A 288,358-nucleotide genomic window follows, 5' to 3' on the forward strand; every position below is an offset into this window, starting at 1 on the left:
AAGCACTCAAGTCCTGTCCATAATCCCCACCCTCGGCCAATTCCATTGGCTTCTTTATATCCCAGTCAAATCAATTTCCAAGATCTTTGTCCTCATTTTTGAATACCTCCATGGTCTCTCCCCAGGTTACTTGGGAATTATGTCCCAAACCATACCCTCCATTCCCCTGGCTTGGACTAATGCTTGTTCCTCAACTTCTCCACTCCAGAGGCTGGACTTTCAGCTATGCTGTGGAAAGAAAGAAGAACAAATCACTATTTATATAGCATCTTTCATGTCCTTAGGACATCTCAAAGCACTTCACAGCCAATTAATTACTCTTAAAATGTAGTCACTGCTGCTTTGAGGGAAAAAGAGCCAATTTGCATACAAGGTCCCACAAACCGCAATGAGATGATGATGAATAATCAATTAATCTGTTTTGGTGGTGTTGGTTGATGGATGAATGTTGACCAGGATATTGGGAGAAGTTCCTGCTCTTCTTTGAAAAGAGGCATGAAATCTTTTATGCTAATGTGAGCTATCAGACTGGGCCTTGTTTAATGTCTCATCCAAAAAATGGCAACTCCATCAATACAGCTTTACCTCAGTACTGCACTGATCTGTCAACCGAGATTATTTACTCAAGTAGGGCTAGGTGAACACTTAATACTGTTCCAAAACCATTGCATTTTTCTACCCCTCAGTCTTCAAACATCTCCTGAAAACCTTATCTTCAACCATGTCTTGGTCTCTTCTATCTCCCGCCCACCCCCCATGAGGACATAACGTACAGGGTGGATAAAGGGGAACCAGTGGACGTAGTGTATTTAGACTTCCAGAAGGCATTCGACAAGGTGCCACATAAAAGATTATTGCTCAAGATAAAGAATCACTGGATTGGGGGTAATATTCTGGCATGGGTGGAGGATTGGTTATCTAACAGGAAGCAGAGAGTTGGGATAAATGGTTCATTCTCGGACTGGCAACCAGTGGCCAGTGGTGTTCCGCAGGGGTCGGTGCTGGGTCCCCAACTCTTTACGATCTATATTAACGATTTGGAGGAGGGGACCGAGTGCAACATATCGAAGTTTTCAGATGATACAAAGATGGGAGGGAAAGTAGAGAGTGAGGAGGACATAAAAAACCTGCAGGGGGATATAGACAGGCTGGGTGAGTGGGCGGAGATTTGGCAAATGCAATACAATATTGGAAAATGTGAGGTTATGCACTTTGGCAGGAAAAACCAGAGAGCAAGTTATTTTCTTGATGGCAAGAGACTGGAAAGTACTGCAGTACAAAGGGATCTGGGGGTCCTAGTGCAAGAAAATCAAAAAGTTAGTATGCAGGTGCAGCAGGTGATCAAGAAGGCCAACGGAATGTTGGCATTTATCGCTAGGAGGATAGAATATAAAAACAGGGAGGTATTGCTGCAGTTATATAAGGTATTGGTGAGACCGCACCTGGAATACTGCATACAGTTTTGGACTCCATACTTAAGAAAAGACATACTTGCTCTCGAGGCAGTACAAAGAAGGTTCACTCGGTTAATCCTGGGGATGAGGGGGCGGACATATGAGGAGAGGTTGAGTAGATTGGGACTCTACTCATTGGAGTTCAGAAGAATGAGAGGCGATCTTATTGAAACATATAAGATTGTGAAGGGGCTTGATCGGGTGGATGCGGTAAGGATGTTCCCAAGGATGGGTGAAACTAGAACTAGGGGGCATAATCTTAGAATAAGGGGCTGCTCCTTCAAAACTGAGATGAGGGGAAACTTCTTCACTCAGAGGGTAGTAGGTAGTAGGTCTGTGGAATTTGCTGCCCCAGGAAGCTGTGGAAGCTACATCATTAAATAAATTTAAAAAAGAAATAGACAGTTTCCTAGAAGTAAAGGGAATTAGGGGTTACGGGGAGCGGGCAGGAAATTGGACATGAATTTAGATTTGAGGTTAGGATCAGATCAGCCATGATCTTATTGAATGGCGGAGCAGGCTCGAGGGGCCGATTGGCCTACTCCTGCTCCTATTTCTTATGTTCCTCACTTACTGGTCCACCTCTGGTTAAAAAAAAAATTCTAAGGCTATGGAGTCAATTTTAAAATTAAATTACGGGTGCTTTGGGGGCTCCGAAAATCCCAGAAATCCAGAGTGCGTTCAGAACGCAGCTCCAACCTGCAGAATTCCGGGTTCCCCATTGACGCGTCCAGGTGCTCGCACACTTCCTGAATGCGGAAGTCCCACCTGCAATTGAAGCCGGAGGGACGATAGTTAAGACACTTATTTAGATACTTAAAGTACTTAATTTTGTCCACATTAAGGCAGGGGTCCGATTTTGAAACAACCCCAGCGTGTTTCCCGTGCTGTGGCAAACACTCCATGTTCTGCCAGACACGTTTCAGCCAGCAGCCAGTAGGACATTCAAATGCTTGTTTGACAGATGGGGAGAAAAAGTGAGTTCTTACTGCAGGGCACTCTGTTCTTTCACACAAACTTTTGGCTGCAAGATCTTTGTGTTTTCACTGAAACTTCTTACTTTCCACTCACAATTCTTCTGTTCACACATATTTAACAACTTTTCGGACCCCCTCAAACTCACACCATCAGGATGGAAGGCTGCATTCACCACTACATCTCAGGACGAGCAACATCAGCAGGCACTTCTGCCACTTGCAGGTCCACAACACAGTGCTGCGCCACAGGCATCTGCACAAGAGCACAGAGAGCAACAACAGACAGGGGTGCCGCTTGAGGAGGCCCCATCCACATCTGCCACCCACATGGGCAAAGCAGCGGCTCACCTGACTGCTCATGAGGCCAGGGAGTCACTGATATGTGAACGGTTCTCCTAACATCAGAAAGTGTGAAGCGTCCAGTCGTCTCACCACCTGGAAAGAGCAGCGCCCACACCAGGCCGCCCACCCCTCCCTGCACAAAACAGTCCTGCAACCACACATACACCCAATGTAAAGTGACCCAATGCACGGCATCAAGTGTCGCCGTTCATGATGAACCTCATGGAAGGGCCCTATTACAAAAGCCAGTCAAGAATGGGCAAGACATGGCAGCAGTGGTGATAATCATAATATTTAATGTCACTTTAACAAAAATTAAATAAAAATGAAAAATGTGACAGTCTGTCAGACACCCTTGTGCATACCCTTCGTGCTCACAAAACCTTCGCCTTTCTCTTCCGACTATTTCTACGTGGTGCATCCCCTGTGGCTGCAGCAGAGGTAGTGGCAGGTTGCTCTTGTTCATGCCCTGACTGCTTAGATGCTTTGGGCCTACGCCCTCTGGGTTTCGGAGCCCGTGATGGCCCCTCCAAAGTCTGCTCCACCTACACCTGTGCAGGAGCAGACTCGGCCACCTGAAGAGGAGGCAGCATTGCAGGTACTGGTTGAGAGGGGGGCAATGGGTGAGACGTGGGAGTGCTTTGAGTGGCGTCCCCACTTTCATGTCCCCTTTCGCCATCATCCCTCTCCTGGACCAGGCCCACATCACTCCTACTACCCTGCTGGAGAACAGTTTGGAGGACATGTATGATGTCTTGGAAGTCCAGTTGTAAAGTTTCTGTCTGCCTGTTTAAGGCAGCAGACTGTTGCTCACCGAGTCCGAGCGGCCATCGTTAGGACCTGAATGAACTCATTTGTGAACCATACTTAAAGCTCAATGGAGGCTAGCCTTCTCTGCATTGCAGACATTCCTGCACTTACCTGTGACACTAACTCAGAGTTCTCACGTCCCTGCGACAGTATCTCAGCGATTCCCTCCTGCACCTGTGCCACCATTCCACTCATGCAGGAGTTGGACTCCTCCATCCTCTGCGCTATTGTGGAGAGTGCATGTGGCACCTGTTCCAGTACCTCGCAAATGTGCTGCTATCCCTCGATCATTATCCTTCTACAGGATGGCCCCTGGGATTCGGCATCCGCGTCCAGCTGAGCAGATCTTGGAGAGGAGTGCTCCCACCGACGTGGACTCTCCACACCTGCCCCTGCCACCACTGTCTGCTCGAGCTAACTTGTGTGTGCTGACTCACCAGGTGCCAACCCAACTAACTGAGGACGAGGATCCACTGAGGTGTGAGTATCTCTGCTGGTGGATGGCTTACTAAGATGTGACGGTGCACACTCAGAGGCCGGCAGGTCCACTGAGGAATTGCCCTCTGCCGTCACTGCGGTCGCTAAAGGCCTTGTATGAGAACAGAAGGCAATATTAAGCATCATCACAGATGTGTCATGTTGCGATGAGCATACTGAGGCGTTGAAGATGGCAAGGCATGGTAACATCAATTCATACTATGTGTGATGAATGTTAAAGTTGTGTCACCAGACATTTGTGGGGTGCCAGTCTCGCCGTCCCCCATAGACAGGCGCTCGAGGGTGCGGCTCATCTCCAGTGCCTCCTGCTCTGCGTCTGTGAGGACCAGTGATTGTGGAGGCCCCCCTCCAGTCCTCACCCTCTCGTGTGCATTTTGCGCTCTCTTCTCTTAGAAGGGGAGAAAGAACAGATGTGTGAGTGAGTGATGGTAAAGTGGCCAACCGATGAATGCATTGGTTTGGGTGAGGCTGACTGTGAAAGAGATGCATCAGAGGGTGAGTATGAGACAGAGACATAATTGAGGATTGGGGTGAGTGGTAGTGGTGGGGTGACTAATGGGGAGGTGAGGAAGTGCAGGTAAGTTGAGGATGAGCCTTAAGTGGGTGTGAGGAGTGATGTGATAGAATAGTCTTGGCAGTGCAGAATGAATTGGGGTGGGGCCGGTGATGTGCAACACAGAATGTATGAGAATCAGTAAGTGTATTCACTTTGGCTGACCTAGTTAGGTCACTGAAGCGCTTCCTGCACTGGATCCAGGTGCAAGATATGTTGCTGTTGCTGGTGGCAGAGGAGGTCACCTCGAGCCAGGCCTTCTTGGTGGCAGAGCCAGGCCACTTCCTCCCGTCCGCCAGGTAAAACACATCCCTCCTCCTCCTCCTCACCCCATCCAGTAGCACCTGGAATGAGGCATCATTAAACCTTGGAGCAGCCTTGCCCCGTGTGCTGCTCCATTGTGGGTCTTTGCTCCAGCAAAAGCCTTTGGAGCAATGGCCCTTTAAACAGAGCTCCTCCAGCTGACAGGCTGTGATGCGGATGCGCAGTTCGCCCGCTGCACAGCTTTCGGACGGCAAACCTGGAAGCCACGTTAAGGGGCACCAATTGAATCACGATCGTGTGCCAAATGGACATTTTTTATTGGGCGGGTTACCCACGCGCCCAATCACACCCCCCGCTGCCATCCCACCTCCATTTTAATATCGGGACATGTTTTATATCAGCAAGTTATCAAATATACGAAGGATATTTGAGGAGAATGAGTACAAAGAGTACTTATTACAAGACTGAGAATGACATAACAATAATCTGCAACTATATAGCACTTTTAACAAAGAATACATGAATGAAGAAATTATAAGTGAGTTATGCAAGTTGTATAAATGTACAAGATACCATATAACCCCATTCCCATCATTCTATCAAACAATTTTATATTCAGAGTTTTAAAAAAAACACATTTAATTATTTAACATTTTTTGTGTTCAAGGTGAGGAATCCCATTGCTGGAGAATGGAATAGTTTTCCACTTTTGACACCCTGCTAGATGAGCTATAGAACATCCCAATTTACTTTGTTTCAACATTGTGCTTTAGCCTCAGCTCAGAGCGGTACCCCTCCTGCATCAGTGAGTTATTTCCATCTCCCACAGCAGTTACCCTTGTAGCCTCATTAAGAGCATCGAATAGTGCTGAACCTTGAATTACTAATAAAAGGTACATTTATGAATTTTGAAAGGAATGTTTCAGCAGCAGTGTTCTGGTAGTTAAGGAGACGAGTTCCGGAACCATCACCAATGGAATAATCTTGATCATTTCCCATCATAACCACTGGGTTGGGGGATTGACACTGCATAGTCCATCTTGACCAGCTGTCATCATACCTATCATTGAGCTCAATTTGGGAAAGTCTTGGAGAAGCCTTGTGCTCGCACAGTCCTTGCCTCTCTGCTGAAGGTTGGAGGCGGGGGGATAGAGGAACAAATTATGTTAAAAAAAGCAAGGTTTTTATGGTCTGCATATCACATTTGTACCACTTTCAGATTTGTAGCGATTGACTTTTATACATTTCATCCACTAGTCCAGGTCTATAGTGTTTACAACAGGCCTCTGACCAAATGACCCTACACTTATCTCCTTTGTTATCTGGAGCCCTGTTTAGAAGATCAAAAGGATCCTTCCAGTGTCCCATGCTTTATGATAGTGCATGCCTCAATAGAAAGTAACAAGAAGATTCTAATGTGCTTTTGATTCTTAGAAAATAAAGATTTCAGTTTTCAAAGGGCTAACTACAAATGTTTTGTACTGATGCAGAAACTGACTTCCTGTCTTAAATGAACTCAGTTATTCAAAGAGACTTTGATAAATGTGGTCCAATTACCAATGCATCACTTTGGAAAATATTAAAATAATGAACCTGTCACTCAATTCACATTCTGCAGTGTTGTTGATCTTGCTTCATACAGGTGTTTGGGACATTTATCTTAAAAGGATATTATTATTCAGGACACAGTACCGGCATAAAATGAGCCAGAGGTAAAATCCTGTGCATTTTGGCAGATTTATAGATACAATTTCAGTGTTTCTGGAATAATCATTTACTCAAGAAATGACACCTCCAAATGTACTATTCGTCCTTATTGATTTTCTTAATAAAAACCTAAATTTGATGCAATTCTTCACTTGTCTGAATGTTGCTTCTTCAGTAGTCTGTCAAGATTCTATCTCCCCTCTATTGCTTAGAGTGTGTGCTTGACCACAGTGTAATTGTTGTGGTTTCTATCTGAGTAATTGTGCAGTTAAACATGAGCATTTGCAGGGTTGAGGTTTAGTCTGTACAGGATGTAAATAGGAGGGGTAACTACTAACTCCTTAAAGGGTGCTTTTGCTGCAGTTCTGAAACCTGGGGAAAAATAGCCAGACAAAGTGGCATAAAAGACTGTGTCATGTTACTGGTACTGTTAGAACTGACATGCCAACTCTACCAATGTTGCTGAGCAGAAAAGTCAAGCAATATGGCATATTGCAGAGATCAACAGATATCTTACTCCCATTCTAACTTGTCATCATTCTTTTCAACGTCTTCCATCACCCTTATCTTTTATAACTTATTGCAGCTCATACCTCCCACTACCTTGCTTTCAGTCAGAACCGAAACCAAGCTTTCAATAGTCAAGTAACAGGGATCAGGTTTTTAGACTAAAAAATTAAATAATGAATATTTTCCACCGCTGGTAACTCAGAATGTTAGTCTGTACATTTGGCACATGGCTTCACACATCACTTGTTTCAATCTCAACCATTAATCTTAATGGAGAACATTACCATAACGAGGGTTATTTTCAGTGCTAAGTACACTTCCTTTAAGTTTCTCACAAAAACATTTTTTAACCTGATAGGAGGGGGCCTCTTTTTAATACATAACTGTACCCCATGTTTAACAATCATACTTGCCAACCTACAAAATGAACAAAGGCTGATAAACAGCTTCAAAAAAGTTGACACAGCCCCCAGTAATTGGGGACATGAGCTTAGAAATTGGGCCGCGTAGCATCAATTTTTCAGGCGCTATGCGGCCTATCAAGGTCCTAAAATGGCAGACAGGAAGCATGCACACATTTCAAGCTGGAAGTCCACCACCCGTCATATTGGGCAAGGACAAACAAGAGGCATCCTTTACCCATGCCCGAAGCAGGTGTTGGGCACTTTGCGTAGCAGCTGGGAAACTCGGAAATGCATATAAGCCGAAGATCCTGATAAATTTAACGGCAGGACCACATTTAAATTTTTTGCCTTGGTTTCCCAGCCAGCAGCCAACCAGATTGAGGGGCTGCGGGAAGGCCTGCGCTGGTAGGCGGTAGGCGGGGAGCAGAGAAGAGGGAGGATCGGAAAGGCCAGGGGGAGAGGGGCACATCGGAAATCAGAGGGGGGGAAAATCGGAGGCCAGAAACCAGGGTGGGGGGGAAAAGGGGAAGAATAGGAGGCTGGTGGGGTGGGGTGGAGAAAGAATAGGAGGCTGGGGGGGGGGGGGGGGGGCAGGAGAAATAATAGGAGGCCAGAGTGGGGGAAGGAAAAGGGAAGATTAGGAGGCCAGAGGGGGGTGAGGGGAAGATAGGAGGCCACAGGGGGGAAAATAGACCAGAGTTGGGGGGAGGGGGGGGCAGTAGCAGCAGTGAAATAGGAGGCCGAGGGACAGGGGAAAAAAGAGAGAAATAGGAGGCCAGAAATTGGGGGGGGGGGGGGGGGTGGAGAAAGAAAGAGGGAAATAGGGGGCAGGGTGGGCTCAAGGATCAGGGGGCCAGGGCTTGGGAAATCCAGCCCATAGGCATTAAATCTAAAACTCTGCTAAAAATTTGAGGTATGCACCCTTATTAAAATATTTAAATTACAGACCAGTCTCTGGAGAGCAGGTTAGTCACCCATTTCCAATTAAACCAGAAGTGCGTGTATTGGAAGCTGGCTGGGATCAGGTTTCCGATTTTTGAAATTTTTAAATCCGCCCACTCTCCTGCCCATCGTGGGGGTGTTAACAACCTCCCCCCCCCATAAATTGTTAACAGTCTCAACACAAGTCGATAACAACCACAACTTGCATTGAGGCCATTAAGAGAGCAAACAAAGTTCCTCTTTATTGAAATGGAATACAAATGCAGGGAGGTTATGCTAAATTTATGTAGTTCTTTGGTTAGGCCACACTTGGAGGACTGTGCTCAGTTTCCGTTGTTATGTGAAGAGCTGAACTGGGATTAAATAGCTAAGAACACTTTAGTAAATGTCCATGAAGACCTTTTCATTCCTTCCCTCACCCCCACCTCAACAAACCAGACAGTCACTTCAGCAACATTCTTACCCTAGGTATAGAATTTCCAATATAGCTGTTGAAAATAGCAGATGCAAATTATCTAGCAGATAATAAAATGGTATAGTTCCAATTTGAACATCACTATTTTGCATATATGGTAACTTTACAGACTCTTTTGGTATAATCAACACACTGAAGCTATTAACATGAGTGGAGAAGGCCCTTATATACTGGCTTAATTGCCACTAAATTAGTTAATCAGGTGTCCTGGTTGCATGCTGCAGCAGAAACCTGCATTTAACCCTTTGTTTACACTAAACTTATCCAAAAGGAACTTCAAATAAGTTAGGGCACATCGTTGAAGTGTCTGATGAAAAAGAATGCAGTGGGTATCTCTGAGATATAAATAATCAACTATTACTTGATCTTGCATGGTGTTCCACAGGGGGAGTCAAACAAAATTGATTAGAGGGTGGCGGACAATTGGACCAGGATGTGTAGACATAATTCAGTTCCCATATTAAGGTCATACATTCTATCCTTACTTTTATATCTTTTGACTGAAGATTAGAAAGGAAGAATATCACAGCCCAACTTAATCCTTTTCTCACATTATGCCTTGAGCATTCACTTTCCAACTAAATAGCAAGCAGAAACCTTTAGTTTTGAACTTTTTTTTAACTCTCCTAAGTTATGATTTGGAATGCACTACCTGAAAGGGTGCTGGCAGTAGATTCAATAATAACTTTCAAAAGGGAATTGGATAAATACTTAAAGGGAAAATTTGTAGGGCTATGGGGAAAGAGCAGAGGAGTGGGACTAATTGGATAGCTCTTTCTAAGAGCCAGCACAGGCACGATGGTCTGAATGGCCTCCTTCTGTGCTGTACGATTCTATATCTCCATTCTAAGTTTTTATGTCCATACTTATAATAGAAATTGTCTATGTCTATTGGCACCCCATCCAGCACCCTAAACATTCACTCCCTTCACCACCGGCGCACTGTGGTTGCAGTGTGTACCATCCACAGGATGCATTGCAGCAACTCGCCAAGGCTTCTTCGACAGCATCTCCCAAACCCACGACCTCTACCACCTAGAAGGACAAGGGCAGCAGGCATATGGGAACAACACCACCTGCACATTCCCCTCCAAGTCACATGCCATCCCAACGTTCCTTCATCGTCGCTGGGTCAAAATCCTGGAACTCCCTACCTAACAGCACTGTAGGAGAACCTTCACCACACGGACTGCAGCGGTTCAAGAAGGCGGCTCACCACCACCTTCTCAAGGGCAATTAGGGATGGGCAATAAATGCTGGCCTCGTCTGCGACACCCACATCCCATGAGCGAATAAAAAAGAAACTGTTTATGTGAATTTGCCAGTTGTGGTGATGTAGCGCCTCCATTAAAGAGAGAGTATAATTACAGCATGACAAGTTTACATAAGCAATTTCTATTATAAATGTGAACATAGGAAATTAGAATGGAAAAAGTTGACAAAATATGTGCAAACGTAAGATTTTTAATGCATTATATATAGACAGGACTAGGAGGAGGTATTGCCAGATGGAGTGGAGCAGAGCTAACATCAGCAATTCTCATAAGCTCTGAGATCCTTGGAACCCAAGGCAACACAACCAGTGAGAGAAGGCAAACTAGGTAGCTACCTCTTGTTCTAGATGGTGCTACTTTTCTTTTTATCATGATATACATTATTTGATGAGGAAAGAATCAGAGCCAAGGTTCAGAAACTGAATAGTAAAGTAAAACTTATCTTTCAATTTCCCACATTTCCAATACATGTATGCAGATACTGGCCTCTTATAATTAATTTGTAAGAGTGCATTCCTGGGAAGAGGTGAAAGAAAGAAGAAGTATACTGAAAACGGCTACACAAAGTCTTTCTTCAGAAGGCTCTTAGATGATTATCTCACAAAGTTGCAGATGAGGTAGAAGTAAAAAAAGACTGAGGAGGAAAATTAACTAATTATACACCCATAAATATAAGTTAAGTTTTGCTTCTACGATGAATGGTCATCAGATAAAGGTGAGTAAAAACCTATCTTTCCAACAATACCTTTCTATATATAAATGTCTATAATAATAGTCTGAGTGAAAATCAAAATCAGATCACCAAAAGAAACTAGTCTAGCTGGGAAAGAAAAAGCTGAGAATACAAAACTAGTTGTCCTGAGTACAAATACCAGGTAAGAAAAGTTAATGGTCAAATACAGAAGGTCCACTGAGAAAAAGTCTCTGGGAAAATTCTTTTCCATCTTAGATTTGTAGCTGTATTTGTTTGGCTGAGGTGTTTCTGAACAACAGTTGGCCTTCGGCTTAAAAGTGAAACTGCGACCTTGGCAGGGTATGCTACTAATGTTTTGTCAGATGTTTAGCAATTTTCAGAGAAAACATGAGGTAAAGTTTTACATGCAGGTAAAATAGAATGTAGCTAACTGTAGGTTGTCTTGATGTCACCATAAAAAAAGGTAAAAGAATGGCTTCATCTGCTACAAGTCCAGATATGCTACTTTGATTAGTAGGTGTCTCTTTTCTTTGGCTCAGACATGTGCAGGTTAGTACATGAATTTAATAATGGTCATAGCAACATTGCATCTTAATGGGGGATTAGCTTCATGTAAAAGTGCTTGGCTAGAATCATAGAGTCTTACAGGACATAAGGAGGCCATTCAGTCCATCATGCCTGTGTCGGCTTTTTGAAAGAAGTATCCAATTAGCCCCACTCCTGCGCTTTTTCCCCGTAGCCCTGCAAATTTTTCCTTTTCAAGTATATATCCAATTCACTTTTGAAAGTTACTATTGAATCTGCTTGCGAAACCCTTTCAGGCACTGCACTCCAAATTATAACTCGCTACAAAAAAAATCTTCCTAATTTCTCCTCTGGATCTTTTGTCAATTTTTTTATATCTGTGTCTTCTGGTTACCGACCCTCCAGCCAGTGGAAACAGTTTCTCCTTATTTATTAAAATCCCATCTAATTTTGTATACCTCTATTAAATCTCCCCTTAACCTCCTTTGCTCTAAGGAGAGCAATCGCAGCTTTTCCAGTCTCTCCACATAACTGAAATCCCTCATCCCCGGTATAATTCTGGTAAATCTCCTCTGATGTATTTTGTTTTTATTTCAAAGATTTGACTCTACAAAACTAAAGCCTGGACCTTATGTATACCCAAGATGTTTGACTTTGATTGTCAAAAGTAGAAAATCAGACTCTTTATCCCTGTAAGAAATGTAAGATATATAAATGGGAGGGAGGGAGAGAGAAGGAGGGAAAGAGCCAATGCTGCTCACATCGTATTTGGCGTGGATAAAGACTGACTCAGAAGTGTTATTTGAACTAAAGCTGCGTCCTATGGGTTTTCCTTTTGAGAAGGAAATATGTTTGATTAGAAGAGACAAGGTTATGTGGCCCACCCTCTCAGGTTGTTTTCAGTCTAAAAGTTGAATTATATTTTTCTGTAACACATAATAAAGCCAATATATACAGCAGAAATATAGGTACTGTTACAAGTGCTGGACTAGTAGTATCCTTGGCAAGGTTAATGAAACCATATCTGTACTGGTATGTCCAATTCCTCTGGTTCAAAATGTTAAACAGAGGGGATGCAGCCCTATGGAGCATTAAAAGTACAAGCAAGCGAATCCCATGGGCTGAAGGAGAAACAGTGCAATGAAGCATTGATGACCCTCTTCAGTGAGCACCAATGAAGCATTTTTCCGATCTTATGTTATTTTCAGGAAGCTTCTGTTCGTGCAAGTGCCCAAAATATTAATGTAATGCTCATAGCAAACTACAACCATCAGATCTGGCATTTTCATCACATTAATGTATATTTTTTCCAAAAAGAAGTTTCTGGCTTGCAAATCAGGAGTTCTTGACAGCACAATTTTAATAGTTAAAAGTATTGGGTTCCGACCTTAACCAGCCGCCCTACCCCTATGGTTACTCTGCACAAAATACCATGATTCTGAAGTAACAATATATATAATTATGCTGATGGACTTTTGTATTAATGCATGTTCCTGCAAATGTAATGTAATCAAAACTGTACAACAACCATAATGTAAAACAGTGTCAAAATCAGAAAATATAACATCAAATTAAGCGCAGAGGAGAATTTTTAAGCTGTTGGTAAGATCTCAACGCAGCACTAGAATTGGTTTAGGAACAGCACAGAGAAGCGCTTGAGATAGATGGGCAGTTTTCAGAATCCTTTCTTACCAGCATTGCTGAGAAAAGATATTTCTAGTCACTTCAGTATTCCGTCATTTCCAGACTTCCACCAGTTTGGGAGCAGATGCACCTTGTGCCATCAGCCAATTGTACCAGAGTGTAGTGTGTATTTTAAAATGGGTGGAACTATGGCATGTCTGACACACTCCACAAATTTCAGCCCCCTACATTAGAACTACATCACTTCTGCCCCTCCAAAAATTTCAGCATTTTGGGTGTCAGGGATTTTCTGCCAGAAATGAAATGGGAATTTGAGCAGAAATCTGGTTTTGCCAATTTTCTGTCAGTTGCCCCCCACTCCCCCACTATTTGGGCAGAAATTTGTTGTTGCAGAGTTCTGAAATTACCCAATTTAACCAATTACTGAGAGTCAGAGCCTGTTGGAGGAGGATTCTGCTGTTAATTCACCTTGAGCAAAGCCTTCCACACATGAGAATACCAACATATTACCATTAATTCATTAAAATGGGTATAGCGATAAGCAATTTAGAGAGATCCCTTTAATGATTATGCATTGTTGGCAGTTTTTTTTATTACTCCCTAAGGGGAACGCTATTTTATGTTATTTTGATAAGGTTTTTCTTCGAGGTCAAATTATCTTCATGTGTAGACTTAAAAAAATGAAACTACTGTCAAAATGCTGTCAATGTAGAAGCTGATAGGGCACAAGAATTGTCAACAAGAAATATTTTAAATGAAAGTGATAGTCTAAATCTTTTCTATATTTAATCCAGCTGTTAGAGGCAATTCATTTTTAAAACAAACCTATAAAGTGAGACAGAGACCCTTGCTAAGGTTGCTAAATTATTGCTGAATTCTGAACTGAGTTCCATTAGTAAACTGCAGATAACAGTAGAGTGTTACATTCTTCACCTTCTCTATGAAATGGAGGTGTCATTGGCTGCGGCATAATTGTTCCCACTCTGTACCTAACTAGTACAGAACGTGTCACATACTAGGCCGCTGCCAATTAGACTTAACATTGTTGAGATGTGTTAGTTCACATAACGCAGTATAGATACTAGAACCACTTCAATTTGATGTTGACAACACAATGATGGATTGCTCATTTTGACCTCTAAACTCCCATATCTTTGAGAGTGTGACATAAAGTAGGTTAGGATTATTACCATAAAAGTGCCAGTGTCTTCTGGAGCAATGTGTGACACTGATGTGCTCGCGAGTCTAGAAGGTTCAGCTTGTTCTTTGGAGAGAACAGATGGTTAGATTATATTCAGTTACTGTATAGGTAGAGTCCAAAGTATTGTTTGTGTGCACCTACTACACACTGGGTTGCCAACTCTGGCCGGATGAATTCCTGGAGGTTTCATCACATGACCTCCAGCCTCCAACCGCCCCACATTGTCAAACCACCTCCAATATTTTTATAACTAATAAATGAAAGTGTTCAAAGAAAATTAATAAAGCACACAATTTTTTTTAATGACCCTATGATTTTTCTCCTGGGTTGCTCACAGCAGTGTCCAGGAGACTAATCTTCAATTCCTGGAGACTCCAGTTCAATCCTGGATGGTTGGCAACCCTAACTGCACAACACCTAATATTACCCATAAAGAAGACCCACTCTTATTGGAGACGACACTTGGAAAGCTTAAGATAGGCCCCAATTGTCATCAGCAAATATTCCCAATTTGGCTTTTGTCACAACCCCCGACTTTACGGGGCTAACGATTTCAAAATGGTCTTTTCAGGTACTGTCAACGCATTGATCTCCTCTGGCCCACCATCCGTAGTGTTGTATGGCTGTCAATTGAAAGTTGGATATATCATAGTTTTCTCCTTGTCACTGACCTGGCTAACGAACTTGTCCCAACCTCCTCAAGTTTCATTCCTTATCTTTTAGCTTTGATCAACAAAATTATACCATGAGTTTGGTCTTGATGTGCCAACTTGGGTCAGTTGAGTCGAAAGCTTGTGGGCTCAAGGCCTAAGCCAGGACTTGAGCACATAACTAGGCTGTCACTTCAATGCAGAACTGAAGGAGTGCCGCATTGTTGGACGTGCTATCTTTCGGATGAAATGTTAACTGAGTCCCCACCCACCTATTCTGCTGCCACTATTTGAAGAAGAGCAGGGGAGTTCTCCTAATCTCATTGCCAACAGTTATCCCTCAAACAATTCCACTAAAAATGGATTAATCGGTCATTAATCTTATTGCTGTTTGTGGGAACTTGCTGTACGCAAATTGGCTGCCAAATTTGCCTGCAACAGTCACCACAGTTCAAAGGTAATTCATTGGCTGGACAAAGCTTTGGAATGTCCTGAGTGAAATACACAATATAAATGTAAGTTTGCTCGTTCTTAAAGATATTATGACAAGCTGTGAAGAGTCAGTTTCATAGAATCATGGAGCACAGAAGGAGGTCATTCAGCCCATCCTGCCTGTGCCAGATCTTTGAAAGAGCTATCCAATTAATCCCATTCCCCAGCCCTTTCCCCATAGCTCTGCAAATGTTTCCTTTTCAGGTATTTATCCAATTTCCTTTTGAAAGTTACTATTAAATCTGCTTCCATCAGCCTTTTAGGCAGTGCATTCCAGATCATAACAACTTGCGTAAAAAATATTGTCCTCATCTCGCCTCTGCCTCTTTTGCCAATTATCTTAAATCTGTGTCCTCTGGTTACTGACCCACCTGCCAGTGGAAACAGTTTATCCTTATTTACTCTATCAAAGCTCCTCATAAGTTTGAACACCTTCATTAAATCTCCCCTTAACCTTCTCTGTTCTAAGGAGAACAATCCCAGCTTCTCCAGTCTCTCCACATAACTGAAGTCCCTTATCCCTGGTATCATTCTGGTAAATCTCCTCTGCACCCTCTCCTTCCTAAAGTATGATGCCCAGAATTGGACACAATAGTCCAGCTGAGGCCTAACCAATGATTTATAAAGGTTTATAATTTATAATTTATAATTTCATTACTTTTGTACTCTATGCCTCTATTTATAAAGCCAAGGATCCCGTGTATTTTTTTAACAGCTTTATCAACTTGTACTGTCACATTGAAGTATTTCTGTAAAAATACTTTGAAACCTGTTACTGCGTCGTCATGTCGACAAAGTTTGAACTGTAACAGATACCACATCTGCTGCATTGTTACTTTTTTCATTGTGTTCTTAATTTTTCTTATTGCAATTAGGATTAAAATGTAAAAATTCAGTAGTTAAAGGCATGATCAATGCTGAGATAACCTCAGTGTGAGTATATTATCTTGTACCCCTCTGTGCAGAAATAAGGTGGCTGTCTTGTAGGAGACTTTATCTTCACAACCCTACCCTTTCAAAAAATAAAACTTCCCATTCAGTAATACGCCTCCTCTACCTTCGTCACAGACTGAGATATAGCTCAATAACTTGTTTGGAATGGATATTCTTTGTGCATTGTGTAAGATTTTATTTAATCAAAGAATGTTTATTGGGAACACACCCAGTCCATGTTCTCATACTAACCCTTTAAGGTCTGCAGTGACTTGTTTGCACCAGAAACATTCAAAGTTATGAAGAGACTTGCAAAGAACTGATGGTGGTTTCATTAGCGAAGAAAAAAACTGAGAAAGGCCCAGATCCAGGCCTTGGCTAACATAAATATAAGCAGGCTATTTAATTTAGATTGTGATTTTAAAGTTAAAGGATGAAAATACAAAATCTAACATGTCGCAGTGAGACAAGAGATGAGAAGCCCACTCCCTGCCCCACACACACACACTCACACTCACATCGAGTTTGTATTGTGGATTGTATTCCCAGCAAAAGCAGCAAATCATGAAATCCTTGAAAGAAAAGAATTGGAATAAAAGTCCGGTTGGGGAAAGGATTGCAGGTAATAAAGTTAAACATAATGGTAGATATAGATGATTATATAGTCTGTGGAATATGATTATTCCTAAGCTGTTGGGCAATGGAAATATCAAGCTGTGGAAAGCAAAGTTAAAAAAACATGTTGTAAGTCTAGATATATATTCTGGAGATTTTCTTGATTGCCTTTGGAGGGTAGAGACGAACTTTGTATACCTTTTCCTTAGGTAAAATAGGTTGAGTAGAGCCCGTGATACAACAACCTGGACGTGGTATGTAGTATTAAGTTTTATGAGTCAAATGGTGTCTTCTCATGTTTCTTATGTTCTTAGATTGAGGTGTCAATGGTTTAATTCATTCAAATAACTCTGCAAATGTAGAAATGTTCTCTAGCTCAGCACATTTAATTTTAGAAACTGAAAAAAAACAGATGGGTGTCCCAGTGGTGCCACACATTAATACACTTCTTTGATGTCATTTAGTTTGTTTTATGCAATGCCTTATCATGGCGGACTGATGGTTGACAGCATGCACACAGTTTGGCAAAACAGTTCTAGCAGTCGAATGAAAGCCCCATAAACTACCATACTGGCAATGATTGACATACATTCAAACTGCTGACTTTAAATATTGCACAGTTTTGTTTGTTTTTACACAGAAACATCTTTCTTATTGGCCATTAAATGATGATTTATTGAACTTTTATTTTAAGATTCAGTTATAACACTGCTTTTCTTGTAAGCTAACTGGAGTTTCCAGCTTTTTAAAGTCATAATCTATGGAACATTGTGGATCCTGAGTTGCTACACCTATGTAAATATCATGTTGTAGAAAACAACTGGTCAAAGTTGAAAACCAAAGTTGACTGCCCGTTACACACAAAATCAAGGGACGGTGATCTGCTACCACTTGTTTTGCACCCCTACCTAAGTTGAATTTTACCCTCACAGAATTTTAAGGTGTCGCTGCAGATATTTAAAGCACAATTTTCTATACATTTTCCAACCAACACGCCTGAGTTAAACTAAGTTATGGGACATTCACTATCGCAAATGAAACACTTAAATCTCAACAACCTTGTGGCAATGGTGGGAAGGTAGATTTTGTTGCCGTATCATATAAGAACATTAGATAAGAACATAAGAAATAGGAGCAGGAGTAGGCCACATGGCCCCTCAAGCCTGCTCCACCATTCAATCAGATCATGGCTGATCTTCGACCTCAACTCCACTTTCCTGCCGATCCCCATACCCCTTGATTCCCCTAGAGTCCAGAAATCTGTCTATCTCAGCCTTGAATATATTCAATGACTCAGCATCCACAGCCCTCTGGGGTAGAGAATTCCAAAGATTCACAACCCTCTGAGTGAAGAAATTCCTCCTCATCTCAGTCTTAAATGGCCGACCCCTTATCCTGCAACTATGCCCCCTAATTCTAGATCGTATAAAAAAATTAATTTTCAGTGGACGTATTGTGCTGTACAATGGGGTGGAAACTATTTACATATAAACCTAAGGCAAAGAATGTGAGCTATTTTCTCCTTCATGCCCAATAAGACAGGTGTATTGAAGTACTTAATAATATTTTCTGAATATTATCTATGCAATGTAACACCTGTGACAGCCAGATGTGTTAACAATGGTTTATTGTCTAGATATGTAATAAAAAATAAGCTTTGCAGAAAGTAAAACCCAGACCTGTCAAGAGTCTGTGTCCTTTCTTTTTTCCATAATTTGGTTACCAAATCAAAGAAGGAAAGCTCTTTTTAAAGTCTTTTCTAAAATCTAATCACAGCAGTAATATGTTAAAACAAGCCTTTTACCTTAGGAACTTGAATTTCAACCCTGAATAAATGCACAGTACAAAATTGGCCTTAAATTTAACAATCAATAGTATTCTCAATTTATTTTAGATAAACTACAGGAATAGAAGGGAATTGCTTCTCTAAGATCTGAAGTCACTATGGATCATGCTAATGTAGCTGTCAATCAAAATCCCAATCTTTATTCTAGTTCCAAACACTAAATCTTTTAGTGACACCCGGAAGATATCCCTGATTACAGGAAGCACTGGCTCATATCCTGATGCAATGAAAGTAGTAATACTTTGATAACAGGGGAAGGTCAGGTAATGCAGCCAAGGGGAAGGTGAGTCTCCACGTTGTCCCAGGGAAAAAACATTGTGTGATCAACTTACATGAGGTACAGGTTCCAGATTATCAGCACTGAGATAAAGAGAAAAATAGTGAATGCTGGAAATCCAAAATAAAATAGAAAATGCCAGAAATCTACAGCAGGTCAGTCAGCATTTGAAAAAGAAAGATAGGTCAGTGTTTGTTATGGGAGACATAATCATGTTTCAAAATAAACAGAATCAGCTTTGAGTTTCACTTCCCACCTAGATCTGCTCATAACATGATAGTGATATGATAGTGCCTCCATCCCCACCCCAGTGTGCGATTGTTGTTTTGCACGGCACATTACAAGAACTCAAAGATACTGATGACAGGAACAATGTCAATGTGTTCCAACTGTTTATCTATAGCAGTAGGTGGGGATTTTGGTAGCTGCCGACATTAGCTTGGACATAATTCTTAGGGGCTGTGCTGAAAAGGGACAAAGGGTACTTTGGTCTTTTTTCAATCACAGCAAAGTTCCAATGTAGATATGGCTTGTGGCATAAGACAAGAATCCAAAGAATCTAAAATGGCTGTGCTGTCAGTGGAAACAATGTGCAATGGAACTTCTGCCTGATTTCAGACTTCAACTTTGGACTGTCATACTGTCTCCTCCCTAAACTCTCCTCACAAACAAGACATGTCTCTCCTAATCTTTGCCATGCCTATGTAACTTGAATTGCCTCCGTTTCCATTCATGTGCATATTTTGGCTGTTGCTCCATACCCATTATTTCTATCTCTCTTTTTTTCTTTTCTCTTTACCCCTCTTGGGCTCTGCTCTTCTCCCCTTCCTGTCAACAAGTCATGCCACCTTTCATTTCTCCCCTCTCGGGCACTTTGCCCTCCCAATCCCTACCCTCAACCCATCAATACTCCTCTGTCTTCCTACTCTCCTGCTGCTGTCCCAATCCTCCTCGGATAAGCCCATAACAACCCTCTGTACCTCTCTCGGCATTCTCCAAAGGACCCAGCGAAGCACTCATCACTGCCTCTTTACGAGCAACCCCAAATGTCTTGTCCTCCTTGCTGACTTTCCCGCTGGGGGATAATCTCGCCAACCTCCTTCCTGACCCATTCACCCTGCCACCTCCTCCCTTCTCAACAGGTAAAAAACTTTCTAGCCTTTAACGCCCACATTAAATGGACAGACTTAGTGCTGGGCAGGGACTCCAAAGGAATCCAGGGAAATTGTGGGCTGCTATTACCTTAAATTGCATTGATTTTCAATATCTATAAAAGGTCTTGCACATTCTGTCTAAAAGTAAACAAGATTTGCAACAAACCAGCTTTTGGATTATGTAAGGGATGCATCACAAGCTAGAAGCCAGCAAATTCAGCAACTGGATTTTGTGATCCCTGTGCACCCAGTATTTGTCGGTGGAAATGTTTACACAGACTGGAGTTTTTATGCTATGGTTCGCAACTCCTAATGACTCAATGGAATGATTTCCATCAGTCCAAGTGCAAGATCTAAGACCAAACTGAGAGGATGATTTGTGGCATGAAGAAGAACTGAAGGAGAGCTCTGGCTTTCATACCAGTTGGAGGGGCAGTCAGCTTCATGGCAGCTTTGTCTCTTTCCCAAACCCTCTTACATGACTTCATAGATTGAACAGTTCCTTGATGAATAAATCTGATATGCAACACTGGACTTGGGCATCTAGAACATTAAGATGGCTGACATATTGCAAACTGTCCTGTGTAATACTTTTCACCACTGAAGGCAGATCACCTTTATATAGGTGAGGAAACTCGGAGGCTTGGGACCACAGCTGTTGGAAGTCTTTCCCTGGAGAGTGGGTAAAAGAGTAAGTGCTCATATATCTATGTTAGATAACTGGGTATGTCTCCACTGGAGAAGAGTATGCATTCCGTATCAGGTAAACTCTACCTGTGGGGATTTCTCAACAGCTTGGTTTGGCCACTCTTAAACATGGTGATGGGTTTCTCCGGGTGTCAGACATGTGGCTGACATAAACAAAAGCAAATGATTTTGCCCCTCCAGTGTCTATGTCCTTATGTTCTGAATGAAAATGGAGTCAGATTTGCATTATGATGCACATATATGTCATGTTGTAAATGACGCATTCTCAAACCCAACACTCTCCCCACTCACATTTTGTCCCCACACTTACACTTCACTCCCACACATTTTCTCTTATTTTCAAAGAAATAGGTTGCATGAGTCAATCTGTACAAATATCGTACAGTATGAATGGGGAAATACTGCAGAGTGTGAATGGGGAAACCAACTCATATATCCCTGAATCATGATGTAGTGAGCAGGGTTAGAAAAGTACAAGAGTAACTAATTTAATTAAGTATATATCTCAAATTGCCACATTGAATGTTTTATTGACTATCATAAACCATGGCACATTCTATTATTTCTAGTCATGAGTTATCATTATTTGAGTTATCATTATGGATGAATCCACATTTACGCATAGCATCTTACACACTTCCAAGTTAGTAGTTTAATATTGTGGGTGTGATGATGCCTGCAATCTGGGGTTTCCAAACATTTCTGCACATTCATATCTTGTGAAGAGGTTTCACAGCTCAGATTTTCCTGCCTATAAATTGAAAACAAAAATCTTGTACTAATTTGTCATTATAAGAACCAGTGACAGTTCAGAAGGATTTATACGCAGGGGAAAATATATCTCACAGTGGGTATGATGTACAGATTTGTTTTTCTTTTGTAAAATTCTGAAGTTGAATTAAGAAATGTACAGAACAAATTATTCTGAATTCATAGCGTTCCTGGATTAACGCAGAGAAATGTATTCGGTTTTGATCTTTTTTCTAGAAATGCTACTCCAGATCTTGGTTCCTTCTCATCAATATACGAACATACGAAAAATGGAAACAAGTATTGGGTGGAGTGTAAAACGGGCTGTCGATTCGCTATTGCTCATTTTGCACTAACCGCTCAACAGAAATTTCACCCAAAGACTTTGCAGAGCTAAAATATAGAAATTAACTTAGTTGCACTCAGCGTGTGCTCACTAATTTTCACAATTAAAACATTTATGAACAGTTTCAAAGACATGATCTTACTTTTGATGAGCATTTGAGAAATGATAGACCTCTTTAATTCCCCTAAAACAGTAGATCGAATAACATAATGACCTTGCCACGGAGCATAGGCATTCACATTGTCTGGTGTAGATCCACACTTGCTTTGAAGTGTTGCACTTCAAGTGAAATGGCTATGTTTCTGTTAGAATCATCCAGAGGTACTGTGGCCAAAGACATCAGTAACAAGTTCCTAAAGCAGCCCAAATTTGGATTGGTACATAGCTTTTAAACAGCAATATCAGATCTGAACCTTTTACAAACCCTGGGGTAGATTTTGACTTTGTGCGATAGCGTAAAACGGGTGATAGAGAGTCGGCAGCCCGTTTTACATCTCTCTCGATTTTTATTTCCATTGACTTCCATTGCTAACTCGCTATCACCCAATTTACACTATTGCACAAAGTCAAGATCTACCCCCTTTACTTTAAGAAAGTCTGGAGAATCAGGATTTGCTGGATCTCAGATCTGCAGCTGTATATTGAATGGAGCAATCCAATGTAATTTTGCTATTTTTAGTAAAGGTAAACTTTGATATTATCCAGAAAACATAAATTACAAAAAGTGAAGGATTAGCAGAGCAAGTGTCAGGCCTGGCCCTGCTCAGATTTCTTCATTGGCCCCTGCGACCACCAACAAAAGATACTTTTAAAAAAAATTTAATTTAAAAATAGCCTTCCTATGGAGCAAGGAGGACCAGGAGTGCTCTCCTCCCCATCCCTGACTCCACAGTCATCACAATCACCCCCGTCCCCACCCCACCCACCCCCATTGCCCATTCCAATTCCCCTCCCGGGACCTACAATCGGGCCACTGCCAACTAGGCAAGCAGCCCGACATTCAGTATCTGCAATGTACGAGCTGCCTGCAAAGGCGTGAGAGGCGCCGGCAGCTCATGCATAATACGTTAATGAAGCACAAGGTCCAATTTCAGGCTATCCTTGGGCCGCTTGGTGTGTGTGCTGCCTGCACAGCACTGCTCTGGCCTTAATTTGCTTCCCATGTTCACAACGCCGAGCCCAGGCCTGAAAACGGGCCCAGATGAATTTCTACCTCATATTATCAATGAAAACTCTTATCTGGGAGATACGTTGTCCTTGGTTCCAGAAGTTTACAGTGAAGTCCCACTGTCACCTGTGCCACCTCTATATGAAGCTATAATGAAATTCCAGCTTTTACATGTCTACAATCCAGTGCTAGAGATCGTACAGGCAATGATGCTTTTGTGATTACATTGTTTGTTTTGGAGTTTATTGCAATTAGTTTGGTTAGAACTTGGAATGAACTGTGTGAATAACATTTCATTGTATTTAAAATGAAGGAATTACAACAAATAAAAACATTACAAGGCTTTATGAAGACAATCTAGGAGAATACATGAGATATTGACATCAGGGGGGTGAATTTCCATTGGGGTTTTACCACTCATCTGCCGTAACTTTGGCGGAAGTGTCGTGGAAACCCTGGAAAAATGGTGGATGAGTGGGAGAACCCTTACAGAAATTTAGCCCCATAGAATAAATGGTTGGTTCAGTGGGTGAACAGATTGCCCCATGCCTTGTGTATAATGGAATCTATTAATAGCCAAAGCATAACAAAGGTATTAGGCATACAGTCAAGGAAACTGCTGGTAATACAACAAGCAGCATCAATGTGGAACTCTTCATACCTTTTTATAATGTCCAGAATATCTTTTACTTGGAAAATGTTATGCCAATTGATGAAACCCCAAAGTAATTTTTAATATTAACTTGATCTTTCTATATTTCTCCATTTCGTGTGCTCTTGTTATCATGTAGAACTTTGACTGGGATACAACCTCTCCACACCTTCCATTCAAATGCAGCAATTGGTTTAGAACCGAACAATAAACTTCTCTTTTCATGAAAAGATGCTCCACCAAAAACACAATCTGTTTCACAGGAACATAGTCAGACAAAAATTGACATCAAGCCAAAGAAGGAGATATTAGGAGGGGTGACCAAAAGCTTGGTCAAAGAGGTAAGTTTTAAGGAGGGTCTTAAAGAAGGAGAGAGAAGTGGAGAGGCAGAGAGGTTTAGGGAAGGAAAAGTTTTAAGAGATGCAAATTAAGGAAACAGAACAGGTTTAAGTTTGTACTTTCTTTGCGGTAGGAGAATGATTCCTTAAACTTACAATTGCTATTGAATAAAAATGGCATCCAAAGGGAAAGCAATAGGAGTGGATCCTGCTCAAGAACAAGGGAAGCAATTTAGGCCAGAGCAGCGATGTGTTAAGTGCAAGTACACTGGAATGGGATCTGAAGCTAAATTTTCAGCTATGAAGTAGTATTAGCATTATACATAGTGAAATCTGCAATTCAGGGCATCCTGCCCTGAAAATTGGAGGAGAACAAAAAAATGGCCGCAAAAGGAAATATGATCAAATAAAGTGGAGAGATTTTTTTTTAAATGATTGCAACAAAATTGTAGAATTATAGGATGGGACTTTTATTGTTAGAGACAAGATCCCAAAATTCCTCCATTCTGTGGGTGTAATGTCATCATTATATGGAAGGGTGGGAATGGAAATGGATTTTGGGCCAGACCCAGTTATGCCCCTTGTTGCCCCTATCAGAAGTTCTGCAGGTTTTCGGGACAGGTTCATAACAAGCCCACCTATTTGTAATGAGTGTAACCCATGACCCCATGCAAATGAGGAAATAGATCATACCATGTAGTTTCCTCATTTACATCCTTAGCAACGCTAGGCACTAGAGATGCTCATGCATCCTTGCACCCAGTGTTGCTCGGGCAGCAGAGGCATTTGAATTTTAAAAAGCCTGGGGTTTCCCCACTGCAATCAGTTGGAGAGCAATTGATTCCATAGAGAAACGGAGCCTCTCAAAAAAAACGGTCAATTTTTTACTTTCAATCTCTTCATGCCAGCATCTTTATGTTGTGACTGAGCTCTGACAGCAACTTTCCTGAGGTGGGCACCTCAGTTGTGCTGTTAATGGTTCAGCTCACACTGTATCTGGGACTCTATCTGATGCAGAATGAAAATTTGCAAAGCGTTTTTCGACATCATCTTATTAGGTTTGATACATTTAAGGTTAGTAAGCTCGCTATAATCAGCGCTCCAAGTGTCCAAGTTGGTTTATTAGCTCCACCTCACATAACCTTATTTCTATTTTAAAGGAGAGTAACAATGCAGATATTTTAATTATCTCAGCTAATGACAGTGGGTGGTTTAGGATCAATGTACATGTATAGAATATTCTGTCAGATTTAAGTGGGTTTTTTTTGTATGTGAGAGATGATGGCACTGGAGAATGGAATTCCTCTCCCCATCAACATCTTTCTACTCACTATCAACATCAAACACTCCTAGGTGAGGTATAGCACAAAATAGATACAATGCAAAACTCCATCAACATTACCCTGATAACATACCTTATCTGCAGCTTTACCAAACAGTACACCCACCAGTTCCACACTGCCTGTGACCCATGAGGCTGTCCAAACTCATGTAACATCCAAGAAAATACTTTTTAATCTGGGCTGGGTTAAAACCTGACACCAGGAATGATAAAAGGGAAATGTTGTAACACACACACCCCTCACAGTAAAACATTTAGCATAAGTCTACTGATCAATTTTTTTTTTGTTAGCAGTCTGTCTGATTAGTTGGTTCAACATTAGATCAGGAGAGAGAGAACCTTCTGGAATTAATGTTCATTTTAGTCACCCCGATGTGTTTGAGCGGTGTGGAAAGACTGAATGCAGCTTTCAGGGGAATATCACAGAGTAGGTCTGACTCCTCTTCGCATTCCTCCAGCCCATATGTCACATCATCCAACATCTCCTTGTGCTGATGGCAGATCTGCTCCACCTTCAGTCTGTGAATCTCTCTCCTCAGGCATATGAGCCTTCGGGCTAGCTGGTGATCTAAGGATTGCATCTCTCTCTGAAAGAATAAAGCAAATCAATCAATAATTATCAATAAAAAAATGTATTTACCTTCAAGAAATAAAGTCTAACTGAATGAATAAAATTTTAAAATTATTTAATTTGTCAGATGGTTCCATGAACTGTTTAATTTGTCATATCATAACTTTAGTCAAAGCCAGGATAATATTTAATATAATCTTATGGCAATCATACACATAATCGTAAAGGTCAAATTATACATAATGAAAGTATATATATATATATATATATAAAAATCACAAAATGTAGGGGGTAGATTTTTCCAGTCCACCCACCATGAGTGTGGATCAGTAAAACGCAGGCATGCTGCCTGTGATCTTCCAATCTGCGCTCACAGTGGGCCAAGTAGCTCACCACAAGCGAGGACTTGGAATATCTACCCTATAGTCTACTCATACTCCATAGGGAGTACAGTGCAAATGCAGAACACATTCAGCTGACCCAAATAAACCACTTTACAAGTCTTTGGACTTCAGGACAAAGGTAAACATAGTCACAGATTGTCACATTAAACGGCAATCTTATTAAAAGCATGACAAGACAGGCATCATTGGATGTGGACACAATTAACATTGACAGTCTCACTGGGATTGACATAGGACTTTTGAATAGAAAGAGCTGGGGAGTTCTCCCTGGTGTCCTGGCCAATATTTATCCCTCAACCAACATCGCTAAAACAGATGTCATTATTACATTGCGGTTTGTGGGACTTTGCTGTGCGCAAATTGGCTGCCATGTTTCCTACATTACAACAGTGACTACACTTCAAAAATACTTCACTGGCTGTAAAGTCCTGAGGCTGTGAAAGGCACTATATAAGTGCAAGTCTTTCTTTTTCATTTGCTTTCTTTTATTTAGCCAACTTCCTGTTCATGCTGTCACATTCCCTTTAAATGATTTATTTTACTGAGAACACTGTGGGATAATCTAACAAATATCAGCAACTTTTAATTAGTAACATGATTTCTTATTGTGCAGCAATGGAACAGAGGGAGGGAGAGAGAAATTGAATTTTAGGAAAAGAGCTCTACAATAACCATCCCACCCCCCCAGAGTGTGATCACTCTATTTCTCCATTTCATATTTACTCTGATCTTAACTTTATTTGCATTCAGGTTGTTAAATTAGAATAAATATTAGCAGCCAATGCAACAAAAAGCTGAACTCCAGACAGTTTATATAGATGGAACATCTCACCTTCTGCTTACCTGTACCTACTCAATGTATGCTCAAATCTCTATTCAATGTTACAACCTATTTAATATAAATCTACTCTTAAGTGAATAACGACCTCCTAAAATATATGTACGAATGTGCAAACATTAAGAATAAAAAAACCTAAAAAATATAGTTTGTTTTGGAAACATCACATAAAACGTCAAGTGACTCGAGATGCTACCTGACCTGCTGACCTCCAGCATGTTCTTGGAGAGATCATGTTCTTTTTAGGTCAGGATGGGATGGGTTCTGGGATGCCTGTCCTAGTCCAATTCATGCACCAGCATACATGCTATCCTTGAGCATTTCGCACTGACAATCGGTGTTTTTGGGGCCTGGTCCAGCATAATCCAGGCCCCTCTCCTCTCATTGCCACTTCAACCATTAATTGAAGTAGTTCCAGCCTCTGCATATTGTAGGTAAGAATTCTTGTGAGGGTATGAGTTCCTGCTTACATTATGTCGCAGCTGTAATCACTTTGAGCAGGCATTGATGAGGAGCAACACTGAGGGGAGTGGGATGGAGAAGGGATGAATGGATAGCAAAGAAGGGGAGTGGGAAGGGGGCAGAAACTGGGAATTGTGCTTTGGGCTGGGGGAGGAAGGAGAGTGCAAGTAGGGTGAAGGTAAGTGTCAACACTAAGTGAAGGAGGATGAACAGTGCCGGCATGAACTGATGGGGCTGGGAAAAGATTGCCAGCTTGAACTGAGGGTATTGGAGAGGGAAAGGAGTGCGGACTTGAACTGGGCAGGGATGGAGAAGAGTGCCAACTTCAATGTGAGGGGAGGAATAAGACAGCTAGTTTGAACTGTGCTCAAAATTTCCCCTCCATCATGAATTTAAACCAGTTTCAAATCATGGATTCAGATCAAATTATCTGAAGGCTCGACTATCAGGTGCCCTGAATAAATGAGGGCATGCAACAAATGTGCAAGATCTTATGCTGCACCCATTCTAAATACATCATCTGAATTATTAATAAGGGAGTTGGCACTCTACAATACAACAACAACAATAATGATTTAAAGGTACAGACCAGAACTTTTAAGAATCAAGGGGTAAAATTCAACCTCAGCAGGAGTGCAAAACACCTGTTTTGCCTCACCTGATTTTCCTTTCTGTTGAAGTCATTGGAATGGAAAATCTGGCGAGTGTATAATGGGGCCCCGATCCGCTATTACCTGTTTGCACCCCTACTGAAGTTGAATTTTACCCCGATGCTCTCTTTTGTATTGGAAAAGGAGATGGGATTCAATGGTAATCAGTCTTTCACCCTTTGAAATGTTAAATTGATTAAATGCAACTAGTCTCTGAGCTGGAAAAGATGTATCTCTGCCCTTAGTCTGAGGTCAAAAACAACAGAGTTTGGAAACTTGGCGGCCATTCAATGCACACTCAAGCTTCACTTCCAACTCCTAGGCATCTAGAGAAACACATCACTTCTTCCCTTCCTCATATCCCTCCAAAAGTTTGTTTTTCTTGTTAAGTGGGCTGCTGTACTGGGACTGGCTAACGTTTGGGACCAGCAGTTAAACAGTCCTTGCCAGCAACTGAAAGGAGACAGGAGGCACAAAATATAAAAAATAATGCTCAGGTGCAAGTGTCCAGAAGTACACACAGCCCTTCCACATGCAGTTTTTTAAAAATAGAAACTGCCAAGTGACAGTATAACTCGGGGCTCAAACCCTGATCAGACTCAGGAACTTCCTTTATAAAACTTAAGCAAGGTTTTTTCCTTTAGAGTGTTGAGAATTCTAAAAAACTTTCAAAATCCAGCAGCTGGGAGCAGAGTTTCGAGGAATTGTGTGTGAGAGGAACTTTCTCCTGACCGGTACAGTACAAGTTGCAGCCTGCAAATCACACTGTACTGCCACCAATCTCAGACTAGTAATGCATAGTGTAACGGCAGCTTCTGAATCAGTGTACAACAGAGATGGACTTGCAAATCACAAGGATTTGTCTGGGCGGGCAACAACAATTAGGTTTATTCATTTCCTACTGATGTTACAACAGGCAAGGCATGTAAATGTGCATGCGTGTTGTGTCTGTGTAGGAGGGGAGGGGATTATAATCACAAAAGATTTAGTTCCTAATATTTAAAAAAAATCAAATGCCTTCAGAAAGGTTATTAGAATCTAAGTAATAAATCAGGTGGAAGCAGATTTAATAATAACTTTTAACAGGGGATTGGATAAATATTTGAATGGTAAAAATTTGCAGGAAAGAGCAGGAGAGTTGGCCTAATTGTATAGCTCTTTCAAAGAGCCGGCACAGGCATGATGGGCCGAATGGCCTCTTTCTGTGCTGTATCATTTTATGATTCTATGATCATATTACCACTTTTACAAAAAAAGAAATCTGTGCATACATTTCCCAAAGGCAGAATCAGTAAGGTATTTAGAAATTATTCCATTACTTACAAGTTCTTTTCTGACCCAGTCCAAAGCTTCACCAATATTTGCAAAGCCACAGATATTGGTGAGAGAGATGTCGCTCTTGCTGCTGACACTCTGCCCCAGTGACAGGTTAATACTGTTGTCACTTTTTGTTCCGGACTGAGGATCGAACCCGTCGCTTTCTTTCCCTACTTTCCAGGGCTGGCTCTCAAGCTTTTCTTTCCATTCCGCGAACGACGGTCTCCTGGTCTGCAGTTTTAATTTTTCTGTTAGTGTTTTCACTTTGCTGAGATCATCGGCCGACTCCGAATCAGCATCGTCCCTTCTCGCACCTTGGGGTTCAGGATTCAGTGAGAGAGACATCACATCCCTCTAGAAACTGGCTGCCGGCTTGTGTTGGTTTTGTAGATTGGCCGAGTGATGATAAAGCTGAGAACGGGCTACATTTTATAGCTGTCTGTTATTATTTAACAGAGCCGCCCATCGATCTTAAAGGGACCACGCAGAGCTACTGTGGAATGTAATTAGCACCAAATAAAGATTCACAAAGAAATCGTATCATTTACCTTTGATTTTCTATATTAAACACGTTGCTTTTCCGGCGTTTATTTATAAACCTGATCTTTACTTTCCCTCCTTTCTATCTTAATTTTTCTATTTGTATTTCACTAATATTTGACACCATTTGCACTTCACACGCAAGTCATTTACCCACGACTTACCTCTTATTTATTTTCCTCTTTAGTTTAAAAATGTTACTGTGTTTTTAACTAAATATTGAATATTTTAGTCTAATTTTGTCATTTCCTTTAACAATGAGCTATAACCAAATTATTTAGGGAACTTTCAGTGACGATTTCAAATATTTTGTTTCACCAATTATCCAGTTGATTCTTTGTCCTTCATTTGATTTCAGGAGTTGGCAGGTGAGGGAAACTCTCCATTGAGGCTCAGCCTTAGCAGTTCTCTTCGAAAGCTGTCACACCCTCCCTCACAGTTTACACCCTGCCTACCCTGGTCACTACTTGGACATCATCTGAAGAAATATCAAAAATGTTAAGAGAAAACAAAGGAGAAATTACCGCATGTCAGGGACAAGCCCTGAAACCAATCAAGATCTGGGAATCAAACTGGGCCATTTTGGGGTTATTGGTGAATAATAGAATCCAGCCCAATACCTTTTTACAAGATGGTGTTTGATGCACCTGGTACAACAAGCACACACCAGGCAGTGGATTTACTCAGCGAGCCATTAGAGGAACAGACAAATTTATTTCCATATAAACTAACTTTAGCTTTTCTGAACCCCTTGGCAAACTGTCAGTCTTGTACAATTCTGAACAATGGGTTTGGATGCATATTCTGCACATTGCTAAAGTTTACCCTGTCTCCTATTGATACGCCTTCACTCACTGCCAGCTTTGCAGCTATTTCTGTAGAGGAGCAGGTAGAGAAATTAATTAAAATGAGTCACAGTGCTCCTAACCGATCTCAGCCAGGGCGATTATGAGGACATTATAATTGGACTCAGTGCTCCAGGACCAGCGAGGAGAAAAATGATCCCGGGTTCCTGCTCCTGATAGCCAGCTAGAACAACATTTCCCGACTTCACACGACAATCTCAATGAGCAGAGAGTTCCCTGGAATGTACGCTTCTGACCAGAGAACATTCTGTTTCTATGACAATTCTCTTTTGATCCTAGGAGTATAAAAATGTTACTATGGTTGTCTAAAGCATTCATATCTACGTTGACAGTCCTTAAAATGATAACAGAATAAGGAAATAACTGAGTAATGCATTGCATTTGAGAGACAAAAGACTGCTAACAATGACACAATGATCCTTTTAATCTGAAATCATATACAAACAGCTGTCATCAGCTTAAGGAGCACTATGTACAATGGCAAGCAGTTAATATCAGTTATCATATACTTATTGCAAACCTCTTGTTACAAAAGTTTTTAGCAAAAAGTCATTTAGCAAAGGAGCTTAAATCTTAACAAGATGGATGTCTGACTAGAAGAAATATTCTGTCAGGGGCCATTATCATCTGGTGATGGCACTTGACTTTACAAGATTATTTACTGTATACAGAAGATACTTAACAGTAACATTCCAATATGGTGTTAAATGCTCCATTTAATCAATTAAACAAAAACTATATGATGTATGGAAGATGAATCAGTTCATTCAGAAAGTCCCTTTTTAAATCAGTGCTCCCATCAGTAAGGTGTCCATTAACTTACTACATACTAAGCAGGTTCAGATTTTGTGGAGTTGAAAGAATTCTGACAGTTTGTAAACTTAAATGAAATACAGTACTGCATGTACCCATAGGATATGGAGCATACTTTCCCTTACTCACACAGCACGCACATGTGCACACAGGATTGGAATGGGGAGAGGCATGTGCAACACATCACTGTTTTTTTTTAAACACATCAAAACCATATTGTGACTTCCAAAAGGAAGAGAGGTGACCACACACCCATTGACCACAGATACTGACTGTGGACACTGACCACAGACATTGACCACGGACACTGACCACAAACATTGACTACGAACATTGACCATGGACAGTGACCACAGACATTGACCACGGACACTGACCACAGACATTGACCACGGACACTGACCACAGACATTGACCACGGACACTGACCACAGACATTGCACGGACACTGACCACAGACATTGACCATGGACACTGACCACAGACATTGACCACGGACACTGACCACAGACATTGACCACGGACACTGACCACAGACATTGACCACGGACACTGACCACAGACATTGACCACGGACACTGACCACAGACATTGACCACGGACACTGACCACAGACATTGACCACGGACACTGACCACAGACATTGACCACGGACACTGACCACAGACAATGACCATGGACACTGACCACAGACATTGACCACGGACAGTGACCACAGACATTGACCATTGTCACTGACCACAGACATTGACCACGGACACTGACCACAGACATTGACCACGGACACTGACCACAGACATTGACCACAGACACTGACCACAGACATTGACCACGGACACTGACCACAAACATTGACCATGGACAGTGACCACAGACATTGACCATGGACATTGACCACAGACATTGTCTATGGGCATTGACCATGGATATCAACCACAGACACTGACCATGGACACTGCAACCGCATCTTTTTCCACCACTGTCACTGACCAGGTCAGAGCGCCATCTTGAAACCTGCAAAATTGCAATAACATACACAGACACTCAGAGACAGCAAAGTACTATAAAGGATCTAATGGAAACAACATCAACATCACAAGACCCAGCTGTCACCCAGCCAGAGTTAAATAATAAATGATGTTTGACCTACAGAGAGGCTTTACACTATAAATTAATCAAATTTAGGGGAAGTGTTGCTGCTGGTAATGTTTTCCGATATCTGTAAATAATGGAAGCAGGATGTGCTTGTTCACTGTAATATACAATAAAATAAACCAAACACTACTTCTGTTTAGATTGCATGGTCCGGTTAGTGGAGTATGCAGCCCGTCGTTATCTGAGAGGATGCCCACCACTGCAAAAAACAAAAATCTTGCCAAAACAGAACAAAACCAACCCTGTGAATTGTGCCTGTTCATATTATAAAGCACTTAAATGTATTTATATTTAAGTTTTATTGTTACACTAGTTGTGGTATGTATAGTATTGTGCTTTATCACAAAATGCAGAATATAAATCTATCTTGCCTCCTTTACGGGTCTCCAGGGTGCCATAAATCATTCCTTGGTTGAGAAGCTGGGTAGCACCCAGAACCTCACCCCCAGCCTACCCATGCTTCTGACAATGTGATGTCTGAATTGGTACGCTAGCTTAGGCCGATTCACTTTTTTTTACAATTTGCCTGTGGCCAGTGCCTCCCATTGCTGCGCACCCCCATCTGGTGGCACAGCCTATATTGGGTACTCATTGTTTTGGGAACCATAGGCATCAATCTGGCCATAATACATTATTTCACCAATACATCATGCCACCCTCAAATTCTAATGTTTAAATTCTTCTATGGGACTGTTACAGAAATACACCATAGATCATTTCTTATTTCAAAATACTGAGCTTCAAAACTGTAATCTTGTTATATTTTCATTCTGATGCAGAAATGTTACTGGAGTCTTTAAAGTGTTCCATCACATGCTGAATAAACTGGAACATCTTCAATCTTGCTATTTAAAAGAAATTGATAAAAATTATCAATGGCCACCTTGAAAAGTTAATATTTAAATACATTACTCAGAGACTAATGTGCTTGTTTCAACACAGCTCAAGAAAACTAATGAAGTATAACATTTTTAAAAACTTGTAAAGTACTGCTTTAAGAAAAATATAAGATTGTGGGGCTGATTTAAAGGGACAGATGCGATTTTGGAATTGCACACACCAGCCAATGCACTGCCTTAACCTCACACAGCTGAACAGGACTTAAAGGGCACAGCGAACCCCCCACCAGTGTTATTTAAAGGGATCATGCAGGATTTACAGATTCGGCGCCGGATTGTTGCTTTTTGGTCTGCTGATGCATTTCTACCTGTTTTTGGAGGTCTCCTATACTTGAATACTAAGACGAGGGGACATAGCCTAAAAATTAGAGCCAGGACTTTCAGGAGTGAAGTTAGGAAACACTTCTACACGCAAAGGGTGGTAGAAGTTTGGAACTCTTTTCCACCAACGGCAGTTGATGTGAGGTCAATTGTTAATTTTAGATATGAGATTGATAGTTTTTTGTTAACCAAAAATATTAAGGGATAGAAACAGAAAATGCTGGAAAAGCTCAGCAAGTGAGGCAGCATCTGTGGAGAAAGAAACAGAGTTAATGTTTCAGGTCAAAGACCTTTCATCAGAATTAAGGTATATGGAGTTAGGTCACAGATCAGCTATGACCTCCTTGAATGGTGGAACAGGCTCGAGGGGCTAAATGGCCTACTCTTGTTCCTATCTTTCTATGTTCCTATAATAAAGCTTCAATGCTCTACAGGAGTGGGCTGGCTAGCTGACAGGCAACAGCAAGGGAACTAGCGGAGTGGCAGGGATGGGACAGGAACGCTGTCATCCTGAGAGGGGACAGCAGGTTCATGTTCCATGGAGCCACTGCCACTTGCTGCCTTCTTTTATGCGCCACCTTCTCCTGCAAGAAAGCAGGATATGTGTCGGTGAGTGTCTTGCAAGATGTTTGGGTTATGTGACTGTCATGGTAGAATAGCTGCCAGTGTGTGTGACCTGTGAGTCGCAGGTGTGCGGCTTGCAACAGTGGTAATGTATGAGGGTGAGATGAAGCATCTGATTGGAAGAGTTGAGTACTGATTGAAAGAGTTTGTTGGTAGTTGGGTGATGGGGGGTGTAGTGCGTGCAGTAGTGGATGAGGTTAGTGGTGCAGTTGGTAGGAGATGCCACTTAACAGTTGAACACGCGCACCTTGACCACTCGTGTTAAATCATTGAACAACTTCTTGCACTGCATCCACGTCCGTGTGCTATGCTCCTGGCATTGACCTCGTCCCCTACTGCCTCCCACTGCCTTGGGACCATGGGCCCGATTTTAGCACCCGCTACCGGGTGCGTTCTCGGCGGGGGGGCCCCGAAAATCCCGAAATCCAGGTGCGGGACCGGATCGCGCCTCGATCCCGCCCACTTCCGGGTTCCGCGCTGACGTGCGGGGGTGCGTGCGCAGCCCCCGCTGGTGGGAATCCCGCTGGCAATTAAAGCCAGCGGGATGCCACTTGAGTGTATTTACTTTGCTTGTTCAGGTCATTAACTGACCTGATTAAGGGACTGTGTGTGATTTTGGATAAACATGGGACTGTTTCACACACTGGGGGAAACACTCCCAGTTGAAATGGACGTGTTGCAGCCATCAGCCTGTGGCAGCTGCAAAGGTCCATTTGACAGGTTGGGGGGGGGAGACCCTCAGCCATTGCAGGAGGCCGCTCTGTCACTTGGGAGAAAGTTTGGCCTCCACCACCCTCCTCCTGATGGTCGAAGTCACCAACCTGCACACTTACCCCGGGGTCCGGAGACATGTACCTACCTTGCGGACCCCCTCAGATGTACATCTTGCAGATGGGGGCCGCCGTAGCTGCAGTCATGACCTCCTCGGAGGGCGAACAGCATCACCAGCCTCACCAGCCTCGCCATCCACACCGTCCACCTCTGACACGTGGAGCTCCACAACAGAGTGCTGTGACACATCCACCTGTACAGCAGGAGGGAGGGCAACCGCAGAGGGCACTACCCTCGCCACACGTTCCACAGACTGAGGCTCAGCCTCCTGGACCTCTCTGAGCAGCAGTGCACACGGAGGCTCAGAGTCAGTCGACATGTAGCCGTGGACATCTGCAGCCTCTTTCATGCTGAGCTGCTCCTGGCTGGCCCGTGCACCATTTTCCTACCTGTCACTGTCAAAGTCACCACTGCCCTCCCGAACTTCTGCTCCACAGCCTTCCAGGCTGCAACCGGGGACATCCCCGATGTCTCTCAGTCGTCTGCGCAGAAGAGCCCTGCAAATACACCTGCACCCACTCTGCAGTGACACACTGGGTGGCATCAGTGGTGGGTCCTCATAGTGATACCCAGGAGCGGGCATTATTGCACAAACCGGACAGGATTCGCGAAGACATGGCAGTAGTGGAGCCAATAGAATGTGTGATGTGAGTTGTTCTTTAATTCAATAGAAGTAAGAACCATGACAAACCCTCAAACACCCTTGTGCATCCCCTTCATGCTCACGACACATTTGCCTTACGCTGCCTACCGCACATATGTGATGCATGCCCTGTGGCTGCAGCACAGGTGGTGGCAGGTTGAGTGAGGCTGGCCATGAGAGAGATGCACGAGAGGGTGAGTATGGGATAGAGCCATGAGATTGAATGAGGATTGGGTTGCGTGTTAGTGGCGGGGTGAGTACTCGCGAGGTGAGTAGGTGCAGGTAAGATGAGGATGAGGTTTGAGTGGGTATGAGGGGTCATGTGACAGAGTAGTGTTGGCAGTGCCGAAGGAGATGTGGGGTGGGGGCAGTGTTGTGGCAGACGGAGTGTAGGGGAAAGACTACGTGTTCTCACTGTGGCTGACCTACTGAGGTCATTGGAGCGCCTCCTGCACTGTATGCAGGTGGGCGATATGTTGGTGGCGCAGGTGACCCCTTCTGCCACCTCGAGCCAGGCCTTCTTGGTGGCAGAGGCAGGCCACTTCCTCCCGGCCGCCGGGGGGAAGATCTCTGTCCTCCCCCTCCTCCTCACCCCATCTAATGATACCTGGGGTGAGGCATCATTAAACTGGGAGCAGCCTTCCCCCTGGGCTGCTCCATGCTGTAATTTTTGCTGTTTGTCGCAGCATCTGTCAGTGGAGGACTGCCCCTTTAAATAGACCGCCTCCAGCTGACACATCTTACTGCGCATGCGCAGCCCGCCCGACGCGCAGATCAGCATCGGGGAACCCGGAGGAGCAGGTAAGTGGATCCAATTAGTGTGTTGCCTGCTACGATCGCGCGGGCAACCCACTAATTTCACCGGGCGCGGCTGGCCTACCTGCCGAGAACCCGCACCCCTGGTAAAATCGGGCCCCATATGTCTGGAGGATGTCTTGCCCCCCTACAGATATAGGATGCCCCTTCTTCTGTCCATCTCTTGCACCAAGGCCTCTAGTGCATCATCAGAGAACTTTGATGCATGCACTCTCGCAGGCCCGGTACAAACTCAGATCGGCAGATTGGCCGGGTCTGGCGTACAGATTGGAGGATGTGGGATATAGTTGTGAACAATCTTTATTCAATGTTTTGAAAGAACTCAACAGTTTGTAAACATAAGGACGGGACCTGCAACTGTGTTTTCTGTGTGCGATTTCTGATCTCCGTTCAGACTCTGTTCAAACCCATATCTTATATTTTGAAATATAAGAGTCCTGCAAACTTTGAACAGCCAAGTTGTTTCTCATTAAAAATTCCAGAGTTCCCATCATCACCATGATTCACTATATTGCAGCACAGATTCACTTCACCATTAACTCCAACCACTTCCTGCAGCCATGCTGCACCTCCCCTTTAAGAGGTGCAGGCTGCCTTTAAGTGGTGCTAACCACTCGTGATATCTGGGCCCCCTGCTGGTGAGCAGCCACTCAACAGCACAGGGAGCACTGGCTGCACGCAGCAATAATGTAAAACAGCAGGCAGCACCAATGTTACGTGCTGCCTACATCTCAATGAGGGGGTGCGGGTTAATTGCATACTGTGATCCCAGTGCCCGTTTTTGGGGGTTAACCAATTTAACACCCTGTATCTCACATACGTTCTATGCCATAAGTGAAATTCCCATCAGGCTGATTGTTTCACTCATACGTAACACCGCAGTGTGTTCGAAGCAAATATAGAGGACACTACTCAGATCCCTATGTGATACCACTTTTAAACAAGCTGCATAGCACGACTGATGAAATCACAAGTGAGTTATCTGCCATTCAGTCCAATAAGCTGTCATATCACAGCAAGATCATGGTGTACTCCATTTGTACCATCACACCAAGATCATTGTGTACTCCATTTGTACCATCACACCAAGATCATGGTGTACTCCATTTGTACCATCACACCAAGATCATGGTGTACTCCATTTGTACCATCACACCAAGATCATGGTGTACTCCATTTATACAATGGCGAATTAGATGTTAAAAATTAAGATTCACTGTTACACCACAGCACCATAACTACACAGTGATTCAGTTGGTGTATCATCAGTGAGGATCAGGACCTCATTGTGTGTGGATGTATCATTCGCTGCAGTATTTGATGTTCCTGAGGGATCTTTGAATTGCATTTTCACAAGTTTAAAAGGGCATTGTCTTCATGAAAGTGTATTTGGGAATGATTTTTTCATTAGGGTGGGTACAGAGTCAGAAGAGCTGTGGGCCGTCTTTGTCACAACATCAGATGCAAGTGACAAAATGGTGCATTTGGATGGAATTTATGTCTTCTTATTACGTGTCTGTGAACAAATATTTTGTCAAACATTTTTAATATAGATAGTGCTTTTAATGGTGTCAGCCTTCGCTCTGAGTTGGTATCCTTAACTTTGAGTCAGAAGGTTGTGGGTTCAAACCCCACTCCAGAGCCTTGAGCACATAATCTAGGGTGACACTTCAGTGCAGTACTGGGAATGCTGCACTGTCGGAGAAGCTGTCATTTGGATGAAACATTACACTGAGGTCCTGACAAAAAGTGGTTGTGTGAAGTGTTATATAATTGTAAACTCATTCTTTGTTTCTTAAACATTTCTGCATTGGATTGATTGTGTTTTGTATATGTATTAATATCTTTCTCCCTTTTTAAAGTACAGTGTTATTCTAGAGGAGAGTGATAGTAGCTGTGTGAAACTTAGTTGCGGTGCTATTATTGAAAGTAGTCTAGTGAGAAAATGGTCTCACACAGCGCTAGATATAACACATCTATTGTGCTAAATGGATGACAAAATATTTTCCATAGACTATTAGCTGTGTGATATCTTGTATATATTTCTGAATAAAATAATAGAGCAAATTTGCTAACTATTGGTGCAGAATTATTGCTGTAGCAGTCAGCCTGTTAATGCACCAACACTTGTTGATGCATTTAAAGGGAAGCTGGATAAACACATGAGGGACAAAGGAATAGAAGGATTTGTTGATAGGGTTCGATGAAGTAGGTTGGGAGGAGGCTCATGTGGAGCATAAACACCAGCATGGACCAATTGGGCCGAATGGCCTGTTCCTGTGCTGTACGTTCTATATAATCTATGTAATTCTATGTACCTGAAATGGTGTAACATGTGATAATGGTTTTAACTCCACTGTACAAAAACATTTTGCATCTCCACGATGTATGATGATAGCTTATGATTACCATAAGTAATTCATAGATAGCACTACAGAATGTATAAAGTGTAACAGAAATTAATATCCAGCTACATACAATTTCAAAATACCCCCACTTTACTGGTGTTGCATACGGTGAAGCTATTTCTGCTCAACTCGCTTTGCTTGGCTGGCTGTTCTCGGTGAACCGGAAGAGAGTTTGCCCAGTGCTACTTATTCTGTCTGGTTTGACCAGAAGCGGCTACTGCATTCTTTCCAGCTTCTATATTCTCTGAAACCAAGGGTTAGGGAAAGCGTAATGATTTTTGTAAACTGTGTGAAATTGTAATGCAACAGTTTGCAGTGCCAATAATTTCTGCTGAGTGAAGTGTCAAAGCAGGCCAGCTTTCAAATGAGCAAAACTAGAACTTGTGAATTTGTAAAGGAGAGGGATGGGAGAGGGCAAGGAGAATTTGTAGTTTCTGCAAAATTGGTTGGAATACTTTTACCCATTACCACTGGAACTCTCACCACCCCCCGCCCCCGTCCTGCCACCCACTTCTCTGCAAATCATCCCCTTACACAGCTTCCCCCTGCTCCCTCCACCCTCACCTCCAAGTGCGAGGAGCTCATAGACTTCTTTCTCATGAAGACTGAGACCATCCGTTCAGCTGCCTCTGCCACATCCCCCCCTTCCCCTTGCCCACCAATTAACCTTTCCCCAAGGTTTTCTCCTGCCCTACCCCTGAATCTGCATCTTTCTTTAGCTTCTTTCCTGTCTCCCCTTATACCCTTCCGAGCTCATCTTATCCATGAGACCCATCTCCTGTTCTCTTGACCCCATTCCCACTAAACGGCTGACCACCCAACTTCTCTTACTGGTCCCCATTCTAGCTGACACTGTAAGTGATTCCCTCTCCTCAGGTATTGTCCCCTTCCCTTTCAAAACTACTGTCATCACTCCCCCTCCTCAAACCCCAACCCCTTGATCCCTCTGACCTTGCAAACTACCATGTTGCAAGGAAAAGAAAATGTGAGGTGAGGAAAAGAGGCTTACTACATTTTGATGTAGAACACAATCTGTACAATTAAAGCAAGTTATGTTAAATAATTGTTATCAACTAGGAATTTTTTTTGCAAACAGATATGCGACTAATTGAAATGGGTTGTCCCCTTTGAAATCAGATCTGCTAGTGATTCAGTTCGTGTCAATACAACATCCCGCTGACAGGCAAATCCCGGTAAAATGGTTCAGATTTTAATCAGGTGATATATGATAATCTGTCGGTCTAGTCATCTATAGTTTAGTTGTAAGTGAACACATTCTATGGATTTGTCACATAAGGAGACTCTTATAGGAACCCAGCGCTTCCTACTGGTCAACTATGAGTACTGCTACATTTAGCTAAAGGTAGCAGCCTTTTCCGTTGCACCCACGCTGAGGTAGTGTCAAAACCAGGAACATTGAAAAACAAAGCAATCATTGTAAATGCCAGCAGCAAACGACACTTGTTTTGCACTTGAATACTCTCATATTACGAAATCTGCTAAGCCCGATAATGTTTCATGAACGTTGTCCGTGACAGAGAACTGAGAGGCAGAGGATTTCAAACAAAAGAACAGATTGAAAGCTGCATCCCTCTTTCAGTACAGGACAAATGCTACTCTTTCATGTTCTTAAACTGAACAAGGCTAATGTTGGCCTGACTTGACCTAACTAGCAATGTTCAGATTGACTCTACTTTGGGCACTGATTTATACTTATGCTAATTGGTGCTGCTATCCCTGGGTGGTTTAATGTATCAATTTAAAGGTGGTGTGCTATCGTGCACAAAAATACAGCAAGGCAACTACCTTAATTTAGAAATTTGTAAACAATTTTACAACACCAAGTTATAGTCCAGCAATTTTATTTTAAATTCACAAGCTTTCGGAGATTTTCTCCTTCCTCAGGCAAATGTTTCAAGAGCTCCTTGAAGCCTACGCATTTATACATATTGAACAATACATGGTGTTTACAGACTGCCCCTGCAACTGCCCGTTGCCAAGGCAATCACCGTGTTCAGACAGAGAGGTGTCACCTGCAGAACCCCCGAATACACATTCAACAAAAAAACAAACAGGGAAAAAAAACAGAGAAAAAAAAACACAGAGAGAGGCAGAAACATCCGGAAGGCAGAGAGAGCCAGCAAATGACCCATTATATTAAAAACAGATAACATTTGTTCGCTGGTGGGGTAACGTGTAGCGTGACATGAACCCAAGATCCCGGTTGAGGCCGTCCTCATGGGTGCGGAACTTGGCTATCAATTTCTGCTCGACGATTTTGCGTTGTCGTGTGTCTCGAAGGCCGCCTTGGAGTACGCTTACCCGAAGGTCGGTGGATGAATGTCCATGACTGCTGAAGTGTTCCCCGACTGGGAGGGAACCCTCCTGTTTGGCGATTGTTGCGCGGTGTCCGTTCATCCGTTGTCGCAGCGTCTGCATGGTCTCGCCAATGTACCATGCTCTGGAAAGGATGCCCCAGAGCATGGTACATTGGCGAGACCATGCAGACGCTGCGACAACGGATGAACGGACACCGCGCAACAATCGCCAAACAGGAGGGTTCCCTCCCAGTCGGGGAACACTTCAGCAGTCATGGACATTCATCCACCGACCTTCGGGTAAGCGTACTCCAAGGCGGCCTTCGAGACACACGACAACGCAAAATCGTCGAGCAGAAATTGATAGCCAAGTTCCGCACCCATGAGGACGGCCTCAACCGGGATCTTGGGTTCATGTCACGCTACACGTTACCCCACCAGCGAACAAATGTTATCTGTTTTTAATATAATGGGTCATTTGCTGGCTCTCTCTGCCTTCCGGATGTTTCTGCCTCTCTCTGTGTTTTTTTTTCTCTGTTTTTTTTCCCTGTTTGTTTTTTTGTTGAATGTGTATTCGGGGGTTCTGCAGGTGACACCTCTCTGTCTGAACACGGTGATTGCCTTGGCAACGGGCAGTTGCAGGGGCAGTCTGTAAACACCATGTATTGTTCAATATGTATAAATGCGTAGGCTTCAAGGAGCTCTTGAAACATTTGCCTGAGGAAGGAGAAAATCTCCGAAAGCTTGTGAATTTAAAATAAAATTGCTGGACTATAACTTGGTGTTGTAAAATTGTTTACAATTGTCAACCCCAGTCCATCACCGGCATCTCCACATCATTAATTTAGAAAGGTAGGTGCACACGATGACATGTGGGATTCTAAAATTATATCACTTCAAGCATGTGCTGGAATAACTTTTTAAAAGTCCAATGGAATAAAGTTATAAAGTTTGAACTCTGTTAGGTTGTACATGCTCTTCAAGCAGCACACGATGGATTCGGCCTCCTCTGAAACAACACTCGTGTTGAAACGTCCTTCTTAAATAATATTTTTTTAAACTGCAAACTTCAGCAGTGAAAATACCGCTTTTGTTACACTCCACCAGGAGAGAGGCAACATAACATTTTTGATAAACCAATAATAAATTGATCTGTTTGCTCTTTGGGGCTTGTTACATTTACTGTCTAAATATTGGCTGCACAAGCCCCTCCTCTATAAAGTGTCCATTGGTTACCGGTCTTCGTAAACTTATCTATGGCCAGAGGAGCTGTCGATCATGGGTTCTAAACTAAACCGATTTCTCATTTCCTTGTTTCTGTTGCAGATAAAAGGTCATCCAACACTTTTGGGGAAAATATTATGTATGAATGCTCTTAAAACGTTTGATTTTACAGCTTCAAATTAATGAGACAAGAAAAAAGAGAAGTAAAAGATTTGGGTTTATAAATCTTCAAAAATTGCACCTTTCTTTCTCAATCTCCTGCAGTACCTGAGCAGTTAATGGAACAAAACATTTGGATGTATTTCGGAAATCGACACTTTGATGTACCCAGGGATTTATAGAACACGATTGTTGAATGCGCAATTGATTAATTCGGGTGAATGCTATTTCACAATAAACCACCTTAAATATCACATCCTCTTTGACTCCCACCCATTCTTTAAGTGAGTGAAAAAAATAGTTCCTCTACCGTTAATTCTAACTATCAGTTAAAGGCAGCAAAGCTAAAAAAAAAAGCAGCCATGCCACTTCAGTAAAATTAATATTTAAAAAAAATTCTGGATAGATCACAACAAATCTAAGATGCCAAATTAGGTCATTTTCAATAGCTCTTTGTTACGTTGTATTCAAATGAGCTGTACTGTACAGTACATTCCTTTTCCGACCCCTGCACTGAATGGTCTGAGAAGCTGCTGTTTTTAGTTAAGATGGGGTCTCCTCGGTAGTTCTCGATCTGCATGGTTCTTGCGGAATGGAGTTCGCGGAGCTGATCAAGACCTCTAAAGTTGATCATGTTGTTCTTTCTCGCCCATTCCTGCAGCCTGTTAAAGGGACCCTGTGCATTACTAGCCACCATCTGCTGCTCTCCTCTAGAGCTGGAGAGAAAGAGGAGCTTTGGCTGTTAATCAGGAATATAGATGCCATAGAAAAGAGGTTAGTTTATTAGAAGTACTGTCTATGTACAAATGTTTATATAATCACTCAAATGCTACAATGCTAAATTATTCTAAGATCTTTTATTTTTTAAAAATCCTACCATGGCTCATCTAATTTCTAAAATGTAAATGGGAGGAAAGCCAACGATAAGAGGTGAGTTAAACTGTCCACGAATATTCAGAACGAACCGGTCAGAAAACATGCCTCGTATTATCTAACAAATTTATTTTAACTGAAAAGGAAATGCATCATTCTGGCTTCCTGGAGAGCACAGTGCGTTATTTTGAACATAATTCTGTTGCTTGTTTTGATAGGATTCGCAGATACCTCAAGGGATTTTTGTATTTTAGAAATACTACATCTAAAGAATAACAGAGCTGGAGCATAGTGCAAACCTGTAAACTCTCTTCAAAGGTCCAGATGTTGACATAAACCACTGGGACAGTCTATAAATGTGATCTGAACCATAACAGTGATATAACCTCGATCATGCTCTCAGACCTTTTTATTAAATTGTGTACAGTCTATTTCTTCCCATGGGCTAGTCTAATCCAGTCTTAGACTTTTCCCATTAGAATTCCTCATTTTTAGCTGTTTCCCAGTTTTGCTTTGGTTTTCATCTAGCTGCATCACCATGCAGTTAGGTACTACAGGCAATTTAAATTTGGCTGCTGAGCTTTGCTGTACAATTTCATGTAATGTAATACATAGGGGTGGTTTACAAAGACTAAGCCTAAACCAAAGGATTTTTACCAACAAAAGAAACCCAAATGCATCTTCTCACATGAGGGAAGAGTGTTCTACAGAAAAAATAATGCACTTTATTTTACTGGTTTATTTGCACATATATGAGGGAAATATATAACATTTTGAAAAAAATATATATATAAAGTAAAAATGAAGGAATCTGCTGAAAACATACAGATCCTAACATCAGTAAACATTGTTTGGATATTTAATGTGTGCGAAGATATAACTTTAAAAACTTGCTTGATTCATAGAAACCACAATGTGAGTTTCTAATCAACATATAATGCTTGAGATGCCCTGGTAGGTAATGTACAATCTGGTGTTACCCTTGGCATTGTGATACAAATGCTGTTTGTGCTGCTGTGCAATAGCTGGTTTTGTACCTTCCTGTTCAGAAGGTGGTGTGCAGCCTTGGCACTGTGGTGTACCATCTTCATCACTAAAGTTATGGGCAGATAAGTCCAGACAAGATTACATTTCATGTTTAAAATCAAGCCTGCTTGGGAGGAATGGCCACCTCTGATTCATGCACTCCTTTGACAAGCATAATTTTCAAAGGATGCCAATCAGTAAATTGGTGCTTTGTAACTTACACGTCATTTAAATGTGGTCTAATTGTTTGGACAAGGGAAAGAGTGTCAGAGCATGGTTTGCATGGGTTAGTTGTTGTACGTCTGCCAGAAGTGTTACCAACATTAGAAAGGAAAATATCAAGGCCAAACTATATAGATTCTCTATTTTCTTTTAACTGCTTTAATGCTCTCCAGGTACCTGTATAGTATTTTACAATAATTTAGATGCCAGTTTTAGGAATTTTTGGAATTGGATGTTTATCATCTATATAATCCACCCCCACCCCCTTTCCTTCACTGCACTTTATTACAATCCAATTCAGATGCTGTTCACTCAAATCGAATTGATTTAATCCCCCATGCTTTTTACTTCCATGCTTAATCTGTGTAGTGATCAATTGGGAATTGTCTTTTTGTCATGAATACATTTCTACTGTGTTGGGTTTGTTAACTAACAGCACTTCAAATCTTGGGAGGACATATTTAGCAGCTCATTTACACAAACATCGCCTGTATTTAGTTACTCAGTGAGATCAGTGTGATAAGGAATTTTGCTATCCTAATTGAAACAAGTACATAACTCAAACAACAGAATCACAAGTAAGTTAGGGTCAACCTCTTCTAGTGGAAATTAAAAAATCATATCAAATAGACTGATGTGAAATGTTCTGTTTGTAATAATTCTGTTATCACACTTTAAAAAAAAACTCTTTTCTAATGGTTTTATTTAGTGTGAGCTGTGTAAACAATGCACTAATGTTACTGCTTTGTTGTGACAGTATAGGTGTAGAAATGTGATTTTAATTTCCGTTGTTATGGGATCAGCCCATTGTTCTAACAGTGGATAGCCTCCCAGTGGGACTTGGCAAACTTTGCAATGCGTGTGTTCTTTATTCATTGTTTCATCTGTACTTTGCTCAGCTGTGCCTTTCCCAGGGAACGTGTTGCAGGCACAAACACAATCAGCCACATGCAACCTAACTGATGTCTATAACATCTGATGTTGGAAGAATAAATGATTCTTCTTTACTCTAAATGGCATTTAAAGATGCTGGATTTTCTGTTTTAAAATATTTAATATAGTTTAAATATCAAGGCAATTAAAAATCAAGCTGTAGAGAAAAACAGATTGAAACAGAAATGATTCATCAGTTTGTGGCTCCTGTCTCAGCTCAGCTGCTGCTGAAATCCTTATACATGCCTTTGTCAGCTCCAGACTATTCCAGTGCTGTCCTGACCGTCCTCCCATCCTCCACCCTCCATAAACTTCAGCTCATCCAAAACTCTGCTTTCTATTTCCTAACCTGCATGAGGTCCCGCTCACCCATCACCCCTGACCTTGCTGATCAAGTTGACTCCCGGTCCATCAATGCCACCAAATTAAAATTTTCATCCTCGAGTTTAAATCCCTTCTTGGCCTCACCACTGTCTATCTTTGTAATCTCCTCCAGCTCTACAACTCCCCCAGAACTCTGCATTCCTCCAACTTTGGCTTCTGAGGCATCTCCTCCTTTCTTCATCTCACCATTGGTCATGTCTTTGGACGTCTAGGCCCTAAGCTCTGGAATTCCTTCCCTAAACCCCTTTGCTTCTTCATCGCTCTCTCTTCCTTTGAGATCCTCCTTAAAACCCATCTCTTTGACTCACCCCTCCTAATATCTCCTTCTTTGGCTCGGCGTCCATTTTTGTCTTATTACGCTACTGTGGGTTTCCATGCGACCTTTATATTAAAGATGCTATATAAATGCAAATTGAACCAAATTCCTCAGTTTGTGGCAAGAGTGGTCTCAGGTCAGCTCATACACTGGAAAGTATTCAGCTACCTGCACTGGATCTTACGTTTCATTTCCAGTTTAAAAAGGAAAGACTTGCATTTATATAGCGTCTTGCATAACCTCAGGACGTTGCTAAATGCTTTACAGCCAATGAAGTACTTTTGAAGTGTAGTCACTGTAGTAATGTAGAAAACGTGACATCCAATATGTGCACAGCAAGGCCCCATTAACAGCAATATGATCAGCACCAGATAATCTGTTTTAGTGATGTTGATTGATAAATATTGGCCAGGACACCAGGGAGAACTCCCCTGCTCTTCCTTGAAATAGTGCCATGGGATTTTTTACATCCACCTGAGAGAGAAGACGGGTCTCGGTTTGTCATGGCAAGAAATTTTAAAGTACTCTTAGCTTGGATATTATAAAACAAATACTTTGACTTTGATTTTTAGGCTATAATAGTTTATTGATTTAGTGATTAAGAAACTGAAGAAGAATGGTGGCTATAAGGACCATTAATATTTATATAAAATATTTTTCAGGAGAGTGTCGAACTAGGGGTCACAGTCTCAAGATAAGAGGTCAGCCATTTAGGACTGAGATGAGGAAAAATTTCTTCTCTCAGAGGGTTGTGTATCTTTTGAATTCTCTACCCCAGAGGGCTGTGGATGCTGAGTCATTGAGTATATACAAGACTGAGATCAATGGATATTTGGACACTAAGGGAATCAAGGGATATAGGGATAGGACGGGAAAGAGGAGTTGAGGTAGAAGATCAGCCATGATCTTATTGAATGGCGGAGCAGGCTTGAGGGACCGTATGGCCTACTCCTGCTCCTATTGCTTATGTTCTTATGTTCCATCCAGTTTTATGACCGAGGTCCTTTTGCAGGCTGCTAGTGGAAGAAATGCCTCATTATTATATTGAGGAGCGAGTAACTTCCCACTTATTGGTTGTCAATAGCAGGTATGCTAAGATGTATTACAAAGTAAATTGCCTTTCAGAAGTGACCTTGAATATATAATAATGTCCAAAGCTGAAAATTTGCTCTGTGTCAATTTTGTAACTTGAGTGTAATTTATTATTCCAGTTACAGCCTTTAACTGCAGTCAATGTTTATATAATATGCACCTCAATAATAGTTACATACAGTTTTGTGATTCACAACAGATGTTAACATTTAACACTTGCCCTTGGCGATACCATTATGTTTTCAGGCGAGCCAAGTACTAGAGTATTTGACCAACCAGGTACTTGCAGCAAACTAAGGACAGTTCTGGGGAGAGAAAGTAATAAAAAAAAAGAGAAAAAAAAACATTTTTCCATAGTCATTTAAATACATTGACAATAGAAAGCTAGGAAATTTTACAGTGATAAAGGTGTACAGTATTTAAAAATATATTTTAAGTTCTATTTTTATGCAGCCATTTAGTTTCCATTTTATGTTTCACATACTGCTTATAGCAGCTGCTTTAATAACAATCAATCAACTCCATTCCCAAGGCCTGTAAAATCTGAGGTAAAAATTAAGATTAAATTCCTGCTCAGTTTCCAGTCAAAGTGTATGTCTTTGGGCAGGAAATGCTTTTATAAGAACATAAGAACATCAGCAATAGGAGCAGGAGTAGGCTATACAGCCCCTCAAGCCTTCGATAAGATATTGTGTCCAAGATGGATTTACTGCTCACCATCTAGAAAAAACTGCTGGTACCATGACATTGAACAGGAAGGAGATAAGAGAAAGTGACAGTTATCTTCAAATGCAGTTAGTAAATTTACTGTGAGAAGCTCAGGGCCTGGAAATAAGGGACAGTCATAAAACAAAAGGTCATTTTAAAACAGTCCTGCCCTTCCATGGTCTTGCAAGGTTGGAAAGCCACATAGCATCTGTGTGGGTTGCAGCTAGTATGGTGTCTATTGTATTGAAATAGTTTCACAATTTGGTGAATTGTTGTCCTGTCAAAGTATAGCACCCTTGATGACTGCACTCAGGGTGCAGCACCAGCAACAAATAATAATAATAATAATAATAATATATAATAATAGCTAAAAGCATAGTGGAGAAGAGTGCTGAACTGGGCCAAAATTCAGGTACATGTATTTGAAAAAAGATCAGAATTATATCCAGTGCATTCATTCAGATTTTAATGTGCCTGATCCTTTAATGAAATAGTGCCACAAGCCAGTTTGTGTCTCTGTCCTGAACATTTAGTGGGCTGAATTTAGCAGCTGAACTGGGCTGTAAGTGTGTGACTGACAAAACTATCCATATATTTGTAATTTATTCATTTCTTTTCTCTCAATGGCTGTGTAACTATCCATTCAATTTCTTGGCAGTCAAGTTGGAGGGGAGTGAAATCAATCCAATAGTCCTGAGGGGAGGCTGCTGAGTTCCTTGATGGTAGGAGATACATCTGCCAGTGTAATGGGGGATGAGAGAAAGTACTTGAATTCCTACAGAGCAGATTTGAGGAGATGTGCCAGAGTCCTCTAGGCTTTTCCTCCCTGATTACATAACCAGCCTGTTGTTTTCAGATTTTGGACCATTTAAATGTCAAGCAACTTTTGAATTCATTCTGATGGCATAACTATCACCAAGTTATGAAAAGAGGCAAACCTAAAATTTTATATATATCCTTATCTGATTAACATTATTTTTAGCAGGGATAGCCAAGTGAAATCAAGCCAAAGTAAAATATGACATGGGTTGGTATAGGGGACATATACAGTACAATTCACTTATTAATGCTACCATTATTACTGGTTCTCCAAATAGATTTATTTTATTTAGTACAATAGTAGAAACACAGGAAGATACAGGATCAGAAAAGATTCTGCAGTCCATCTAATCTGTCCCAAAAATTAATATTGCTCCATCACCTACTCCCTTAAGTATCTATCCAGATCTCCCTTAAATTTTTCCATACTATCTGCCTCCAGTGTTTCCCTAGGCAGTCTGTTCCACACGTTCACCACACTCTGCATATAGTTAAATCTAACGTGGCTGTGCATCTTCCCTCTTCTAAGTCTGAGCACAGGGACATATGCGCCAATGTGCTGCCTTTGTTGTTTGGTCCCAAGAAGCAATGGCTGCATACATCGCTGGTAAGACTGGCAGAATTCCCTCCTCCTCCAAATATTGGCTGAATTTTGATAAAATCATTAATAAGCTGCAAATAGTGTTCCTAAAACCCCTTTCATGGTCTTCTACCAGCTGCATGAGTTCCTGAGTAGTGTCTTCACTTAGCTTTGTGGCTTAGTGATCTTCTCAGTGCTACTGAAGTGAAACCCTTATGCTACACGCTATTCCACAAAGCTTCGTGTTGCTATTGTGAATTTGGTGGATTTCTGCCCATAATTTTATCCAGTTTCTAACGAATGCCTGACCTTTACAAAGGACTCACTGTACATTTTCTATAGGGCACACCATAATTCAATAAATTCAGATTGACTCAGTGTTTCTAGATCACAGGGTTAATGATACATTTAAAATACCATACTTTAAAAAAATTAAACTAATTTATTTTCTCTCAAATTAATTTTAAACATAAATTTTAACAGGAACTATTATGAGCAGAGTGTGCTTTATTTGTGAGAGTGAAATTTTTCTGTTAATGGAAAACAGAGAACGTTTTCTTCGTTAAATTAAATTGGATGTTTCAAATTTGTGTGTTCCATTGATTTTGTTAGTGGCTCTTTAACTATGTAGAAAAACAAGTGTTCTCTTGTTTTTCACAGAAAGAAGAATTTTGGGTTCCTTGTGTAATGGCAAAGTACATTGGTTCTAAGCAGTAGCAGGATGTTGTCCCATTTGGTAACTTACTGATCTTAGGCACATTCCCATCAGCTGGGGTTGAACATCCTGTTTCTCATTTCACACCAGATGACTGGTTGCCAACTTACTAACCTGTGAAACAGCCGTCTCAGTCTCAGATACAGCTTGGTTCAGCAATAACGTAGGGAGCTGACATGTGACTCAGCATCAGTACACAGGGACTCATATCTTTAACAAGAAAGCCCCTTTGTATTGTAGAGAGAGAAGAAATAGTAAAAATCTGCTAAAAGTACAGAAATGTAATTATTGTTATCTTAGTGCTGTTTTTCTGTCTGTTTGTGCAAAGAGGTGGCTATAAATATATGCAAGATGGTCACTGTGTATTGTAGGCAGAACATGGCTGAGACATTTATTATATTTTTCAAAAGTATTTTATTTGTTTATTCTTCATCTTTTTGGCTTCTTTTTGTCACACACTATCCACAGAAGCTAACATTTTTCCAGATCTTTTATCAATGCCACTTTGTACCCAACTGCTAGGAGGTGTGCAAGAGTAAGGCCAGGGTGAATCTTCCCTTCAGTGATTAACCCAACGCATGGGAATATGGCTAAGGCTACAAATGACCAAATAGAGAAATGTAAATGCAAACCCACATCCTGCCACTGCTTAGCACGAATGCACTTTGCCATCATGGCATCCTTAACTGAGAAATCGATTAAAATGATCATAATGTGTTCATATGATGTTTTGGATATTCACATATCCAAGCACATTTGCCATATGAAAGAGTGAGAAAGTCACTTATAAAGCTATGTTTCTGTATTTTCATAGATGATACCTAGTGGCCATGTTGTTTTTTTATTGGGTTTTAAAAACCTATAGATTGTAGAAGGATGGGAAGATCAAGGGAGTAAAGAGTTTCAGTTTTGAGTTCTGAGAAAAAAATGAGTAAAAGAATAAGATGGTGTGATAAGCCTTAATTTCAACACAGGGAGGGAGGCTGCAGGGAGGAAGAAGGTTGTGCAGGATGGCGAAGTTGGAGCTTAAGAGGAAAATTCAGATCTGCAATATTTAATTTATTGCACAAATGAGTTTTACAGAAGCCTGTATAGATTGAACTCAGGAACCCACTGTGCTTCATTATGGATTCCCAAACAAAATGGCAATGCTGCAGTAATATGTTTTAATGTGTATTAATTCATGATACAAAAAATAACTTGCATCTTAACTTGCAAAAATATAGCATCTTCTCATGACCCAAAGTTCTTTAAAACCAATGAATTACTTTTGAAGTACAGACATGTAGGCAAACACAGCAGCCAATTTGCACACTGCAAGGTCCCACAAACAGTAAAACAGTCCCACAAACACAATACCAGATAATCTGTTTCTTGTTCTATTGGCTGAGGGAGAAATGTTGTCCAAGATATTGGGAAAACTCCCTGCTCTGCTTCCAATAATGCCATGGTATCTTTTACGTCCAAAGCAGACATACTGGGCCGGACCTTGTTTAAGGTCTTACCCAAAAAATGGCAACTCTGACAGTGCAGCACTCTCTAAAGTTATGACGGTTATGAAGTGTCAACTACACAGGAAATCAAACAGGAAAATGGTCAAAGCTACACGGGACTTTTCTCTCTCTCTCTGGTAAAACCCCGATCACGACCTGGGAGTCCTACAAAATAAATTTTAAAAACACAAAATCAACATTCATACGAAGCATGTGGCTGTGTATGGAAGTGAATCTACCTTTACCATTTCAGTTCTGCACAACAGATCATGCGGTACAGCGACAAAATAACTGAGAGCTCACAAATATGTTCACACTTCCCAGATCACACGTATTACGTAAAGAGAGAAATGAGTGCAGCCTTCTTCACTATCAATATTCTTCACTATCAGTATTCTTCACTATCAATATTCTTCACTATCAGTATTCTTCACTATCAATATTCTTCACTATCAGTATTCTTCACTATCAATATTCTTCACTATCAGTATTCTTCACTATCAATATTCTTCACTACCAATATGCTTCACTATCAGTATTCTTCACTATTAGTATTCTTCACTACCAATATTCTTCACTATCAATATTCTTCACTATCAGTATTCTTCACTATTAGTATTCTTCACTATCAATATTCTTCACTATCAATATTCTTCACTATCAGTATTCTTCATTTTCAATATTCTTCACTATCAATATTCTTCACTATTAGAATTCTTCACTATCAATATTCTTCACTATCAATATTCTTCACTATCAGTATTCTTCACTACCAATATGCTTCACTATCAGTATTCTTCACTATCAGTATTCTTCACTATTAGTATTCTTCACTACCAATATTCTTCACTATTAGTATTCTTCACTATTAGTATTCTTCACTATCAATATTCTTCACTATCAGTATTCTTCACTACCAATATCAAGCAAATTCTCCCAATATATCCAATGAGCAATGTCAGAGCTACACTTTACAATAATGTGGGTGAAACTGACATGTAATTGATTATAAAAATATGAAACTAACATCCATAACCCTTCTGTGGAGCAAATGGCTGAAGGGAATCTCCTAGACCCACATCACTGCAGTATCTGGTCCATGCAGATCCCCTTAAATGGATGTTTTTGGGGTTCTATAGAAGCCCCTATAAATGAAAAGAAACAGAAAACTAAAACATACAGGCCTGGATATATCACATATTTTACCAGAGTCACCTTCTCTATTAAGTGATAGTACACCATGAGGGATGATAACTAGAAAGTGTTGCTCAGCCCGATGGTTTGAGGGTACCTTCATAACCCAGGATACCTCATTGACTTATCACTTCAACTGCACCTGTTAATTCAGCCAATGGACAATTGGTATCTCCACAAAGCCAGTTCCTATATGATGTCAACAGCACTCCTAATTTAAGCCAAAAATCAGCAGTCACATACAGAAAGGGTGTTAAAAGTGGACCAAGATTCTTTGTAACTATTTGATTTAAAAGTAGAGTTGCTTGTTAATACTTTTATTTTCTATTCAGCTTCATCTACACTGCTCCTCCGTGTAGATGAATGTAAATAGAATGCAGAAGTATCCAAGGAGACAGGGAAACATCCATTTCGAGGAAGTCTGTTTGGAGCAGATTCTGTGGGGTGATGTCAGCCAACATTCCCTGATAGTGAGACTCCCTCGTTAAAGGTCATAAGTGATTATCTTTTTCATTTTATTGCCTTTCCAGGGGACCAGGGTCTACAGCACAAAACTGTGCACAAATTAAGCATAAATCGGAACTGATAATGGAAAGAAAACAGTGTAAGAAATAGAAATACAGTTGAAATGGTCTTCTAGGATTTATGATTGATATATATTTTCAGAATGTGGAGGATTTCCTTGCGCCATACCAGCCTTCCACACCTGTAGGGGGAGCTCCCTGTCCCATACTCAACCTTTGCATGTGTAGCAGAGTTGCCAAACCAAACTGTGGGCACACTGATCTCTGAAGTTAAAAATCACATATGCATTCATATAAACACATAATTATTATATTGACACTGAGATGTTTGGTTACATAGAATGGTACAAGGTACAACATTGCTCAAATAAAGATTCAGTCCTTTCAATAATTAACTAATGACTAAACGTTGTGAAAAATTAAGACAGGATTGCGTGCTTTTTTAAGTTTATTTTAAATGAATGCATACTGTCTGTACAGTATTAATATAATGAAGGTGAGTCATTTTATTTCTTAATTCCCAGTATATCACCAATCAAAAATACATAGTAACAAAGATGAGCACTGGATGGTCAATGGGCTATATGTTTCTGATACTTTTTGGAATTTGGAAATATTTGCTGTTAGCCAGGAATCATTTTCAGGCTACCACTAGCTATGTAAGGATTTAATTTCTTTCATTATTAAGGTCCTGCACAGGAAAATCATCGTGAACACAATATTGTAACAGGAAGTTAGAATGCCCTCTGGAGACTAAGGTTAAGGGGCCGACAATCTGCTGCCCTTTCAACGCACTTCTGCTGTAACTTCAGCAGGGCTGCGGTGGTAGGATCGCAAATTAAGCCTGGACCGAGATACACTGGGTCCCAGCCTTCACTCAGAATTTCCTCATGGCCTTGTAAGGGGCAAAGCCTCCGCACACCTCAAACAAGGCCAGTGGCTTAGGAGGGGGTCCGGGACTCCCAGCCCGGGAGTTTCTACAGCCATGGCCTACAAAATGCCTGGTGCATAATTGGCACTGAGTGGAACAAGGCATACCGGCCCACTGCATATCAGAAGTGGGGCCGATCTGGGGGTGCAGGCCTAGGTTATGGCCTAGGCCTCCAAAGAGGAGGCAGTTTTAAAAACAAGTTTTGTAGCCCCCTTTAGGGAAGTTTTTCCAGGGGGGCACAAACTCTCCCTCCTCTATGCAACCCGCACATTACCCCATGGCCATGCAGTAGGCAGGGGCCCAAGATAAGCCCCTAGTGCTGCAGATGTCTACCAATCATGTTTGTATCAAGGGACCACCCTCTAACCCTACAACCTGACACTTACACCAAGGCACTGAACACACAAATCTTTGGCTCCAGGGGTATTTTAAGTTACCATTAATAGTGTCAGGACAACATTAACAATTACCTGATTCCAGTTCTGATGAATGATTCCATCGAAACGTTATCCTGTCTTTCTCATTCAAATGCTTACTTATCTGCTGTGCATTTCCAGTATTTTTGATTTAAATTCCAATTTTCTGGCATTCTTTCATTTTAACAATGATTTATATTTAACCGACAGGAGTTATTCTGACTTTCTGTTGTAACGTGATTAGAGAAAGCAGGATTTGTTAAATGTAGAACTCAATGTTTAACAAATACTTCTTTCTTTCTGATACTAATATCGCCTGTGTTTGCCTTTTTTCTTTTTCTTTGTTTTTTTATCCAGTGTTCAGAACCTAGGTGGATACCACAGCATCAAGTTTGTAAATCAGCAGAACGGGGACAGGTCTGGTATTTAATTGCTGTCAGCCTGCTTCTTTCATGTCAGACATAAAAGCATCGCGCTTTGCAGATTATATTGGACAACTAAAGGTTTTTCACCAGTGACTGTAAAAGAGCTTTTTTATTTTTATCCCTCAATTTAACAGAAACTTTAGTGATCCAACTGGTCTTGTTTTCTGTAAGGATTTTTTAAAGAAGTGCCTCAGTTATTGCTAATGTTATGTTGCAAAGCTATTGTTTGTGCATTTTCTGCTTCTGTTATATTGAATGTAACTGTAACATAGGAACAGGAGGAGGCCATTCAGCCCCTCGAACCATTCAGTTAGATCATGGCTGATATGTATCCTAACTCCATCCACCTGCCTTGGTTCCGTAACCCTTAATACCCTTGCCTAACAAAAATCTACAATCTCAGTTTTGAAATGTTCAATTGACCTAGCCTCATCAGCTTTTTGGGGGAGACAGTTCCAGATTTCCACTACCCTTTGTGTGAAGAACTGCTTCCTGACATCAGCCCTGCGCGGCCTTGCTCTAATTTTAAGCTTATGCCCCTATGTTCTGAACTCCCCCACCAGAGGAAATAGTTTCTCTCTATCTACCCTATCAAAGCATCACTATCATGTGGTTTTGTTTGCAGTTTCTTGAGCTAACAAATAAGGAAATATTTTTTCCATTACTGGACCACAAAAAGAAAGAAAATCTAGACGTGAATGTAATGATATCCGTTGGATAAAAAGAGTATGATTTTTCTCTGAACTCAGGAAGTCAGGCACTGCACCACATGTACCATTGGAGTTTTCAATACACCCGTTTAACTGAAGTAATGAGAGTCTGACCATGTCTTTGTACACGGTGACAGCCATTGGATGAACTCATGCTGCTGAAAGAACGGAAACTGACAAAAATCTTTTGACAGTGCAGTATGTGTACAACCATTCTGACCCATCCCTTCCAAACAAGCACTTCTATTTTCTGACTTCAGATAGAAATCATATTTGTTCTCTTTATCTACCAGTTAATATCACAGTGAGCTGGATTTTGACACAGGTCCTAATGCACTTCTTTGCTACTTGTTGCTCTTGAAGCAGTAGATACTCTATATTAGTTGCATTAATACTGTACTGAATGGACAACAGCCTACAATACATGCTAACTTACATCTCCAGATGCTGGAATCTCTGATTCATGTGAACTCAAAGTCACATCTTCATGTGCACATGACACGCAGAACTTGTGAGCTGAGAAAACCTGGTCACTTGGACTGGGGAAGGGAGTTGTGTACATGTGTGTGCAGCAGACGCCACGCATTCTGTGCTTTGTGGAAGAAGGTGTTCAGTTGATTCTACCATGCACTGAAAGGGTGTCCTAGAAGAAGATCAGCAAGCACCAAACAGACTTTCTTTATTCATTCTCATGCAAGTAGAAAATCCTGGAATTGGTTGGTACAGGACCAAGCTGCCACCTAGATCAGTGCACGTCATTTTTAACTTTTTGTTGTGAATTTGTGATCATCAAAGTTAGTGCTGAGGCATAGAACATTATTGTGTCAGGTATAGCATGATTAGGTGCACAGTAAACTCCCTCCACCACGCCTCAACAATGCCTAATGTGTCATTTTAATGTCACATTTGCATCTCAGCCTTGTCATTAAGTAATGCCACCCATATGTACAGAACCTCAACTGAGTCATTTGCAAGCACAAAATAATCACAGCATGTATTCTGTGTTATACTATGACCAAGAAAGTGTATACATTTCGTACAATTCAATAAAATATATTTTTCTCAAGTCAAATGGCAGTAACTGGAGTCAGTCACAATCATCTTCTTCTACCACTAGACATCACTAGTAAATCCTGCAACTACTAGTGAGGTGTCAAAGGTTCTACTCTTACACTTCCTTTGGAGGAGTAGTGTAGCTTCATATCCTTATAGGCTCAGGCTACTTCCTCAAAAATACCTGTGTCCCTGCTATTTTTCTGTTTAATTCAATAGGATGTGAAGGAGGATCAACCCAGAATGAGTTTTGCAATATATTGATAACACTGTAAGAAATAGACAGGTTTATTCATGACAATTAAAAAAGTCTACAAGAAGCCTAGCACTGTATGTTACAAAACACAAGGTTAAAGCATAGAAAAAGAAAGACTTGCATTTATATAGCGCCTTTCACAATCTCAGGATGTCCCAAAGTGCTTTACAACCAATGAAGAACTTTTGAAATGTAGTCACTGTTGTAATGTAGAAACAGGAAACTCAAATATGACGATCGTAATTCCGAAAATCGGTAAAAATACCTTAATGTGTTTCTGCTGAATCGGATACAGAGGTTACCTCTGCATTCCTGAAAGCATTTAAACAATGCTAAACATTTTCTTTCTTTTCCAGATTTGCAGGGTCTTCAGGGATAATAACTGTTAAATGTAAAGACCTGTGTGTCATGTATCTGGAGATACCAGGAATGGAAGAATGCTTGAACATTGCAAGGTCCATTGAGGTAATAAATAATGAGTGGATGCTAAAGTGTCTGTGGAAATCTCTATTCCACTTGTCAAAGGAATTAAGAAAAAAACATTAGGATAGAAATTCCGCTGCTGCATTCGCTAGCTCACGATTTTCTCTCTATTAACATGACGGATCAGAAACTTGTGGGCTGGCGACAGCAGAAGCAGAATTTCTACCCCATTAGATTTAAGAAAGGAACTGTTCTCTTCATATGGAAAGAAAGGTAGAATAGGTTGGAATAATAGGGATGATTTCTCAATGTTGCTCTTCTAGCAGGGAGCAATACTCACAGGGAGGGTATCACAAGAAATCGTGGACACACAGGCCATGATTTTCCATCTATTAATTTTGGTTCCTGAGAAACACTCCCTTCAAGTGCCCCTTTTGATGGAAGCCCCGGATTGTGAAACTATCCCTATTATTTTTTCACCTCTGGGATCTGGATGTGAATCCAGTCTAACCTGAAGGGATGAAAGTACCCTTTTGCTGATGGTTAAGTACAATAAGTTTGAGGAAGAACAAGTCCCAGTTTATATCACAAAACCGCCAACTAATTCTGGAATCAGTAGGACACTTGGATTTATATAGTGCCTTATCACATTGAAATAACTGAAAGTGCTTCACAGAATGAATTACCTTTTTGAAACAGTGAATACTGTTATGTATTCAGGCACAGAAATGGGGGAAGGCTAGCTTAATTTGTTTTTGATTCTACTTCAAAAGAGTTACAAATTGTAACACAAATCTAATTGTGCTTTGACACAAATGCAACACTGTATTTGCATTACAAATCATTTTATATCACAATTTTAGAGGCCCGTTTTATTCCTACCCTCTAAGGGCAGAAATGTTGCATCATTCTGGTCCAACAGTGTAACCTCATCATGTTTTCACTAGTGTTTCTGGTACATTTCTCTGACACAATTTCCGTTCATTCTGATTTTGTTCTTTAGGCTTTGTCATCTTTGGAGTCTACCAGTCACATGTACCCCTTCTTCTATCGACCAAAGAAACTGAACCTTCAGGAAGGCTGGGACTTATTCACTCCTGAACAGCAGTTTACTAAGCTGTCTATACATGTTAGTTTATTACTGTACTTTCAACATATAAAAAATTATAAGAAAAAAATTAAAGAGTATTTTATTTTAAAATATATTTATTTGATGTTTTCCCATTTTTAATCTTCATGAGCTCCCCTCCCCGTATCTTCTTTTGATATGGGAATGGAGGGGAGAGATGAACAAGCCACAGCTTCAGTGATGCATGGCAAGAATTGGTATGTCTCTGTCTTGCACAGCCAAGAAGTCTCGTGTGGCCAGCTCATTAAAATGACAAGCACTACTGGGTGATCAAACCTGCAACCAATGAATTATGAAAGGAACAGTTTAAATGCTGAAGATAAACCTTTCAAATCTAGTTGTTGCTAGGCAGCCAGGACTAAATGTTTTTGTTGTCCACCCAATCATTTTGTTTGTCTTTTAAAAAAATTCTGATTGCAAAGCCACAAGAGCAAATGACCAAATCCAGATGGCTTTTCTTCCAGGCTCCATTGGCAGAGTTTAGCAATCCATTGTCTTTTGCACACACCTGCCATTGATGGTGAATTAATGAATTAGAACATTAATGTCCATACCAACCTGGCATCCAGGAAAGGAAAAGGTGCCATTTCCCATTTCACAGACCAGCCATTTATTGACTCAGCTGTATTTGTACCTGCCTTAAAATCTCACTCTCATGTTGGTTGCTAGGAGGTGCACGAAAGCTCATTTTACAATTGTTCATTACTGCACTGGGGAAGCCTCTCCCAAGATATCCTGCCTAAGATGGGGATCTCTCCAGTAGGAACTTGCAACCTATCACTTCATCTAACAGCATGCTAGTACTTCATTGTGTTCTACCAGCAGGATATCCATTCATTTTCTAAGAAACAAATTCCCTCTCTGTTCAATAATAATTATTTTTAAAAAGTTGTCTGTTAACAGTGTTTTTCTCATATAGACCGATAACTGGAGGCTTAGTTATGTGAACAAAGACTTCACTGTGTGCACAACCTATCCCGATGCCGTGATTGTTCACAAGTCTATTGATGATACAGCACTAACGACCGTGGCCAGGTTCCGCCAAGGTGGTCGCTTTCCAGTGTTCAGTTACTATCACAAAAAGAATGGAATGGTAAGAATCCTTATTCTGTTGTCATTTATATTGGAGCAGTACAAGACCTGTCACATTGTAATTGGTACAGTTGGGCTGCACTTCAGTCAGTTTTAGTATCCTTTAAATTGCATCACCTGTGCTCTGCTTTAACATCACTGCTGCACTCAGCATGTCCACCCATATAGTGGAGGGAAACTAATCTTTTAAAAAATCCTTAATGGTGTACGTCATACAAACAACAAATAAGGAGAAGGAGTTAATATTGTAATTAAGCCTCAGATTCAAATGATATTCACAAACCACTCACGCTCCGCTCTCACTGTTGATGTATTCTTTCAAACCCTTTGGCTGTACAAAATTGCACTCCTGTACACCAAGCCTCACCCACTGAGAGTGCATATCAAGAACTTCGACATGCACTCCCCGTGATTTTTCCAGCCATTAAAATAAATGGATGGAGTATTGTGGTGGGTGTGAGGTTGAGTTCCTGATATCTGCTGCTGGTGGACGAGGCACTCCACCTGGGATAACGATTTGGTAAAATTACCCTGATGGTCCAGAAAAGTCAAACGGACAACTGACAAAGAAATATTTAAAAAATACGTTCGTGCTGCTGGTTGAATCTCTAACTCGAAGCATTGTGGATTGGTACAATATGGGCTCTGCTGGCAATCCGCCAAAAGCACAAGTACCTGCCGTTGGCTCAGCCGTCAGGAGCTGCTACCAGACAGAGGAAAAATTGGAGACAACAACAGTCAACCAGAATTCTCCAACACACCTCGTAGTAGCTGGATCTGAACCAACTTTGGTACAGAACTGTGAACAGTTCATTGGTCAGCCCATCTATATTGGGAAACAAAAGATTTGAAATGTGTAAACCCAGCAAAACCCTATGGACCTGTGCAATAGTGAATGAACACATAATAACGTTAAGTAAAGGATTGGATACTTAGTTGATGCCATGAGTAAAGAAGACCTTCTAATAGATCACTAAAACAAAAGCAAAATACTGCAGTTGCTGGAAACCTGAAATAAAAAGAAAAAGTGCTGGAAACACTCAGCGGGTCAGGCAGCATCTGTGGAGAGAGAAACAGAGTTAACGTTTCAGGTCGACCTGAAACATTAACTCTGTTTCTCTGATAATTGAATGATTTGTATCAATTGGTGTTGATTGTGTTCAGGTAGTGGGTGCCAATTCGGGACTCTCTCGTATCCTTTTTATAGGAGAGCTTAGCTAGGACGTGGTGTGTAAGTAAATAAAGGCTTGGAAGTAACTGAAGACCAGGCTCTAGTATTCGATCCTTCACCACATGGCTTTCCAGTTTTAACATTCTCTCTTCACCGATGCTGCCTTACCTGCTGAGTGTTTTCAGCAGTTTCTGTTTTTACCTCTAATATACTTCTAATATGTGTAGTTGTGTGGGGGAGAGGCAATATGCGTTTCATTTTTCAGTACAGTTAATGTCTTCTGAATTGGACTCAGATTTGGATGATACTGTTTTTACATCTATAGATTGATCTGAAGATATTGTCACCTGTAGGTAATAATGCGGAGCAGCCAGCCGCTGACTGGGGCCAATGGAAAGAGATGTAAAGAAGATGAATGTTTCTTGGCTGCTGTTCTTCAGGCTGATAAGAAGGGTTATATCATTGATACAAGGTCAATACAAGCTGCACATCAGGCTAAGGTGAAGGGTGGGGGCTTTGAATCTAAAGCTAACTACCAAAACTGGAAAAGACTACACAGACCCATAGACAGGTAAGGAAGTTAACAGGCTGACAAAACAGTCACTCCTTGATGGTAAGAGGACATTTTTGCTGGGGAGAGTGGGAGGGGACGACAATTCTGAATTGTAATGGCATTTTTGTGTGAACTCATGTCCATTAGGAGCATTAACAATGATAAGAGAATAGATACCTTCTGCCCTGGTTACCGATCCATGGTCCCCGTCCTCTTCTTCAGCTACATGCTGCTTTTTTGTGACATCATTCGGAGGTGACATCATCAGCTTTTGTATGTAGGCTCTGTCTCTCCACATGTTCTCTTGACCCCATAACCACATCCGTACTACAGTATCAGATTGCCTGCCTAACAATAGATGCGTCAAAACTTCCTTCAGCTGAACATCGGAAAGGCCGAAGCCATAGATTTCGGCCTTTGCTATATCACCCCAACCTCCTCCCCAACCACTCACTCAGGTTGAACCAGACTGTTCAAGACTTTGGCATCCTGGTTGACCCAGAATTGAGCTTCACACACCACATCTTTTCCATCAGCAAACCTGTTTACATCCACCTCTGCGATATTGCCTGCCTCCACTTCTACCTCATCCCCCACCGCTGAAACCCTTATCCAATCTTTACGCTCACTTTCTCTAATATTCTCCTTGCTGGCCTTACATCCTCCACCCTCCATGAAACTTCTCCAAAACTTGAAGAGAAATCAGACAGGCTCCCATATACATGTGCGCTTCCCCCTGCCTGATTTTCCTCTATGAGCTGTGCCCAGGTGATACAATACTCCCAGACACTGCAACAGGAAAATCTGCCTCATTCCTTTACTAAACTGTCATTCTAAACTAATGAGGGTTTAGTAAAATTATTTTTGTTTAACTTTACGCACCAAAGAATATATTCCCTTAGCTTTCTAATACAATCTATCATTCAGTCCTTGGGAACCAAAATCCAGTAAGATTGTTCTGAAAGTTCTGTTAGTGAATAGTTCTGGATTGCCTCGTATGAGGCCGTAACATGCCAGGACTTGAGTTTATCCTGCCATCAGCATATATGAATTAAACAGTTCATTTCTCACTGACAGCAAGAGCAAACATGTTCTAGGTAATAAATATGAGTGCCTCCAGCATCTAGTGATTTAATCACAGTGTATCGAATGCTCAGAGTATATGCAGGTACAAGTGGGGGAAACTTTTTGGAAAGAGAGTATGCAAGAAAATCATATACAAGAAAATAATCTCCTGTTCTACTTATGTTTTACCAATTCCAAATGAGTGGAGAAACACAGCTGTTCTTAATGAACCACAAATTGCCATTGATGCTACTGCCTAATTAAACAACAGGAGCTGAGCTTCTGGAGAGCAGGATATCTATTCCATGGACCTCTGCACAGATACTGTCAATGTCATTCACCTGACAACCCACCAGGACAAGCACTCATGCAGCAGGTTACTTAAGGAGATTAAATAGTCCGAGCCTTGGAGAATATTCCCAACTGTAATTTTTATAAAGAAGACAAACAAAATAAAACACTTTAGTGCTGAATACTGCTGGATTGTATATGGCATGCAGCCACCTCAATACAAATATTAGATCTGCATTGACATATTCAACTTAAAACAATGGAAGTTTTACTAGTTAGCTTTATCATATAACTTCTAAAAGTGGTTTTTATTTTATAGTTGTATCCCAATAAGCTCACATCTAAATTTTTCAAGTCATGATCTTTAGTTCTTTGGGGTTTTAGGGTTACTTTAGTAATTTTAGGGTTTGACTTGGATTAGGACATATCTGAGAGGAAGAGGAACAGTGCACTAGGATTTTATGTTTGCAGATGTTTAGCTGGAGATGAGTATAAAAGTTAGACTTTCCTAAATTGTTAGTATGCTCATTCTTCTCATATTGTATCTGACTTTCTGTGGCATCAGACCCCTATGTGATGGGAGAGTGTAGCCCTCCAGTTAGAAGCACAGGCCTAGAAATTGGTTTGAGCTGGCAGGCCATCTTGTACAAGGCACTGGAAGCAATCCAACGCTGGAATGGATAGACCAAAGGCACACCCGATATTGGGTCTCAGACGTCATTTATATCAGATTCTGGATACCTCTTTTGATGCCTATATCAATATGGTGGACGGCGCACTGCTGGCACAGAATGTGCGCACGGCGCCCGCCGTTTTGGATGCTTTGGCGCCCATTTTATGCCTAGCAGTATCAGAGAATTTGCAAGCCACAATCTCTGCCATCTACTCTGTAGAGCTGTAGAGATAAGAAAACGGAACTGCACAGCACTCGTGGCCCCATTCGTTTACATGGATTATTGTCAGCAAAACTAAGAGAACTCAAAAAGCTTTTTCTAAGCTGTTTCAATGTATTTTTTTATTGCAGGGGCAGAGTCCTTCAGGAAAGCCTGAGTAAGTTGGTTGATGCTTGTAATGACCAATCCAATAGCATTGACAGATGGCTCAGTAAACTGGAGGCTTCAAAATGGCTGTCTCATGTTAAAACCATACTGACAACTGCTTGTCTAGCCGCTCAATGTGTGGACAGGTAATGTACCCTAACTTTAGGGTTGTTTTTGAATAGCAGGAACTCCATATAGTTAGGACAAACATTTATTTTCCCCAACTTTTTCTCCTTGGAGCGAACTCTTGCTGGAGCACAGTTCCATGGGCACCACCAGCCCTCCATAGCGCACCCAAGTGGCCATTTTTCATGTGTAAGCTTACAGTATCAGCAGGCTATTCAACTGTTGGATCATTACAGCCAAGCCCAATCCTGCCCTTGCCTGTTGTTCACATAAGCACACTTTCCAGCAGGGGTCACCCCATAGAAATCAGGAAACAGAATCTGGCTAAATATTCCCTTCCCTAGCTCGGGAGCACCAAGACCTGTTTTAGTGACCTAACTGGTACTGCAGCTGAGACCAGCTAACTCAGAACAGACCAGGAACCTCTTATGATAACTTTATAGATGAATGTTTACAATATTCAGCCATCATAATTTTGCTTGTTTTGATTAAACATCTGACTATATTCCTGCAGCAGTGAAGCTTAACTGCACAGTTCCTGTTTCTTGCTCATACTGTTCATTGGGACTTTGAAATAATTTTCTAAATAAAGGTCCTCTACAAGGCTAGCATATCACCTCTTGAGCGCTCAGAATTTTAGCCTGATAATCTTAATACTTCATGATTGCCTGCTACACAACAGTGACGACACTTCAAAATATCATTCATTGGCTCTGAAGTGCCTTAGGACATTTTTTGTTTCTTCAATATTGTCTGTTTTCTTGATTGGAGAAAGAAAATTGACTTTAGCAAAGAATTTTATTACATCATCACTAAGCATCAAGTTAGCTTAAGATTCAACATAAATAACTACAATTAAACCTGAAAAAAATCATAGCTAAATATTTGAATGCATGAGAGAGTTACGGTGTCATTCTGTACAGGGAAGGAGCAGCTGTCCTGATCCATGGCTCTGAGGGGAGAGACTCCACTCTACAACTCACATCTCTGGCACAAATCATTCTGGATCCAGACTGCAGGAGCATCAGTGGTTTTCAAGCACTTATCGAACGGGAATGGTTACAGGTACGGAAATTCAGAAGAAAGCATGAATGAGAAAAGACCATTCGGTCCATCAAATCCACTCTGCACAGACCATGTACAATCCATTCTGTCAGGGACTCCACTCCACCCATTTGATCTCCTGATGATAAATTCTGCATAATTACCTTCCAATCCTCAAAGGTTATAAAACAACACTCCAGAATATTCATCCTCACATCTCAGATATTCACCCTAACTTGCTGCTGTCTACAGACAATGCTGCCTCGCCATCTAGTTCAGCAGCAGAGGACTGTTGCATAGTCCCATAACTATTTGATCATTTAATCTGTAACCATCCCTAGAATCTCGAAAGGCTGAAGGAATTCATTTTTAACTTTTATCTTCTAGAGTAAAAACAGGTTTAGTTGTAAGGGCATTGGCTAGTGTGGAACTGGGCCATACTTGCCAGGAAGGTCCAAGCTGTTCTCAGCCAGCACAGTGACATGGGTTTTACAACTGGCAAGGCATCCCTGGACCACAAGGGGAGAAAGTTCACTAGGGTCCCGACTTCTGATTGCTATCTGGTGATTCCTGCTGGAAATTGTGTTTGTGTGTATATTGGATGGGGACAGGCTCACGCTCAGGTGTGATGCCTCTCGGCTTGAAAGGCCTGCCAGCACATACTGTGTAGGCTCGCAGAATGAAGAAAATACCCCCAAGAAACAATATTAATGCTAATTTGTTTTTTTTTAAAAAAGATGGTCCTGATGGTGGCTTTCACTCTGAAATATATTTCTGATATCTTTGCAGAGGTGAATGGGCAGCGTTGTCTATATTGGAGTGCACAGTCTCCAATTAACAACATTTTGATTTTCCTTTCCTTCAGGCAGGTCATCCTATCCAACTTCGCTGTGCGAGCTCTGCCTACTCTCATGCCAAGCTGAAGCAGGAGGCTCCAGTCTTCCTCATCTTCCTTGATTGCTGTTGGCAGATGAGCTGCCAATTCCCCTGCTCATTCGAGTTCAATGAGTACTTCCTCATCACGCTATTTGAACATGCATATGCCTCCTGCTTTGGGACTTTCCTGTGTAACACTGAGAAGGAACGGTAATGTACCATAGAATCATTTTACCAAAATACACTTAATGCTAAGGCCCTTGTCAGTGAACCACTGTTACAGTTTTCTATATCACAATAGCAGTCTGAGTAACTGTAATGTATTACCTGGACTTGGTTTTTGCAGGTCAAATGTTTCATGTTTGTTTCAAAATAATTTCTAAACTGTTAAATGTTTTGAAAATGAAACTGTAAAAAGTGTGTGACATGAATAAAATAAACCTTAACTAGCAGTGGGATGACCAAATATACCCATGTACATCCCTGAGGTTGTTCAGCATAACCCATGAACCTACCCCATGCTTCCTAATGGTGATAGTTACCCATTTTTCTCTGCATATATGACCTCTCTGTATGTGCCTTATACAGCCTATGCAGCATGTAAAGTAGAATGTTACCTGTACAGAACTTAGTTAAGAAAGTTCACATTGCAGACTCCAGCTCAAGTGAAACTGCTCTGTAAGATTTAAAGATTGGCTTAAAGCATGCCAGGAAGCAACTGTCAAAAATACCACTGTTTTGACTCAGGCAAAGGAAGTTCATTGGTCAGTTTACAGCGCTGTTGTTAATATCACCCTTTGCTGCTTGAGGCCATTGTTAGAATTTTTATGTAGTTCTCTAACAGCTGATCTATATCATCACTGATGTGAGTGTGCTGACATTGAGTGGTGTCCATCAGAAGAGACTGTAAAAGGACTGTAAAGGTGAATCAGTGGACGATACTAGAGTCGATTTTAGCCCTGCCCTCCCAACGGGAACGTGCAGGGGGGTCTTAAGATGGTGGGGGGCGTCGTGCCAGGCAGGCAGGGGCCTAATCTACATGGAAAAGTCATGGCCCGATGATGTCATTGGCGCAGCGGTTCCATTTTAATTGAAAATCCATGAAGGCCTACATGAGGCCAAACCCAACAGCACGATCTGGCAGGAGACAGCAGTGGCCAGAAGATGTCAAGGTGAGTATCAAAATTTTACTTTTATGTGGAACCTTTGTGGACTAGGAAGTACAGGAGTGCTCACCTGAGCCTCGCAAGGAGTCCTTGGGCTCCCCATCTACAGTCTTGCCTTTCCCTCCCAGTGGCAGCATCTTCATTCAAACCCCCTCCCCAGCACTGACCATGATGGGGACCATTTCCTTGTGACCCCAGCATCCTCAGGCTCCTGACCACTGGCCCTGATATCACTCCCATTGGTTTTGAGAGGGAGACAGTGCTGCTTTATTGAAATCAGGACAGGGAGTTAAAATGGCGGGAGTTCAGCCCTGAACGTGCCCCGAGTTAAAATCAACCCTACTCTGTGAGGACTTCACCCCTGAAATACCATGTGATGTGGAGTTCAAACGTTCAGATAACCTTTTTGTTGTCTATCTCATTTTCACTTCCTCGTTAGATTCCAGACAAAGGCCATAAGTTCAGTCAAGCCCCACTTATATGCAACTCGGATGTGTGCAATTCTAGCTATGTGCAACAAATTCCTTCCTCAGCTTTAATATAAATTGGCCAACCATTAAAAAGAATCAATTTCAACAAAAGTTGAATTGCCTGTTTGAATAACAACGACACCTTTTGATTGGTGTGATGCTGTCCCAACATAGTATAAGATATGCGATTTGAGAACCTTTTCATTCATTCATCTGACGAAGGAGATAATCTCCGAAAGCTTGTGATTTTAAAATAAATTTGTTGGACTATAACCTGGTGTTGTAAGATTCCTTACAACAAAAGTTAAGACATAGCCACCAGTATTCTTGCAAAATTCAGTGAGTGAGGGGAGTTAATAAAATCTTCAGAATTTGCAAGAGGCTTTTCCCTTTACTTCTCTTGATGCAATGTAAAAGCTCTGTATAACACAACCTCAGCTTCAATTTTCCACTCAGTGCAGGCTAAGTAACCTCTTTATACAGTGGAACATCGATTATCCAAGATTATATCATTTGCACTCTTGATTATCCAACAATATTTTTGCGGGAGTTTTAAGTTAGGAGGTCAACGGGACTCGGGCTGCCAGAAAAAAAAACTTTAAGTTCAAAATGAAATAAGATTCATGAGGTCTATTTAAAACACCCGTTGAAAGGAGATTTGGGGAGACCCAATTAACTGCTAATTTCCATTATCCACATTGACCTCCATTATGGTGGATAATTGAATTCCACTATAATGAAAGTTTTTTTCCTCTGAGATGAGCTGGTTCTCTGGTGAGGGAATTCATCATTAACCACTTCTTGCTATAAGCTATTGGTGAAGGAAGACTCCTCCTCCTTCCTCATGTCACTCGAAGATACACCACAGGAAGTTGTCTCCCACAGTGTAATTCAAATTGATTCTTTCTTCACAGATTGACTGAGAGTGCAGATTCAAACTTCACCATTTTAAGAATGAAAGAGGAAATGGTCACATTTTCAAAATATGTGGTTATCTCTTACTGGAGATCCAGCACATTTCAGACAGCCAAAATTTGTTCAAAAAAGTTTGCTGGCTGTGGAAAATTGTAACTGCGACTATATCATAGACAAAGGAGATGACCATTATTTTCATTGCAGCTTGGATCAGGCCATATTAATGTAACTCTGCTTGTATGCAGACTATGTTCTGGTAATGATGTTACACAGACGAGGCTTGGCTGTGTCTCTTCCACAGGTCTTAAGACACTTTTTTATTGATAGCATGCCGCTGACAGCAAGCATGTGGTATTCTTGCCACTGACAACATCGATCTATATAAATGAGGTGAATTCTCTATCTCCAGTGACCTTCTAAAGGTGGCTTTTCCTAAGTCCCAAGTTTAGTAAATAAAGGCATAGAAGACATATGGCTTCCTATTGGCCATCCACTATGTCCATGTAAAAAAGAGAGAAGGACACTCAAAGGTCCCAGGCCCCCTCTCCTGGAGCCCCACCATCAATATAAAAGTGTCTTTACTCCTATGGTCTCTTCCTGGCTTTTAAAAATATCAATGTGTGTAACACATAACAGAGTTCTTATTTGGAATGGAATTTGATTCTATTCAGATGAACGTGTGTAAATAGGAACATTTACTTAGTGGCGATTAATGCCATCTGCTTGTATGAAACCTAATGTGGCATCACTTACTGTTCAGAGATAAATTAGCACATAATCTCGTACATGAATCATAAATTGCCATTTTATTTTAAGTCCCAGAAAATTAGGATTCAGACTAATCATTAGCAGATTAGTCACTGGCTAGGACTTTCCAGTAAATCGGGTGAGTGGAATTAATCAGCCCCATTATTATTGTGTCCTGCTTCTTGTCACTTGTTTCATCTGCAAATTGGAAGAAAATAAAAGAGCTCTGTTGTATCAGATTGCCCCAAGTTTGCAAGAATTGGCAGGAAATATTAAAAAGTGGCAACAGAGACACTCTTTAAAGTACATTTAATTTCTGAATATTTTCCTTATTGTTATGCATTATTTGTAGGTTTATTCTAAATGTGAAGGAAAAGACCATATCCATTTGGGCCTGGATGAACAGTCCTTGTGAGCGAAAACAATACCTAAATCCTCTGTATGAAAATAACAGCCTCACCATATGGCCATCAGTAGCTCCACAGAGCTTGCAACTTTGGCAAGGTATGTATGACTAAAATATTCACCGACGAGTACAAACCAGGCTACTTTCTCCACTTTCTTTCTGGTCTCCTTGGCTCACCTATCAACAGGAGCCAATAGAACAGGCAGGTAACATGTTCTCCTCTACCAATGCCACTGTAGCTCAGATCGTGAGAAATCTATAAGAGGAGCCTGGTGATGACAGCCCCTTTGATTTTTCAATCCCTATGAGGGAACATGCATGGCCCATGCCTCCCCACACCAATGATAGTTGAAATTTGGTGGTCTTGGATCACACATTCACTGAGTTTTACTTAGAGGGGTTGCTGATCTGGGAGAATCAAGTAGAATAGTATTACTGTAACATGCATGGAAACATCAGCAATGGCCCCTGACAGTTGAGTGCAGCAGCTACCCCCCAACCCCAGAAGAAAAGGGAAGGGCACTGTTTACAAATACAATCCACATAAGAATGTGTGAATAATGACTGTACATGAGGATGTCAGCATTGCATTGACAATTACAGAAATAATCAAGGAAGGAGATTGTTCTATCACATGTCTGTTTTATCACAATAGTATCATTCACAAAATCGCCCATTATTAAATTCACTCCTATCATCAGGTTTTTTTTTACAGCTGCAATCTTTATGCTAATTTTATTCCATTTGCGAATCCGTTTGTATCGTCCAAATCCATTGTGTTCTGACTTTGTTTTGCTGACGTCTAATTCTATGGTAGCCCAGATAGGTGTACGTCATTTGCTTTATTTTTTGTGAATTTCCTACTCTTCAAGATGATGGATGTTAGTACTGGGGAATGGAACATTTTGCAGTTCTGGACACCCAGTGTTAGCATGAAGTACTCCTAAGTCAGGCATAGCATGATTTGATGCAGAATAAAACTCCCACTGCTCTGCCTCAACCTGAAAAGACCATCCCTTCTGCACGAGCATAATATTTATCCATTTCCTACACCAACCATCCCGTGGGCTTGCTGAGTGAGATTGACAATTTAGTGTCATTCGATATTGAATTGAGGTAGTGTTGTGCTTTGGGCCCCTGTCTGTTTGAATTGGATTGATATTGCCCAAACTTATTTTAGTTTGGACCATACAGCTGGCAGACAGAGGAAATTATTATCTCATGCATGACATCTAATTCCACATTTTTGTTGCTGTCCGATTTTAGTGGATGGAATGCCTAATGCCTGTTTTAGGTTACTTCACAGAAAGCCCCACTCAGGTTTCCTGAGCAGCCGCCACGGCCTAATCAGGGCCGCCAACTAAAGGTACGTTAATCCTTCCAGGAGGAGCAGGTATGGTCCCCCTAATCCATAGTCATCAAGATGGCCCCCCACCATCGCCCATTCCAACTCCCCCCCCGCCCCAGGATTTACTTTGGGCCTCTTCTAGCAAGGCAAATGGCCTAACATTTGTCTAAGTAAATGTGCGAGCTGCCTGCGGAGGCACAACAGGTTTTGGGCCAGCCTCGGTCCTTACACTGTCTGCGCAGCGCCAATTCTTAGCCTAGAAACAGGCCCAGACAAATTTCCACCCCAAAATCTAGCATTATTGATATGGTAGCTTCCAGTGAGGTTTGGTTTGATGACCAGTGCTGGGAAAAAAGTTCAAGCTTACTCATCCATTGTAAGGCAGGATTTCTTCAAATTTGTTTAAATTAACTTTTTAACTTACCAAATCCTGTTATTTGAAGTATAAAAATAAGAAATAAATCCTAAAGGAATAAAAAGAGATCTCTAGAAAGAATCTAGTCAGGTCGGTATAGAAGTCCTGCAGCCATTCAGAAAAGGTTTGGTACAAGGAAGTAGAGAAAGAAAAAATATAAGTTTTGAGATAAACAGATAAACATATTTGCAAGTCATCTACTTGCTATGTTTCTTAATGAGCCACAAACTCACCATGAGCCAGCTGGTGAGAATCTCGGTGATGGAAATGGCCAAAGACCCCTTCAAAGTCAAACTCACTGCCAAATCCATTCTGAAAACTGATGGAGGGCATCTCAATGAGGTTAAAGGTACATCCGAAATATCACTTGGAATTAATTTAATGATGGGTAGGATTGATTCAGTACTTGATCGCTGGAGCCTCTCTAACAAGCTATTATTGCAGCCATGTGCACATACTTCTTAAATTGGCTCGCTTAATAGAAACAACTGGGCAGAACTCCATGTTTTCCACAGTGGCATCCCATTATGAGGCTCCCTCCAACTGCACTATCCACTGAAACGGAGGACTATAAGACAGAAGCTACTACACAAAATTGAATAGAATTTTTAAATTTAAAAATAAAACAAGCCAAAATAGGGATATGAAATGATGATAGCACAAAATATAGAACATGAAGTGAGAATAATTGAAATGACTGAAAGCTACCAGCAAATAAGAATACTGAGGGAAAAAAGATACAATGCAACTGAAGCTACATAATAAGACATGAAGGAATGATCTCTGCAGTAATGCAGAGAGATGCCATAGACTCAGAAACATGATGAATTAAGAGAGAGATTGGGGGGAAAATAGTTGATTTCAAAGGACAGTATACGTACGTCTCATTATTTTTTGAATGCTTTCCCTGTAGATATTAGCCAGACATCTTTGGATGAAGAGTGTTTAAATAATTATTGAAGCGAGTAAGAAAAGCTGATTCAAAAAGGAAAAAAATCCTTTTTTGTGTTAGATAAGGCTAACAATTGGTTCAGGGCAGCAATTGAAGATTGATATGTGTGAACGTAGAAATATCTCTCCTCGAAGAACACCGAAAGGAATGCATTTTCATGAATGAGTACAGGCAAATTACCTGTAATGCTTAAAGAATTAGACTCAAATGAGATTTTTCACATAAGCTGCATGGGAGCTTTACAAAATGTGTGCAGTGCTGTTGAAAGTACTAAGTTTTAGAAACTACCCAAAACTGATGAGAAGGGAAGGAATTGGAGCTGAATCAACAGCAGCAAAATCACAGATGACTATTAACATGCCTGAAAAGCAGAAGTTAACTAGCTGATAATATGTTTTAAAATTGTAGATAGACTTTCTTTAGTAGCTCAAAAGTTTTGTAATTTTATTAGTTTGAAATCTGGAGACCGAGTTATAAAAATAGACCATTTCAATACAACTTATGTTGAAGAAGAATCAGAGGGAGAAAGGATGGAATAGGCCCATCCATCTGCAGCTGTTCTAAAGAAGAAAATGAGTTTAGGAAGAGTGCTTTCAATTTAAACTGTTGACTCTTCATCAATGCAATGGTAAAGATAGCGGGGGGGAAATCTCGTTGCTGGTGAAAGATAGTCTTATTTAGCCTGTAGATTTTCAGCTTTGTTATCACCTAACATTTGGGTTCCTCTCAACAATGAAGTTGCTTTGTTTGTGATGGTAATCCAGGCTGGCACTCATGCTGCTAAAATTAAATGAAGAATTCAAAATAAAGCATTATCATGTACACGGTGAAATAGATATCCCAAAGTCTAAAGGAAGAAGCCCCATAGAAGCAACACTAGCACATTGGAAAGAGGAGCAGAAGAAAGGAAGATGAAGAGAAAGAAGACTAGGGAAAGAAAAGGATTAATGAGGAGATGGAGGGATAATGATAATGAAGTAAGAGGAAGAGTGTAGAAGATAAAATGGAGAAAAAAGGGTTACAAAAGAAGAGAAGATGGGTGGGAGGAACACGAGGAAGAAGGAAGTCAATGGAAGAGAGAATAGGTGGAAAGGGAATGAGGAGGATGTGAGAAAAGGAGAAAGCAATAAAGAGAAAGGGTGGGACAGGGAAACAGAGATGAGAGTAAAAGGACAGAAAGTGAGATAAAGAAAAGAGGGAAAAAGTGGAAAATTCACCTTTGTCAAAATGTGAATACTGAGTTGGTCTAGTTATCTGTTATGTCTGCCACATCAGTGATATTTTGTTGTTTTTGTTTCAGGCTTGTTCCTAAGATGGAATCGATCAACAGAACATCTGAATGAGGCTTGGGAGCAGATTAATCAAATCATGGAACACAGCAAGACAAAATCAAGTCCAACAAATACAGAACTGCCAGTGCCAGAGGAAGACTATGCTAGAGACTAGAAACTTTCAGCATTTGGCACTCAGACCATACTCAGATGTCAGTATAACTCTGAATGATTTTCAGAACTCTCAGCCTTTAAGGACAGGTTTGTTCCTTTCGAGGTCACCACTAGCTGTATGACGGTAGAAAGGACAAAGTTAAAACTGGCACCTTGTACCCACAGAAGTGGAAGTAGGAAACCATTGATTAACTGAGTTGAAAGGAGAGTTGAAGGAAAGCAGTTGCCATTCCAATAATCACAACTATTTTTGAATAAAAGTTTTTTTAAAAACATTTTAAAAACTTTATTATTTTCTCTTTTGGTGAGAAAACTATGATAAATTAGCTGTGAACATGTCATGAGTAGTAAGATATTTTTGGTATTATTAAATCCTGTAGCTACTGATTATTTAGCTAGCTTATATTAGCTTGTACATGTACGTGTTTCCAATCTGAAGAAACAGAAGTAGGTACATGGTTAGCGCCAACGATTCAAGTAATTTGGTCCACATTGGGGCAGCCAAGTTCTCTGTGGAATCTCTCCAGAACTTGAACTGGGTCAGCCCACATCATCCTCCTGGATGCTATTTAAAAAAAAATAGAAATAGCATTGTTTTCAATATAATTGGACAGCTTTGTCATATTTTTGAAAGACTTTCTCTTCTGAAGATATTCCAGTGTAGAGTTTTTTTGTCTTGACAATATCATTTGCATTTACACAATTATCGGCAAAAATAAAATGAAGCCATAGGTCCATTAAATGACTGGGAGGTGATTGAGCCGTCTTTGTGCCCACTGCGAAAGCACAGCTCTTGGCATCCTATTGCTTTGATTTATGCAGAGAAGTTCAATAAGTGGCCTGCAATAGGATTGAAAGATAAGATTTCAGTGTACTGCTGTATAAAAGATTTGGGCATCTACTTTCCTCCACAGGAAGGACAAGGGTTCAGTTAAAAAAGATATTACTATAGGAGACGTTAGAGTTATGACCCACGCATAACTATGGGTTTATTTTTTTAAGCAACAGAACAGATAAAAGTCTTATTCCAGGTTTACTGTTTCAGTAAGTCACAAATTCATTGAGTTTAAATAAATATTGCATTTTAATAGTTTTATTGTTTAATTTAGATTGAAAGGGTGACAGCTATAAAAGCAATGCAATGCCATCCAGTGGTGGAAATGAAGTACTGCAATAATATATTGGTGTGACTGGTTCAGCAGACGTCCTCCCAACCCTCCTCCACCTAATTCATATTAAAACTGTACAAAAGTGAGGAGATACTGAATCATGAATGTTAACAGTTTGCCATATATCCTATTAATATATTTCAGGGCATTTTAGAGTTTGAATGTCTCTTCTACAATTTTAAATCGCAGTCCAATCACTGGTTGTTTTACAGAACACTTAGTTTGATGGTATCAATCAAATGTAATTGGTTTAACAGAATAATTAATAACATTGCACTGAAACATTCTTCCTTTTCCTCTCCTTTATAGTTAAAATTCTAATTATTATTGAATATCAGTTACATAGGAACATAGGAACAGGAGTAGGCCATTCGGCCGCCCATGCCTGCTCCGCCATTTGATAAGATCATGGCTGATCTGTGATCTAGCTCTATATACCTGCCTTTGGCCCATATCCCTTAATACCTTTGGTTGCCAAAAAGCTATCCATCTCATATTTAGATTTAGCAATTGAACTAGTATCAATTGCCGTTTGCGGAAGAGAGTTCTAAACTTCTCCAAAAGCTCTATCTTTTTTTCAAAGTGACTAGGAAATTTTGTGTTCATGGGATTAAGGCAGGTTTTATTTAACCTATCAGATAGACATGGGTTTGTTACTTCTGCGCACTAATAAAGTTTCAAAACATTTATATTTGTATAAAATCAAAATTTAAATAAAATTTATTAGCACAATGCCCATTTGTAAAATTGTATTGTATTTTTCAATGTGCTGAACCTTTGCAATGTCAAACATTTAAACATGAAGTTGCAGTGGCCCCTTTTCAACATAATTTCTATCAATTTACCATATTCAGATGTGATCACCTATGTGCAACTGAACTGATATGAAACACAGTCATCAATGAATATGACTGCAGTAAGAGTTACATTATTGTGTGAGTACATGCACCTATGTGTGTTGGGAGAGACTTGAAGGGTTTGGGGGGGTGGGGTTCTATGGGTGGATCTTCCCCTGTCTCTCCCCCCCCCCCCCCCCCCACCATAGTATTAGGGTGTGACTAGGAGAGTTCCTAGGCTTCCTTGGGAAATTACACCCAGTACACTTTCTAATAGGCCCCAAACCTTTACTAGCCTGAGATAATTGACCTCAGAGGGGATCAATTACTTACTCTGCGGGACAAAGGCCCGGCTCGGAGCATAGACTTTATTTCTTCAGGCCAGTAGTCTAGATTGAAGATTGGCTATAATTATTTATACATACAGTCAACAAGTACAGTGCACTCAAGCAGCTCATAATCACTCTCAAACATTCTGTAGGCCAGGTACTTTATATCACCTTTTGGAGATGGGGCTGGGTACAAATGTCAAAACCAATGAATGAGTTATAAATAATAACATAATAATACAAGCCCCACATACAAAAAAGTGAGACACACTATATACAATAGAGCAACACTGCGTGAGGCCCCTCATTCTCTTTCCCCCTTATCTTGTCCCCTCCTTCCTCCTACTCTTCCTCACCCTCTCCTGAAGCCTGGTGCTTTTGTTCTTCTTTCTTCATTCTCTACCTTCCTACTCCTACCCTTTTTCTAGACCTCTCACTCGTTCTCATTTGTCCTCTCTCTCAGATTCCACTAAATTCAAGAATATAATGTCCACTTCAAGAGACGTTTCTCTGTGAACAGGGGCAGCACGCAAGATCTAGCTGAGACCAGTAAAACAGCATGGGGAATGGGAGACAAGCTGATATTCTAAACTAGACAGAAATTTAGCCTATTATCAAAAGCCTCTTGTAAACAAGCTTTTGAATTTAACTGAGATACTCTATAAATAATTATAGCCAATCTTCAATCTAGGCTACTAGCCTACTATTAAAATTCTTGTGTCTGCATGCACTTCCTGTCCACCAAACCTTACTTTCTGGTGTCACATTCTTGTCATACTTTTGTCAATTTTTTCCTATTATAAATTCCTATGTCCAAATTTATAATGGAAACTCTATATGACCTTGTTACACTGTAATTATACCCTCCTGCCAGTGATGGTGCCTCAGTTTTTAGTCTCCCAGCTCCTTAGCATGCAGAGAAACTACTTCTCTGCTTCTCAAACTGCAGTCAGCTTTTGCAATTTAATGATAAATAATATCAAATAAAAGTATTATATATAAGTAAGGACAGAATTGATGATGTTAAAATGGAGACTGAATGTATATATACTTTATGTTCTATATCTATCCATGTGGCCTCTCTCAGTTCACTGCTCTCCTATCCTCCCTTAATCTCTCCCTCAATATAAACCTCATGGCCCGGCATATCCCTCACTGTACCATTACCAACAAGCCAGGGATCAACCCTGGTTCAGTGAGAAGTGTAGAAGAGCATGCCAGGAGCGGCATCAGGCGTACCTAAAAATGAGGTGCCAACCTGGTGAAGCTACAACACAGGACTACATGCATGCTAAACAGTGGAAGCAATATGCTATAGACAGAGCTAAGCGATCCCACAAACAACGGATCAGATCAAAGCTCTGCAGCCCTGCCACATCCAGTCATGAATGGTGGTGAACAATTAAACAACTAATGGGAGGAGGAGGCTCCGTAATCATCCCCATCCTTAATGATGGCAGAGCCCAGTAAGTGAATGCAAAAGACAAGGCTGAATCGCTTGCAACCATCTTCAGCCAGAAGTGCCGAGTGGATGATCCATCTCAGCCTCCTCCTGATATCCCCACCATCACAGAAGCCAGTCTTCAGCCAGTTCGATTCACTCCAGGTGATATCAAGAAATGGCTGAGTACACTGGATACAGCATAGTCTATGTGCTCAGACAATATCCTGGTTTAGTGCTGAAGACTTGTGCTCCAGAACTAGCCGCGCCTCTAGCCAAGCTGTTCCATTACAACTGCAACACTGGCATCTACCTGACAAAGTGGAAAATTGCCCAGGTATGTCCTGTCCACAAAAAGCAAGACAAATCCAATCCAGCCAATTACCGCCCCATCAGTCAACCCTTTATCATCAGCAAATGATGGAAGGTGTCGTTGACAGTGCTATCAAGTGGCAGTTACTCACCAATAACCTGCTCACCGATGCTCAGTTTGGGTTCCACGAGGACCACTCGGCCCCAGACCTCATTACAGACTTGGTCCAAACTGGACAAAAGAGCTGAATTCCAGAGGTGAGGTGAGAGTGACTGCCCTTGACATCAAGGGCTGATAAGTGGCAAGTAACATTCGCGCCAGACAAGTGCCAGGCAAGGACCATCTCCAACAAGAGAGAGTCTAACCTCCTCCCCTTGACAAACAATGGCATTACCATCGCCGAATCCCCCACCATAAACATCCTGGAGGACACCATTTACCAGAAACTAAACTGGACCAGCCACATAAATTCTGTGGCTACAAGAGCAGGTCAGAGGCTGGGTATTCTGCGGCGAGTGACTCACCTCCTGACTCCCCAAAGACTTTCCACCATCTACAAGGCACAAGTCAGGAGTGTGAAAGAATACTCTCCTCTTGCCTGGTTGAGTGCCGCTCCAATAACACTCAAGAAGCTTGACACCATCCAGGACAAAGCAGCCCACTTGATTGGCACCCCATCCACCACTTTAAACATTCACTCCCTCCACCACTGATGCACCGTGGCTGCAGTGTGTACCATCTACAAGATACACTGCAGCAACTCACCAAGGCTTCTTCGATAGCACCTCCCAAACCCGTGACCTTTACCACCTAGAAGGATAAGGGCAGCAGGCGCATGGGTACAACACAACCTGCAAGTTCCCCTCCAAGTCACACACCATCCTGACTTGGAAATATATTGTCGTTCCTTCATCGTCACTAGGTCAAAATCCTGCAATTCCCTACCTAACAGCACTGCGAGAGAACCTTCACCACATGGACTGCGGTGGTTCAAGAAGGCGGCTCACCACCACCTTCTCAAGGGCAATTAGGGATGGGCAATAAATGCTGGCCTCGCCAGCAATGCCCACATCCCATGAATGAATAAAAAAAAACTCCCCTACCCATATTCACAGCCATCCTCTCGACCTTGCCATTTCACGTGGCCTCTCTACTCCCATCGTGTCAATCGCAGATAAGGCCATCTCTGATTACTTCCTTGTATCCCTCTCCACTCACATCTCCCTTCCCTCTCTCAACCCCACTCCACGTCCGCTCCTGGAAAAAACTCTCCACCAAGTCACTTACAATGGCACTTTCAATTTCCCAATTGTATAGCCTTTGACCCTCCATTCACCATGACATTTCCGCAGCTATCGATCTGCTCAATCACACACTCACCTCCACCTTTGATGCCCTTTTCCTCATTAAAATCATTATTCTCTCTCACTCTGGTCATGTCCCCTGGTATGGCCCTCATCTCTACTCCCTTAAGTCCAAGGGATGCGGACTTGAACGTTTATGGTGGACAACTGGTTTAGCCAGTCATTGCCAGATCTGGCTGGATCACGTAAAGCACTATCGGGTCCTGCTCTCCTCTGCCAAAACTGTTCGCTATTTCAGGATCATCCTGGAATGGAAAGATAACCTCTGGCTTCTCTTCACTACAATCCTTCTTAAGCCCCTCTCCCCTGCCTCCTCCACCCTCACCTCCAACAACAAGTGTGAGGAGCTCATGGACTATTTTGTCACTAAGATTGAGAACACCCGTTCAGCTGCCTCTATTGCTTCCTTCCCTTCCCCAGCCAGCAAGCTAAACTTTCGCTAATGTTCCCCCCTGCCCTAGCCCTGAACTTGCATCTTTCTCTAGTTTCTCTCCTATCTCCCCTTATGCCCTCTCCGAGCTCATCTTGTCCATGAGACCTACCTCCTTCTCCCTCAACCCTATTCCCACCAAACTGCTGACCACCCAACTTCCTTTCCTGGCCCCCATGTTAGCTGATATTGTTAACGTTTGTCTCTCCTCAGGTTCTGTCCCCCTCCCCTTCAAATCTGCCATCATCGACCCCCCCCCTCAAAAAAACCACACCCCTCTGTCCTTGCAAACAACCACCCCATCTCCAACCTCCATTTCCTCTCCAAAGTCCATGAACCTGTAGTTGCATCCCAAATCCGTGCCCATCTTTCCTGCAATATGTTTGAATCCCTCCAATCAGGTTTCCACCCCTGCACAGCACTGAAACGGCCCTTATCAAAATCACAATTTTCATCCTGTGTGAGTGTGACGATGGTAAACTATCCCTCCTCATCCTTCTCGACCTGTCTGCAGCCTTTGACATGGTTGACCATACCATCCTCCTCCAACGCCTCTCCTCCATCATCCAGCTGGGCGGGACTGCCCTCGCTTGGTTCCATTCTTATCTATCCAGTCATAGCCAGAGAAACAGCTGCAGTGGGCTTCTCTTGCCACTAATGCACCATTACCTCTGGAGTCACCCAAAGATCTATGCTTGGCCCCCTTCTATTTCTCATCTACACGCTGCCCCTTGCGACATTATCTGAAAACATAACGCCAGTTCTACATGTACGCTGATGACACCCAGGTCTATCTCACCACCACCTCTCTCGACCCCTCCACTGCCTTTTGATTTGTCACGCTGCTTATCTGACATCCAGTATCGTTTGCGCAGACATTTCCTCCAACCCAATATTGGGAAGACTGAAGCCATTGTTTTCAGTCCCGGCCACAAACTCCGTTCTCACCCACCAACTCCATCCATCTCCCTGGCTACTGTCTGAGGTTGAACCAGACCGTTCACAACCTTGGCATCCTATTTGAACCTGAGATGAGCTTCCGACCGGATAACCACTTCATCACCAAGACTGCCTACTTCCACCTCCGTAACGTTGCCTATCTCCTGCCCTGCCTCAGCTCTCCTGCTGCTGAAACCCTCATCTGTGCCTTTGTTACCTCAAGACTGGACTATTTCAATGCTCTCCTGGCCGGCCTCCCATCTTCCACCTCCATACACTTGAGCTTATCCAAAACTCTGCTGTCCAGATCCTAACTCGCACCAAGTCCCATTCACCCATTACCCCTGTGCTCGCTGACCTACATTGGCCCCCAGTCCGGCATCGCCTCGATTTTAAAATTCTCATTCTTGTTTTCAAATCTCTCCATGGCCTCACCCCTCCCTATCTCTGTAAACTCCTCCAGCCCTACAACCCTCTGAGACCTCTGAGCGCCTCCGATTCTGGCCTCTTGCGCATCCCCGATTTTAATCGCTCCACCACTGGCGGCCGTGCCTTCAGATCCAGGCCCTAAGCTCTGGAATTCCCTCCCTAAACCTCTCTACCTCTCTACCCCCCTTCAAGACGCTCCTTAAAACCTACCTGTTTGACCGAGCTTTTGGTCACCTGTCCTAATATCTCCTTAGGTGGCTCGGTGTCAATTTTTGTTTGATAATCGCTCCTGTGAAGCGCGGTGGGACGTTAAAGGCATTACATGAATACAAGTTGTTGTTGTATCTTATTAAAAATATGACGTCTGAGCACCACGGTCCAATTTTCATCCCCTTTCTAACCCTAGTTCACTCCCCACGTATAACTCCAGGGAAGGTGAACTTGTATCTTTAGAAAAGAAATGAGGCGAAGAATGGATATTTTTAAGAGTCTTGTAAGATGCATTTAGGTGTAGTTTTTAAAATATTTTCCTTGGAAATGTTGAAGTTAGTGCTATCAATATAGTGCTAGTGGTATTTTCAAAGCCCAATTCTTTACTTAAATCGCACTTCTGAATAAATTAAATCCGTAGTAAACAAGATGGACAAGTTATTACAGTGATGATGTTGAACACAGAATAATAGAAAGCCGAACATGTGAAAGAACTCAATCAGGCTGACGGATGGCCCTTCAATGATAGAGTACACTGCAGTGGGAATCTCCTCGCTTTGTCTTTTTAAAGGGTATTTATTTATTCTTTTCTTCTCACCCCTTTCTGCCATCTCTCTGTACCAGGCGTGAGAGAGAAGAGTGACTGTCTCCTGGACCTTTGTCTCACACGGAATGTGTGAGGAGAGTTCGACATGACCACTGATTGTCCCCTTTCTCCCAGAGAGGAACCGTCTGCTCCGAGCACAGCGTCTACCCGCGGGTCTGGCCGAAATCCTTAACCCACTCACCGCATAGGGAATCACAGAAAGCAAAGTCATGTTCTATCGCCCCGTGACGAGCCGAAGTTACAGTGCTGCTTGCTGCTCCAAATGCGTCACCCTACTACTTTTGCTTCACCTACTGCATAGATGCACGAATTTCGTATTTAACCTAGAATGTATGCACGTGGACTACACTCCTGCAAAAATAGGTAAAAACACACGTTTTCTAGAATGTAAAATTTGCATTTTCAGTAAATAAGTAATGTTAATAAATAAGCTTGACCTGGTCGCCGGGTGTATTTAATGTTGGTATTGGTGACTTGAACAAAGTGCTGCTGCAAAACATAGTCAGGAACAACAGTCAGTTTAAAATTCGCACATTTAATTTCAGGGAAAGCTCTATCTGAGATAGGTATAACTGTTGTTTTTGATTTGTGTCCATCCCCGAGTTGGTCTTTTCACTGTGTGCACGAGTGAAATATTAAATCTGTTTGACAAGAGTCATTAATTCTGATGCTGTATCCCCCCCAAACGAGTATAGATCTGAGATTGTGCAGTGGGACTTTGGTTAGTACGCTTTGAAATACCGGTAATAAAATATCCGGACAGGGTGGTGTGCTCTGCATTTAGAAATGAACGCTGTCACTCCTTGAGAAATGCAACTCCTCGTTGATTGTGCCTTATTTCCCGTGTAACTGTACACAACTAATCCAATCTTCCTGGGAAACAGAACAGATTTTAATCCCGCGTTTATTTGGCATTAATGAAAGGGGCTGTTTAAGGTTGATCGAGTGGCCTGTTTCTACTTAGTCCCTTCCATCAGTTAGTAAGTGTTTTGGACCCTCCCAACGGTGGAGTTTGTTAATAAACTGTGTCATGTCATCTCGGCCTGTATGTATAAGAAATGCTAATATTTAGCTATTGCAGGCGTGTGTATGGGAGGGGGAATGCGATGCTTGCTGTATCCTCCATTATCACACCACCCACACCCAGAATTCTAGATATCAGATATATGAAATTATTGTATAGAAAGTAATGGATAACTTGGAGTGATTATGAAACACTAATTTAATTAAATGGTTCAAATGAGCCATAAGCCACAAGCACCGCTCAATTTATAACTATTTCAACCTTGGGAGTATATTTCAGCCTTGAAATCAATCTTTGATAGCTGTAGCTATTTTTCTAATATATTCGTGTTTCAATTTCATACAGGGCTTTTAATTCTGTTTCTGGGTGATTTTCTGTGCCAGCAGCGACCCTCAGTGTGCTCAGTGTCATTAATATCAGTACAGCAACTTAAGGAAATAACCAAATCATTTCTAAGAAATGTCACATTCAGCACATTAGATTGGATTACTAGCCCGTGTGAAGTGAGCATGTGTGGCCCAATCAGAAATCCTGTCACAGATCGTAGTTATTCCACGGAGCAGTTTTAGTGCAATTCAATTAAATCTATTTTAAAAGCTCAAATCCCAATGAATTTCTGGTGAAGCTTATTCTAAGGACGGTTAGGCATAGATGTGTAACATTTCTCCTGCAGGGTGCTGTTTTTTTAAAATCAATTGTAAACAATTTTACAACACCAAGTTATAGTCCAGCAATTTTATTTTAAATTCACAAGCTTTCGGAGGCTTCCCCCTTCGTCAGGTGAACGATGTGAAATGAAATCCTCGAAATTAAATCAAGGTAAAGATATTGGAGTACTATTAATTTTTTTAAAAATCAATTAAAATGGCCTTTTCACCTCTATTCGCTGATTCAAAGCGTCAGAGGGGAAAACAATCATCCGGTGTCGTGCAATGCAGTCCTCTTGATGAATGCACAATTGAGGAGATTAACGTTTATGGAATCAAGAAGTTAATTTTCTGTGACTTTTTTATTTGACGAAAGTAGATCATTAAGCAGGGGGAATTTCCACTAACAACGTTTTCCAGTCTGAATGCGTTATGTGAATATTACTCCATGAAATTATTTTATCCGAATTGCCATCTTGTGGGGAATGCAGTGGGGCGTACTCGGTGCTTTGAAATATGAAGGCTCTTCCTCTGATTCGATAGTGCTAAAACTGCCGGAATGTACTCACTCTTTAGATTGTATCGGAAGGGCGGGTCACTGATTAAAGAAAACCCGCGAATCCTTGAAATAGGAAAATAAACAGAAAATGCAGGAATTACACCAGAGATCAGCCACTATCTGAAAAAAAAGATACATTAACGTTAAAATGTCTACCTAGTCCCGATACTGTACTGACTGAACTGTATATTTCCAATATTTCTGTTTTATGTCACTCGTGTTTTTATCTAATCGCAAGATTTCTATTGTTCATAGTAGATACAGCGCAGGAGGCCATTCGGCCCATCGTGCCTGTGCCGGCCCTTTGAAAGAGCTATCCAATTAGTCCCATTCCTCTGCTCTTCCCCACAGCCCTGTAATTTTTTTCCCTTCAAGTATTTATCCAATTCCCTTTTGAAAGTTACTATTGAATCTGCTTCCACCGCCTTTTCAGGCAGCGCATTTCAGATCATTACAACTCGCTGCATAAAAAAATAGTTTCCTCATGTCGTCTCTGGCTCTTTTGCCAATCACCTTAAATCTGTGTCCTCTAGTTACCGACCAGCAACAGAAGTTGCTGCACTGCAGGATTTGGATCTCTGCTGATGTGTGCGCTCTGTTTTAAAATACAGAAATAAGATACATAGAAATGCTTAGGAGTCACAACATAGAAATAGGCTAATGGGCCCAATCATTCCCTGTGGGTGTTTATCCTCTAGGCCAGCTAATAGTGCTTATAGCATTTACCAAGCCTGTTTCCCTATCCTTTCAATCCCTTTTCCTTCATCCACCTGTCCAATCTAATCTTAAACGTTGACATAGTTTTTGTTTCAACCAGTGGCATGGGGGGTTGTTCAGGGTGTTCAAACAACCCCCCAAAATCTCTATGATATTTTTTATTGGACCACTCCTTCCTTCTGTTGACCAGAGGTCACCGGTTACGGTTATTGGCTTAGTACAAAGAGGAGAAGAGTCAATTCTCTCTTAACTCTCAATTCGCTTTATTCACGTCGTTAGATCATATACATATAGCTTATACGTCTGGTTAGATATGGACATGCAGTTTGCACCAGGTTATACAGTTTTATACCCAAACTAGGATCTAAACGCACACCCACTAGGTTTCTCTGACACTCCCTGAGTGGTCACAGAATATAAAGGATAATACCCGAAAAGGAGAGCTGACGCTGGCCAGGCGTTCCATTCTCTCTCTCTCTTGACGTTGTCTCTACGTCCCTGACGTAGGTTCTTCCACTTCCGCAATGGTTGGTCTCTGGAGTCTTCGCTCTGGCTCCACGCCCCAGATTCTTCATTCTTATTCCGAATCTTATCTCTTCAAGCTGTGCTGTCTCTCTCCCTTTGGTTTAGGGTTGCTCGCCTAGTCCGTGTCTTCTCCTCATTGGCTCTGTCCCAAAGACTTAGGTAGCATTACCTCATTACTCCTTTTTTAAATAAGGACTTGTGTCTTATCACATCTCCTTTGTCTTTCACAAAACTTAGCTAATTCAAACCAGTTCCAGCCAGCTCGGGCCAGCGACTGAACTCAGGTTACTTCAGTTCAAAAGTTGCTTTTGCCTGTGTGTCAGCAGTTCGGAATAAACTCAGTAGTTTCTGCAGCCCCTGGCCAACACTTCGAAAGAACTTGCTTTAGATCACTTGATAGAACACAGAGACAAATGGTGCACTTCCAGAGCTACTCAGTTCCGCAATTCAACCAGTGAAAACTGATTAGTTGGGCTTGCCCTTATAAATGTTTATTGAGATATTACCCTGTCATATCCTTTCATAATTTTAAACACTTCTGTCATACCACCCATAATCTGTGTTATTTGAATAGAAAAGATCCATTTTTTTAAGTCTTCATATTTGTATTTCCTCAAACCAGGCAGCATTCTAGTGAATCTATGTTGTACCCTCTCTAAAGACTTACTATTCTTCCTCTAGTGTGCAGTCCAATTCTGCACACAGTTTTCTAACCAACCTTTTATTGAGGTTTTATATAGACTCATCATTATCTCTTGGCTTTTATATTCTATACCACTTGATAAAACTAAGAATTCCATTAGCTTTTTTACAGCCTTATCAGCCTGAGGTGCTATGTTAATGTTCTGTGAACTTGTATCACCAAACCCCTCTGCTCTTCCACAGCACTAACAAAGCCTACTTCTATTCAAAGTATAATTACTGCTGTAATTTTGTTTGTCAAAATATATCACTTCACACTTATTGACATTGAATTCTATCTGCCACCTTTTAACCCATTCCCCCCATCTTATCAATATCTTATGAATAGCTCTTTGCAGCTCCCTTTGGTCTTCTAAAGAATTAGATATACCTCCTATTTTGGTATCATCTGCAAATTTTGACATCACTCCCTCTAGACCTAGATCCAAATCATGAATATACACAGTGAATCCAGAACGGAATCCTGAGGGACCCACTACCCACTTCCAACGACTCTCAAAAACTGCCCTTACCTCCTACTCTGTGTTCTCCTTTCTAACCAATTTTTAATCTAGTTTGCTATCCTTCCCTTCATATCATACCCCTTAATCTTCTCTAGTAATCTCCCATGTGGTACCTTGTCAAAATCTTTCCTAAAATCCATTGCATTTTCCCATCTACTATGTTACTTCCTCAAAAAAATCTATGAGGTTTGTCAAGCACAATTGTCCCTATTTAAATCTATTTTCTCTTTATAAGTGGTAATTTCATCCTTTATTCAAGAGTCTAAGATTTTCCCTATCACAGATGTTAAGATAACTGGCCTGTATTATCCAGATTAGCTCTGACTCCCCTTTTAAAAATGGGTATTACATTGGACACTCTCTAGTCCTGGGGCACACATCCACACGATAGAACCCTGAAATTTGGGGGTAGAGTTTCCACTAGGATGCACTGGTTATCAGCACAACCCGCTCAAACCAGCGCAAAAGATCGAGGAAAATCGCGGAAAATCAAGCGTAAGTTACGTCAAGCGTAAATCGAGTTTCCGCAATCTTTAACATTGGTTCAAAAATCAAGGTGCTTGAAGTCGGTCCCGCCCATAAAACTGGCCACACCCCTAGATTGAAATAACAAGGATGGTGAGTTTCCATTGATTGCGCCCATTTGTGGCCATTCAGGGAGGGTCTTCAAAATATGTTCATTTTCTTAGGCACACAGGCACTAGTAGGCACGTTTTAAACATTTTACATATTAAAATTTTTAATTTACTAAGAAACTGACTAGTGTACACCAATGAAACTAGTAAATGTTTCAGTATAATTTTTTTAAAAGTCATTTTCCATGATTTAAAATCAGGTTACTCACAGGTGGAGGATCAGACACTCTTATTAAAAATGCTTAATTTTTGTGATAAACCCATTTTCAGCTGTATTAATAAAACTGCACCAGGTTATCACTCTTAAATACATCAATGATTTTTTTTAATGCAAAGAAAAAAATATGATTATATTCTATTACGCTGTCCGATTGCGATGGTTCGTGGAAGATTTTACGTTTGTGATTATTCAAATATATTTGTGATTATGCAAATGCATCTTAGCGGAAACTTGAACTGTAACCTAACCAGTACAATTTCAAGTGCAATTTGCGTCCAATTTGCTGATTGCACCCAAAGCGGAAACTCTATCCCATAATTTCTAGGTCCTTGGCAATTTCCTCCTTGATCTTCCTCGGAATCCTAGGATGCATCCCATCAGGCTCTGGTATCGTATCTTCTTTAGCCTAACGTCTCAAATTTTCCTCTTATCTATCATAATATTGCTCATTCAATTCTTACTGTCCTGAAATAATTAGAGTTTGTTGATGTACCAGTTGCACTACATGGATGCTTCCATCGCCAAACGAAAAGTGAAATTAGCTGCTGCAAACTTGTCCATGGGAGCTGGTCTGGTAACATATCTATGTATAGTTTTGTACAAGAATATTCGTGGGGCCCTAGATATAATTACAGGCAAATATCGAACTTCATTTTCTACCAATTAATATTTATCATGAATGTGCAGAGTAAAGGTTGGGTGATACATCGGCCTATGAAACTCTTGTTTCTCTTTCCCTTCCAAGGCTGGTATTAAGTGCTCTGTGACATTTCCTTAGACTCACGATAGTTGCATCTTAGTACTGGCCTCTTTCACTTCTGGGTTAACAACTTTAAATTCAATCAATTCTACCGACTGTGTGTACACACAAAACAAATTCCGAGCGTTAGTTACAGAAGTTTTATTTTTTTTTACATTGGTGTTAAAAACATGTAACCCATTTATGGTTATGCTGAGTTCTGTAAAAAAACCTTTAAATTGTTAGTAATATTTCCCTGATGCCTGTTCTTCTTGTAAAGAAAGTTGCAAGCAACAGTAAGGCGAGTTTTTAGATGCCGGTAGCATTCATATTTAGTTAATGACTTTGGACGGAGCTGGAATAAACGGATTATATCACAACATACATCTAATACGTTCAATAGTTGTACTGACAATTCCACGCACGTTTCTAACGACCGCAGTTCACTCTGGGGGTTGTAGTCTTTTTGATGTGAAATGTACAAGAAACGCCATGAAGCGGACTACAACCCCCAGAGTGACAGGCACCCAGTTACGATCGCCCAATCAATAGCAGAGTCATCGGGGACAACCTATCCCAGTGAGCTCGATCATCCTCCCTGCTATTACTCCTTTAAACTACTTATTTGATCAGCCAGTGGTGAAAGGTAATCAGGATGAACCTTTAAAGGGAATCTACTCATCGTTTACCCCAGATGTTGCAGAACAGGACATTGTAGGGTAAGATGAAATAAATAACTCTTAAAATTTCTATGTTACAGTATTTAAAACAATAACACTTGAAGATTTGGGAATAGCTAAAAAGAGAACCATCTGATTTAATTATTCATGCATATCGCTTTTCGTTCTGAATTTCTTTATTTAGTGGTTGATTTTTCTTTTTTTCTGAATTGCTTTTCGTTCTCCGGAGTTCAGTTTTGCTTCGCTTTTATAATTGTAATAGCATTTCATGCTTCAAATCACTATAATACAGGTTGTTGCGCTTGACACACTGTTATTGCTGGTTAGAGCCTACCAGTTCCAGTGTATAAACATTTGCAATAGTTTATATATATATATTTCAAACAATTTTCCATGTGTATATTTTCAATGAATTTAATTTTAGACTTCCACTGGTCTATGAGGATAATACACTGTAACTTTTATCGCTTGTGGTTTTTACCTGATGGATAGTGGAATTTAAATAGTGTGATGCAAAAATGAGAAATATAAGATTACTTTAACGATGATGTTCGTAATAAACTGTTCAAAGGCACCGACAGTCTTTCTGAATGAAGGCCAGATGTGGTGAAATGCAACAATCCTGCCAAAGATATGGCAAAATAAAACCTGCTGAACTTTCATTAATCAAAGAAACATATTACAACCAAATGTCAAATGCAAATCAAATTTATGAAAATCAAATTTAAAATTAAATAACTTCAGTTTGGTGTTTCAGTGGATTTAGTGGTGATGTTTTGTGACGCTACAATCTTTGCAGATTTACTTCTTTAGATATACTTTCATTCCTCTTAAGAACAAATATCAGCTTTGGTAATCATGATGTGGAGATGCCGGTGATGGACTGGGGTTGACAATTGTAAACAATTTTACAACACCAAGTTATAGTCCAGCAATTTTATTTTAAATTCACAAGCTTTCGGAGGCTTCCTCCTTCCTCAGGTACCTGAGGAAGGAGGAAGTCTCCGAAAGCTTGTGAATTTAAAATAAAATTGCTGGACTATAACTTAGCTTTGGTAATGTTTAACTGATCATATCCGAGCTTGATTGCAGATCATGTTCATCATAGCAAACATCTTTTTGACCTATGTTTTGATTAAAGCAATATAGAAACTGATTTTAATTATAATCGATAGAGGAACACCTACTGTCAGATGTTCTTTTCAGTCATAAAAAAACCCAGAGTAAATATTATGCAATAAATAATTTCCAGAATAAAATGTGTATAAGTCAGAACGTCTCTGTGCTGAGATCATTAGAAAGGTGATAATTTACACCTGGAAGATTTTCTGTATGCAATCTCAGAATCACATTTATTTTAAGGTACATTAGCGAAAATTGTAGTCCTTTCAATTTGAAAATTGGAAAAGGTCAAATCAAAGTAACCACATCCAGGTCTCTTGGTTTCTTCTTCCATGGCCAAATTAACCATTACTCAGCTGAATATAAATATCAAGGGATTTATTCCACAAATAACTAAAGATCCTTTGAGTGAAACATTCAGTAAAGAGTATATTTTAAAAGAAAACTGGCAAAGTGCTTTTCTAATAGATTCAAACGTCCTTTAATCTCAAATCATGTGTTTTTATGTGGATAAATATCTCAAATCCTCAGTGGGTTCTACCCCTGAATAATTACTGAAGATGCAGTAATCACTGTGATACAGTAACACGTCACTACCATGGCCAGAATCTTTAAAAACCTGGTTGAGCAATCTTAATAGGGCAACCTCCCTAAAAGAAATAATAGACCATAGTGCAAAACAAAAATATTTATTCAGAGCCTGAAGTAAGGCAGTTAGCTTCGTTCATATTATTTTTGTCATTCCAAGATAGTCTGTGCATGTACCAGCACATATTCCACCATTCTGAGATCTCTTTTTTCCCATTTCAAACCCTAACCGTGTTCAGGTGTATTATTGATTTATTTTAACTTACATGTATGACATCTCTAAGTAACTTGTTCATGTGGTTATGAATTCGAAAGAATATCAGTAGCTTAATGTCACTAGGATGAGACTGTATATTTAATTAATGTGGATTTAGGTGGTCTCAAGAAATAAAAGCTTTTTTTAACATCTTATGTTAGTGCATATGGGAGTCTTCAATTAATGCTGCCTTGATACTGGATAAGGCAGAGTACTAATGTTTATTCTGTTGCTACTTTGGGTGCAACCGCAAAATTTTTGGACTTTGCATTCCCAGTGGGAAGCCTGTAATTTTACGCGCCAACATTAAACCTGGAAATAAAGCCAGGTTGTGGTCGCGACCCAAAAAACAACTATTTACAACTCCCACCCGCCCCCAACCCACCCGTTCCTGGGGGTTTAAAATCACCCCCATTGTGTGAAGGTCAATTGGAGATTGGGTTTCTAGCATGAGTTTCCAGTTGGAGTCCAACACTTCTGCAATGTACCCATCAGATTATCTCTATGCCAACATGTTTAATGTCTCATGTTCTATTCTATCCAATCCCTAGATTTCAGTACTCTGGTTTATATTGCAGTAAATACATATACATACACCTATAGCTAAAAGTACATGCTTTTTAGTAAATACGCCTTAGTCATAATGGTTAGGATATTTCACAAACACTTACAAACATTTCTGTAAATTTCTTAATTGGATGAAACTTTTGCTGCATATCTATTTCCTTGTGCTGAATTCACCAAATGTCCACAGTGCATTTGCGTTGTTTGTGATATCATTTGAATAGCATGCCTACTGAGTGCGATCTTGGGTTTTTCAAGACAAAGGCCTAGAAATTCCTTTAGGTTATTTTTGAAGCACCAAACGGAGGCCTGATCGCAAAAAAATTGTTTCTCGGACCTCATATTTGGGCTGAGCTGCTGACACTTGTTGTGCCTCCACAGGCAGCTTATCCCGTCAAGGGGTGGGGGGGAGGTTAGTGGGAAAGTTGATGATTGTGACTGGTTTCTGCTTCTCCCGGCTCCACATTAAGAGATGACAGCCGCTGGTTAGGCCAAATCTGTGTGCTGAAAACCCAAGCAGAGCAGACCCGATGCCTGCAAAATAGCCTGACCCAATTTCAGGTTGAACATTTCTCAGGCGTCCTTGGGGGCGCAGGATGTTGCATCCCGAAATTGTTCCTTTTTGCACCCATTGTAAAATGGATGCAATGAGGACCAATTTCTACCTTAAAATGCCTGTACTTAAAGCAGCTGTCTAGCTATGCAGATATTTATTCAACAAAAACAGAGAGATATTGGTTTGGAACTGAGGCAGGAGAGAGATAAAACAGTCTTTGTGTGTTCTAAACAAAGAGCTCAAAGTCGTTTTATTTGTGTTAATGTAAACCATTAATGTAGAAAAATTAGCTTATTTTGCAAAATGAAAACCATAAGAATTTATGAAAAACTAAGTATATTAATTTAAAATGCAGTAGGCTACAGTTGAGACCTAGTTTGTTTGAACAGAGGAATTTAGTGTTGTTATCTATGTCAGGTCCAAGCTGACCACAATGCTATTCCATAGGCTACCTCTTAATGTCTTTTCCTTTTTATTTAGGATTTGTGGTACAAATTTGATTTAACAATGTGCGTGCACTTCTATTGTAACTCCATTGAAATAAATAAAAATTCAGTTACAAATGGTTTGCAAGTAGTTTTTGTTTGTCTTTGTCTAGGCAAAAAATGTTAGCAGGCCTGCAACGATTTGTGTTGGAAGGATCAAGAAAGGCTGCTAGCCAGAGCAGCCATTGCAAGTTTCAGATGCTATCTCGAGGATTCATTAGGACTCTGAGCTGGTCACCTCGGCAGTTCACCAGAGAAGATGACAGCAGGCACACAGAGGCGGCTAAAGCCCATCATCCCAGGATCTTGATCACAGGTCTTGAAAATGATGAAAGATTTCAGTGCTGTCTTCTTGTTTCTTTATAATTGTGTACAGATGGTGCTAATGCCCTTGGATTTACCCTACCCTAATCTAGTTCTTTTTGACATTCCTTCTTCCTTTCCCCATTATTTCCCTGTGAAGCTATTGCACTTTGTGTGACCCCAAGAGACTGGAACATACTTCATCATTCTTTAATTCATGTTGCGTCAACTAATTTGGAACAAAGGATAATGACCACCTATCATGTGAATTGGTGCGTGTCGGTTATAAAAAAGGATATAAGAATCTAAGTAAGCATGCAACAAGAAGGGAAATTGGTCCTCATAAATCCTGCTAATTCCAATGTACTGTATTCTATTCAGGATTTTACCTCATTTACTGAATTTCTTGAGAGAAAGTTCAGAATAAATGCTCCCTAATCTCAAAAGATAATCAAATAAACTCTAGAATACCTATTTTTTCCTGTCCTCAAATCCGATCCTATACTTCTTCTAGTCCTCTCATCTCCCAGCCCGACACTGAGCTGATAAAACTCCTATAATGTCGGCCCTGAAATTCCTGATGAAAGAAAGGGTGAAAAGCCTAATTTCCTACCAAGAGGGGAGGAATTTGGGGCAGAACCCAGTTCCACTGGGATTCCGTCCCATTTGCTGTGGCTCTTTAAATTCTGGTGGGGGTGGGGGCAGGAACAGCTCACAAATTGGCTGGACGTCTGATTTTAGAATTAAATTCGATCAAACTTAACAATTACTCCCTGAAGGATCAATTCCAAATTTAGGGTTAAATTAAATAAATCCCAGAAATGTCACTGTTGGCATGATATAGTTCTGGCAGGGAGCATTTCATTTTCTCTGCACACTGTTAGGCATCATCAGCTTTGAGTACATTTTCAGGCACCTACATCATGTAAGGTCAGCCAAACAAAGTTCCATGTGTGGAGAGGGGGAGGAAGCACTGTGGATGCAGCTAATGATGTACATCAACTCCTTGAGTCAATGGAAAGTAAAATCAAGTGGGGTGTATCGCGGCTAGCTGATTTTAATGGTGTTGGTTGAAAGACAAATGCTGCCGAGCACACTAGAAAAACTCCTTCAAATTGTGCCATGGGATCTTCTGTATCCACCTGAACAGACAGGCAGAGCCTCAGTTCAACATCTCACCCGAAAGACGGCACCTCCAACATTGCAGCACTTCCTCAGCACTGCATTGAGATGTCAGCCTATATTATGTGCTCAGGTATCTGGAGTGTGGCCTGAATTCGTGACCTTCTGACTCAGAGGCGAAAGTGCTAGAACTGAGCCATGGTCAACTTATTTTTAATGCAGTCCAATCAAATTCTTTAAGGAATTTCTTGTTTAAAGTCCTCTGTTTGATGGTTTGCATTTCTTGTTTAGGTGGATTGGGTCAGCTCGGTTTTGGACTTGCAAAGTTTCTTAGGTGAGTATTAGTATTCTTGAAACAGTCATGGAAGGTAATAGATTTATACTGAACATACCAATTTCAGAGCAGTTTGTCTTGGAGTATGCAGTGGCTTTCTAGACCAGAGTTATAATGCCACTCAGATTGTTTGTTTTAGCACTTCCAAAACTAGTTCTAGGCCCCAGGATGTGTGTATACTATGAATGTTGATGTGATGATGCCTGTTTGTTCATGTACACTGTGACAGATAGGGTTCTGTCACATTTTAAATTATAAATAATTCCATATATTTTTAACATCTATTAATGAGATGTGGCTATTCACTTTAAATGTGATTACTGCATGCTGAAAGAGAATCTCCCAACTGTTCTGTCTCTCTGCCGGCCTGCTAGAGAGGATGCACATCAGTGTATGCACATGATCACTGTTGTCTAGATAGATAACTCAATGAGGGTTATTTGTCATAATTTACATAGGTGACAGAATTACTTAATATTGTTTTTCCGAGTGCAGGGGACAGAGCAGTTGTGATTATTTGCCCCAGTGGGGGACTTGGTACCAAGGCTTTGGTACCAGGCTTTGTGTAGGAGTAGATGAAAGACTTGAGACAGATTTCTGAGGAGAGAGTCCTGTTCCTTTGAAGTCTGCCTGATGGACAGATCTGTAGCCTGGAGCAGCTGACTGTGAATAAATGCGAAAGCCTTCACCCAGAATTACAATTCTTCTGAACCCATCAAGATAGAGGTTAAAGGCAGTGGTTAGGCAAAACCACATGCATAAGTTTTATGTCTTGGACATTGGTGCAGCTTTAGTATTACTAAGAGAATTAGCAAAGTGTCACATCTTTTACATTTTTGTAGATCCAAAGAGGTGTAAGTTAAATGTGAGTGAAATCTGCTGTATTGATTTTTAGCTACTGACTACTTTTTGTTGTAATAAATCTGATTTGTAGTTTATAGTGTAAGTCGCACAGTCTGATTTATTCTTCCACTATTTGAAGACTAGGAGAACATTAAAGGGCTTAAGTCAATTAAATGAGTTAATTACAGCAACAAGGTTTTCTATTCAACCCCTGGGCAACATTACATCACCAGATATTGTGAGTACAAAGTCGCACCCTGGTTCATAGAGAACAAAGGCTCGTTTCTGAGAGTGATTTTTGATGCTGGGCACAAGAGAAATATCTGGTGAAGCCCTAAAAACATTCCTGGAGAGGCCTTAGGGGGAAGGGGCAATCTGGGATAGAATGTAACTTCCACCCACCCACTGCTGGACTCACTAACATTGTCCAAAATTCCAGGGTCAGGGTCATTTGAGCATTTGGACGGGCACCCGCACTGTTTCTGGTACATCCGACTGCCAGCCAAGGGGGGAGGGGGAGGGAGATGGCGGTGGGTTGGAGGATGCAGTGTTACTAGGCTGATGGGGCTCTGGAAGGTACAATAAAACAAAATCAAAATCTTTACTTTAGCTTCTTTTGATGGTTTCTGCAATTGATTGTGTAACCAAATTTTTAAATTCCGCCACGGCCTACTCCCCAGTGGCCGTAGCAGTGCTGGATACCTGGGCCTCAGTATTGCTAAGGGTGTAAGAAACGAATATACATCATACGTGCCCACCCTTGAAAGTACCAGGAATTCTGATAAGGACGAAAAAGGGCGGAACCCTGGCAGGTCCAGAGTCTGTCCCAAATTGGCCGGCCCCTACCCCCATGATGCCTGTGTGCTGGTTCCAAGAACTTTGAGGCCTGTGTTTTAAAAAATATTTTATTGCTGAGCTGACTCTGACTTTGGAATGATACCATCATTTTTGGAATGCTGCAAATTGGAAACTGTTTTACAGCAGTACCGAATTGACAGCATAACTGCAGCCAGAATCATCTGGAATCTAATAAATATTACTATGTGGAAATAAAATTCTCATTTAACAAATGCAAGGGTCAACAATGTTCCAAGCTCTCACAGTCAATCTGTAAAATATTTCCTTTTGTTCTTTTCTTCCTAGAATGTACCTGTTGCTGGATTTGACCCCATCTATAAAACTATACACATTTGTTGCAGATTTAAATTTACAGCTGCTTTGCAGTAATAGTGATGCAATGAAATATAATAGATTATGGGGAGTTCCATATCTACATGGTCTGGTTTGTTTGTTCCGATTGCCACTTTGATTAGATCACGTTTTTTTCTCACCGACTTTCTCCTCTCCTCCTGTAGGCATTGACTCCTTGCCGACGTAGTAGGCATCCATCACCCTCTGGTACCTTGTACAAGTGGCCGTTAGTCATGTGTGAGTTCTGGCAGGCTGCCATGTATGTCAAGGCTCATACATGAATAATGGTGAATTGTGCAAGGTGGCTGGGGGCAAATGGATCTGTGGAACCGTACTCCAGCAAGGAGAGAAGAAGAACTTAAAAGAGAAATACTTATTTGTTGCTTTTTCCATCCTATAGGAAGTCTTTTGGAAAGAACAATGTTATTCTTTCTGATATCCGCAAGCCATCAGCAGACGTTTTTGAAAGTGGTGAGTGTGGACAGAATCTTACAGTTGTAACGACTAACTCTTGGCAGAAAAACAATGTATGGAACCCTGTATGTCTAATCAGTAGAGTTGTCTAGTGAACACAGAGAACCTCAAACTACAAGATCAGAAAGGCTTTAAAAGATAAATGTATCATCCTGATATCTATATTGGAATCTTTCCTTTTATCTTAATCTAGTCTTTGTGGAAGAGAAGAGGCCTCTATTGCCAACTTCATGACAATGGAAAAATTACCATCATTTTTACATATTGTAAACCATCAGTTTTATTCTGTTTTGACTAGTTATAATTCCACAGGCCAAGAGAGTGATTTTAACTGTAGTGAAAATTAAAGCTTAAAGAACTCTAGTTTGTTATCACTCACTGACCTGCACCATGGGGCATCTTGCAATATGGGGGAAAAATTCGATAGGGCCCCATTTTCGGGTGCGGATAGCTTGATCTGTTATTACTCCACGCCCGATGGCCCCTACGCAGGCAGCATATGAATTTTGAGCTGCCTGCTACGTACCATGATATCTCCGTGCAGTCAGCGCTACCCGCGCTGCTGAGAGGCTGCATGGAGAATGAGGAAGCCGGAAATGGGACGTGCTCAGCGCACGTCATTGGCAGCCTGCACCTCTTAAAGGTGCAGGTGCACATTTTAAATGGGACATGCACAGTCCACTGGAAGGAGGGAGAGATGGCCGGAAGGATGGCAGGACTGGCGCAAGATAGGGCCCCATGCTTCTCGAACGATGCACTGGAGGCCCTGGTGGAAGGGGTGGATGAAAGGAGGGCCAACATGTACCCGCAGGGTGGCAGGAGATCCTTCAGACTGCAGCTCTGCAGGCATTGGCAGGCAGTGACGCAGAAAGTGAACGCCAGAAGCATGGCACCATGCACGTGGGTGCAGTGTCGAAAGAAGTTCAATGATTTGACATGAGTTGTCAAGGTGAGTGAATGCAAGTGTCAAGTGGCACATCTTACCAACTGCTCCACACATCACCGCCCCCCTCATCACCCACCCAACAACACAAACCCCCCATCCGTACACAATGCTGCACTTGGCATGCTGCATCTCACCTGCAATTAGTACCACACTTGCAGGCCACATAACCATCACTTACAGGTCACACACACTGGCAGCTATTCGACCACGACAGGCACATCACCCACACACTTTGCAGGTTACCCACTGACACACTGTCCTCTGTCTTGCAGGAGAAGGTGGCGCATAACAGCTGGCAGCAGGAGAGAGCTGAGGGTGGACGGGGACACTTACACGTCCTCACCCCCCCAGAGGAGACAGTGACTCAGATCATTGGGCGCGCCATCGCTGCAGCCATGACAACATGCCGCGCTGGAGGTCCCGATGAATGGGGTCTCTGCATATCTAAAGCTCCTTCTCGTTTCCCACATCTCCCTCCTCCCATAATCTTTTCTGACTCACGTGCTGCAGATGCTGTCGGCACGCACGTCTTACTTGCTCCTCTCCCCGCTCCACAACTCAACCTGTTTCCCTTTGCCATTGCAAATAACCAACAACACTTGGCAGAACCATCCGAGAAGGAGGAGGACACTGAAGCCACATTGTCACTTGATCTGACACTTGCTTCCACCAGCTCTGAGACTGAAACTGCGCGTCCTTTAGAGGCTAATTTGGAGGAGGGATCTGTGCGTGGTGAGACACCGGGCACAAGTACGCAGGAGCCAGGGCGGGGAACGGATACCGCAGGTGCCAGCTCGTCAGAGAGCGAGGCCGTCCACTAGTTCTGCTGCAGAGAAGTCAGATGAGGGCTTCCATGGGGCAGGCTACAGAAGACGGCTGATGGGCATACACCACCAAATGCTTGGGGCACTGGAAAGCCTGCCAGAAAGCCTGCGCACAATGAGAAGGGGCATGGAGGAATCCAGCTCCATCTCGGCACAGGGCTTTGCGCAGAGCTTGGAGCCCATCCTTTCCAACATGGAACTGGTGGTCACCCCCATCAGCGCACCTGTGGAACCCACCATGATGCAGCGCCTGATGGCCGATGTTGCGGCTTCCATTGCAACACAAACCGGTGTCATCAAAGATCTGCAAGCTACAGTTGCAGCTCAGACTGCTGCAATGGAAGCTCAGACTGCTGCATATAAAGCTCATACTGTTGCTATCGTGGATCTGGGGACCACTGTGGAATGGGACTTCCGGGGCGTCACAGCATTCCAGCAATTTGTTCTCCAGCTGATCACCAGGATTGCTGAGGTGCGGCCCAGGGAGAATGGCAGTGGCACCATGGCAGTCGGACCTGCTGTCCTCTCTCAGGATGACAGCATTCCTGCTCCCACACCTGCCACAATGCCAGTGCCCTTGTTGTTGCCTATTAGCCAGCCAGGCCAGACTGCAGCCGGGCCCTCCCGGCCCAGAGCTGCTTGAGGTCATCCTCCAAGGCCATCTGCACGCTCCTCCATTGAAGGCCAACAGCTTCCCACCATCCATGCTCCAGCCACCGGGGAAGCACCTCGTAGGAACACTAGGATAGGTAAAGGCACACGAACAATAGGCACTAAGGCAATGCACAAGGGTGAATAGTTCTGTTTCCATAATGTCATTTATTCATTGATAAATGTGACTTTGAATTTGCATTTGGTGGTGGCTTTTATTTGTGCGATGAGCTGAGGGGGAAACCCAGGTGCAGTCAGATGGAGGACGATTTGATTGTCTTGTGGGAGCAGAAACTGGGGAATGTAGGACTGTTGGTGAGTTGGGGGATGCAGTTTACATTATTGATAGCGGGCATGAATCAGGCGAGCATGCAGAGCCCTTGCAGACAAGGCGTGTAGTCCCTGTTGCACCTTTGCGTCTTCCTCCACTTCCTATTCTGGCTCCTCCCCTCCTCCACCTCCTCAGCCTCTTCCTCCTCCTCCTCCTCCTCAGACTCCTCCTCCACCTCTGGCTCAGGGTCTTCTCCGATCATTATTGGCAAAGGCTGGTCCCTCATGATGGCGAGATTGTGCAGCATGCAGCATACCACCATGAATCGGCCCACCCGCTCAGTGGAGTACTGCAGGGCTCTTCCAGACCAGTCCAGGCAGCGGAAGCAATGTTTGAGGTGGCCTATTGTGTGCCTCATGATGTTGCGTGTGGCAGCATGGCTCTCATTATAGGCCTGCTGTGCACGTGAGCGTGGGTTCCTGACCGGAGTCTTGAGCTATGGCATGAGGGGATAGACCTTGTCGCCCAGTAGCCAGCCTTTGACTTGCCGAGGCGGGTGAAAGAATGCACGTTGGACTACCGCTTGACGAAGGCATCATGACTGCTTCCAGCTCAGCGGGCATCGACCTCCATGATTCGATGCATGTGGTCGCACACCAGCTGCAAGATTAGGGAGTGGACGCCCTTTTGGTTGACAAAGACGGCCGAATTGATACGCGGGGCATGCAGGGCAGTGTGCATGCAGTCAATGGCACCCTGTACCATGGGGAAGCCAGTAATGCGAGCGAACCCCCATGCTCGCTTGTTCTGCTTGTCTGTGTCGAGGGAACCTGTTCCTCATCTGGTACAGTGCTTCTGTGACCTCCCTTATGCAGCAGTGCACTGCACACTGCGAGATGTTGCACACATCGCCAGCAGAAGCCTGAAATAATCCTGAGCTGTAGAAATTCAGGACCACGGTGACTTTCACAGTCACAGGCAATGCTGTCCTTGCCCTGCTCTGAGGCTGCAGTTGTGGCCGCACCAGTTGACAGATATCGGTCATAGCTTCCTTGGTGAACCTCAGCCATCGGATGTAATCCTCATCGGTCATCTTGAGGTAAAAGAATTGGTCCCGGAAGGCTCTTATTGGATAGGGCCTCCTGCTCAGTGACCTGCGCCTCCTCGTTCTCCCTTTCCTCGCAGCTTGACCTATTATGCGTGGCCTCTCTGCATGCTCCCAGTTGTGTTCAGCGCCCAGCAAGCGCCCTAGCAGACCACCCATGGTTGCCAGGAATGTTGTTCAACCATGTTTGTAACTTTCCGAATGGTAAGGCAGTACCTGCCAAACCACTCTCAAATATACTCTAGGAACTCTCAGTAAGTATAGGGAGCTTCAAAGAACACTTCCTATTTCACCAGCAGCCAGAAGCAATAATCCAGCAACTAACCTGTAAATCCTGCATGGTCCCTTTAAATAGCACTGGTGGGGCTCCTCCAGGCACTGTAAGACACGTTCAGGTGTGCATGGTTAAGATTGTGCGTTGAGTTGAACGTTAAGGTCCAACATGCTTCTGGCGTTCGGTATTTGCGCATGCGCTAACTCCTACACCAAGATGGCATCCAGCGCATGTCACGCTGGAAACATGCGTTCGCAGCCAAGACGCCATCTTAGCACCTCGAGAGGCTGTGTAGCACTGAAACAACGGACCAATTTAGCGCCCTATATGTTTAAAAAGTAGGTCTCTCTTTTTATTTCTGTTTGTCATTGTCATATTTATATGCAGTCGTATGGTGACACCACTAATTACTAATGCCGTTAAAATTTTGCCTCTCAATTTTTGGCATGCCAAATTGCGTGATTGACACATTACAACAGTGTACATTTACTTATTCAATATACAGGTCCCTTCATCTTTGCTGACGTTCTTGACTACAAGAATCTACGGGAATTAGTGGTCAATAACCGAATAACTTGGCTAATCCATTACAGTACACTTCTTAGTGCAATTGGAGAGGCTAATGTGCCATTAGCCCGCAATGTCAATATTATTGGTAAGCAACAATTTTAGCTTCAAGAATGAACTGTATCTGATTTTCTTTAAAACAATTACATTTTGTTAATGGTTGTTTGCCTTTCACTATAAACTCTTCCACACTTAGAATTTGTTAGCCATATTTTTTGCTGCCTTAGTTTCAAGGTTTTAGAAATAAGATGTGATCAGTTCTAAAAATGTTACAAGTCGATAACTCAGATGTTAATGATTTAGGCGCTCATAGTTGTATTTGACTCTAATCATAAGATGACAGATTCAAATCACTGTCTGTCACTCCAGTTCTCTTACCTTGTTTGGTAGAGTTTCATTTGCTCCTGTTTAAGAAGCTGAAGAGGAAACAAAGGAAAATATAATACCTGACCTACTGGTTCTGGTAAATCGTGGACTTTGCAGTCTCATTATGGTAAGGCACTGATGAGTGCAATGGAGTAATATATGACCTAAATTATCTCCCTCCATTCATAACTGGATTGGCTTGCTTGGTTAGTGAGCAACATTGTTGGGGAGAATTAGAAAATATAAAATATTTTTCCTTCTTCTTTCGTTTCCCACTTTTTTACTGTCTAAAGGTCCTTTATCTTGGCAGCAAGGTGAATTGATTGCACATTCTTCTTTAATTGGTGCTTTGCACTCAGCTAACAGGAGATGTGATTGTTGGTTGCTAGCTTTAATCCAGATTCCAATTGAGGATGCAATAAAGCAACTCGCTAAAAACTGACAAAACTTGTGTGTGATAGAATGGGGAATTATTTATCGATTACAAGTTTTTAATCTGATGATTTTAGCTGAGCTCCAGGCTGAGTGGAGAACCATTCAAAATTAATGACTCAGGAATCATATGTAGCTTCACTCAAGGTTTTTGATTGGCCCCCAGTTCCAAACTGAATAGAGTCATTCTAAATTGAAGAGACAATTTGGTGTTCCATATCTGCATTCTAAATTGTACTGCTGAGATTCTACTGCTTATATTTTAAAATATATAAAAATTCTAAATTAAGAGAAAGATAAAATCATAGCTATGTTTGTGAAAAACAGTTTTTGTGTTATATTGGGATTATGCAGATGATTCTCATATTCATCAGCCCTGTACATCAAGTGATCATGCATTCCATCCCAATTACTGAGGATGGGTTGGGTCTTTACAGCCCTTAGGCATTGTGCACAGAATAAGTGCTTGATAGTCACAAAGGCATCATGCAGATGTTTACAGTTCTTTATTGGTTTTGGTCTTAAGCATACATCCAAAACCAATGAAGACTACTGTCAAGGTGAATTAATAACACTAGCTGTACAAGTTTTGTTATTAAAAATGATAGTTTTTTTCTAATGCATATTCTAGACTTTCAAAAATATATAAGCACAGGATTAAAAAGGATTGGTGAATATGAGGCATGGATTTGATAAAAGGGTGATATTGATTAACATTTAAATTAGGCTGGCAGATCACTTTCTGAATTAATCAGAAGTTGGCCAGTAGTTTAATGCTATATTCCTCATGATTTCTCCTCAGGTTTGCACAATGTTCTGGATATTGCTTTAGAAAACTCTCTACGTCTTTTTGTCCCTAGCACCATTGGTGCCTTTGGCCCCAGCTCTCCCAGAAACCCTACCCCTGACCTGTGTATTCAGAGACCTCAGACAATCTATGGAATCTCCAAAGTGCATGCAGAGTTAATGGGTGAGGTGAGTTGTTGTTTGTTGTTATTGGAAAAAAAACATAGATTTTTAAAAAATGCATCTTCTTGTGACATTTCCTATTCACACAGCCTCCTTCTGATGAGAAGACAAATGACTAAGCCACTGACTTGAAGATCAAATGGCTCTTCATTGCTCGTCATTTGAAGAGAATCTTGTACGGTATGAGGAAGACTATCTCATGTGAAGTGGAGTTAAAAATGTGTGATCACATGTGCAGTCACAGTGACCAAGAAGATTACATTATAAGCGGTTCATATCATCCAGTTGGAGCTCCATGCAGCATTAGGGAAAGCATTGTCTCCAAGAGCAGATTTGTGACAACAGGATTGAGATCTGACTGTAATCTTACTCCATTCACTAAATTTTCAGTGCAATTAGTGCAAATTGAGGAACGGCTAAAGAAGTTCAAATTATTAAGAGAGAGATTGGGTATTCAAAAATAGAAAGGGACTTGACAAGTTTTATGTGGAACCAGGAGAAGGAAACCGGGTGACCAAATTATGAGCTGAGAACACTGGAGGATCTTTGGGTGTAATCTCCCAAATTCTTTTTCCTCATGTCGCCTCTGGTTCTTTTGCCATTTACTGTAAATCTGTGTCTTCTGGTTACCAATCCTTCTGCCAGTGGAAACAGTTTCTCTTTATTTACTCTATCAAAACCCTTCATGATTTTGAACACATCTATCAAATCTCCCCTTAACCTCTTTACTCTAAGGAGAACAATCCACATAACTGAAGTCCTGCATCCCTGGTACCATTCTAGTAAATCTCCTCTGCACCCTCTCCAAGGCCTTGACATCCTTCGTAAAATGTGCGGCCCAGAATTGGCCACAATATTCCAGATGGGGCCTAACCAGTGTTTTATAAAGGTTTAGTATAACTTCCTTGCTTTTGTATTCTATGCCTCTATTTATAAAGTCAAGGATCCCGTATGCTTTTTTAAAGAATTGTTCTTCAATGCTTCAAAGTATAGTCAGCTTATATTATACTCTTCGCAACAAAAAAAATAAGAAAGGATTTGAACGTATGATGACGGTTATAATTTTCTTGCTGCAGATGAAGTTTCCCAAGTTTTCACAAATCAAGTTAAGTCCACATTCTATTTTAGCTCTCAAACCCTAATTCAAGTGCTTGCTCTGACTTTACGTGACTTCATTTTTTTTAGTAACTCCACAGAACACATGCATTATAGGATTTTGCATCCTTGTTGTTGTTCACTAGCATAAAGATAAGTAAGTTTTGATGGAGTGACTGATACGTATTTGGAACAATATCCATAATACAATGACATCAAGATAATGTACATTTTACAAGCATATTTTGAAACTCCTCTGAAACGTGTGTCTTGTTGTGAACTATTAATTGATAGCTTACTGTGGTTAGATAACATTTTTTATTTTCACTGCAGCTAGTTATCATGGTCCCAAAATGCTAATAGTTTGTTAACCCAGTGCAGCTACTGGAGGTGGGGGAGATTGGAATTTGGGACTTAGAGAGGATACTCCTCATTTCATGGCACCTTTAAGTTCCACCCGCTGGAAGTGAGCAAAGGTGTAGCCATGCAAATGATGTGTTCAGATCAGGATGACACCATAAGTCCTAAATTCTCACATTTCCGCCCTGGGATCTGCTGATCTGACTTATCCCGCTTCAAAACAAGGGCAACTTAGCTGGTGCTGGGATCTTAAATGTGAATTTCCATGTTTCATTATGCTGTTAGATAATGGCTCATAACTTTACTTTGGCTTGCTCTTTTGTCAACTTTATTTTTGCTCTTTATTTTGGAGGCTCCTAGTTTCATTTGAAAGTTTCCCTCGAGACTGTTTCTTGTTTGCAGAATTTTCCTAAAAGGAAGGGAAAGGTTGCAAAATGTTTTTCTCCATGGAGATTCCCATCTTTATTATTTATTTGTTGGAGGTGAAAAGTAGGCATCATCGGAAGCCAGGCTTGTAAGACAGCACTGCAGGAGATCCAGACTCTCCCGCAGATACCCAGCCACCAGGGTGTACAGCCAAAGAAGATCATTCTTCAATATATCCATGAACTTATGTGTCAGAAGGCCTCTGTGGTCTGCAGAAGCCCTCTCTGATAATGTCACAAAGGTTGGCATCGGACTCTGCCACCATCCCTGCCATCTGACGCACATCTTTGGAGTGTCTTCATATGGTTATGGTGCTCTGCAAGCACTTATCTTTTCATGGCAGGACTGCTAATGGATCATCATCCGAATGCTCAAGAGCCAGGACCTGATATTCCCTAAACCTCAACTCAGATACATCATGCTCCACCTCCAATACCTCATCTTCTGGCTTTCCTGTGAGTTGCGAATCACCCTATGTCAATTCCTCATCTAGACCATCTGTACCACTCCAAGATAATCTATGATAAAAACATAAGAAATCGGAGCAGGAGTAGGCCATATGGCCCCTTGAGCCTGCTCTGCCATTCAATAAGATCATGGCTGATCTTCTACCTCAACTCCACTTTCCCCGCCTATCCCCATATCCCTATTTGGGTTGGTGAGTTCACGTGATAGGGTCCATGATGGAATGGGTCAATTTCTGCTGGCAGTGCCAGGTGTTGAAGGGTCTGACCTTGATTCTTTCTCTCTCCCTGCAGCACCTTTCTTTGCTCCTGGCTTCTTTGGAGATAAGAAGAATAAGAAATGTAATAGAGTCATAGAGTTATACAGCACGGATAGAGGCCCTTCGGCCCATCGTGTCCGTGCCGGCCATCAGCCCTGTCTACTCTAATCCCATATTCCAGCTGTCCTGCTGTCCACATTTTCCTCTCTGTTGAGCTCATATAAGGGTCTCTTCACAGTACAAGCTTCAAAAAAGAGAAACCATTTCTGGTTTTTGATATTGATACTTAGCACGCACAAACCACCAGTGGGTGCAGGCCCTCCCATGGTTTCCATTCTCTACAGCATTATTTGAATGAGTTCCCAGGATTTGCTTGCTTTCCTTCTTCTGCTGTCTCGCCTCCTGTATCCTGTCCTTCTCAGGAATTGTGCACAATTTTGCACGTCAGAGATTCTGAATTTGACAACATTCATAAAATTCTCATCACTTCTCTTATGGAATTCTTACCACAAAATTTTACCATTGCAGGATGCTACATCCATTTAATTTAAATCTTCCTTGCACAGATCATTTTGTGCACAGTGATACCCTTAGATTTGTAAATAGGGTAAATATAGGTCTCAAATGTATGAAAATAAGCATTAATGGCTACTTGCAGCCATCATACTTATCACTGCTGACCTTGTGAGGTCTCGAAACCTCGTCCTGCATTGGAGAGGCACCCTGCTGTTAGTGGGTTGCCACTACCTACACCAATTCCTTCCACATGGTCCTGGCTGCTGAATTGGCAGGCCTTTTGCCACTTATTCCCACTACTCCATCCTTCTCCCCCTCCCCGCCCTGCCTAATTTTAATTACAATAATATTTGTGTCATTCTCCGAGAAGTTTTAGGCTGTCTTCTTGGTTCCTTTTTTAATCCATGGTTTCAAATTGCTGCATGCTGGAACTGCTTTAAGTGCAGCACATCTGCTCCTACATTCAATGTGTAATAGGGAAAATTATTATAAAGAAAATAAGAATGTGTATTAAAAGCTACTAGATCTTTATATAGTATTTTCCAACTAAAATTTCTAATAAATGCAATCTATTTCAGTATTATCATCACAAATATGGTCTGGATTTCCGCTCTCTCAGATATCCAGGTATTATTTCAGCTGACTCTCAGCCAGGTGGAGGAACAACAGGTGAGCGAGACATCAGGGTCACTTAAACAAACATAGTTAATTCAGGCTTTAATATACAATATTAAAAATACATATATTTATGCTACATCTATTAAGTGAAAAAACCATGTATATCAATGTTGCCTAAATCAATACCAGATTGGGTTAACAATAAAATAGCAAAACCCAAAGAACACTTTAAAAAATATATAAACATGGATGTAAAATAATTCAATTATTTTCTGAATAATTCACATCTCATTATGGGCGAAGAAATTGTGGTTCGTTTGCATACAGTTTTGAATAACATTTTTTGCTGCTGCTTTTTTGTACCTGAAAGATACTGTGGCTAAAGGGAGATCAACACCCCCGCCCCCACCCCCTCCAATCATGTAGGACTCATTGATTTTCTTATGCGATTTATTTTTAGACCCAAATTAAGATACATTCTCATCTTGTCCCAACAATAATAATTTCACTGAATATATTGGTTAGGTTAAGGTTAGTTTATTGTAGAAATCTGGTATTGATTAAACTCGCATGGAAGTTGGTGTTACAGCCAGCCAGCATAACATAGATTTTGTGTATGTCACTCCCGCCCCATAAACTAGGTTTACAGGTGCATGAAGGTGCAATTCGTGTAAGATTGTACAGTATATCTTGAACTATATGTAGAATCTGCTTTATTAAAGGTGGCATAAAGCCACAAAACTTATCATTTTTTTCCTTTCAGACTATGCTGTTCAGATCTTTCATGATGCTATCAAGACTGCAAAATTTGAATGCTACCTCAAACCAGATACACAACTTCCCATGATGCACATCGATGACTGTCATCGGGCAACCTTGGAGTTTATGGAGGCCCCAGCAGAGCGTCTCACCATGAGAACTTACAACATCAGTGCCATGAGCTTCACCCCACAGGAACTTGTTTCTGAAGTCTGCAAACACTTGCCTGACCTGGAGGTCTCCTACAAGCCAGATGCAGTGCGGCAGAGCATTGGTAAGTAAAGTATCTACATGTGGAGCCCAGAGAGGAATTTTTGGTCATATGTATATATAAAAATCAGAAAAGCATATTTTCTTCCCACTACCTGCCACATTGAGATGCACATACCTTTATCAATAATGTATCAGAAAATGAGACATTGTACAATAGTTAGTGTAAAATCTGATATTGGCATGCATCCTTTGTGAGACATGATCATTGGTACAGCTGATGCATGTCTCCTCTATCTGAGGATGTAAATAGAATAAATATTGGCTCCATCACCAACTTGAGCTACTCATATTGATTCTTCTGCTATGGTGAGCATGCAACTTGCCCAGTTCTCAGCACAATCACACAGGCATCTTATGCAAATTTCCAAAACAAGAAGTGAGACAATGGACAAGTGTGTACTGTTCATGGAGTGAGTGGAGGGTTTGATTGTATTTCTTAGTTAAGGGGTGTCATAAGCTTTTTCTCTTCACTTGCAACTTTTTCTGCTAATTTTCCTCCCCTTCTCTCCTGCAGGCATTGACTCCTTGCCTAGGTATGGTTTCAAAAGCACTGAACACTGGGACCTCACCCAAATTACCCTTATTCATTATTCATGTGAGAGCCTTGACAATGAGTGTCAGTGGACCATTTGATTGTACTGTATATCACAGCTAGTCACATCTAATGTGCACACACACAACTGCCAGCAGGGGGTCGCTGAAGAGCAGTCAAGAACTAGAACATTGATTGATTTTTCGCCCCCTTCATAACCCAGTATATTAGGACTAATTTAACTGAGATCAACTAACCTAGCAGACTGAGAATTGAACATGGGGCATTCCATTATATGAGGCTCTTCTACTCATTGATAAATCTTGTAGGCTTTGCTCAGCAAATGTATTTTTTAAACTGGAAGCAGTCTTACTTTAACAATTTACACAAGTCTGCTGATTCAAAGAGCTTTTAACAAGTCAACAAAATTGAGAAATTTGGTAAAGTCTCACCACTTATGTGAAAACAGCATTATTTCTATCACTAAAGATAAAAGCTAAAATCATTTATTAAATAGTTCTAATAAGACGTATATTATACAGTTTTGTTATCTCTATAAAATCTGAACACTTCATTATAGATAATTCATGTACAGTAAATTTTCAATTTAAATTCATATTCTGTGCCTATCAGTTTTAGGCCATTTGCCTCTTCCCCTCCCTCCTCTCTGCATCATCCTTTAACTAGAAAGTGGATACAAGAAGATGGTTACAAGGGTCATGAACCCTCTTGTTGCTGACATCAATGCACCCACATGTGCAGCCAGTGCTAACTAACCATTCTTGCTATATCTGAATAATATACATTTTATTCCATTAATGAGGAAGACCTTATATCTCATGGGTGAAATAAAACCATTATATGAAGAAGATTTGCTTGATGTATGTTATTTACATTTTAACAGCAGATAATGAAAAAATGTTAGCCAAGTTATTTTTAGAGGAATACTCCAGAATAAGCTTCTATAATGGTTTTATTATTCAGGTTTTGTATAATGCTACAGGAAATGGATTTCTAATGACCAGTAATTTTTTTTGTTTTAATTTTATGTACTCCCATTTTCTCACCTTGTTCTTTCTACAGTATCCATTTAGCCTGGCTAAAAAGAATTTGGAACTTATTCTCAGGCCTGAGCCCTCCATCAGTGCTGCTCTGTACCCAATTAGCACAACTGCTTTAATTTGCTTGTCCACTTTGGTGGCCTCCACAGCAGCAAAATTGATTTCAGGAAGCAGCTGTGTAAAGAATTCCAGCCAAAAAACCATGTTATCAAAGCACCATTGTAAAATCGTTTGTGTAGTCCCACAACAGGATATATAGCAGTAAATTAGACTTTTTTAAAAAATGGGCTTTGCTGCTGAGCTGTAGCTGTACTTTGTTCATTGTAGTGTGAAGGTGATCAGCTGTCCACTGTATGAACTGTTACAATGAATAGCTTTTCCAGCTCTCCACAGCAGCAGAAAGCATGGAATTAAATGAGAATGTCACCTTTACTAGTGCAATCAGCCAATATATTACTTCAAATGAAGTATTGTGTTCAAAATTAATGTAATAAATTATTGCCTTTATGGGTTTGAGCAGTAAACCTGAACCAGAAAACATACAAAATCTTGGAGAAAGCACTTAAAAACACCTGCCAGTTTTGTAAATTGAAAATGTGCTGATTTGAAAGAATACAATTAATTTTTTGTGATTTTAAATAATCTCCTTTCTCTTTCCAGAAATGCATTTTATTGTTGTTTGAACCCAGTTACACTGTTTTGTTTTAATAGGTCTTGCAATGCTAACTTATTCCACAAATCCTTGGAGTGAAATCTTGTGAGTGAAATCTTATGAGTGAAAAAAAAAATCAATCCCGTCTTCCATTCTTTGACTTAACTTCCTAATTTTAACCTGGTGCCTCCTGGTATTTGAACAATTTGCCAGTGAACAATTTGCCCGGATCAATTTTGTCAGTGGCCCACATAATCTTAAAAACTTCAACTGTCTTGCAAACTGCATTACTCTTCCTGATTGTAGACCTCACTAATTGCTGACAGGTCTGGGGATGAAGAGCTACATTAAATAAAACATTTCTCCTAACAAACATTTGCAGTTAATAATTGATGATCTTTTAAGTGAAACTGATTCAGTTGGTCAGCTATTGGACGGTCAGTGCCCTACTTTAGAGGCAAAGTCAGAGAAGTAGATAAATGGTCTCATTGCAGGTTTTTTTTCTAAATATAATTTTCTTATTTTTTTCCCCTCAAATGTTTCTTATTTTAGCTGATGGCTGGCCAATGAGCTTTGAAGACAGAAATGCTCGAAGAGACTGGGGCTGGCAGCACGCATACGGTCTCCAGGAACTGGTGATTGACATGCTCCGACACATTGACTTGAACAGCAATGATGCATAAATCACATCTATAAAAAACACAGGAGTGAGTCCTTTATGCATATGTGACTCTGGGGACATCTTATTTGATCTCAAATCTTTTATTAAAAAAATTAACAATAATTTGCCTAGATGTGCAACCTTGTGTCACTGTGTTCAGTTCAGCAGTGTAGAAATTGTTGGTCAAAATTGAACTTGCAAAAAGGATCATGAGTTAGACTATAAAAATAAACTTCAACAGCTTGAGATGCACTGAGACTGTAATGGGACTTGCCTATTTCCCTTTTTGAGTCATTACCCTGAATACTTTACTAGAAGTGGAGATGTTGACGCTTTTTAAAATTGCCTGTTTAAAGTTAGTTGGTCCTGAAATTCTTTGGGGGTTCTGCTGGTCTCTGCCATAACTTCGTCAGGAGATTAGCTTTTCAGCCCAAACTGACAACCATATTCATAAGGCCATCTCACCCAAATGAGAAAAAATGTTCTCAAAAACCTAGTTTTTTTTCTTGCATTGTCTTTTAAGAACCTATGTTTTAAATTTACTTTGTTTCTACTTCATGTTCTTCACACCATTTCCCGGTCAAAATGGCAGGCGAGTGAACTTCAAATAGGCCTCTGCCACTTTTAAACTGTTCATTAAATGCAACAGACTATCCTAGATGATTCGTGTTTCTTTCTTGTACCCTGGAGCCAAGTATCTGGTCTAATGGAGCCTTTTTTTAAAATTCGTTCACGGGATGTGGGTGTCGCTGGCAAGGCCAGCATTTATTGCCCATCCCTAACTGCCTTCGAGAAGGTGGTGGTGAGCCGCCTTCTTGAACCGCTGCAGTCCGTGCGATGACGGTTCTCCCACAGTGCTGTTAGGAAGGGAGTTCCAGGATTTTGACCCAGTGACAATGAAGGAACGGCGATATATTTCCAAGTCGGGATGGTGTGTGACTTGGAGGGGAACGTGCAGGTGGTGTTGTTCCCATGTGCCTGCTGCTCTTGTTCTTCTAGGTGGTAGAGGTCGCGGGTTTGGGAGGTGCTGTCGAAGAAGCCTTGGCGAGTTGCTGCAGTGCATCCTGTGGATGGTACACACTGCAGCCACAGTGCGCCGGTGGTGAAGGGAGTGAATGTTTAGGGTGGTGGATGGGGTGCCAATCAAGCGGGCTGCTTTATCTTGGATGGTGTCGAGCTTCTTGAGTGTTGTTGGAGCTGCACTCATCCAAGCAAGTGGAGAGTATTCCATCACACTCCTGACTTGTGCCTTGTAGATGGTAGAAAGGCTTTGGGGAGTCAGGAGGTGAGTCACTCGCCGCAGAATACCCAGCCTCTGACCTGCTCTCGTAGCCACAGTATTTATATGGCTGGTCCAGTTAAGTTTCTGGTCAATGGTGACCCCCAGGATGTTGATGGTGGGGGATTCGGTGATGGTAATGCCGTTGAATGTCAAGGGGAGGTGGTTAGACTCTCTCTTGTTGGAGATGGTCATTGCCTGGCACTTGTCTGGCGCAAATGTTACTTGCCACTTATGAGCCCAAGCCTGGATGTTGTCCAGGTCTTGCTGCATGCGGGCTCGGACTGCTTCATTATTTGAGGGGTTACGAATGGAACTGAACACTGTGCAGTCATCAGCGAACATCCCCATTTCTGACCTTATGATGGAGGGAAGGTCATTGATGAAGCAGCTGAAGATGGTTGGGCCTAGGACACTGCCCTGAGGAACTCCTGCAGTAATGTCCTGGGACTGAGATGATTGGCCTCCAACAACCACTACCATCTTCCTTTGTGCTAGGTATGACTCCAGACACTGGAGAGTTTTCCCCGATTCCCATTGACTTCAATTTTACGAGGGCTCCTTGGTGCCACACTCGGTCAAATGCTGCCTTGATGTCAAGGGCAGTCACTCTCACCTCACCTCTGGAATTCAGTTCTTTTGTCCATGTTTGGACCAAGGCTGTAATGAGGTCTGGAGCCGAGTGGTCCTGGCGGAACCCAAACTGAGCATCGGTGAGCAGGTTATTGGTGAGTAAGTGCCGCTTGATAGCACTGTCGACGACACCTTCTATCACTTTGCTGATGATTGAGAGTAGACTGATGGGGCGGTAATTGGCCGGATTGGATTTGTCTTGCTTTTTGTGGACAGGACATACCTGGGCAATTTTCCACATTGTGGGGTAGATGCCAATGTTGTAGCTGTACTGGAACAGCTTGGCTAGAGGCGCAGCTAGTTCTGGAGCACAAGTCTTCAGCACTACAGCTGGGATGTTGTCGGGGCCCATAGCCTTTGCTGTATCCAGTGCACTCAGCTGTTTCTTGATATCACGTGGAGTGAATCGAATTGGCTGAAGACTGGCTTCTGTGATGGTGGGGATATCGGGAGGCTGAGATGGATCATCCACTGGTTGCAAACGCTTCAGCCTTGTCTTTTGCACTCACGTGCTGGACTCCACCATCATTGAGGATGGGGATGTTTGCAGAGCCTTCTCCTCCCGTTAGTTGTTTAATTGTCCACCACCATTCACGACTGGATGTGGCAGGACTGCAGAGCTTTGATCTGATCCGTTGGCTGTGTAATCGCTTAGCTCTGTCTATAGCATGTTGCGTCCGCTGTTTAGCATGCATGTAGTCCTGAGTTGCAGCTTCACCAGGTTGGCACCTCATTTTTAGGTACGCCTGGTGCTGCTCCTGGCATGCTCTTCTACACTCCTCATTGAACCAGGGTTGATCCCCTGGCTTGTTGTTAATGGTAGAGTGAGGAATATGCCAGACCATGAGGTTACAGATTGTGCTGGAATACAATTCTGCTGCTGCTGATGGCCCACAGCGCCTCATGGATGCCCAGTTTTGAGCTGCTAGATCTGTTCTGAATCTATCCCATTTAGCACGGTGGTAGTGCCACATAACACATTGGATGGTATCCTCAGTGCGAAGACGGGACTTCATCTCCACGAGGACTGTGCGGTGGTCACTCCTACCAATATTGTCATGGACAGATGCATTTGCGACAGGTAGATTGGTGAGGACGAGGTCAAGTAAGTTTTTCCCTCGTGTTGGTTCGCTCACCACCTGCCGCAGGCCCAGTCTAGCAGCTATGTCCTTCAGGACTCGGCCAGTAGTGGTGCTACCAAGCCACTCTTGGTGATGGACATTGAAGTCCCCCACCCAGAGTACATTTTGTGCCCTTGCTACCCTCAGTGCTTCCTCCAAGTGGTGCTCAACATGGAGGACTGATTCATCAGCTGAGGGAGGACGGTAGGTGGTAATCAGCAGGAGGTTTCCTTGCCCATGTTTGACCTGATGCCATGAGATTTCATGGGGTCCAGAGTCAATGTTGAGGACTCCCAGGGCCACTCCCTCCTGACTGTACCGCCACCTCTGGTTGGTCTGTCCTGCCGGTGGGACAGGACATACCCAGGGATGGTGATGGAAGAGTCTGGGACGTTGGCTGAAAGGTATGATTCTGTGAGTATGGCTATGTCAGGCTGTTGCTTGACTAGTCTGTGGGACAGCTCTCCCAATTTTGGCACAAGTCCCCAGATGTTAGTAAGGAGGACCTTGCAGGGTCGACTGGGCTTGGTTTGCCGTTGTCGTGTCCGGTGCCTAGTGGTCTGATGCCGGGTGGTCCGTCCAGTTTTATTCTTATTATGACTTTTCGTAGCGAGATTTTACAACTGAGTGGCTTGCTAGGCCATTTCAGAGGGCAATTAAGAATGAACCACATTGCTGTGGGTCTGGAGTCACATTTCGGCCAGACCGGGTAAGGACGGCAGGTTTCCTTCCCTGAAGGACATTAGTGAACCAGATGGGTTTTTACGACAATCCGGTAGTTTCATGGCCATTATTACTGATACTGGCATTTTCATTCCAGATTTTTATTTAATTAATTGAATTTAAATTCGCCAGCTGCCGTGGCAGGATTTGAACTCATGACTCTGGATTTTAGTCCAGGCCTCTGGATTACTAGTCCAGTAACATAACCACTATGCTACCGTACCTAATAGCATAGCTGAGATCCTGTGAGGGAATCATGTACCCCATTGATATTTTCATTTAAATGTCACATTTTGCAAAGCAGGAGGGGTGGGAGAAAACAGTTGGGAAAGGAAGAGACAGGGAGGGAAAGGAGGAATGGAAAGGGAAATTCAGATCAACTGGGTTAAGGAAATTGAGGCGTGAAACATCCAGCTGTTTTGGGGGGGGGGGGGATTACTGTAAAATGGGAAATGGAAAAAAAGTACAGCAGTCTTTGTGGGGAACTTTAGCCACTGAGTTTGGGTAGCAGGGCATGGTAGCCAGCAGGTGAATTGGAACAGGAAATGCAGTCAGCAAAGGGGCATTTGGGGTGGGGGGGGGTGGGGAGGCAAGAAGGGGTGCACATTTCAGATCTGGTTCATTTGGGGGTGGGGGGAATAAAGGGGTCAAAATCTTGCTCGGTGGGGTGGGTGATTCATCTGCTCAGTGGATGAGGGACCCTATTTTTTGCCTACTGTACTTATCCCATAGGGCCTCCATTTCTGACTCAGTTAGGGGCTTTCATGGAATGTTAGGTCAGGCCCCATTCCAATCAGTTTGATTTTAATATATAATTGTGATTTCAAGCAAGCCATTACACTTGAGAGATCATGCAAAAGCCTACATTGAACCTAGCAATTCAAGAATGGAATAATCAAAGTATTGAGAGTTTTGTTATCAGCAACTATTATAATGTGTATTATCAAGTTTGAACCTAATCAATGGTTTCCCCAGTGCTTTGAGAGAAGACAATAGAGTTTATTCATAAAATATTCATTATTAGTTTTCACTCTGACAACTACAGATATAACCAAAATTTAGATAAGACTGGTATTGGATAGAAAAATTAGCACATACATACTTTCCAAACAGTTATGTGAAAGACATGATAGATTGAACAGTAGAGGTTATATACACGTCGCAACAGAAATACTTGTAAGCATTCAACATTTGGAACAAGACCAAGGCAAGATTTTTTCCAAATATGAATGTGTGTCAGTATATAAACTTTAGTAAGTTTAGCAAAAATGCCAAACCTCAATGAATAGTGAAACCCACTTGGGAACATCCATTTTAATCGTATCTTATTAACATGACATTTTAAATTCTAATTTTTGCCCATTAAACTGAACAAGCAATGTGCAAAACCCTGTTAGAACATTTTTCTTGGAAAAACACACTGCACTTGTAATAGGTCTTCACTGTACACAAAAGATTAATCAGATGCAATGGCCTGAGCATTAATCATTTCAATAATACAGAATATAGATTTAAAATAACTTCACTGACAACCAACCAATTAGGGTGTTCAAATAACTGATATTTATTTCGGAACATTTGTGAAACAGTCCTTTATTCCAAGTGGGCGAATTCAGAATACCATTTATAAGATAACTGAATTAAACAGTCTCCCAATTCCATTAAAGCCAATGTAAAAAAAAAAGGAAACACCAATAGGAACTATTGCCTGTCTTTCCAAATTGGTCCAGAATATGGATCTGCAAAATGACAGCAACTTTTACTGTTCATCTTTTTGCAATAATGCAGTTAAACTGTATCATGCTTGCTGTATAACACTTAGTTCAGAGTCCAATTAAGTAGAGCAATTGAATCAATGAAACAGTGTTAGTTAACATTCTTTTCTATTAATTTATTTAACAAAATAAACCTTGCATTACAATTTGAAAACAATATTCTCTCCTTAACTCCTTAAAATTCAAACTCAAATTCAAAGTACTGTGGGTCAAAATGATGTATTCGCACGTAACCATCTTCACCTCCACTACTGTAGCTGTAAACAAGAAAAATTATGTGATTAGATTAGATTCTGGTGCATTCTAGCCTATCCCAAAATTTGGATTAGAAAACAGGGCAAATAAGGTGGCATGGTGCACATCATAGAAAGGTTACAGAGGCCATTCGGCCCATCGAGTCCGTGCCAGCTCTACGCAACAGCAATCCAGCTACTCTCATTCCCCCGCCCTATCCCTGTAGTCCTGCAAATGTTTTCTTTTCAAGTACTTATCCAGTTTTGAAAGCCATAATTGAATCTGCCTCCACCACTCCCTCAGGCAGTGCATTCCAGATCCTAACCACTCGCTGTGTAAAAAAGTTTTTCCTCGTGTCACCTTTGGTTCTTTTGCCAATCACCTTAAATCTATGTCCTCTGGTTCTTGACCCTTCTGCCAATGGGAACAGTTTCTCACTATCTACTCTGTCTAGACCCTTTATGATTTTGAATACCTCTATCAAAAATATGCTAGCAACCTTCCCTGTTCCAAGGAGAACAAACCCAGCTTCTTCAGTCTATTCCTGGAATCATTCTAGTAAATCTCTTCTGCACCCTCTCTAAGGCCTTCATATCTTTCCTAAAGTGGGGTGCCCAGAACTGGACATAATACTCCAGCTGTGGCCGAACCAGTGTTTTATGAAGGTTCATCATGACTTCCTTGCTTTTGTACTCTATGCTTCTATTTATAAAGCCCAGGATCCCGTATGCTTTTTTAAACTGCTTTTTCAACCTGCCCTGCCACCTTCAATGATTTGTGTACATATACCCCCAGATCTCTCTGTTCCTGTACCCCTTTTAGAATCGTGCCCTATAGTTTATATTGCCCACAATATCAACTTTGGAAACACATTTGGCCAAATTCATCTCTTCACTCACATCGTCCTCGCAGCATTTTAATAAGAGCTTTCCAGAATTCAATCTATTCCGGCAAATTCAGACCATCATCACACTGGTCTGCTGAATTAATTTCTGCCATCTGAAGCACTTGTTACTCAAGACACCTATAAAATGGCGAGGACAATTTTTCTAATGCCACTGTGGATATCTTCCAAGCAGTAGCGATAATTTAGTTGCATTAAAAGTAAACTAGGGCACCGATTATAGTAATATACCTGGAATGTCTTTAAATTTACTCGGCAGTTATGTACAAATCGCCTTTAGTTTTAATTTGGTTGAGATATCCTCAGAACCAGGAAAATGAGAAGCTCTTTGATACCAATCGTCTCTATGCATTTCTAAATATAAGTCAAATATGTCAAACAACCAAATCCATCTGAAGGACAGTGACATTCAGGACTTAAAATAGAACTAAAACTCTTCTTCTGCCACTGTTTCAGTGCAACTCATTTTGTGCTTTATTGGAAAGTTTCAATAACAGTATGTGTTTTTTTTCAAACATACCTTTTCCCATCTGGGTGGAAAGCTACACTGTTGATTGGTCCAAAGTGACCCTTCACTCTACCAAACTCCTCTTCAAATGACAAATGGAAAAATCTAAGAAGGGATAAGGAACGGATTAAACAATACAGTTCCACAGCAAACTGCAGGCAACCTCCCCCCTCACCCCATCATTACAACTATGTATTTTCTCTGAAGCCAGAAAAGGTGGAATATTCTGATTTACAGATTGCTCAACAACACCTACCAATATTACTTTGCAAGTATCCAACAGCGTGCCGTTCTGCAGATCAGATCTTCTGCTGATAGCTTCTTTTCTTTCCCCATCAAAGGTGGGCTGTTAAAGTTTTTTTTATTTTTTAAAAAAAGCTAAATATATTTGAATATTCCACCTCATCTCTGGTCAATATTGGCTCCATTAATGGTGACTATCACACAATTTCCCCAATGCTGATATGATTCTGTGTGGTCACTATAAATTATCTATATATATCAAACCCTAGTTGGAGTCCTCTGCAACTATGAAGCCAAGAACTGGAAAAGTTCAATCAAATGATATGAATATTATGATATGAAATGTACTGTAATCTGAAGGTTTTCAGTAACAAAAGCTGAACTCAAATCTCTGGTTCAAAGCTAAATGTCCTATCAATAAAGCTCCTCAGCTGAGACTACTGATTTAAAACAAGTATAAGCAGCTGTTTCGAAGACTCAGAAGTAAAGTCTCTGTCTCAGCTTATAAGACCAGGACAAGAAACAAAATGTGTTAGCTGCCGTTCAGTCCGCAAGCGTGACCCTGAGCTTCCGGTCGCTTGCCATTTTAATTCTCCGTCCCACTCCCACTCTGACCTCTGTACTCTGCCTCTTACACTATTCCAACAAAGCTCAACAGAAGCTTGAGGAACAGCACCTCATCTTTCGATTCAGCACTTTGCAACCTTCCGGACTCAACAATGAGTTCAACAACTTCAGATCACAACCACTGCTCCCAATTTTTTGGACATCAGGTGCTGGTAATGGTTCTGCTGCTGCCATTTACAGCTCCTCTAGACCAGAGATTGATAGATTTTTGGACTGTAAGGGAATCAAGGGATATGGGGATCAGGCGGGAAAGTGGAGTTGAGGTCGAAGATCAGCCATGATCTTATTGAATGGTGGAGCAGGCTCAAAGGGCCGAATGGCCTACTCCTGCTCCTATTTCTTATGTTCTTATCTTTTGTTTCTTTACTTGCCCCGTTACCACCCCTTTTTGCCTTGCAACTTCTTCCAGCTCTGCCGAATGGACATCGACCTGAAACGTTAACTCTTGTTTCGCTGCACAGTTGCTGCCTGACCTGCTGAGTATTTCCAGCATTTTATGTTTTTATTTAAGTAGACATTGCTCAATACAACTATTGCAACTGCATCAGCCAATCAAATTCTTCTGAAAGTAAACTTTTCAAAAACAGATTTCAAAGGCGCACTTCTATGGAGAGTACAAAATAGCCCAGTAGTACACAGTGTTACTCCTAGTTAATGGTGAGCATGTCACAAAGCTTATTGGTTGAATGAAGTATAAAATACATACCTTGGGCATTACTGTAGTGGCAAGACGAACATTTTTTTTTAAAGGAGTCATCTAATTTTGTGTACTTACATGGTAATAATGTTGGACTAAACTCACAAAATGAGCAGATAATGTATCAAAACAAAGCTCAAAGTGAATTAATTAAACCATTGTTTGTCACTTACCGGGCCTCAAACTTGCCAATTCTGGTAGATGTAGTTGTTACATCCATAGCTTCCTGACCACCGCCAAGGACAACCTAGCAAAACAAAATCTAGTGTTCAGACGATTAATCACAAAGCAGACTATAAGAATACTATATTAACAATAGTAACATTTCACTCGCTGGTCAGATTTGCACAGGATGCTCTGGAATGCAGTACAATGGCTTTTGACAATTACCTGAAAGGGAATGGAGTCCAGACATCAAAACATGTGTAACACACTGCATTCTGACAATGAGCAGCAGAACGCAGCCCCCAACTCTGGAAAAACTACAATGTTTAGATGCACATCAACAAGGGAATCGTCATGTATTTCTCCACCAGACAACTTCAAACACAGATTTTCCCCCAAAAAGTTTGATTAATCAAGCAATTAAAATAGCAGTCATTTGATTGACAGGGCACTGCAGTACGAGGAGATGATCACGAATTTGGCTTGTGGTCGACGACACAGATACGGAATAGCCACTGTCGCATAAGACATTGTGCGATGATTGTTTAAATGTGCTATGTTATTTTAACTACTTAGTTTTAGATCAAAGTTTGGAAAGTTAATCACAAGTACTACACAAGTCATCCTTCACAATCTCTCAGGTTCAAGGCAGTTCCATATAAAAGGCTTCAATACCTCAAAAAACCTACAACGAATATGTGTTTCAGAAACAAAACTTACTCCCTCTCGGGGTCGTACAGTACACGGCTTTTAATTCTACTGTAGTAAATATACACTAAATCTATTTGTACAAATACATTTAATATAAGTTCTCAAAAGAAAAGTTCAATATTCAGACATAAAGTCCATGGCACAGTATTTTCTGTGATTTCAAAGCTGTTCGAATGCTGGGTTCTACAAAGGCCTACTCAGAGGGATTACATCCATAGCCCTTGCTATCTGTCTCAATGCACACATGTCCATCACAAATTAGTCTTAATATCTTGCATGGATGTTGTTGGGTCAACAATGAAAATAAACTTGGAGGAAAATCTTGACTTTAAAAGTAGTCAAATTAATTTTCATCACAAAAATCCAGATATAATAGCCTTAAGCACTATTATATTGTGACACACTTGCTTAACAATCATACAGGTCCAATTGATTTAATATGGTAAAATTTGGACTAGTTAAAGTTTTTTGGGGACGAGGTTATGCGGTACATTAGAAAAACATAGCTTTTTCCTCGTCAGACATGAGAACAGAGATACAAAACTTTGCAGCTGAACAACAGGCTCACAGATAGCTCAAAGCACTTCATGAAAAAACACTTACAAGCTGTAAAATGCAAACCAAAGTCCACACAATCAGGGTTTAACAAAACAAAAATCAACCCTTACTGTTCACTGCATGTGCTGCACCAAGAATCTACTTTGGACTCATCACTATCTGGCTCAGCGTTGGATATGGTCAATTAAACAGGAAAGTGTGCTATTTTTCAAGAACACTGCTACCTTACAGTTCTGCCTCTGAAGATCCTGTTACAGATGACTTGCCCAAAAATGATTCACTCAAGATAATTTAATTTCACATGAACAGTGTGTTGGGTCACAACATTACACCAACACTTTAACCTTGACTGAATAAAATTTGATGACCCAAGTGTTAACAATCAAAAATGTTGCCTGCTAAACCCAACCAGTGACAGTTCTAAACCATGATCATGACTGTTTCAGGATAGGTTCTTAACCTACTGCATCTTATTTTCCTGGCACCTCTGATCATATCAGCAGACAACCAGTGAATCTAGATTAGGAGTGTTCAGTCTTTGTGTGCTGTTGAGGTGAATACAATGGTCACATATAAAGCTTTAAAACCAATGTTCCGATTAACTCAAGCTGTGTGTACCAAAAGATCCTAGTGTTCCGATTTAGGATTTGTGCATGAATGACAACGGTGCCAAGAACAAACCTTTTCAAACCACCTGGCCCACAAAATACAAACTGGACAAACTAGTGAATTAGAGTGCAATTCACTAACATTCTACTGGCTATAATTTTGTACATTTAAACAAAGCAATGGCAGCATTTACTCCAACCTGGTTATCAATAATTCTGATGCAAAAAATGAAGTATGAAATGAGAAAAAGGAATTCAGCTAATTAAGCCTGCTTCCTTTATAGACCATGCACAATCTGCCCAGTTAGACTCTATAAAGGCCATTATGAGATAATTTTTCTTAAAACAGTCATTTTCATCCAAGTATAATGCTTAGTTATGTCCCAAATCTCTTTCCAGTGAGAAATCATGAGCATCATAGCCTACAATTCCACAATATGAACAAAGCAAATCAAGGGTTTTTACACAGTGCTCCAACCTCACTGACAAACCAGTTATGGTTTGTCTTATCATTCTCCTCCCTCCCTTCCAAAAATACAATTTGACAAGATTGAACTAAAGAAAATTTGTAGATAAAAGGTTTAATTTACTGACCTATTTCAACCCATCAGGCCATGGAACAAGGTACCATACCTTTAGGGGGTAAGAATGGAAGCTGTTTCCCCAATCTCAAATCAGTTCTCAGCAAGTATGAAGGCAGGTAATATTAGTACCAATACATGAATAACCTTCATCGCTAAGCCAGCGAGGCAGAAACAGCTTAATTGAAAATGACTTTTTCTATTAAGCTGAATGTCTACAAAGGGTGATGTATGAGGGAGTTGTTGCATCCATAGGGAGTTAAATTCTTAAATAGCGATCTCTCTAGCCCCCCACACACTATCTCTCTCCACCCCCCGCCTCAACCAGTCCTCAGCTGCGGATTTCTACCGCAAGCCTTCACACCCGATAGCCAGCTAGCCTCTCAATCTGGCCGGCTGCTGGGCAGGAAACGGAGAAAAAAAATTCAGATAAGGTTCTGTCGTTAAATTCGTCAGGACCTCCGCGTTTTCTGTAGTTCCTGGCCGCTGACAGTGGTCCCCGTTCCCTCCCCGCCATCCCGTAAATATCAGGGCTAGAGACTCAATACTAATCCTATCTGAGACAACCTACACTAAATACTGTACAATGCTCCAAAATGAGCAGTAGAGCAGTAAATGGAATCACAGACTAAAGCTTAGTTGCACCAATTTTATGTACTATTAACTTAACCACCAAATCAGGCTGCAGGTTTCAACAAATATTACTTCAGAAATTCTTCAAAATAAATTTGTATTGTGTGCCTTTGACATTATTGTAAAATTACTCTTCCAACCCAGAGAATCCAATACTTTCAAGTATAAATACCTTTTCTTAAAAAAAAAACTTTTATTCCTGGATGTTTGTTTCTAAATGTACAAAAGATTTACACATCAAAGTGCAGATCCTTTACTCCTAAACTCCATTATGTGCTGGGTAAAGAAAATCATTTGTAAAAAAAGATGCAAAAGTATAATGTTCATGTTTGACCACTACTGCTCTGTTTTAGAAGTTTAACAAACACCATTCCTCAATATTCCTGTTTGTCACCGTACTCCTACTGAGCTTGTATGTGCGAGTACTAATTAAATTGTGAACGCTGATGGGCTAGAAAAGTGAAAGTTAAAGGTAATGAGAAGCTGCATTTGGAAACGATTATTGTACTTCTGAGTTTTACCACAAACTGTATTTGTTGTTTCCACTGGACAATATTGTGGTACTAATATGAACTGTAATACCCAAGTTACATAATCTAAACCTCTTTACAAACCCCCAATTACCCATTATGAAAAACAATGAAAAAGCAGCATGAAACTTGTGACATAGCAACACCAAGGGATTACGGTTACCATTTTATAAGAACATCCACAGAAAACTAATCAGATTAAGTGACACTTTAGAATATGGTCAATATTGCTACTTGGAATTACAATTAAATCATGTAAAATAGAAACCGATCAAATGAACTTTTGTGATACACAACAGGATCAGCTGTGTAACTATTTACATAAACAATTGCTGATTGTAAGTTTGCATGAACTGTAGAAGCAATTTGTTTTTATATAAATGCACTGCACCTAGCACACATTTTATCTGTCATGCTTTGTTACAGGTAGAAAGCAACCTTTTTTTTTAAAAAAAAGCCAGTTAATTAATACTGGGTTCTTCTGACCTGAAATCAGAAACTTACAAGCAGTTTCTATTGATAAGATTAGCAAATAGTCAGAAGTTATTGTGACATATGTCAATTATCCATTTCTCCCACCATTCCTTTTATTTAAGTGCATTCTAGAAACTCTAAAGAGAGGTGCTTAAACAACCAAGAAAATGTTCCAGAAATCACTGTCCAAAAGATACATCACTAGCTATTCACAGTCCTAAAGAGTGAAAGAAGAAGTGGGAGGGACATCGAATCAGCAATCCTCACTGACTAAGCTGAGTATCAAAGCTTAGGAAGAAAATATTTCTAGCAATAAAATGCAGAATACATGAGTGAGCTTTTAACTGTAATTTCTTTATTAAGTATACATATACACAATTCTTGTACGTAAATCAAGTAACTTACATGTTCCACAATAGGTGAAATAGCAGCTGAATTCACAGGTCGTTCAGTCCTGAATGACTTCAAGAGTTCCAAACTTGCAGAATCAAACAGCTATAACAGAGAAAGAGTAAGAACATTTCAAGAAAATTGAAAAAGCAACTAGTTTTACTTTAATCAAACACAAGCTTATAAAGTTCAAAATGAGTTGCCATGGATAACACAAATCTATATATTTGTTGCTCAGAGTTCTTTTAAGTAACAAACTCCCTACCGAGTACAATTAAAAACTTTACATAGAGAACTCTTGCTTTTTATGTCTCATGGTATTGAGGGGATGGGGGGTGTCAACGATGTGCAGCTCTGGTGTCCGGGTTAGCTTAATGGGCCCGATGGTCTTTCCTCGCCCTCTCTTCGCAATTCAGATGGCTTGAGAAATTAACTAAAATACGAGAAAGATCATTCCTTCGCAAATATGTTTACACTACCTAATAAAGAACAGTTATCCAACAAAACTCTCAGAAATGCTATGCAAGATAAATGTTACTTTGCATTGTAATAACTGGATTTGTAATCTAGATTACATTAGATCTAAATTCAAAACACACTCAATTGATGAAAAATTCAATTCATAGAATGAAACAAGAATTAAAACCAACCGTATACTCAAGTTACTGTTGAGTTAATTAGCAAGAAGAAATAACTTGTATTCATATAGTTAATTTTTAATTTACTCCAGAATGAATTTGGATTAATCTAGTATAAACATTTAATCCCTGTTCATTCCAGAATATGCATCCTTTCAATATTAAGCAACAGATACACAAAAACATTTTAACCACCATAATAGTGCATGGGCCAATCAGGCCCAAGCCAAATTATTATTATTGCTGTGCGCAAACATTCAATAGGCCTATTTCTTCATGTATTTTACTACACGTTTGTGATTTAATGGATTCTGAGGGTGGAGGTAGTTATTGTGCGGGGGATGCGGAGGGGGCCTGAATGTGCTTGGTGCCCAAGGCCCAAAGAATTCTTAATCCGGCTCTGACTGCAAACTATTCTGCCTTGCAGTAATACATGTAACAAAAGGCAGATTACATTGTAGGAGGGCCCATTTAAGTTACTCTTTGCAGCACAGCAACTCTGATTAATAGTTGACTCTACATGGCAGCACAATTAAAGTTACCCTGTTAACACTGCATAGTCAAGCAACGACAATCCTACTCTACACCTCTTCCCACCATCACCGACGCCAAGGTTCAGCCAATTTGGTTCACTCCAGCTGACATTAAAACGCAGCTGTGTATATTGGACACAGCAAAGGCCATAAGCCCTGATAACATCCCAGCTGTGGTGCTGAAACCCTGCGCATCAGCTAGCTGCCCCATCCCAGTGCAACAACAACACTGGCATCTACCTGAAAATTTGGCCAGGTATGTTCTCTCCACAAAAGGCAGGATGAATCTAACGCAGCCAATTACCACCCTACCAGCCTCCTCCCAACCATCAGCAAAGTGATAGAATTAGTAATCAATAGTGCCAGTGACACCTACTCACCAATAAACTGGTCAATGCTCAGTTCGGGTTCTGCCAGAACCACGTGGCTCCTGACCTCGTCACAGCCGTAACCCAAACATGGAAGCAAGAGCTGAATGCAGGAGATTGGAAAGCTGCCCTTGACGGCACAGCAACATTCGACTCAGTAAGGCACCAAGGCAAAACTGAGGTCCATGGGAAAACCAGGCTGACCAAATCTTATTTTTAAACAAATCTCCCCAATTTTAATATTGCAAAACAGACTTTGTATGTAACAATCAATCTCTTTATTAGCTCAGTTTGCAACAGTATGACCTCAGAATCTGGTCGAATCCATAACTAAGTTTACTCTAGAATAAAATTATATGTGGTAACATTTGAATCAATACTTATTTAATAAGAAAACAGTGTTTACCTTAGCAGTATTATCCTTTGAAGCAGTGATAAACATGGTCAGGTCTAAGGATGTCTGGATGTCATTAATTTGCTTTGTGTGTTCTTTTATTTTTGTCATTACTTCCCCAGACTGTCAAAGAATTTTTAAAAAGTCAATAAACCAAAATGTCAATAATTGCAAAAACACAAATAAATCACCATCGCTTAAATGTATATTTTCAAAATAAAAATTAATAGCAGTCAGACTCCAAAATGACAAAGGAGAGCTCTCTCAATGGTTCAAATTCACTGACTAGTGTAGAACTGAGACATACAAACCAGGTACACCCCTTTCATGTAAATATGTTTTCCTCCATACATTAGTGAAAAAGAATGTCAAGCATTATCTAGAATTGGTAGTGCTATTGTACTGGAATGCAACTGTAGTTCTTAAAATGTGTTCCAAGTGAAAACAAGTTAAAAAGGACGTCACTACTTAGGAAGGGCCGTTAGAAATGCCACCACCTTCTCAAGGGCAATTAGGGATAGGCAATAAAAATGCCGGCCTCGCCAGCGACGCCCACATCCCATGAATGAATAAAAAAAACATTCCTAAGACTAGTGATTTTTCAAATAGATGGATGCAAATCAAAATGTCTTATTTGAGCAACATCTTTAATCTCTCCAAAAGAAATAGAAGCAACAATATTCCTCTCTAAGAGTAGTATTAAAACTAATGTACAAGGTGATAATGAATATTAAAAGAAATGTTCAGAAAGAGGAGAGAGCAGCTCAATTGTCATATTGGGCCAACCTCAGTTTAAAAGCACCCAAGGATCAAATAATGACTGTAAATGGTATGCCACAGTGGCAATGCAGATCAATACAGCATGCAGGATTATCTTTAATTTCTGGCATGTGACATAATTTTTGAAAAGGATCCACAGAAATTAGACATGGCTACGTATTATATTTAAAGCTAATTCACTGAGTTTCCACATTATTAAAATTATCTTGGTGGCATTTGTTCCTGGATGACTGATGGATTTACAGGAATGGCCAGCAACATAACCTGACTGACTCAAACGTGTGGAGCGATCCCATCTGAACTGACCCCCGATCGGACAGAATTTCTCATCAGCCCTGAAACCTCCCTTGGGAGCGTGCGCCTCACAACTTGAGCCGCCTCTCTGAAATTCCCTCTGTGCCATTTCACTCCGCACGGCCTGCTCCTACACACACTCCACTTCCGTACGGATTGACTTGCCATCTTGCCGTCCGGCAGAGGCAGGGAGTCCCAATGGAGGGCTCTCTACGTGGGAGTCATCCCCTGCACCATTGGGGATCTGGAGTGGAGAGTGTTGCACCGAGCAGTTCTGTCAAACTGATTTTTAAGTCACTTCACCGACTCCCAGGCCACCTGTAACTTTTGCGGCCTGGATGAGTCCGCGTATCACAACTACACGGAGTGAGAGGGGTTGCAGGCCCAGTTTAACTATTTGAAGAGGCTGATTCACAACTTCTTGTTTAACTTCAGTCCCTCGCTCCTGATCTTTGGCCACCTGGTGCAGAGGGAGGCAGGCAAGTTGGAGGACCTTCTCGTGGGTCTGCTCCTGGGCCTGACCAGGGTGGCCATCCACAGGTCCAGGTCACAGGGGGTTGTCACTCCAGTTGTCTACTTCTCTCTGGCGGCCTTGTCTGCGCTTGGGTGGCCCTGGAGAAGGAGCACACGGTGTCCGCCAATATGCTTGAGGCCTTCCACGACTGGTGGGACATTGGACACGGGTGGCAGTATTATTTAACTTGATAAGTTTCTCTTGTTTTTATACGATTTGGATTTCTATTAGTTGTGCCCCTCTAAAAAGGGGACCCTTCTCTTAAGACTTATTGGTTTGATCCCAGTGTCTCCTTATGGGTTTCTAAGAAAAGGCATAACTTGACTTTTTCCCTTTATCTGCATTACTACTGGAGGCAAGTTTCCCTGGACAACTTCCTTGTACATTACTGTTTATTATGTTTTCGATTCGAATGTCACAAAATTATGATATTGTGGTAGCTGATAACACAGGGCCCATTCACCCCTTGTAACTGCAAATCAAATAGTTTGTTTGAGATGGTATTAATAAGATAATTCCCAATTTGGACAAAGACTATTACATTTCTAAAGAAAAATGAAATGATCTTCATTTTACAATATAATCAGAACATCTTTTCTAGTTTGGGCCTACCATTAAAAATACAACATTCTTAGCTGACTATTTCCCCCCAATCCACCCCAAACAAGAATAAAATGAAAATAAACTTATGTGCATCTCCATACAACATACTAATTACAACAGCATAGGAAAAGTCTGAATGATAATCATGTAGAATTTGCAATAGTCATGGAGATACCTGGACAGGGATAGCTGTAAAGATAACGGATGTTGCTGCCCAGTACATGAAGTAGTAGCTCTGTTTGCCTTTTATTATTTTTCTGTCTGCGTGACGGTTACCTCTCATTTGATTTGATCGCTATTTATTTTCTATCACATTCATTTCCATTCCCAACTTCTATTCATTATGTACATGCTCATGCTATTTCTTGGTCAGTTGGTTTTAATTCCTGCTGTTCTGAACAATCCTATGATTCTTTCATCTATCGCTCTTACTGCCTCTACAGATTGACATTCTATTTAATGTTAATTAAGAGGCAAATTTACCAATACTGCTCAATGAAAGCAAAATTGTACTTTAACCTATAATGATTGAACAACATTATGGGAAAATTCCCTCCCTCACACCAAAAGACAGCAGTAGAGATGGATTATAAGTACCGTATCACTGTTTAAGAGTATAAGGGCTCATGATACTGGTTACAGACACTCTGATTGCACTGGCCAGCAATGCTGAAACTAGTGGGGTTGGTAATAGTTATTTACTTTTGCCATCATTGTTGCTTTGCCCCTGGAGGCAGAAAACAAAACCGTACTGTGAGATGGTGTTTCCTGCCTCAGTAAGCATTTATATTATAATGCTGCCACTAGATGCTAGGCGATCATTCTGCACTTTCTTCTTACCTTAGCACTATACTGGACCAATTCACCATTCTCATGTCCTGCAATGACAAATTCTCCAAGAGGTCCCCAAACAGCACTGGTTATTTTTGACTCACTGGATGAAATCTTCATGTATGGTTCATTATTACCTAAAGATTAACAGGGAAGTTAAAATTATAGCTCTGAAACAATGTAAAAGTACAGTATAAGCCTATCACTGTACCCAATTTAACTTTACACTAGATGATCGATAAATCATTATCCTGGATCAATCTGGGAGCAAGCTGCATTGCAATAATCACTGAATATGTCTAAGACTCAATCAAAAACAAACCCATCAAAAGATGTTCCGTTCCTATAACATTATCACCCATTTTCACAAGTCCTAAACCATAAGATACCAACAATTTGCTCATAGAAAAATCTCCTTCAGTGAGAACAATAGGAGCACCTGCTGAGCCTTTCCAGGAGGGTTGAAAAGGGTGACTGAAAACTCGAATTAATAGTTCATGTTTTCAAATGTGTGAGGAGGGAGGTGAGGGGGTTGGGGAGGGAGTCACAATGAGCAGAGTTGAGGCAGCTGCAGACTCTACAACTGAAAGTGGAATGGGGAGAGAGGGTAAGGAGAATGCACAGGAGGCCAAAGTCAGGGGACCAAAGAATACTGAGGGGATGTAAGGCTGAAGAAGATTGCAGAAGTAGAATGGGTCATGGTCATGTTGGGGGAGGGGGCGGTTGATTTAGTAACAAGATTAACATAAAAACAGAATGGTGGGATGCAGCACTGGGGAAAAAAAGAATGCAGCATCAGTTAGGGAGAATAAATTGTAACTTGTGTTGCAGCTATTAGTGCACAATAATAAATTACTCAAAGCAAGGGTTTTATACTTGAAGTTAAACATTGTTCAGATTTGTTCAGGTACTGTAACTTAAAACAAGGACACAAAATGGGCAATACCATGAAGGAACCAAGTACAATAAATTCTTTGTTCAAATATTTCACACTGATACATTCTTTGAATACAGTGCACATAAAATAAATGAATTAATGACTTAATGTTTCCAAAATCAAAACAAAAGAAGTGGATGGGGAAAAAAAAGCTTATAAAACCATGCTCATTATGGCAATTTCTACTGAGAATCCTTATTGGTACAAAAATATTCTGCCAAATGACAGTTACTACACTGGTCTTCCTCACTGTGTAAATAGTGCCATCTAATGGAGGTTACAGAGAAAATTAAGTCCAATTTCAGTTCTATCATGCTTTAAGTTTAAAACTGAACTTTTCCAGAGGAGTCAACCATAAAGTTAGGTAATAACAGGACTGTCCCCATCTTTAAATTCAACTGCTAAACATGTTCAATTAATAGTCCATTTTAACTGACAAAGCATTAAAAAACGCTGTTCCAATTAGTGGATTTTTAAAAACTTTGTAAATTGATATGTAGTACTGAAAAAAAGTAGAAGAATCAACATCAATCATTTTATTTATAAATACCCAATGTTCCTGCTTTCTATGGAAACCACTTACTACTACAGAATCTACTCATTTTGTAAATGTGGGTGTTGAAAATGCCAGTACTATCTATATGTACCCACCTTATGAAAACAAATGCTCCATAGGAGGGATCCATGAGGATTAAAAAAATTAAACTACTATATATGAGCTGCTCTCACTAGTGTTCTCAGACAGATTTTCTCTGTAAAATGAACAGCCTGTAACGTATTCGAAAAACAGTCAAACTTCTTTTAAATACTCCTGAAGGGAAGGTTTTTGCAATTCACATTAAAATGTATTATCCTTACTTATTTGAGCAGAATCTCGGATGTCAAAGAAGCTGACGTAACAATGGTAGCCCATCTGCTTGTCAGTCGTAAACATAATGATGTTGCCACTGAAGTCAAATCCGCTAGTTCTGACCGCAGAGCTGGTTTTAAATAAAGCAAGTTGCTTCCCTGATGGTGAAAATTATCAATCAGATGATTGTGAAACAAACAGAGCCAGCAAAAAATTGTGCACCACTACAAATGATAAAAACATATCAGAAGAAAAACTGAATTAAATGCTATAGATAATACATTAAAAAAATTAGCAAACCCTAATTCCTTTACAGTGACGACTATAATTTACAAAAAAAAAGAAACTAATCTTAATATGAAAAGATCTATAACCCTTCATTATGCAAGTTGATTGCCAGGTTTTTGGCACTGCACGTTAATCCTTAGCTGGCACAATCTCCCCGATGACTCAACAAGTTTATCTAACAAGTAGCTGAGCCATATAGACCAGGAAATCACTGATTCAATCTTTGTTCTTTACTGAGTTAGCTGATTTCAGCCTGCGTGGTGGTAGGGCTGCCACAATTGGGCTCAGTAAACTCTAAGTTAGAGAGGGGGGGGGGGGGGGGGAGAAAAAGATTGCCCAGGGTTTCTGTCCCTGATCACTATCCAGCAATCCCTTGTGGGGGTGCATGTGTGTAGACATCACGGAGATAGAATTAGGCACAGTTTCCATGTTTACCACATCAGATGGTATCTTCACACTCAGGTCAAGGTTTGTACATGAATAGTGGTCAACTGAGCAAGGTACCAGAGGATGCCAGGTGAAGCATTTTCTAGCAAGAAAGTGATGCCTTCAGAAAGGGAGGAAGAAATCTGGAAAAAACCTTATCTGGCACAACAAAGAACTAGATGAGGAGAACAAACATAACTACCATTTCACAAGATGAGAAAAATTAATATTGCAATATCTCACCTGTTTCACAGTCCCAAAGTCTGCATGAGTTATCTGCAGAACCGGTTAACACTTGTTTTGTATCCCCTGATCATTAGATTAAGGATACAATGAATCAACTGTATGGAAATTTAAAAACACATACACATGGGATGCTGCAACAACTACCAAAAGATGTCCAGGCAGCAATTTTAGTTTCATTGAACACTCTCGTAGTAATTAGAAAGGGCTCAAATACAACTCTGGAGAACAACTCCATATTTTTCAAGTGACATCATATTGTCTGATGGTCTTTTAGAGTAATCAAGAGTTGCCAGGTAATAAGAATTCCCTAAGTTCGATTGAGAAGATTCCCCTATAATGTGCAAATATTTTATTTTGCCAGGCGTTGTCTTATGAATATTTACCCAGTGGGAAAATATTCATAAGAACTGAAAACGTGTTTTTTTTAAAACTGATTTTATGAAATGGCACCAAAATGGAAGTACCCATCAGAGCTCCCTGAAGACATCTACAATATAATGTCCACAATGGCAGCAGTAACACTCCCTCCAGTAAGAACTTTTGAAATTCAAATTATTCAGTCTTCCAATTTCTGGAATCTCCCAAGGCATTTCCAAAAGAGTACTCCCTATGAGAATTCTGAAGGGTACTAAGGGTATTAGAAATTGGAATGCATTGGCACTCTAGACTCTGAAAGCTGAAGAAATGCATCAATGGTCACATTGTGAAACCATCACAAAATTTTAACTGACTAATTGACCTTATCCTGCCATGCTTTTATTCTCAAGACAGGAATGCCAGGCACATCTACAGCCAAATAAAATGTTTTACACGTACCAAAGACAGTTTGGGGGCTTATAGTGAAGTTGTCTCAATGTCAGAACAATACTTGGCTGTATTCAGTTTGCCATCAATCCAAAATATCTTGAGAAATTTGTATTTCAGTAGGAAACAAATAGGTAGATTGTGTGATTATAGAATGATGATTATTTCTACCAACTGCAATTTTTTTGTCCATTATTATTTTAAGGTATTCTTAACCACGACTTTAGGTTTCCACCATGAATATATCTAGTGAATTTGTCTGTGCAACATGTTGGGTACTACCTAAACAGATGATAAACACAAATGGCATCCTTGCCGTTAAGGATACAGTCAACATCTACACACCACACTGCTCCGGTGTGTCCATTGTAAGTGCCAAGCCTCTCACCATTCAGAGAATACCAGGCATTAACAACCTGTGCAACAGAAAAAAAAATCATGACATTATAGTTTTCCATAAGTATCTATGCACTTAAAAAAGAGCATGTAACTAGATCAACTCAACACTTATTTTCAATTGTCTCCAGTGCCACATCATCTTTTCCATCAATGAAGCAAACTAAACATACAGAAGCTAAGCATTTTGTTACACAAAACCCTACAGCATTGTGAAGTACCAGCTCAGTCTCATTGATCTAGAAATTTAAATTGTGGGCAACTTGCATTCTTTTATATAAAAAAACAATTAATTACTTTTTAATCTAACAAGTTCTTGGGTCGAAGCACTCATTTGTAAAGAACTGCTTTGATTGGGCCTAGTTATAAATTAGATGTTATTTTTATTTTAACCAGTTAAATGTTTAAACTACTTAACACAGTCCACCTTGACATTTACATTCTGTACATCAACGTGTCTGGCAGCACCATAGAAAGACATCTGCTCAGAAAGGTTATCACATGCTATTTTGTATCCATTGTGCATTTTGTAAAGTACAGGTATGGCTCAGCCAGAGCACCATGAATATTTAAAGTGTCATCATCATATTGTCTGATGGCCTTTTAAAGTAATCGAGTGCAGTCAGATAATAATAATTTCCTCAGTCTGATTGAGAAGATTGCCCTGTAATATGCAAAAAATTAATTTTGCTTATTAGAAAGGATCAAGCTTCTGGAACTCTCAATGTAAAGCTGGAAGATTTTTCTCTGCAATTGCTGGTTCAGAACCTGCAAAATCATAGCTGTGGTTAACCAAGGCATGAGCAGACTGGCAGGAATTAATTTTATTCCATGTGATGTCCAAAATGTCACTCATACTCATGGTCGAAACATTTAGTGCTGAAGCCATCCATTTAGAGATTTTAGTTTAAACTTTATAATAACCATAATGACATTTAATTTTCTCATAAAATTTGACTATTAACCCAAACAGCTAGATAAAAGCAGTTAAACTGCTCATTCATGATGACACCACAGATTTTGGCCCTGGGGTGCTGATACTGGCTACAGGCTGGGTCAGTCAGTGGATAGCATTGTGGCACTGCAGCCTCAACCAAAAGAAAGGTGAAGGGGGAGAAAAGGGAAAAAACAAATCAGAAGTTTAGTCTTTACACAAGCCAAACATTAAAGTATAAATTGACATTTGAAACATTGAATCCTGTCACATTTATGATTTAAAGTACTTACAGCCACAATCTCTCAAATTCATTTAGAACATTATCAAGTTTGCAGTGCTGATCTTTCATAAAGAGTTGAAAATAATATAGCACCACCAAAGACTTAGTGACAAATTCACTGCATGGTGTGGCATAAAGTTATATTGGACATCTGTTCAATTCCCAGTCTGTGCTGAATTAGCTCTCAGTTGGGGCAGTGCAATTGGCCTCCCTGCCTCTGGAATGCAGAGACAACTTAAAAAAATCAGCCAGGGTTCCCACTCCTTATCACTATCCAGTCCATGTGCCTGGACAGTGGGTAAGGACAGAACTGTGATGCCCTCCAAAGTCAAACAGCCTGCAACACTCACTGCCTAGACTCACCATAAGGATAGTTATTTGGGGTGATATACAGGAGGGCCCACGCACATAGGACTATAACCCAACAAGAGGAGAGAATATTGGGAAAAAATGCATCATGTCAAAACAGGCAGAAAACAAAAGGTTAGAGTCCACCATTTTACAAACTGGGAAAAAGTAACACTGGACCACCAGAAAATACATATGGACTAAGAAGTAGATGCATTCTTAGTGCTTTAAAGATGCAAGTAGATACTGAAGAACAAGGACTGGTGGTTTCAAAACATGTCCCTTGTCATAATTGATTTTAATAGTGCTGATTTAATTTGGCACTTTTAGGAAAGTCAGCAAACATTTTTCAGTCTTTATTTGAGAGCATGAAAGGCTCATAACTTAGCAGTAGTGTTGCTACACTGAGTTACCAAGGACTTTCTCAAGAAAATGTATAGCAATATATGCTATTATACAGTTGGTCACTATTTCACATATTCATGACTACTGATACATTCATAGGGTGTGAAAATACCAATTCCATAGAATAAGTTATTACAATGTTTTTATATGTATGTTATACTTACGGTATCTTTTGCACAGGAGAACAACAAATCACCTTCCCTGTTGTATTTAATCTGTGTGATTGATCTTTCATGACCTTGTAACAAAATGGGTTTCTGGTATAGGGCAAAAAAATTGAAAATGGGATACATCAGTGTTGATACATGATAAATTAACCATTCAACATAAATGCATAAAAGCTAATATCCTTAAGTATAGTATGGTAAACTTGTTGACAATCTACCAATGTTCTCTAAATCTTACATTTAAGGGCCATAAAGTTTAGAGAATCTGAAATACAACTGAAAACATTTAACTGCAACATAAAGAACAGTGTCTGTATAAAGTGGCCCACAGCGAACAGGACAACTATAATTAGCCAGAACAATGTAGCAGGCAGCTAAAGTGGAGTTAGTTCAATGCACATGTGATCCAAGCACAGAATTTTGATGCAGATTAATTTCCAAATATTTCAGCAGATGAAGTGTAAAATGATTTATTAAACTGGTTGTACTGCATAATTAAAATATCATATTGTTAGCATTTGCAAGACAGGAATATAATGTTTCAACCTCTGTTAGGACATCAGAATATTAAGATATTTCAATGGTTTGTCAACTCTTGCAGTATTAGTTTAGTTATAAAAGTACATGCATCTGAACCGTTGCACTCATTCAATCCAGAAGAAATTTCCACTAGACAGGAAGGCTAGTTTAGGAGATGGGCTTATAATGCAAACTGCCTCCTACATTCAGCTTTAAGCTTCTCACAATAGAAGTGCTGCAGAGCAATTTCCAGTCTGAAATGCATGCTTATTCTACCTGTTTATCATAGTGGAATTGTAACACTAGGATTCCCAAACTTTCTCCCAGCCTTTGCACACCACCAGTTCCTCCAATGAAAAAATGGACACTTTGATGGAGAAGGAACTGTTTTCTTGGAAAGTATACTGATACTACTGGGTGATTTTTTTTTAAAATGCAGCAGATACAGGGCCAAGTACTTAACACTGCATGTATTGCTGCTAACACTAACTTTTTCCTTCAAATTATCACCACTGAAGTTCCCCAATAACATAGTTGGTAATTGAAGCTAATAATTGAGCCAGGCTAGAAATGGCACTGCCTACAATCACACAAATAATGGCAACTTGATCAATATCTTCAGTGCCAACATGGTTCAGTTCAGTTGATAGCTCTCTGACCTGAGTCAGAAGAGCTTGAGTTCAAGCTCCACTCCAGAAATTGATCACATAATCTAGGCGGACAGTACCTAGGGAGTTGCTGCATTGTCAGGAGTGTCATCTTTCAAATGAGACATTAAACAGAGACCCTGTCTGCCCATTCAGGTGGACGTAAAATATCCCATGGCACTATTCGAAGCATCCTGGCCAGTAACTATTCCTCAACCAACACCAAAGACAGATTAACTGGTCATTTATCTCATTTGCCTTTCGGAGGACCTCGCTGTTAGGTAAGTGACCGCACTTGAAAAGTAATTCATTATCCACGAAGCGCTTTGGGACGTCCAGAGCACCTAAAAAGGCTATTTAATATAAAATACTTTCAAGAAGAGAAAATTGGGAAATCTGAGGGGGGGGGTCGGCGCTGCTGAGAAAAGAACTTAATGCACGTTTTCCACTTTATTTTTTTTTTGTCTAAGAGACTACACGGCACTCGGAGATAAAGTAATGCTTGGAATTATAAGAGATGAATCTCTGGTGCGGGTATTTAGAAATTATAAACAGTTTTCCAACGTGAATAACGCAGTGAGGCTGGAAACAGAGCCGGGCCCCTCACCCGCCCGACAGTGAGGCTTCTCCCAACCTACTCCCGGTGACCCAGACCTCATCCCATCTAAAATATTGAAGGCGAACGCTTCTCACTGACCCGGGGGAGAAGGGGATTTGACACCCACCATGGCTGCTGGCTGACCACCGACAGCGGCCTCGCACTCTCGGCCCGTTAACCTGCGTCTCCCTCCGCCTCAGCTGCAGCGTGGAGACCGGAAAAGAGCGAGCGATCGGCGCCCTCCTACCGGCGGAAGGAAACCCCGTGGGGGTCAGAGGTTACTCCGCCCCCACAGGCCGCTGCTCCTGCTGCCATGGTGACTTTCTGTGAGTTTTTACTGCATCTTATTATTAAAACCAGTATACAACAGAGCCGGTAATTCCCCACTCATTTCGGTGCATCTCACTCAAAAATAAACGTTCATTTTGATCATAAATCTTACTCCTAACCCTCCCTTTATCTTGCAAGTTATAAGAGAATCACTTTTTTCCCCCCTGATGCCTGCATTAACTTTACAGACCTCATTATTCTTGGCATTTTGTTTATGAGTAGGTCTGATTTCACTGGGATTTTTTAAAAAAACGACACACTCATATTAATCACCTAAAAAAAAGTTAATACTGTCTATAAGATCTGTTTACATGCATAATTGGGTGATACCTGCAGTAAAAGTACACATCACTTTAAAACAATATGCAGTGTAGAAAATACAAAGTTATAATAGGAGGCAATACAAAGTGGTATATAATTTTAGGTGTTCTAAAAATATGAAATTTAGGATTTCTCACTGAGGTTCTTAGACTAGCCTAGAAATAATGACCCTTGTTTGACATGCTTATAGTCTCCTTGAGATATCTATTTCAGGTAACCTATAGGGATATAATGTGATTCCTCTGTGAATTTGCAATCATGTTTGTTGGGTGAATAATTTTAGATTATTTATTTAAGCTTTTTGCAATCCATTCCTAAAAGTCCCATCAGTCCTTGAATTTCTGAATGTAGTTCTATGGTTGTCCCAATTTGTCCAAGGTTGAAGCCAGCCACTATCAAAATTTTTGCTCTTATGCAAATACAAAATTTTCTCCAGGATTTAAGCTGACAATGATGACAAATACTCCAGATGTGCTTTAAAATATGGGTGGTCTATTTTGGATAAAAATGGTGAATTGAACAATGCCTTGTACTGTGTCTCTGAAATGGAGGTTTTGAAATGTACGATGTTTGCATTGTTGCTTGACATCAAAGCATAATTCCAGTCATATGCAGATATATGAGTACCAGTCTGTAACAAGCTGTTTAATAGTAAAGGCATTGAACCCGAGGCATTGTATGCTTATAAAAAGTTACATAATCCACACAGTCTTTTCTCCTTTTAGAACCTACCACAAAGCCATCACATTCTGGAGGACAGTGGTTTGTTCTGGATTGTGGAGCTTTCCTTAATCTGCCACCAGTGTAACTGAAATAACAGTCGATGGGAATTTGCTAAGAATCTTCCATGTTTTCTATTTCAGTTGAAGTTTCCTGCCTCCTCCTGGTGGCACTGCTTTGGGGAGGAACAAACCCCTTTCTGAAGAAGGGCACAGAGGGGATAGAGAAGGTTAAGACTAGAAATGTTGTCACTCAGCTCTTTGCAGAGATGAAGTTTTTATTTCTTAATTACAAGGTAAGAAAATTACTTTGAAATACTGCATTGCAATTTGTTAAAACATCACATCAGAAATGTCTTATGGGGAAGTCACCAATTTTTGTTCTTTTTGTCATCTTTATTTTAAATAAAAATTAAGCTGGTGGATTGGTCTAGGTTGTGAACCTTTCCTTGATTTGACATCAGCACAATTTTAAGATCCCCCTGAAATCAGTGTTTGTTTGTTAGCACCAAAAAACACCAAACATGCATTCTTTTGGTACTTTCTTTCCAGCCCTCCACAACTCTCTACGCTGCAGCTGTTTTTCATTGCTTATTCCCTAACCCTATCAGACTGTTCAGCTGAACCCAAGTACTGATTTAACAGTTTGCTCACGAGCCCTGCCCAATTCTCCATTCTCCAACTCTATCAGAGTCCTGAATTATTGGTTTAACCCTTGCTTCTCAGCCTCACCACCCCACCCCCATCCCCGCAGCTCTCTAGCTATGCTCGAATAATTATCTGTTCTTTCCAGCTTCCCAATGTTTGCTTCCCAGATCTTCTTAATCCTCTACTATCTGTCCAAGAATTGGCTCATTGCTTTGACACTTATTCCACCCGGCTGTATTACTGTATCAGGCTGAAATTATATAGGGCATTTCTCGACCTCAGGACGTCCGAAAGTGCTTTACAGCCAACTAAGTACTTCTTGAAATGTAGTCACCGTTGTAATGTAGGAAGAGCTGATCATCACAACTGTTCCAGACAACCCATGAGCAATGTCATCTGCTAGTATTAGAAGAAAAACTGAGAAACAGTATTTACTTATCTTCTTGCATTTATGTTTTTCAGTATTTGGTGCCTTTTCTTTTAAACCAAAGTGGATCAGTTATCTATTACTTCACATTGGCTTCTACAGGTCAGTGTGCTTATTAATTCTAATAAATGCTTTACATTGCCAATGTTTTATTAAAGCCACAGCTATATTCAGCAGCCTCTGCATCAAATGCCATTTTCTAAGGCCTTTCCAATTATTTGAAACTACAAGCATAATTTGGAGCAGATGTGTACACCTTATATTTATTCTCATCTCCTTCACTTTGCCAAAGAACAACTTTGTAATCAAACTGTTTAACAGGCTTTTTTGCAACATTGGTGAACCTCCCAGGGATGTGCGGTCTGGAGCTCAATTGGGATGTTTAGCTGCCGACTCCATCCCTCTCCCTGGCCACTATCTGAGGCTGAACCAGACCGTTTGCAACCTTGGCGTCCAATTTGGCTCCGAGATGAGCTTCTGACCACATATCTGCTCCATCACCAAGACTGCCTACTTCCACCTCCGTAACATCGCCCGCCTCCGCCTCAGCTCATCTGCTGCTGAAACCCTCATCCATGCAGTTGTTACCTCTAGACTCGACTATTCCAATGCTCTCCCTTCTTCCACCCTCCATAAACTTGAGCTCATCCAAAACTCTGCTGTCTGTATCCTAACTTGCACCAGGTCCCGTTCTACCATCATCCGTATGCTCGCTGACCTACATTGACTCCCAGTCTGGGAACACCTCGATTTTAAAATTCTCATCCTTGTTTTCAAATCCCTCCATGGCCTCGCCCCTCCCTATCTCTGTAACCCAGCCCTACAACCCTCCTCGATCTCTGCGCTCTTCCAATTCTTCCCTCTTGCACATCCCCGATTTTAATCACTCCACCATTGGCTGCCAAGGCTCTAAGCTCTGGAATTCCCTCCCTAAGCCTCTTCGCCTCTCTACCTCTCTCTCCTTTATACACTCCTTTAAACCTATCTTGTTGACCCGTGTCCTAATACCTCATTTTGTGGCTCGGTGTCAAATTTTGTTTGATAACGCTCCTGTGAAGAGTCTTGGGACATTTTACTATGTTAAATGCAAGTTGTTGTTGTTGTCAGTTTTCCTTTTTAGTTTTCTCAATACAATAATTTTACTGCCCAAAAATGGTAAATACTAGTTCCTAGACCAGTGTCAGTCATGTTTTGTAATTACCCTGTAAGAGGTGCATGATGACAGTGTGGGTTGATTCAACCTCAGATGTTTCTCTGTTGGGGAAAGCATCGTGGAAGATGCTAAGCATAGACGTGACAGCTCTGCTGCTACTGGGATTTCACACTTTAAAAAAAAAATTGTGATCTAAGCGATGTTGGCAAGGTCGCATTTATTGTCCATCCCCAGTTGCTTCTTGAACTGCTGCATTCTTTGTACATTCTCCCACAATATTGTTAGATGGGGAATTCCAGGACTTTGACTCAGGGAAGATGAAGAACCAGGGATACATATCCGAGTCAGGATGGTGTGTGATTTGGAGAGGAAATTGGAGATGATTGTGTTCCCATGACGTTGCTGCTTTTGTCCTTCTCTGGCAGTTGTCCTTATTTGGCAATAGTGCTCCTGTTCCTTTCATTGTATCTCAAAGAGAGGAATCTACAAAGGAGCAAACTAAAGATATATTTAAGTGCAACAAACTTGGTGCATCTCAGTAACACAAGCAATTGGGTGTTTAATGGCAAGCCAGAAGGTCATCAACATACTTACTGCTCGAATGGACTTGACAATCGACCGGCTGGTGGCTTACCACGAATCTGGCTGTACTAAATCCAATGCCTCTCCTCTACAGTCCGCTTCTATGGAACTACTGTCTCCCAGTTCTGCTCCTACATATCACAGTGCACGTGCTACATTGCCTTCAACAGCTTCACCTCTGCTTGGACAATCACTTCCATCCTATACCAAGGGTCCAGTCCGTCATTGGTTTTCTCTTCTTCGCTTTTTATGTACTACCCTTTCCCATCTAGAAGCATGAGAGCAGCTTTCATATTTGTACTTATAAGACCCAGCTGTGCGCACTGCCTCCTGCATTGATGCAGCTGCCTGTCAGATGCCAACCTAAAGAATTGGATATTGGAATTAGTGAAAATATTATAATTAACAACATGGCTGTTTGTGCCACTTGCAAATCTTAATTTCAAACCCAGTACAATTGTGTGATCTAAAGCATGCATCGACTCCCTGCACTTGATAAGTGACATAGCAGTTACAGCTGCACTGGCGAGCATTGTGTGATGGGAGTCTGTCATTGCAACTACAGTCCTCACCGTTTATAATGGGCTCGTTCATGCGAGCGTGATTTGCCCGCTATACGCAGTGGCCAGTGTATCGGGTTAGATCAGTTTCAAGCAGTACTTTGACAGCTTCAGAAATTAAAACTTAACTCGTTGTTTAACTCATCAGCTCTGGGATAAATGAACAGGATCAAGGAAGGTTACTATGTTTAGCTTTCATTTTAATTCACTTTTGTAACATGTTTATTTAATGATGATAGTAGATGTACATAATTATTCTTACTTACATAACTCTGAGAGGTGATTATTGAGTGAAAATTTCTGTGTTTGCAGATCTGTCGTTGGCTGTGCTCTTATCAAACTCTCTAACATTTCTGTTCACATTACTAACCGGAAAGTTGCTCGGGGAAGATATTGGTGGTAAACGTAAGTACAATATGTATATTAATACAAAATCTTTTATATAAAGCATGACCAAAGTATAATTTGCAGACCTTAACTTTGCATCACTGTGTTGTCCACTGCTTTAGCAATCAGTCAACAACAAATTTGTTAACACACACCAGCTTCATGTAAATAGGGTCATTGTAATGACATTACCAGTCTCATTTATTGTGTAATTGTCAAGTCAATTTTTAAAAACATGCTTTTTTTAATGTCTTTTTTCAGAGGCTATGACAGGAATGTTACTGACTATCGTGGGCGTTACTTTGTGTGTTGCCAGCACAATCAGCATGGAAACTTGACATAAAGGGAACCTGACATATCAAAAGGATGAAATCAAGTTTTTGTTCTATAGCTGTATTTGATCATCTCATTGGATGAGGAAGAAACAAAGTGCACAATGGCAAATGAGCAAAACTGTTATCTGGATGTATCGCAGAATTAGAACAGAATGGATAGTCAATATCCAAGACAAGCACTTTGAAAATATGAAACTGTACTGCAGTTGGCATGTTTACATTACATTGGAGATTTGAACAGGAAAAAAAGGCTATAGCTATCTTCAATCTGTGTCAGATTACAGGCCAGTAATTTTCAATTCTTGATTGCTGCTATTTTAGCAATTGAAATTTGCAGAGTAAGATCTAGTACTGATGCATATTACAGTGAATGGAGGAGACAGCCATTTCCTGGCATAAAAAAAATCATGAATATTTTTCTTGTGAAGTGAAAGGCTTTGTAATACTGAACATCAAAGAATGGAAGCTATGCTGTAGCTGATTGGAAAGGTAGATCCGCTGTGGTGAATGTAAAGCTGAACAGTAGTGACAAACAAGGTCAGGTACTCTGACACCTTTTTATTGTTCTAAGCAAAACCCCAGGAATAATCAATTAGAGTGTGAGCAACACTTTTTAAGTCTGTGATACTTTTTTTCTGCCACTAGATGGTATTAATGCGTATATTTCAATTTTTGTTTACAGGAACTGATTACTGTAACAATATAGTACTGTTGTGTATCCATAAATCTATGGACACAAAGTATCTACACAATTTTTAGTGAGGTTTCTAAGATTTTCCCAATAACATATCCTTTTTCATCAGTGTGCCTGTAATTGTGGTAGAATATGTATGGAGTTTCCTACAGGGAGCTCTGGGATACGGGAAATAATTTATCTGATGCATTAAGAAGATGAGCTTGTGAGTCTGAAGGACAAATTGGACGACATGCAAATAAGGTACCATTGTGACAATGGGGAATGACCTATTGTGAAGTCATTTTGTTGAATAACAACATTTATCATCTAGCCAGATACAATGTTTGACTAGGATGATTGTGTTGCATTTGCACTCTTTTAATTAAAAGACCATTTTTATTATTTTTTAATCTCTTCAGTTACTGGATTTTCCTAATACGTGTGTGTACATAGCATTTACATGTGGCCAATTTTTTCCTCTTCCAAATTTGTTCAGCCATTCCTGCTCAATGGTCAAACTAGGCAGGGTGAATACTGCTATGCAGTAGATTGAGCTGGGTATGGCAGGAACAGCCATTTTTTCTCAAACAGGCAATGCAGAATACAGGCACCTATGGCAGAAATGCAGATAATTGGATTCATATGCAATATCCACCCAATCCATTGCCTGTTTTGAACATTAAACCATGGTATACAAATGTATATAAGAACTTGTGGTTGCATTTAATATTAGTTGTTCTACTGCTCCTATGTCTATCTCCCTTGTTCATTCTGTAAAATAAAAGTTGAAAATGCTTGATCTTCTATCCTGGGAAAAACCAATCCAGCAACAGCAAGATTTGCAAATAGAAAGAGGTGAAACATTAACTAACATTGATGTGAAACTGAGTCAAGGAAAGAAAAATATATTGCAGCAGCACATTACAAGTGACTACTGTGGATTACAAGGTGATAGCTATATGGCCTGTTCACAGCATCTAAACAACAAAGTCTGATTGGCTGCTGAAGGTCAAGGGTAAAGAAATGTTACGGATCTTATAATTAGAGTGGCTCACTAGAGTATATTCACAACACTTTAAATAACTAAATAGGACATTTGGAGGACATTTGAGCTATGCTGTGATACAGCAAATTAGTTTTTTGTGTTTTAAGTATTTTATGTGCAATATTATGCCAAGATTTTAAAGCATCTTGATTTAAAAATTACTTATCTATAACATATTGAAATTTTAAAAAATTCCTCCTTTCTGTCAGTTTACTCCCCTCTCCTCTTGAAGGGTACATTTTCATGGTTGGTGGTATCCCCCCCCTGCCTTCTTGAAGGCGTTATTGACACCATATTGCAAAACAGTGCCGTAGGCGCTGGTGTGCCTGCTACTCTCCGGAAGGCATTATTGATTCTTTGCTGAATTACGGTTCTACAGTTGTTCTCTTGTACCTAAACTGTGAGTGTCAGCAAAAGGGGGTGGGGACGATATGGAAACAACTGAATCTAATCCCGTTCTCAACTGCTGTCTATGTTCACACTTTCTGCAGGACTCAGTAGATAGTAATTAGGAGCCATGGCCCATTTTACCTCTTTAACCAATATACCCAGAGGCCAAACGTAGCATACTGACACCGCAGCTGAGATCAGTTAACTTAGCATAAGTGCGGATGAAACCTGAAAGTTCTAGTTTGTATGGCTCAACTATTCACTGTCTTAACCAGGTGAGCCATCTCAGAAGCTCTTATCTATCAGTTTTAATGAAGACTTTTCAAGAGCATGTTGATTTTTTTTTATCCTGAGGACATGAGTATATGAAGAGTATATATATGCGACATTTTTCTTTCATAACACACCGTATGGTGCAGGTTAATTAAAGAGTGAGAGACAATAAACGGAAAATGGGCCACGCATGTGTATGCTCCAGCACAAGGTACTGGAGCACAAACACAACTTTGGCTAATGATCAATTAGCCCAGGACCACTGGCCAAATAAAGTGCCCCCACTGATGTCTCAGCTGAGTTCAACAAATAGCACTGACCAAAGATGAAATCTAGGATGAAATCTTTCTGATTTGTGTCATTAGTACTGGCCCATGACCAGTGCAATAAAGGCACTCACCTCATGGATCCAGCCCTTTCCACCTGCTTTCACCTGACGTGAATCATAAGAGATGGGAAACTCAAACAGGTAAGGTTAAATATATTTGACATTTCCAATACAAAAAAATTAAGTGCGTCAACTATCGCAGTGAGGTTCATCGCCCCTTTAAGTATCAGCCCACCAGCCTTAAGTGGGGACGGGACTTCCAGATTTCTGTGGCACAAGCGCATCCTAACATGCCTAGGTTAAACCCAGAATGCGGTCCCGCTCCTAAAACCAACTACTTTTACTGCCCACCCTCCTCCAACCCACCCGTTTTTGGGGGTTAAAATTACCCCCATGGTCTTTTAGATATGGTGTTAAAGGCCATCGTCTGATCTCTGAGATGAATGTGAAAGATCCCATGGCACTATTCAGGGAAGAGCAGGGGAGTTCTCCTGTTGTCGTGGTCAACATTTATCCCTCCACTAACATCACAAAAAAAAACATAATCTGGTCATTTATCTCGTCGCTATTTGTAGGACTTTGCTCTGTGCAAATTGGCTGCCATGTTTCCCTACATTACAACAGTGACTACACTTCAAAAGTACTTAATTGGCTGTGAAACAGTTTGGGGCGTCCTGAGGTTGTGGAAGGTGCTATATAATTTTTTTTATTATTCATTCATGGGATGTGGGCGTCGCTGGCAAGGCCAGCATTTATTGCCCATCCCTAATTGCCCTTGAGAAGGTGGTGGTGAGCTGCCTTCTTGAACCGCTGCAGTCCGTGTGGCGAAGGTTCTCCCACAGTGCTGTTAGGAGGGGAGTTCCAGGATTTTGACCAAGCGACGATGAATGGCGATATATTTCCAAGTCGGGATGGTGTGTGACTTGGAGGGGAACGTGCAGGTGGTGTTGTTCCCATGTGCCTGCTGCCCTTGTCCTTCTAGGTGGTAAAGGTCGCGGGTTTGGGAGGTGCTGTCAAAGAAGCCTTGGCAAGGTGCTGCAGTGCATCCTGTGGATGGTACACACTGCAGCCACGGTGCGCCGGTGGTGAAGAGAGTGAATGTTTAGGGTGGTGGATGGGGTACCAATCAAGCGGGCTGCTTTGTCCTGGATGGTATCGAGCTTCGAGTGTTGTTGGAGCTGCACTCATCCAAGCAAGTGGAGAGTATTCCATCACACTCCTGACTTATGCCTTGTAGATGGTGGAAAGGCTTTGGGGAGTCAGGAGGTAAGTGACTTGCCACAGAATACCCAGCCTCTGACCTGCTCTTGTAGCCACAGTATTTATTTGGCTGGTCCAGTTAAGTTTCTGGTCAATGGTGACCCCCAGGATGTTGATGGTGGGGAATTCGGTGATGGTAATGCCGTTGATTGTCAAGGGGAGGTGGTTAGACTCTCTCTTGTTGGAGATGGTCATTGCCTGGCACTTGTCTGGCACGAATGATACTTGCCACTTATGAGCCCAAGCCTGGATGTTGTCCAGGTCTTGCTGCATGCGGGTTCGGACTGCTTCATTATCAGAGGGGTTACGAATGGAACTGAACACTGTGCAATCATCAGCGAACATTCCCATTTCTGACCTTATGATGGAGGAAAGGTCATTGATGAAGCAGCTGAAGATGGTTGGGCCTAGGACACTGCCCATCCTAATGGGGCTTTCTGCCTTATTTCCCTGGAAATATGCCAGGTCCACCCATTAGGAAGGGCCACCAGAAGACGTAGGAATTAAATGTTGTGCCTGGCCCCTCTCCACCAAATTAGAGGATCTGACAGGGCAGGCAGCAAGGCCACAGAGGCTGAAAAAGGTAAGTGGAACTTTAAAAAAAAATATTAGTTACAGGGATCTTTGGGCTGGAGGCCTTCTGGCTGCTGTGTTTGGACAACAGCGGTTGGGTTTCTGCCCTGATTCTGGGCGCATGCCTCTTCTGTAGGTTGGGGAACTTTGGGCCAATGCTAATGACCTATACCTGGAAATGTAGGCGGCTGCAGGTCATGTGGAGTGGAGTACACTTCGCTTGACCTGTGCTCAGGCAGAAGGAAAATCGAGGCTATATTGAACACAAATTCTAAGATTTAAATCTTATGTTATGGATTTTATGGGACATTACAGATGATAGTCAATGAACACAGTGTCAATAAATTCCAGTGTTAGTAAATGACAATGATAAAAGGTCAAAGTGTCTCTTGCTCTGTGACATCACAATTATCTAGTTAGGAATCTCTGTTACTAAGGTGATTGCCGGGATACAAATGTATTAGTCATTTTAGAATCTTTGATACTTGTTAAATATCTGAACCCTTTCTCTCCCATTACTGCTCTGTCTGTTTTCAAAACTCTTGGGGTTTATCCAGCTCTAATAGGTCAATCATTTTTTTACTTAATCATTTAGCATTTACACTGTGCAGCAGGTAAGTTTAATAAAAACTAAAAAGAGTAAGAAACTTCTTTACCCAAAGAGTGGTAAGAATGTGGAACTCGCTACCACATGGAGTGGTTGAGACGAATAGCATAGGTGCATTTAAGGGGAAGCTAGATAACCACATGAGGGAGAAAGGAATAGAAGGATATGCTGATAGATGATATAGGTTGGGAGGAGGCTCATGTAGAGTTTAAACACCGGCAGAGACCAGTTGGGCCGAATGACCTGTTTCTGCGCAGTACATTGTATGTAATATGTAAACCCTTATAAATACTTTATATGTTGTGAATATTTCCTGTTTGCATTTTTTAAAGTTATATTTTTGGTATAAAATATGGCCTCTTCGATCAAAATGATTTGAAGCCTGAAATTTTTATTTCACTTTTTTTGGAGTTTATTCAGGGAAGACTTTAAAGACACTTCAGCTGTTGAAGGACACCACAACAATTATACTTACTTCCCCTTGCAGACTACTCACTTTACAAGTGCTTTTCATCTAGAAAGATTTAATAGTCTGAGCTGCAAACCTCACCCTATCACTAATGACACTCCATGTTAAGCCAGCAGTAGGTTAAATTCAAACAGGGCTATTTCTCCCGGCTAAGAGAGGGGACGGGCTGAAAAGTGACAAACTGCAGCAAACAGTCCGAGTGCAAGGCCACCCTGGGCCTTTAATTCACCATCACTTAATTGGGAGTGAGAAAGACTCAGCAAGTTGAGCAATCCAGTCACCCGGTACATTTCTTCATGTGTAAAAAAATACATACGTTGGTCTGTCTTTTTATTAAGTTGTCATATTTTCTGGCATGGTAGCGATTCCCCTCCTTACCTTTGAGATATTGTATATGTAATGGACACAAATAGTGCAAATTAAATAACTTCCCCATCTTCTATAAATTGTCTCACACAAAGTCTATTTTGTAGACAAGATTTTAACGGTTGCTTCTGACAAATTTGAGAGGGCATTTTCTCCCTCTCCTGACAATTTATTCAGGGATATGGTTCCACAGGTATGAGTAGCTCTCTAGTACCTCATCCAAGTGGCCATTCTAGTCAGTGAGTATCAGCAGACTATTGAATGATGCCAAGCATCATAACCACGCCCCATTCTGTCCTCACCCCACATCCAAACACAAGCACAGTATGGGACACCAGGGCCTAAATTTTAGCCTGGAGCTGGGAAGACAACGGCCGGGGAGCTGGGGGGATTCCCTGATGGGAAACCCAGAAGTACGGGTTTCCCGGACAACCTTATGATTTTGACGTAAGGACGTCTTTTTTTATTGGTGGTGTCCCGCCCTTCAGGTCAGCCTGATTGACAGGCTGGCCTCAGTCAGATAGAAGAAGAGCCAAGAAGCGGATGCAAGAAGGTAAGTCTTAGATGGGGGTGTCAGTTGTGGGGGGGGGGGGGGGTCAGGGGTCATCGGGGGGTTGGGGTTGGGAGTCATCGAGAGGGTCGTAGATCGTGGTTGGGGGGTGTCGCTGCAAGTAAGCTTATTGGGCCTGGGGGAAGCACTCCCGCTCCTCTGGGCCCACAAGCAGTGGTATAAAGGCACTTACCTGCAGTTTCGGGCCTTCTCGCTTCCATTTACATGGTCCGGGAAAGCCAGTCCCTAGGAGTTAAAAACAAAAAAGCTGTAAAAATGGAGGCCCACAACTTTCTTGAAAACTTTTAGTGACCGACCCGCCTCCTAAGAGTGGGTTGGTCGCCCGCCCCTCATCCTGCCTCTGTTAAAACTGGAAATGGGTGGGTTGGGGGCGGGTTTTAGATTTTTAAAATTTTTACTGCCCCCCCACCCCACCCCCAACCCACCCATTTTTCTGAGTTAAAATTTAGGCCTAGATAACGGTTAGGAGTGGGAATGTTGATTGATTTTCCTCCTTCCCATATATTTATTGTTACTACAATGAATACTGTGAAATTTATAGAAAGGTTTTATTATGTGCTTGGCCCATCCTCCATCCCCCACCCCCCAGTGATAGGTTACTTCGCAGACATTGATAGGCTGCACGCTCTTGTGTAGTTAATATATAATGGCATCCACATAGAACCATAGAAAAGACACAGCACAGAAGGGGGCCATTCAGCCCATCATGTCCGCGCCGGCTCGAAGAACAACCAGGTGCCCATTCTAATCCCACCTTCCAGCACCCGGTCCGTAGCCCTGCAGCTTACAGCACTTTAGGTGCAGGTCCAGGTACTTTTTAAAAGAGTTGAGGGTCCCTGCCTCTACCACCAATTCAGGCAGCGAATTCCATACACCCACCACCCTCTGAGTAAAAAAGTATTTCCTCATGTCCCCTCTAATCCTTCCGCCAATCAACTTAAATCTATCTCCTCTGGTTCTTGAACTCTCCGCTAGGGGAAACAGGTACTTCCTGTCTACTTTATCTAGGCCCCTCATAATTTTGTACACCTCAATAAAGTCTCCCACATTGATGGACTAATGGTGTAATGTAATGATTGCAAAATTATCAAGTGATGTTCCAGTTAATTACTGGGAAATTAAATGTAAGTATATCTTTTTAAATGATGCATTTGTAATAGACATATCTTTGATGTCATACATATTGTAAATGAAATAGTGTTAAATTATATAAAGATAATTGATAATTGGTGTGGTTACAAGGCTATGAACACATTGACAAAGGGAATAAGGCTAAAACAACTTATAATCGGAATAGAGATGAGATTACAGCCTCAGAAAACCATTGAAAGAAATATATTTTTTTCTCTCCAGGTTTTTTAAAAGCATGTCTGAGGTTTCAGTGGATTCTGAGCCTCAACCTGAGCCAGTGGAATTACATACTGAGACCAAACCCCTTCCCAAGGATTGTGAAGTACCTTCAGTTCGTACAAAAGTAAGGAAAGCAATTGAGCAGAATAAAAAGTACACACGTGAGGTAAGTGATACAAAACAGTTTAATAGAGTTAGATTTATAAAATATAGAGAACAATAAAGCAAATTTTCTAGCTTTCTCGTTGGAAGAGATAATCTTGAACCTCCACATAGTATTAGGTTTTATGCAGGAAATCATCAGTGTTGCCTGGAGTGGTTCTAGCCGACTAATGTAAATTATTCACAATTCTATCCCATTTTTCTATGGGCTCCCTGATTTATCACCTAGTTGATGTATTTTTTTCCACTCCTTTGCTCATATAATGATGTTTAATCTAGAATAATTCTGGAAATTCACAGTAGCCAGAAGTAAGCCTTTAAATAAGCAACCATTAGCTCCTTTGGCCATAAATGATGATGTTATAAGACAATTCCATATATATCCAGAATTTTTCACCTATCTCTTTCAAAAGTCTTTATTTTTATGGAAATCTGTTACACTCAGAAGTTGTCTTCATAACTGTTAGGAGCAGAACATATGTCATGTCAAGAACAACAGAATACAGTTTTTTGAAGTCAAATACATAGCTACCAATCGCAATTTCTCTATATATGTGACCATGTACATACAAACACAAAGGGGCTGGATTTTCCTCTGTGATTCAATCTGAAATAGGGTGGGATGGTGGAGGAGAATGAGGCAAAATTGAGCGCTGAGGTCTATGACTGCCTCACCGCCCTGAATTCAGTTTCCCTCCCCCACCCAACTTGGATCACCACTGTCCATCCCTTTCCTGACTCCCGGATTCAAATGCTGGCGGGGGCGCTGGGCCCAGGTCCCTAGCCCATTTCCCTCCCGTATGCCCCAGTTACTCTGCTTCTCATGATCACCATGTGAATGGTGATGGTAGGCTGGGCGGGTAGTAGCGATAGTGGCCCCAAGTTCAGGGAATGAAGGGAGAGTGCCTACTAGAGGCCTCCTTTCCTGCGGTAGACGCCACCAACCACTTACCTGTGTAAATCTCAATCTCTGTTGAGGCCTATAAGGCTGCAGGTCCCTTAATCTTTGAGGCCTTTCTACCCTTTTAAATTCCCATTGCAGAACTATTGGGATTTTGTGGCTGGGCACTGGTGGGCTCGATCTTCATGGTGGAAATCTCCTTGGGAGCCTGCCATTCATATTCAGTGGCACTTAACCCAGGGAAATGGCTTAAGGTTGTGGTGTGTGGAAGTCCCATCTAGCTGCCTAATTAATGTCCAGTTTTATGTAGTGCCTCCTAAATTTTGGAGACTGCCCATTTTAAAAAAATAATCCTTTCTGTCCCACTTGAACTACAAAATGTGATTTAGCCAACATATTCTCAAATGGAATAGTTGAACTTCAGCAGATACACATCAATATGAAACAGTGAAAAGTAGCAAACCCTGTTCTTACTTGATGAGGGTACTGTGCTTGTTGTTAAAAAAAAATCTCACCAGGGAAAAACAAGTCGCCAATTGGCTTTGCTACTTTTGACATTCAGTAGCCTAACTAACATTTTGGTAGCCAAAGACTGAATCTTGATCCATTTCATCGAACAGTTGAATATAAATACTATATAATGTGCTTCAAAGAACTAATTTCATTCTCTGCTTTGTTTGATTCCAACTTGTACAGTGCTGTTTACATCATAGCAGGCACCCTAACAATATTAACATTTGAAACGTACCTTCTCTTTCTACAGAAATGCATTGAATGCAGCAACTGTAAAGGGAACAATCAGCATTTAAAGAGAAATTACCAGGGAAGTAGTGAACAAACACCAGCAATTAAGTCCTGCAGGTATTTCATTAGGACATCAGAAGCAGCAGAAGGAGTTTTGTAAGAAAAGGGTCATACTTACATAATCCATCAAATTTCAAATTAATTATTCTGGACAACAACTCAATTTTTACAGAAACTTCTGAAATTAACTTCTTTCTTTGCACAATTTTTAACGAAGTCATCTTTGGGGATTGTAAAAAATAAAAGAAATAAACACTTGCTCAATAAAGGGTCACAATCTTCTTCCGAATGGAAAAATATTTTTCAAAAGAGATCAAATGGACAGGTTAGGTGGCACAATGACCTTTCACATCTGGGACTTGGGTTCAAAATTATTTTAGACCGAGAGGATGACACTCTTCTCTGGCTGCCAGCTGCAAGAGACCTATGCAAAATTAGTTTGTATAATCTTAACCTACTGGGCTTGGACCCACAGTATATCAAATTGGACATTTCTCACAGAAAGACATTATGGATGCTGCCATGAGAAATAAATAAAACCTACACTGGTGCAGAGGTGGTCTTCAGAGTTAAGGCACATTATTGGGTTCTTTAGGTCCCTGGTGACTATTGTTCATTGTTTTTGAGTGCTGTGATTGGACTGTGGGAGCAACATGAGTGATGAATTTAATTTGCCATTGGTCTATGGTAGCCATGAGACCTTGGTAAACATGTGCTTGTAACAAAGAATTGCATTACAATAACAAAGTGAGAGAGCATTTTCAACCAAGTTTCATTGGGCCAAATTCCTCCAAAAATGTGTTGCCAGTGTCATTAATAGAAGAAATATAAATTAGGAGAGGAAGCTTGAATGTTTTCTTCCCATCTATTTATAAATATCTCATGTGTATATACGCCTGCATCCATTACATCTCATCCATTGCACATTTTTACACACAAACTTTTGTCACATGTACACCTGATTGTCTCAATTTTTTAATCAATAAAACAGCAAAAAAATCACATCCATGCAGGTGGGGAACATACCAATCAGCAAGCAGCAAGCAGGAGTGAAAGCCACCAATCATGAAGTTCAAAAAACTATGAATTAAAAATGGCCGATCAGCAAGATCTGCCAATAAAGAAAGGTGAACCAATCAAGTAGCTCAAAATATTTTTTTGAAAGTCTCCTCAGCCACCTTGGATTCTTCACTAAGCTGGAAATGAGATTTGTAACTTAATAAAGATATAAAAAGCTACAAAATTTACAAGAAAATAATTAAGCTTTCCTGTGTTTGAAACTTAAACAATGCTTTTTGTTGGAGCTCTATGCCTTTCTGACAACCTCTAAGTTCATGGACTTCTCAGAGCTATCAGTCAGCTGAAGGAATGACTAAAACTTCCAGTAAAGACCTATGTCTATAGCATGCCTGAATCAGTACAGACACTGTAGAGAAAAATCTCGGCATGTATCAGTACAATTATCTGCAGACAATTTGCACTACAAATCAAAGCCTGGAAAGATAAGCTGTAGTAGTAATTATGAGTTTATTTTTAAAGATTTCAAAATAAGGTAAAACATGAACGTTTAAACTTTTTTGAGGTAAGTTTTAACAGGAAAACTATTTTCTTGGGGTTCTTTATTTGCAGAGACAAAGGAATTTGCTCCTCAAAAGTTCCAAAATACCATCTAATAAAAACAGAATTTGACATTCAGTCACTGTAAACCAATGGCTCTGATAATAATACATTGTGTGTTATATGGTATAGCACCCCCTGTTACAAAACTATGTGTCCTCCCTTTCACCATGATCATCATAATGGGAGATATGCTATTTATTATAACACTATAATATAAAATATAGACAAAGTACAAGCAGGCAAGCAATGGAATAGTGGAATATTTAAATATGTACTTTGATACAAATAACATAATAAATATGCATGCATGAGCAAAGTGATACTGTAAGTTATGTTTTACATTTTACTAGTGAGGATCGACTCATAGAAAAGAGACGTAGCCCAACCAATGGAAGAAAGTGTTCTAAGAAGACCATGAACTATGATGATGGTAGGCCTATGTATACAATAGAGTGAAATTACCAGTCCCAGTCTCAGCACTAAATCAGCTTCATTAAGTGTTCACAAAGAGCTCCCACTATAGAATGGGCCTGATGTTGGGAACGTGCTGAAAGAGGAGAGGCAGGAAATAGCACACAGCTACAGCTCTTAAAAGCAGCACCTGCTAAGTGGGCCCATATGTATTGTTGCTGAGAACAACTGAAGACATGGCTGGAGCAAGGAGCATGTCTGCTCAGCTTTCTGATGCTCCTTTGGAGGTCATCGTGCCAGAAATGCAGTAAAGGATGATTGTCCTCTTTGACATGCCAGGTAACTTTCCTGTGTTAAAACAGTGTTCATGCTGCTCGGCAGGAGGTGGCTGACTGAGTTAATGCAGTATCCACCATCAAGAGGACCTGGAAATGGATGCGGCACAAAAATAATATCCTCAGGAAATCTGCCAAGATTACCTTAGCCTGCATTGCACAATATTAAGTCAATGGGCAAACTATGCATCCCACTAACTGTTTCCTCTCACCTGTTAACACATAGGCTAGGTCCTCAGAAAGAAGTTCTTCCTAAGCATTGTATGCATGCCCGTGCCACCGCTGTTACTTAAAGCTTATTGCGTGACCATTTGGAAAGGTGACCCCACAAATCAAGCTTAACGCATATGATGCATAATGCAGGGTGGCCACATGGTTTTCATTAGTCTGCGTGCTCTTCCAGCTTCCAGCATCTCACTAATTCTCTGATTGCAGGACAAAGCTGCTCATACCAAAAGAGAGCAGAGCTGAAGCAGAGGAGGACTCCTTCGGTTCAGACCCCTCACACAGTACAGGTGTGCTCCACTGGATATAGAGAATGTGGGCCATAGGGAGCTGGAGAACTCCGATATCAGGGTAGTACTATCCTTTTCTTGTTACTCTTTCTCCCCCTACGCACTCACTCACCCATTCACACACATCCATTGCAGCAAAACATTGCGCACACGATATTGGCTACGTAAGCTCTGTTTCTATGAGCTACTTCTTAGCCATCACTGTAACATTGCTCTTCTGTTTCTATAGGTACCTGAAGAAAAGGGAGCTTGAAGCCTGCACCTCACAACACTCAGCATCTCACCCACTCTATCCATTGCAAGCAGCAGCACAGGTACACCTACCCCATCGTGATTAAAGTACAATTTGTTGAGAAGGGGTACTTATCCACCCAGCCCTGCATAACCTTTCACTGTGCCCCACAATCTTTGTACTGCAAACATGCTGATTTTTGCAAAATAGCGCTTTAAAATGTGCAGAGAAAGCTAGAGTAAATTTCTTCAATTTGAAGAGGTAACGGGAAAAAAACATACATGGAGGGCATGCAGCTTGGGAAAGGATGGAGGAAAATTAATACCAAACCATTTATAGGGTTAGTGTACATTAGTTGTTTGTATGGTTGTTTTGAAATGATAAATAAGCTTATATCCTTTCAATTGGTGCCACATTCTTCTCATAGTAGCCTTTTAAAATTAACAGCAGATGCTGGAGGAACAACTAAGCCCATACAAGAAAATGATGGAAGAAGGAAACATAAGAGAACACGGACAGATGTGAGATTTAGGTTTGCGAGTGCTAGGAGATGTGTAGCTCACTTGTCCTCAATTGACTAGCTGTGTAGCTGCATTGGCCCAGATCTTGCATTGCTCAGGGTTCTGCTCATATGCAGATCATGAGACTTGCTGAGCAAGTGCTCAGCAGCAGAGTGTAGCAGGCACTGATGGGGCTGTTGCCTCTCAGGGCAATGTAACATCAGGTCCCTCCAGCCACCAAGCTCATATAACCAACTATCCGCCCTGGAGAGGCCCCCGACTCCAGCCATATTTCTTCCCCCGGCGACATTCGCATGCGGGAGGTGGGCACCAAACTGAGTGTGGAGAATTGCTGCAGCAGATCTCAGGGGCCTGACACAGTGGGAGGAATAAGGCAGTTGCCTGAAGGAAATTTTAGCACTTGCATAAGCCCTTCTTCAATTGAACCCCCAAGGCCCCATCTGTTGTCCTTAGAAAGCTGAGCCTAACAGACAGCCTCTCTCTTGTGCGAAAAATTTTCACTTCAAGTTCCAGTACTCACAAATCACAAGGTGCCCTTTACATACTGTCTGTCTGTCAGCATTGAATGGCCCAGTATATAAAGGCAAAACCACATTTCCAGCAAGAATCATGGGCAATTGTACAAGAACATACCTGCATATCAAGAATGATTTTAACATTGTAATGAAGCTCTCATCTGTTTTGAAGAGAGCACTTTCCACTTGCCTTGTACCCCCATCCCTAAAAGTGTGTGCGCAATGTGTAATTTCCAAACCATCACTACTTATTCTGTGCCATCAGAACAGCAGGGACAATTGGAAAATATACCTTCATATGTCATGAAAAAGCTTTTGCAAGAAGTAACGCACACCTCCAAAACTTATCCATATTTGATGTTACGGAGCCATTTACCTATTGGACGACACTTTATTATGTTTTCACCAAAAATCATAAGTGACTTCCTCTAATAAGACATGATGGCGGGGTGGGGGGGAGGATTTTTCTCAAGGGCAGGATATCCGCCAGAAGTGGGATTAGACGAGACTTCCACTGGCTAATTCTCCTGGGTTGGGGCCAATTAAGTATGCAGGGAAGACTCCCAGTGATATCTCTGCCCGTACTAGGAGCCTGCCACCGCACCTGTGTTGCTGCAGTGTTGCCCTTACTGCAGCAGCTTAAAGGGACTGGCCAACAACTGCCTGGCTCACCACCACCTTCTCAAGAGCAATTAGGGATGGGCAATAAATGCTGGCCTTGCCAGCGCGCCCACATCCCATGAACGAATAAAAAAAAAGTGTTCGATGAGGAGAGGACCAAAGTTGATTTGGAGCCCTGCTGCAATAAATCATTATGGGGAGTGGCAGGAAGCAGCAGAAATGTACAAAAGAAGAAGCATGTTGGTCTCAGCATTGATGCCGCCGGGCTCCTGATAATGAACTCCAAACATGCATTGTTTCAGCGAGGCAGAGCCGGAGTGGACAATAAGTGAAATGCAATAGTCCAGCAAGCCCTGCCATCACTGGTACTTTGTGCAAGCGGTCACTCTTCACCCGTAAGCTTAAACAGTGAGTGTTAGCGGACTGTTCGACCACGGAGAGCATCAGAATTGAACCTGATCCCATCCTTGCCCAACTTTCCAGCAAGAGTTATTAGATAGCAATCAGGAGCTTGGACTCAGTTTACATGGGATACCTGAGACCTTCTGGTCCGTGTGGTTCAGTACCACACTGGGAATATATTTTCCCATTAAGCCGTCAGGGGACAGTATATTGTAGTCTTAATTTCTGTGAGTCATGATTCTGAATGACATTTTTACCATTTCTACACAGATTGTGAGTTTCAATCTGATAACGGGCATTGTAAAGTACATCACATCAGATGTTATAACTGTGGTCGTAGAAAGACTAAGCAAGAGGATGAGTGTTGTGGAGATAGAGGCAGTCACAGTAATCGGTGTGCCAAAGAGAGAACAGACGAACACTACTTTGATTCAAGGACAAATGATGTTCCCTCAAAGCACCTTCAAGAAAAGAGGTTAGTCAGAAGTTAATTATATAAAAATGTACACACATTTGCTTCTCAACTGCAAGCAAATTTCCTCGTTGTACCAAACTGTTTTCCATGGTGATGTCATCATATAAGAGCTCAATGATAACATCAGTATAACATTTCAGTGATACCATCACTTCAATATCTTTAATCAATACTAGCTCAGTTCTACTTTAACTATCACTGGGAAGGCTTTCATTCTATTAAGATCCTTAGCAATTTGATGTCACATGCCATTTATTGGCCGCTAAATGGGCACCTAAGTCTCCAATTATGGCGAGACGTGCATGCTGATTATGAGCCGGAAGTGCGCCGCCTGCCATATTGGCGTAGGCAAAAAGACAGACATCCAGGGCATATGAAAATAAGACGCCTAATGCCTGTTTGAGACCCCCTGTGCAAAACTGGCTTGCCCTGAACACAGCTGGCCCAGTAAACCATATCTACATGCAACCTAACTGCCAGTCCTTTAAGGGACCGCTGCAGATCACCACCAAAAAGATGTTTGGAAAAAATCTTACCTCAATGTGGATCCAGGAGGTCAGGAGGTGCAGGAGTGCTCCTCCCAATTCCACATTAAAACCCCGGCCCGCTGCCGCTCACTGCTCGCAACCCCACCCCCCCCCACCACTACCCCCTCCCCCCCCCCCCCCCAGCCCCGGCGACACAGCATCTCGAAATTCAAAGCCTCATTGCCGGTGAGCTGCCTGGCAACACCCATCAGGTGATTGCAGTTCACAGACGCGACGAATTTCTAGGCCATCGTATACCATAACTATAACTGATTGTTGTGAGTGGTGCTGAATGAGCTGATTGGTGTGTGGACATGTTTGTAGGACCTTGCTGTGAGCAAATTGGTTGCCATGTTTTCCCACATAACAATAAGTGACTGCACTTCAAAATGTAATCCATCAGTTGTAAAGCATTTTGGGACATCCTGTGATTGCTTTTTCTTTTAGCAGATTTTCTGTAGTCTGGGAGCATTAATGTTTTCAATTAGTTTCTAAATCTCTCAAATTTATATTATTGGATATGGGTGCCAGGAGTTACCCTTCTTACTGTCCATTGCTCCTCTTCCATTATGACATTACAGCAGTATATTAGATCAAGTGTGTGGTTTCCTGGATACAGAAACAAGCTGAGATGGAGGTTGGTGAAGAATGAACAGGTTGTGATTAGTGGTGTGGCTACTTGAAACTGTTGAAATATTTTTGATCTAAAATAGCAAATTGAAAGCACAATCAGAAAAAAAAACATGTAAGGTTGATAGCCTTTAGACAACAGGTAGTAGCTCTGACAGAGGGCAAGGGATGGGGAAAAGGGCAGTCGTTCAAACAGTTTATCTCAATTCGCAACAGGAGAGTGAACATAGATCTTTTGCCCATTCCTCAGGAAATCTCCTTCTCACAGAAAACCTAAAGAAAATATTTATTAAGAGAAAAATACAGGTTCCTTATCTCTGTCCTACCCCTGATTGTTAGCTAGCATTGTTTTTATATTTTCTGATGTGGATTTGTTCTGCTGGGAACTGGATTGAGACTTTCCAAATTACTTCTATTTGTGCATGAAATTATTTTCACCACCCATTTATTTATCATTATTATATTCCCTTTTATAGCATCTTTACATGGAATAATACAATTCCAGAGAACCAGACTGGCAGAGCTTGGATCAGGCAGAGCTCCTTGGTTCTTCCCTATGAGTGGGAGGATGACTGTGAAATGATTGACTGGGTGATTGACCAATATGTGCAGGAGGATAACAGCATTTCTGCGTACTACAAAGGCAAGATCATTCTGACCTTAAAGGATGCGTTGGGTATCACTTCAGTAGCTGCAAATTCAGAAAACCTTCCTAAAAGACTCCTGAGTCATGTTCTTGATACAAACATCCCAGACATCCCAAAGGTAGTCAGCCAATCAATGATTTGTTTTTTTAAAAAATGAAATGCAAATGGAAAAGTGTTCATGCCCTTATTTCTTCTTCTGCAGTTGCTGTCACAGACAGACTGTTGTATACTCCCACATGTGGCGGCTACCTTCTGGAACCATACCCAAGTGGCCATTCTTCATGTGTGAACCTAGATAATCAATGGTGACAGGCTACTTAAACGTCAGCATTGTCTCAGCCAAATCTGATCCTACTCTCGTCCAATGTCAATAGATGTGCACTTTCCAACAGTAGTCGCTGGATAATCAGCAGCAACAGGACCCTGGCTGATTTTCTTCCCCTGTTATAGCTGGTGTCAACTATACCACACCTATTACCACCCCAGCCAAAACCAGATAACTCAGGACAAATTGGGGATTGATCCTGAGACCTTTCCAGTCTGCATGGCTCAGTTATCCACTACATACTGCAGTCACCAACTAAACCATTGGGGAACTTTACAAGTGCGTTCTCAATCTTGCATTGGACAATGTCATCTGAGGTCTAAAGGATTGCGGGTTAAATCAAATGTATGATAAACCTTCATTGTTTTAGTCAAATAGATTTTAGAAGAAAAATAGTTCTAGAGGCATTGAAGGCCACAGTGTCTTTGAACATTGGCTTTTCACCTCAAGGATCTGAGTTTCAGCCCAGGAGCACTTTCCAAGTTCACATATTGCGATTCCACCTTTTGTCCAGTCTGAAACTGAATGTGGGCAGGGCAATGGGGGGTGGGGGGAGTGGCACATAGCATTTTTAAAAAGCCACTGTGTGCAAAACAGGTCTGACTACACATGCACTAAAGATGATGCATTACGAAACTGGAAACAGATTTTCTTGTGCATCCAGAAAATAGCGAAGGGATCCATTGAACATCCACCAATCAGGAATGAGGCTCGGTTGCACATGCTCTTTTGAAAGGCAGTAATTGAAAACAGAATTTTTTTCTGTCCAGTTTATGATTATTAAATTTAACAACGCAGATATCCCCTAAAGTGGATTGACTAGTTCAAAACTGGATGGGTGGATAGCCTATCAGATATATGCTATACAGGGTCACCTATTTGACACTCTGATCATACCATAATGTGGATTTGTTCTTTCTGTATTCCAAAATATTTTGCCATACAAAAATTAGAAAGCAAAGTTGATTTGTCATATGCAAAATTGTCAGCAACTCACACAGCCCTAACTTCTATTCATACACATCTTGAGCATTTAGGTTTAGAGGTGACTATTTTTGACAGTGCAGTCTAGAAATGAAGAATGTACTATATGTAACTGATGTAGTTTAATGAAGACTAAAGGGCACAGTTGATATGTCAGACAGCATAAGAGGTATTCCAATTATACTAAAAGCTTAGAATAGTCTAAAATAAGCTTGTTTCCATAGCAACTATGTCAGCAGAGTACCATCCACTATGGTGATGGAATTCAAGTCCACTGTCGTCTTTCCATGATGCTGTTTCTGAAGAGTTTCAAAAGAGACCTCTTCATATGGACATTTGAATACTCTGGATTGGCTCCTTAGTTTACATGACTGATATTCCTGATAACAATGCTCCTTTAGTCTGCATTTCTGCTGAGCTGAGTGTAGCAGTGATTCTTGCTGCTATGTGGCTATCGTTGAAGTTCACAGACTTATACTATAATGGTTCTGAATTTTGCATTAGACAATCTCATCTGAGGTCTGATAGACAGAAGAGGAGGCAAATTCATAAAGTTTTATTATAACAACAGTAAATATTTTGTCATTTCACAGAATGCCACTCTGGTGAGAAATGTTATTAACCAGACAAAAAACAAATAAGAATACAAATCTAAGTGTGAGCTAATATCTTGTAGTTCAAAGGCATTGTGTACAGGCTGTTAACTGATTAATAATAGAATAATTTTAGGTAATCAGTCAAAACTTAGTACCATACTAGGGACTTTAGGTTAATTTACAAATTTGTTTTAGCATCATATTCACAGTAAAAACAGTCTATTTTATAAGTGTGTGCACTTGTAGCATGCTTGCAAACAGATTGTGTATTATACAAAGTTACAGCAAAGTAGTGACAAGATTAGTTTAACTTAATCTGACCAAAGAAAAAATGTAATATCAGCATGTTAATTTTAATGAAGACACGTTAAGCCTTAATTTTATTTGTCTTAATTGAAGGCCTCAACCATGGTCATAGCCTGTTTGTCGCTTCTCTATCTTGCTGGGCCACTGCACTGTATTAACTCTTTGCTTCATTATCTTTCTTGCAGCTATGCTTAGAGTCAGCTGTGACAGATTGCCTGCCATCTGAAGAATTCTCCAGTACAGAATCTCTAAAGCCTCCAAATTCAAGCCCTCCACCTCCCTGTAGCACCCCACCTGTATTACCGGATATTGTTTCTGAAACAGTCCAGTCTGATGAATGCCAACCCGGTACAGTATAAATCAAAAGGAGTTTATCAACCAACACCCACAGCAGTGTGTTATATGTTATTTAAGCCTCCAAATTGTAAAAATGTACAGTAATTAAGAAATTAATTTTCAATTTTCATAATATACATTTTATCATGACAAAGTATTTATTGTTGTTCTAATAAAACTTTATGACTGCCTGCTCTTCTATCCGTCAGACTTCAGATGACATTATCTGATGAAAATTCCTGTGGCACATTTTTTTTAAAGTATAAAGAAATGTACAGAGACACTCCCTGGGAATAGAAAGCACTTGAGCCACAATATCTGCAAACACTTAGTTGACCTTCCCACCAACAAAGCCAAGGTTCTGATCTCTAGCTAGAATAGCTATTAACCTTTGAATGAACCCATCGAAACTTAACGTTAGACTTAGTAGCCTTGAAGGGACACATATCCACCAGCTGCAGAATTATATATTGGGACAATTTTCATCTTGTTGCTGCACCATTTACACCTAAAAATAGGGTGGTAGTAGGAACAAAATCATGTGGAGGATTGGCCCGTAGACTTACCACTGATTATCCACCCATTCTAATTTTTGGCCGAGCCTCAATGTAGATGGAAATCTGCAAAGGGTTCATTGATAAATGCAAACCGGGGTCAAATGACGCAGTAAAGAGACTGAAACCATTTTTGTCTCTTTCGGTGTTACTACCACCAGTTCCTCAACCTGCCTACAAATCATGGACAGTACAACTCAGGAGGGAGCCAGTTCTAGCAGTATTGTAGCTGAAAGCTGGAAGCAGTTCTGGCATTCATTTTTACTGCAGCTGCTTATGTATTTTGAGCCTTGAAGGCTTCCAATATTTGATCTCCCCGATGCTGTAGGTGCTGGAAAAATTTTCCCTGCCCTTATAAATGCTACTCCTATGCTTCCACCCTCCCTTTTAAGGTGTATCTGCAGACCCATCAAGATCAGCTGTTCCACTGGATTTATCAACCTGCAGCCTGCTGATTCAATGTTAATGATCCCCAACCACGAAAATTGCCTCCCACTGACTGCATTGGGTGGGTGAAGCAGACACCTCAATGTACACCCAAATTGAAGATCGGCCCCATTATGTTTTACATGCTATAATGTTCCTCTTTTTATAAAACAATGTGTTTTCTCACTTACCATGAGCAGTGCCATGGGAGAATTACTAGTAAATCGTGCATCTAGTGCACATTTTGTCCATCACACTTCAGGCATTACCCATGCACACATTCAAATTTTTGTGTCACAATTGCAACTGATTGGCTCAAATTTCATATCCTGTAAACAGCAAGAAATCATAACTGAGGAGATTGGAAATGCACCAATGTGCAGGGAGCAAGCATGGAGGAAAATGATAAATCAGAAAGTTCCAAAATTGCTCCAAAAACTTCTGTGAAGATAATTTCAGCCATCATTTTACTTCTTCACAAAGCCATGGGCTTAGCAGGTTTCTAAGAAAACTAAGATAATAGGGTAGAAATTTGTCCGGGCCCGTTTTTGGGCCATAACCCGGAGGCCTGAGGCTGGCCTAAAATTGGGCCTTGAGACTCATTAATACTTTTTGCGTGAGCTGCTGGCACCTGTTCCAGCTCCACAGGCAGCTCACGCATTTGAAGATGACCAATGTCAAACCACTTGCCTCGCTGGCAGCTTCCCAAAGGTAAGTCCCAGGAGGGTGGGGATTGGAGCTGAGTGGGAATGATCACGATGACTGTGGAGTCCGGGGATTACTCCTGCCCCCTCTTTCCAATGCTGCTTTTAAGCACGACTTCCATACTGCAAAGTGGTATCTAATGACTAAAGCAGTATCCAGAAAATAGAAAAAGAAAGATTGCAACAAACAGAAATGTGGGAGGCCAGAGAGAACAAAAGTGATCAGTTAATAGATGACAAAGATATGAAGTTGAGTCATAGCTTGTAGTCTATAATTCATCTTTTGGTTTCATATGTCTCCAGCCAATGAAGAGCAGCATTGCAAAGAGAATACAGAAGAGTGCAGCTAAACAATGCCACTTCAATTATCCGTAAAGCAACATCTATCCAGGTAAAGAGCTACTATAGGTACAGTTATACCCTGATAAGACATATAACTGGTTTGACAATTAATGCTTGATGGGGTCAGGATTAAACTTGGTTTGGATTTCCAAACCAAGTTTAATCCTGACCCCATCAAGGATGCACGTTAATAATGAACAATTTACAGAATCACTAGCACAGGAATCTGAAAACAACTCAAAGTACTGAGCTGGGATTGTTCAGTAAAATAATTCCAGTCCCATTTTTGTCTCACGTTCCGACATAAACAATATAATTTTTTGTTAAATACAGTATTTACAATTTTCATTAAATAAATGGACCAAGGTTAATGCTAAGAAGATATCCATGTAGCAAAGCTTGTTTTACCCTTTTAATATCTATTTCTCCGTATAATAAAAGTCCTGCATCTAGAACACCCATCACATCTGAAAGTGTCACTCCTGAAAGTGTCAAATATGCAATTTCTGATTGGTGCAAATGTTATATTCATAAAACAGCAACAAATCTCAACTGAATGATTTTTTTTAAAGCATAAAAAATAGAAAAGACAGTTATTTCCTGCTGGTTTCTGTGATCTTGATAACCTAGTCTCTCCCCAAGGGAAGGAGCTGGAGATTTAAAGCAGCTGCCAAACTAGAAATACTTCCCTCAGTGACAGCAATTAGCTATTTAGAGTACTTTCTCAAAGACCTTAAAAGGGACAAGTTAAACACTGAACCACCTTAGCAGCTAATGTCATGGGTGGGTGGGGGAGGAGGAGGGGGAATAGGCACTTTAGATTCCTAGCTGGTTCTTATGGATACTCAACATTGTTTCTACATTCATCGTATTTCCTTGTTCTACTGCCTCTCTTTATATACATCAGTTAGGCATGCGAATCAGCCAGGTGTGGTTAAAAATAACTTTTATTTGCTACCAAAGTGCCGTCATTGAATCGACCACTGTACAATCTAGGAAATCAAAAACCACAGCTATTAAATCATTTACAATTCCTTCCTTAACTCCCGTATAGCTAGAGGTACAAAATACAAATTCCCGAATTAAATATATACAAATTATAATACCTTTTGGAGAAAGAGAGAGATAAAGCTAGGTCTTGTCTACAATCATCAAGTAAGCAGGCTGTTGCATCTGGCTACAAGGTGGGTTTTTAATTTTTTTTAAAGGTTTGCACCAGCCCCAGCAATGTTGGACTCCAGCAACATGCTGGCGATACTAGTATCCAGGGTTGCAATGATGGTAATGAGGGAAGTTGTAGCACGCAATGTCCCTTTATTATTGCCACCTTATTTGGTTATCCTTACTGGTTTTTGGGCAGTGCTTTTGCATCACTAGAAATGACACCAGAAAATTGCTCCTGGGCCAGAAATTGGACATAATAGAATGCCCAATGTTCTGCCACTGCCCATCCAAGTTACACCAGAAAACTGGCATAACTTGAGAGGAAAATCCTCCTGACCATGTCTAATACATAGGCCTCAATGCTTACTCGAATGATGACCGAATGCTTAAACCTTTACTCTGTTGTTCTAGTATTTGTCTTCTCTCTGGCAAAAATGAATGAAAGCAATTCAACCACTCAGAACAATCATAAAATAAACAAGCAGTGCAAAATTTTAAATATAAAGTTTCACTTGTCACACTAAGCATCACAACTGTGCTCCACCATTTGTTGACAATGTCCCAGGAGATCAGCTTGTAATTAAGTGTATGTCTGGCATTTTGATAAGAACTTTATGAAAGGGAAGGTAATAATGTCATGATGTTTAATAGAGAAGGCACCCATATTGGTTACAAACTGCTATTAACATTGCAGTATTCCTTTTCATTGTTGTATGAGGCCTATAATAATCTCTGAAAAAGTTGCAGTACAGTTCTAGCAATTTCAATTTTTTTTTAAACAAAATCACGTTTTATTGTAGTAATCCACTTGATTACTGTCATTTTTAAAAGCATGATGTGGAGATGCCGGTGATGGACTGGGGTTGACAATTGTAAACAATTTTACAACACCAAGTTATAGTCCAACAATTTTATTTTTAATCCCACAAGCTTTCGGAGGCTTCCCCCTTCCCACACCACCTGAGGAAGGGGGAAGCCTCCGAAAGCTTGTGGGATTAAAAATAAAATTGTTGGACTATAACTTGGTGTTGTAAAATTGTTTACAATTTTAAAAGCAGACTAAGGCTCAGAGAGCAATTTTTTTGAATCTATGAAATTGTCTAGACAGTGACAGCAAATAAATATATAGTTGCATCACTTGATATTTTATATCTTTCTATTTCTTTTCGCAGGGCAAAAGGAAAGAAAACCAAAGATCTTTTAAATATCAAGAGCTTTTATATTTGACTATAACACCAACAATGTCAAAAATACCAAAATGTGCTAAATACAGTGATCTTACAGCAATTTAGAAATTGAAAATCTCCAACAAAATGGTTTGCTGTGACAGTCAAGCTTTTACTTATGGGAAATAGTAACTGCATTAAGAGCTGGTGGAAATTAAAAGTTCATCATCTTCTCTGGATATTATTTGTTAAAGGTACACATCTGTGAAATTCTTACTTCTTGGGGGGGATCACTAATATGTTTAATGTTTGACAGTTATCACTGCAGTTTTTAAAAAATCTCTTGTGAAGGCTTTTTTCATACTGTCACATACTGATTGTGACAGTCTCTGATGCACCCACTGAATCTTTACTGATGCATTAGTACAGCCAATCAGATGAATGCCTCAAGGTCAATTTTCAAACAGGATATACAGGCCACAGCAGCTATGTTGTTCTGAAAATGATGTCTCCATGTTTGATAAGCAAAGCAGACAAGAACAGGTGGGTAAATGAATGACACTAATAGAATTTGAGCTGAGCATAAAGATGGGAGAGAAGAAATAACATAACCAAACAGGTTATTTTATAAATAACTTATCAATGTCACCAAAATTCCATCATTTCTTCCCTCTTCTCCCCTTTTGTCCTTTCTTCTTTCCGTCACAAGGTGTTTACTCATGATAGTGTATGGTTGCACAGGCATAAGCAGCTCTACAGTGCCTCACTCAAAAGGCCAATCCTCTTTTGGGAACCTGGACAGTGAGCAGGCTATTCCACCATGGGATCTATCACAGCCAAGCCAGATCCTGTACTCACCTGATAACCACACATGCATACTTTCCAGCAAGGGTGACTGGATAGCAATCAGGAATGGGAATTCTAACTGACTTTTGCCTTCCAATCCCAGGGACATTGGACAGAGTTCAACTTCAGCGGGGACGTACAATGGACAATATCAGATCAGCCGCCTGCTATTCTCCCACCCAATTTTCCTTTCTATTGACCGCAAAGGAAAGGAAAACTTGGTGTGTATAACGAGTGGCCAATCTGATATTACCCGTCTTCATGCCCCGCCGAAGTTGAAAGTTCCAGCGCTTGAGTCCAAATCTTAATGAGATCAGCCAACTCTGCGTAGACCAGCAATCAAACAAAGGATCTTCCTGATGTGTATGACTCAGCAGCACAACAACTTGCATTTATTTGGTGACTTTTGCATAGGAAAATATGTCAGATTATTTTACAAGATGATGCCAAAATGGATATGGGAAAATGTTACCATACCAGGTAACGCATTCCCCACTGAGCCATAAGAGTCACCGGGTGCTAAATTAGGCCATGTAGCACCCGTTGTTTTGATGCTAAGCAGCCTGTCCAACATTCAAGATGGCGTCTTGGCTGTGCACGCTCGTTTCCAGCGTGAAGTGCTCCAGACGCCATCTTGATATAGGAGTTAGTGCATGCGCAAATACCAAACACCGGAAGCATGTGAAGTAGGGAGAAAATGCGTGCAGTATGCAACGTTGATTTAAAGTGATAGACACCATTTTGGCACTTAACGCTCAACTCAACGCACAGTCCTAACCCCAACCACCTGAAGGTGGCTTAGAGTGCCTGGAGGACCATCCACCAGTGCTATTTAAAGGGACTATGCAGGTTTTGCAGGTTAGTTGCTGGATTATTGCTTCTGGCTGCTGGTGGAATAGGAAGTGTTTTTTGAAGTTCCCTATACTTACTGAGAGTTCCTAGAGTATATTTGAGAGTGGTTTGGCAGGTACTGCCTTATCATTCGGAAAGTTACAACCATGGTTGAACAACATTCCAGGCAAACATGGGTGGTCTGCTAGGGCTCCCGCTGGGCATTGAGCATGACTGGGAGTATGCAGAGAAGCCACTCATAGTAGGTCAAGCTGCAAGGAGAGGGAGAACGAGGAGGCGCAGGGCACTGAGCTGGAGAACCTATCCAATGAGAGCCATCCGGGACCAATTCTCTTATCTCAACATGACCGAGGAGGATTGCATCCGAGGTTCACCAAAAAAGCCGTGACTGAGATCTGTCAACTGGTGCGGTCACAACTGCAGCCTCAGAGCAGGGCAAGGACAGCATTGCCTGTGGCTGTAAAGATCACCGTGGTGCTGAATTTCTACGGCTCAGGATCATTTCAGGCCTCTGCTGGTGACGTGTGCAACATCTCGCAATGTGCAGTGCACTGCTGCTTAAGAGAGGTCAGAGACACACTGTACCAGATGAGGACCATGTTTATCACCTTCCCTCTTGACAGAGACAAGCAGAACGAGCGAGCATGGGGATTCGCTCGCATTGCTGGCTTCCCCATGGTGCAGGGTGCCATTGACTGCACACACATTGCCCTGCGTGCCCCTCATATCAACTCAGCCGTCTTCATCAACCGAAAGGGCTTCCATTCCCTCAACTTGCAGCTGGTGTGTGACCACACGCTTCGAATCATGGAGGTCGATGCCCACTCCCCTGGAAGCAGTCACAACTTCATCATCATGCAGCAGTCCAACGTGCCAGCTATCTTTCACCCACCTCGGCAAGTCAAAGGCTGGCTACTGGGCAACAAGGGCTATCCCCTCACACTGTGGCTCATGAATCTGGTCAGGAACCCACGCACAAGTGCACAGTAGGCCTATAATGAGAGCCATGCTGCCACACGCAACATCGTGGAGCACACCATAGGCCTCCTCAAACAACGCTTCCGCTGCCTGGACTGGTCTGGAGGAGCCCTGCAGTACTCCACTGAGCAGGTGGGCAGATTCGTGGTGGTATGCTGCATGCTGCAAAACCTTGCCATCATGAGGGACCAGCCTTTGCCATCAATGATCGGAGAAGATACTGAGCCAGAGGTGGAGGAGGAGGAAGCTGAGGAGGAAAAGACTGAGGAGGAGGAAGAGGGGGAGGAGCCGGAAGAGGAAGTGGAGGAAGACACAGGTGTGCAACAGGGACCACACACCTTGTCTGCAAGGGCTCTGCTTGCTCGCCTGACCCGTGCCCGCGATCAATAATGTCAACTACATCCCCCAACTTACCAACAATGCTACACTCCCCACCTTTCCGCTTCCACAAGACAATCAAATCGCCCTCCATCTGATTGCACATTGGTTTCTCCCTCAGCTCATCACACCAATAAAAACCACCACCAAATGCAAATTCAAAGTCGCATTTATCAATGAATAAATGACATTATGGAAACAGAACAGAACTATTCACCCTTGTGCATTGCCTTAATGCCTGTTGTTTGTGTGCCTTTACCTATCCTAGTGCTCCGACGAGGTGCTTCCCCAGTGGCTGGAACATGGGTGGTGGGAGGCTGCTAGCCTTCAATGGAGGAGCATGCAGATAACCTTGGAGGATGACCTCAAGCAGCTCTGGGCCGGGAGGGCTCGGTTTCATACTGCACCATCTCAGCATGGGCTGCAGCAGTCTGGCCGATAGGCAACAACAGGGGCACTGGTGGAGTGGCAGGGGTGGGAGCAGGAACGCTGTTGTCCTGAGAGAGGGCAGGAGGTTCGACTGCCATGATGCCACTGCCACTCTCCCGGGGCGGTGTCTCAGCAATCCTGGTGATCAGCTGGAGAACGGATTGCTGGAGTGCTGTGACGCCCTGGAAGCCCTGTTCCACAGTGATCCCCACAGCCACGATAGCAGCAGTCTGAGCTTCATATGCAGCAGTCTGAGCTTCCATTGCAGATGGAGATGCAGATCTTTGATGACATCAGTTTGTGCTGCAATGGTAGCCTCGACCTCGGCCATCAGACGCTGCATCATGGTGGGTTCCACAGGTGTGATGATGGAGGTGACCACCCGTTACATGTTGGAAAGGATGGGCTCCGAGCTCTGCACAAAGTCCTGTGCCAAGTTGGAGCTGGACTTCTCCGTGCCCCTTCTCATTGTGTGCAGGCTTCCTGGCAGGCTTTCCAGTGCCCCAAGCATTTGGTGGTGTACGCCCATCAGCCGTCCTCTGTAGCCTGGCCCATCGAAGTCCTCATCTGACTTCTCTGCAGCAGAACTAGTGAGCGACCTCGCCGTCTGGCAAGCTGGCACCTGTGGTATCCGTCCCCCCCCCCCCGCCCCGGCTCCTGCGCACTTCTGCTCAGTGTCTCACCACGTGCAGATCCCTCCTCTAACCTATGCAAGGAATCTTACAACACCAAGTTATAGTCCAACTGTTTTATTTGAAAATCACAAGCTTTCGGAGGCTTTCTCCTTCGTCAGGTGAGTGTGGGATTCGGATTCCATGGAAGGTTACCGCATTTATAGTCAGAGAACAATACCTGGTGATTACAGATAATCTTTCCAACTGCCCGTTGTCAAGGCAATCAAAGTGTTCAGACAGAGAGATGTTACCTACAGGACCACCGAATACACAAACGGCTCTGGATGTGCCACTTGCCACTTGCATTCACTCACCTTGACCACTCGTGTCAAATCATTGAACTTCTTTTGGCACTGCACCCACGCCACAACCTGTCAATGCCTGCGGAGCTGCAATCTGGAGGGTCTCCTGCCACCCTGCGGGTACTTGTTGGCCCTCCTTTCATCCATCCCTTCCACCGGAGCCTCCAGTCCATCATCCGTGAAGCATGGGGCCCTCTCTTGCGCCGGTCCTGCCATCCTTGCGGCCATCTTTCCCTCTTAGTGAGCTGCGTATGTCCCATCTAAAATGGGCACCTGCACCATTAAGAGATGCAGGCTGCTGATGATGTGCGCTGAGCACGCCCCATTTCCAACTTCCTCATTCTCCACGCAGCCTCTCAGCAGCGCAGGTAGCGCTGGCTGCATGGAGATATCATGGTAAATAGCAGGCAGCTCGAAATTCACGTGCTGCCTGTGTAGGGGCCATCGGGCGGTGGGTAATAGCGCATCACGCTACCCATGCCCGAAAACGGCCTTTATCGAATTTTTTCCAACATCCACTTTTATGTCATTTTGTTCGTCCACAAAAACCATGGTACTTAAAAATAATAATTAAACTTAAAGAACATTTGACTGTTCAGAGTGAGATAAAGGGGGAATCTATTAGACTGTAAGGAAATCAATACTTGCTGTTGGCTGGAGGTGTTTTTCAGTCAGTTTCTACAGATTTTTTATATGTCAATTGTAAGCTAAAAGAAAAATACACACAAAATTAATATCTAAATTCTTCCTTGTTGATAAATCTGTAAAATGCATTGCAAAACTTCTCATAATCATTAAGTGGCCAGAATGAGTTCTGTCAAAAAGCTTTTTTTGAAAAATTTCTAAGTTAATGTAGCGATTTAATAGTAAAATATGATGGGTATAATTATCTATGAAATAATACTAGTAAAGTTAAAAAAAAGCACAGAATCATGAGCACTTAGGGGTTTGTAGATTGTCCTTTCACATCTGTGCTCTGAATTTGGATCCAGCCCAGTATCTTCCATCTGTTAGCTGTAAAAGTCCTAAATGAAATTAATCTGGGCAATCTCAATTTAGTTTCCAGAAACCACTGCTCCATGGAGTAAAGTTGCCCAAAATTCTATACTGAAATACATGAAAATGGCTCGGGTGGGGGTTAATGCACATTATTGGGAGCTTTCTTCCACATTTAATCACTGTTACACTTGACCCAAGAAAGCATTTTGCTGATAAAGGATATATAAAAGTTGAAGTTAATTTTATAAAAGTTAATTTTAGCCTAACCTGCCCAACGGGAATGGAGCGGGTTCAGTTCATATGCCTCTTTTATACCCCTGCTCAACTTGACACTCAAAACAGAGCGTAAAATCGGATGGGGTGTAAAACGGGCACCTGACTGGAACCCACTCCGTTCCTGCTGGGCGGGTTAAGTTAAAATTACCCCGAAAGTGTTTCATTACCTAGCAATGATCCCCCTCACCTTAAAAGGGCATGACATTTCAGCTAAACATATGAGGTGAACAATTAAAATTCTGAGAGAATTTCTAACATTTCTAAAATAAGGAGCTGCTGTAGTTCAACAGTGTGAACTGTTAATCCTAATACAGGCTCTTAATGAGGCTTATGACATTTACTTCATTTTCATGTTTACCATGACCTCTCTTCCCCATGTTTTGGATGAATTGTATTTTGTAGTCGGAACCAAAAGCAGTGTATTATCAGAAAAATGGAAAATTTGTGACGGTAATCTGCTCTTTGTACAGAATATGCCCCATGTAGTCTCTTGTTAGTTAACTTGTTACATAAACTAAACATCACGATATCAGCAGAATGTAAGATCTGGGGCTGTTACATTCTGCTAATACTCCAAAGAGAGAGAGAGAGATTTGACTATATTTCTATATGTACAGCTCTTATTTTCCCACAGCAAGCTTTGAATAAAATTATAGAGACTATCCCTAATCTGACACTTACCCAAACAGAACTGTCATGAACGTAATTTGTTTGGTTTGATCACTAACAACCCCAAGATCCTCTACCCCATATCTCCATGGTAACCATCATCTTGGAAGCCTGCAACAACAAAGCTTCATCTCTTTCTCAAATCACCTGAGGATGCCAAACACTATTGTTATCAGTTGGGTACCATTAACAGAATGTCAGATAATGCTTTATGATGATCTAATATAAATTCCTGATGTGAATTTTCTCATGTGCATTTCTACAGGAAATTAAAAATCCGCACTCGTATTGTACTAGCGCACAAACTAAAACTGAACAGCCCTGAATAGAAACTGAAGAAGAATGCACTCAGTTTGGGGCACCTTTTGGAACTGAATGCTGTCCATATGGGGCCTATAGTAATGGGGTATAACTCCAGCCCCCATTTAATATCCCTATTTGGAAATGGGTATGACTCAGAGCAGTGGCATTCTTTGATTTAGAAGCTTGTAACCAAACAATAGGTGTAAATTTATCTTATTGACTTGAGCTGCTGTTCTACTGGCAGCACTACACACAAAGCAACCATTGATGAAAACAGCACCATGGAAACCAAGGTAGCTTTGCATTGCACAGTCGCTCACGGCAGTCAATAACTTTAGTAGCAGTTGAAGTATGTGATAAAGAAAAAAAAGTTGGTCTTTAAGTTAAGGAAAATGGCCTCAACGGGTATTTTTGTTGCCCCTCAGGCAAAGAATGTGGTAGTCTTTAAGAATGGAGATCCTTTCTTTACTGGAAGAAAGCTTGTGGTCAACCAGAGGCAGATTCTAACTTTTGAGACTTTTTTAAATGAAGTAACAAATAACATCAACGCTTCTGTGGCTGTGAGGAACATTTACACACCAAGCGGGGGACATCGGGTCCTTGAGTTAAATGATCTACAGAATGGATGCCATTATGTGGCCACAGGATTTGAAAAGTTTAAAAAATTAGAGTAAGTGCATTTATGCTATTCTGTCTCAATCTATACATGAACTAAAGTTGCTGCTGTTTTTTCAGTGTTGGAGAAATTGGTGCAGTTTTTCAGCATAAGTGCACAATTTATTTTTCACTATTGCTTACGTGAAGCAGTTTAACCTTAGGAGGCAAGTTATATTGAGATTCGTGTTTACTTTGGGCCTTGGCAAGGGTATGAACCTGCATTCAATTAAAGCCATGAGATTATATGCTATGTTATGCTTTATTATTCACGAGGATGTCTCATCCAAGGGATAGTCCATAGGTGGGGCTTGGACCCCTTCAAGTTTCTGGTTAAGACACAAGAAGGCAAACATAAATTTTAGATGCCATTACTTAAAATATAATAGAATAAAATAAATCTTAATTAAGCAACAATATTCTAAAATGTGAAAGGAAGTATCTAGCTAAATTTTCTAATTCCTATTTCTTTATTGAATAGTTTTAATTCACCTCCTTGGATTAATAAAAAGATAGAAATGTTTTATGCTCCAGAATCAGAGGATTGGTTGTATAGCAGAGTCCTGATAAAATTGACTCCAGGGAAAAGCTGATTTTAACTTGGATCTGAATTTACCAGGATGGAACTACCGTGGTCCAGTGATATGCAACCAAGGTGCAGTCACTCACACAATAATTCTGGGAATCAGAAGCAGAGGACGAGTTAACCCGCATCACCTGATGATCTCCTACCAAGCAATTAGTGATGCTGCTCATATGCACTTTATTCCAATTTAATACAATTCTTTTATATTGTTTTTACTTCTGATAGGTGACTTGAAATTTAATTGTAAATCATCTTAACAATATGCTTATTTTATGCACTGGGGAAGATTTCCAGTGTTCTCTATTTGTAGGGAAATTGTAAACATATATAAAGAAAGCTCTTGTGATTTTACTACAAATAGTGAAGAGAGCAAATCTCCTTTTGCCACCATCCCCTTCCGCAGCTACCACCCCTCCCCCCCACCTCCTCCGGTGTTTACAGACTACATTTCATCCAGTTTCATTCCATGTCTTGTTTTTTTGTAGTACAGTTTGTTTTTCTTCCCACAAAAGTACTGCAAAGTAAAATAAATACACAGAAACATAAAAAAATGGAATGAAGAAAGGCTACTGGGCTGTCAATCCAATTCCTTCCAATCGACGACATCCTCATAATGATTAGAGAGAGTATGGAAAGAATAGTAGATAATCACATCCATATATTTTATTTTCCACTTTTGTCAATTGATGTGCATATAATGTGCATACTTGTTTTATGTTTCCTGCTTCAATATGTAATACTTTACATTGTTCAAATTAAAAATCCATCTCCTATTCCTTAACCCATCTGCTAAATTTGTATAGATTTCTTTGAATGCTATCAATCTGCTTCATAGTAATCACCTAACCTCGTGCTGTGGTACTAACAGCAAAGTTTATAATATATCATCATTAAAATTTCCCTCCACCGTATCATTTATGGATAGTGTAAATAACAAAGGACGCAGAACAGATCCCTGCCCAGCTTCAATCATTAACTACCTCCCAGACAGAGCCTGGCATATTTCCCTCCTGCTTTCTATTGCCAAGGCAATATTCAGTCCAGTTAGCAAATTTATCCTTAATTCTATGAGTCAACATTTTCTTTAAAAGCCTTACATGTGGAACTTTATCAAATACCTTTTGAAATATAATTGTATCAGTTTAATATGTTTCTGTCATATTTTAATTATAGCTTATAATGAATCAGAAGTGTTAAGAACAGATAAGTAAAAGAAAACACTTTATAACAGTTTATTTGTTAAACAAGAATTACATTTTGTTTTAATTAATAATAGTAAAATAAATCAATATTTTATTTTCATTTTTTATAGAATTAAAAGTAATTTAAATTTGCCTCAACTATTTTACCACTTTGCCCTAGCCATAAATTTAGGTAAAAATGCAGTTTGATTAACAAACAATTAAGTTTTCGATGAGCCTGTGTGGTACCGTTATTAATCAGCAGTGTTCCAAAGACCTGAAGGATCAAGGATAAATCAAATTTACACAGCAAATATCAGTGTCACAGAAAGGTAACAAAACCGTGATTAATTATAACTGTTTCTGGAGAGAAAAATTCAGAATATTCAATTTTGTGTGATAGATTATGTCAAATTATGGTTTAGCTCAAGGAACACCCAACAAACCACAGCTATCAAAAGCAGCTTTGTATCATGATTAAAATAATATGGTAAAGTAGAAATTCCGATTGGCAAAGTTTAGGTACCAACACAATGCACACATACCACATTTTTATGTATGCTATTTTTATGCTGGCGTTAGTTATCCCATCAGAATCTCTACCTTTATAATCCCAAAGTTTGGTTATGAAACACAAGATGGTAAAATTTAATCAAGGATTTTGGATTTTAATCCTCTGATATCCAGCTAAAATAAAAACTGCTGATGAAGTGACATTTAACAGGTATTAAGCATGATTATAGTGGTTGGACTGTGAATATATTTACTCCTTTAGTTATGTTGTTGTAGAAAAATATTGCAGTTAGATTAAGGGTCAACAGACAATGATGGTTTTAGTTTGTAAGTTATGGTATCATACTTTCTGTGAAGCTTAAAGGTAAATTTTGTAAAAAGAAAGTTAATACAATGTGCTATACAATAATTGAAGTATATTAAACAGGATCTTAAACTCCAACTAAGTAGTTGTAAAATATAACTGGAATTGCAAAAGCTTTCTGCTTAGAGCATCGCAGTTTTTCTCAGTCAGAAAGGAGGAAATCTGGCCAATGTTAGAAAGAATCTTCGTTACAACAGAATGACTGTTCATTCATTGATGTAATTATGACTTCCACTTATTAGGGAATCGACTAGGTACCTGTATCTTGCACAGACTACTTCTCAATTACAAGTAGGAGCTTGTTAACTAAATTATTAATCAAGGAAAATCATAGGCTAATTTTGAAAAGTGAGAGAAAAGATAGAATGGTTTTTGCTGGAAGGCATATGTGCCGCATTTTGATAGTTTTATAAACAGGAGAGTGGGAGGAGGAGTTAGATACTCTGCTCCTCCTTACACTTGTTAAAGTTTCACAGTTACAACAGCTTTCACTATGCATAATAATGAGATCAGACACACAGAAGCATCATATTTGCAAAATCACAACAAGGATACAAAGGTTAAAAGAGGCACTGTCTTCATTAAAAGTGTTTGGCAATGTTTTCTTCTTTGATTGGCAGAAGAGCCCCCAAGAATAGTTGTATATAATGTGTGTCAAAATGATTTATATATAAATATAAATGTATTTATACAGCGCCTTATCACATTTTCAGGACATTGAAAAATACTTTACAACCAATGAAGTACTTTTGAAGTGCAGTCACTATTGTTAAGTAGACAAACAGAGAGTAGGGGTTAAAGGTAATTACTCAGACTGGCAAAAGGTGAGAAGTGGTGTTCCAAAAGGATCGGTGCTGGGGCCACTGTTGTTCACCATTTAGATAAATGATTTGAACTCGGGAATCAGAAGTACAATTTCAAAATTTGCAGACGACACCAAATTGGGGGGGGTATAGTTAGTACTGAGGAGGACTGTGACAATTTAATAAATTTGCAGAATGGGTGAGTAATTGGCAAATGAATTTCAATATAGATAAGTGTGAGGTGGTACATTTTAGTAGGGAGAATAAAGAGGCCACATACTTCTTGGAAAATAAGAGTCTAAATGGAATAGAGGAGCAGAGGGTTCTGGGGGTACAGATACACAAATCACTAAAAGTAGCAATACAGGTTATCAAGGCCATTAAAAAAAGCAAGCAAAGCACTGGGCTCATTTCTAGAGGGATAGAATTGAAAAGCAGGGAAGTTATGTTAAACTTGTATAGAACTTTGGTTAGACCACACTTGGAGTACTGTGAACAGTTCTGGTCTCCCTATTAGAAAAAGGATATAGAGGCATTGGAGAAGGTGCAAAAAAGATTTACTGGGATGATACCAGAACTGAGAGGTTATACCTATTAGGAAAGATTGAACAGGCTGGGGCTCTTTTCTCCAGAAAAGAGAAGGCCGAGGGGTGACCTGATAGAGGTCTTTAAGATTATGAAAGGGTTTGATACGGTAGACGTAGAGAAAATGTTTCCACTTGTGGAGGAAACCAGAACTAGGGGCCATAAATATCTGATAGAAACTAATAAATCCAATAGGGAATTCAGGAGAAACTTCTTTACCCAGAAAATGGTTAGAATGTGGAACTCGCTACCTCAAGGAGTAGTTGAGGCGACTAGCAAAGATGTATTTAAGGGGAAGCTAGATAAACACATGAGGGAGAAAGGAATAGAAGGATATGTTGATGTGGTTAGATGAAGAAGGGTGGGAGGATGCTCGTGTAGAGCATAAACACTGGCATGGACTTGTTGGACAGAATGGCCTGTTTTTGTGCTGTACATTCTATGTAATTCTATGTAACATGGCAACCAAGTAAAGTCCCACAAATAGCAAATTAGATAAATGACCAATTAATCTGTTTTTGGTCGTGTTATTTGAAGGAGAAATGTTGGCCAGGACACCAGGAGAACTCCCTACTCTTCTTTAAATGGTACTGTGGGATCTTTTATCTCCACCTGAACCACAGGAACAGGCAGACAGTTTAACTTGTCTGAAAATACAGAATTTCCTCAGGTTTACACTGAAGAGTCAGCCTCGATTATGTACTCAAGTCCTGGAGTGTGTCTTGAATCCACGAGATTCTAGTTAGAAATGAAAATGTTACCAAATGAGCCAAGCTAACATGTACAAATGATACAATAATGTATTGCAATATAATTTTTATTACTGCATTATTTGTTAGTAAGTACATAAAAAAGCTATATCAAATACTATTTTTCATAGACAATGTTCTTTAAAAATGTTATTTCAAACTAGTAACATGGAATTAACTCGATAAACCATGTACTTTATCCCAGTCTGAATAAAGTAGTATAATCAGTATTGGGATTTCTCAAATGTAACATATCAAGTAAAAACTATTCCTTACACACTTTGGTATTCTCACTCCCTGAAAATTATATTTCATATCATTCAGATTCAAAGAAATATATATGTGTAAAAATATCATATAACCATTCTGTCCACTGAAACCAATTCAAAATGCAACCTTACCATCTTCTTCCCCAGAATAAATAATTATATTAGGAGATGGAATATTCCAAGTATTTGCAGTAAAGATTTTAATAGCCTACTTGTGGTTAAACTTCTCTTGACTTATGTCTTTTACATTCTGAAAGGACAATGGTAGCACTACATCACTAGGCCATATATTACTATTTGTGACACATATTACAACTTGAGCTTGTTCCCAATACTCCTTATCATGCTCACTACTAAAATCAACTTCTATAAGCAAGTTCTCGTTCTCTATAAACCAAAACATGACCTTAGGCATGAAGTATCTGCGAAAGAATGCTACCAGATAAACAATGAGCCATTATACCATTGGTATATGCACTGGAAACAGTACGGTCTGTCCCCTGTGTACCCTGGATTTCTCTGCTAGATGGAAAAACACCACATTGAACTGCATCTGACACCTATCCGCCCACCATGTTTAATATTTCCTACATTACAACAGTGACTACACTTCAAAAGTATTTCACTGGCTGTGAAGTGCTTTAGGATGTTCTGAGTTTGGGAAAGGCGCTATATAAATGCAAGTCTTTCTTTCATGATGACCTTGCATAATCGTCATCACAATTTGCCATACCCACCACTTTGATAACACCAGCAAATTTTGATATTATTTGCTCAATTCCTAAGTCTTTTACAAATGAATTTACTTTTACAAATGCAGCAACTAATATTTAACAAGAGCTGTAGAAGCATGTCATAGCTCGCAATGAGATATGATGCTGAATCAATAACTTGTGATGGCAAAGTCACAAGTTGAATTGTGGTCAGCCTCACATGTGGCAATATTTACATCCCATTCTAACTGCCAGCTATGACAACATTCTATTTACGACATTTGCAGCATAATCAACTGTAAATATAATAAATGGATGTAATAGTTTTTAAGCTTAATAAAACCAGAGAACACTGCCTGGTGATATCACTTCTTATTTTGATATCAAATCAGTGAAGATTTTTTTGACATCTTTCTGTAGTCTGTTTGCTATGCTTTAACACAGTGATGTTGAAGAAACTTAATTTGCTATTGAGCACAGATTTAGAGGCAATATTAAATGTGTGACACACATCATTTGTCAATGCATTTCCTTTTGGTCAAAAATGGCTTCCTAGGTTTCTTCCATCATCAACTGCTTAATATCAATTTTTCTTTTATTAGCTATTTGCAAAAAGGGAACCAAAAACCTAATGGAAACAGAAGAAAAAATGGGATAATGGTGAGTTCCTTTAAATAACATATTGAGAATGTTGCCATATTTTCTTTATCGTTAAACCCTTTCAGCTGAGAACTGTTTATATTACTGGGTAATACTGTTAGCATATTGCTGTCAATGTTAGTGGACAAACATTTAATGTATTTATATCACATTCCCCTATCTTTTATTTTAAATGAGTTAAAAGGGTGGACAAAGGAATGTCATGAATGAGTTAAAGTGTTAATCCACTAATAACTTCAATACTAATTTCTAGGCCACGGTGATTGCCCTATGTTTAAACTGGTCCGTTACAGTTTAAACATGTAAAACTGGGAAGTACAGCATCTTATTTGGGATAAATGCCTGTGATACATTGTCACTTCAGATTCTTTTCAGCAACAAAATCTGGAGGATTCGTAGAAGAGACTTTTGTTAGGGATATTGCTTAGTCTAAGAATCAATTGTTGGATGTATCTGTTGGAGTGAGGTTAGAGATGCATTTTGTGGAAATGAGCTTGGCCAGGTCAGAAAAGTTACTGAGAAGGTCTAGACTTAGTTCTGAGGAGAGGATAGTTATGTACTGTAAAGACTTTGAGTTGTAGATGGACTTATTGCTTGTATTAGATTAAAGTTAGATAGTGAAATAAAGTGAGAGGACCTATATCTTTGAGTATATGTTTGAATATGCTGCGTTGTGATCTACAGTTGGAATGTTACATTCCTACGGTTTTTAGATGAAGGTCTTGAAATTAATCTCTGAGAAGCACACTTTGTTCTGTTTTGATGCTCCTGCTGCATAACTGCGTCTGATGGAGCACTCTTCATGAAATTGAGCACCCCTAGCCTGTGACTCGTGGTCTTCCCAGTAAATTATTATGCTCCTCCTCACAACTAAGTCTGGCAATTAAAGCACTGCAGCAACTCGCCAAGGCTTCTTCGACAGCACCTCCCAAACCCGTGACCTCTACCACCTAGAAGGACAAGGGCAGGAGGCACATAGGAACAACACCAACTGCACTTTCCCCTCCAAGTCACACACTATCCCAACGTGGAAATATATCACCGTTCCTTAATCATCGCTGGGTCAAAATCCTGGTACTCCCTACCTAACAGCTCTGTGGGAGAACCTTCATCATACGGACTGCAGCGGTTCAAGAAGGCGGCTCACCACCACCTTCTCAAGGGCAAATAGGCTTTGGCAATAAATGCTGGCCTTGCCAGTGACGCCCACATCCCATGAATGAATACAAAAAAAAAATTCTGCCAACTTGTGCATCCCTGACTTCCTTCGCCTCCAACATTGGCGGCCGTGCATTTAGCTGTCTAGGCCCTATGCTTTGGAATTCCTTCCCTAAGCTTCTCCACTTCTCCAGCTCCTTTAAGACACCCCTTAGAACCTACCTCTTTGACCAATCTTCGAGTTACCTGTCCTAATGTCTCCTTCTTTGGGTTGGTGTCAATTTTCTTGTCTGATTATGGTCCTGTGACGTTTTGCTACGTTAAAGTCGTTATATAAATGCAACTTGTTGTAACTGCCTCATTTAAAGAAGTGCATCTCAAGATTGGAGCAGCAGTATTAAATGATGTCTCTGTGCTTGTCTGTTCCACCCACTCAACCAAGGGGGGAAACTAGGAGTAAACTCGAGTAAGGGAGTGAATACGAAATGGAGAAAGAAATAGAACAAAGTATATTTTACAAACATTCTGAGTAAGATGAATGGTTACTTTTGGCAGTTAATGTTGGGACAAGTGATTTGGCGAGGCATGTCAATCCACAATAAAACCTGCAAACTTTTACATTTAATACCTGAAGTGATTTGTTGCCCAAGTATCATGATTTTGCATTAAAAATCCTGGAGGTAGTGTAAATACTGGTTTCTGAGCAGATCGAAGCAATATCAAATCTCTTGCCCCAATTATTATTTCCAACTAAAGCTTAGTGATTTGTTCAATGAGAATAAGTATCCCATAGTTCTTTATTAAAATTAAAGAGGGTAATCTGTAAAGATATATTGCTTAGAAATTGCTGTTGGTGTGCTATTTGGGGGTTAACCGTGGTTACTATAGTTTTTCAGAAGAATTCTTGCCTGCCAGTTAACCCACAATACTTCTGTTTCCAACAGCACTGCAAATTGTACAATCCCCTGCCACACAGCAGAGTGACCAATGGAGTGTTGGAACTGACTGGATAGCTGCCCAGCCTTTACAGTCCTGTATTTTTGAAGGGGAGAGCAAAGCAGACCAGGAGTTAGTGCTACAATATTCCTGGAAAATGTAAACTATCTGAGCATTGCTTGAGCACTCCAATGGTCCGCTTGATGCTGGCTCTAGTGGACTCATGGCTCTGGTTGTATCACAGTCTAGCCAGCAAGCATGGGTTTCAGGGAGATGCCATGAGCCAGATGTGAAGGGAATAGCCCTTGTCCCCAAGCAGGCAGCCTTTGACTTGCCTGTTACCGGCAGGAGCGCTAGCCACCTAAATTGAGGCCTGCTCAAAAATTGCATTGGGTGGGCCTCGGATGGGAAGATGGCAGTAAATTTATTTTTACTATTTTCCTCTCGCAACCATCCCGTTCACACTGAAAAATGGGCCGATAGAGACAAAAGTCAGGCCCTCTGTATTTACACATGAAAAATAGACACTCATCAAACAGCATGAGTCATCACCTTTAGGACGAGAAGAGCAAAAAGGAGAAAATTGGAAGAAATAAATAACTGCTCTTTGAAGTGGCTTTGAACTTGATTGTTATTGTGCTCGCTATAACATGTTCAGACATGTTTCCTCTTAATGTGAACCATATCACATTGCAGAAGTGAACAAACTATTTTACTCAATCATCTATAATTAAGATAATGTTTTGCTTGGTTTTCCTGTTTTAGGAAGAGACTCAATTAATCTTTGGTTTCTTGAATTGAAATCATGTAAATATGGCCCTTTGTAAGGTTGTTAGGTTCTTTTATCACCAAGCTCCTCTCCATGTTCTCTTTTCATTATCTATTCACTCCATGCAGAGTTCTCTATGGCATATGAGTCTTCATCATTGCCTTTCAAGTTAATACAGCATGTACCCTTGGTTTCTGCATTAAGATGTGTTTATCACATATGGGAGCCTTTAACACTACTCAAGTAGCTAACAATGCATTTAAGTATAAATGAGGAAAAGTTCAATGATCCATTTGTAGAGTGTGCAATATTGGAGTGTATACACTCAATGAAAAAGAAATTCTCAATTTCCCCCAAGTCCCTTCATGTAGATTTAATGAAATTATCGAGATTATATAACCACCAACAAATTTACGCTTGGAACACAGGATGGAATTGTTTGGTTTACCAGAACGTATCACACGTTAATACGATGTCTTTTCTTCAGCATGTGCTCTTGTTTGGAAATTAAGTAGATTACTAGGAAGTGGAGTAAGCATCTTTCCACATACAGGGAACTGATGCAGGTACACCTGGTCTCACAAGATGTATCTCACCAGTGGGTGGCTATGGGGTCCACCTGGGAGTCCAGGCCTGAATTGGGGCCTTCAGGTCCCTTGAAGGTGAGAGGCAGATTTAAAATATATATATATTACAAATGGTATCCTTACACAGGGGGCAAATGGAGGCAACCTCTTCCCGAGACGGGGGGAGGGGGCGAGCGGCAGAACTGCCCCCCCTGGCCGGCAGACTTCTGCTATACTTTCCAGCCACTTCGGCATGGGGGTGCCTGAGATGTGTCCCACTACCCACCAAAGGCCTGTTAGTCATGATCCCTCCCCAACCCATGAAAATAGAGAAATTGTACCCCCAACCCATTATTTTCCACAAAAAAATCACATTGGGGTGTGCAATTCCCTTATTTTCATTCCTGGCATGTGCCAGGAGCACTTGAAGCATAAATCTCTCCTTATGTAAATTCAAGTCTGTCTTTATTAACAAAAAAACAGCAGATGTGGTGAACGTTGTAGACAGTTTTGCCTTAGCGTGCAGTTTTGGAACGCTTATCTTCAACAGGATATTGAAGCTTTGGCGAGGAATCAGAATAGTGATTGAAATAATTTCAGAATTTAGGGCTCTGAGTTATGAAGAAAGACTCAGAACTGAATTTATTTTCATTAAAGAAAAAAGATTGAGAAAAGACATCCAGATTTTCAAAATATTGAGAAGAGGGGACAATATAGATGTAATCAGTTTATTTTTAACTTGGACTGTCAGTGCACAGCTATAGGATATATGTATGAAATTATCAAGCCTCAGGCAAGACTTGCGATTAGAAGGAAGCTTTTATTCCCTACAGAAAAGTGGATCTGTGAAATAGATTGCCAGGCAAGGAAATTAATGTGGTGTTGATTAGCACCTTTAGAAAAGAGCAGGGTGGGCTGTAAGGAATCCAGTGACAACTAATGTAAGAGATTAAATCTGAATTAAAAATTGCAAAATTATTATTGCAATTATAATTCATTTCAAATGAATTGGAGCTGAGTGAAACTGTTATGAATGGTCAAACTGAACTCAGTAACATCTTTTTCCAAGTTGCAGGCGTGCTGGTAACACTGATGAATTGTTGTCACAGTAAAACTAACTGTAGGCACTTTTACCTCATGATCAGGTCCTGGGAGAGCAATGTTCAAATGGAGATTCACAACTCATTGTGCACTGAAGTTATTTTGATCTTAATATTGATTTGTAAAAGTTCAAGGTAGGCCTGGGAACCATTGCATCATTATGAAATTGAGTGTCATTATGCACATAGAGTATTGATAATTGAGTTGGTTCTGTGCACAATTTAGATAATATTCTTTCAAAGTTTGGATCTTTGGAGCAAGCATAAATGCAGACCAGACATAGGAATCACTATGGAGCCTGTCCTGTGCCTCTGAATGGTTACGTAGTGGTACAAAATAGCATTGTGACATAAATATGCAGATGCTCACAAACGGTTCCATGCATTTCATGGGCAAGAAAAGGAGGTATCTAATATGATATCCCCTCTGGTTGTCAAGAATTTAAATTTGTGAGTGTCAATAAAGCCAGCAGAATCACATGTCTGCTGTCCATAGATCTTTATCAAAGTAAAAGTGCTGCTGAATAGTAATTGGCTGAGTTTCAGGAATGTTATTTCAAACCAACTTGTTCAGTCACACAACTTGTTACTTCACCAATGCCAATCAAATCAAAGTATCAACAAGATCAGCATTGAAGCCAAACTCTCTGTGTCAATGGACCTAATCTCTTGTTGCTCATTTTAACTCCACTGGCGTATAAGTACTATATACCTTTGAGTATTTATGTAATATTATATCCAAATATGCACTTCTCTATGCTCTTCCTCCTTTTTATGTCTGTGTTGAAATGTGTCCTATTTTAACGCATTAGGAGTAAACGTCAGGGTCGATTTTAACCCCCCCCCACCCACTCCGGCGGGAATGGTGCTGGCGGAGGTGGAGTAAGGTGACAGAGGAGGTTTGTGCTGCGTTTCCACCTCTCCCATGATCTTACTTGCTTGAATTGAGGGATGGGAAGGCCGCATGCCCCAGAGGAGTGCGGGCCTAATTTAAATGGTGAAGTCATGTCCACATGATGTCATCGGGATGCGCTCGCCATTTTAACCGCAAGCCCGACCAAGGCCCACCCAGTCTCCAACCAGCCAGCGAAAGCTGGCAGCAGCAAGAATCCTGGCCACAGGAGGCCCGGATAAGTGGCCTTTTTGTATATTTTCAAAGGTTCCTTGTGGGCCAGGAAGTGCAGGAGTGCTCCTAATGTAGCAGGTTTCTGTCCCCTTTTCCTCTCCTGAGTGTTTCCCAGGGACTACAAGTGAATAAATTAGCCATATTCTTTCCCAGCAGCTCAAAATGGTGTGCTTATCCCTTTCTGTCTTTCCTTCATATAAATCCCAACCTTGATATCATCTAAACACCAATTCCTGTCTCACCTTGTCTTCTTCTTCTCCTATGTTTTTAGTCTTGCTGGTGTGCAGCATTATTCACCTTGGCCCTTCACTTAAGCATCTCAGCAAAAAATAAACTAAGGTAACCCAACTGAATTAAATTATTAAAATATATCTTTCTTTTAAATTTGTTTTCAGGTGAGGGCTGTTTATTCCAACAGAGAAAACGTCTCTGCTAGATGGAGGAAATACATTCAGATGCCATGCATAGTTAAGTAAGTACTAAAATCTGCGGTCACAGTTTACTTAATCACATCTGGCCTGGATTTTGCAAGCATTTACCACCCGTTTTCTGACAATTTCTATGTAGATGTGGGAAATTCAGTCAGAAGCCAATCTGCCAGTTTCCCACCCTCCCCTGCCACTTCCAGAATGTTCCATTGGAAGTATGGGCAGCTGTTGGATAGACTTACCCATTTATGAATGTTAATGATGGAACTCGGTCATCTGACCTATTTGCTCTCATTAATGCCTCAACAATACTGAGCATCAAGAATGCCATTGCTATGAAAGCAGATGAGGAATTTAAAGTTTAATGCAATCAGTCGCAGAAATGTTTAAATTCCAACCTTTTTTCAACCAGTATTGCCGACCATGCTGCAGCAATTTCATTTCCCCCTCCACTCCTCCACTCGCCATTTGATATGTGGAATCCTACAGGACCAGAGGTACTGTTGGGTGCCGACCACAATTACTAGAATTAGGCAGACCCTGGGAGATCTGCTGGGGTCAGGGCAGAGTGAGGTGGGTGGGTTCAAAATCCCCCCCACCACCAATCCAGTGGGAGGACATGGATAATCAAACACTGCATGGAAAATTGCAGCTCAAGTCCTGTTGGGACTTTGGGAAGGTCATCCATAAAATGCAGCTGGTCAGGATTAAATACTATCATAATATTATCAATTTCTTGGAGATTTTATTCACCTTCCTCAGGAAATTAAGTTTGAGGGAGTCGATGACAATGTAATACAAATAGCCTGCTGGAAAGAACAGACTTGATGAAGGGCCTTTTCTAGTTTTATGTTTTCCCTGAGATCAACTAACTTAAGATACAAAAGAGATCAAACCTGAAACCTCCCTAATCTGAATGGCTCAGTATCATACCATGACCCCTTTTCAACTACCTATAATTGCAACAGTGCCAACCAGGAATAATATGAAATACAGAGGCAGGAAGGAATACACACAACCACCCAAAATTTTCTGGAAAACTGCAGCATAACACAAACATAAGAACGGAGTTGTGCCCTTTTTCTTCAAGGAAATTCACAAGTAACTGATTTACGCCAGTTTTATGCCGAATCCACTTAGCGCGAATTTCCTCAATCATTTACCCTGCTCCCAAGTTACATCTGCTGAAACCCTATTTAGCTCATTAACATAGCTCCGTCCCCATCTAAAAGACCAGAGAAGACAAGTTTCCTGCATTTACCCTAGTTCTGAATGGGCGATAAATTTACGCCCAAAACTTCAGATGCAGCAGGACCTGAAATCGTTATTTCTGTTCCGTGCTTTCCTCGGGCCCTGATTGTTTACATTGATTTCCGTTTGTTTTACGCTGGTTTTTATGTTTCAACATATGCTAATAAGATACTCAGGATATTGCGGCATAAGTTGCTGTTGGCTAGATTGGTGCATAAACAGGCGTAACTTTCGAAGTATTTCAGTGTAAGTACGATCCAGAAAATTTTGACCCATAGTCTGACCAGATAAATGTGAACCTATTGTTTCTGTCCAAAGATACAATAGTTTTGTACAACTTAGATCATGGGCTCAATTTTGAAATGGTGGCGGGTTGGCAGCGGTGGGGGGTGAAGGTGCGCGTGGCAAATCCGAATAAAAAAACTTACCTTTTGCGACGTGATCGCGATATAATTGATGGTGATTACAGCTCTTTCCGGGTTTCGCGCCCGGCAGCCGCTAATTGACAGGATGGCTGCCGACAGGAGCTGCAACGCTGAGGTCGGGGGGGAGAGAAAGAGAGAGAGCAAGACATCATCCGGCGCTGAACAGAGAGTGGAGGACGCTGAAGATCGGGGTTGTGGGGGGGGGGGAGAGTGGAAGATTGGGGGGGAGAGGGGAAGATTGGAGGGGAGAGGGGAAGATCGGGGACTGAGAGGGGGAGATGTGGGAGAGGGACATCGGACAGGGGCATCGGGGGGGGGGGGGTGGAGAAGATCGGAGAGGGACGTCGGTGGGGGAGGGGAGAGGGACATCGGAGAGGGAGACATCGGGGGCTGAGAGGGACATCGGAAAGGGAGACATCGGGGGGGAGAGGGGGCATCGGAGAGGGAGACATCGGGGGGGAGAGGGGGCATCGGAGAGGGAGACATCGGGGGGGAGAGGGGGCATCGGAGAGGGAGACATCGGACATTGGAGCAGGGTGGAAAGGTAGGTTTATTTTGTTTTTTTAGCTTTGTGCAATGATTTTTTATTTAATTTATTTCATTTATTTTTGCCTGATCCGGCCCTTCACGCATGGATCGGAAGCTGTGGGAAAGCTGCCCAGGTAAGTTTAAAAACATTTCAACTATCTACTACGTCAGAAATAAAGTACCTTAGGTACCTCAATGAGGTACATTTGGTTCTTTAACTATCATCCCACCGGCTTTAATTGCCGGCGGGACTTCCAGATTCGTGAAGCGGGCACGTCTGTGGGGAACTCGGAAGTCGGCAGTTTGGAGCCTGCTTCCGAACCCGCTTGGGATTTTCGCCATTTTTGCAGCGCACCCGCATATTAATTTTAAAATTGAGCCCCATATGTTTGTTTCTACATTTAATTAAATTTCAGATTCACATTGGGTTTTTGCTTTGTAACCTCTAACCTTTAATTTATGCCCCAATGGAAGGTTTTGGCCAGCTCACAAGGTACCTTTGGGTGTTGATTGCTGATGTTTGTGTCCTAGTTTAGGCTACCAAATGCAGTCATCAAACAATTCTGTACTTCACTGTAATACCATGGACCTCTGCATGTAAACTATTTACTCTAAAAGATCTAAACAGGTTAGCAATAAACCTGATTGATCACCACAAAATGTTGCTTTGATAGTTGGATTAATGACTCATTTTGACCTGACAGATAAAACAAAAGAGAGAGCCATACATAACCACAAACTGGCACTCAAAGGAAAGATCTGTTCTGTACAAGGAAAACTGAATGCGAAATCAAATATTCAGCTACCTCAGTGTTTGATTCCAGAATGGGGTAAATAAAAAAACTAGCTAATGATTTTCTAATCAGAACAATAGGCTCTGAAGTTTTGCAAGCAGTCGGTCTTGTAAAAAATGTTTTCGCATTTGCTGTGTATTATAATTTGTCGGGCTCCACAATATTAAAATTAGCTCAAGCGCTGCATTGAGATGCAGCAGTAGTGTGGTGATGGTGGTGGAGCAGTGGCATGATGATTCAGTGATAGCGTGATTAGGTGGCACCATGATCCAGTGCAGTGATGGGTTGGTGAGGTGGAGGCAGTGGTTAAATTGGAATTTGTTAAGAACAGATAATCCCCCCCACCTCCCCGCATGGGAACCTTTGGCCATGTCCCTGCAACATTTGATTCCACCCACAGTTTTTGGCCCACTCAAGGATTTTATAAGTACTTAGTCATATTCACATAGTAAGGTAAAAAAACAACAAAACAATTTTTCAGAAAATTTGTGTTTGTGGGGATTTTGCAGTGCAATTTTTTCCAAAAATATATATGCCTCAACCTACAGCCCTTCCCTGTCTCGGTCTCACACCTCTCCTACCAGCCTCCACTCCTTCCCTGCCCACTAGATGCCAAACTGTTCTTCCCTTCCATGCTAGGCCCCAAACTTCTCACTCACACCAACTCTCAACTCGAATCTGCCCACTTGCTCCACATTGCCCCACCACCTGGTCTCTCTCCCCCGCTGCTGAGCACATTTAGCCCACTGCCAGATCTGACCTCAGAAAAGCCCCCACCACCACTGTCAGAAAGAGATACCAGAATGGCAGCGTGCACACAAAAGATTGGAGCATGCTCAGTCATGTTTCAGGTTTTTGCTAATCTCGACAGATCATTAGTGGTCAATAAAATAAAACAGCTGAATTCAAGAGATGGCACTATAAAGACTGGTTGAGGAAAGAAGCAGAATGGCCTAAATTAATCCCTGGTAATGGGATTTTACTATGATCCAACAGTGCAGTGGAGTGATGAGATGGAAGAATGATAGATGGTACAGAAATCTGGTGGTCTAACCACGTGATGGGCCTAACCATCAGACATAACATTTACTGCAAATCTTTTCATGGTGGAAATATTTTGGTTACAAAATATTTGATTTTGTGCTACTTTAAAAGACATCTGCTTATCTAGTATTTTTAGGAATGGGGATCTCCTGAGCCCACCTTTTCGGTTAATTATCCCCAAGCATGTGATGCCAGATTGGGACAAGATTCTTGTCATGATAACCGAAAAAGCAAACATCCGAACTGGAGCTGTCCGGAGGTGGGTGCCACTGAAAACGTATTAAATGATTGTCACCTTGTTTTCTCCCTGTACCCTTCCAAATCAAATACAATGTGAATATATTGACATATAAGTATGTAATTAATCATCTGTATTCTGTGGTACAAACAAGGTTACTGGATGCAACCACTTGAATACAAGAAGATATTCTAACAAGAAGAGGGGAGAAAAGGGGTTTAGTTTTGAAAAAGCAAAGTGAAGTTCTCTAACTTTAATGTATCATTTCTCGCAGGGCCACCTGATTTAACCACACGCACTGTTAAAGAATTGATTGTGCTCGGCCAGCTATTATTTGCAATGGCAGTAATATAGCAATACAATAGTACTCTCTGCAGATCTGATAGATACTGTTTGTAGTAATAGAGTCCTTTATCTCTCAGGAGGGAGTTGATATGCACTAAAATTGACAATAAAACCCACCCTGTCTCTCACAAAGCATGGCTCCTTGATTCTTATAGAACATTTCAATCCACTAATTTGCATCTTCGTTAGTAATATTTCAACATCCAGACTGAAAAGGATCTTCCATTTGTCTAGCTAAATATCTATCGTTAGGTGTGAGAGATCAATTTACAATGAGCAACAGAAGTACAGCAACACTCGACAACTATAAATGTTCTCTTCAACCAATGAAGAGTTGAGATAGTGGATCAAACTATCCTGAAAAAGTCAAGCTTCAACAACAGTGAAGACAGGAAGAGCTCTGAAACTATAAGGGAATTTTATATTATAGACGTGCTGCTCAAGATAGATGTGCAGGTCTCTGTCCATCATCTGGACTCCAAAGAATAGCTTCATAGCTTCATTTTGTGCTGTAAACTTCTAAAGATTCAAAAAGAAACACAGAGGATTCTGGAAAAATACCAGATCTATCAGTGTCTATAAGAGAAAAGACAGGTTTATGTTTTTTTTTATTCGTTCATGGGATGTGGGCGTCGCTGGCAAGGCCAGCATTTATTGCCCATCCCTAATTGTCCTTGAGAAGGTGGTGGGGAACCGCCTTCTTGAACCGCTGTAGTCTGTGTGTTGAAGGTTCTCCCATAGTGCTATTAGGTAGGGAGTTCCAGGATTTTGACCCAGCGACGATGAAGGAATGGCGATATATTTCCAAGTCGGGATGGTGTGTGACTTGGAGGGGAACATGCAGGTGATGTTGTTCCCATGCGCCTGCTGCCCTTGTCCTTCTAGGTGGTAGAGGTCGCGGGTTTGGGAGATGCTGTCGAAGAAGCTTTGGCGAGTTGCTGCAGTGCATTCTGTAGATGGTACACACTGCAGCCACTGTGTGCCGGTGGTGGAGGGAATGAATGTTTAGGGTGGTAGATGGGGTGCTAGTCAAGCGGGCTGCTTTGTCCTGGATGGTGTCGAGCTTCTTGAGTGTTGTCGGAGCTGCACTCATCCAGGCAAGTGGACAGTATTCCATCACACTCCTGACGACTGTTTGGAGATAGGGGTGGGATTGGCAGATCTGCCAACACCCCATCCCCACCGCAATCCCTTCCTCCCCCTCCTCCGCGATCCCCGGCTGCCGTTAAATTCAGCAGGACCTCCACCTTCCCGGTATTTCAGGGTTTCCCGACTGCTAACAGATGTCCCCACTCCCTCCCCGTACGGGACCCTTACATCAGAGACACTTCCAACGTTCAGTTTTTCTTTTTATCTCTAGTATGGATTCAAGCCTTATATTGTTATTGTGTAACTTAAGAGTATGTAATTAGGTATTTGTGGGACTGTTAATTTGTGGTTTATTGCACGGTCAAATTCACACATGGTATATATGTGACTTCCATTGGTGGTTTAAATCTCAAACAAAGCCAATGAGAGCTGAAGACATATAGTTGGATTCAATCATGATCACTCTCTCTATATTCCAGCTGTACCTCTCCATTACCTTTCTTGACCCCTCCGCTGCCTCTGTGCTGTCAGACTGCTTTTCCAATATCTAGTCTTGGATGAGCCACAATTTCTTCCAACTAAAGGAGAAGATGAAAGCATTGACTTCCGTTCCACCTTAAACTTTGTACTCTCACCGCCAACTCCATTCCCCTCCCTAGACACCATTTAAGGCTGAACCAGACTGTTTGCAACCTTGACATCCTATTCGATCTTGAATTGAGCTTCTGACCTCATATCCTCGCCATCACAAAATCACCTGTTTCCACCTTGATATAATTATCTGCCTCAGCTAATCTGCTGTTGAAACCCTTATCCATACCTTTATCACCTCCAGACTTGATCATTCCAGTGTTCTCCAGAACGGGCTCCTATCCTTCATTTTCCATGAACTTCAACTTATCCAAACTCTGTACCCAGATCCTATCACACATTAACTGCTGCTTGTCCATCACTCCTGTCCTCACTGAACCTACATTGGCTCCTGGTCCCCCAATACCTCAAATTTAAAATTCTCATCCTCATGTTTAAACCCCTTCATGCCCTGTCCCCCCCTCTATCTCTGCAAACTCTTCCAGTGTGACAACGCCACCAACTCCCCAAACTCTCCATTCCTCTGACTCCACCTCTTGTGCATACCTGTTTCCCTTTGCCCCACCATTGGCGGCTGTGCCTTCATCCGCAGAGGTCCCATGCTCATGAATTCCCTCCCTAAACCTCACTGACTTTTCACCTCCCTTTCCTCCTTTAAAACCATCCTTAAAACCCACCTCTTTGTTATCCCTCCTAATATTTCCTTCTTTGGCTCGGTGTCTATTTTTTTTCCTTATGATCTGCGAAGCATTTTGGGATGTTTCTCTGTGTTAAAGGTACTATATAAATGCAAGTTGTTGTTGTAGTTGCTGCTCTTCTAAATGCTGGTTGATACCAGTTCAAACCAATGCATTAGGTCAACTGATCCGATGTGGGCTTGACTGTTTAAACTGCAATTTTTTGGCATGGATTCAAAACTGTGATAGCAATGTGGCAGGAGAACAGGCTTTGGAATTCATTTAATATTGAAGCTTCTCTCGACAGCCAGCTTAACTAGGGTGATGAGATCACTGTAAATATAGAAATGGAGTGACAGAGGTGTCTTTGAATCATACTGCTTGTCTCCAGGCAACCACAGCATTGGAATGAATAATATTATCAATAATTTTACAGTATGCAATATTCATTTGCATTATTGCCTGTTAATAAATTGTGAAGTGGTATCTTTGAAAAAAATATCTTAATGCTAAATCATTCAGGTGTATTTCAGTCTCAATGAAAAGTGAATTATTTTCTCCAGACTTTGTACAATGGATGGACATTTAATCAACAGTGGTGCTCAGTTAGAGACCGGACAGTACTATGTAGCTGTTGGATCTGAAAAGTTCAAAAATCTGCCTTACCTTGAACTCCTAGCATCCAAAATGTCTTCACACAATGCTCACAGGTAATTTCAGTTCTAGAATATGAATTTATACTGTTCTGTCACATTACTTGAGCACTTGTACTCTTTCACTTTGATCAGAGGATATGGAAAGGACTAATTAGGGGTGAAATTCCTCTTACATTGATAAATGGGTGAATGTCTGTTTTTCTTCATAATTGCTGACCTGTAAACTAAATTGTATTCTCATAAATCACACAAAGCTCTGCATTCCCACAGTTTTGTGCTGAACTGGTATCCGATCACGTTCCTCTGATTAAGATACTAAGCAGAGAGTAATGGATGGCTGACTAATCTAATCAAGGGATTGAGCTGACATCATGAATTACGAGAACCGGTACTGCTTCAACTGGACCTTCATGTTTATGCCATGAGCACATTAGGTGTTGTAGCTGTGCCTTATGTTATGCCACACTGAAATGACTTTTAAACCCATTCCCATCTTATAAAAAGACTAGAACATCTTGACATTTTACAAACTCAACCACATACAGTAAAATAGTCACAGGGGACATTACTCCTCTCATCTAATAGGAACACAGGAAGCAAGTCGAAATGAACTGAAATGGACCTTATTGACATGAGTCAAATATGCATGATTCCTATGACTGGAAGCTATAGGCTAAGTGTTGACCATGAACAATAATTGAATATGATGACACATAGGGCTGACTTGAGTTTACTTGGGGCTTTGTGTGTTCTTTGTATTTTCTTTCCCTGATTTCCTTAGGCGAAGGAAGTTCTGCATTAGAATTAGTGCTCTTATATTTCTATCAATGCTGCAATGAGACAGCCTCTAGTAGACATCCAGATACAGCCCAGAGACAACTCTCCTCTTACTTTTCTCACCCCTCACTGAACAGGTACTTAGCTTCTGTGCAGTCTCTCACCAATGTATTGCACCTAAGAATTTGGGGCATGGGGATACCACCAGTGTCACCACCTCTGTAGTTCCACACACTGGTCCTCCAATGGACTGCGCAAATGAGACACAACAGGCCTAGTGGTGTGTGGCAGTGGGCTGGTTGAGGCACAGTGATACACCATTTTAACATGTGCCTGACCGCACCACTTGACACTGTCTTATACCTCTTCAGCTCCATAAAAGCAGAGAGAAAAAATAATACAAATGATTTAAAAAGCAGAAATTATTCCAGTTTCTCAACACTGTTGTGACATGACCAGAATGCATGGCCAGTGACTGTGTATGGATTGCAGAAAATGTTCTGTGAGGACACAATCATCACATAACTCACACACAACTTTGGTGCTGGTTTTTCTGTTGGCTCGGTTGGTAACTTTGCTGGTCTGTGTGGACCTAATTAATACAGAGCAGGAAGGCTTCATATTTGATTGCCAATCTGTGCTGAGTCAGTTGATCTCACCCAGGTAAGTGGTAGGGTGCTACAATCTACCTCGGTTCTCCTGTGCTAAAGGGGAAGAATCAATTAACGTTCCTGCTCCTGATCACTATCATTGTGTGGATATCGGGTGAAGACAGGTGACTCCTCCCAACCCCACTCAACCATTAGTGGCAGAACCTTCTATGTCTGAGCCCCGCTCTTCAGAACTCTCTTCATAAAGCCCTCTGACCCCATCTCTCACAACCTACTCAAAACCCATCTCTTCAACCAAGCTTTTGGTCACCTCTCCTCAGCTTCCTACAAAGTCTCGCCATCTGTTCCTTTCTTCCTTTGAATTGCCTCAAGATGTTTTTCTGCATTAAAGATGCTAATGAATACAAGTTAATGCAATTGTAGTTTGCCACCTATCTTCCATGCGGCAAAGGTGAAAACTGCTTTATCATATCTGTAAATACGAACATACAAGTAAGCTCCAGGAAGCAGACACGCTGCCTTTTTAATGATGCTTCTAATGAAGCTTTTTTGGGGGGAAAAACAGAAAATAATTGTGAAATGAATATTCACTTTTCAGACATCAGCAAGTGATCAGACACAAGAATCAAAGCAAAGAGGTAAACCATCTGCTAAATGGGCATAAGTGAGTAAGCAGAGCTGATCTCTGAGACACAGTGAGACCAGTAATAAAGTAATTTTAGTGGCAGAAACTCCTCTCTGAACTACTCTTAACAAATCGGTTAATGCTTTTGGATGCAAATCATCTGATTTAACAATCTGTCAATTTTTTCTGTCTGTTGACTGCCTTGTTTTCCATTACTTTCAATAATAAATAAAGATTTTTTTTTATAAAGCCACAATAAGTGCTAAAGTTATTTTTGATGAGTGTGTCACCCTCCCCAAAAACACACTCTGCCTCACAGGACCTCAAGACACTGTTTTGGCTAATTCATTCAGTAGAATGAAAAACATGTTACAATGCTCAATAAATTAAGTAATCCATTTAAATCTATTTCTGACATAATTTTGGGCATTTTGGATTGTTTTAATCAAAGTAGAACAGATGAAGTAATAAACAAGTGAGTTTTAATAACAGAAAGGCGAGAATATTCCACGCCACATGCGAGCAGCTCTGTAATCTGTCTGCTTTTACCTCCCTGCCTATCCTGGGGTGGCAGCTCCCACTCATTATGGTCCAAGAAGTTACATAATGTGCTAGGATAGACCATGTGATCTGAATAATCCTATAATATCTTGTAGCAACTTGGAGAAAATAATGTAATTTAGGGCTAGAAGCTCCTTTTAGTAAATCGATTCATGCATTTGGGTGAAAAATCCTCTGTTTGCTCTTTTAACAAAGTCAATAACCTGTCAGCCTTTTCTAAGTCAGTTGTTGACAGATGGCAAAGTTTTTCATTACTTTCGATGACAAATGGAGCTTCATACTGAGTTCATTCAACCTGCTCCCAGGCTCAAAACACAGGCACAGAATTATATTTGTGATTGGGAATGTCATATCTAATTAACTTATTTTAAAATTTAAATTGCATGATATAGGTATTTGCTGAAACCCCCTCCTTCCTCTTTCTTTATGGCACTTAATAAAAGAAATGTCGCTCAGCGAATGGGGGAGGATAGGTCCACAGGTTTGATTCATCGCAAAATTGCTAAACAAAAGCATTGTTTAATGTTGCAAACTAAATACAATTCAGTTCAGTATTTAAACACATTGATCAGAAAATTTCCCAGTTATTACTACCCAATCCTCCTTCACCTAACTTTAGTTGGGCAGAATGATTCTATAAAGACAGCTATGGGCATGGATATTTAAAAGGGCCACACCACCTATTGAACAAACATTTTTATTTCTGCCATTGTCGAAACCCCAACTTCACCATTTTCCAGTTATCTTCAGCACAGAACAGCAGTATTTACCTAACATATTATCATTATAACATTAAGTATACAGATATGTCATTCATGACACATCCACAAACATACAGCCATAACTCAGAACTCATTATAATGCAATATAATCAGAGCCCCTGCTTATATAAATCCTCAGTTTATGCTTTCCTTCTGCTTTATTGCTTTGCTTCCCCCGCCCCCATGTAAATCTTATTTTACTACAATTTTCTCCTCACGGCAGTGCTGGGATATGGATTCACAGGTGTCAGCAGTACTCTGATACCTCACCCAAGTGGCAGTTCTTCGTGTGTGAGCCTCGACAGTGAGTGTCGCCAGGTTATTCGACTATGAAGGACATTACAGCCAAGCCTGGTCCTGTTCCCATCCAACATCCACGTCCAGCAGGATTCACTGGACAATGATCAGGAATGGGAACCTTGGCTAATTTCCCGCCCACCAAAGGGTAATGAAGCCACTTGGGATCTCATGCCTGTATGGCTTATTAAAGCACCAGGTGGTGCCATCAGGGGAGCTCAGTATGTAAATCTGATCTACTATCCCTTTCACATTCACCTTGTGAAAAGTGACGATGCACTTTTTTCTGCAAAATAGTCATTAGAAAGTTATAAGATTTTTTTCTGTCGTAATTACATAATTAAAAAGAGGTGGTTTAAAAGCTTCGGAAAGAACATTCAGTTCACCGAATGTTTAAGTGTCATAAAACTTCTATAGAGATCGACACTGTGCTCTTTAATTTAAAAGTAAATATATAAAATAAAGAATTACATAAACAAATAATTGTGCAACTAGTTGTTTTCTATTGTTTGCTTCTATTGTGTGAAACAGTACAATGTATCCCAAGATGGAGTCAGTGATTCTGCGCTGTTGCCTTCACCTGATCAGGTAATTATCACAGACTTGGCTGGATTAGATTCCCCCCACCCCCCTTTTATAATGAAGGCTGGTGATCCCTCCAGTAGACACTTCCTTCTGCTAATAATCTACTTACTGCCAAATCCATTTTATTGAGCAGTATTTCTCATATGATATAATCACAATACAGGAGAGTAAAGCTATTCCTCAATGTCCACCAGAGGGAACCAGTGAGCTCATTTAAAAAATAAAATTGGAATTATTCAGATAACAAGCACATACACGTAAGAGATTATATTTTTGGTTCAGTACATTAAAAAATGGCTTCCAGATTTTATTAAATTTACCTTGTGCCTACCGATTGTACTATATTCCGAAGTTAAAAATGGGTTTGTTCATAAATGTATCTTCCCCCAGTGTGGAACCCATACAAAATTGGCAGCCACGAAAAGACCAGCTGGTCCATCAAGCCTGCCCCACACTATGATGGTTGGAGCATCATGACTGGACACTTCTTATCACCACCCCCATCCCCAACCTGCCCACCACCACAGCCATGTAATACCAGGAAGATTGCAGGTTTGATCCCTGCTCTGTACTGAACCAGGGTGTAACAATTAACCTCAGCATCCCTCTTCTAGAATGGGCAAAAATCAGCCCCCTTTGCCTCTAGATAGGAGCTATCTGGTGACTCCTGCTATAAAATATACATATTTGGATATTGAGAAAGGACAGGACCAGGCTGGCAACTGGCCTTAGCACACGTTCTCGTGAAATCTTGATAAGCGAAGATCCTAATCATTTCAATTTCCAGTCAGATAACCGGAGAGTCCAATCCACAGGGGGTGCGGGAACAGCGGGAGTCATATTATCTCCACAGACAGTCAGAAGGAAAGCAAGAAAGAGCACCAACCAGGAAGAAAATTCTATATTCTATGCAAAGCCAGTTAAAGTGAAGTCAAATCGGAATCTGACAAGGAATTCACAGCTAGGAGGTGCCGACAAAGGTAAGAAAAGTAATTTTAAAAATTGAAGCTTTGTTAAACACTCATCTGACAATAACAATATTTATAACGTGAACTGAAAGTAACCCTCTTAACACTTTTTCCCTCCAATTTTCCCCATTACCCATAAGATAGTGAGTGATATGCTGGGGTACGTGTAGTGTTTCAGATTATTTCATGTAATTACATCAATATGCAGTAGATTGAGTCTAGTCATGGAGGTAATGCCATCATTCATTTGTCAAACTACCAGCTAAGATGGAGAAAATAAACAAATAAAAACGTGCTGCTGAAGGAATAAACACAGAGACTGTTAACTTGTAAAAAGAATGCTCTCTCTTCAATTTTATTTCAATTCCAGTTACCTACCTACACACACACAAAACATTACGGTTACGCAGATGGCAGCAGCTCTTTGATACCATGACCAAATGTCCATTCTTTGTGTGTCAATAAGCTCTTCAACACAGGGGCAATCACAGCAAAGCCCAGATCTGGCATCCATAAACTCACAGGTCCAGTAGAAGTCACAACATAGAAATCAGGAGTGGAGAACCCTGATTGATTTTATGTTGTCTTCCTCAAAGCTCTCCCACCACTGCCCAAGCTGAGATTGGCTAGGTCTCCTCTGGATGGGCCAGTACCACATCAGACAGTGCAGCAGAGTGATATATCTGACTTTGATGCCTATTTGGTGGAAATAGAGACGTATGTCAAACTATATTTTAAGAATATTTAACCAGGTAGATAATTTGTAATACATGGACATACCTTGCTATAACCTACCAAATTTTCTTGGGGTGGGTTATTACCCCAATTCACCTACATCAAATGCTGGAATTGTCCTTCATGTTGCCCCTTTGATTCTTTATACATCTCCCAAAGAGGATCAAATTAGGTCCAATCTCCCATCAGCAGAGCACATGTTATTTTGGAACCAATTTAACCTCAAACCGATCTACCTACCCTATAAATACACAGGTGTTCAGGTTGTCAAGTGCTAAAATGTTATGTAAATTAATTGCAAAGAAACCCATGTCAATATAATCAGTCAGTATTTCTAACCTGAACAGTTACCAAAATACTGCACAATGTCACTTATTCAAAAGTCAAGTATTCAAATTGATTATCTGATGCCTGTCTAGGTTTTTGGCTGATGTAGATGCAGTTTTTAATATATAAAAGAAACGCCAAATTGTAGCAACTTCAGCACAAACTATTTATGCATTAACATGACAAGTCATTCTTTTCTTGTAATAAAATAGAATTGCTTGCTGTAAGACTAACTACCTTGTATTATCCAAGTCATTTGTACAGATGTATGATATTGCATTATAATTGCGTGTAGTTCTGATCCCAGTCCCATAGTTAACCTTCTACTTCCTCACTGGAAACCCCCTCTTCCCCGACACCCCTCAACTTGTCAGTTCATTTATGAATCACAACATGGAGCACACCAGAGGTCTCCTTCTTAAGGTGGGAAAGATAGGGAAGGAAAGACAGTCAGGATCAATACTATAGAAGTGCATCTCCAAGTATTGACAGCAACCTTAAAGAGGCTGGTACGTCGTCAGGCGCATGCTGGGCTGTCACTTAGAGCCAAAAGAGAGAATTTTAACTCCCTCTGCCTCATGGAACAGGAGTTAAAAACAAGCGGCTCTATTTGCTGCTCCATTCACGTCCCGCGGCAGGTTTAACCCTACTGTTTTTGCCGGCAGCTGAGGCGCCCACCTGACTCATTCTATACCTGACCTGGAATTGCCTGGGTGATTAAAGTGGAAAGAATATTGTGTTCCCCTGCACTGACATTGCTTACCTTGGTGACATAAAATGTACCCAGATATACTTATCAGGAAGGGCTGAACAGTCTGGGGCTCTTTTCTCTAAAAAAGAGAAGGCTGAGGGGTGACCTGATAAAGGTCTTTAAGATTATGAAAGAGTTTGATAGGGTAGACGTAGAGAAGATATTTCCACTTGTGGGGGAGACCAAAATTATAAGGTAGTCACTAATAAATCAAATAGGGAATTCAGGAGAAACTTCTTTACCCAATGAGTGGTGAGAATGTGGAACTTGCTACCACCATGAGTAATTGAGGCGAATAGCATAGATGCATTTAAGGGGAAGCTAGATAAGCATAGGGGGAGAAAGGAATAGAAAGATATGCTTATAGGGTTAGATAAAGAGGGGTGGGTGGTGGCTCGTGTGGAACATAAACACCGGCATGGACCTATTGGGCCAAATGGCCTGTTTCTGTGCTGTAAATTCTGTGTAATTCCACGTAATTGCATACTTTGATAAAAATGAAATAATGCACAAGTATATGTTCTCGTTGCATTTGTTGGCAGTTTGAATATGATTTTATTCTGTTTTTTCTGTTTCATTTTTCTAAAGATGCCATGGATAAAAACGATTGTTTAATCAAATCATTGATCAAAGAACATTATGAACTCTGATAGTATTTTTTCAGCCCTTTATTCACCCGAATCAGACATTTAGTCATGTTTGAAAATCCTTTTGTCCCTCTGACCACATTTTGTCTGAGATGGGGTATGGCAATGAGAGACCCAAGAGGAGGAGAATAATAATCCTTACGCTTAATATAGTGCTATATCATGTCAAAACATCTCAACGTACTTCACACTATGAATAAATTGGAGGCACAGTGACTATTGAATAGAAGGGGAGAAAATACATCCATATGAAAGAGCATCAATTTGATCATTTTTTTCCTAGGTGAGTCAGGTTTAAGAGTACCTGGAGTATACTAAAACTGTTCCCGTTGATACAGTTAATATGGTTTGGCACCAGTCAGCTCGACACCTCCTGGAATGATTCCAGCAGGATGGAGGAGTTAGTAGGAGTCACTAACATTTTGCTACACTTCAGTGATTCTAACAGGCCGAACTAGTTATGCACACTCTATTTGAAATATCTTCATCTTTTGTTTCATTGACTGTTACAGTCAATTTAATATACTTTACATCCATCAGAGGACAGAAGTGTTTTTAAAGTGAATGAAAAACGAGCTGAGCTGCAAGGAGCTCAAGAAATACCCGATGATGAAAACACTAAGGTGGAACTACCAATCGATAAGGTGGGAAATTATTTTAGGTACTCTATCTTTCAAGCTTGATTTTCATTAGTTATCTCACTGCTGGCACGATTCCTCTTTCATCTGGGAAGGGGAGGCAGCCTGTGAGACAGATTTTCCTGCAACCACAGTGGGTGTCAAATGTAATGAATGTGAGGCATGGATTTTTGATGGTTGGAATGTTTCCTGAGATTGAGCACTCTACTACTAGAGAGAGAGAGAGAGGGGGAGTCCTGGTGCTTCTGAAACCTTGAAAAGCGCACATATATCAGTGAAAGGAGTGAAGTTCAAAGAAAGTCAGAACTGGGATTTGAACTTAGATGCTAAAATTGGAATTGCCGGAAATCTACCAGCAGGTGGCCCAGTCAGAGCTTATATGCCTGCTTTATATGCTGATGAGCCATGTATACAAGAAATATTCAAAAGTGTGTTATAAGGAGAATTCTTGCAAGTTTGCTCTGCACCCAATGGTAGCTTGAGGAAGGGAATGTGTTCCTATAAGGGATAGAGAGACAGACAGATAAGCTTACCGGAACAACAGATTTCTCCCTTGTATAGCTCAATCAGAGACTGTGGGCTCGATTTTAGGAGCGTGTTTCCGGCGGGTTCCCAGCGGGGTGGCCCCGAAAATCCCGATCTCCGGTCACGTGACCGGATCGCGACGAAATCCCGGCCACTTCCGGGTACCGCGCTGACGTGCGGGGCTGCGCGCGCAAGCCCCGCTGGTGGGAATCCCGCAGGCAATTAAAGCCAGCGGGGTTCCACTTGAGAGTACTTAACTTGCTCGTTGTGGTCAGTTAATGAGCTGAAGCAGCTGTCAAAAGAGGAAGTGTGGGATTTTAGGTTCAAGGCAGTGAGTTTCCCACACTGGGAGAAACAGTCTCCCTCCAACCAGGCGTGTTGCAGCCAGCAGCCTGTGGCAGGTGCCAAGGTGCACTCCACGGGGGAGAGCCCTCACCCACGCAGGAGGCCACCGCGTCACATAGGGCAACCCCTGCCCTCCACCACCCCCCGCCAAGCCAGAGGACAGACCGACACGAAACCGCAGCCCCAGTCCGAGGAACCACACACCTACCCTGCACAACCCCTCAGACCAACACCTGCCAGTTGGGTGGTGTGTGGACACCCTCGGAGGACGAAGAGCATGACCAGCACCAGCAGCCTCGCAGTCCACGCCGTCCGCCTCAGAGACGTGGATCCCCCCAACACGGTGTTGTTGCACGCCCACCTGCACAGCAGGAGGGAGGGCTACCGCAGAGAGAGACGCGTCGCAGAGGGCACTACCCTCGCCACAGGGTCCACAGACCGAGGCGCAGCTCCCCGGACCTCTTCGAGCAGCAGTGCACAGGGAGGCGCAGATTCGCTCGACATGTAGTCGTGGAGATCTGCAGCCTCTTTCATGCCGAGCTGCTCCTGGCTGGCCCCAGCACCAACTGCTTAACTGTCGCTGGCAAAGTCACCACTGCCCACCACACCTTCTCCTCCGCATCCTTCCAGGGTGCAGCCGGCTACACCGCCGATGTCTCTCAGTCGTCTGCGCGGACGAGCCCTGCAAATACACCTGCACCTACTCTGCAGTAACACGATGGGTGGCATCAGTGGTGGGTCCTCATAGTGATACCCAGGAGCGGGCATTATTGGACACAACGGACAGGATTTGTGGAGACATGGCAGTGGTGGTGTCAATATAATGTGTGCTGTTTGTTGCTCTGAAATTCAATATGGGTAACACCCATGACAAACCCTCAGACACCCTTGTGCATCCCCTTCATGCTCACGACACGTTTGCCTTACGCTGCCTACTGCACATATGTGATGCATGCCCTGTGGCTGCAGCACAGGTGGTGGCAGGTTGAGTGAGGCTGGCCGTGAGGGAGATGCACGAGAGGGTGAGTATGGGATGGAGCCATGAGATTGTATGAGGATTGGGTTGCGTGTTAGTGGCAGGATGAGTACTGGCGAGGTGAGTAGGTGGAGGTAAGATGAGGATGGGGTGTGAGTGGGTATGAAGGGTGATGTGACAGAATAGTGTTGGCGGTGCCGAAGGAGATGTGGGGTGGGGGCAGTGTTGTGGCAGACGGAGTGTAGGGGAAAGACTTCGTGTTCTCACTGTGGCTGACCTACTGCGGTCATTGCAGCGCCTCCTGCACTGTATGCAGTTGGGCCATATGTTGGTGGCGCAGGTGACCCCCTCTGCCACCTCGAGCCAGGCCTTCTTGGTGGCAGAGGCAGGCCGCTTCCTCCCGCCCGCCGGGGGGAAGATCTGTGTCCTCCCCCTCCTCCTCACCCCATCTGATGATACCTGGGGTGAGGCATCATTAAACTGGGAGCAGCCTTCCCCCTGGGCTGCTCCATGCTGCAATTTGTCCCATTGGTTGCAGCATCTGTCAGTGGAGGACTGCCCCTTTAACTAGAGAGCCTCCAGCTGACAGATCGTACTGCGCATGCGCAGCCCGACCGACGCGCAGGCCAGCGCCGTGGACCCCGGAGGAGCAGGTAATTGATTCCTATTAGGGTGTTGCCTGCTACGATCGCGTGGGCAACCCACTAATTTCGCCGTCCGCGTTTTCGACGCTCCCGGAGGACCACCCGCTGGGAACCCGCAGGCCTGCTAAATTCGAGCCCTGTATGTTCATCCCCATGCTGATTCACTCTCCTTCTACATAGCTTCAGAGCATCATGTATATTAACTTTTTAATTTAGTTTTGAAACTGAGTCTAAATGAAAACAGAACACAATTTACAACCAAAGTATTATAAAAACAAATTACTCTCAATTTCTAGCACATGTTACTATGTCTCAAGGCTGCCCATATAAGGTGTGTTGAGAAACTGAGAAATTCATGTTTAAAACATAAGTAATTGAAGACAGTTATGTTTGGCTTCCGATTATTCCTGAAATAGGGATTTTATTTAATTGTGTGAAGAGATGAATGCTACAAATGTAAAGACAAAGGGAACAAAGCCTACAGTCAGGTCTGTGTTCAGAAAATCACATTTATATTTTGTAGAGAGTGGCTGAAATTGTTGATGATGAAGTCATTCCTGAAAAGAGGACAGATCACATTGAAGAGGTAACAGCAGCACTAAAGTCTTTTATTTACAGTGTTACATTCTTTTAGAAAGTGTTCTTTAGTAATTTCGTCATGTGATAATCCTCCACCTACTACAAGGCCAGGCAATGAAAGCTCCTGTTCACTGTCCTTCCACAGCGCATTCATTTTCATTGAGACATATCAATTTTGTTTAAAATATATATATATATATATATGTGTGTGTTCCTTGGAACCGAGCCAGACAAAGCAGGAAAATTCCTGGTTCAATACTTGATTTATGCTGAGTTAGCTGATCTCAGCTGGGGCAAGAATAAGGGCACTACAATTATCCTCAGTGCCCCTGACTTAGGGAGGAGAAAAATCAGATAGGGCTTTTGCTCCTAATTGCTATTCAGTGTTCTATGCTGGGAAGTCTGCGTGGATGGATGTCAAGAGAAGACAGGATCAGACTCAGCTGTAGTGCTAGTGATTAAATAGATTCATTGTCTAAGCTTAAACATAAAGAACGGCCATTTGTTTAAGGAACTGGAAGGCCAACTAACACCCATAAAATCATAGTCCTCCGAATTAGTGCCTTTGGAGAAAAGGAAAGAAAATTGGGAGGAAATATATTTCTGTCTGTCTCAGAATAAAGTAAACAACTTTACCCATTTTAATGGATTTGCAAGCTCTTTCAGTCTCCCTTTCATAGAATCTCATTGTTAACAATGATCTAACCTTGATGACTATGCAATCGCACAATAAAAATGTCACATCTATAAATGAAAATAATTGCTTGATTCTTATTCTCACAAATTTTCTTCAGCTACAGTCAACCTCTGAATAAAAGTGATTCAATGTTCACACTACTCTCCTGCTCTCCCCGATGTGAACTCTATCTCTGCCAGACACAAAGTGAGCCTTCAGCACTGACTGCAGCAGCAGGGGCCCCATCACATGAAATGAGGACCTATTCCCCCATGTACAATCCCCCCATGCAGAAAACAGTCTTAGTGTCTGTATAAAACCCTGACGGTATATGACTAAGGACAGTCATTGCAATAGACATGTAAGGGTGGAAATTCGTTTGGCCATCAGAATTGACAGCGTGCGGCTAATCACATGGATAGACCTAGAAAGTAAAATTGGTCAGCTGCCCTCATTATCATGAAATAGCATCGCTGCCGGCGGTAGTTGCGCTTTTGATTGGCAAATTGCCTAATCGGAGGCATGAATATCGGGTGTCCCTGAGGCTATTTAAAGGCAGCCTGCTCCTCTTAAGATGGAGGCACACTTTGGCTGCAGGCAACTATAAGACAACTTCCGAACATGGCAGGTCTAGGAGAAGCTTCAAGGGCCCCCCGCTTCTCGGATGCAGCACTGATGGTCTTGGTGGAGGAGATTGGCAGGAGGACCTCTTCCCACCTGGTGGCAGGAAGATTTCTTGCCAAGCTGCTCGGCTACAGCATCGCCCCCAGCCCATGAATGCAATGTAGGGATAAGGTTAATGTCCTGACCAGGGTTGCTAAGGTAAGACTCCTAACTATGATCTTGCATCATTCTTTGCACAACCCTACATTAAATGAAGCTCCAGCACACACATTGCTTCTCTCCCTCGATTACCAGCACTCTCCTCCATTCACTGCAGCACAATTCATTCTATCTCCTTCTGCTCCACACTCTGCACCTTCTACTCTTCTCACTATTACTGCCTTCAACTCCTCATACCTCTGCCATCCTTCACACACCAGCACCACTATTCTACCTTGACATGCACACCCTCAAAACATCTCACTAGCCTACCACTAACATTCTGCCTTCTTGAAAACCAGGTCTAAAAAAATTCCCTTAATTAGTTTTGCAGTGTTTTTTGTTGTTCTTCTCTCTTTATTTTATTATAATGTATTAAGACCCTACTTCAGGATATATATAAATCCTGGGAGGTTTTGATTTGCTCTTTCTTATACCCGCCCAGAAAAACACGGTGCAAACACTCAGGAAAGAGGCTGAAGCAGCTTGCGTTCTACTTGCCAATTTACAAATTTTTATATAAAATCTCTCTTGTGCACACACTTCCTGTCTGCACAACTTAACTTCCTATCGTTACGTTTGTCACACTTTTTGTGTCAAATTTTTCCCATTACAAATTCCTATGTCTACATTTATAATGGAGTTGTCTATGTAAACTTGTCATTCTGATTATGCAATATGGTTACCAGGATCCCACAAATCACTCAAAATGCTTTCTGAAAATTATTTTCAACTGATAATTTTTTTCCTCAGTAACTGAAATTTCTAATGTTTAAAATAAGGGTTTAAACAAAAAAAATACATATTTCACAATAACATAGTTAAATTTATCCATTGAATTACCTTTTGTGTCTTAATGCTTTCATTAAAGTTTTTACTTGAAGGCCTCAGCCTCTCCCAAAAGCCTGGACTTGGACTTGATGGTTTTGCCCAGAGCATGGATTCCATGAGCTTAATTTGGATCGTGCAGTCTGAATGTCTGTGGTGTACCTATTCTCCAGGATGCATCAATACCATTCAGTCAGCTATATACTGATTGAATCTAAAGAAAAATATTCCATCAGTTTCTTTTCAAAGGTTTTTGAGAATTATTTGAAGAAAAACTAAAGGACAAATTTCAAAATCGTTATTCAAGTAAAATTTATATTGAGTGTGAAAATAATGACACACCTGTTGCAGCTTTTGTTTAGTGTATTATGAATTTTAGAAAGTGCATTAAGCTCAGCGAGACAGTGGGGCCAATTTTTGCGCAGACTGTGAGCAGAGCAATTGCATGGCTCACCTCATGGCACCAACAAAAGGCCCAAGCTATTTTCATGGTCAGGCCTAATTTAAATTGATCAGTGAGCTGCCAGCTCTGAATGAGCGCTGGCAAGCAGCTCGCCAATCGGGGTGTGGGAAATCCGGCCACTTCTCTGCGGAGCCAAGCTGGAAGTAGGCCCTTTAAGGGTGGCACAGAGGGACTGAGAATAGGTCAGAAGATTTTTATGGGGTCAGGAGGGGCATCCATGCTCCACAAAACTCAGTGTGACAGTTTTTTCCTCTCTCTCAGAGCGGTCCCTATAAAGACCATAGGTTCAGCTGCTCAACACTTAATTCCATTGGTTGGCCTTATAGTGTCCTTCCTCATTGTAATTTTCATCTTTCAAAAAAAAGTTGCATTTAAAAATTAACAGCCTCTAATGATCACATCTGATTATCACTTATGTTGAGAGTGCAAACTGCCTAATTATCACCTGTGTTCAGTTGACAGTTAGAAAATGTAAGCATTCTAATCGCTAACTGCAGTCAGGGATAGAGACCCAAGAGCAAAGATACGCACAGGGTATGTTTCTTCATTAAATTTGTTTTCTTCTCAAAAAAACAAATGAGTTGAATTTTGAAAGCCCTAAATACCACTTGTTTTATTGATTGTTAACAGTTATAATGGTAAACATTTTCCAACAGTTGTGAGAGAGAGAAAGAAAGAGCATGCATTTGTATAGAGCCCTTCGCATTCTCAGGATGTCCCTCACAGCTAATGAAGTACATTTAAAATGTAGCCACTGTTATAATGTAGGGAAACGTAGCAGCCAATTTGAGCACAGCAAAGTCCCACAAACAGCAATGAGATAAATGACCATACAATCCACTTTAGTGTTGTTGATTGAGGGATAAATCTTGGCCAGAAAACTGGGAGAACTTTTCTGCAAATAGTGCCATGGGATCTTTTTCATCCACCTGAGCAGCTGAGACATTGGATTAATTTCTCATCTGAAAGATGGCACCTCCAACAGTGCAGCTGTTTCTGAGGTGTCAGCCTAGAAATTGGCGAGCTCTGCGCCCGTTTTATAGGCATAAAACAAGTGCCAAAGGGTTCAGGGTGCCAGGTAGTATGCACGCACTCATTCCACACCAGAAGTGTGCTGCTCAACTTTCTTCACCCAACCATTCATGGATGTGCCTTCAGCTTTCTAGGCCCTAAGCTCTGGAACTCCCTCCCTAAACTTCTCCACCTCTCCACCTCTCTCTCTCTCCTCACTTAACACACTCCTTATAATCTACCTCTTTGACCAAGCTTTTGATCACCTGTCCTAATGTCTCCTTCTTTGGTTCAGTATCAATTTTTTGTCTGATTACACTCCTGTGAAGGGTCTTGGGGCATTTTACTATGTTAAAACCGCTATGTAAATGCAATGGGTTGGTTGGGGGCGGGTGGGAAGGTAAAAATTGTAAAAAAATAAAACTCGACCCCAACCCATCTACATCCGGTTTTAACAGAGGCAGGTCAAGGGGCAGGCGACCAATCCACTCTCAGGAGGCGGGTCGGTCAGTAAAATCTTTTAAGGAGGCTGCGGGCCTCCATTTTAATAGGTTTTTTATTTTTAACTCCTGGGGGCCGAGATTCCCGGGCCTTCTGATTCTCACCACTTAAGAGGAGGTGAGAAGGCCCAGATCAACAGGTAAGTGCCTTTATTGCCCTGCTTGTGGGCCAGGAGGAGCAGGAATGTTTCCTCCAGGCCCAACAAGCCCACCTGCCGTGAGCACACACACACAAGCCGACCCCCTCCCCATGTCCGACCTGCTCCCCCATGATCTCCGACCCCCCCCACGACCTCAGACCACCCTGTTGTCTGACCCCCCCCACAAAGACTGAGCACCCCCCCAAAGACCGATTGCCCCCCTCTTCCCCCGATCTAAGACTTACCTGCTGGCATCCGCTTCCTGGCTGCTCTCCTATCTGAGGCTATCGAGTGGGAAACCTACTGAAAAAAATTGTAGGGACATCCCATACTTCTATGTTTCCCATCCGGAAATCCCCCTCCCCCCCCACTCTGCTCTCTTCCCAGCTCCCCATTAAAATTTACTCCATTATGTCAATCTATTACAATCTATGATGTGGAGATGCCGGTGATGGACTGGGGTTGACAAATGTAAGGAATCTTACAACACCAGGTTATAGTCCAACAGTTTTATTTGAAAATCACAAGCTTTCGGAGGCTTTCTCCTTCGTCACCTGACGAAGGAGAAAGCCTCCGAAAGCTTGTGATTTTCAAATAAAACAGTTGGACTATAACCTGGTGCTGTAAGATTCCTTACACATGTTACAATCTAGTTGCAGCCTCTGACCACTAGGTGGCTTTCTGGAGTGAGTTTCTGAAGAATCTTTCTCTACTCCATTGCTATCTTGTGTACAAAAAAGAGTAATATTTCTTAACTGACCATGAGCAACATCACAGGCAATTTACTAGTCCTATATTAAAAAAAAATCAATGATTGGTTCCCCAAATAGCCTAGCAGGTAAGTGCACCATCCAGACCAGGAAGGTCCCAAGTTTGATCACCGGTCTGTATTGAGTTACTCGACCTCTGTCAAAGCAGCATTTGGGCCACTAATCGAGTTTCAGGGATTTCCGTGGCACTCCTGCCAATGTTACGGCGGAAGTGCAGGAGAAGTCCTGTGGAATTTTTTCCTCCTATGATTGGCTTCATTGTCCTGTTGTAAGTAAAGGACAAAATCAACCAGCCAGGAATTCAGTAATTCCTGTTGGAAAGTGCGTGTGTGGATGCTCGTTGAGGGCAGGGTTGGGCTCGGCTGTGATGCCTCTTTGATTGAATAGCCTGCTGGCATTCACTGCCTAGGCTCACGTGAGAAGTGGGCCGTCAACAGCCTGTGGGACCATGAATCAGCGCCTTCAGCAAAAGAGAAAAAAAGAGAAACTGAGGGCAAAAAAAATCTCGAAACTGCATTGAAAAAATTCATTTAATGTTGTAGTATGTTTGTACATTTATTTATCTTTATCATCCTCTTTAACTTATTTTAAATGTAACTGTAAATGAGCTTTTGGCTAAATTGAAAATGTCACCCAAGTAAGGCTCAGCTCCATTTGTTACCGATTGTATCAAGTGCCCACATCTAGCTTAGATTTTAAAAGTCAACTATTAATAAATAAAATATAAACAGTTCCATTTGTTGTGTATGGTGTTTATTGGCTATAGTGTGCACTTCACATGTAACTGATCTTTTCTCTCATTTTTTCCCTGTAAGGTTTTATAGCCTAACCTCAATGAAGCCTCCAGAGAGACAGAAGATTGAAAACAAGGCAAATGTCCACTGACACAGTGTTCAGATGGAAAAGACAAGCCCATTCTTTTCTCCTAGTCGGATACACTGAGACACGGAGCGATCATCCAGCTAGCTATTTGATTTCCCCATTGCAAGTACAATCGCAGACTGACCCTGGAACTGTTCCTAGAGGTAGTGCACAGAGTGCATTTATCCCAGCTACTGATCATACCACAGCTACAGATAATAGAGATCGCTCTGAACTCAGCATGTTATTGTACTTCAATTAATAACAGGCACTTCACAACACTAGGATTTTAAAGAAAATTAAAATAAAATGCTTTGAATCAAACTTAAATTAAAATGAATGAAATGTGCTCATAATGTTTTTTTTTTGTCTGGGAATTGGGTGGGTTATACACTGCCCTTTCACCTGAGGATCCTGAATGCAAAAAAAAAGTTCTCTTTCTCTGGGCTGGATTTTCCTTTTGTGGCAAGAAAAATAGGGAGATGTGTCATGTCGCTGCAATCCCACCACAATAAATAGCCTGCAGAATTGTTCTCCCAGAAAGCTGCCATTCACCATTGGCATCTGAGTCAAGAGCCTGTTCCACTGCACATAATTGGGGTTGGGTGGGCACGATCAAGCTGTCCCTACAATTAGCGCCCCTAACCCAACATTGAGAAACAACGCCACTATATAGATGGTGATCAGAGTAGCACAGCGGAATCCCTGAGGTGGATAGCAAATAGAGGAGACCATCGTTGGAGAAATTTATTGCATGTTTTTGGAGAAATATTTGGGCTCAGGACCACTGAAGAGTTATCCTGCCATTTACAATGTGTTATGAGAAAATTACAATTTTTAGAGTGGAGAGATGGATTTTCCTAAGAATTTCCTGTGTTAGAAAGAGGAGGATAATGATATGGAATATACGAGTTCGTAGGAATGCAGATGGCACTTATTTTCAACACATTGATACCGACTCCACAGGGTTTATAGACCTTGCAGGTCCTATCTTGATTTTTTTCATGAGGTAATGCATGAGGCTGCTCTTCCCCCGGGAGGCTATTGGCGAGTTATGCCAACTGCTGGCTGCAGATTTGCAGCCCAACTCAACAAAGAGCACAGCCTCGTCAGTGGCTGCTAAGGTGCCACAGCACTGAACTTTTCTGCCGCTGGATCATTTCAGGCAGCCATAGGTGATTCAATCACATAAGTCAATCTGCAGTGCACCATGGTATCAAGAAGGTGACAAATGCTCTATTCAGGTGGACCTCATGATTTATATTCTTCACTATGGACCCTGACAAGGAACATAAATGTCCTGTGAGCTTTTATGGAGGAGCAGGATTCCCCCAGATATATGATGCATTCAAAGGAACTCATTGTTGCATTGAAGGTCGCGTTTGAGAACTCCCTAAATTTTATAAACCGAAAGGGGTATCATCAAGGTTCTATCTCCAACAATGGTCTCATCTAGTGTGCGATACCAGCTACATGATCTTGAATGTGAATGTTTGTTACCCAGGAAGCTGTTTTTGTATTTTGACCTAATACCTGCATTGATGAATTAGAATACAGTATTGGGTTGGTTGATTGGAGATCAGAGGATACTCCCTGCATCCTCAGCAGATGACACCTGTCCAGCAACTAATTTCCACAACGCAGAACAGGTAAAGCAGGGTGCTGGGATCCACCAGAATTGTTATACAGCAAGCAATCAACAGGTTGAAATCCTGTTTCAAGTGCCTTGATAGATCTGTAAACAATTTTACAACACCAAGTTATAGTCCAACAATTTTATTTGAAAATCACAAGCTTTCGGAGGCTTCCTCCTTCCTCAGGTGAATGTCAAGAAATCCTCGAACCTTTCGCATTTATAAATCACAGAACAATACCTGGTGATTACAGATAGTCTTTCCAACTGCCCGTTGCCAAGGCAATCAAAGTGTTCAGACAGAGAGGTGTTACCTACAGGGCCACCGAATATACAAACAACCAAAAAAAAACAGAGAGAGAGAGAGAGAGAGGCAGAAACATAGAAACATCCGGAAGGAAGAGAAAGACAGCAAATGACCCGTTATATTAAAAACAGATAACTTTTGTTCGCTGGTGGGGTTGCGTGTAGCGTGACATGAACCCAAGATCCCGGTTGAGGCAGTCCTCATGGGTGCGGAACTTGGCTATCAATTTCTGCTCGACGATTTTGCGTTGTCGTGTGTCTCGAAGTCCGCCTTGGAGTACGCTTACCCGAAGGTCGGTGGCTGAATGTACTTGACTGCTGAAGTGTTCCCCGACTGGGAGGGAACCCTCCTGTCTGGCGATTGTTGCGCGGTGTCCGTTCATCCGTTGTCGCAGCGTCTGCATGGTCTCGCCAATGTACCATGCTCTGGGGCATCCTTTCCTGCAACGTATGAGGTAGACAACGTTGGCCGAGTCACAGGAGTATGAACCATGTACCTGGTGGGTGGTGTCCTCTCGTGTGATGGTGGTATCTGTGTCGATGATCTGGCATGTCTTGCAGAGGTTACCGTGGCAGGGTTGTGTGGTGTCGTGGACGCTGTTCTCCTGAAAGCTGGGTAATTTGCTGTTTGAGGCTGGGTGGCTGTTTAAAGGTGAGTAGTGGAGGTGTGGGGATGGCCATAGCGAGGTGTTCGTCGTCATTGATGACATGTTGAAGGCTGCGGAGAACATGGCGTAGTTTCTCCGCTCCGGGGAAGTACTGGACGACGAAGGGTACTCTGTTGGTTGCGTCCCGTGTTAGTCTTCTGAGGAGGTCTATGTGATTTTTCGCTGTGGCCCGTTGGAACTGTCGATCGATGAGTCGAGCGTCATATCCCGTTCTTACTAGGGCGTCTTTCAGTGTCTGTAGGTGTCCATCGCGTTCCTCCTCATGTCATCAATGACGACGAACACCTCGCTATGGCCATCCCCACACCTCCACTACTCGCCTTTAAACAGCCACCCAACCTCAAACAGACCATCGTTCGCAGCAAATTACCCAGCTTTCAGGAGAACAGCGTCCACGACACCACACAACCCTGCCACGGTAACCTCTGCAAGACATGCCAGATCATCGACACAGATACCACCATCACAAGAGAGGACACCACCCACCAGGTACATGGTTCATACTCCTGTGACTCGGCCAACGTTGTCTACCTCATACGTTGCAGGAAAGGATGCCCCAGAGCATGGTACATTGGCGAGACCATGCAGACACTGCGACAACGGATGAACGGACACCGCGCAACAATCGCCAGACAGGAGGGTTCCCTCCCAGTCGGGGAACACTTCAGCAGTCAAGGACGTACAGCCACCGACCTTCGGGTAAGCGTACTTCAAGGCGGCCTTCGAGACACACGACAACGCAAAATCGTCGAGCAGAAATTGATAGCCAAGTTCCGCACCCATGAGGACGGCCTCAACCGGGATCTTGTGTTCATGTCACGCTACACGTAACCCCACCAGCGAACAAAAGTTATCTGTTTTAAATATAACGGGTCATTTGCTGTCTTTCTCTTCCTTCCGGATGTTTCTATGTTTCTGCCTCTCTCTCTCTCTCTGTTTTTTTTTGGTTGTTTGTATATTCGGTGGCCCTGTAGGTAACACCTCTCTGTCTGAACACTTTGATTGCCTTGGCAACGGGCAGTTGGAAAGACTATCTGTAATCACCAGGTATTGTTCTGTGATTTATAAATGCGAAAGGTTCGAGGATTTCTTGACATTCACCTGGGGAAGGAGGAAGCCTCCGAAAGCTTGTGATTTTCAAATAAAATTGTTGGACTATAACTTGGTGTTGTAAAATTGTTTACAATTGTCAACCCCAGTCCATCACCGGCATCTCCACATGATTGATAGATCTGGATCTGGATAGATCTGGAGAATCCTTGGAGTACATTACAGTCCTGCTGCATGTTGCACAATTATATACATCTCAGAAAAAGTTAATTCTCCCAGGTGATGATGAGGTGGACAAAGAGATAGATGAAGGAAGAGGCCCTCATCTCCAAATCATGTGGAGGTTGGTCCAGAAGGGGAGGAGGAGCTTCTGAGAAACCCACTGACAATCACTCAAGAAAAAAGGCAAGAAATAATCTGCAGTTGTCTCCAATAAAGATCAATCATAACTTTCATATTAGACTATGAGACACTGAAGAAGCTCCCTCAGTCATCCTACTATGAGCACTATTCCCAAAAGCAATAAATCTTTGGCTTATTCAGGTCATTTATGTATAACAAGAAATGCCATGATAAGAGCCCTTACAATTAAGGGGACGGCAGTAACAACTCAGTGAACTGTAGGCAATCCACAGTATTATCATCCTGTTCCTGTAACCTCTCCTCTGGATTCCCAGGCCTTCTGATTCATGCCAGGTAAGAGGCAGCGAGAAGGGCCGGATCAACTGGTAAGTGCCTTTATTGCATTGCTTGTGGGCCAGGAGGAGCAGAAGTGTTTCCTCCAGGCCCAACAAGCTAACCTGCCACAATCCGACACACGCGATCGGCTGACCCGCACCCCCTCCCCGAACCTCCCCCCACCCCCACCCGATGCCTCCGACTCCCTCCCCTGATGACCAACCCCCCTGTTAATCTGGCTGGTTGTCGTGAGGGAAACCTGAAAAAATTTAAGATATCTTTACATCAAAATTGTAAGGATGTCTGCTCTGGCTCCCTTTCTTCCTCTCTCAAAGTAAATAGAATGTGTCTGGGTAATCTTTCAATATTCCTGAGGCACGTGAGTTCATTGTGTTGGAAATTCAAACTTGTCATTAATTTCACAATCTCATTCAGTGTGTGTGACAGAGTGAGAGAGAGAGAGACCACGAGGGTAGGCAATGGGAAAAGTATTATAAATTATTGTGTTGGGGTGGTAGGGATATTCATTGGAGATTAGGTTTCCAGCATGTTGCCAAAGTGATGTAAGGTCAGTGATCATGCCATTCGGCCCATAATATACTTGATCTAAGAGCACATGGTACTCTTTCTGGGTGCAAAGTGGAAATTATGTTCTAACTCAGCTTGAGAAGCATAACGGTAAGCTTAAAAAAACCTGTGCAACATACTATAGAAAAACCTAATCAGCAACTCCTTGATGTCTTGTCATGGATCAAGTTAAGTGGTTTTCTCACTAAACTCAGTGATCCTAGCTACAACCATACATTTCAATCCCTATCTATTAAAGTAATTTTAGTTGCATTCTACACTTCATAACCAAGGTTTCTTGACAGTGGATTGATTTTTTTTGCTGTTGTTGGCATTGAGCTGGAGGTTTGTACTTTCCTTTATTGGATCTTCTTGCTTGGCTAAATACAAAGGATTCCTTGCAAATGCTTCTTGGGAAATTACAGTGCCTGCTTCAATTTGGTTAATCCTGCACTCCTGTGCTAAGGCACAAAGGGCAGAAAGTGAAAAGCACATTTAATTAATGTGAACACTTCGCCCCCCCACCCCAATCCCCCAAGAAATTGGTACTATTCTTTTACCGAAAGTTACCAAAATTAGTTTAATGGCCTTAGTGCTGATTAGATACTTGTGCTTTATAACCCTAGGCTTGCAGAGTTACTAATGTAACATGCACAACATAAATAGCATCACATTTAAACTCAAATTAATGATTAAATGTAATTATAAAACAATAAGCTTATATGGCCAAGTGTCTGTTCACATTCCATATTTTCTTATGTTCTTCTGAACCAATAACAAAAGCTAGAAATTTAGCACACGTTGTTAGTTTGAAGCAGATGCATTAGAAAGAATCAAATAACTGGCGGTATGAAGGTTTTTTTATAACCTTGATTGCATGGGTAAGTTGTCTGATAGAAGCTGATAAAGACTTGTTAAAGGCAAGTTGTGTTTGACAAATTTAAGAATTTTTTTTGAGTGACCAATTGCATAGATGAAAGGGAATGCAGCAGATGTAGTGTATATAGATTTTCAGAAGGCTTTTGATAAAGAGTTGCACAAGAGGCTTGTTAGAAAAAAATCAGGCGTATGGTATAAGAGGGCATTTAACAGCCTGGATAAAAAGTTGACAACAGGAAACAAAGAGTTTGGGTAAATTATGTTGCTTGGATTGGAGAAAAGTAGGAAATGGGGTATCCCAGAGGTCAATACTGGGTCCACTTTTGTTCTTGCTATATATAGATGGTTTTGACTTGGGTATAGGGAGCACAGTCTCAAAATTTGCCGACGACACAAAAGTAGGGGTTTGGCAAACAATGAAGACATTGGTTAGCGGAACGGGCAGTGGAAAGCACTGAAAGATTGGATGAACAGCAAGACGTAGGAGATCAAATACATAATTCCCTGAAAGTGTAAGTACGGGTAGATAAAGCCATAAATAGGGGCATGGAGTACCAGAATAAAGCAGTAATGATAAATCTGTACAAAACATTGGTTAGACCACAGTAAGAGTACTGTTGGTGCTGCACTGTGGAAAGGACATTAAAGCCATAGAGAGTGTACAGTGTAGATTTACCAGGATGATGCTAAGAATGGGACATTATAATCGTTAAGAGAGTCTTGAGATAGACTCTTTCCATTGGACAGAGAAGGCCAGGAAGAGAATTAATAGAGGTTTTTAAAATTAAACGGGGTTTTGACAGACTGAATAGGAAAAGACTATTTCCTCTGATTGGGGGTGTCAATGACTAGCGGTTATCAATTTAAAATTGTTTCTAAGTGAAGGAGGAGCAAGATTAGGAGAAATTTCTTATTGCAGAGAGTTGTTGGAGTATGGAATGCCTTACAAAGTGATTGAGGCAGAGCCCATTGTATCCTTTCAAGGGAAAATTCGATAAATATTTGAACCAGAGAAAGATACAAGGCTATGAGGAGAGAATGGAATATTTTTGGTTTGTTCTATTAAAGAGCCAACACAGACACAATGTGATGAATAGCCTCCTTCTGTGTTGTAAACTTCTATGGTTCTGTGATACAACCCTATGATCAGTTCAACCAAGGGTAAGAGTCAATGCATCAAATAACTAATTTCTTGCCAACTTTCTTCCCTTTTCTCTTCATCTATATACGCTTGCCTACATTTTTTTCCCATTTACCATGCATTTTGTGGCAGATTTGGAGCAGATGATGGAAGCAAATGGGGCAGGGAAGTATTGCTCTAATTCCACGCTAGTTAAATAAAAAATCTGTTCTGATTTTCTTCTACCCAAATTGACAGTGGTCCACAGCTCCCATCACAATCCTACCCATCACATGCTAGTCAAATTTAAATCAGGGACTGATGATCAATATTGGATATCCCTCCCCTACTGCCAGTAACCCACTTCAAAATATCAACCCATGTATCAAGCAGACATTGTTGGTTGCAAGTGGTGTTCAACAGTCAACATTATTGTTAAAGGTCATCTTATTAGGATAGTACAATTGCTCAAACTTTGATGGTGAAGAATTATTTTTGTTGCTTCTTGGGCTTTTTGTTCTAGCTCCAGCATTCTAATAGCTGCAGTATTGCTGCTGGTGCTATGGAGATAATTTCAGCCATAAAGCACATGCTGTTTTCATTAAGGATTTCCCTGTACTTGTGCTTTGAAGAGAAAGAACTGAAAAATGGGGAGGAGCAACTCAGGGACACATTAGGCACCGTCAAAGACATCTGAGGAAAGGGTATCATTTCTACAATGTGCAGCTGGTGTGCAGTGCAAAACACCTCGCTATATATCTGAATACAAGCTATCCAGGGACCTGCTATGTATGTGAATACAAGCTATCCAGGGACCTGCTATGATTTCTTGCCATGAGTCCTGCCATTCAGGTCCCCCTTTCGCAGCTACAGCTCATTCTCTTGCTGATATGTAGCTCTCCTACACAACTACCAAGGCACCCATTTGGAAAATTTGCTACTCTTTCTCACAGGTATGCCCCCGCTTTGCCTCAAATCCTACTCCTATTCATAGATGTCTAGATAGCTGATCAGTGACCAAGGTGACCCCCTGTAGCAACGGCTGATGATGCCTTCGGAACCCAGGGAACTCTTAGGATCACAAACACAATCAAAGCCTTGGTGCCACTGGGATTGTCACTGACCAAGCCATAAAGGATTCTGATGACATGAATTAGGTGCCTGGGTAGATCGAGAGGAGCACTTCAGTATAGTCCTGCTAGACTGTGGATGATTGAGAATGGACAACTGCTAACAAAGCTCATAAGAGACAACTTCAGCTAAATAAGAGCCAAGCCCACTGCACAATCATTCCTGCCATTGTGGTCTCCTTTTTACAACTGCATCAATTCATTCTCTTGCTGACATGTGACATCTTCTCCACAATTACCAAAGCTCCAATTTGGAAAACCTGCTACTCGTTTTTGAGACATTCTCCCAGACCTGAAATCATTCTGCATCTACCCAGTCAGTGATAAAAGCATTTAAAGGAAGGCAAATTGTGTACCTTCATAATGTGTTTTGAAACCATGCCCTCTCTGCGTGCCCTTTCATCCCTAACCTCTAACTTCTCCATGCTCCGTCAGTGCCAAGAAGTTCTGAGGTGTCTGGTTAATGCTTTCCAGAAGGAGCCTTGGAGGACTAAGGTGGTAAATCATTTGCTTTGATTATGGGCTGCTTTCTCCTTGAAGAAGAAAGTAGGGAGTCTGAAGGCACTTTGTTTCCCATCATATAAAATGCATGCTAATAAGCATTCTTTAATAGGGGTGAAAACAGGTGCAGGAAATGAGTAATTACATATCACATGAGTCTTTAGATGCATTTCTACATGTTAAGCTATAAGTGAAGGAATACCTGCAGGGAAAAGAAGGATCTCATGGTTCCTTGTGGATTTTTCAGAGAAGTAGCACATGCTGTTCAAGACAGGGTGGACACGAAAGAAAGAACTTGCATTTGAATAGTGCCTTCCACTACTTTTGAAGCGCAGTCACTTTTGTAATGTAGGAAACGGCCACAAATTTATGCATTGCAAGATCCCACAAACAGCATTGAGATAATGACCAGTTATTTAGTGACGTTGGTTGAGGGATAAACATTGGACAGGACACAGGAGAAAAGTCCCCTGCTCTTCCAATAGTGCCTTGGGATCGTTTACAATCAGCTGAGAGAGCAGATGGGACCTAGGTTTAACTTCTCATCCAAAAGGCGACACCTCCGACAGTGCAGCATTCCCTCAGTACTGCACTGAAGTCTCAGCCTAGATTATGTGCTCAAGTCTCTGGAGTGGGATTTGAACCCACAACCTTCTGACTCAGAAGTGAGAGTGCTACCACTGTGCCAAAGTTAACATGTAGATAGAAATGTGAAATGTGGTTCTAATATTGGTTCAATGTGTGACTTCCTCCTCTTACCTTGACTAACCAGGTGATGTAATTGAACTTTTTCTGACACTTAGTAGCTGTGCAGGGGTTGCTGGAGATGGCACTCATCACCAAGGCAACTTCCTTCCACCGAGCCTAGTATATGCTCTTCATGAGCTTCCTTCCCTTGGTGCCAAAATGTTGGGTCCTTCTTTACTGAAATTCAGCCAACAACATCTCAACTGAAGAGCTTGTAAATATGGGCTAGGTTCCCTAAATCATCATCAGTACTCAGATACTGCAGAGATCCAAATTATTTAAGACACAAAATGACTGCCATGCCTCCTTAAGCTGTTGCAGACAGTTTAAAGCTGTCAGGAGGCAAACTCCTAATAGAGGTAACAGATAGTGCTGGGAGCCCACCGACAATATTAAAATGAAATTATCTGAGGAAAGTTGGATGAGGTCATGGTGAAGTCACAGGTGGGTGGAAGTACAGTCCTGGCACACTTCTGGCAGTAAAGCTGACATGGAGAGAAGTCTGGTCTACTTAATATTGCTGAGGTACAGTTTCACAAGCACATCAGCTGTCCAGTACCTTACCATAGTGGCCATTCCCTATGTGTGAGCCTAGACAGTGACAGTGACCAGGCTATTTGGCCGTGGAGAGCATAACAGACAAGCCTGAAACTGTTTGCCTCAGTGTCCACAGACACAGAACTTTCACCAGGATTTGCTGGTTTGTGATCTAGAACAGGAATCATGGCCAATTTTGTTCTTCCTCAGCCAGGGGCACCAATGCCAGTTGTAGTGCCCTGGCTGAGATCAGCTAATTCAGCACACATAGGGGGTCAAACCTGGGACTTTATGTCTGTAGGTTTCAACAACTCCTGGACAAACTAGATGAGCATTCAGGGGAGCTCTATGTGGCTAATTTAATGCCTCCCAGCAAGCATATGGAGGAAGCCCTAAACACAATTCCTAGGGAATCACATGTACATGCAATCTATGGTGTGGTATAGGAGAATGGTATCAACATTGCAGTGATGGTTTTCTTTATAAGCTGCAGGATGAATACCTAAATTTTATAAGCTCCAAAGCTACCTTCCTCCCTCCACTAAAGAAAAAAATTATCATATCTACAGAATAAATGCAACATATTTAATTCAGCAACAAAGCTGAAGGTTGACCATATCTGGCTTCTATCTTACCAAGCTGAAATAAAACAAAATAAATAGTAACAGGCTGAGCTCCTCCAAACCTTTGCTTTCAAATGTTCCAAAGAGTGTTATATCTGGCCTTGGCATAATTGATGCCTCAGTTTACTCACAATAAAACTGGCGACACAATCCTGTTGAACCAAACTCTCACCTTTTCATTTTATAATGTTGTAGGTCCTTCAATAAAGCCATTTTAAAGCATATGTGCTGATTCATCTTCACAAATTACAGTTATAAACAAAAAATGCTTTCTAAATAATTGAGGTTCAGGGATTTACCAGAGGACAAAGCTAAAGAATTTTCAATTCTCCCTAAAATGCCCTCTATTTGTATCAATCACAAGTGACATTTTATATTTTTGATTAAATTACTATAGATGTTATCATCCAGCACTTGTGTCCCTAACTGAGTTGTTAGTATTGCCACACATAAGACATCCATCACATCTTATAAGACAGAAGGAGTTCAAACATGGTCAAAAATATTACCACACTATCGAGGCAAGTTACCTCCAGTAGAGAAAGAGCACAATCCCCTATATAGTACAGTACTTTACTTCATTCTCCACTTCACTGATGAAACTACTATTTAGATCAGACTTTCACAGGATATATTCTATTTTGGAAGCTTCCGTGTGGGGTTTTGCATGAGGGCAATTAAGGAAAAAACACCGTAAAGAAGACAAAGTGGATGCAGCACAGATCAATGTAATACAATCTGACAAATCTAGTTGCTTCATTCAATGCTGATGTAATTTTGTAATAATGCCTCATCTTTTGTTTAAAATTCATGAGGCTGGGTATGATTCAGTGTTATTCCAGTTCAGTTGGAGCTGATTGTTGATAAAGCATTGAAGGAAGGGAGAATAAAACTTACTTGCATTTCAGCAGTAACTACAATTAAATGGGAGGTGTGGATCTGAATAGCACAAGCAATAAACTGTGAAATAAAAATATATAGACCATCCCTTCCACTCTCCAGTACTTGGCCCAAATAGCCATTCTTCATGTTGAGCCCAGAAAGCTTATGTGACTATGGAAGCCTTAACAGTTAGGCCCAATCTTGCTCTCATCTGAAATCAACACATTTCAACAGGTTCTCTAAATAGCAAGAGGAGCAATCTAGCCGATTGCTTCCCTACCTAGCCCAAGAGCACTAAGGCCAATTGCTACATCCCAACCGCTGCCCTGGCTGAGGTCAGCTAACTCAGTATAAAACCAAGAGCTAAACCTGTTACTTTTTGGTCTGTAAGGTATAGTACTTTGCCATACAGTGCCTTTACCCACTAGACCACCAGGGGTGTGAAGATTATGCGCCTTTAATGCTATAATCGAGAGTGTTTCCCTTTGGTGGGACTAGGATATTGTTGCACACTCAAAATTGAATGCCTAACTTTATTATTTCCTGCTCTGCTCCTGCACAGTATAATATAAGTTTAAGCCAAACAAGTTGATACTAATGAGCAAGTGTTGATGCTACACTACCTCATTTCTCATGTGACACCTGCCATTGCACTTTCCAGGTACATTTTAAGTAGTATAGGTTGAAGGCACCCAAGGGCACTGCTCTACCTCTGAGAAGTTTCACTACTGCAAAGTAAGTGCGTGAGTAGAGCATTATCTTTTTGAGATGCTGAAATGTGCTGCTGCCAGCTGTTCATTAATTCAGCAAAAGCCTCAAGCCACTTGCCCAATTTGATGGTCCAGTAATTTCTTCATCTGGTTATCCCAATACCCATTACTACCCAGGTAAATGAAACCAGATACCATTTCTACTCAAATAATTACCTGTAAGATGAAACTCTGACAGCTGAGTAAAGCAGTAAACACTTCCCTGGCATTTTAATTGTACTGACTTGTCACCTCACCCTCTTGTTTTGCTTTTCTTCTCCAATTTTGTCTTTAACGCTCCCCTCCTGCAGACAGTGACTGGTACTACAGTATGGTTCCCTTTTGCACTGGCAGTCGAAGTGGCCACTCTTCTTGTGAGCCCGTGCAATGACTGTTGGCAGGCTATTTGACCGTGGGTGGTCATTACAATCAAGCCTACCCCTGTCTCACCTAATGTCCTTAGAAATATAGAAAACCTCAAAGCTGGAAAAGGTCCTGAGGTCCATCTAACCCACCTTACTGTTTCATGGCAATTGTAACTAATAGTACAGATGATTTTAACCTTCAGTGGTGGTGGAAAATGGGTGTTTGCAGATCAGCCGCCCATTATATACCCCATCTGATTTTCCTTTCCATTGAGTTTGGCCTGATTAACGTTCCATAAAATAACAGGATCATCTTCAAAATATACTCTATTCCTCTTTTTTATACAAACTAACATCTCATTTGCTTTCTTGACAAGATTCAGATATTTGCTGGTGACTTGAGGGGTCTATTTGCTATGATCCCCAGATCTCTTTCCTGATTTGTCTTTGTCAGTATTTTCCTGTCAATCCTATAATCCCTCTGCTTATTTCATATCTCTAAGTTCATGAATTTGAACTTATCTACATTAAACTACATCTGCTAACTGTCTGTCCATTTCCCCAAACAGTCTAAGACTCCCCGTAGCTTGTCCACATCTTCTAGCATGTTATCTACTATTTGGTCCCATTTGCAAACTTCCAGATGAAGCTACCGACACCCTCTTCAAGATCGTTAATGAAAATGTTGGAGTTCTTGTCCCAACACCGAGCCCCGTGGGACTCCGTAGTCGCACCCCTCCACCCAGAACTTTCCCCATTCATATAGACCCTTTGTTTCCTATCAGCCAGCCATAATTTGATCTAATGAAGCATGCTGCTGCCAATACCATGGCTGCTAATTTTCACATGTGTGGTACTTTTTAATGCCAATCAGGATCAGGAATCCTAACTATTTCCCCCCTCTCTTGCGCAGGGACATTGAGGCTAAATATACGTCAGATACACTAACAAGCCAGGGCTCAAGCCTGGGATCATCCTGTTCCATATGATTCAGTACCACACCTCCTGGTATATTTATTCACTGACACTCTGGGGAACTTTCACAGTTAAGATTGGTGTGCACAGCTTCATGAAAATCAACCGTGAAAACACAAGTGACAGTTGACAGAAGTGGGACTTAGGGAAAAACAAGAAAGGAGCAAGTTTATATTTCTCTAAAATGTCTTTTTAGTGCCTATAATGTAAAGCAATATCTGAGACTGAAAGCTATTTATTGGTAGTGTGACTCAACCTAAATTGGAAGTGCTCCAAAATTGGTCATTTATTTTCCACACATTTCCACACATTTTGAGATTGAGATGGGTTAATCTTTCAAAAATGCTGATACAAGCACAAACGCAGTTCGTGTCCCTCTGTGTAGGAACAGTACCATATTACAAATCTATTATAATGATGGATGTGATGATTGAGTGACTGGCATCTGAAGTTGAAGCTACGGCAATACGTCACTTTTTTTAAAGTTACTGATCAAAATACCAGCCAACTGGTGTTCTAATGGGGGCATCTGATTTCTGGTAGAGTGTGTGTCGCATCCCTGGTAATGTAGATGGGAAATTTAACCTCACGGTAATAGTGGATTTATGCATCTGATCCCTGGAAATCTCATCGGAGTGGTGGAGGTAATACAACCTTGTGGCAGTGTGTTTGTGTAATCCCTGTTACTTACCAGTGAGTGTACTTACCTGTTTGCCTCAAGGTAATGTTTATTTGCTCAGTACCCGGTTATTGGACCTTCAAAGATGAACATGAAGTTGAATGAAATTATTTTATTGCATTTTGATCTTTTTAGTCAGCATGAAATCTACTTTAGCTAAAATGGTGGACCGAAGGACACAGGTATCTCCACTACCTCCAGTCCAATTGATCTGTTTTACCAACTAGAATATCACTTCCTGAAAGACAAAATGGCCTCTTTCAACGTCATTTTCTTTATCAAGCTGAAAAGCTAATTTTCCACAAAGCACTCTAATTACAGCAGTCGCCTGGTCAGGAGCTCATAAAACCTAACTCACAGCTTTGTAATAAAAAATGCGGTCCCTGTTATATACAACCTTCATGGGCTAATAATAACAGATGTTGTTTTATGAACACATAAAACAATGCAGATATAACCCAAGAATTATTGGAGTCCACATTAGCATGGTATACTGCATACAGTGTGTATAGTTACATCGAAGATGTCCTAGTCCTACATGAGAAACATCACACATAGTTGACTAACAGCACCATTTTCCCCATCAATTATTTTTAATCACTTAGGCAATAGATACATTTATTGATTCATCAAACATGTTTGATGTGATAAATGGACTCTAAGGTTAAAATGCAAATTTCCTTTCAGAAGAAAGCAGGCATCAAATAGAAACTGTCAGTTTTTTTTCCCCCAGCAAAAAGGAAAGCAAATTGGCCCTTTCCACGTAAAATTGAAAAGAGAAGCTTCTCAGCCTCATTTGCATTTGAAAAATTTAATATGCTCTGGAGAACAAGGTACAGCTTCGCTCAGCTCAAGAGATTAGACTCAAAAGTTTCGTAAATTTAAAATGTTATACAAATGGCACAATGGGGCAGTAGTTCTTATAACCAGTGATACTTTGAGATTCCTGTTCGCAATCTGTTTTCATTGCAAATTCAAGGGAGGAATTAGAGATTTTAGAACTAAAAGAGAGCTAAAGAGAATAAATATAGGACCTTGAATTTAGAAATGTTTGATCCTATCACAGCAAGGTGAAATGGAGACAAGGGTTTCATCATCTGATATCAGCACTATCCAGGTTTATTTGAAAGAGTTATTCCACATTTATTTTGCTTAGGGTTTAAAAGATAACAGTCTCACTTTCTAGTTTTATTTCTTCATTCCGAGGCGATGGTTATACCTTCATAAAAAATGTGGTAAGCAAACAAAAAAAGGTTTGCCAAAGATTAGACAGTCTGATGGGATTGTGTCAAAACACGTCATAGCATTTCAGAAAAACGTGCCAACTTGCTTGATCTCAATGCAAGGAAAATGATGCACAACTTCTCCTTCCATACTGAGAAAGAGAAGAGGTCCTTTAAAGTTCTATCATTTTTAACAGCAGCAGGTCCGGGATTTGAGGAATAGAGCCTGGAGAATGAAAACACAAAGAGTGATACAATGTTTCACACACTAATTAGCACACCAGTTTTAATTTAAAAACATTCAATCAAAACCAATCTGAACTCATCAAACCCTGAGCCAGAATAAGCTGCTCAAAATCATTAGTTTCGACAGAAAAATAAAATTAGGAAAGTACTCATTTACTTCATAGCATAGTCTTTATTTTAAAAAAAATACTACTTGTTCCATGACAAATGTGCATTGTTGGCTTGTCTGGCTAGGCAATGTTGCTCAGTTATTGACCAGACATATAGGGCCCGATATTAGGAGGGCGGCGGGTTGGCTGCGGGGGGTCGACTGGGCGCGTGGGTAACACGCCCAGTGAAATCGGGGTGCTCCGCACGCAATCGCAGGCTAATTGGATCCACTTACCTTGGCTTCCGGGTTTCGCGCTGGAAAGCTGCGTAGCGGGCGGACTGCGCAGCCGCATCATAGGCTGTCAGCTGGAGGAGCCCTATTTAAAGGGGCAGTCCTCCACTGACTGATGCTGCAGAAAATAGGCAAAATTACAGCATGGAGCAGCCCAGGGGAAAGGCTGCTCCCAGGTTTAATGATGCCTCACTCCAGGTATTATTGGATGGGGTGAGGAGGAGGGGGAGGACAGAGATCTTCTCTCCGGCGGGCGGGAGGAAGCGGCCTGCCTCTGCCACCATGGAGGCCTGGCTCGAGGTGACAGAGGAGGTCACCTGCACCACCAACATATCGCCCACCTGCATAGAGTGCAGGAGGCGCTTCAATGACCTAAGTAGGTCAGCCAAAGTGAGTACACTTACTCATTCCCCTACACTCCATCTGCCCCATCACCGCCCCCACCCCACATCTCCTTCTGCACTGCCAACACTACTCTATCACATCACTCCTCACACCCACTCAAAGCTCATCCTCATCTTACTTGCACTTACTCACCTCGCCAGTACCCATCCCGCCACTACCACTCAACTCAATCCTCACACAATCTCATGGCTCTATCTCATACTCACTTTCTCATGCATCTCTTTCACAGTCAGCCTCACCCAACCTGCCACTACCTGTGCTGCAGTCACAGGGCATGCATCACATATGTGCAATAGGAAGCGTAAGGCAAACATGTCATGAGCATGAAGGGGATGTACAAGGGTGTTTGAGGTTTTGTCATGGTTTTTACTTATATTTGATTTCTAATCAACTCACACCACATATTATATTGTCATCACTACTGCCACGTCTTTGCGAATCTTGTCTGGTTTGTGCAATAATGCCCTTTCCTGAGGATCACAATGAAGACCCACAACTGATGCCGCCCATTGTGTCACTGCAGAGTGGGTGTAGGTGTATTTGCAAGGCTCTTTTGTGCAGATGATTGAGAGACGTCGGCGATGTCCCTGGTGGCACCCTGGAAGGATGCGGAGGAGAAGTTGATGAGGGCAGTGGTGACTTTGACAGCGACAGGTAAGAAGATGGTGTTCGGGCCAGCCGGGAGCAGCTCGGCATGAAGGTGGCTGCAGATGTCCACGACTACATGTCGAGTGACTCTGAGCCTTCGTGTACACTGCTGCTCAGAGAGGTCCAGGAAACTGAGCCTCGGTCTGTGGACCCTGTGGCGAGGATAGTGCCCTCTGCGACGCCTCTCTCTCTGCGGTTGCTCTCCCTCCTGCTGTGCAGGTGGATGTGTCACAGCACTGTGTTGTGGGGCTCCACGTGTCAGAGGTGGACGGCCTGGACGGCAAGGCTGATGATGCTGTTCATCCTCCTCCGAGGTCATGACTGCAGCTACAGCTGCCCCCATCCGGAAGATATACATTTGAGGGGGTCCGCAAGGTAGGTAAATGCATCTGGACACCGGGGTAAGTGTGCAAGTTGGTGAATTTTATTGTTAGGAGGAGGGTGGTGGAGGCCAAACTTTGTCCAAAGTGACAGAGTGGCCTCCTGCAATGAGTGAGGGTTTCCCCCCACAACCTGTCAAATGGACCTTTGCAGCTGCCACAGGCTGATGGCTGCAACATGTCCATTTGAACTGGGAGTGTTTCCCCCAGTACGGGAAACAGTCCCAGTTGTTTGGAAGATCCCACCCCTCCTAAAATATCATGTTAATCAAGTCCGTAAACGATCTGAAGTACCTAAATAATTACTTTAAGTGGCACCCCGCCGGTTTTAATTGCCTGCGGGAGTCCCACATGCGGGGGCTGCGCGCGCATGTCAGCGCGTCACTGGGGAACCCGGAAGTGGGCGGGTTGGAGCCGGGCTCCGGACCCGCCCCGGGAATCCCCAATTTTTGCAGCCCCCTCCCCCCCCCGCCACGAACGCACCCGCTCGAGGGTGCGAAAATCGAGCCCATTGAGTTGAATCAAAAATTCTGAACCGATTTGAATGAAGCTGATTCAGAACTTGGAAAATTCTACATTTGCACCCAGTCGAAATAATTCAGATTCAGATGACTTGTCCCTTTAAAGAGACAAATTCCACCTTACATTCACCGCACCACTTTTTAAGGCTGTGCCTCTCCTGTGCCTACATGCGCTCATACTGAGAAATGAAAGCATTGAAAAAAAACTGAAATCATGAAGAAACAGCATGTTGTAAAAAAGAATGAGCACATTTTTGTCACGTGCCCCAAGCTATGAATATGCTTGCACTCATTTTCATGCTAATAGTAAATGATCCAAGGTGATTTTTTTTAATACAGTGTGGAATTTTCTGGCAGATGATATCAATATGATTTAATTTTTCATTGAGGCTACCCTACCCTTAGCAAATCTGTTCTCCACTGTGTATCCAAATGGCTTAGCTTGTGCCCATATAGACAGACTATCATTATGATAATTGGAAGCAGAGCAGCAGAGATTTTTGTCTTCTTAAAATGAATAAAAATGAAAAGGGCAAAAAAAAAGCAAATATAATCACTGCACTGGCCACTAAAAATATTTTGACTACTATTTTGCTTCTGAGCATAGCTGGGGCCATGTCCTCAGTGCACCAAGTCTCAAGCCATGAGAAATCAAAGCAATCTAGGCGAAGGGAAATCTTTTTGACTTTTTGATAGATTTTTTTAACAACTCTCCCACTGCCTTGCTGCTGGGCTCTATGGTGGTTTTTTCTTCAAAATTATGGTAATCTATAATTAAAATATTCAAATCAAACTCTTAACCCTCGCACAGAAATGGATCAGGGCTGATGACTGCAATTCATTTCTAGCTGGTGCTAAGCCCTAATTACTGCTTACTGGAAAATTCAACCCATTGAGTTTTACAGTATCAGAGCTGCAAAGAATTAACTTCTGAAACTTTCTGTCCCCTACCGTAGACTATAGTTGAAGGTAAGGAGCTATGATTTGCCTAATCCATTATATAATATTGACAAAGATCAGATGAGTAGCACAGACTTTCAGTCTCTATCGGGACTGTGGGAGGCTAATTAATGCTGTCTTGTTCAAAAGGTTATAATTTGTGTTAAAAGAGGACAAAGCAAAGAACTGTAGCACTTCTACATCTAATATGGTCCAATGTTCAAAATGTCACCAGAGGCCCATTTTTCATTTTCTCACCATTGATGTCTCCTACTTTGATGAGTACACACACAGATCCAGTTCCTTTAAAGGCCATTTCCTTTAGTTCTTCATAACGCTGCCTGCTAATTTCTGAAAACCCAGTTGATTTTATTAAATATAATAAAGTATCTTTATACTGGGCTGACCTGGGAGTTATTTAAAGAGATATTAAGAATGATGGATGTGTGTATAATCATTCCTGTTTAGAGACAATTCTATAAATCCTTGGACTGCGTCATGACTGTGTGTTTCCATGGACCCATCTGCCACTCATTCCAGACTGAATTAGGCACAGGAAACCCATAAACCACGCTGAACCTTTTGAATGGCTTGTTTCTCCCTTCCACCCGCCATTAATACCGTCCATTTCAAAGCACACACCTTCCTGTTTTTCAAGTATAAGAGCTGAACTGTGCACATTCCTAAAGATGAATGTTACAACGCAGAATCTGAATGTACACAACCAAGGAAAATTTCCAGTGTGCCTTTAAAAAAATATTTTTTCAATCTTTTCTCCTGAATGCAGTGATCCGTGATTGTGTATATTTGTGCCTCAACAAAGTGGCCATTTTGCATATTTGAGCTTACACGAGGAGTGTTGGAAAGCTATTTGACTGTGGAAGGCATCACCGCCAAGCCTCTGCTGGCTCAACATCCATGCATACATTATTTGCGTCCAGGCGGAAGGTAAAGGGTGAAGGGAGCCTTGGCCAGTAATTAGGAATAGGAAGCACCATTGATATTTCTTTGCCTGGCCTATGAGTTCAACAGGAAAATGAGGCCTGTAAGGCCTAGACCAGAGGGTAGCTTTGCACACAAAATTGAAGACACATTAACTGAAAATAGGAGTAAAATTGGTTATAAAGTAACTGACTACTACCAAGGGTTTTCATTCCTGTTTTATTTTGTTATCTTTAAGCAGAGAAAGAATCCTGTACCTGATGGGAAAGGCATGGATTGTAATATAATTTTGTCAGTATGAAAATATATTGAAATGTTTTTGATTTTTATGAAACCATATCAAAGCATACCAAAATACATTTTTTTTCACATAGGAGGTTTAAAATGTCTCAGGAAATGTTTCAGCACAGTGTCCAATACTACAACAGGGTATCAAATGTCTGGATAAACTGCACAGTTTAGTTCACATTTTTGCTCCATAAATCTGCTTTGACATTTAAGTCATAGCAAATTTTACGGTAGTGTTTATGTATGGGATTAAGGGGCTTCTAAAGTGCTGGTACAGTGCTAGTATAACTGTCAGTTTATGACAAATGGGCAGGAAGCCGGAGTTAAACAGTTCTGCAGAAATGTACTTGTGCGATGCTAAATTCGAAATGACCATGTTTAATCCTGTGTGTTAATGCGTGTCTTCCACGATAGTCCAGACTTAATTGATTCAGTCTGTTGAGTAGCGATTTGGAGGGGAGGTAATTGTTATAACTAAACAATAACAATCTATTAAATGTAATGCAGGGGCCTGAAAAGATCCCAGAAGCTCGTGTGGAAAGCCACTTTTATATTGTTCTTTGGCCGCCAGCTCTCTCAGTCCGTGGCCCCAACTGTCAGCGGCCAGATGAGTTTAAAGCTGCCCGGTTCTGTCAGACTGCTGGCCTAGATGATCCATTTTCAGGCATCTTTATATTGAACTAGTGTTGCCAGATTCATAGGAACATAGGAACACATGAACAGGAGTAGGCCATTCAGCCCCTCGAGCCTGCTCCGCCATACAATTAAATCATGGCTGATCTGTATCTTAACTCCATCTATCTGCTTTGGTTCCATAACCCTTGACACCTTTGCCTAACAAAAATCTATCAGGCTTAATTTTGAAATTGTCAGTGGACCTCCAGTGTCAACAGCTTTTTGGGGGTGAGAATTCCAGATTTCTGCTACTCTTTTTGTGAAGAAGTGCTTCCTGACATCACCCCTGAACGGCCCAGCTCTAATATTAAGGTTATGCCCCCTTAAAGGTTTCGCACAAGTGAATGCAAAACCAAATGTAAAACTCCTGGGACTTGTTAAGACCGGTAGCCTGGAAGATTCATGATAATCTCTCCCACAGCAGTGCTATTTAACTGTATTTAACAGCCAAATCAATTGTAACTGAATTGAAATGAGATTCCAAAAGCAAGGGACAAATGAAACTAAACATTTTTCTGTTTCATCCTGCCCTTCAACTGTAGGGTCAAGTAAAGCTGATTGTGTCTTGCAAGGACTGATAACATTGCCTGGGGGTGTCAGTGTAAAATAATTAAATGACAACTTTGTATTGACTGTGAAATGGTACTCATGAATAAAATAACACTTTATGCTCATGTACTGCAGCTGATTCCTCAAACTAAATAAAATCACTCTCATATTGTATCCGTACGACACTGACTTGCAGAGCCAAGGCAAGAGGTAAATATGTAGGCCCTCCTTTAAAGTGTCCTACGCTTGTGAAGAATCTCTATTGCTCCCTCACATTGCACCAGACAATGAATGCTTGATTACTTTAAATATTGCACCCTGTAGTAATTAACCTGGGTTATATCTTAAAATTCATTTTCAAAGATTATCTTAACTCAAGCATTTAGTGGGAAAATCCCTAATTTTTTATATCAAAATATTGTGTAATTCCCCTTATGTTGTGGTAGCATTCACTACCATTATACATCTGCAGCCACATGATACTGGCAGACAGTGATGTGCCTGGTGTTGCTGTCGCAGTAGCTGCAAAATATGTCACAGTATTAGTGAACTTAAGCTGCTTTTATATTGTGTGAGACTCACGCTAGTGCCACTTGTTTCTGAAGAGTGGGGACTCGTACAGCCGGCTGCATGCTGCGTGAAAAGGTGCCAGGATTCATTGAGACCGGCACAAAGACCTACTAGAGTCTGCAGCAAGCAGTGGGTAATCCACTGATGTGCTGAGGTACTCTTAACTGGAGGGAAATTGAATTTGATTATGTGATGTCAGTGTAGATTAAGGCATCTAAAAGGTGGTCAGTTTTCGATTTGATGCTGTCAGTTTGCAATATTTCTATAGACTTAAACATGTTTTTCTTTAGTAATGTAGATACCAGAGGCTGGATTTTCCCCTGCAATACCACACAAAATTGGGGCAGGATCACCATGGAAATAGCAGGAAATGGGGCAGAGAGGCCTACTGCCGGCTTATTGCCCTGACCTTGATTTCCCTTGCACACCCTTTCTGGGACCGCTGTTGGCTGTTCCATCTACACTTGCTGCACGTGAATGCTAGTGGAGGGGTGGTGGGGCCCGGCCTCCCAGCCCATGTACCTCTTATTCGGCTCAGTTACTTCTGCTCCCTAGGACCACCTAGAGGAAGGTGGCAGAAAAGAAAAAAGAAAGACTTGCATTTATATAGCGCCTTTCACAACCTCAGGACGTCCCAAAGCACTTAACAGCCAATTAAGTACTTTTGAAGTACCAGCCAATTTGCACACAGCAAGGTACCTCAAATAGCAATGAAATAAATGAACTAATCATCTGATTTTTAAATGTTAGTTGAGGGATAAATGTTGGCCAGGATACTGGGAGAACTCGCCTGCTCTTCTTCAAATAGTGCCTTGGGATCTTTTCTGACCAGCTGAGAGGGCAGACGGGGTCATGAGCCTTGGGTGGTGGCAGGAAGGCCCCAGAATTCTCTAGATAGAGGGAGACAGCCTCGAAGAGGCCTCTTCTCCTTTCATTTCTCCCCCAAAACCTCATCGGTTTAGGTCTTGGTCTTGGCCGAGACACAAAAAGAAATTTCCGTTTTGTCTTCAAGGCACTTCTGCCTCTTTATGGGCCCTCGCTGTATCTTCAGATGCTGGAGCACGACCGGGATTTCCCTCTGTTGCAGTGATGGGCTCCCACTTGGTGGTGAGAATCCCACTGGGAGACAAGTGGAACACTGCCACAAAGAGGAAAATTCAGCCCCACAATTCTGATTTTCTGATTATAGTAACAGTGCCTCCATTAGTTGTAGAGGATTTAATTAAATTCAAAATAATGATAGGAACTATTCAAAGTGGTGCAGGGAGTTCTCCCAGTGTCCTGGCTGCCATTCCTCTCTCAACCAACATCATTAAAAGCAGATTAACTGGTCATTCATCTCATTTGCTGCTTGAGAACCTTTGCTGTGTGCAAATTGGCTGGTGCGTTTTCCAACATAGCAACAGTGACTACATTTCAAGGTAATTCATTGGTTATGAAGCACTTCGTGATGTCCCTCGGATGTGATAAAGCACGACATAAATGTGTTATTTCTTTTCTTTCCACTTTCCTAGTATCTCTGACTTTTTTTCCCACTTGCATAGTCACTCCAAGATTCCCTGCCAACTCCATGACCCAGAGTTTGCTCTGAAAACAATGGTGATCCTAACAGGGGCAAATGGAAGAGCAACTTCCGGCGAGTGCACATGCACAGTCAAACGTGAAAATCCGGAAGTTCCTCTATCAGATGCCCCGCTCCTCTGAAAGCTGTGCGGGAAGGACAGCTCACCGGCTGACTCAAAAGTGAAACGGTTGCAACGGTATGCATTTGGTCTCCTGCCCAGCAGGAAACAAATTATTTTCGCCAGAAAAGGTGCGTCCAGTTTTTTTTAGTCTAACCAAAATTTTAACAGCATGGTAAGTCTTAATGATTGCCATACAACCTTTCTGGCACTGAAAATTTACTTTTATAAGTGTGGAGTCTCATTCCTTCAAAATTTAATCGTTGTTGGACATTTAAAAAAAAGAAACATTTTTAATTTTTATTTTTACTTTTACTTTCTGTCTCTTTTATCTCTGCCTTTTAATTCAATATTTCTTACCCTATTTATTTCGCTTTCTGTAACTGATTTTACATTGAATTTACTATTGTAACTTACAGTTCCTGGTTCTGTGTCTGTGCGGTTTGTTAACGATGCTTCAGTCTGATTAGTTAAGGGGATACACAGTTCCTTGTCCCGTTCACACAGCTCACAGATGCCCGGGAGAGGATGCTGCACTTTTTGCAGCTCACCATTAAAGCAAGTTGGTGCCCAAAAGCCCGTGAATAGTTTGTGGGTAAGTTTAAATCTAACGAGTGCCAGACGCTGCTCGTTTGCTGTTCAGTGTATAAATCCAGGCCCATATCTCTGAGCTCAACCTAGACTCTTCAAGTTGCTGATATCCCTATTGTACTTGACTTTTGGTACCACACTCCATTTGGTTTGATTTTAAATCCAGCACTGAAGTATAATTATAGCTCTTTTGCACAATCTCATTCTTCAGTGGGCCAGCAGGAGGGAGACCTTCACCATGTTGTGGTCTCACAGTGGATTAGTGTTATGTAGGCTTGAATTGAGCATGGTGCGCTGACCAATTCTCCAGGATCTTTTGCAGGTCATTGCTCAAATCAATACAAATGTTGTACTTACCTGCTGACCTGAATCTGACTCCTCGAGTTGACTCTAAAAAGATCTTTTTATACTCATTCTCGGGATGTGGGCGTCGATGGCATGACCATGTTGCCCATCTCTAGTTGCCCTAAGAGGTAGTAGTGGGCTTCCAAAGTGGTTTGATACAACTGAGTGCTTGCTAGGCCACTTCAGAGAGAAGTTAAGAATCAACCACGCTGGCGTGGGCTGGGGTCACATATAAGACATTAGTGAACTAGTTGCATTTTTATGACAATCCAATAGCTTCATGGTCAATTTTACTGATACCAACTTTTTATCTTCAGATAAAAAATGCAAGGTAAATATTACTATAACATTCAGGTAACACAGTACTGTCAACATTTAGACACATGCATATACATCATGTCCATGTCACCTTAAATCTATGTCCTCTGGTCCTTGACCCTTCTGCCAATGGGAACAGTCTACTCTGTCTAGACCCTTCATGATTTTGAATACCTCTATCAAATCTCCTCACAAACGTCTCTGTTCCAAGGAGAACAACCCCAGCTTCTCCAGTTTAACCACGTAACTAAAGTCCCTCATCTCTGGAATCATAAATAAGGCTGGGGCCTCAAAATCGCGGCCACCTCTTCACTTCGAGTGTGGGTGACTCACTGGTGTATTCTGTCGATCGGTCACCCAAAAGTCAAAATCAACCCCATGTAGCGTAAATTGGGTGTTAAGGCTTGAAGTGACTCTGAAGCGAAGTGGAGGGAAGCTCCTTCCTCTATTTTGCTCAAGTGCCAGGTTGGGTCCTGACTCTGGATTCAGGCTGTATTTACAATATAACCTTAGGGCAAAGCAAAACCACTGATGCTACGGTTGTAGTGTAAATGCACCCTTAGATTGATGTAGCTCTGGCAGTGCCAGCCAAACATCGCATTTTCCTCTGAATTGGAATTCTACCATGACTACTAATATACGTTCACACAAATGATGTGTGACATGCACATGATGTATATGTGATTGGCAAAAGAACCAAAGATGACATGAGGAAAAACAGCGAGTGGAATGCACTGCCCGAGGGGGAGATGGAGGCAGATTCAATCATGGCCTTCAAAAGGGAACCGGATAAGTACTTGAAGGGCCTCTATACTGTAGGCCATTTAGGCCTCTATACTGTAATCTTTCCAGCTTGCAAATATGAGAAGATAATATATTTGAACATCAGCAGTAACTTTGTTGATTTCATTAGGAGTGCTTAAGGGAGTCAGAAGTTGGAGGCACAGGGTGCCAGAACATTGTCCTTTTATTTTGGTCCCAGTGGGCTTCAGTCTGCAGTTTAAAACAAGCCTGAGATTCTGACCTAATTCCCATAAGCAGAGGCCAAAGCACTCTGATGCTATAAAAAGCAGTCGTCTGGAATTCAGCTTATATCACTGTATTGTAGGGAGCTCCAAACTGCATCAGACCATTACCAAACTTGAGCTGGAAGTGATTGATGCAGTGGCTGATTTTAAAGTCTATAAAACTGACAATTAGCCGCACTTAAATCAGTCAGCTTGGTGGGGACATGTAATGGCGTTTATGCTCTCCCAGTCTTTGTGGGTAAGGTTGCCCTCGTTGTACTAAGCCATGTAGACTAAAGCAGCTCAGGTTCAATCCTTGGCCTGTACGGAGTTAACTGATCTCAGCCAGGGTAGCAATTGGAGTGCTACAATTGGCCTTAGTGCCCCTGAGGGGGACAAAAGTCAGCTAGGGTTTCCACTTCTGATCTCTATCCCTGCCTGTATGGATGATGTGGATGATAAATAATCTGCTGATGCTCGTTGCCTAGGTTTACACATGAAGAATGGTCACGTACTGTAGGGTTGCCAGCCCCCATGGAACTGTATCCCAGCAATGAATCAGCACCTTCAGGAGAAAATCGAAAAATAAATAACACTTGTACACTCAGCCATGGGCATATTAAAGGTTTTAGGACGTAGGGGGTTAAATTGAATAACTCCCGAAACCTAGTGCTGATGTGGCGCTGCATGATTAACCAGCGTCCAGTCGTTGAGGTGCAGGCAGTATGTAACATTCGAACTTCCTGGTCATTTATCTGATATCTGTGACCAGCCAGGCCTAGCTATGCTTTTGAGTGGCTGCTCACCAGCAGCCTCTGACCTGACCCCCAATCTGCACACAATACCTCACCAATCTGCCGATCTGAGTTTATACCAGGCCTTTGAGAGAGCGTGCACCAAGGTTCTCTGCTGATGCACTAGAGGCCTTGGTGCAAGAGGTGGATAGATGGAGGGGCATCCTATATCTGCAGGGGGGGGGCAAGAGACCCTCCAGACATATGCTCAAGAGGCAATGGGTGGCAGTAGGGGACGAGGTCAATGCCGGGCGCATAGCACCACGAATATGGATGCAGTGCAGGAAGAAGTTCAATGCTTTGACACAAGTGGTCAAGGTGAGTGAGGTCAACTGTCAAGTGGCATCTCCTACTACTGCACCACCAACCGCATCCACTGCGCCACACACAACGCCCCCCATCACACACATACCAACAAACTCTTGCAATCAGTGCTCAACTCTTCCAATCAGATGCTTCATCTCACCCTCACACATTACCATTGTTGCAAGCCGCACACCCACAACTCACAGGTCACACACACTGGCAGCTATTCAACCATGACAGGCACATCACCCAAAAATCTTGCAGAACACTCACCGACACGCGTTCCGCTTTCTTGCAGGAGAAGGTGGCGCATAACGGGAGGCAGCAAGTGGCAGTGGTTCCATGGAACATGAACCTGCTGTCCTCTCTCAGCTTGACACCATTGCTGTCCCATCCCTGCCACTCTGCCAGTGCCCTTGCTGTTGCCTGTCAGCTAGCCAGCCCATTTCCTGTAGAGTATTGAAACTTTATTATAGGAACATAGGAGCAGGCCATTTAGCCTCTCGAGCCTGTTCCACCATTCAATGAGATCATGGCTGATCTGTGACCTAACTCCATATACTCACCTTAGCCCCAAATCTCTTAATACCTTTGGTTAACCAAAATCTGTCAATCTCAGATCTAAAATTAACAATTGAGCTAGCATCAACTGCCATTTGCGGAAGAGTGTTCCAAACTTCTACCACCCATTTGTGTGTAGAAGCATTTCCTAACTTCACTCCTGCAAGTCCTATCTCTGATTTTTCGGCTATGTCCCCTAGTACTAGTATTCAAGTATAGGAGACCTCCAAAAACAGGTACAAATGCATCATCAGCCAGAAACAATAATCCAGCAACTAATCTGTAAATCCTGCGTGATCCCTTAAATAGCGCTGGTGGGGGTTGCTCCATGCTGTTTACGACCTGTTCAGCTGTGTGAGTTTAAGTGCGTTGGCTGGAGCGTTGAGTTCCAAAATCGCATCTGTCCCTTTAAATTAGCGTTACACACTGATCTAACGCATATTCTCCTTACTTTACACGCTGCCGGCGTTCGTTATCTGCGCATGCGCAAACGCTTTCACGAAGATGGCATCCGGCGCCGTCACGCTAGAAGCATACATGTGCATTCCGGACGCCATTTTGGTGGCTGCATAGCGCCTACAAAACGAGCGCTACACGGCCCAATTTATAGCCCATAGTCTTTGACATTACTGAGTATTAAAATAAATAAACTATAGTAATTAATGGCTGTGCAGAGTTCTTGTTTATTCAGCAGGGTGAGGTTACATTTTTTAACAGGCCACTTCAGAGTAGTGGTTTACTGACTCCAACCAGCCATTTCATGTTTAGTATTCAAAGCAGTTATCTAGGAATAGAATAACCTTAAACAACAAGGGAATAACAGAAGAGTCCATTTAAGAATATTGCAGAATCAGACAGTATCTACTTAAGGGTCCATCCTCTCACTTTACTTTTCTCCTTGGAACGAGAAAGACAAAATGTCTCCATTAACAATATCAGACTTAGCCAATGCTGTAGTACTGCACCCAATTGAGAAGGGAATCCACTAAAAGATTGATGAATTGCCAATATCTTCTACCAAAAATTCTCATTTTTAGATCTAGATGGAATTTGATTTTGTGCAGAACAAGGCTATGAAAATACTTTACCCTCAGGACACAGGATTTCAAATGAAACAGAAAATGAAACAGATAAGAATATCAAGTGTTGTTTCTTTTGCAAGCTGGTTCAGATACTAGATTGAGGGATGGTTCTTCTTCACAAAGAAAAATCTTTTACTGGCCTAATAAACAATTTGTCTTATTTAATAGAGCTATGGCCTAACATTACAGTGCTGGGGAGTTCTCTCTTTATATTTTGGTCTGCTTTTAGTTTTCATTACAGTTGTTCAGTTTCACTGGTTAAAGGTGATATTCCAGTGCATTGTGAATGTGACAATGCAATTAAGGATTTCTGCCCTGTGTGTGACCTCAGTGGTGCGATCTTGCAGGATATTATAAGAGCAGGTGATGGTAACAAGTGTGATGCTGTCCTTTTAGAAAATCTATTTGCACTCCAGATTACATAAATTACTTCAATCTTATTATTATAAATACTATCAGTAAAAAGTGTCTCATCAGAAGAGGAAACTGCCCCCTATACATATTACAGAAATAATGAAAAGCCATTTTTGACCTGAAGTTCTGGGGAGGACAGGGAAGATCATTAAAAGATTTGTTTTTTTCATGGAAAGATGTTGGGAAGCTTTCTCTTGGTTTGCAAGCTCAATATCTTACTTAAATACAATATCTCAGATCACTCCAAAATGCATCATTCCATCACTTACGCATGGTGTCTGCACAACAAAATAAGGCCTGAAAATATGCAGGCCACAATCCCGGCAGTAACATTGGGATTGCACCTGCCGGATCCGGTCCTCCAGGGCTGACCCAGCTGAAGTTTTTCTTTGTGTGGGGCCAGCGGGTGCTCCCGTCTCTACAGGCGCATCTCGAGTGCCCTGCGGCCTGCCACCCTACGAGAGGGGGTTGTCCAAGCTCCTCCAAAGAAACCACTTCTGTGTCCCTAACCAGGGGGCTTATATAAAAAAACATTTCAATAAAGAAATCTTCTCTTTCTTGGAGGTCCTTGCTTCTTCCCTGGCTTGTTCATTCGCTTTCCTCCTGGTGGGGCACACTTGTGACTTTCTGAGGCTGGTAGACTTCTAGATATACACACATTGGGCCAAAGAAGTGGGAGCTGTCAGTATAGGGAGATCCCACCCCCTCCATGTCAGTGCCCTTGTAAGTAGCAGGCAGAGACTTGAGTGGAAAATCCTAGTCTATGTCAGGATTCAGTGTAAGTGGGTCTCGGCCTTCTCCCAAGCCATTCAGCTAGACTCCTAGCAGAGTCACGGCGAGGGTCTGGTGGAACAGCCAAGTAAATTCAGCCCCATAATCATTTGGCTCTTCTTCTCTCCCAAACAAAAAAAATTGTATAAAAAATATTATTTTCATGACAATGCATTTGAGTAATAATAACAAAATGTATTAAATTAATTTTACGGGTGGAGTAAAAGTTAAACATTGTTAGAGGTTACTTTTTAATTTTCTTCGTTGCAACTACACTTTGTTTTAATTTGTTTAATTGCTGCTATATATTTGTCATATTTTTCCACGAGTGTCAAGTTATCTTTTATTGCACGTGCTCTTCAGTCACAGCACCTTGCCAATTGTTCACACACGGTTTGTTTTTCACAACTATATTTTTCGTTGCAGGTGACTTTTCCAAAAAAAAAATCAAACGGCATGGAATCCAGTTATCTCTTAGAACAGGCTGCAGCATATATTCTACCTTGGCATCAGTGGGGGTTCTTAGCTCCAGCTGGATGTTTTAAAGTGTGAAATAATATGTCAAGTATCAGTTGTAATCTTGCACTGGAGCATTGACTATAACTGGCTATAATGTAGTCAAATAACAAAACACGTTTTGCTATTTCCTGCTGATTCACTGGGGAGAATTATAATCCTTGCGAAATGGAAACAGACAGCTATGAACATAACACTATTGCCTTCTGAATGATGTCACAATAGAATAATGGTTTCATTCTGAAGCGAAAATCTACAAATGTTACATGGTTTTGAGGGCTGAGCTGCTATAATATTACTTTGATGATTACAGAAGTGACTTGGAGTGGGTTTTAATGCTTGAAGCAAAAGGCTCAGAGCATAACTGCATGATTGAGATCACATTTACCACTCGCAGTATTTCAACATTTGGAGCTGGAATATTCCAGCCAACATTTTATCAATGCACCCTTAGGCTTTACAAACATGCCAGTTCTTCAGAAACACTGTATTCATGAATACCTTGGGAGGAAATTGTCTCTACCATCACATCATCGACCAGATGCCATATCACTGTGGCACCAATAACAATTTCACATTAATACAATTTGATCTCCTATGGGATTATTCGCAGGCAAAAGTTTTTAAAAAGTGTCTCTCTCTCTTTCCCCCTGCTTGTCTCCCACTCCCTCATTTTTTAAAATCTCTCTTTTCTGTGTCTGACTGACTCGCTGGTATTTTTCTTGTTTTGCTGTGCCTTTTTGCACTTTCTATCTATTACCACCACCACCTTCTCAAGGGCAATTAGGGATGGGCAATAAATGCTGGCCTCGCCAGCGACGCCCACATCCCATGAACGAATAAAAAAAAAACAATCATTACTTCTCTCTCTTACTCTTCACTTCCTCAGTGGGTGTCTCTAAAATAGGTGGCTGAGAGTCCCAACTAGCAGTGCAAAATAAGTGTTATGAAGACAAAAAGACAGTGCAAACAATAATTAAATAAACAAATAAAAATGATGCTGCCGCTATTCCTTGATAATAGGTGTCGAAATAACAGCAGAAAAGGATTTTTCAATCATAACTGAAAATAAAACAGTCCAATAGCATTGCTCACAATTTTTAAAAAAAATTGAATCCATGAATACGTAGCGTGCTCTTTACCAATCTAAGCAGGTAAAAATTAATTTATTAACAATCACATCAACAAATAGATGGGTGTTGCTTATGCATCGCAGTTATATAAATAAATCTGTGTATCACATATATTGCTTATTGTATAATAATTAGAAATAGAATAGATGAACATAAGAAATATATGTAATATAGATGACATTACATATAAATAGAATATATTAAATACACATCCAATATCTAACATTACATGGTAAATTTACTAACCTCAACTCAAAGGGCATGAAGGCTGAAGATTGGAGCTACAGAGCTGTCGTCCTATATCCAACCCACGTCCTTTCGAGTGTGGTTCCCTCTTGGGTTCATGAGATTGGTGAATTTACCCTTACATATAAATAGAATATATTTATATTTACAATAATATATTGTAATATATACAATATATGACATCGCAATACGAAAATAGGGGTCTATCACGTTTTGAGATTTTTAACTATTTAACCTAGGAAGAATTTTGGTGCTATTCAGCGGAAAAGCAGATAAAGTCCTGGCCATGCATCAGACACATGTTTGATAAATGTTGGGTAGCATATTGGCTGATACTGCAAATCATCCCCGTGCTAGCCTCGAAGGAAGTGGAGGCAGAAGAGTTAAGGTTACTTTGATTGTCATTAGCAACGTGGTCTGCATGGTGCAGGTTGGCTAGATGCCTCCTTGCAACAGATGGTACAGCTCTGCAACTGTCTCCATGCTGAACCAGAGCCTGTGGAGGCAGTTTCCCTCAGTCATATGATATGGCCTCAGTCTGGCTGTCTCTGGTATCTCTGTTTTCATTTTGTACCATGAAATACCATAATTATGGCACTTTAGAAGGAAGCCCACATCATTAATTTTATTAGAATGTCCGGTTAACAGTATGGGACTCTGTAGCTTGTAGTTAGATGCATTGTTGCTCCTTGAGCTTCAATGAAAGTTCGTATTGTAAGGGCCATTTTCAGATCTGCGGATCATTTATGATCTTCCAATTCTCCTGAGCTCCTGTAGCTAAAACATTTACATTGGGCTTCCCAGTCATTTTCAGACAATATCAAGCTGGTACAATACCAATTTTTTAAAAATCTGAAGAAAACACACCTCCCACTTCAAAAAAAACAGAAGAAAAGACAATTATAAATAAAAAACATACAAAAAACCCTCAGCCATTAAGAGCTCCTTCACTCATGGAGCTTACCTTCATGCCCAGAGAGCAAGCAGAGAGCACAGTGCGATCTCATCTTAACCAGGGAAGAAAACATGCAACATCAAATTTACACCTAAAGGGCTGGCTAGGAGTTTGTGCACTGTGCTGACCAGAGAGGCAATCAGCAAAAGGGATTCCCTCGCCCAATTTCATAGTGCTTGCTCGTACATTCCACACTGGTGGTAACGATCCCACCGAACTTGAAAATATACCCTCACATTTGTAACCTTTAAACTGCAGGAAAGATCTGAGACGAAGTTCACAAGAACATAGGAACATATTTGATGTTTAGGAATCTGTGGGAACATTAACTCAGCAGGGGGTGTTATCTCCTCTTCCAACTCTTTCCTAAATATTTGTAATATTTTTTTATAGAAAGGGGTCCCTTTGAGATATGTGTTGTGTTTGAATTTCAAATAGGGACTTTAGGGCTATGACCTTTAATACTAGATTTGGTATAATTAACAAATGAATTGGAAGATTCCCTACTGACTAGCCAAATGAGAAATTGATATTTTCTGCTTCCCTACAACACATTAGGTCCACCACATGTGGCTGCACAGGCACTCTGCTCACCAGCATATTATTCACCAAATAAATAACCAGCCTGTAATCATAGCAACAGCCAATTGATAGAATATGGGGCAACAGAGGCCACTGTACACAACATTTCTCATCTCGTTTAACTTAACTCTGAGCTTCCCTTCTGGTCGCAAAATAAATTACCTGACAGATCGTCACTAACTGAGTGTTTGTCAGAGAAGTTCAACTGGAACCTTGAACCATTTATTTATTTATTCTTTGCTTTTTCTGGCACTTTAATATTCTTGAATGGTGAAAGACATTGTCTGCTAATTAATACAGTCAGACCTCATTTAAGTGTCTCCTTCATACTGCTGTCCCCTCTTAATGCAGAAAAAAAGGAGGGGGAAGGGCACCAGTAAAATATGAACCATCTTTCAATCTTTGGTTTGAAATCATTTTATACTGCAGCCCATGAAGTAGAATATAGTGCCTGGGTAATGGCATGTTCCAGTAGTTCACTTATACGACAGATCTTCATAGCTCACTTATACCTGTGGCACTGCAAGTTATGCATCTTTCACACTGTTTGAAAGAGTGATAATCCATTGCTGTTGTGACATATTCTATCTATAAAATTAGCTTCCTTTTACTGAACCGCAATGATATTCTCACTTTCTACCATCACAATCAAAAGGTCAAAAGAGTATGTGGACATGAACTAATGTATTACATGTGAGGTAACTAAAAAGAAAATCCATCAACTGTAACCTAAGGGATTGATTTACTAGCAGCACAACAGGGTTATCCTGACATCAGCTTGTAACAAGATTTGTCTATAGTTTATGTAGGCAATAACTTCCATTCCTGCTCAGTGTATGGGACATGTCTGTTGCACAGTGGACAATGATAAGACTGCAGTCCCAGTAGAAGGGATTTAATCCCAGGGACACTAGGCAGTAAAAGAAATTAATGTTATTATAGACAGGGCTGCAAACAGATAGCAAAATTTCCCAAGGCTCATCAGCACAGCAATCCTCGAAGCAGTCAATTACGTTTACGCTAAGTTATGAAACATCATAATTTGTGCGTACGTATGATGTTCCTCCAATTACAGAATCTAGAGAGTTCGACTTTCTTATCCCGCAACCTAATATCCTACTTAACAGTTCTGATTCTATTTGAATTTCAGGTTTTAGGTCAGAGAACCATTAATGGAGTTTTTATAAATTGCGATGAGGATTGCGAAAGACTGCAGGATGGACAGTAAGGTGGTAGATGCAGTTTAATGTTGACTAATGTACAGGAACACATATTGGAAATAAGAATAGGGAAAGGAAATACACCTTAAATGGTGAGATTTTAATTGGAGTAGAGCAGCAGAGAAGCCTTGCTACGCAGATGCACATGTCATTAAAGTTGGCAGCACAAGTAGAGGCGGCCATAAGAAGGCATGTGGAAATCATGGCTTTCTTTCGCATGAACAAGCAAGAAAGTAATGCAGAATTTGTTCAAAATCTTAGTAAGGCCACAGTTGGAATATTATGTACAGTGTATTATGTACCCCATTATCGGAAGGATATACAAGCAATGGAAATGGTGCAATGGAAATTTACTGGGTCTTTACTAGTGATGAGAAGTTGGGCCTTTTCTCACTAGAGCTGAGAAGGTTGAGGAATGACTTGATGGAAGTCTTCAAGATTATAAAGGCTTACGATAAGGTAAATAGTGATAGATTGTTTCCACTGGTCGGCAAGACAATAACAAGAGGGCACAAATTTAAGAAAATCACAAAAAGAATGAAAAAGGAAGTTAGAATTTGTTTTACGTACAGACAGTGCCCCACCGAGCTCCACATCAAACTAAAAATGTTTTACTTACCTTTTAGGTGCTGGCCATTTGCTAGGCCGCATACACAATAGCAAAACTTGAGCAGAGCAGGCCTGGTGACAAGTCCTCTGCAGGTAGCCCGATTTCCCAGAGGGTTCTAAAACAGGCCCCTCATTAACATATGCAAGTGGCTTAATACCTGTTTTAGTCGGCCGCCTCAGACAATTGAAAAATGGCTGGACCCAATATCAGGTCAGACATCTTTCAAGCATCCTTGGGTTGCAGATTGTTGGTCCCCTAAATTGACCCTTATTGTGCCTGTTTTATGCCTGAAGGTCGTAGTTTCTACCACCATATGTTCCTGAATCAAATACTTGGATCAAGCCCTTGACTTTGCATATGTTGTGGCCTCTCTGCACTCTTGTTCTTTAATTTCCAGCAATATCCTCCATACCCAGCTGCATCTCACCATCTGCCCATGGAAAAAACTTTCCAAAAACCCTTACAACTTCACTCTCATATTCTCAAATACCTGTTCCTGACCATTCACTCACCATGAGCACTCCAGTGTTGTTGACTGCTCAACCACATCCTCACCTCTATCTTTGATGCCTTTGTTCCCAGCAAAGTGGTCACTATCTGCTACCCCTGCTGTTTCTCTTGGTACAGCCTCCATTTTTGTTCCCTCAAATCTGAGGGGCATACCTCCTGTGCCCCAGTGCATAACTGGTCTAGCCATCCATTGTCAGATCTGGCATGACTACTATTGTGCTTCATTTTCCTCAGCCAGAATTACCCACTATTCCAGGATTATCCTGGTAGACCAGCCTAGTCCCTACTTGTTCCTACTATCAACTACCTCCTCACCTCAAACTCCAAATGTGAGAAGTTCATCGATTTCTTTATCATCAAGATCAAAATGATCCCTTCAGCTTCTTCTGCACCCTTCCATGCTCCAGGCCATAGTCCTCTCTCATTGTTCCACCCATTCTCCCCCAACTTGCTGCCTACCCCTCCAAGCTCATCTCATCTATGCCATCTAGTCCTGGCTCCCTTGATCCCTTTCCCACCCAACCCACTTTCTGATCCCCATGTTAGCCGATATTGTCGATGGTTCCCTTTCCTCAGGCATTGTCCCACTCTCCTTCAAAATCATTGTTAACATAAGAGCCACCCTTCACCATCTGTGCTTGGTAATAACCACCCATTTCCAACCTCATTTTCACCTCTAAAGTTCTTGAACGTGTTGGCAGCTCTTAACTCCATGATCATCTCTCCCATAATTCCCTTCAGTCTGGTTTCCACCCAACTCACAGCACTGAAATTTCCCTAACCAAAATCATGAACAACATACTCTGTGACTGTGACCGTAACTGTGAGGCTTTATCCCTCCTCATCCAACCATAGTGTTCCATCACACCATCCTCCTCCAATGGCTTAGAAACGGTGCAAACACCTAATGCCCCAAAATGGGTGCACACTTCTGACTCATTGTGATCAAAGACTTGAGAAGCAAGGGAGCAAATGAGCAACCTGGCATGTCTAGATGCAGGTCCGTTATTGATCTGGAGATCATCACAGGTACCAACTTGGCTGTGTGAGGTGAGTGACACCAAAAGGGCTGGACACAGGTGCCATTCAGATTGGTCAATAAAAGTGAAGAGGTTTCTTTGGAAATTAAGGATAAATAAGATGGTGGGGTCGATTTTAACTGTTCCCGCCAGGCGAGAAACAGGCAGCAGCAGGTCGGCTGACTTCAATGGACAAGAAAATCGAGCAACCCGCTGTCATTCATTTCAAGGTCGGCGGGAACAGTTGAAATTGACCCTGCTATTTTTGAACTAAAATCTTCAGTCCTCAGTTGTTAGCTTAATTCTAATTCTTGTAGTTTTTGTGTTAGAAGGTGTAGGAGTTCTTTGTCTAGTATATGTAAAAGAGTGTCTCTGTAAATTGTAAAGAGTACCTCCAGCAGAGAGAAAGGTAACAGAAGTTAAGATTGTGCAAATGTACCAACCAGTTACAGGCAGATATAGGTGTACAAGTTTCTCGGAGATCGAGGAAAGTGAGATTTAAGCTAGCTAGTCCAGATACAACTAACAGCTACCAGATACAGAAGGTGAATTTACCCAGGAGCAGAGGATCCAGGAGGTATGGATAGTAACTCTACTCTGATGACTCAGAACACTAACATCATCTTCCCAGAGGAAGGTGAGGCAACTAAATCATCCATGCCAGCTCGTAAGGATGAGGTCATATAAGCTCTGGAAACATTGGCAGCTACAAGCATATGGACTTCGATCTGGTCAATAGTTTGGCTATCTAATTCTGTTAATTGATTTAAGGAGTCTAATCCTAAATTAATCTCACTAATTTATATCAATCTCAGACAGTGATGTCAACTATAAATTTATAATTAGCAAGCAGCTAACCCTGAAGTATTGTGACGTAGCTGAACTGCCTTTGTAACCTTTGTTATTTATTTCATCCATTACCTATTAATTATTTGCATACTCAATATTTAAGTTGAAGTGCTGCTATATAGGATTCTAAGGATAATAAACAATTGTTAGTTCATGTCTTTGTTGTCTGAATTCTTCTTTGATCATTGGCAAGAAAGGGTTAATTCATTTACTCAGTAACTTGGGCAGATCCATAATGCAAGTGCAAATATAATCAGAACTATTGGATGTAAACCAGCTTGGTGAGCCAAATCTAGGCATCATCAATGGCCAGGCGTGGGGGACTGGTAGTAACCCCAGACAGGTCCTTGATAAGGAGTTAAGGTGAATGGGTTAAGAATTTGTCTGGCGTCCTTGAAGAATATTCTTATCAGGGTATTGATTTCATTGTTCTTACAATGCATCTGATTATTGTGATCACTGAATTGAGAGAACCGTGAATCACCCAAATCTTCACTCTGTCTTCCCATTAAGCAAGGCTCCAAACTGGGAGCGGACCCTGGAAAAAATTTCCCAATAATCTTCTGCCGTTCTAATCAGGGCTAGGCTGATCCGATGAGAGCCTGTGGAAACTTTCCCATTCAACCCTGTGAACTCTTTTCTTCTTTCTCCCCTGTGAATTCTTTTTATAGAATCTGTATTTATTTTACAAAATGTTTCAGACATTGCTATAATTTGCAGTCATTTGATACAAACCAGTTAAAAAAAAAATTCTCCCAGACAAATGATCAGAGATTGGGATATCATACCGTTATCCAGCTGGGTGAGGGACGACTAGTGGGCTCCTTAACTAATTGATGTAAAAATGAGTGGAACAATTCAGACAGTGATTCATGTATTGTAAATATTTCATCCAAAACCACATTAGAACCACACTTTAAAGTTTTTTTTATAATACAGGGAAGGTAATTTTTGTACTTAAATATTCAGATCCCAGACTTTTATATATAAGTTTCACCCTGGTTCCTCCCCCTCCCCCACATCCTGAGATTAACATTAAAACTATTCTTGACCCTGACCCTATATTTTCTAAGCAAACAATGACCAGATTTAGGTGGAATCTGCAGCTGTTACACTGCTTCAAAGATAATGGGCATTGACAGGCTCAGTTATAAATATGCAACTGCGTTTTGTGTCCAGTATTCCACCTCTTTCTCCCCTCATCTCCTGAAGGTGCAAATTCTTATTGCGGTAAAGTTCCTCGGGCACAAGAAGCCCTTTTCTACCTCAAAGCAGTCATACTTCTTGTGTGGGCACAGATAGGGAGGAGCAGCATGCTATTCGACCATGGAGGGCATTATAGCTGAGCTTGATCCTTTCGTCACCTAATATATACACATATGCAATTTCCAGCAAGAGTCACAGGTCACAAGATATCAATCGAACCCTGGCTTAATTTTCCCTTCTCCAGCCCATTGGTGCTGATCGTAATTGTTGTGCCTCAGTTACTTTCCTGACTGAGATCAGCTAACATAGCATAGGCTAGAAATTGAACCTGGAACTTTGTGGTCTGAATGGTGTAATACTACACTGCGTGGTGCCCATTAAGCAACTGGAGCAGCTTGAAATTTTAAAATACAGATTGAATCCATCTATATCAGCAAAGGTTCAGGTTAATTGGATCCATTGGACACAGTACATATGGACAATCTTAAATCACCAACCTGTATCACTGCCCAGTTCTATTAATATTATATGACCAGGCAGAATGATTAATAAATAAGAAAGAAAGACATGCATTTATATAGGGCTTTACCAAGCCTTTAAGAAACATCTCAAAGTGTCTCTCACAAACTATTTTTGAAATACAGTCACTCTGGTTATGTAGGCAAACAACAAATATCTTCATTTAGTGTGTAGTTCAATCCTGCATTTGTTCTAATTTATTCTTTTCCTGTATTCAAGTGCAAATGATTTCTCCGAGGATATGCAGAGTAGCACGAGCCAGTGGCAATTAGCTGCACTTCTTTCAGCTCTCCGTCTGCCGTTCATTTTACCTCAGCAACCTGCAACAGATCGAAAAGAAGCAGCAGAAAATCAAAAATGATACCAACTGTAATCTTAACTACAGATAAAATATGTTCAGTATACATTATAAGCAATAAAATAAAATAAGCTTGTTGTTATGATCTGTAATGCACTGCCTGGAAGGGTAGTGGAAGCAGATTCAATAGTAACTTACAAAAGGGAATTGGATATACTTGAAAGGGAAAAATTTGCAGGGCAATGGGGAAAGAGCAGGAGAGTGGAACTAATTGGATAGCTCTTTCAAAGAGCCGGCAGAGGCACAAAGGGCTGAATGGCCTCATTCTGTGCTGTATGATTCTATAAGGCAGTGATCTTAAGACTATTCTATTCTTGGGTTCACATAATACATTGCAACATGGATTCCTTGATTGATTTATAGTTCACCTGTGACCTATTATTCTAGTGAATAAAGTCACTTTATTTCATCAATATACAAAAATGGGAGGGGATTATCTCAGGATTCCTTTCTATCCATGGGGGCAGGAGATTGTTTATGTGCTCATATGGAGAAAGTGAGTGGCTATTCCGCTGGTATCTGTATTTTTTAATGTCATGGTTACGTGGACACCTTTTTGAAGGGCATTTGCTACTCTTATGTCCATCAGTGATGATAATTCTATAAATCAATGTATTTGGTGTCGCAGGTTTCACAAAATAAGGTGATTCATTTAACAAAATCTGATTGACTAATTTAAAGCCCTGAGGGGTATATCAATGAATAATCCCTAGTCCTGTGATACTATGTTAACATTGTAATTGTGATCACATTTCATAGTTTTGTTTAATTTGTGGAAAAGTATACCATGGAATGAAAATAGTTCAGGCACATTCCTTTCACGGAGCCCCATCAAAGGCAGGAATTTGAGGAGAAATGTATTTGCTCGTAACAGGATGATTTTTTCCATGCACACTCAGGCTCCCATTATTTTCAACAGGGGAGGATAGAATTGATACAAACCCACTCCACAAGGCAACGTGAGTACTTAGCCGATCACACTCTGGTGGCGGGAAACCGCACCCCCCCTGCCAGCGTATACCGAACAATCACGAGTGCAAATTAGCATGTCACAAACATACGAACCAAGATTACATTTGGGCAGGCCCACATTCACCAACTAGCAGCCTACAGCACGGAGATACATGTAAACTTATCTCTGGAAACCCCAGAGGCCTGGAGCAAACAGTTCTGTTCAACTTTAATTTAAAAATGTTATGAGCAAAATGATTCATTAAGATTAGTGCCATATGTGGTTGAAACAGAAAACCCACTGACACTCAGCTGAATGAGTTTATTCTGAACATGATGCAAAGACCTGTCTCTTTCATTTCTTGCTTAAGGGATGATACTTGTCCTAGATTATGAGCAGACTTTTCCTGTAGGCCACATTTTTCACCCACTGAATTTTCTTGTGTTTTTTTTGTATATTTTCCTGCGGACACACTTAAGTGAAAACATACCAAGAATTGTGTTGAAATAATTAAACTGTTAAGATTTTTAGCTCTAAGGCTTGTGCATACCGGGAAACATACAGAAAAGGCCCGAATAAAAGAAAAAATGCTGCCTATACAGAAGAAGTAAAAAGACTTGCATTTATGTAGCGTCTTTCATGATCTCAGGACATCCCAAAGCACTTTACAGCCAATGAAGCATTTTTGAAGTGTTGTCACTGTTGTAATGTAGCAGCCAATTTACGCACAGCAAGATCCCACTAACAGCAATATGATAATGACTAGATAATCTGTTTTTTAGTGATGTTCGTTGAGGGATAAATATTGGCCAGGACGCCAGGGAGAACTCCCCTGCTGTTCTTTGAAAAGAATGCCATGGGATCTTTTACGCCTACCTAGGAGGGCAGACGGGGCCTCGGTTTAACATTTCATTCAATAGATGTCACTTCTGACAATGCAGCTCTCCCTCAGTACTGCACTGGACTATTAGCCTAGATTTTGTGCTCAAGTCTCTGGAGTGGGACTTGAACCCACAAAACTCTGACTCAGGTGAGAGAGCTACCACTGAGTTACGGCTATAGATAAAATATTTATAGTTTGATTCAATTTTCTCTTATCTCGTTCCTGATATTTGTAACTTTTCTCCTGACTCTTTGCTCTTCTCCTTCCCTTTCCTGCCTCGTGCTTTTCTCTGCCTTACAAACACTATACAATCAATGTACAACTGTTCCTCCTCCTGTCGCTAGCACTGACTGCATAGTGGAAGCAATACATTTCTTAGTATTTTCTACTCAAGTGTGTATGCAGGGAAATATTCTATTAAAAAAAAACCACAAGAAACTTCAGTGGGTGAAAAATGCACTATTTTTGCCTTGGTCATATAATATTAATAGAAATCAGCAGTGATGCAAGTTGGAGATTCAAGAGTCAAGTGCCAGTTTCCAATGGATTCAATTAACCTGAACCTTTGCTGGTTTAGATAGATTCAATGTGTATTTTAAAATTTCACCTTAAATGCAATCGCATGCTCCTCCAATTACTTAGCAGGAAAAGTCACATATCAGAAAGTTCCAGGTTCAATTCCCATTCTGTACTGTGTAAGATAATCTCGGACAGTGTTGTAACTGAGGGGCAACAATTAGAATCAGCACCAATGGGCTGGAGAAGGGAAACATAAGCCAGGGTTTTCACTCGTGATTGATATCTTGTGACCTGTGACTCTTGCGGGAAATTGCATGTGATAATATATCAGGCAATTATAGGATCGAACTCAGCGGCGATACCTTCCAAAGTTGAATAGCATGCCAATACTCATCATCTAGGATCATTAATAAAGAATGGCCACATAACAATAGTAATTAAGTGTTAGCTTGGCTCAGTTGGTAGCCTCTAAGTCAGAAGGTTTCGGGTTCAAGACCTACTGCAGAGACTTGAGCACACGAACTGGGTGGTAACTTCAGTTCAGTACTGAGGGAGTGCTGCATTGTCAGAGGTGCAGTTTTTCAGATAAGATGTTAAACCAAGGCTCTGTCTACTTCTGTCCAGTAGACATAAAAGATCCCATGGCACTATTCAAAGAAGAGCAAGGAATTCTCCTGATGTGCTGGCCAACATTTATCTCTTGACTAGTACCACCAAAAAAGATTAACCGGCCATTTGTCTCATTGTTGGTTGTGGGACTTTGCCGTGCGCAAATTGGCTACCATGTTTTCCAACATCACAAGTGACTACACTTCTAAAAGTAATTCATTGGCTTTGAATTGCTTTGACATGTCCTGAGGATGTGAATGATGTTATAGAAATGTTAGTTATTTTTTTTCTTTCTTATTTCATAAAGGCTTTTGAGAATCTCAGTGGCCATTTTGAAAAACAAGCAGGACAAACAGCTGTCCTGTTGGTGTCCTCATATAATTGGGTTAGTGTTGGAGATTCCATTAAATTTGTGCGATAATAGCTCAATGATTTTATCTGGTGACTAGTTGAACCATGTAATCCAGGAAGGTTCCAGGTTTGATTCCTATTGAGGATATCATCCCTACTGATATCCTGGGTGAGATCAGATAACTGAGCACAACCTCGCAATTGAACCTGGGACTTATTGGTTTGCGTGGTTTATTCCTGGTGAGTGGCAGAAAAGCTCTACAATTAGCTAAAGTGCTCCTGGGTTAGAAAAGGCAAAATTGTGCAGGGTTCCACTCCAGCTACTGGTTATTATCACTATTTAGTGAGCACAGCCGGAAGTGCATGTGTTTGGATATCAAGCAAGAAGAGGGTGAGACTTCACCATGATGCCTCAGAGATGACTAGTCTGCAACTACTCACTGTTAAAGTTCTTGCATGAATAATGGTCACTTGAACAAGGCATTGGAGGGTACCAGCACCTCTACCACCAAACTTTATGGCTATTCTTCACGTGAGCATAGACAGTGTCTGCAGGGCATTCAGTTATGGAGGACATCACAACCAATCCCATTCCCATTCTCAGCAGAAATCACTGGATAACTGCAGAATCTTGGGTGATCCCTACTTCAAGCGCTCTAAGGACAATTGCAGCATCCCAACTGACATCCTGGGTGAGATCAGATAACTGAGTACAACCTGGCAATTGAAACTGGGACTTATTGGTTAGTGTGGTTTATTACTACACTGAACAATGACTTTTACACACTAGGCCACCAGGGGAGCTAACTGTTATGTATGTTAACAGCAATTTTCAATTTGGTCATTATCACACAATGCTTTAATATCAATTACCTGCCATTAACAAAAAGTATAATGCAAAAACTCTGATAGAAATCTCACCCACTCTGCCATAAGATCAGCTCCTAAAACTTCTGTTCTCTGGTTTATTGAACTGTGAACTTTACAAAAAGCCTTGATCTCCAAAACCTGTCACCATCTCCGAATCAGATTGACTGAAATGACGCCCTGTATGGATTGGCAATCCATCGGAATAAACAAAGACAGATGCTAAGTTGTGATTGATGAGTTCTGATTTTTCAATCATGCTTTTCTATTTCCATGCATGTTATTGCAAGCACAGGTTCATTTCTCCTTGCACATTAATCTGTCAGCAATTCCATCACCTCAGTTCACATACAAATTTGTAGATATTTCATGATGTATGGAGAATGAACACAATACCATTACAAGTGCAATGTATGGAAACATTACAAAGAGTCCATTTGTAACTGCTTACAAAGCCCTTAGGTAACTCAGCTTAACCCTTTCTCTGACACAGGTCTGCAGGCAGGCTTGAAGAAACCTGCATTTTGATAATATAAAATCTTTATAATGTTTAGTTGTCAGGGAGCTCCACAGTGAAACCTGTTGCACAGCTGGATGATACTTGCTCGGGACCAGCGTGTTGTGATGTTTTCATCCAAATGATATATAAGCAACAATCATGAGTGTGTTCTGTCCAGTTGGGTTACTGGTTGTCAAAACAAATAAAATCACACCAGTCTCAAGTGCATAGAATATAAAATTATTGTAAAGTAGCAGCAGTTTCATTGTACTTACTGTATATACATGATTTATGACATTTTAGTGCAACTCCTTTCTTCTACTAAGGCACATTAATCTAGAAACGCTACTTAACATGCACAATTGCTGTGGCGTGTTGCTAGGATTCAAATGCTCTTATGAAATGTGGTGTCACACAGAAGGCCACTTTCATAGTGTAAATATTTTATGCATTACACATTCCGTGTGTTAACTTAGATAAAACTATGATTACAATGTTACTTCAAAAATAACTCTACCGTGCACACAATATTGTAATTTTAAGCTTGTCTGCTGCATCCGTATAGAGCCATGCATCAGGGAGTGAGCACAACAGAGAGGGAGAGAGAGAGACCCATTGGAGCCCATGTAGGAATTTCTCATTTCTATTCATTGTGATGTAAATACCATGGTTAAGATCTGCTGCATAAAATCAAATTCCCTGCCCTTCTGCACACACAATAGCTTGTGAATCAAATCACTATGTAAATAGGGACTGCTTGATAACATGATTTGACCAGTGGACCAAATTACATCAACTGTCACTGGATGTCATTAGCTTACTTTGAAAATTATTACCTATACAAATTAGAAGAATCTATTGGCAGACACTAAGCTGTTTTTCTCAGACATATTTTTAGAGAGTTGGGTCCCATAATAACACAACCGGGTATATTTTCCTCCCTTAGAAACAAATATTAAAAACTACCCATTTCTGCACCTTAATATCACTGGTCCATCAAATGGCAGATTCATCAGGGCTTCCGCCAGTCAGATTTGTGCCTCACAAGTTCAATTGTCTTCATTTGGGCAGCCTGGTTGGCACATTGCACAATTTGATGCAGTCCTTTTGACTGTACCAAAAGGAATGGCTTGTCCAAAATAAATGAATGGAGAGTGCACAGTTCCAGCATGCGAAACAATAATATTACATGATATTACTTATTAAAATGCATATCTTCCTGCAAGTTAGTGCCTTTGTACAACATATTGTGGAAATAAGCAATGACGATTTAGTTGCTGGATGGGTGATTTATGGTTTGTGTATTGTCTGCAGAAGTTTGTTACAAATATACTTTACAATGCTGAGAGTGGATGTTTGTCCTGCTAATAAAATGCCATACCGTGCTGCAGCTCCCTTGGGCCAAGTTGGGTTAGGTAGTAAGATAAAAACAATAAATGATAGAAGTATGCAGTAGGCCTGTCAGCATCTGAAAAGAGAAAAGATACCTTAACATTCCTATTTAGGCTACAGTTGGAGTATTACGTACAGTTTTGGCTACCCCATTATAGGAAGGATATAAAAATCAATGAAATAACCCTGCAAATTAGTCCTCTTCAAGTGATATTATTATTTTGCTAACGAGAGGAAACAAACTAAGAGTGCAAATATTTAGGACAATCACGAAAAGAATGAAAGGGGAGGTTAGAAAAAATGTTTTTACACAGAGGGTGATTAGAATGTGCAATTCTCTACAATAAACCTTGTTAAAGCAGAGTCCATTGCTTGCAAAAGAGGAATGGAGAATGGGATTAGACTAGCTGGCTGATTTGGAGAAAAACAGAAGCACAGTTTGATGGGCAAATGGCTTGCTTCTGTGATGTAACATTCTATGATTCTATGTTCCCAGGTAGAAACCCTTTTCCAGGAACATTAACATTTTCTCTCTTAGATGTTGAGGGTTTAAAAATATATGAAAACAGCATTTTTGGATTGTCTCAGAAGATTGCCCATCAAGAAAGGGGATATCAGCCCTACATATCATCCACTAATTACTATTTGCCAAAGAAATCATTGTAACAAGCTTCATTCTTCCCCACACTCACTAACATTTGAAATCTCCATCTCTCCAATCACTTTTCTTCAGTATTCCTCTCATCAGTTCGGAGGTGATTGATTTTCCCCAGTAACCCATTTTTTTCTTTTTTGTCTTCATACCACCTGATAATTCTGCCATAAGACACGATTAGAAGATTGCTATTTTGGTTACACTTTATACTCCAAGATTCCTTGTAATTCTTTGCAAGAAGAAAGTTCCAGCCACCTAAATCAAGTTCTGCCCAAAAATTGGAAAAAATGGACAACCAGCAGTAAGTTGGCAGTTCTGTTCTCCTCACTCCCGCCCCATTTTTAGACATAAACACAGTAGGGTTAGGGTTAGGGTTAGCAAGACAAAAATCACCCCCTCTATGTCTTTCTCCCAGTTTCTCTGTCTCCATCATATTTGCTTCATTTTTTACACCAGACCATTTGGTGTCCCTCATCTTTTGTCAAGAAGATTCTTGATTACTCCATTTCCCATTCATCCACTCTTGTGCATTCTCCGTCTTCTCACAACAAGAGTTTCATCCTCACCTTCCTTCCTGCATCCGTCAGATTATCTTCCACCATTCCTCCACCTACAAAGTGATCCTATCCACACCATGTCTTTCCCTATCCTCTCTGCTTTCTGGAGTGACAACTGCTTCTGTGCCAGCCTTGTTCACTCTTCCTCAACCCCTGCCATTGGCTAATCTTCGACGTGCGACCAGAGCAGATGGAACATTTTTCATTTCTTCACACACCATTTTCCAGGGCCCCTAACACTTTTTCTGCATGAAAGAGAGATTTACATGTACTTCCTCCAATTTAGCACACTGTATATTCTGTAACTTTGCCGAGTTTCTTCACTCTGTTTTGCAAGCATGTACCTGACCTCCCTTCAACTCTCCTTCTCAGTCTCTCATTGAGTTTTCTACCTTTGCCTTCCTTACTGTTCCAACCAAAGCACAACGGAAACTTCAGGAACAGCGAGGTGGATTTTAACTCGGAGCGGGATTCTGGCGGGAAACCAGAGTTAATTTCCCGCCCACCAGAGGCAGCAGGAGGCCACAGCAATTTTAACAACCGGACCTCATTTAAATGGTAGGGAAGAGAACGGATGCTGGTATGGGAAGATTGAACGGCTAAGGGCCACCCGCCAGCTTATGGGTAAGTGGCGGGGAGGGTTTTTCCGGACTTTCCTAGTGGGGCCCAAAAGAGCAGTCCTGCGCCTCCAGAACCCACAGAGGAATTTTTTTGGCTTACCTGGAGGGCCTCTTCGTCCTTCTCACCAGCTGCTGACCTGCTCCAGCCTGGCGGGAAAGCCGCAATGACTTCTCTGCTCCGGCCCCGGTTAAAATGCCATCAGGGTCCGATTGACGCAGTAAATTCAAGAGGCTCCCACCGCTTTAGACGAATTCCCCATCCACCTGCAGTATCGTGCAGGTTAATATCGGAGACGGCTGAGAAAGGGTCGAGTTCCGAATGGATAAGTAACCTGCTCGTTTTAAACTGCCCGCCTGCCCGGTTTACGCCGGGGCAGGTAGGGTTAAAATGGACCCCAGTACTTCGTTCTCCCCCGAGCACTCTGCAGCCTTGAAGTCTAAACACCAACTTTATCAGTTTTAGCAACTTAGCACACTCCCAATTTCTTTCATGATTCTACAAGGTAAATTTCAGTGATTTTGTGCAGCTGTACTTGAAGGTAGTGCAGATCGGAGAATCAGCATTACAGTGTTGTAGCCCTATCTCTGACTTGCACTCCCATCAAGCGTAGCTTGCCGCTGGGAGCACAGAATTGCTGAACTTACCCTCACATTTGTTTCCATTCTAGAGATGTTTTATTCATCTTTTGTCTTGGCAATGCCTTTTCACAGCCTGACTGACATGACCTTTATTTATCATCCAGCACTTATTACCTCTTTCTAGTTTTAAGAAAATCTATTTACATATTATTAAATCCATCAGTTGTCTCTTTCTAATATCAGTTGTACTCAAGCTTTAATCTGTTGTCCTTCCTCCACTCTTGTTTCTGTCAGTCCTATAAAGGTGCTGTCCTTCTTTGCTACATGAGCTCGGAGTTTTCCACCAAAAACCTGCCATTTTTCTTTTCAAATGCTGGGTATTTGCAGTATGCTATACACCAGACTGTTTGCAACCTTGGCATCCTATTTCACCCCGAGCTGAGCTCCCGCCCCCATATCTTCTCCATCACAAAGACTACCTACTTCCACCTCCGTAACATCGCCCCATCTCCATCCCTGCCTCAGCCAACCTGCTGTTGAAACCCTCATCCAAGTTTTTTGTTACCTCCAGACTAGATTATTCAAATACTCCCCTGACTGGCCTCCCATCCTCCACCCTCCATAAACTTGGGCTTATCCAAAACTCTGCTGCTCGTATCCTAACTCGTACTAAGTCCCATCACCCCTATGCTCCCTGGCATGCATTGGCTCCTGCCTCAAATATAAAATTCTCATCCTGGTGTTCAAATCCTTCCACGGCCTCGCCCCCTTCCTATCTCTGTAACCTCCTCCAGTTCTACATCTCTCTGAGAACTCTGCGTTTCTCAAACTCTGGCCTCTTATGCATGCCCCACCATTGGCAGCCGTAACTTCATCTGTCTAACCTCTGGAATTCCCTCCCTAACCTCCTCTCTTTCCTCCTTTAAGATCCTTCTTAAAACCTACCTCTTTGACCAAGCTTTTAGTCATCCCTCTTAATATCACCTTCTTTGGCTCGGTACAAATTTTTGTCAGATTACATCTTCCTACGTTAAAGGCTTTATATAAATTCAAGTTATTGTTGTTATTTGCAGCATTTTCTATTTTAATCCCTTACCATCCTGAAAATCTAACAATCAGAAAGCACAGTGGGAGTCTATAATTAATAGAGCATTGGTTAATTCAAACACTTTTAAGCTTTAGCATTTGGAAATATTTAATTTTCTAAGCAATTGCATCATCCATATATATATATATTTATTATAGTATATATGTAATTTATTCAAATTGCATCTTTGTAATACATGTAATATCGCAGCATGTTGCTCTCCAACAGTATATATTAAAACATCTCTTTCCTTCAGCCAATCTTTTGAAATATGTTTATTTCCCACAAGGGAAGAGCCACTTCCTACAGCATTCATAATGCAAGCAAAATTTGACCAATTTGCAATATTCACAGTTTAATAAAGGGGCTGTTGATTATATGGGGACAGAAAAATTAAAACATGTATAAATTATTAATACAATAGAATATTTTCTATTATATTTATATTTTTATGAAACTTTCCTTTACAGTGTGTTTCTGTTAAAATATAATACAAATAGCACCAATAAACAATAGCACATTGCAGTTTTGCTTATGTGTCTCCCATCAAATTGAAAGATGGTGGTGCCGGAGAATGAAACTTGATTCTGCTTTACAATCAACAACTGTATCAAGCACTCCCACGGCAGAGCCGTATGGAATGCAAAACTCCCATGCACTGCCCTGACAATGAACCTTGGCACTGAACTCAGAAGAACACTCCCTGTTACACCAATCTAAATCTCAGCCCTTGTGGTATCTCACAGTGAAATTGCTAAATTAGTGTTAATGAGCAGCAAATTTGAGGGCAGATTTGCACTGTGGACTCATGTCCATTAGGGACTGGATTAAGATTGCCTGAACTCATTTCTCTTTGAACCCTTAACAGCCATCGGAGAGCAAGAGAATATTACATTACCATCAGTAGATCGGTAGTTATCTCACAATAGAATAATGTGCCTTATAATTATTACATTCATTGAAAAGTCGTAAGACCAAAATCGTGTAGGATATGCAGCAGGGTAGATTTAAAAGAAAGTAGATTTCGATTCTGGACTAAAAAGGTAATGCACTACCTTACCCTTTCTTAATCCATCAAGCATGCAGCTGTTGCAGCTTGTGGTATCCACTGACACTTCTGAAGAAATAATGAATGGTTGGAAGTGAACTGGGGTTCCTGCTCCTAAATCAATAGGCCATGCCCCTGCTGGAAGTATTTATGCATGGGAGCAGGGCGGAGACATGAACAACCTGGGTGTTGGGGCCCCCTCCCATGATCAAATCACCTATCGACAGTCATTGTCCAGGCTCACGCATGAAGAACGGCTGTTTCATGTGAAGTACTGGTTGGAGCACTGCTGTTTGTGGAGCCATAGCCCAGCATCAGTTGCCAACTTCAGAAAAAAAAAAGGCAAGTACAGAATAGCAGAGAGAAAAACTGGAGAAAGAAAAATAAATGCCAGCTGTGTTGAGGGAATATAACTAAGTCAAAGCTTCCTTTGAGCAGTAGTGATCCATATCAGTGAATGCGATTCCAGCAAAAGGACCCAGGAAATAATCAACTCGTAATAAACTATGTGTGTGACATTAAAATATTTGGTTTAATACAGCACACAGCCTTTGAATCTCAGTATCTATAAACAGACATAGGGTATGTTCTTATGCTTCATAATGAATAAGTTCATTTTGGACAACAGTAAATTAATGTTGCTGAACTATGTTTCAAAAACTGGATTCTGTTATAAAGATGCCAGCTGTACAATATGCAGCACAGAAGAGCCATTCAATAGGACTTCATACCAAAGGGATTCAAGGCACGTCTGATCCAGCATTCACTGTGTCAATGCCTTCAACAGATCATTTTTCAGATGAATACAAATGTCATACTTCATTGGAGGTCAGGGTTAATGGTAGTCATGGAAACACAGTGGTAACTCTATCCTAATTTTCCTGTGTCCCAAGATGCCTTAGAAATGGATTGCCTCTTCATTCAGTTTTACTGCATTTCTGCTGACCGAGATTTTTATTTGAATTTACCTTTTCCTCCCTTGTTTTTTTTTTCTTCCCTCCACCCACAGTCACTCAGTTCAATGCCTCTTACCGGTAGCCAGTCTGTGAGCTTCCATCTACAAAGTGACAGTCCATGGGAGGTGTACCACCGAGGAGGTAATAATTGAATCCCACATTTTCCTTAGCTGGCTAGCGGTGGTGAAAAGAATTCCACTCCACCAGCAGGATGCAGAGCCAGGAGCAGCTGGGCCCCAGAATCCCAGCTTCACCACGATAACAATCTAACCCATTCAACTTAAGGACTGGGTCTGATTTTAACTGCATCACAGCAGCTTCCTGACTAGCTCTCCACAATTCACAACAATAAGTCCAAGCAGATGAGTATTGTAAAGGTTTAAAAATAGAGAGTTATAGGGGGAAGAAAAATAAAATTAAAACAAAATGTTTTGTACTAATAGGATATTCCAAAGCAGTGCACAGATTATGAAAATATCTTCTTGTGACTGGAGCTGAAGAATCCATTGGAGCTACTTGGAAATAGGTTTAGGAAAATAATTCACAAAGATAAATACAGATGATGGATGCCATTCGGCCCATCTAGCAAACCTTCCATCGAAACTTTGGAGCTGCCCATCACAGCATTTCTACACTTAATTTTAGTTAATATTTCTTTGTATCTTTCCTGATGGCTCAGTTGCTAAAGTTTGTAGATGAGCTATATAGACCAGAAGATTCAAGTTTGATTTCCCAGTCTGTACTGAATTTGCTGACCTCAGCCAGGAAGGTTGTGGGGGCCTCTATGATTGGTTTCCTCTCCCAGTGGGCTAAGCAGAGGAAAATCAATTGCAGTTCCAGTTTCTGATTTCTATCCAGTTAATCCTGCTGGAAAGTGTGTGGGTGTCAAGTGGAGACAGAGTTAGGTTTGACTGTGATCCCCTCCAGAGGCTAAAAGAAAACTTGCGATAAACAGATTATTCACTCAGTGACAGGCCCGTCATCTAGGGCCAGCCTCCTAGACCCTGGGAAAAACTTGACTGGAAATGACAGCTGAAAATAATCACAGCTCAACTTGCGAGGTAATTCTAATTGCTTTGATACGTGACAGCAAATTTCAAATATAATAGCCTAATGAAGAATTTATCAGATAGCCAATGGATGTGGAAGAATTTAGAGGCTCTGAGAATTGCCTTTCTGCCTGCTCTTAAAGGTGAATTGTTTCTCAACTATTTTGCTTGGCTGAAAACCATGGCGCTAAATGATGAATTAAAAAAAATAAATCAACTCAATAGCTACTTATTAAGGAATAATTTGAAATTGACTCCCTGCAATTTCTGGTCCTGGAAATATGGCAGCATTATAAAACAGTGCAGGATGAATGTGGGCTGCATAAGTGATTTGCACTGAGTGAGCTACGGGAAGCAGCAGTACTCAATAGCAACTGATTTTTTGCAAAGCTTCGGCTAATGGTTTGGTTTCTGCAGGATCTAATTAGTGATAAAATAAGTTATATTAAGTGTATAACATATAGCTCCACTAATCACCCAGTGAGTAAAAGCACCATGTATCAAGCCATACAGATCAGAATGGTTCCAGGTTCAATCCCTAGTCTGCGTTGGGTTTGCTGGGTGGTGGTGATGGTGGTGGTATCAGTGTCCCTGGGCTAGGAAAGGGAAGTATTAACTCTGGTTGACAGTCCTGATCATTGTCCAATACCCTTTCTGGAAAATGGATGTGTGCAGAGGTTGATTTCAAGATTGGACCAGCCCTCTGCCCCAATCAAAGTGTCTGCTGACATTGGCTAGGATCATATGCAAAGAATGATCACTTGGGGGAGGTACTGGAAGGCTGCTAGCACCAGTAGGGCCGTAGCACAACATGAGCCACCGCCCTCAGGGAAAGAGGGAGAGAATTGGAAAGCAATAGTGTTACAGCTTTTTTTTAAAAATGTACTTCATTGGGGTTAATTTCTGACATTGCACTGCCAAGAGTAGCACCTCAGAAATTTGGGCACGCACACGATTTTACAACTGTTGTGTTAAACAGTTGGACAATGAGGGCAAGGCGTGTCTAGATTCCCAGTAGTGCCCTGGAAGTCAAGGCTCCCCACTGGCAGCACAATTAACCTTTACATTTTTCTTTAGTTAAAAGCACCTAACACCACCCACTGTTTGGTCTCTTTGGCTAGAGATACAGCAACCAATGAAGTTTTTAAAAATTGCTTCCGATATTTTCTCACGACTAGTGGGAGGGATCCAATCCCTAGCAATTGAGAGGGGGAAGGTACAGGGACGAGTTCCAAGTAAAAGTGCAAAGCATAAATCTAATCTTTTTTGTTTTTGAATCTCCCGTACATACAAAGCAACATCAGCATTTTAAATTGACAGTCAGCATTTCAACCTCTGTGTTATTGTTATCGTTATTATTTCATAACAAAAATCAGCTTTTTATCAATGGGTCTGTAGGTTTGTACATTGGATATGGCCTTGGGTTCAGCATCAACGGCCACTCCTGTAAGCAAAGTTCTTATCTGCCCGATATCTAGGTAAATGTAGCAAGAGACAACCCTTGCCATTATAGTCTGACTTACTGGAATATGTCACCAGCTGCCATGTGATTTCCTCAACTTTGGTAGAAATGTATATATTATCAGACTGTGGTGTCTATTTTTGAATGATTTCACTTCTGTGCAGCACTTTGGGACATTTTTCTATTTAAAGATGTTATAAAAAATGCAAATTGTTGTCATTACAAACCAATGGACAAATTTATGTTGCATTAAACAGATAAATTTGGCTTTATAAACTTTACTGTTCTCCTTAAAATATCAAAATAACAAAGACAGTTCTCCTGCAATTCTGGTCTTTAGCACTCCTGGTGCTCAAAGCTCTGTGTCAGGAGCACTAAAGATGAAAATTTACTCCATAATCTACTGGAGAGTACCCATCTGTTCACTTAGTGATAGCTGCATGCCTGCATTTCATAGTGATGTAAAGATGGTATGCCTCAGTGCTGTTTCACTGTCTTACTGCTCCACAGTGGTGGTGGATACGGACTTGATCCTTGGAAGCCTGGTGAAGTGATGTGTCTTTTTTCTCAGTGGGGGTGGCTTCTGTTATTGTGATTAGACTATAGCTTCATAATATCCAAATTACAGAGCCTTTGAAGTTGAAATCTGTAAACCCTTGAATAGCCACCTTCTATGTATACTAGACATCGGTTACATTGACTGACAAATGCAAAGAATATCTGAACTTGGTATTATGATTTTTTTTTTTGCTACATGTAACTTTTGCAATACTGTTCATAGCTGTTAACTAATCATCTGTTAAATTCAGATGGACTCCAAATTTAATAAACATGGCTTGTTTGTACAGTAGGATCAGACATCGGCTATCCATCTGAATTGAGTGAGGCTGAGTGGGATTGTTTTGAAGCTGCTTTTGTCTCTTCCATCTGGAGAGTCCCTGCTGGACAGCTGCCAGCTCTGGAATGCCCCTCAGGGACGGCAAGTCACAGCAAGCTTCTGTTTTATGCCAACTCCCTAAGTCACAGCTGTCAATCAGAAAACCACAAAACATTTAGGAAACTTATTGATTGAAAGGGGTGCATGGGGAGAATAGGCTCTGATTTCAATCTACCGGTCCTGGTTGTGTGAGCTCCACGAGTTTTATCTGGTGATCAACAGCAAAGTTACAAACTTTTTGTTCCCTTCTAACAGCTTCCATCTGGGTCTTAAGATGGTTCCCAAGTGCAAAAGTTTGCAAGTCCTTGTGTGTCTTACTAAAAATTCTGAGTCACATTTATTTCTTCTAATCTTTCACATGAATATGTACCTCTGGAAAACACTCTGAGCTTTAATTTGAATGAAGACAACTTAAAGGTTGATATTGATCAATAAATCATCATGCAGCAAATAATTCAAGATATGCAATTTACTTGGTCTACACAGGACGTAATTTACAATTCCAAAATTTTAATTTCATCAAGATCCTCTTACTAAATCTTTGAGGCATTTAGGATTTTATTTGATTTGAGAGAAGTGTATTTTCCATTTTGTATTTTGTTCAAAGTTGTATTTTCCGAAGAAGAATGCCAAATATGACAAAGCACAATTCACTATAGAATGCACTGAGCGTGTATTTATTAATAGAATGCACTGAAGAAAATTGAACTTCAAATCTTGTATTCATTTTGGATATGGTGGAGTTCTGGCAAGAGTAAGTGCTCCCATTTTAGATCAAGATTCCATGCAATTAAAGGGGAAGATTGAGCTTGAATGCAGTAGCGCAACTTCCAGGCTGAAAAGACACCAGATTATTTCTGTAGGGCTACAGCCAGCAACTCTCGTGTGGACCTCTGTTAGATTATGTGGGAGTGAGTCATACAAACCAGCAAAGTTCCAGGTCTGATCCCTAGCCTTTTGCTAATTTCAATCCAGGGAGACATAAGGCTGCCTTAATCAACTGTTTATGCGAACATAGGGTGGAGACTGATTGAGTGCAGCAATGAAGACCCCTATGGTTGACTAGCCTTCTAAGGTTCACTGTTTAGGATCATACATAAGGAATGGTGAGATGCAAAGGATGCACAATATCCAAAAGAACCACCATTCACCTCCATCTATACTTATGTTTGGAGAATATATAAGCCCTAAAATTCCAATGGAACCATTGCATGGCTGGAAGGGAGACGGGGTAGGACTTCAGCCCACCATGACGTCCTGGTCCTGACCAGTCCTAAATTATAGGTTATGTAATTAAGATACATAGAGGCATGCAGGCTGTGCAAATCTAGCCTGCAACGCCTCAGATACGCCACGAGAGTTGAAGGTGAAGAGGTTCAGAATACTCTTGTTGAAGCATGAGGTAGGCCCAGGAAACTCTCCAAATGGCTGGCAAGGGAATGAGTTTGTGGAAAATGGAACTGGGATAGGTGGAGACCTGGTGCAGCAGCAGGACATAAAACCTGCTGCTGCTTAGAGGGAAAGCAGGCATCCTGGGAGAGAAGGATAATTGCGAGATCAAAAAACAAGTGGCAGACTTCAGGGGGTCTGACCTAGATGTCCACTTCACAGAGATATGAAGCAGGAGGGAGAGGCTGTTTCAAGTCAGGGACAGGAAATCTGTGAAGCACATCATCCGTACTTTGTGGAGGGACATTGCAGTGATGGTGAGCGCTAACCCCTTGACCACCAGGCCTTCTTTTTCAGTGTAGGAAGAAGTTTAATGACCTCAACAGAGTAGCCAAGATAAGTCACCTGCTTCCACCTGACTCTTCCTTGCAGTGTCTTCATATGTATGGAAACTCTATTATTCATTACTCTCACAATGCTGTAGTACTCTGCTCTAAAGCTCTGATCTCTTCTCCCATCCTTTGTCACCAGCTACCTACAAATACATCTCCCCTCACAGTTAGCCATGCATGATGAAGCCTTCCAACTCACAAAACCTGTCCTCTCTTGCTTTCTGTTGTTGTTGCAGCTGAACTCATCCAGGCATGTGGTGAATATTCCATCACACTCCTGACTTGAGTCTTGTAGATGATGGAAAGGCTTTGAGGGGTCAGGAGGTGAACCCCCCATCACAGAGTACCCAGTCTCTGTCCTGCTCTTGTAGCCATAGTGTTGATATGGCTGGTCCAGTTCAGCTTCTGTTCAATGATGACCCCAGGATGTTGATGGTGGATGACTCGACGAAGGTGGTGTGAACCTTGAAATTGAGTACCACCAGGATATCCTACTGTGGAGATCAAAGCTGATAACAATTTTGTCTCATCCAATGTCCACACACGCACACTTCCATAAGGAGCTGTTGGATTGCGATCAGGAACTAGAAGCCTAGCCAATCTTTCCCCTCCTAACCCAGAGATGCTAAGGCCAATTGTAGTGCCCCTACCACTGCCTCAGCTGAGAGCAGCTAATCATCATTGTTTGGAGATCAAACATATGATTATTTTCGGTCTTTTTGGCTCAGACAGAAAAGTAGATTTTCTTCTTACTGTGCTTGGACGCAAAGTACTGCCTGGGTGCAGCACACAGAGGAAAGTCGCAGGGAGAATTGCACTTATGTAACGGAGCCTGATCTGATTTCCCATCCATTTTAAATTAATTGAGCAGGCTCCATTACAGACGTTTAAACTTCCCTGCCTGACTTTCCTCAATGTGCTGTGCCCGGGCTTCATACATGGGTTTGCACCACAACCAAACCCAATTCTGTCCTCACCCAACATTGATGCATTTGGAAACAGTGAGTCATTGGATAGTAATCAAGAATGGGAATTAAGGTGAATTGTTTTCCCACCCCAAGCCTTACAGAGCTGATGCCAACTATGGTACTGCACTACTGCCCCAATTCAGCACAGAGCAAGGATTGAAACTAAGACCTTGCTGGTGTCTGTTTCTCAGAAGAACACTAGGTGTACACTTGCCATTGTGCCATCAAAAGAGCTGTAAAATATAGGACTTTTCCAGTCTTTTTGGCTCAGAGATGGAAGGGTAGATTTTCCTCTTGCTGTGCTTGAATGTGAACAACTTTATGATCATAATTCTAATAATAGTATTTTAAACTCTACAGAGTTACAGCGAATCCATGTTGTGCAGTAATGCAAAGAAAATGTGTATTATAACCCCAGTGATTCCGGACTACACATTTGTCTTTTATAGACTTGTATCATAGACAATCACATTCAATTAGGATTACGTTGACTTTGACTGAACCTGATCCTCCTCTGTTTACAGTTCACTATGCCTTGAAACAGGATGTGTGACAGACAGTATCAGATTATGAGTCTGATGTGTGCATTGGCAAGTACAAGAGAGCAGAAGGTAAGTGATGATTTGAATCAAGTTGCTTTCCATTTACAATACAGTGGAGCTGATTTTAAATTGGCAAATGGAGATAGGAGTTTATTCTAAATTGATATCAAAGAACTTAACTTTCTCTGTTTAGACAGTTGGTTTTCTCAATTATAAATGAGAATCAATCTAAACTTACAGTTGTGATATAAATGAAACTTTGGACTGAAGTTGCTGCTGGCACCTTGTTGATGGCCGAGATTTTCTTCCACGATGGTATTCATTCTGGAAGTGCATCAGAGTGGGTCACCTGCCCACTGGTGTCATCTGGCTCTGCCCCTGCCGAATTTTACTTTTTATTGGCTCAAATGTGGGAAAGGAGGCAGTAAATCTTTGGGAATGGTACAGGCCCAGTGGAAGGAGTTGGCCTTGACAATCAGTACCACCTCCATTAACCCCCCGCATGGTAACTGGAAGAAGTTCAATTATCTAACCAGGACAGCCAAGTTAAGAGGAGACAGTCACACCTTGTGCTAATGCAATAAGTATGTTTCAGATTTCCACCCACCTTGCCCTCCTTGCTTTCAACACCATTTACTACTTACTAGAAATTAGCATGTGGTACTGCAGTACCTTTCACACCACTGTCCTTCCCTTGCAAGTGTTCCTTCACTCACAGCCTAACATGAAGGGAAGCATTGAAAGCTCATTTCCTTCATCTGTTATCACCTTCATCTTGTTGTCACCACCATTAATGAATGCTTACTGACACCAGGGTTGCATTCCTTTGCTGGCAAGCAGAGTGCCTTCACACTAACTACTTTCTTCTTAAAGGAGAAGGTGGCCCATAACCAATGAAAAAGAGCAGTCACAGCACAGATGCTGTCTCTCACCAGCCCTCTGAGATGACTGGTGCGTGAGGCAGAATCTAGCCAGGGCCAGGCTGCCCTTGCAGTAGCAGATGAGATGCAGCATTTGGCCGGTCTCTCTGGGGCCTCAGCTGTCCTAAGACAAAGGTCACCTCAGTCCCCAGAGACTCCTAGAGAGAAGCACCAGTCAGACACTTCACAACTCTCCATCCCTTATGAGCTGTGCCCACAGATATCTCAGCTGGCAAAGGATTCTATTGTTCAACTTCTTCCTGAAGCCGGGCCTCAGCTGCCTGCTCACCTTCCTGTCCTATGCACCTTCCTCTTCCTCCTCTAGGGTATGCATCAGGAATCCTCTATGAATTGTGAAATTATACAGCACACAGCAAACGATAACAACACAAAACGCCCTGAGCACTGGACTGTAATGATATGCTCTATAAGAATCCTGTGACACCATGAGCCTTATTATATCAGTGTTCACCAGAGGTCCTAGGGAACTGCTGCTCAAAATGGCACTGATGATTAAGTTTGTGTTTGTCTTTGGTGAACTTGGATACTTGAATTGTGGACTTCAATCCAAATTTAAACTTAAAACAAAATCTAACTCTCCCTAATACTGATGGTCTCAAATCTATAGGATCCTGTACCTTTAGATTGGTTCACATTGATAATTTGGACCAAATTTGAACAAACTCTTATGGAGCTGTAGTACAGCTGGAAAAGTGATTGCATACAGATCTGTATTCATCCTAGAGTTGATAATACTTACTGTGCAAGTAACATCTACACTTGAATGTGCTGAGATGGTGATGTGTGTAGAGTGTACACATCCCTTCAGCCTTTAGGTATGTAAATGCACTGAAAACAGAAGTGGACCATGTTGATATGGTTTTTGCTGATCCAAACTCCTTCCCTTCTGGCAGCACAAACAAGGCGTTTTATTCAGGATGAAGCTGAATTCTCTGTCATCCGCCAAGGCACTTGCTGCTTCAATAGAACACACAGATGATTATAACACTATACAGTTACTATAGGAACTAATAGGATTTTTTTGTAGGGTTCATGAGAGAAGGTTAAAAATCTCATCTTTCATTCTGTCAAATAATTATGCTGTTAAGTAAGCACCTGACCTCCATACATCACCTTCATAAACAGGAGGCAGATTTGCAGACACATAGTTGATGTCAACAACAGATCATATCAATCAGTTTTCACACCATTTGCCCACATTTATGGTGCTACAGACATTATCGTGGTTTACTTACTGTGATTTGTGCCTTTGGGCACAATCCCTAACTTGTCCTCACAATGATTAAACACTGTGCCTTAGAAAGTAGGTTTTGTTTTGTTATTTTGAGACAAAACAATAGGTTCTTTCTCTTCTCCTCCCCCTTACCTTCTGGGTACAAGTGATTATTTTAAATGTGTTTGCTTATAATGTGTGCTTTTTTACTGTTGAGGTATGATTGTATTGGGAGTGAGAATAGAGATACACTCAGTGAAATTTAATCCAATTACCTGAGGTAATTCACAATTTGGGACTTATCTTTAGGTATGTATAGCTGCCTTGATAGTAACGAGAGATCATCAAGGAGGGTAACCAAACCAATAGCCTACGTATCAGATGTACATTTTTTTCCCATCTAAACTCAAAGGAGTTCATTATATTCTGAGATAGAACTCATCCACTAAACTCATTTTTCTCTCACAGAAATCAATGGCAAAGTGAAAATTGGATTCTGCACTAAATTTCTAGTACATAAACAATATTTTTCACACTTATTTTAATCACAAGTCACAAAAAAGTTCGGATGAAGAAGGCCCTTCAGCCCATTTAAATTCCATACTTCCAGAATATCATCCATACTGTCTTCCCATTACAGCATCCTTAAACAAGTCAGTATCCCTCCCTCAACCATGTTCCTAGCAATCTGTTCCAGCTGCTGATCACCTTGAGTAAAGAAACACTTCTTGCGTTCTGTCCCATATTTACCTTTCACCATCCTCAACCTGTGCCCTCTTCTCCTACTGCCCTGCCAGATTTGAAAGTATTGTGCCTAGTTTACCTTTAGTGTGTCATTAAGTTTCTTATATCCCTCTATGAAATTCCTCTGAGTTAGTATCAAACATATGGGTTGGATTTAAGTGCTCAGTGCTTTGAACGATTCCATCATTTTTATCAGCTCTTTAGAGTGAACGCAATAAATATAAGTGGCCATGAGCCGCAGCACGTGCAGTTTTAATTCTGAAGATAAGTAACCAGGTGGCTGACTAGATTCCACTTTCCATTCATAGCGAGGGCATATTTTATAAAGTAAGATTCCGAGATCACTGCTTGGGGAAACATCAGGCAACCCTTGTATTTTACAATGAATGCTCTAAGATCGTTGCTGTAAGGATGGCACCTCCAAAAATACAGTGATTTTTTTCCGTTGTCTTTGGATATTAGTGGTAAGGTTGGAACCCTCAGCCTTCTTTTTTCCCCTCTAATACTAGAAGCATATGAATTGCTAAACGAAAAAAGACCAAGGTCCACCTAATTTGCCTTCTACCATCCTGGTAGTCGCATGATCCAACGATAATGGTATTGTTGACTAATTATGGAACTCAATCTCTATCAATTAGTCTACAACAGACCCAAACGAGGCCAGAAATTGCCCAGTGGTGGAAAGCTTTGGCATCAAGGTGAGGGATTTTAGTACGGGGGAATAGAACATTTTTCATTTCAGGCATCCATTATCAGCCGGTTAAAACTCCTTATATTCTGTCCCAACAACAAGCCACAGCCTCTGTCTAAGTAAGAACATCCCCTACTGTGTAACACTTCTTCCAATTCCCGCACCAACCATCTGTCAGAATGATATTGCCAATTAGTGCCAGTTTTATGCTGTAGGCCCACGTCCATTAGGAACTGGTTTGCCACTGCCCAAATTCATTTCACACAGGGCCCTTACAGCAGCAAACAGAGGAGATGTTCATCATATCATTTTGAATTGGTTTTATACCCAGGTCCTAGAGATGAAAGGGACAGTGTCTAACCCAATTCTCCTATCCTCAATCTTTTCTACCAGAGGCAAGCTGCTACCACCTGAAGTAGTGAACATAAATGAGCTGGAACACCAGGAAGCATTGAGCTGGCACAGTACCCTAATTGGCAGGTGATTTCACCTGATTGTGATACCAATTACACAATCGGCAGGGGAGGAGGAGAAGAATTTCTAAAATCTTGTTAAAAAAGATAATGCTGATGTTTAATTTTGTAATATTTATTCAAAGCTCTAATTTTTACTCTCATGAAAAATGAAAAATAGCAAAAGGAGCTTTGCTCCTACTCGAGAAGTAAAATCATCATCTCTGAGCCATACAGATCCCAGGTTTGGTCTGTCTTCAGCGCTGAGTTAGTTGATCTCTGCTAGAGAACTACAAATGGCCAGAGCACTTCCAGGTTAGGGAAAATCTTCCAGGGTTTCCATTCCTTATCACTGTACAGCAACCCCGGCTTGGCTGTGATGCCCTCCATATTTGGATAACACTGACCTTCAAGGCCTACATATGATAAATGGGAACTTGGTGTGTGTCCACTGTCCACAGAACTGTATCTCAATAAGGGAGCCAACTCCTTCATGAGAGGAGTGGGGGAGGAGAAAACTGGAGTGATTTTTTTTTAAATTAAAGAATCAGCTTTATATATGAAGCAGCTGTTACCATCAGACAGGTTTTCCTCTGAGGCCCTGCAAGGTTTATCGTTATTAAATTACAGGCTGTCTCGCGCTCTGTCATCTCTGTACACGGGTCCTGTTGATACAAGCCATTGCAGTTGTGTCTTAAAACCTTCTTACCCTTAAGTACAACCTGTCAAAACTCAAATGTTTTCTGGGTTTGGAATTTCCTGTCACTATTGCCTCAGCTCCTATTACCTCTTTGCCATAGTCTATGATCACTGCTATTTATTTATAGTTGTACAGCATTTGAACAATTAAAGACAAGTTTTCATTCACAAGAAGGCGTTACCATTACGGAAGTTAACATTTTTCAAAATAAAAGATTTTTTTTCTACATTTAATAGTAAAGCATTTGGTCTTCAAGTTATTAGACTGAACAATTCCTTAAAAGAAATATAGCAAGTATGTAGAAGACAGACAATGTCCTTGACGTTTGAGGATGTGGACATTTCATTATACAGAAATATCCAAATTTATACACAAAAAGCATGTGGTTTAGAGAGATTGTAATAGGATCTGACAATTTTGCTTATGTAACTGTGTAAGAGCAAAGTCAGATTTTCCACAATTCGAAGAACAAGGAATTATGCTTGTTCTTTAGTCCTAAATCCGTATTCCCAATTTTCAAAAACGTACAAGCTCAATGTGCTGTGTGCCTTTGAGGTGATCAGACGTTGCTTTGATATTTGCAGCACTGTTGTGCTGGAATGAAATCATTCAGCTTTAAGAGTAGAGGGTGGAGCTAACCAACCCTGCAGTGGGGCTGCTGAGTCAGGCAACAGAGGGTAGCAGTATGTGGGCCCCCTTCTCGGCTGCTACATTGTTGGGACGTGTACGAAGACACGAGCAATGAATTTTCTGTTCAGATGGAGCTGAGTGCATGCTATTAGGCAAGAAGGGTTTACTGTGCAGATTTTCAACTGGCACAAGTATAAGCCTCATTAATATATAAATGAATGTATAATGCTGCAAATGAGGCAAACACATGTAATTTGCATAATCTCCACTCCCGCTGGAAAGAGATAAATTATGTCATGCTGCAGGATCTACATATGTGTAACAATTTGGAAGAAAAATGTTAAATTATCTCCATAACCAGAAGCGTTGGGGTTTATAAAAGGGCATTTCAAAATGTATATATGGGGCCAGTCCCAATGGTTTAATGGGTAAAGGCACTGCCCAGTATAATACTAAATCATACAGACCTAAAGGTCTCGTGTTTCTTTTTCTGTGGTGAGTCAGCTGATCTCAACTATGGTAGCGACTGGAGTGTGTCAATTGGCCTCAGCCTCCCTAGGTTAAGGGAGAATAATCAGTGAGCTGCCCTGCTCCTGATCACTACCCAGTGAGTCCTGCTGAAGAATGAATGTTAGGCGAGTTCAGTTCCTGAAAGAGGGGAGGAGAAATTGATAAAACATGCATTTGGATGTATATATTTTTTTAAATGTACATTTTTTTAAAAGTTTGTTGTACCCGTTCTTTATCCTGGTGAACGGGAGTGGCACAAGGAGAACAGATTTCTGGAAATACACCTGATTTGCTTTTGTGTTATTTTCCCCCATGGCTTGATTCCAGCAGTAAACAGTTAAAGCATTACATTACAAAGCACAAATGTCCTTTGTAGGAAAAAAAGAGATACTAAAATCATTTGTCACCCACAAATTAACAAAGAAGGAAACATTCTTTTATCTCAAATAGCATGGTAAATGGTTTAGTCCTGGAGACTGGAGCCAAGCATATACAATGTATGGGATTTCTGTCAACAGCAATTTTTGTTTTGCTCAGAGGTACTTTTGTATGCATTTGATTCTAATGTAACCAGGCGTCACCAAGCCTGCAGTTTTCAATGTATGATGCCTATAATGGACCAATTTAAATCAAATCGCACGATTGCATTTCTTTACTGTTTAAAAAGTTTGATCATGGTCTGGGAATATAGACATGGGAATCAGCTCTTCCTGATGTGTGTGAGCGACCCACATTATGGAATACAGTTCTTCCTATTATCTATACATTCTTAATTACGGACTAGTCATAGAAAGTCAGGACAAAGCAAATTTCCCTCAGAGTGCATTAGTGATGCTGTAGGTATAGGTACAGAGTTCAGCTGCTTCTGGAATTTATGAAGCTCCATCTGGTGGTAGAAGTGTGCAGCTGCAGGTGTGACTATCAGTGTACGGTGATGCCCAAATAAGGAGTGTGTGCCATGCATAGCGAGTTTATTATAGATGTCTCTTTCCACTAGTTTCTTCCTGTTACATTTTTCACCAATAACAAATTCAAATGTTTACTGTACATAAGGTTCAATATATCATTTGAACTATCATAAATCTGAGAGTATCTTAAACCATTGTGTATAATATGCAACCCCTTCCCTTTAATCAGGTAAAAATGATGACAACCACAATATTTACTAAATGACATGAGCACAACATAACATTGGTATGCATGCTCTGTTCAATGAGTCTGCTGATGATTCTGAATTTGAAGGTGTGTAGAAGTCAATTTATTCATTGCAACATTACATTTACACCATATTTTACAAATCCTATTGTAGTTAGACCACTTTCACTCCTGTGCAGCACAAGCAGTTTCATATAGATTCATTTTGCCATACCCAAGTCTTTTGCAAATTTGTTTTAATTTTAGTTTCTAATTATGATGCGCACCCTCTCCCTCCCCTACATATTTGAATTTTTTTGGGAGAAAAAGTATCTTCTACTCAAGGATTTACGGTATTATACCTTCCAGCTTGTGCATAAACATACTGGAATATTTAAATTATCTGTGTCTGTGGGCATGCTTTTCCTGTTGGTAAGAAGAATATAACCACCATCAATTTTCCATCTTTCAGCAGTAATGAGAATGGAGATACCAGCATATTTCTCATTTTCTTCTATCTCTAAGCCCATCCACCATCAACCCCAAGGTCCATGTTTTTGCTTAGTTTTAACTGCCAGTTAAGATAAAGGTCAGACAAATCTCCTGCTCCCTGGATTACTGCTGCAGTTGGTACAGTCTGAAGTCTGAATCCAGTCTGAATGGAGGACATTTTGTTTTTTTCAAAAAAGTAATGATTACCCACAAACAGAATTACTGCCTTTTGCTCCCTGGGGATCTCGCAGCAGAAAGAGCTGCTGCAACATGCAAAGTCTGTGGACACTCATTAACATATTTAAATTTTGCTCTCCATCATTGCCTCCTGTTTAAAATTGAGGCCAGTGTAACAGAAAGAGTCATTACCCCATTAATAATGCCCGCCTTTCCTGAGGAGACTTTGATAATCCAATTTGAATCAAATTCCTTCTGCCCCTCTTTAATTATCATTTCACAGTGCACACATCACTTCCCACACACTTTATTCTGAAGTGTCAACTGCAAATGGAATATACCACAAATTTATGAGAGTGAACGTACATACAATATATGATATAAAATGATACATATGCATAACAATGTTCAACACCATTTCGCAATATGGTTAGGATTTACTCTCAAAGGCTTGGAACCATCAGAAGGCTAATGACACTTTTGTATTGTAGGTAACAGTTTAAAAAAAACGCCTGCTTTAGAGTGAGGTGAGCCAACATCACTGAATTATAGTATAGTCTCTCTTCTTGAGCAAAGTGAAGCTCTGTACACAGGTACTTAACTGAATGCAGAGCTCCACTTAGACATGTGGCTGCATTTTTGAAGTTAGTGAAGAGCTGACTGTCTTGCTAAAGAAAAAAGCGCTTTACAAATAATTAAGTACTTTTGAAGTGTAGTCACTGCTGTAATGCAGGAAACGCCACAGCCAATTTACACACAGCAAGGTCCCACAAACAGCAATGAAATAAATGACCAGATCATCTCTTTTAGATATTGGTTGAGGGATAAATGTTGGCCAGGACACCAGGAGAACTCTCTTGCTGATCTTTGTACGGTGCCATGGGATCTTTAACATCTCATCTGAAAGACGGTACTAGAAGATCAGCCTAGATTATGTGTTCCAGTCTCTGGACTGAGACTTGAACTAGGCAATTTCTGACTCAGAGGCCAAAGTTTTAAAATACGGCTTTTCACCAGTTGGAATTAAGAATATTGTTTGCAAGAATCTAACGGGTTGTTAGATCAGCAATTTCACTCCTTAGTTATACTGCAGAGTTTCCATGCAGGTGATGCAATGCAAAACTGCAGTATAACTAGGCCATAAGTATGGAACTGCAGGTTTTGTGATGTCACTCTAAAAGCAGAACTGAAGCTCCTCAGGGATTTACAAGTGCATTTTTACACCAGTATTAATCTACTGTATATTCCTACCGCACTATAACCTTCTATATGTAAAGTGTCAACATCCTTTACGATGTGGAGATGCCGGTGATGGACTGGAGTTGACAATTGTAAACAATTTTACAACACCAAGTTATAGTCCAGCAATTTTATTTTAAATTCACAAGCTTTCGGAGGCTTCCTCCTTCGTCAGGTGAACGATGTGAAAATCGTTCACCTGACGAAGGAGGAAGCCTCCGAAAGCTTGTGAATTTAAAATAAAATTGCTGGACTATAACTTGGTGTTGTAAAATTGTTTACAAACATCCTTTACAGCAATGCTACTGTTCGTCTCTTGCAGTACAACAACAACAACTTATATAGCGACTTTAACATCCCAAGGCGCTTCACAGGTGCATTATTAAACAAAATTTGACACCGAGCCACATAAGGAGGTATTAGAACAGGTGACCAAAAGTTTGATCAAAGAGGTAGGTTTTAAGGAGCAAATTAAAGGAGGAGAGAGAGGTAGAGAGGCGGAGAGTTTTAGGAAGGGAATTCCAGAGCTTAGGGCCGAGGCATAGCCGCCAGTGGTGGAGCAATTAAAATCAGGGATCGCAAGAGGCAAGAATTGGAGGAATGCAGAGATCTTGGAGGGATGTAGGGCTGGAGGAGGTTACAGAGATAGGGAGGGGGCGAGGTCATGGAGGAATTTGAAAACAAGGATGAGAATTTTAAAATCGAGGCATTCCTGGGCCGGGAGCCAATGTAGGTCAGCGAGTACAGGGGTGATGGGAAAATAGGACTTGGGAGTTAGGATACGGGCAGCAGAATTTTGGATGAGCTCAAGTTTATGGAGGGTGGAAGATGGGAGGCCAGCCAGGAGACCATTGGAATAGTCCAGTCTGGAGGAAACAAAGACATGGATGAGGGTTTCAGCAGCAGATGAGCTTAGGCAGGGGCGGCGATGGGCGATGTTACGGGAGGTGGAAGTAGGCGGTCTTGGTGTTGGAGCGGATATGTGGTTGGGAGCTCATCTCAGGGTCAAAGAGGACGCCAAGGTTGAGAGCGGTCTGGTTCAGCCTCAGAGTAGCCAGGGAGAGGGATGAAGTCGGTTGCTAGGGAACTATTGATATAAATGCAATATATCCTCACAAAAACAGAACACTGTCCACACCACATCTGAAAATATAAGTTCTCATTAGAACCACAGAACATAACACCACAGAAGGAGACTAAAGCAATCAAAACCTAATCCTACTGCCCTGCTCTCTCTGGAAAGATACATTGGTCTCTGCCTCAACACTCCCTGTAACAAGGCATTTCATACTCCAACAACCTTCTGCATAACAAAATTTCTCCTAACCTCTCTCCTCACTCTTAGTAAAAATTGGATTTGAGGATAAAAGAAATGAAGACTTCATACTTTGTTTTACAGCAGAAGATTAAACAATTTATGGCTAACGTGGAGACATGATTGGAATATAAGATAAAGGTTTTAAAATATTTTTCACTAATCTACTGTCTTCCCATGAACATGAATGGGATCTTCCTTCCCGTACAAGTGTCATTTGCCTTGTGTGGAACACAGTGATGTCACAAAAACATCATTGCATTTATGTACATGGATTGCATCAATAGCTACATTTATACTGGGAGATTACATTCAATATGGTCATATGGTGATTTACGAGCATATGAAATGTCAGACTGGAAAAGACCAGCTGGTCCATCTAGCCTGTCCCATGCTGTTATAATGCCTCATGCATCAAGTCAAGACCCCCTAGGTGCTATGTAGTCTCCTGGCAGATGAAAAAAAAAGATCAAAACCCCAAGGTCAATTAGTGGGGGGAAAATTTGGAAAATTCCTCTCCAATCCCTCTAGGTGATCGGAACTAGTCCAGGAGATCACATTTACCATGACTTATATTCATTGGTACTTACTTCTTCTTTGATGCAATCTCTGCCCCAGCCAGGAACCAGTCCAACTCTCTCTTGAAGATGCACAGAGTATCAGCACCCACTGCACAAGCCAACAGCCTATTCCACAGGTCTACTCTTCTCTTGGAGAACAACCATCTAACTTCTAACCTATTTCTTCCTTTGCATAATTTATATGCATGACCCCTGGTCCTCCCCAACCTATCAAATTGAAATAATTTGTCGCTATATACACAATCTAGTCCCTTTATTATTTTATTAACCTCAATCAAATCGACCCTGAGTCTGTTTCTCTAAAGTATATAGACTCAGCACCTTAAGGCCATCTGGCTAGCTAAGGTGTTTTAAACTGGGAAACATTCTTGTGGTTCTCTTCTGAACCTTTTCCAAAGCCTCAATATCACCCACCATATGAGGGAACCTGAACTGGACCAAAGATTCTTAATGAGGTCTAACCAAGGTCTTGTACAAGGACAAGATGGTGTGTTTTGTTTTGTAATCTATAGTCCTGTGAATGTAGCCCAGTACCCGAGTTGCATTACTTATAGTGTCATGGCATTAGTCATGAACCTTTAGAGAGTTATGAACTATGACCACAGGCTTCAGTTCTGTTCCTTGTAAAGTGTAAGTGTCCTTAGTGTTGGTCCTGCCCACATGCATAACACTGCACTTCTCTAAGTTAAATACACGAATGCCTTTGCAGTGCCTGATCATACCATATTCTGATTTCCTACCAGATTTCCAGCTCAACATTTGAATTTGAACTGTTTTGTGATGTGTTTATAGACACACCACCACCCTTAACATTTACAGAATATGATTTTACTCATGAAAAATTCTGTTTGACTAAAAAAAAAACTTATACTTTGGATTCACATAATTTTTCGGAGCAATAGACAAGTCACTTTTGTTTTGTTCTGCCACAAATAGACTAAAGTATTGAACACTAATCCACTACAATAATAAATATTGCAAAAAGGTAATAAATTCTCTCCTTTTGAAATGAAAGCACTGGCTATTCAGTCACGGTTGCTTAATGAATTATAAGAGACAGACTGATAAATGTAAAAAAAAGGGTCAGACTCTTCAGAACAAGTAGCTCAATTGCAAGGAGCATCAGTTTGAGGTCACGTCACCTTGATTTAAATTAATGCAGCATGATTTGAGAGCGCTCCTTCAAATGTTGCTACAATGACAGTGCTAACATGCAGAAAAATGCTGAATTTCATGAACTGTTGAACCAGCACATTATGTTTACATGAACGTGCTTAGTGTAGAATTTTAGTTCTGCCTGTTGTGAAGTTGAGTTTGAAGTTCACTTTTGCACTTGGTTTCTTTTAAATGGAAAGGATAGTTGATAGACTGGTACTGGTATAGATAGGCTCTGATTATGAGCACAATAAAGGAAGCAGAACTATATCTTGCTTCAAAGAATAACATTTCTGTATTATCTTTTTATATGAAATTTTTACTAGGCCGGGTATTGTGAATTTAAAATGGAACTTTGTTCACTGCTTCTGAAAGGATTTCTTTTGTCTTTGCCATTTTTGTCTTGGTCATAGGTCCCAAGTTTAAGCAATGCTCAATACTATGTGGAGAAGAGTTGCTAGCTCAAGGAGAGGCAACTTGCCTCTGCTCAGGTTATTGCCTATAAACAAAGTCTAATCAGGTCTAAATTGTTTGGGTGGTATGTCAGGTTTGGGAAATGTTAAAGTATGCTAGCTTGCCACTGTGAGAAGAGACAGGGCTTGTTGTTAGGGTGACTGCTTGCGCCATTAAGGGAATGTCATGCCAGACTAGATCCAAAAGGTTTTTTTTTCAGGCCTGACCTAGTAGACCTCTCTCCAGGCAGTAATGGGCTGTTATCTACATCTCCATCCACTTGGGTGAATAGAAATAATTATTAGAATTTTAAGCCTATTGGGAAAAAATGGCGACTTCCTCAAAGAAACAGACTGAATGTGAAAGGTCTCCTTTCATCTGCAGTGTTGAAAGCCTGTCTAGATAGTAAAAGTATGGTTAACTCTCCCTGTTCTGTAGTTCAGTTTCAGATATATCTAGGGCAACACTAGACAACATAGGGAGAGCAGGAAATTTGCCTCTCCCACGCACAAACTTCATATCTAGAAGTTGTGCATGTTATTGGACTGTGTAAGAAACACATTCAGAAGAAAATAATTTTAAATTCTTGTAAACTGATCCAATTGTTTGTTGTTTTTATAAGCATTAGAATTGTTGGTTTCTTAGTGTTTCCTTCTGCTTCTGTGTAATCTAATCCTAACAATAATTTCAACTTGTAAAGGTCAATTTTACAAATGTGCACTACTGCTGCAGTGTCTCACTAGTAGTACATTTTCGAAGATTCAACTTCAGTGTAGCATTTTCCAACCTATCAGGGAGGGCAGGAGTGCATGACAAGCAACCCATGCAATACCCAATTCTGAGTATCTTGGTAAAGGTTAATTGCGAGTCCTGACGCATCCCATTCAAAACATCATCTAAGATTATATGTTTTGGATCATAAGGAACCACTTATGGAAGTTGCCATGAATAGAGAGAATTGGAAGAAAGCCTGAACTGTAACAAGCATTTCCATTGATTCAATGAGCACTTTTCTCCTGATACTAACCTGAGGGTGCATACTGAAGATGCAGAGATACTCAACAAATATTGCATTTTTTAATGAGGAACAGTTTAAGATTGGGGTCCAGGACTGAAAGTTATGCCAACCTCCAATCAGTTACTATAGGCATTGGTTGCTTGTGCATATCAACTAAACTATGTCCTCTGTAATTAATGGCAGAAAAAGTAACTATAATTGATTCACTTAGAGTATGAAGCATATCACATTCCCGTGAAACCAAGAAATAAATAAAATATCACAGCACAGACCATGTTTTAGAGCAATTCTTTCACTAGTTCCTCCCCCTTTCTATTGTAGCATTACTGCCATCAACAGTCTGGATTCATCAACAATGTTATAATATAAATGAGGTGACACTAATACTTCTGGTGGCATGGAGTACCACTTCAAGAGATGGCTTTCTCCTCATCACTAGAGTCACAGCAACACTAAAACATATATGGCTGCCTCAGGTGCTGCAAGTTGCCATAGGTTACTGTTTATTCTGTGCAAGCGGGTCAAATCTATGATAAGTAATGGACTTTTTACATTATTGGCCTAGACGGATCTCCTTCAGGCAGTGAGGAAGGTCCAAAGTGAGAGAATTAAAGTCGTAAATATGACTTTTAAACAATTTTGCATACACAAAATTGTACTAACATAGTTGTTCTCTGAAACCATAAAATAAATGGATTCAAGAGCCTCAGTACAATTGCAGAATCAGTTCAAGTAGAACAATAATTTACATTTATATAGCATCTTTAACGTAGTAAAACATCCCAAGGTGCTTCAGAAATCAGCATAAACACTAGATAAGAATATCCGCTTCAAGAAAAGACTAGATTGTGACTATCATGAGTCCAGTACCTGTATATGTAATCCTGGAGGCATTGATCTTCTGCTCAGACCTATACAACATTTACCTTTATGTAACTGAGGCCCTAAAAATCAACAGATGCTTCAAATTTTCACAACACTGCTGACCTTTGAAACACTACACTTTAGTCTCCAAATGCATTGGCTATTCACCAGGGTGAGGTTCAACTGGCGATGGGCATCCTCCTGATCCTTATCTGTTTATGGGTAAACTTTGACAGTGGCTGTAGGCAGGCTATTCAACAAGGGAGCAGATGAGATCAACAGTATCCTGTCCTCACCCAACATCCACAATTGCACACTTCTAGTTGGGGGAGGGGGGGGCTCTGGATAGCAATCAAAAGTAGGAACTATGGCTGATTTTTCCCTCCCCTAATCAGGGAGGGCTTAAGTCAACTGTTGCACCTCTACTGCCACAATGGCTAAGGTCGGCAAACTCAAAACAGAGCAATGATTGAACCTGGGAGCTACTTGGACTCAGGTAACCACTCAATAAACTTGCTGAGCCATTGAGGAAATTGAATGCATTTTGTTAATTATCTTACAGTTGTGTGCAGGGTTGGAAGGATGGTGAAAGCATTCTCAACATAGTATAGGTGCACCTGTTATAAAATTATAAATACCAGAAGCAGAATAAAGACATTTTGTGCTTCTAATGACACGAAAACAGTTTTATAGAATCATAGAATGATACAACACAGAAGGAGGCCATTTGGCCCATCGTGCCTGTGCCGGCTCTTTGAAAGAGCTATCCAATTAGTCCCACTCCCCTGCTCTTTCCCCATAGCCCTGCAACACTTTCCCCTTCAAGTAATTAACCAATTCCCTTTTGAAAGTTATTATTGAATTTGAAAATTTACAAACAGCAAAATTCAAGCACTCCTGTTCTGGAGATTAAATCAAGGTTCCTAATCAGCATCTATGAACAAAATCTGAGTAATTCAACTGAAATGTTAACCTATCTTTTCTCTTTCAGATGCTGACACACCTTCTGTGTATTTCCAGCATTTGCAAATGTTCTCATTTTATCTGAACCTCCAGTTAATCTAAGCAGACTGACATCAATAAAGCACATTCAGTCTGCTGGGGGGCTGCATAGCAGTTTTTAAGTAAACGATTATTCTTCACCAGTAAATGTTAGTTAAAATCTATAACCACTGGGAGGCACAAGGGAGTAAGGAGTTTAAATTGAAAGTATTTCCCTCCCACAGGCACTTCCTTCTTTAATTGGGGTACAATTACAGTGAATAGATTGCACTATGATTTAAATTATTTTTAATTCCACATTTTTAGGTGATAAAAAGAGAGTCTACTCCCTCTGATTCACAAAATTGGTTCCATTTACAGTATTGAAATCTGCAAAACCAAGCTCTCCTCAATTCAACACAGGGCAACTGAACAATTGAATCTCCAAATTATTTATTATTAATGTCAGATTAAAGCAAATTTTCAAAAGAACAATATAACTAAAGATACTGAACAGTACAAAGAGGCAGTTGCTTCAGGGAAAAGTGTTCAGAGAACATATTTGTTTAATTTCGAAAGGCCAAAAGCTTGAAAGCTGGGTTTCATTTTTGTCACGAATGCATCACTTGCAAATGGTGCAAAAATGCACTTCAATACCATTTACATAATTCCTAACCAAAGGATAAAAGGTTAACCAAAGCTCCCCCAATGGCCTGCAATAACAACATGCATTTAAACAGCTCCGTTATTGTAGAAAAACATCCTAAGGAGCTTCAAAGAGGAAAATAGAGGAAGACTGACAGTGTGCATTATCCCTCCTTGTCCTCCTCGACCTTTCATCCTCCTCCAACCTGTCTCCTCAGTGGGACATCCCTCCCTTGGTCCACTCATACCTATCCAATCATAACCACAGCATCTCCAGCAATGGCGTCTCTTCCTGCTGCAATACTGTTGCCTCTGGAGTCTCCCAAGAATCTATTCTTCAACCACTCCTCTTCCTTATCTACATGCTGCCTCTTGGCAACATCATCCTAAGATATGTACGCTGACGACACCCAGCTCTACATCTCAACCACCTCTCTCGACCCCTCCACTGCCTCTATGTTGTCAGACTGCAAGCAAGTATATGCAAGCTGAAGTTACAGAACTGCATAGACATTTCTTTCAAGTACAAACATAATAAAAGCTGAAGTGTGATTGTGCGTGTTTTTCTTTTCTTGGATGGCCACAGTTTCCTTCAGTTAAACGTTGGGAAGGCTGAAGCCATCATTTTCATCCCCCACCACAAACTCCGTACCGTTGCCACTGATTCCATTCCCCTCCCTGGACACTGTCTCAGATTGGGCCAGACTGTTTGCAACCTCGGCATTCTATTCAACCCAGAGCTGAGCTTCAGGCCCCATAACCTCTCCATCACAAAAGCTGCCTACTTCCACCTCCGTAACATCACCCAGCTCATCACCCATGCCTTTGTCACCTCAAGACTCAATTATTCCAAAGTGCTCCTGGCTGACCTTACATCCTCCATGCTCTGTAAGCTTCAGCTCATCCAAAACCCTGCTACCCATATCCTATCCCACACCAATTCTTGTTCACCCATGTCCTGTCCTTGCTGACCAACATTGGCTCATGGTCACCCAACGGCCTCCAACTTAAAATTCTCATCCTCATGTTTAAATCCCTTCATGGCTTGCTCATCCCTAACTCAATAATCTTCTCCATCCCTACAACCCACCGTCCCGAACTCTCTGTTCCTCTGAATCAAGTGTCCTGTGCATTCTGCCCACCCCCATTGACGACCTAGACTTCAGCTGTTTAGGCCTCATGCTCTGAGACCCCTCTGTCTCTCTAACTCCTTCTCTTCCTTTAATACCTTCAATAAAACCCAATTCTTCGACTAAAGGTTTTGGTCACCTCTCCTAATACCTCCTTCTTTGGCTTGGTGTCCATATTTGTCTGATTACGCCTCCTTGAAGTGCCTTGAGATGTTTTTCTACATTAAAGATGCTACATAAATGCAAGTTGTTGATAGGAACTGATACCAAGCCTTTGTGGGGGAGGTGACTTAATGTTTGATCAGAGAGCTGGGATTTCAAGAGACTTTTAAAGGTGAATGAGAAGTAGAGGAAGAGGGGTTTAGGGAGGGAGAATAAGGTGAAGGCTATTGAAATAAGTCAGAGTGAAGATAGCAGAAATTATGGCCATAATTTTTCAATCCTCCTAAATATGCAAATTGCACCTTGGAATTGGAGAGTAGCCAATGTAACACCTTTGTTCAAAAAGGGAGAAAAGGATAAACAGGATAACTATACTAGTTTATCATTAGATAGTCTAATGTCAGTTCTGGGCAAACTCTTGGAATCCATAATTCAAGATAAAATTAGTGAACATTTAGAAATGTGTGGGTTAATCAAGGACAGCCAAAATGAATTTATTAAAGGTGTGTTTGACATTTAATAGAATTTTTGGAGAAGTGACCGATTGGGTAGATAAAAATAATCCAGTAGAGGTAGTGCATGTGAATTATCACAAGGCACTTAATAAGGTGTCTCACAAAAGGCTTTTGTTGGAAAAATTCACGTGTACGATATAAGGTGAAATGTAGCAGCCTGGATAGAAAGTGATTGATGGACAGGAAACAAAGAGTTAGGGTAAATGGGTGTTGCTCGGATTGGGGAAGGGTTCGAAGTTGTCAGTGTTATGTTCAGTTTTGTTCTTGGTATATATAAATGATTTGGACTTGAGCACAGGGAGGTCCAAATTGGCTGATAACACAAAAATAGGGGGTTTGGCAGCGAGGAAGACTGCAAAAGACATCAGGAAGACACAGACAGGTTAATGGGATGGGTAGACATGTGGCAGATGCAGATATAAGTGTGGGAAATAAGCACATTTTGATACAA

The 288,358-nt window shown here is 41.2% G+C and overlaps 6 protein-coding genes across 10 annotated transcripts; 4 read left to right on the forward strand and 2 right to left on the reverse strand.

Moving 5' to 3' along the window:
- Positions 1 to 23,439: 23,439 nt before the first annotated feature.
- fam167b (family with sequence similarity 167 member B) lies at positions 23,440 to 30,219 on the reverse strand. The gene is made up of 2 exons (XM_068007023.1): positions 29,794 to 30,219; positions 23,440 to 26,132 (listed from the first exon to the last, which is right to left on the reverse strand). The coding sequence occupies exons 1-2, from the start codon at positions 30,130 to 30,132 to the stop codon at positions 25,869 to 25,871; spliced, it is 603 nt and encodes a 200-aa protein (XP_067863124.1). The 5' UTR covers positions 30,133 to 30,219; the 3' UTR covers positions 23,440 to 25,868.
- A 13,605-nt stretch (positions 30,220 to 43,824) lies between these two features.
- LOC137342626 (myotubularin-related protein 9-like) lies at positions 43,825 to 76,651 on the forward strand. Of its 2 annotated transcripts, XM_068006653.1 has the most exons (11): positions 43,825 to 44,178; positions 55,988 to 56,047; positions 58,431 to 58,539; positions 59,501 to 59,626; positions 60,546 to 60,719; positions 62,243 to 62,460; positions 64,823 to 64,984; positions 65,888 to 66,029; positions 66,874 to 67,094; positions 70,535 to 70,686; positions 74,604 to 76,651. In XM_068006653.1, the coding sequence occupies exons 1-11, from the start codon at positions 43,997 to 43,999 to the stop codon at positions 74,747 to 74,749; spliced, it is 1,692 nt and encodes a 563-aa protein (XP_067862754.1). In that variant the 5' UTR covers positions 43,825 to 43,996; the 3' UTR covers positions 74,750 to 76,651. The 2 variants fall into 2 exon arrangements, with proteins under 2 accessions (XP_067862754.1, XP_067862755.1); XM_068006654.1 differs by lacking the exon at positions 55,988 to 56,047 and having other exon boundaries at positions 43,827 to 44,178.
- A 5,928-nt stretch (positions 76,652 to 82,579) lies between these two features.
- LOC137342846 (L-threonine 3-dehydrogenase, mitochondrial-like) lies at positions 82,580 to 112,261 on the forward strand. Of its 3 annotated transcripts, XM_068007025.1 has the most exons (10): positions 82,580 to 82,780; positions 82,930 to 83,178; positions 93,451 to 93,653; positions 95,054 to 95,096; positions 97,531 to 97,601; positions 102,181 to 102,330; positions 103,843 to 104,015; positions 107,709 to 107,799; positions 108,512 to 108,781; positions 111,578 to 112,261. In XM_068007025.1, exons 2-10 carry the CDS (start codon positions 83,144 to 83,146, stop codon positions 111,706 to 111,708), a joined length of 1,167 nt encoding a protein of 388 aa, XP_067863126.1. In that variant the 5' UTR covers positions 82,580 to 82,780; positions 82,930 to 83,143; the 3' UTR covers positions 111,709 to 112,261. The 3 variants fall into 3 exon arrangements, with proteins under 3 accessions (XP_067863126.1, XP_067863127.1, XP_067863128.1); XM_068007026.1 differs by lacking the exons at positions 82,580 to 82,780; positions 82,930 to 83,178 and adding an exon at positions 84,430 to 84,658; XM_068007027.1 differs by lacking the exons at positions 82,580 to 82,780; positions 82,930 to 83,178 and adding an exon at positions 89,769 to 89,805.
- Positions 112,262 to 116,982: 4,721 nt separating this feature from the next.
- On the reverse strand, positions 116,983 to 138,119 carry eif3i (eukaryotic translation initiation factor 3, subunit I). Its single transcript, XM_068006655.1, has 11 exons — positions 138,011 to 138,119; positions 136,117 to 136,209; positions 133,915 to 134,002; positions 132,780 to 132,845; positions 131,831 to 131,980; positions 130,045 to 130,172; positions 127,026 to 127,136; positions 125,096 to 125,185; positions 120,604 to 120,677; positions 118,876 to 118,968; positions 116,983 to 117,474 (listed from the first exon to the last, which is right to left on the reverse strand). The coding sequence occupies exons 1-11, from the start codon at positions 138,011 to 138,013 to the stop codon at positions 117,393 to 117,395; spliced, it is 978 nt and encodes a 325-aa protein (XP_067862756.1). The 5' UTR covers positions 138,014 to 138,119; the 3' UTR covers positions 116,983 to 117,392.
- A 28-nt stretch (positions 138,120 to 138,147) lies between these two features.
- On the forward strand, positions 138,148 to 144,825 carry tmem234 (transmembrane protein 234). Of its 2 annotated transcripts, XM_068006657.1 has the most exons (5): positions 138,148 to 138,209; positions 139,398 to 139,549; positions 140,364 to 140,430; positions 142,936 to 143,028; positions 143,272 to 144,825. In XM_068006657.1, the coding sequence occupies exons 1-5, from the start codon at positions 138,197 to 138,199 to the stop codon at positions 143,346 to 143,348; spliced, it is 402 nt and encodes a 133-aa protein (XP_067862758.1). In that variant the 5' UTR covers positions 138,148 to 138,196; the 3' UTR covers positions 143,349 to 144,825. The 2 variants fall into 2 exon arrangements, with proteins under 2 accessions (XP_067862758.1, XP_067862757.1); XM_068006656.1 differs by lacking the exon at positions 138,148 to 138,209 and having other exon boundaries at positions 139,379 to 139,549.
- A 29,700-nt stretch (positions 144,826 to 174,525) lies between these two features.
- On the forward strand, positions 174,526 to 212,679 carry dcdc2b (doublecortin domain containing 2B). Its single transcript, XM_068007028.1, has 11 exons — positions 174,526 to 174,850; positions 181,200 to 181,257; positions 187,308 to 187,384; positions 191,510 to 191,641; positions 194,886 to 195,032; positions 196,965 to 197,004; positions 199,142 to 199,198; positions 199,983 to 200,175; positions 203,164 to 203,267; positions 206,275 to 206,337; positions 212,356 to 212,679. The coding sequence occupies exons 1-11, from the start codon at positions 174,573 to 174,575 to the stop codon at positions 212,362 to 212,364; spliced, it is 1,158 nt and encodes a 385-aa protein (XP_067863129.1). The 5' UTR covers positions 174,526 to 174,572; the 3' UTR covers positions 212,365 to 212,679.
- The last annotated feature ends 75,679 nt before the right edge of the window (positions 212,680 to 288,358 follow it).

Source organism: Heptranchias perlo, chromosome 26 (assembly GCF_035084215.1).
Source record: "Heptranchias perlo isolate sHepPer1 chromosome 26, sHepPer1.hap1, whole genome shotgun sequence".
Taxonomy (NCBI): Eukaryota; Metazoa; Chordata; class Chondrichthyes; order Hexanchiformes; family Hexanchidae; genus Heptranchias; species Heptranchias perlo.

What these genes read in the sequence shown, in the direction of transcription:
- fam167b (XM_068007023.1), bottom strand. Translation starts at nt 30,132, where the DNA reads ATGTCTCTCTCACTGAATCCTGAACCCCAAGGTGCGAGAAGGGACGAT. An exon ending in ACTGGGTCAGAAAAGAACTT is followed by an intron (nt 26,133 to 29,793) that starts GTAAGTAATGGA and finishes TTATTCTTTCAG; the next exon opens with AGAGAGATGCAATCCTTAGA.
- LOC137342626 (XM_068006653.1), top strand. Translation starts at nt 43,997, where the DNA reads ATGGAGTTCGCGGAGCTGATCAAGACCTCTAAAGTTGATCATGTTGTT. An exon ending in CTACACAGACCCATAGACAG is followed by an intron (nt 62,461 to 64,822) that starts GTAAGGAAGTTA and finishes TTTTTATTGCAG; the next exon opens with GGGCAGAGTCCTTCAGGAAA. An exon ending in GAGCTTGCAACTTTGGCAAG is followed by an intron (nt 70,687 to 74,603) that starts GTATGTATGACT and finishes TTTTTGTTTCAG; the next exon opens with GCTTGTTCCTAAGATGGAAT.
- LOC137342846 (XM_068007025.1), top strand. Translation starts at nt 83,144, where the DNA reads ATGTATGCACGTGGACTACACTCCTGCAAAAATAG. An exon ending in CCGCAATGTCAATATTATTG is followed by an intron (nt 102,331 to 103,842) that starts GTAAGCAACAAT and finishes ATTTCTCCTCAG; the next exon opens with GTTTGCACAATGTTCTGGAT. An exon ending in GCCAGGTGGAGGAACAACAG is followed by an intron (nt 107,800 to 108,511) that starts GTGAGCGAGACA and finishes TTTTCCTTTCAG; the next exon opens with ACTATGCTGTTCAGATCTTT.
- eif3i (XM_068006655.1), bottom strand. An exon ending in TCTCCTGTGCAAAAGATACC is followed by an intron (nt 134,003 to 136,116) that starts GTAAGTATAACA and finishes TCTGTTGCACAG; the next exon opens with GTTGTTAATGCCTGGTATTC. An exon ending in ATTGGCAAGTTTGAGGCCCG is followed by an intron (nt 118,969 to 120,603) that starts GTAAGTGACAAA and finishes ATCCCTTCTTAG; the next exon opens with ATTTTTCCATTTGTCATTTG.
- tmem234 (XM_068006656.1), top strand. Translation starts at nt 139,382, where the DNA reads ATGTTTTCTATTTCAGTTGAAGTTTCCTGCCTCCTCCTGGTGGCACTG. An exon ending in TTTTATTTCTTAATTACAAG is followed by an intron (nt 139,550 to 140,363) that starts GTAAGAAAATTA and finishes TATGTTTTTCAG; the next exon opens with TATTTGGTGCCTTTTCTTTT. An exon ending in CTTCACATTGGCTTCTACAG is followed by an intron (nt 140,431 to 142,935) that starts GTCAGTGTGCTT and finishes CTGTGTTTGCAG; the next exon opens with ATCTGTCGTTGGCTGTGCTC.
- dcdc2b (XM_068007028.1), top strand. Translation starts at nt 174,573, where the DNA reads ATGGCCTCAACGGGTATTTTTGTTGCCCCTCAGGCAAAGAATGTGGTA. An exon ending in CGAACTGGAGCTGTCCGGAG is followed by an intron (nt 191,642 to 194,885) that starts GTGGGTGCCACT and finishes TATTTTCTCCAG; the next exon opens with ACTTTGTACAATGGATGGAC. An exon ending in TCTTCACACAATGCTCACAG is followed by an intron (nt 195,033 to 196,964) that starts GTAATTTCAGTT and finishes TTCACTTTTCAG; the next exon opens with ACATCAGCAAGTGATCAGAC.